Below are 288,358 nucleotides of genomic sequence, written 5' to 3' on the forward strand. Positions count from 1 at the left end.
TAGAATGAGAAGTCTGTAAGAGAATTAGTAGTCTTTAGGTTATTTTCTATAGAAAAAAACAATTCTTCATTCTTTGATTAATCAAGCTTTATGGCATTGTGAACAAAATCTGTTTGCTAGAAGGTAATGCTGTGAATATTAAGTGACTTCTATACTAAAATATGTAGATTTATCCTAGCTGTTGGGTATAAAGATGGCCCCTGCTGCACTGAGGTAAAGACAAGTTTTATACCAGGTGATGAGGTTAATCAGACATGAATAGACAAACAATAAGGAATAAAAAAATACCATTTTTGATGGTGTAGAAATTAAAGATAAAAAAAGTCACACTAACACACATACAAGCACACACTTGAGAAAAGAGAATAGGAAAAGAATTATTATGTTTACTATATTACACAGGGCAATTGGCATCTTATATAATCAATAAAATGATGGGCTAACAAGAGCTTTCATCTCAATCAACATTATGAGACTAAAAATGTTTTTGCTCATTTGGTTAATCAACTAATCAAATTAGTTTGTTCTAACTATGTTGGGTTATTAATTATTAACTATATCTGGTTCCTGTTTGGGGAAACAAGGAAATACTAAAAAACAGTTCTTTCCCTCAAGTTTCTCATAATCTCTTTCATTGAACACTTATTAAATGCATACCCTGTGTCAGGCACTGTTCCCATATCTCTGTCCCACTATCCCACTAGAACAAGAAATCCTTGAGCATAGGAACAGACAGTCATGTAAGAAAACCATTATGATGCAGCATGATCAACACTGATTGGAAGGATATAGTGCTTGAGAAGCTTCCCAGAAGAGTTATTATTGAAATTATCTTGATTAAAACACTATGTAGCCTGACCAGGTGGTGGCGCAGTGGATAGAGCGTTGGACCGGGACATGGAGGACCCAGGTTCGAGACCCCGAGGTCGCCAGCTTAATCTCAGGCTCATCTGGTTTGAAAAAAGCTCACCAACTTGAGCCAAGATTGCTGGCTTGAGCAAGGGGTCACTCAGTCTACTGTACCCCCCCCCACCCCATCAAGGCACATCTGAGAAAACAATCAATGAAAAACTAAGATGCTGCAACAAAGAATTGATGCTTCTCATCTCTCTATGTTCCTGTTTGTCTGTCCCTATCTGTCCCTCTCTCTGACTCTCTCTGTCTCTGTCATAAAAAATAAATAAAAAAACAAAAACAAAAACCACTATGTATATGAGGCAACATAGGCATGAAACTGGAAAGCCACATTTAGAAAACAGTAAGAGAATCCACATGGCCCTGGCCAGGTAGCTCAGTTGGTTAGATAGAGCATGTTCCTGATACACCAAGATTGCAGGTTTGATCCCCGTTCAGGCAACCAATGAATGCATAAATAAGTGGAACAACAAATCAATGTTTTCTCAAATAAATTTAAAAAAAAAATTTTGTTTTGTTTTTTTTTTGTTGTTTTTTTTTGTATTTTTTTTTTTGTATTTTTCTGAAGCTGGAAATGGGGAGAGACAGTCAGACAGACTCCCGCATGCGCCCGACCAGGATCCGCCTGACCGGGATCCACCCAGCACGCCCACCAGGGGCGATGCTCTGCCCACCAGGGGGCGATGCTCTGCCCCTCCGGGGCGTCGCTCTGCCGTGACCAGAGCCACTCTAGCGCCTGGGGCAGAGGCCAAGGAGCCATCCCCAGCACCCAGGCCATCTTTGCTCCAATGGAGCCTCGCTGCGGGAGGGGTAGAGAGAGACAGAGAGGAAGGATGGGGGGTGGAGAAGCAAATGGGCGCTTCTCCTATGTGCCCTGGCCGGGAATCGAACCCGGGTCCCCCGCACGCCAGGCCGACGCTCTACCACTGAGCCAACCGGCCAGGGCCAAAAAATTATTTTTATTTATTTATTTTTAGAGAGGAGAGAGAGAGGGAGAGAAAGAAACAGAGAGGGAGAGAGAGGAGAGAGAGACAGAGAGAGAGATGGGGGGAGGAGCTGGTAGCATCAACTCCCATATGTGCCTTGACCAGGCAAGCCCAGGGTTTCGAACCAGCGACCTCAGCATTTCCAGGTCGACGCTTTATCCACTGCACCACCACAGGTCAGAAAAAAAAAAATTTTTTTTTAAGAAGAGAGAATCCACATGGTAGAACATCAATGTCTTTAAGAAAATGGAAGGTCAGGTAGCTGGAAAAGTGAGCAAGGGCTGTGCATAAAGGGTCACCATGTTGTGATCTGGATCAGTGATAGAGAAATAAATACTAAGGAACAAAACGTAGGCAGAGAAAAAAAATATAACCAAAGCATAAGGGAGTAAATATGAAGAACTAAAAGATTAAGAGCTAAAAGTTCAGAGGATATGTCCTGAAAGCTGAATAAACAGAAATGAGATCACTTGTGGCAGACACAACCATTCCTAACTTTCCTTTCTCCTGCTTATTTTCAGTATAATGTCAAAAATCAGGATGTTGGCTTTCTAGCCTCCTTCAGAGCTCCGGTGGATCATGTGACCAGTAACAATGTGATCCTGATCAGTTCAATGAGCTTAAGGGAATGTCTGCTGGGGCTTCTCACATATGCAAACACAAAAGAATTGTCTAGCTACCTAACAAAGATTTTCTTTTTTAGTACTGTATAAGCACAGGCTCACCAAGCAAGCTTCCTCTCACTTCCCTACTACTCCCCATTTTCTGCCTTTGAAAAGGCCTTGTGAATTTTGACACTGCAATGGCCAATTTAATATCATGACAGAAGGCTTGGGCACTGTTTCCTAAACTGAGACCAAGTAAATCATTCTTGTTTGACCATCCTTAACCATCCAATTACTACAATTTATTTTCTAATGTACGTAAACAAAACTCCATTTTGCTGCATCATCAGATTCAACAGCATAAGAAAAACAAAAAGCTAAAAGACAGATACATGGGGACTAGAGTGAAGTCCTGTGGTAGTGGTTTTCAACCTTTTAACATTTGGGACCAGTGAAAATAGGAGAAATATTTAGAAGACCACTGAGGCAGAAATCACCCTGAGCATAAGCAATTTTGACTAAGATCATTGGGTTATAATCTTCGTATCAAATCAGGGTAGTTAACTCTTTTGCAGACCAACACAGAATTTCTGGTGTCCTGGTCCACGGATGAGCAGTTGAAAAACACTGTCTTATGGGGTTATGTTCTGATGATGACACAATGTAATTTAATGAAATGGTCACTGTACAGAAAGCCAGACTCTGGAACTTGCTTTGTCTTTACAATTGGATGAACAGATTAGATTAACTACAAAACAAGAATGCCAACTAGAAGTTGGGAGCTTGCACCAAATTTATTCCCTGGAGTTGAAGACATGTTGGGCACAAAGATGCCCATGAATAAGGGCCCAGGGGACATCCAGGAAATGTACTGTGTTTTTCTCCTGCTATATTGTATACCTCTCTATCTGTATGTTGATATTTTGCTTTTAGGTTCGAGATCCTAAGACCCATCTCTTTACTGGTTTAGGAATAATAGGGATATTAGCAAGGTGAGAATTGGGCACCAGGAGCCAACCAGAAATTCATAACTGGGTTTCAGGTCAGAGTACTAATAGCAAGGGTAACTTTTAACTTTGTTATATCTAAAATAATGAAACCCTGACTTGTTAAAGTCAGGGCTGGATCTGAACACAGGGCAGCTGTTTTCCTCCTGCCAGGGGACAGTTGGTGAAGCTGTGGGGAAGGGATGACTGCTCTTCAGAAGATAGGACGGGATCTGATAGGCCTTTTTCCATTTGGTAAAATAACAACCTTGAATTTCTAAGTTTATTCACTCCTGACTGTTTTTTCTGCTATTTAAAACCAGCATAGGGATTTGACAAAAAGTAAGCAGGAGTTTTTCTGTATTTAAATTTTCATAAGGGACCCTTACAAATAGCCTTAACAACCCCCCCCCCCCAATTCCAATGTGTGTCAGACTCCTAGGGATACTGAGTAAGACAGAGATTAATTAAAAACAAAAAACTGCCAACCAGTGGTGACATGTGGATAGAGTGTTGATCTGGGATGCTGTGGACCCAGGTTTGAAACCCAGAGCTCACCAGCTTGAGCTCGAGCTCACCTTGAGCGCAGGGGTCACTGGCTTGAGTGTGGGATCATGGACATGAACCCATGGTCAATGGCTTGAGCCCAAAGGTCACTGGCTTTAAGCTCAAGGTTGCTAACTTGAGAGAGGGGTCACTGACTTGGCTGGAACAGCCAGTCAAGGCACATATGAGAAGCAATCAATGAACAACTAAAGTGATGCAACTATGAATTGATGCTTCTCATCCCTCTCCCTTCCTGTCTGTCTGTCTGTCTCTCTCTCTCTTTCAAAAAAACCCCACAACTATTATCTAATTAACTCTAGACCAGTTCAATTTATTTATACACTATCTAAAAAGATCTGTAAGCATTATGTTAATCATAGTGAGTAACAAAGTCATACCAAACTAATACCATACTGAATTTGTAAATCTATTTTGTAATACCCTCCTTGTATTGTTACATGCTTTGTTGTTTACTTTTGTATGATTGCTAATTGTTACATAGTTCTCTGGTGGGAGTTTGAATCCCTTAATACAACTCTTAGAGATTCTTAGTCTCACAGCTTCTGAAATAACAAAAGAACTAAAACAGAAGGAAATACAGTATCAAACCCCTGCTGGTGTGACTCTATAACTTACTCAGAATGGAAACGTTGTGTTTATTCATTTGCATATCAACTCCAACCTGTGAAGGAATATCAGTTGATTTCCATAGCTGCTTTCCTCTTTTTTTTTTTCTTCTGAAAGTAAGAATGCCAATGGTGCATGCTGATGAGCTAGTATCTTCTCTCCACACACACTGAAGAATTGTACTAATCATTGAACTTCAATCTGTCTGGGAAACAAGCACTTTTGATTAGGAGATTTGAGAGCAGGTGTTAAGTTTTCTATTAATAAATGACAAATCAATACGAGATTTTATTTAGTACTAATGTATTTTTAATAACTTTATTTTGACAAGTATATAGTTATGCTTTCATCACAGATTCTGATTACATTGATCACCAAATGAGATGCTGGAATGTGGAATGCATTATTAGTCCACCATCCTCTTTCAAGGGCTTGGATTCTGATAATCAGAATATAATAATTTAAGTGCCTTGTAATTGTCAGTGTCTGATCCTGATATAACAATCCTGATATAACCTGTACCTAAAAAAAAAACATTCTAAACTAATTTACAGGACAAAATCTCAATGAACCTGTAGTATCTATCTGCTGGAAAAGAATCCAACAAAAGAAGCACTAAAATATATAATTTTCAAAATTTTATGAGAATGTACTACTGTCATAATATTGGCTGTACATACACAGAAAGGAATGCAGATCACACTCATGGATGCCTTCCCAGGGAATGACCTGCTAGCAAATTTGTCATGATAGGGGATTTTTTCCACTCCACTATGTCTACCTGGTTAGTTCATGTTTTTCTTACTATTAGAAAACTTTTCAAAAATGTTCCTTCACCTTGGAAGTAATGGTCTGACCTCAAAATAGCTCAGATTCCACAGAATGCCAGTCATTCGAGCAAAATAACAATTGCTGAGAATGCTACCTGGGCAGGTAATTCAACAACTTAATGTCAGCAATGCTCAAGAATGGAACCTTCTTTGTCATAAATGGCTTTTTTAAATACTACATTCAGTTTGACCCAAAGATAGTTCTCTCTGACAAGCTTATTAGTGTATTTTTAATATGAGTCAAAGGTACAAAACCAGAGAAGTCATTTTCTTGAAAGTAATTGCTGAACAACACATTATCTGTTATTAAAGCACAAGAAATATGTCAAAAAACTTAACAAAGAAAGCTGATGCTGTGGGAAATTTTAAGTACATTTCATATTAACAACCCCAAATACAAGAAAAAATACCTGGTGCCCATTTTGGAGAATGTTCATGTGAGATAACAGACTTTGAATATAAACAAGTACCTAGAAAACATTTTGAATTACTTAACAGAATATCTGTTATTTTAAAAATGTATGAATTTGGGAAGAAACTACCAGCAAATACCTGAAGAGAAATGGTTATTGAACAGGGCTATGAATCGATATCGATACATTCCTCTAAAGGCAATTTACTTTTATTGACAAAAACACAAAATGGGAAAAGTGAAAAGAATTTTGCAATGAATAACATACTGTATGAAATCTAACTCAATCAAAGAACACTATATAATCAGGGGTCCCCAAACTTTTTACACAGGGGGCCAGTTCACTGTCCCTCAGACCGTTGGAGGGCCACCACATACAGTGTTCCTCTCACTGACCACCAACGAAAGAGATGCCCCTTCTGGAAGTGCGGCGGGGGCTGGATAAATAGCCTTAAGGGGCCGCATGCGGCCCGCAGGCCTTAGTTTGGAGACGCCTGCTATACATTATATAACATATATTTTAGTGCTTCTTTTGTTGAAATTTTTTCTAGCAGATAGAACCTTCAGTAAAGAGATAATAATATTATTTAGTATTTGGTGAATTCTTGGTATATACCAGTGCTTATTCTAAGGATTAATGTTTTGTATTAATTCATAAAATACACTTGGAGATAATATTTTTTATCTAGTTTTATCAAAAATTATTAAATTGTATAATTGGCTCCTCTCGACCACCTCCCCTTAAATCTATATCAAAAATATTTAAGTGACAATGTGGACACTTTTTTCATATGCCTTTTATAGAGCAAATTAACTCCTGAAGTCATCATTAATGCCAGGGGATATGCTCTTATTAAATATTCCTTGGTACTATTCAAACCCTCCTTGTTATTTTTTCTAATTTGTCATTGCTCTATATTATTTAGAACATTTTGTAAAATTATTTCTTTTTTTTATTATTGAGTGCTTTTTTTTTTTTTTTTTTTGGAAAGACAAAGAGAGGAAGGGAGAAAGAAGGGAAGCATTCACTTGTTTTACTTTGTTGTGCATTCATTAATTGCTTCCCGTATGTGCCCTGACTGGGGATCGAACCCTCAACCTTGGTGTTTTGGAACAACACTCTAACTAACTGAGCAAACTGGCCAAGGCCTTGTCAAGTTATTTATAATACTCTATTATTTGCATTATTTATTCTATCTGTTTCTTGTCACATATCAGGGTCTGTCTAAAATATGTTTATCTGCTTCATTTGAATGTAATGTTTTCTCCAAAGCTAAAAGCTCCTGGAAGATAGGGCCAGCTTTAATTTATTTTTATTTTCCAAGAAGAGAGCTAGGCATGCTGTAAGTGTTTTAGTTGTTTTGAGCTGAAGTCCATTAAGCACTAATGCTTAAAAAGAATTTTCCTCACCTTAGGATGCAGTCTAATAACCTCAGGAGAGTCTCAGGTGTGAGGTAACATTAAAGTACAAGGCTGCCTAATCAGGTAGTTAATAAAAGGAAGCAGAACTCAGCTCCTTCCCTGAGAAGGTTCAGTAGTGGCATCTTTAACAGGGCAACACCAGTTCCCAAGTACAGTGTTAAATGATCTTCCTTCTTGCCCTGGCAACAAATAAATGGAGTTAAGAAGTGTTGAATGTGCACAATTCTAGGTGGCAGGCTCAGGCTCTGCTCTGGCTCCTTGCTAAGTAGGTAACTTCAGACACCTCCATTTACCTGGCCTAGCCCATTCTATGGTTTTGAAATGACCCCAGAAGTTTTAATGAAGCGATATAAACAAAGCATTTCCTCCCTATGTAAGCATTCAATCAGCAACAGCTATCACTACCTCTCTGTAGCCTGTTGATAGAGCAAAAGGGAGTGGAGGATTCCTTTACCAGCAGACTGTTTAGCTGATGGCTTGGAAACAGAGGGACTCTCAAACTGAGAAATGACTGAACCAAAGGCAATGAAGGCTGGATTACTTTCACCTGGTGAATCTGTAGGGCACAGCTACCAACTACTTAGCATTGTTTGCAAAACAGCTCTTCTTGCCCAACAGGAAGAGAGTCACTTTTTCTGAGCTGGTGAGCATCCTGCAGCCTCATTTTCTTGCAACTCCAGGCCGATGTGAGCCCTGCAGGTTCCAACACAGGTTCTGTGACCTTGAGCCTCCTCCCAAAAGTTTGCCAGTTGTAAGATAGGGGGTTTTCCGCCATTCTCCTGATGAAGCCATAAGTAGCTCAGAAGTTGAAGTTAGAGGTGGAAATTCCGGGAGGGGAAACTGTGTAAAGGTGAGGAGGTCAAGGTCACAGCATGTAAGGAATTGGATGGATGAGGCCCAAGGCCCCTGGCTTCCATGACTGAACTGTGGTATCGTTCACTGCTCTAAGCTTCGGTTTCCTCATCTAAGCATATTCACCATCATAACACTTGCCTACTTCAAAATGTTATTTGATAATCAAATAAATGAAGGGACGCCCCCCCAAAATATTTTGGAAATATAAGGGCTCGTTATTTCCTCAAAATACCACTTGAGCAATATTCAAGAGCTGTGTCTCTCAGCCTCCATGGGGATCCCAGACAAGTTATTAGACTCAGTTAGCTTGTTGGGAAATGGGCATAACTCCATCTTGCTGGATTAGTGTGAGATATTAAACTACAAATATTCTCAGCCTTCTGAAAATTCCAAGGCCAGCAAACAATGTACACTAATTATTTAAATGTTTCTGCTAAGAAAATATCCCAGGTTTATGTCTGAGACACATGGGAAGAGCCAGAGATCTTTCTAGTGCAAGGTCCAGGCTGCTGCATCTCTCCCTGACCCTTCTTGGCCTCTTCTTTGGTTCCTTCTCTCCTCCGGTACATTATCCCTTTCGTTAGAGCAGTGATCTTCAACCAGCTTGCTGCAAGGGGCACACCGATGTGCCACAAGAATTTTTAAAACATACTCTACCTGCCTATTTAGTCATGGGCACTGGCCTCTTTTCCCTTAGATTATTAAATTTAAGAAATGACAACAGCCAGCACAACAATAGCTGTCTGCGGTGAATGAATCAAAATTATACCTGTTTTTTATTCTTTTGCCAAATCGGCAAAAAAATATATTTTTTGATGTGCTGCAGAATTTTAATAACTAATTTGTGCCATGAGGTAAAAACGGTTGAAAATCACTAAGAGTGTTGAACTCCAAGTTTTGCCATTTCTTGCTCCCTCTTTTTTCTTTAGGCTGTTCTTTTCCTAACGGATTCTCCAAACCCCATACTTTAGAATGAGAGAGATGAACAGTCCTCCAGGGGACCGAGCTCTGTGCCCAGCTTGCCTGATCGGGCACACTCACAGTCTGCTCTGGCTGTGTTTGCTCAGCAGTGTCTGAGGCATCATTAAGTTCCTGGTTCCCTTGGAGATTGGGTTGCAAGGTTTGCATGAGTGTATTTATTCAGTTCACACATTCTTCCAATCTCTGTAAAAATTAAAATGCAGCAGGTATTGTTTCTATAAATCTCTATGCAAATACTTTCTGCCCGTGCTGACCAAGGAAATCAAGTCCATTAGAGCTGCTAGTGCTCATCCTGCCATCCAAGAAGAGAAGGCTCATAAATATTAGTCTACTGGAACAGCAAGCAAATGTTTTTAAATGCATTCTCTTTGGCTTTCAAGTCTCTGGCTTTTGAATATTAGCGAATTAATATGGTCCTTGACATATACATCAAAAGAGTAAAAACAAGTCACTAGGAAAGGAATAGAGATGAAGGTTTGAATAAAACCAAATATTCCAAACCTTATCTGAAAATGTTGGTTCATCCTACTATATTCCTTACAACATCCCCAAAACCATACACCTAATTATACCAAAATGAGAAAAGGTCATTTGCTTAGACCTAGGGCACAAACATTAAAACACTATATCTAATTAAATCCTTAGTGCCTTATGGGAAGGCAGCATGACATTGCAGTTAAGACCTTAATCTGGTAGACCTGGTTATGAATCCTAACTCTGATCTGTGTTACCTAGTGACTTTGGTTAAAATATTTTAGTAGTTTTGAGGTAATGGTATTTGATTAAGGTTATTCAATGTCAAAAGTCTGAGTAATTCTTTTGCTATATAATCCACTCCATCCTTAAGATCCTTTCTCTAGAACAGAAACTGGAGCCTGTTCCAGTGTACTAGAGTCACTTCCAGTAGCAAAATCTGAATTTTGATCAGAAAAACAGAACCAGTAGGAGAGAGATGACAGATAGATAAATAGATAGTTGGATGGCAGCTATCTAGGTAGCTAAATAATTTGTTACAAAAACTTGGCTTACAGTTGTGGAAGTGACCAAACACTTCCAACATCTGTAGGCCAGGCAGTCAGGAAGGGTCGTGAGCTGAATGAAACTCCATGGACATGGGCCAACCTGTCATCCACAGACAGAATTCCTCCTTCCTGGGAAAGGAACTTCAGCCTGATGTTGAGGTCTTCCAACTCATTCAGTCAGGCCCACCCACATTGTCCAGAACAATTTTCTTTACTAAAAGTTAAATGATTAGAGTGACTAATTATATATGCAAAACACCTTCACAGCAAGACCTATATTATTGTTTGACTGAAGTACTAGTCTAGTGTAGGAGGGATTATATAGTTAAGACATGAAAATATCATCTTGAATATTTTTAAAATCCAATGCTAGTTATAAACCTAAAAAAAAAAATTGAATGACGTCTGTGTTGAAAACTACAAAATTATAAGGACATGCTGAACAAAACAAATGAAGGATTATACCATGTTCGTAAATTAAAAGGCTGAATATGGTGAAGCTAACAATGCTCCCAAGGTTTAACAATAAAGGAACACAATCCTCATTAGACCCCTAGCAGATTTTGTACATATATTGAAATTGACAAACAAATCCATATTTATCAGGACATGCAAAAGGCTAAAAATCTCCTAAGCAATCCTGAACAAGAAGAAAGCTGAAGAGCTTATACTCCAGACATCGAGACTCATTATAAATCTATATTCATTATAAACATAGATTGCCATAAAAATAAAGTAATAGATCAAGAGAACAGAACAGAGTCCAGAAACAAAAAACACACATATGAGGTCATTTGATTTATGACAAAGGGCTACTCATGGCAATGTGGTGAAGGAAATGATAGAATTTTCTACAAATGGTTCTGGGTCAATTTGGATAAGGCATGAATAAAAAGTAAAACTTTATTCTGACCTCACATCATACACATGTAAAAATCTGTCCCAGAGAGATTGCAGATCTAACTGTGAAAGGTAAAATAATAAAGCTTTTAGAAGAAAATATATGAGAATATCTTCATGTCCTTGGAGTAGGCAAAATTTTCATAAATAGGACCAATAAGCTCTAACTACAAAGGAATGTATATGTATTTTAATTTATATATATATTACCATCAAGACTTTATGTTCATCAAAGGGCACCATTAAGAACAGAATAGAGTGCAGAAATAGACCCATGTGTATGTAATCAAATTGATTTTGGCAAATATTCTGCATTCCTTTCAATTAGAAAAGGAAAATGTTTTCAATAAATGGTACTAAAAATGTTAAATAATCATATGCGGGGGGGAGGGGAATGATCCTTGACTCCTACCTTACACCTTATTAAAAAATAAGTCAGAATGTATCATAGACCTAAATGTAAAAGTAAAACTAAGTGCTGATAACAAATAGTCTAGTTCTTGATCTAAATGCTGGTTACAGGGCTATAATATATGTTTTGTAAAAATTTTTATGCTGAACACTATACTTTTTTGTATGTATACTATGCTTCTACAAAAGGTACTGTCTATGTATGTGTGTGGATAGATAGATAGATTCTTTTTTTTTTCTTTTTTACTTCAAGCCCTAACCTATGTGCCATTTTTATGAACTATCTCTAATCCATACCCTAATTCCATAAGGCTGGAAGTAATCTTCCCTACCTTGAACTTTAGTAGTATATATTTGGGTTGTAGTCTGTTCAGGCTTCTTTCAACAAATATCCGCAGACTGGGTATCTTATAGACAACAGAAATTTATATCTCACAGTTCTGCAAGCTACAAGTCCAAGGCCAGGGTGGCAGCATGGTCAGGTTCTAGTGAAGGCCCTCTTCTGAGTTTGAGGTTCCTGACTTCTCCGTGTGTTCTCTCATGGCAGAAGGGTCAAGGAAACTCTCTGGGAATTCTTTTATAAGGTCACTAATCCCATTCATTAGGTCCCCACCCTCATGACCTAATCACTTCCAGAAGGCCTCACTCTTTATCCTATCACTCTGGACATTAGATTTTCAACATATGCATTTTAGGTGAAAACAAACATTTGATCTATGCAGTATTTCCCAACCTTTTTTGTGCCATGCCCCACCTTAACCTTTCTAAAATTTTTATGTCCTCCCTTATGTAACATACATAATTTTTAACATTAAAAAATTGATTTGTTCACTTAATAAACATAAATGATAGGTTCTAGGAAGAAATCACTATGAAATTGTTAACAAAACACAGTAAGTAAAATTTCAAAACATATAATGAAAAACAGAAATTTAAATTCCAAATAATTTTAATACAGATTTTTCTATATTAATTTATTATTTTAATTTAGTGTGATCCTTGCGCTTGATGCTTGCTGCACAGAGATTTTATATTAGGTTCCAATTTGGTTAGCTTTAGTCTCAAGTCTCCACGTTGTGTTATATCCAGCCGATTTCTTTTTTTTTACCAGTAAATCATTTACAGCACTAAATCCACATTCAGCTAAAAATAAAGATGGAAACGGTAGCAATAGTTTTCTTGCATATTTGGTTGAATTTGGGTATTTGATTTCTGTTTCCTCACAAAGCCATGCCATCGCTCTTTGATATTAAATAAAGCTTTAACTGACTCATCATTTTGCAATTCTGCGAGTTCTTCTTGATACTGCATATTTGATATATCAGACAAATCCACTAACATTGGCTGCATCATCCATGTCGGGAAATCAATTTGTTTTAAATCAGAAAATCTTTCTTTTAAATCAGCTGATAGAATATTCAAATGATTGACAATAACAAGTAAAGCAGTATCAGTTACTTTACATTTTTGGAGCCAATGAAACTGTTTAAAGTTTTTGTTGTTAATATGTTTCTGACATAACTCAATATTGGTAATGAAACCAAATATCTTTGCTTTTGCATCGACAAGAGTTTTATTTGTTCCTTGAAGTTGCTTATTTAATATATTTAGTTTTTCAAAGATATCGGCTAAATAACTCACAAGTGCTTTACCATCTATTGTTAACAGATACTTCATTTCAGGTTTGTCGCTTAAAAAATCACTAAGAGTATCAAACAGTTCCATAAATCTTTTCAAACAGTTTCCTTTAGATAGCCATTTTACTTCAGTATGAAGTAAAAGTCTCACATGGTCTTCGTTTTGTTCTTCACAAAATAGCTTGAAAAGATGCTCACATTTGGCACTAGCTTTAATAGCATTAACACACTTTATTACTGTATGTAATACTTCATTCAGAACAGGCGAGATGTTTTTAGCTACCAAGTTTTCCCTATGAATAACACAATGCACAAGAATCATTTCTGGATTTGCATCTTTCATCAATTTTAAGCAGCCAATTTTCTTGCCCATCATATTGGGAGCACCATCTGCAGCACAAGATGTTATATTTTTCATTGGTATATCATTGACATGTAAGTAGTTTTTTAGCTTATTATATATATCTTTGGAGGTAGTGGTGCTTTCTAATCTTTTACAGAACAACATTTCTTCAGCAAAATGTCCTTTATCAATATATCTTACATAAGTTATCAATACTGCCTCACTGTCTCTCAAAGTTGATTCATCCATTTGCAAGGAGAATTTTCTTGTTTTCAGCTTTTCAATAAGTTGTTTTTCAATATCCTCACTCATTTCATCTATTCTTCTGCTAACAGTATTGTCACTGAGTGGCATAGCTTTTACATGTTTGTCATCTTTTTCAAGAACCGTTTTAAGAAATGCTGATATTGACGGTTTTATTAAATTCTCTCCTATAGTGTGATTTTCTCCAGTTTTAGGGATGAATAAAGAAATTTGATAACTAGCCTCAAGAACACGATTATTAGTTGAAGTATGAGCAGGAAATAGAGACTTTAATGTTGTTCTTTTTTCAAAATTTTTCTTTAAAGTTTTAAAGTAACTCAAATCTGAATTAGTATGAGCACTATGTTTCGCCTTCAAATGCGCCTCAAGACGACCTCGTTTCATTGATTCGTTGGTCAAGCATTGCTGGCATAAAAGACAAAAAGGAATCCGCTCATCGTGAACAGCGGGTATGAACCCAAATTTTAAATATTCCTCCGAATATTGACGAGTTTTTTTCTTGCTTGCACCACTCAGTTTACTATGGGCTATAAGAAATAAAAATAAGATCAATTAAAAACTAATATTAAAATATGTGTTAAAATATATTCAATGTGACATAGAGTAAACGTATACTAAAAATTATATTTATTTAAATGTATATAACACATTTACTACACTATCACCGCAAATCAAAAGGTATCTATATTTTTTCCACTTGACAAAATTTTCTGGAAAGTTATGCTTCTAAAATTAAAATTGTCATGCATGCACTATTATAGCCCCAATAATATTTATAAAATATTATTGCTTTCTAGCCCCGATGCAAGAAGTACTTAATAAAGAGTTTAATATTGATAAAAATAAAATCAAATACTTACCAATTATATCTATACAATATATATATGTATATTTATTAAATCAACAAGCTTTTACAACAGTTTTGACTGACACTTATTTCAAATTAACACCAACTGAATGATGTGAAACACTACAGAAGTTGCAATGGGCCAATTAGATGAGAATAACTGCGTTGTTTAGCAAGTTTTTAAAACGTCCGGGGTTCCCCGCGGCAGACGGCATGCTCTGCGGTGAACCTAGGACGAAGTTTACTTGAGGACGCCAATCACCCAGTTGATATTTTGGTCTCGTCAAATGAAATTATACTTAATAATTATTTGCCGCAATTATTTAAGAATTGCATCTTTTGTTAAATTTGGCACCGATATCTAGCATTGCATTTAAATGGCCCGGGGTGAAAGAGTTAAAATCGTGTCAAGTCCATTTTCAAATTGCTCCCCTTAACTATCGAATTGCCCCCCTGTGGGGCGTGGGCCCCACGTTGGGAAACACCGATCTATAGTAATTTGTAACTCTTTGGGGGTACATCTTACTTGTTCCAGAACAAGAGTGACATCTCTTTTGTGAGAACTTCTATCTTTGGATTCGTCTATGTCCTGGTAAGCATCCATGGTCATCCAGAGTTAATAGACCCTGGATAGGTGTCACACCCTTCATTAATCTTGTCTTTTTTTAAAAAAATCATAAATCACCCTAAATATTTCAGTATTACAATGCAATTTCTTAAAATGCAATTTCAATTCATTTATATTAACTGGATAGCTTAGGTCCTGTATTGACAACTATTCTGGAGTTACCTTCATTCTCAGCAGGACAGACTAACCAGTTAGTAAGGGAGGATAGGCAGGGTATGCATACTATATACAGGGTGGGGCAAAAAGAGGTCTATAGTTGTTCATATGAAAAATAATACAATCAATAGTAAATGATAATACAAGAATAAACTCTGTGTTTTACGTGCTCACAACTGTAAACCTCCTTTGCCCCACCCATATTTGCCATTCCTTTTCCATGGCCTTTAATGATTTAATGCTAATGTGAAAATCGAAATAATCATTCGTTTACTCATTAGTTCTTCCATTTAATTCAAGACATATTTGTTGAGCTCACTAAGCCTCCTAATAGCCAATGTGATTAGAAAACTAGCTGAGTCCTCTAGAGCAGCTATTTTCAACCTTTTTCATCTCATGGCACACATAAACTAATCACTAAAATTCCAGTATGACAAAAAAATAGGTATAATTTTGATTCATTCACACTGATGGCTACTGTTGTGCTGGCTGTTGTTATTTTTTTACTTGACACTGTAAGGGAAAGAGATCAGTGCCCCTGACTAAACAGTCCAGTACTGCATGCTTTAAAAATTCTTGCAACACACCAGTTGAAAATTGCTGCTGCTGCTCTAGACCAACCTTTACTCATAAGGCCTTTTGAACAAGATATTCTTTTTATAATTTGTACAATCATTTTAACAATCTTGATTAGTGATATTTCATAGTGCATGTCTTTGTTAAAATACTATTCTTTTAAACATTACAATATTTTATTCATCTTATACAACATTTCTATTCTTACAAAAGGACAGATGTTCCTATCCCCATTTTACAAATAAGCAAAACTGAGTCACAATAGAGCATAATATAAAAAACAGAGATCCTGAATCTGGGTTTCTCCAACCATAGAACATTAGATAAGAAAAATGTCCTGGTGATCATTTTCATTGTTTCTTACAATAATTTCCTATTTTCACATCTTCCCAAGAGAATCTCTAGCTTATTCACTGTATGCTTAGACTTTGCTAAATAGGGAAAGGCCAGCATTTAAATGTTGATAGTGAGTAAACTCAAATGACATTGAGAAGCTGGCATTGGTATTGTAATTGTCTTCTAGAAATACAGAGTTTAAGTAGTTGTATTTTCTCTTTTTTTCCCTTCAAGTTGTTTGCTTTTTGATACAGGCATTTATATAATATGTTTATAGTATACACCAATAACCTTTGCTGCTGATCACCCGACATATATCCTAAGTTGGAGATAAAAAGAATTTGTGCGTATGTGAGAGAATGAGAGAGAGACGCCAGTACGAAAGGAAGAAGAAAACATATACAAATCCCACAGAACGTAGCATGGTGGTTGTGATCTTTCTTCTTTACCTGACAGCCACAGGGAGCTGGGAATGGCTGGAGAGTCAAGTTTTTGATTTCCTGCAGACCTCTGTCAGCAGGCATACCATGTAGATGGAGCATACCCTAAGACCTGGGTAATTGATTTAGAAACCTAGTACATTTTGGCAGCTAAAGTTCGATTACTGCTCTCTGAAACCATATTTATTTTCATTTTCTAATTATGTTTTCCATACAACTTCCCATAAAAAGAAACAAGAAATACTGTTTCCTGGTGTCGTGTCAGACTCTCTGAAGTAAATGTTTGGCTAGGTAAGGCTAGTCCCACATCCCTAGACATCAAATAATATCACTGCCCTGATCTAAATTTTTCCAATTTTGACTTATGAATTTCATGTTTCTGAATGTGTTTTTAGGTTCTGTTTTCAAATTTACTCCTTCCAATTAAATTTTCCTCCAAGTTGAGATTTTAAAAATATTGCTCAATTATTTCCTAATACAACATTATCCCTAAGTGTTTCTTAAAGAATTGATTAACTCTTAAAATTATTGCTCTATAAAGCATTTGTGGATGTAATTAATACATTTTCTTGATTTCATAGGTGTGATAGCACACGTACGAATTATAATATACAGACCTGCTTTGTGACAGGGAGCACCACGTGTTCAGCAGAGCAATCTATTACACTGAACACACATTATGCATTAACACATTAGTTGGTCCGAAGGTGGTGGGTTATTGTTAAGCTGATTAACATTATGCATTAACACTAATGGACATCATGTGCATAAAGCCCCCTCATTAATTGGAAAATTAAACCATCTTGAGTATAAATAAATCACACCCCCAGCTATATAGAGGCATTTATTTTTACCTTCAAATTTGTATTTTAGTATTTGTCTAATAAATGCAATTAGACTACTCTATAATATCTTTAAATACAGCAAAGATTTGGCCATTCTAGGAACTAATTCCATGTCCTAAAGTCTACTTCAAGCCCCACAGAGTAGTTTCAGAACTATTATTATCCTTCACTCAGTCACTAACATTTCATGCCAAAAGATACACGGTAAAAGTGGATAAATATTTTGCAGGCTGATAGTAATGACTGTACATCCTATTAATAGGGAAAAAATTGGACTTGAGTTTTGGGCAAAAAGTTCTCTTCAACTCAAAACACCAATTTTACCTGTTTCTTTTTTTTTGAAATACTGAGTAAGTGATTATCAGTCTCTGTGTCCTGATTGTCATGGCTGGAAAATGGAATAATCATAAGACCTATCTCAGCAGGCTGATCGGAAGATTAAAACAAATACAGATATGGCGTGCTTGCCACAAGATCTGCCACAGCGGGACAGAAGCTAGAAATGATTCACTAATTAATTGAAGCCACTTAAATCATGATGAAGTCCTATTTATATGTCAGTCATTCTAAGGGATGCTTTTCTTTTCCCATCCCAAGCAATTCTCACAGTAAACATTACTGCCATTGTGCACATAAACAATGTTACAATTTATAGGCATCTGACTCAGAGAGGTTAAGCAGCTTTCTCCAGGCCACACAGATTTTGCCACAAGGATTCTCCATGATCAAGCTCTATGCTCGTTCTCTGATCAAGAAAAGCTGAGGAACAAATGCAGAAGGAGAACTATTGGTCCTAGAAATATATCCACAGCCCCGTAAACTGCCATGATGTCTTTTTTGTAGATAATAATTTTATAAAACTGGAAATATTTTAATAATATCATCAAGTATTATTAGATTCAATGATAGAAACGAGAATAGTAAGCATCCTCAGTGTAAAATTAATGTCAGAGTAACTTTGGAACTTTGCAAAAATTATCTCAGTTCAACCTTGCCCTGCTTCACACATGGGGAGAAAAGATACCCAGTCAGATTCTTCTATTTGTTGGGTAAAACTCCCTGGTAAACCTGGCAGGATGTGTAACCTAGTTTTAAAAGAAAGAAAAGGATTGGTTTGGAATACAAACTGCTAAAGAAAAAGGATGCTTTTATTTGCATTTATCTGGATATTTTTTAACTGTTTACTTGTAATATGATCAGTGTTTGAGAAGATTTATCTAAGTATAAAAATAGTTTCAAAGTTGTAAAAAAATGTTTAAATAAGTAAGAGGCTCTGAGAACCATCCAGCATTTACAACATTGTTAAGTACAGATTGAAGTGTCATTTTAGTGATAATTGTAAAATTTCCTGCATAAACTCATGCCCTTAGATGTCTACATAAACACTTTCTCCATTGCAAACAGTTTGTATTCTTGACTCTTAACAAAGATGAATACCTCAAGCAAGGGATTAGTTCAGCATTAATTCAACAAATGGTAAAAATGCACTATGACCTTTAATAGATTCTTACATAATCAACTCTACTGCTGTACCCAACAAAACAGTGTAAGAATTTCCATGGGCGGGTGACGGGAATGGCACGTTATTGTAAATCAGAGAGATTTCTTCATGTACCCATGGCCACCTTTCCCATATGTATAAATTAATAGAAAACAGTTTTTAAACTTAATAGTTTAAATATGTTATATAACTACATACAAACAATAAAGGACATTAATAGTATTTTATGTTTTTCTCAAACTCAAAGCAGCCATATTCTTAGATTTGTATGTTTTGGTATTTGCAGCCCCGCAGAACACCTAAGACTGGAAAACCCCAGCATTCTGAAACATAACCATTAGGATAGTTATTACATATTTAATTTCATGCTCCAGTCAGCATAAAGCAGTTGTTGGACTACAGACCAAAACAAATTAAGTAGCTTCTTAGATAATTTCCTGCTTAATTGAAAGCAGGTAGCTTTTTAAAAGTAATACTTGGCTTTGTTTCAAATGATTGTGAGGTTATTTCTTTTTTTAAATGCATGGCGATAGGATAACTTTCTATTTAGTCCAAGCCCAGTGGGTTGGGAGTCTCGCACTGAGTCCAAGGAATGTGAATGCACAGTAGTGCTGGTAGCAAATGAATGAGAGTGTGTCATGGTGTGTGGGTGTAGGAATATGAGGCAAAGTGGAAAATATACAGGTATTTTATTCATATATATATTTGTGTAAATGTTATGTGTATATATACATACACACATACATATATGTATAGCTACATATATATTTATTTATCATTAACATGGACAATAAAGCCCTGGCCGGTTGGCTCAGCGGTAGAGCGTCGGCCTAGCGTGCGGAGGACCCGGGTTCGATTCCCGGCCAGGGCACACAGGAGAAGCGCCCATTTGCTTCTCCACCCCTCCGCCGCACTTTCCTCTCTGTCTCTCTCTTCCCCTCCCGCAGCCAAGGCTCCATTGGAGCAAAGATGGCCCGGGCACTGGGGATGGCTCTGTGGCCTCTGCCTCAGGCGCTAGAGTGGCTCTGGTCGCAACATGGCGACGCCCAGGATGGGCAGAGCATCGCCCCCTGGTGGGCAGAGCGTCGCCCCTGGTGGGCGTGCCGGGTGGATCCCGGTCGGGCGCATGCGGGAGTCTGTCTGACTGTCTCTCCCTGTTTCCAAGCTTCAGAAAAATGAAAAAATAAAAAATAAAAATAAAAATAAAACATGGACAATAGACCCCATTTCCTATCATTCTGCTTTACTCTTAGCATTGGTCTAATGTTACAAAGTGTTCTATTACGTGATGAGCAGCCCCATTTCACATCGGGCTGGTTTTCCTCATCATAGTGTGAAACTGACCATCGGCTGTGACGCGCTCTCTCACTTCTGGAGACACAGTCCTAAGAGCAAATGTGAACATACTAAGAAGGACGCATGAAAGGAATTGGGTTTGGCATAAACGCCTATAAAATGGGTGGGCTATGTGGACTTCTGCTTTTTCAGGAGGCAACATTCAGATTTTTTTTTCAAGTAAATTAAACCTGCTAAAAAGCTTTTAGTAACAGAAAGAAAAGAGAATCCTTCTTTGTTGCCTAGATTTAATAGAAGAAAAACAGACAGACAATGAGAGACAGAATAAGACAGAGAGAAAGGGCAAACAGTATTTTTTTCAAAACCAAAAAATTTTAAACACGACAGGGGAAAAATATATTTTGAATTTTTACATTCATCAACTGCCGTGGTGATTCATGTAACTGATAAAAGTGAGTTTCAGCACCCTAGAGCTATGAGATAAATGCTAAGAGATACATTTTGGTATTCACTAAAATTCTAACTTTCCTGCAGTCTTTTTAGGCCCCTGATTCTATTGTCTATTCTATCTCATATCACTGCTATCTATCAGACAACACTTAAAACCACTAGTTCTGCAGTTACAATGCAAAGATTAGCAAATCATTTTTTTTCCCCATACTTGTAATCATTCTGTAGTACTGAATGCTTATTTTCCCATTTTTGTGGCATTCCCAAGAGTGTTGTTCCAGTCATTTTTAAAAAGCTCAAGGGGACCCTGGCTGGTTGGATCAGTGGTAGAGTGTCAGCCTGGCATGCAGGAGTCCCGGGTTCAATTCCCAGCCAGGCCACACAGGAGAAGCGCCCATCTGCTTCTCCACCCCTCCCCCTCTCCTTCCTCTCTCTCTCTTCCCCTCCCGCAGCCAAGGCTCCATTGGAGCAAAGTTGGCCCAGGCGCTGAGGATGGCTCTGTGGCCTCTGCCTCAGGCTCTAGAATGGCTCTGATTGCGGCAGAGCAATGCCCCAAGATGGGCAGAGCATCACCCCCTGGTGGGCATGCTGGGTGGATCCAGGCCGGGCGCATGCGGGTGTCTGACTGAATCCCCGTTTCCAACTTCAGAAAAAAACAAAACAAAATAAAAAGCTCAAGGGGAGTGAGGAAGGAAGGAAAGAAGGGAGAGAGGGAGCAAAGGAGGAAGAGAGGGAGGGAGGGAGGGAGGAAGAGAGGGAGGGAGGGAGGGAAGGAGGGAGGGAGGGAGGGAGGGAGAGAGTAGAAGAGTCTTGAATGAGTATGTAATCATTAGAGGTGTTCACCAGCAATTCAAGTTTTCTACCTTCATGTCATAAGGTAGAACTGTACTTCCTGATCTACTTGAAGTTAGGCATGGTAATGTGACAAGCTTTGATCACTGGAAGATGAGTTCAATTGATGTATCTCGTTGCCAAGCAGAAGCTTTTTAGAGCCAATCTAGGATATATACCTTGCTTCCTGCCTTCCTTTTGCTATAGCAACAGACAACTGTCTAGAAGGTACAGGCTCCATCAGCTTTACTCAAACCCAAAAGGAGAACACATGGGCAGCATCTTTAGTCAACATGTGATGGGCATGTAGCCGAAGTAGGAAATAAACTTGTTTCTTTAAGCAACGAAGATATCACTTCAGCATAAACTAACACATACTAACTAACATAGTAAGTGAATGGAGAGAAAGAAGAACTCATCTTGAAGCAGTAATTACTATAAAGTTGAAAGAAAGAAACAAAACAAAGAAGAATAGAGATTGTGTAAGAGAATATGAAGTTCTAAAAAGAATAGAATCAAAAATTCAAACACTGGCAATGAGTGATCTAGATACTAAGGATGATACTAGCAGAATTCCATCAGAATTCCATCAAGTTCCCCATAAGGTACAAAGATAGTCCTGGAAGATATTAGCTTTGAAACCGGGAAGGATATTTACCTTCACTCTGACATAGTTTGGCGTGCTTCCAATATGACTTAACCTTAGTGTGCACTATTATTTTTTAGGGATTCCTGAAGGAAAAATCAATAGGAGATAGTTGTTGCTTGAATGTGTAATAGAAAATAAATGATTAAAAGATGATGCCAGAATTTCTGGATTGAGCATCTGAGTTATTGGTGGTGCCGTTTAATGAAATGGAGAACACAGATGAGAGGGAAATTTTGACATGTTGAGACTGAAAAGCCAGTGAGAAATCCAAATGGAGGCACCGAGTGATAATTAGAGAAGCAGTACATTAGTCTGGAGCTTAAGGGATAAACAGGAGCTGAAGACATAGATTTTGAATCTTTTTACTTTTTTTGTACTACTTTTAATGGAATAAGATCATACCAGGGCAGTACATATGGAAAGAAGAGGCCAGAACCTCAGGTTACACCAACATTTAAGAAACAGGTAAAGGAACTCTCTAAAGAGAATGAGAAAGTAGAGAAAGTAGGAAAAATTTTACTTAAATGAAATTTCTAGGTCTTTAATTTTTTTTTTATTTTCTAAGTGTTTTTATTTTTAATTATAAATAGTTATTAAACTTTATCAGTGCCTTTATCTGTCTCTAGTGTAATAATAATATAGTTTTTCTCATTTAATCTATTTATGTGGTTAATTTCATTTTCTGATGTTGAATCATCCTTGCTTTTTTTAGAGATAAAACTTTCTTTTTTTATTAATTTTAATTTATTGTGCTTACATAGATTCAAGTGTCTCACCAAATATATCTACCTCCCCACCCCCATGTTCCCCTTGATACCCCTTTTGACCTCTCCCCCCAATGCAACCCCCCCTTTACTTCAGTATTTGCTATCCTATCTATAACACTGTGTTATGTATATATATTTTCACTAATCTCTTCCCCTTCTCTGATCCCATCCTCTCCTCCCCTTTCCCTCTGACCACTTTCCCTCTGGTCTCTTTGATCCCATCTCTGTCTCTATTCCATTGCTCAGTTCACATTGTTCATTAAATTCCTCATATGAGTGAGGTCATATGATATTTTTCTTTCTCTGCCTGGCTTATTTCACTTAGCATAATGGTCTCCAGGTCCATCCATGCTGTCACAAAAGGTAAGATTTTCTTCTTTTTCTCAGCCACATAGTATTCCATTGTGTATATGTACCATTGCTTTTTAATCCACTTGTCCACTGATGGACACTTGGGCTATTTCCAGATCTTGGCTATTGTAATCAATGCTGCAATAAACATGGGGGTGCATTTCTTCTTTTGAATCAGTGATTTGGTATTTTTAGGATATATTTCTAAAAGTGAAATAGCTGGGTCAAAAGGCAGTTCAATTTTTAATTTTTGAGGAATCTCCATACTGTTTTCCACAGTGGTTGCACAAGTCTGCATTCTCACCAGCAGTGCAAGAGGGTTCCCTTTTCTCCACATCCTCGCCAGCACTTACTGTGTGTTGATTTGTTAATGAGTGCCATTCTGACAGGTGTGAGGTGGTATCTCATTGTGGTTTTAATTTGCATTTCTCTAATGATTAGTGATGTTAAACACTTTTTTTATATGCCTATTGACCATCTGTATGTCCTCTTTGGAGAAGTGTCTAGTCAGTTCTTTTGCCCATTTTTTGATTGGGTTGTTTACTTTCCTGGTGTTGAATTTTACAAGTTTTTTTTATAAATTTTGGTTAGTAACCCCTTATCAGACGTATTGTCAAATATGTTCTCCCATTGTGTGGTTTGTCTTTTTATTCTGTTCATATTATCTTTAGCTGTGCAAAAGCTTTTTAGTTTGATATAGTCCCATTTGTTCATCCTGTCCTTTATTTTACTTGGCCGTGTCAGCAAATATATTGCTGTGAGGGATGTCAGATAATTTACTGCCTATGTTTTCTTCCAAGGTGATTATAGTTGCACAACTTACATTTAAATCTTTTATCCATTTTGATTTTATTTTTGTGTATGGTATAAATTGGTGGTCTAGTTTCATTTTCTTGCAAGTACCTGTCCAATTTTCCCAACACTATTTGTTAAAGAGACTATCTTTATTCCATTTTATGCTTTTACCTCCTTTGTCAAATATCAATTGTCCATATAGGTGTGGTTTTATTTCTGGGTTCTCTGTTCTGTTCCATTGATCTGTATGCCTGTTCTTATGCCAATACCAAGCTGTTTTTAGTGCAATGGCCTTGTAGTATAACTTGATATCAGGAAGTGTGATGCCACTCCTTTATTCTTTTTTTTTTAAGTAAAAAATCCACATTTCTATTTTTACAATTATATCTTCCCTAGAACTATTTTTCTGGCTATTATTGACCCTAAGATTAAGAGACTTTCATATTATGCCTTTTGTTGTAAACACCCACTCCAAGTACTTACTTCCATAATCACTATATAAGTGCTATACTAAGCATGACTATGAGAAGAAAGAAAAAATACTTGAACATATATTATATGTTAGTCTTGTTCTATAGTGCATTTTTTACATATAGCATATTTACTCTTGGAAACACCATGAGTTAATTTTTATTGACCTGTGAAAAGCTAGAACTTCACCCAAGATCTCATTATAATACAGATATTCTGCTTCCAAAAGTTTTGTCATCCAGGCCACCAGGCTCAGCTGCCTTCCAAAGAATAAGGAGGTGTCATTCCCCTTCTTTTCACTGTTGGGCAAGATAAATCTACTTATGATAACAATCATTGGAAGAGTGGTTTAAAATCTAACAGAAACAGAAACCAGGACCCTTGTAGCTCTGCAGTGTTACATAGGTAGGCACAGCTAAGTGGTTCTCAACTCTGCCTGTACGTTTTTAGATTCACCTAGGATGCTTTCAGAAAACATTTGGTCTTTTATTTCCAGAAAGATGGATTAGAAGTACTTTTCCTTATTCTACTGCGTAAGTACAAAATAAAAACAAAAAACAAAAAATCAACTCTAGACATTATGTGAAAAATAAATATAAAAAGACTGAAAATAGGGTGAAGAAAAGTAGGCAAACCAAGTAGCAAACTTGACACCTGAAACATAGCAGTGAGTTGTCTGTATTTTCTTTTTGCCTCAAATATTCCAGATGAGGTGCTGGAGAAGTTGATAATCAAGAAATGTTAGCAAACAAAGACAAAAAATATGCCTCAACAACAGCCTGCTTTCTCTAGACAGAGGACAAAAAAAGGGGCAGCCTAGCCAGACAAAAAATGTTTAAACAGCACAAAGAAAAATGTGGCTCCATCTCCATCCCCACCAACAAAGTACCAGTGGGAGCCTAGGCTTCCACGGTTGCTAGGTACTCCAACACTCCTGAGTGGTGTCAGAAAAGAAAAGTAGGGAGCTGGGACTTTCATTCCCACAAGGCGATAAGGAGCTCCTCACTCTGGTGTCCACAGAGACGGTATGAGGAGTCTAGACTTCCGCTCCACTCAGAATTAATAAAATACATCTTCCTTCCCAACTAGCATGCTGTCAGAGAAGGCTCAGTGGAGAGTCAGGACTTTCTTTACCACTCAGAAGTAAAGAGGTCATCCCCAACTCCACAATGTCAGGAAAGCGGTAATAAAGCACTCATACTTCTTCCAGCCAGGGAGGTAACAGCAGAGGCCTAGTGGGGAACCAATACTCCCACCTCTCCCCAGAAGTTAAGGGAAAACCCTTCCTTCCACGTGTCAACAGAAGCATGGATTTCTATATCCAGCAGGAAGCAACAAGGCAGCACCTTATTCCCACTCCCTCAACCCTATGTCCCCACAGAGGAGCTAAGTAAGATCCAGAGTCTCAACATAATTCTCAAAAGGTCTGTTTCAACTGTAAATCAGTCTTCATTGCAAGAATCAGAAAAATCTCAACCTGAATGAGAAAAATAATCAAGAGACACCAACACTGATATAACAAAGCTGTTATAATTATGTCACTAATTTTAAAGCAGCCATCATAAAAATGTTTTAATGAGAAATTATAAACATATTTGAAACAAATTAAAAATGGTAAGTTTTGCTGAAAACAATAGAAAAAAGAACCAAAAAAATTTGTAGAACAATTACCAAAATAAAAATACTTAATGGAGAACCTCAACAGTAGAATGAATTAGACAAGAAGAATCAATAAACTTGAAGATAATAATAGAAATTACCCAATCTGGAAGATAGAAATAGATTTTTTTTTTAATTAGCTGAACCTCAGGGATCAGTAGAATGATAACAAAATATCTAACATTTGTGTCCTTGTAGAAGAGGAAGAAGAAGAGAAAGAGGGTAGGGCTGAAAAAGCATTTTTTTAAAATAATTAAAAATTTCTCAAATCTGTCAAAAAGTCATCAATAGATTCACAAAGCTAAGTGAAAAACAAGTGGGATAAGCCAAAAATAAAACAATAAAAATCCATACTAATGCACATTAGAGATGCTCCCCAACTTATGATGAAGATACATCCTGGGAAACTGATTGCTAGGTGAAAATATCATAAGTATCAAAAGTCAAAACTGCATTTAAACAACTAGTCTACCAAAACATCATAGCTTACATAGTCTAGCCTACCTTAAACATGCACAAAAAACACATTAGACTACAGGTGGATAATTGTCTTCAATTTCATCTAAAGAGTCATTGCTTTCCTCTTCTCACCAGAAGAAGGACACATAAATTGGCATTTTACAGACATGAGGGAATGTGAAAACAATGTCCAAAAAGTGCTGACAACACAATACATTGTAGCGTATCAGTTGTTCACCTTCATGATGATGTGCCTGACTGGGTGTTGTGGCTCACTACCACTGCCCAGAATCATGAGCAAGTATTATATCACCTATCACTATTCTAGGAAAATATCAAATTTCAAAATTCAAAGTACAGGTTCCATTGAATGCATATTGTTTTCACACCATCATGAAGTTGAAAATTTTTAAGGTAGAATACTATAAGTTGGGGACTATCTGGATAAAACATCTGATGGCTAAAGAAAGAAAAAAAATCTTCAAAATGGCAAGAAAAAAAGCAACAACTTATTGATAGGGGGAAGAAAAATAACTAAAATGACAGATTTCTCATCAGAAACCATGGAAGCAAAATAAGTGGCAATTTTCAAGTCATGAAAGAAAAGAACTGTCAACATAGACTTCTACATCCAGCAAAAATATCCTTCAGAAATAAAGGAGAAATCAAGGCATTCAAAAGATGAAGGAAAACTAAGTTAACTTATCACTAGCAGACCTACTCTTTAAAAAAGGGGCTAAAGAGTTCTTTAAACAAAAAAGAAAATGATAAAAGAAGAAATCTTAAATCAGGAAGGAAGAAGAACAACAAAAATAATAAAAAATATGGGTATGTACATTTGGTTTTCTTTCTCCACTTGAATTTTCTAAGTAATATTTGACTATTAAGGCAAAAATTATAACACTATCTGATAAGTTTCTAAATATATATACAGGAAATACTTAAGAAATTATATTTTGAGTGGAGGAAAGTAAAGGGATATTAGGAGAGGGATAAGTTCAATATTTTAACTAGTAAACTGTTAATAACAGTAGATTGTGATATGTTATTTACATATAATATAATATATACTTAGAGCAACCATTAAAAATGCTATACAAAATGATGTACACGATAGCTAAATCAAAATGAAATTTAAAAAAATGTTCAAATAGCTCACAGGAAAACAAGGAAAAGAAAATAGAGAAGTAAAAAGCATAGAGAATAAACATAAAATAAAAATAAAATGGCAAACTTAATCCATAATATATCAACAATTACATTTAATGTCAATGGTTTAAATATAACAATTAAGAAACCAAGGTTAACAGAATAAATAAAAATAAAAAGAGATGACCCAATCATATGCTTCCTACATGAAGCTCCTTCAAATATAATGATACAGGTAGGTAGAGAGTAAAAGGATGGAAAAGATACACCATGCAAGCATTAATCAAAGGAGAGTAGACGCAGTTATGTGAACATTAGAAAAACTAAATTTCAAAGCAAAGAAAGTTACTAGGGACAGAGAGGGATATTACATAATAATAAAAGTGTTAATTTGCCAAGAAGACATAGCAATTTTAAATGAGTATTAACCAAAAAACAGAGCTGCAAAGTATGTGAAACAAAAACTTAAAACTGAGAGGAAAAACAGACAAATCCACAATTATAAGGGGGACTTCAGCCTCTTCTCTCAACAGTTAATTGAATAAGAAGACAGAAAATCAGCAAAGATATAAAAGAAGTCAACAGCACCATCACACAACAGAAGCTAGTTCACACTTATGGAACACTCCACACAACAACAGCAGCATTTTCAAAGCAATTGCAGAACATACACCAGGATAGATCATATCCTAGACCATAAAACAAACCTCAAAGAATTTTTAAAAATTGTATTGGACAAACTATATTCTCCTACCACAATTAAAATAACCAGAAGTCCTGGGCAGAAAGATAACAGGAAAATAAACATTTAGAAACTAAACACACTTCAAAATAATCCATGGGTCAGAGAGGAAATCGCATTGAAAATTAAGAATACATTGAACTGAATGAAAGTACAACATATCAAAGTTTTAGAATGCAGTGAAAACAGAACTGAAAGAAATTTATAGCACAAAAGTTTACATTAGAAACAGGAAAATGTTAAACAGAAATCTATGATCTTATCTCAAGAATCTGAAAAAGAAAGGGTCAAATAAACCCAAAAACAGCAAACGGAGGAAACAGTAAAAAGTAGAAATCAATGAAATTGAAAACAAAAAAAGAAGATTCATAAAACATAAAGATGGTTCTTTATGATACATCAGGATGACGTCAGAGTAATGGCGGGGTAGGAAGTGATACCGATAAATCTCCCCCAAAACTCAACAAGATCTTCAACCAGAAACAGAAAAACCTATCTTTGGAGCCTCCAGATGTTTCGCAGTACACCCAAAGGTATGATCGAGCAAAAAATTGGATAAATATATAGCCAAACCCCGAAGGAAATAGGGAGTAAGAAATGCTCCGCCTTCCTCACTAACCTAAACAGGGCGGCTTTCACTGGAAACTGAGAATATAGAAACTAAGGCGGGCAAAGGGGGTGAATAGATCCATGCCGCGGCACAAACGGCCGAACCAGGCTGTGGCACGGAGATCCAAGCCGAGGAAAAACTGCTCCTGTGACAACCCGGGCAATACAGCTAACACTCGCGCCAAACCCAGACAAAGAAAGACAAGTGGGGCAGCCATTTTACCCGATCTCCTGGTCGGCGCGCGCAGATAGTGGGCAAGAGACTCCTTCCAAAGCCCCGGGAGTGTGCACCCGTGTTGTCCCACAGAGAGGCAGAGTCAGAGGCCTTTATATGGGCCGAAAGTGGAATCTCCAGGCTGCCCCAGCGCCCTGGGGGAGCTGCGTAAGGGGAGGGAGTGAGAACTAATTCCAACGCTGGAACTTTTCCCTGCGGGAGGGGGTTTCACTCAGAGGGTGAGGCCGCTGGTCTGATATCCTGGTTTGTGCGTGCGGATAGTGAGCGAGAGATTCCTCCGAGTGCCTCGGCAGTGCCTGCCCGTGTTATCCCACAAAGGGGCAGAGTCAGGGGTCTTTGTGTGGGCCGAAAGCGGAATCTCAGGCCGCCCCAGCGCCTTGAAAAAGCTGCACACAGGGATGGAACAAGAGCCAATTTCAACGCTGGAACTTTTCAGTGCGGGCAGGGGGTTTCACTCAGAGGGCGAGACTTCCGGCCTGACATCCTGGTCGGCACGCGCAGATAGTGAGCAAGAGTTTCCTCCAAGTGCCCCGGAAGTGGGTGCCCGCCCGTGTTACCGGAAAGAGTGGCAGAGCCAGAGATCTTTGAGTGGGTGGAAGCCCCGCCTGATTATGCTAGCAGCTCTGACTGACTGAGCCTTACCCAGAGCCCTGTGCTGAGTGGGAATAGAGTGAGGAGTGGCCAGTTCTTTGAGCCTCTTACTATCCAGGCAGAGGCAGCAGCAACCCCATCGCTGGATTATCAGGCTACTAATTGAGGAAGGAAAGACTAGGAGAGAGGTTCCAAGAACACGGACTCTCTCACTGGTGGAGCCTATAAATGCTAATGAGCCTCGACTGCCAACGTGACTAAAGCAGAATACATGACATCGCCATAGAGACTTATCAACTGCAAACCTCTACCTGAGCATGCCAAAGGGGCAGAACCCGGGGTACAGAGTCACCGACCAGGAAGAGGGAGAGAAAAGAAAAAGCAAGAAGATAACCTCTCAAAATCAAGAATAATCCGCAGACTTTATAACCTATCCCATTTTATTATATTTGTTCATTTGTTTCTCTTATCTTCATCCTTGATTTTTTTTTTTTCCTCCTCCAATTTGGTCATTTAACTCTCTACCGGTCTTACTCTCTCCTCTCCTTGAACTACACTACCCATAAGTGTTACATGTCCCATTATCTTTTCTTTCATCTTCCTTTCTCTCTATGAGGGTTGCACTCCAAAACCCTTAACTCTCTCTCTCTCTCTCTCTCTCTCTTCTTTTTCTTTTTTCTTCTTTTAGTGGTTCCCTCTTTTTTTCTCTCTCTCTCTTTCTTTTCTCCCTCTATATTAGTTTCTTCCTTTCTCCTTTATGTCTCCTCTCATTCAAACCTCAATAACAAACAAATTATCTTATCTGGGACTCAAACTTATGTCTGTGGCATTTTGGGGGGTTTTTACTTCACCTTTTTAACTCACTAGCAGTGCTCCCATCCCTGGCTCTCCATTTTATCAAGCTCTTGTTCCACCAAATACAATAGTAATTTTTAAATTTGTCCCCCCATTTCCCTGTTTCCCTCTTATTCCTCTCATCATAACTCTTAGTCAATCAACACCTAAACGGAAAACATTTTATTCTTGATCCAAATTTTTTCATTATTTGCTTTTTGTGGGTCCATACCCCTCTATTTTTTTATTTTTGTTAATTTTTTTTTTTTTTGCCCCTTTATTACTTTTCCCCAATTCAGGCCCTCCATTACAGGTATTGTTTGTTCTATTAAATACAATATAATTCACAGTTCACCACAAGATTTTCTCAAGAAAGAGGGGAGAGGAGAGGAGAGGAAAAAAGGAGGGGGGGAATAATTTCCTTTTTTTAAATTTTTATTTTATTTTATTTTTCTTTATTTTATTATTAATTTTAAAAAAACACTTTTTTAGATTTTTTATTTTTTTAACTTTTTATTCTTTATTAAATCTCATTAATACTATCAACAAAACCACCCTCAGATGCCATTAAGGAAGAGAAAATTGAATATCATGGATACAAAAGAAAGAGAGGTAACAAAGATAGATGAGGAAAAATCTATGAAGAAAAAATTTAATATATTGGAAACCTTGGAGCTAAATGACAGAGAATTCAAGATAGAAATCCTAAAAATACTCAAAGATATACAAGAAAACACAGAAAGGCAATTTAGGGAGCTCAGAAAACAACTCAATGAACACAAAGAATATATGTCCAAGGAAATTGAAACTATAAAAACAAATCAAACAGAGATGAAAAACTCAATTCACGAGCTGAAAAACGAGGTAACAAGCTTAGCTAATAGAACAGGCCAGATAGAAGAGAGGATTAGTGAAATATAAGACAAGCAACTTGAGGCACAACAGAGAGAAGAAGAAAGAGACTCAAAAATTAAAAAAAAAAAATGAGATAGCCCTACAAGAATTATCTGACGCCATCAGAAAGAATAACATAAGAATAATAGGTATATCAGAGGGAGAAGAGAGAGAAAATGGAATGGAGAACATACTCAAACAAATAATAGATGAGAACTTCCCAAGCCTGTGGAAAGAACTAAAGCCTCAAATTCATGAAGCAAACAGAACTCTGAGTTTTCTTAACCCTAACAAACCTACTCCAAGGCACATCATAATGAAATTGGCACAAACCAATGGCAAAGAAAAAATTCTCAAGGCACCTAGGGAAAAGAAGAATACAACATATAAAGGAAGGCCCATTAGATTATCATCAGATTTCTCAGCAGAAACTCTACAAGCTAGAAGAGAGTGGACCCCAATATTTAAAGTCCTGAAAGAGAGGAACTTTCAGCCATGAATACTATACCCATCAAAGCTATCCTTCAAATATGAAGGAGAAATAAAAACATTCACAGATACAGAAAAGATGAGGGAATTTATCATCAGAAAACCCCCACTCCAGGAATTACTAAAGGGAGTTTTCCAATCAGATACTAAGAACAAAAAAAACAAAGCCACAAGTAAAAGCTCCAAGAAGACCACAATAAAACCAAATTTAAACTGTGACAACAACAAAAAAAAGGGGGGGAGAGGATGGAGATTAACAGTAGCAAAGGACGATGGAGTGCAAAAGTACTCACAAAATAGTTCGCTACAATGAACAGGGTAGGAACCCTTTTCATTACTTAAAGGTAACCAACATTGAAAAAACCACCACAGAAGCACATGAGATAAAAGAGATAGCAACAGAGGAAAGATGTATGGAATACAACCAAATAAAAAACAAAAGATAGAAAAACAAAAGAGAAGGATCAAACAAGACACAAAACTAACAGAAAGCAATCTATAAAATGGCAATAAAGAACTTACAAGTGTCAATAATTACACTAAATGTAAACAGATTAAACTCACCAATAAAAAGACAAAGAGTAGCAGAATGGATTAAAAAAGAAAATCCAACTGTATGCTGCCTATAGGAAACTCATCTAAGTAACAAGGATAAAATCAAATTCAAAGTGAAAGGCTGGAAAACAATACTCCAAGCAAATAACATCCAAAAAAAAGCAGGCGTAGCAATACTCATATCTGATAATGCTGACTACAAGACAACAAAAGTACTCAGAGACAAAAATGGCCATTTCATAATGGCTAAGGGGACACTGAATCAAGAAGACATAACAATTCTTAATATATATGCACCAAACCAAGGAGCACCAAAATATATAAGACAGCTACTTATTGACCTTAAAACAAAAACTGACAAAAATAAAATCAAACTTGGAGACCTCAATACACCGCTGACGGCTCTAGATCGGTCATCCAAAGAGAGAACCAACAAAGATATAGTGGCCTTAAACAAAACACTAGAGCACCTGGATATGATAGACATCTACAGGACATTTCATCCCAAAGTGACTGAGTATACATTTTTCTCCAGTGTACATGGATCATTCTCAAGAATTGACCATATGTTGGGCCACAAAAACAACATCAGCAAATTCAGAAAAATCGAAGTTGTACCAAGCATATTTTCTGATCATAAAGCCTTGAAACTAGAATTCAACTGTAAAAAAGAGGAAAAAAATCCCACAAAAATGTGGAAACTAAACAACATACTTTTAAAAAATGAATGGGTCAAAGAAGAAATAAGCACAGAGATCAAAAGATATATACAGACAAATAAAAATGACAATACGACATATCAGAATCTATGGGATGCAGCAAAAGCAGTGAAAAGAGGGAAGTTCATATCACTTCAGGCATATATGAACAAACAAGAGAGAGCCCAAGTGAACCACTTAACTTCACATCTTAAGGAACTAGAAAAAGAAGAACAAAGACAACCCAAAACCAGCCGAAGAAAGGAGATAATAAAAATCAGAGCAGAAATAAATGAAATAGAGAATAGTAAACCTATAGAAAAAATTAATAGAACAAGGAGCTGGTTCTTTGAAAAGATCAACAAAATTGACAAACCCTTGGCAAGACTTACCAGGGAAAAAAGAGAAAGAACTCATATAAACAAAATCCAAAATGAAAGAGAAGAAATCACCACGGACACCGTAGATATACAAAGAATTATTGTAGAATACTATGAAAAACTTTATGCCACTAAATTCAACAATCTAGAAGAAATGGATAAATTCCTAGAACAATACAACCTTCCTAGACTGAGTCAAGAAGAAGCAGAAAGCCTAAACAGACCTATTAGTAGAGAAGAAATAGAAAAAACCATTAAAAACCTCCCCAAAAATAAAAGTCCAGGCCCTGACGGCTATACCAGCGAATTTTATCAAACATTCAAAGAAGACTTGGTTCCTATTCTACTCAAAGTCTTTTAAAAAATTGAAGAAGAAGCAATACTTCCAAACACATTTTATGAGGCCAACATTACCCTCATACCAAAACCAGGCAAGGATGGCACAAAAAAAGAAAACTACAGACCAATATCTCTAATAAATACAGATGCTAAAATACTAAACAAAATACTAGCAAATCGAATACAACAACATATTAAAAAATAATACATCATGATCAAGTGGGATTCATCCCAGAATCTCAAGGATGGTTCAACATACGTAAAACGGTTAACGTAATTCACCATATCAACAAAACAAAGAGCAAAAACCACATGATCTTATCAATAGACGCAGAAAAGGCTTTCGATAAAATACAACACAATTTTATGTTTAAGACTCTCAACAAAATGGGTATAGAAGGAAAATATCTCAACATGATAAAGGCCATATATGATAAACCATCAGCTAACATCATATTAAATTGCACTAAACTGAAGGCTTTCCCCCTTAAATCAGAAACAAGACAGGGTTGTCCACTCTCTCCACTCTTATTTAATGTGGTACTAGAGGTTCTAGCCAGAGAAATCAGACAAGACAAAGAAATAAAAGGCACCCATATCGGAAAAGAAGTAGTAAACGTATCACTTTTTGCAGATGATATGATCCTATACATTGAAAACCCCAAAGAATCCACAAAAAGACTACTAGAAACAATAAGCCAATAGAGTAAGGTCGCAGGATACAAAATTAACATACAGAAGTCAATAGCCCTTCTATATGCCAACAATGAAACAACTGAGAACGAACTCAAAAGAATAATCCCCTTCACAATTGCAACAAAAAAAAATAAAATACTTAGGAATAAACATAACAAAGAATGTAAAGGACTTATATAATGAAAACTATAAACCATTGTTAAGAGAAATCGAAAAAGATATAATGAGATGGAAGAATATTCCTTGTTCTTGGTTAGGAAGAATAAATATAATCAAGATGGCCATATTACCCAAAGCAATATACAAATTTAACACAATTCCCATCAAAATTCCAATGACATTTTTTAAAGAAATGGAGCAAAAAATCATCAGATTTATATGGAACTATAAAAAACCCCGAATAGCCAAAGCAATCCTAAAGAAAAAGAATGAAGCTGGGGGCATTACAATACCTGACTTCAAACTATATTATAGGGCCACGACAATCAAAACAGCATGATATTGGCAGAAAAGTAGACACTCAGACCAATGGAACAGAATAGAAAGTCCAGAAATAAAACCACATATATATAGTCAAATAATTTTTGATAAAGGGGCCAACAACACACAATAGAGAAAAGAAAGCCTCTTCAATAAATAGTGCTGGGAAAACTGGAAAGCCACATGCAAAAGAATGAAACTAGACTACAGTTTGTCCCCCTGTACTAAAATTAACTCAAAATAAGACCTGAAACAATAAAGTACATAGAAAAAGACATAGGTACTAAACTCATGGACCTGGGTTTTAAAGAGCATTTTATGAATTTGACTCCAATGGCAGGAGAAGTGAAGGCAAAAATTAATGAATGGGACTACATCAGACTAAGAAGTTTTTGCTCAGCAAGAGAAACTGATAACAAAATAAACAGAAAGCCAACTAAATGGGAAATGATATTTTCAAACAACAGCTCAGATAAGGGCCTAATATCCAAAATATACAAAGAACTCATAAAACTCAACAACAAACAAACAATCCAATAAAAAAATCGGAAGAGGACATGAACAGACACTTCTCCCAGGAGGAAGTACAAATGGCCAACAGATATATGAAAAGATGCTCATCTTCTTTAGTTATTAGAGAAATGCAAATCAAAACTGCAATGAGATACCACCTCACACCTGTTAGATTAGCTATTATTAACAAGTCAGGTAATAGCAAATGTTGGAGAGGCTGTGGAGAAAAAGGAACCCTCATCCACTGTTGGTGGGAATGTAAAGTAGTACAACCATTATAAAAGAAAGTATGGTGGTTCCTCAAAAAACTGAAAATAGAACTACTTTATGACCCAGCAATCCCTCTACTGGGTATATACCCCCCAAAACTCAGAAACATTGATACGTAAAGACACATGCAGCCCCATGTTCATTGCAGCATTGTTCACAGTGGCCAGGACATGGAAACAACCAAAAAGCCCGTCAACAGATGACTGGATAAAGAAGATGTGGCACATATACACTATGGAATACTACTCAGCCATAAGAAATGATGGCATCGGATCATTTATAGCAAAATGGTGGGATCTTGATAACATTATACGAAGTGAAATAAGTAAATCAGAAAAAGCCAGGAACTGCATTATTCCATATGTAGGTGGGACATAAAAGTGAAACTAAGAGACATTGATAAGAGTGTGGTGGTTACGGGGGGAGGGTGGAAAGGGAGAGGGAAAGGGGGAGGGGAGGGGCACAAAGAAAACTAGATAGAAGATGACAGAGGATAATCTGACTTTGGGTGATGGATATGCAACATGATTGAAAGACAAGATAATCTGGACTTGTTATCTTTGAATATATGTATCCTGATTTATTGATGTCGCCCCATTAAAAAAATAAAATTATTATAAAAAAGAAAGAAAGATACATCAATCAAATTGACCAATCTCTAGCATGAAAAAAGAGAAGACACAAATTAATAATATTAGGAATGAAACTCTAATGTCTGATATCACTATAGATCCCGCAGACATCAAAAGAAAAATAATAAAATACTAAGTTCATAAATTTGAAAAGTTAGTAAAAATGAACCAATTTCTGAAAAAGTACCAAGTACCCACACTCAAGTAATTTGAATAGCCCTGTAACTATTAAGAAAATTAGATGTCTACATTTAAAATTCCATTTAAAAAAATCTCCAAGCTTAGATCGTCTCACTGTAGAGTTCTACCAAACATTAAAAGAAAAATTAACACCAAAAATCAACACATTCTCTTTTCTAAAATAGAAGAGGCAGGAATACTTTCTAATTAATGTAAGAAAGCCAATATTATCTTGATATCAAAACCAAATAAAGATAGTACAAAAGAAGGGGGAAAAAACCTAGTTTAATTTATTATGAATATAAATCGATAATCCTTAACAAAATATTAACAAATAGTTTTAAACACTATGTCAGCACAAAATAATATACCATGATTTACTGGTGATTCTTCCTAGATATAAGGCTAGTTCAACATTTGAAAATCAATCAATGTAATTTACTATATTAATAGGCTAAGGAAGAAAATACACACTATTTTATCAACTGATGCAGAAAACTCACTTGACAAAATTCAATATCTATTCATGATAAAAACTCTCAGAAAAATAGAAATTAGGGGAATTTTCTTAAATGGATAAAGAAAGACTAACCTGTAAGTAACATCACACTTAATGAAAGACTGAATGCTTTCCCTTTAATATAATGAACAAAGCAAGAATGTCCCATTTCATCATTGCTAATCAACATAGTACAGGAAGTTTTAGCCTGCACTATGACACAAGAAAAGGAAATAAAAGGAAAAAGAAAAACTCCCAATTTGTAGATGACATGATTCCCTTTAAGATATCCCAAGAAGTCTTAAAGCAAACAAGCAAACAAAACTCCTAGAACAAATAAGTGAGTACAGCAAGGTCAAAATATAAACTCAACATATAAAAATCAACTTAATTTCTATATACTAGCAGAGAGCACATGTAAACAGAAATTAAAAATACATACCATACACAACTATTCAGCAAAGTGAAACACTTAGATTAGATGACTAAACATGCTCAGGATTTATATGCTAAAGCTACAAATGCTAATGAAAGAAATCAAATAAGGTCTAAATAAGTGGAGAGATATACTATGTTCATACATTGGGAAACTCTACATAATAAAGATGTCAATCTTACCAAACTGATATTCAGTTTTAAAACAATTCCTATTAAAATTCTAGCAAGATTTATTGTGAATATATAAAAGATTCCAAAGTCCATATGGAATGGAATGAGAATAGCTTTAAAGTGTACAAAGTAAAAATATTGGAAGAATGAGTCTACTCAATTTCAAGGCTTATTATATAACCACAATTATAAAGACAATGTGGTATTTATGGAGAGATGGATATATAGCTCAACAGAACAAAGCAGAGAAGCCAGAAATAGACCCTCACAAATACTGTACTACCAACTGATATTTGCAAAGTTACAAAAGCAATGTAATGGAGAAAAAATAGTGTTTATCAACAAGTTGGGATATTCATAAGCAAAAAAAATTGTATGATCTAAACTTCACATTTATGTAAAAATTAATTTAAAATGGATCACAGTCTTAAATATAAAACTTTCCGGGGGAAAAAACAACATAGGAGAAAATCTTCAGGACCTAGGATTTGGAAGAGTTCTTAGATATGCCACCAAAAGCATAATCCATAAAAGAAAAAACTGAACATGTGTACTTCATCAAAATTAAAAATTTTAGTCTTGAAACTTTGCTCCCTGTGAAAAGGATAAAAAGACTGGGATGAGTTACTTGCAAACTATTATACATGTCTGATAAAAGACTCATATCTAAAATGTATGCAGTGCTCTCAAAACTCAACAGTCACAAAAAAGAACAACCCAATAAGAAAATAGGCAAAAGACATGAAGAGACGTATCACTAAAGAGGATATGAAAAGTGTTCAATATCACTAGTCATTAGGAAAATGCAAATTAATAATACCATGGTAAGATGTTCCTACACACCTATCAGAATAGTTAAAATGAAAAATGTTGGCAGGGTTGGTAGAAACTGGCTCTCTCGTGCATTGTTGTTGGAAAAGTAAAATATTACAGCATTTCTGGAAAATAATTGGACAGTTTCTTTAAAAACTAAACATATGCTTACCATATGAGCTAGCAATCACACTCCTGAGTATTTGTGCCAGAGAAATAAAAACTTATATCCATACAAAAGCCTGTAAAATAATGTGCATAGTAGCTTTAATTGTAATAGCCCATAAAAAGGAAACAACTATAATAGGTGAATAATTAAACAAATTGTGATACAGTCACAGGATAAAATATATACATTCAGTAATAAAAAGGAGTAACTATTGATAGATACAACAATTTGTATCGATTTCAAGGGTATTATGGTAAGTGAAAAAAGTCAAGCTCAGTAGGTCACAAGCTTGTAAGAATCAATTTGTATAATATTCTCAAAATGACAAATAGAGACAGAGAATAGATCAGTGGTTGCCGAGGATTAGGATGGTGTGTGTGTGTGTGTGCGCGCGCGCGTGTGCGTGTGTGTGCGTGTGTGCGCGTGCGCAGGGGTGATGACTAGAAAGAGATTACATGAGGAAGATCTTTGTGGTATTGCGGTAGTTCTGTGCCTGGATTGTGGCTGTGGTTTCAAGAAATCTACAGGTGATGAGATGACAGCATTACAGGAACACTTTATACCACTGTCAATTTTCTCATTTTATTTTTCTACTATAGTTATATAGAATGTAACCAATGGTGGATATAAATTTCTGTGAATCTATAATTCCAAATAAAAAGTTTTTTTTTTAAATAGATGCTTTAGCCACACCCAAGACCAAGAAAATAAAAATCTCTAGGGAAAGAACCTAGCCAACTGCATTTTTTAAAAGTTCACAGGATAGTAATAAAATGTGGGTAGGGTTCCAAACGACTGGCAGCTAGCGCTGTTACTGAAACTAATGTGCAAGTGGCACACCTGTCAGTGTATTATTGGAAGGTAGAAAAGGAGAGGAAAACTAAACATTCAAATCAAGTCTATTTTAGGTCTCTTGAGGGTTTTCTCCCCCTTAATGTTGAAACCCAGCATTGACCTAAATCCAAACAATGTGGATGAAATAATCAGTAATAACTATGTTATAGACCATTTTATACAAAAATGCCAAACCTGATATGTTCTTTGGATTCTAAAGCATTTTGTATCAATGTTATAATTTTAAAATGCTAAGGAGCAATTATAATCACATTTAAACATGTAGCAATTTTAGAAAATGTTTCACTGAGCCATCATTTTTGATAGGTAACAAAGTGAGTTTGATGGTTTTATTTATTTTTAAGATTTTGCTTATTGATTTTACAGAGATAGGGGGTGGGAAGAGAAGTAGTTACTTCGCTCTAGCTGTTCATTGGTCGCTTGTCTGTTCCTTGACCAGGCAAGCCCCGGGTTTCAAACTGGCAACCTCAGTGTTCCAGGTCAGTGCTTTATCCACTGCACCACCACAGGCCAGGCTATTTATTTTTTAATTAACAAACTTCTGACTACTACCAGCAGTAACCCTGTGTAATGCTGGGGGCCAAGGCCAGGTATGTTGACATCGGATTTGGGCAGATGGTAAAGAAACTGTGGAGCCGGAAAGTGTCGGGCCATACTCACTTATTCAAGGCTCGCAAAGACAGGTGAGCAAAAGTGAAAGAGCTAATAAACAAAGGAAAATCTGCTAGATGCAGTAAGGGCAAGGGAGCAAGGAAAACCGCACGTAACAATGGCTAGAGAGCGATCTGGAAGAATCGCTGCCCAGAGGAAGCATCCATAGCTTATATAGGCTATACAAACGTGCCTGCTGCTAATCAAGCAAAGTGCTTGCAACTGATAAACTCGCCAGCAAGCCTAACAGACACCAGCTGCCCCACAGAGACAGTCTTTGCCTTCAAAGGGTTTTAAAGTTGTTTGAGAGGACCAAAATATATGAACAGTAAATAACAAAGCAAAAGGAAAGCAGGAGGAAGGGGAGGGGGAGGAGGGGAGGAGGGGAGGAGAGAAGGAGGGAAGGAGGGGAGGAGGGGCAGGGGGAAGAGGAGGAGGGGAGGAGGGGGGAGGGGGGAGGGGGAGAAAAAAAAAGCAGCTGCTAAAATCTGGCCTAATATAAAGTAAAAAAAGGGTCAAAGCGCTTGTTTTTATTGGAGGTATTTTGCAAGAGCTGGAAGGGAGTTTGCATCATTTGGGCTCATTGATCCTGCAGATGAACCGCTTCAATAATGCAGATTTATGCTGTCCATGGGAGGGTTTGCTTAGTTCTCAGTTGTGGACTTACATCCAAAAATGCAACTGTTTTGAAGCAAGAGATTTGGCAAAAATGTGAGATGAAGCATAAGGAGTTACTTCCCACCCAACTCTAGTCAACAGCTATGTCTTCTCCCCCACCCCCAACCCCCTTTCCTCTCAAGGCTTCAAGATTTTTAGATGGGGATGGAATGAGGGTAAGAACGGGTTGCTTGCTGAACTATTTGCCCTAATCAGAAAAAAACCCTCCAATTTGTGCCATCTCTTCCTTCCCCCTCCCCCTCATCCTTTCCCTTGTCTTCCCTTCCTTCTCCTCCCCTCCCATTCCCTCGCTTCCAGCAGTCTTTACAGGCTCACTATTCTCATTTTCAATGCAACTTCCCAGATTTTTTTCTGTTCTGGAAAGATTTCTCCATTTGGAAGCATTAATATCCTAACTGTCGTGAAAAGCAAACTAAGAAACACCGCGTTTTTAACAGGGAATGGTGCAAATTCTTTTTTAAAAAAGTTTTCTGATTGTAGGAGGTAATCAACACCTACTCAGACATTCTTCTCTAAGACAGCTGAGGTTTACCATTTTCGCTATTATAGCTAATATCCTTTGCTTTGCGCCTTTTGGCAGGAGCCTCGACTCTGCAGATGCTAGCGCTGCAAGGGCTGAACCCAACAGCCAGTAGGCCTGCCGAGCCCAGCGTGGGAGGCTGCCCAGCAAAACAGAGTCCCCGGAGCCGGCGACTACAAACGCGCTTCACAGAGACTGGGACCAGAGCCCTAGAAAAGCCCGCAGGAGCCTGGAGGAGGGGGGGAGCGCGGGAGAGGGGGAGCGCGGGAGAGGGGCAGAGGGGGAGAGGGAGGGGGGGAGAGGGGTGAGGAGGAGAGAGGAAGCGAGGAAGCGAGGAAGCGAGGAAGCGAGGAAGCGAGGAAGCGAGGAAGCGAGGAAGCGAGGAAGAGAGGAAGCCCCCACCCCACCCCACCCCACCCCAGCTTTTAAGCCCAGGACAAGCAAGCCTGTGCCCGGACAGGCCGGGCCTCTCCAGCTGGAAGTCATCTTGCAGCTTGGCGTCTGCGTTGTCTAGGAGACCGCCCGGCCGGCGCCAGCGGAAGGGGGGGGGCGGGCTGGGTGAATGGGTGACGTCACGAGGCCGGCGCCAGGCAGTCTGGGTGGCCGAGCCAATGAATCAGCTGTCGGGGGAGGGAGCGCGGTGTGCGGGAGGAGGGCGCAGGAATGCGCTTCGAGGCGCATGGCTGGGCTGCGCGTGCCTCTGCTCTGCCCCTCCCTGGGCGGTGGGCGCGTTCCTGGGGGAACCTGGCTGGGGCTCACCTCCCTCCCGCCAGGCTTTGTCCTGGCTCCGGGGTTCATGCTTTCTGCTCGAAACCCTATAAGTGTGCGCTCTGCAGGGAGGCGGGAGATCTGGGCCGGATTTAGTTAGAGAGAACTTGCTTTCCGTTTAATAGGACTATGCTATTTACTCATTAAAAAGGGGAAAACAAAACTTGTTTCTCTATATAAGGTGGACTTTTAAAGTGTCGAATTAATTTACTGCAGCCTTACTGTGTGCTCTGCACTGTGCTCCCACTTCCTGACTCCAAGAAAGAAAAATCAGAGGGCTTGAAAAACCTCAAAACTCTACGGGGAAGAAAAAAGTGTATAGAAGGATGCAGGCATTTTATTCCATTACTCCATTGTGCTGTACCAGAGCTTTTAAGGGTCTAGAACAGGTGTTGGGTAGATAAAATATATTATGATCACTTTGTTAAAGATGGCGCTGCCCACATGGAAGCCTGTCGCCCAGGTGATATTAATGTGTGTTGGGGGAGGGCTGTGGGCAGGCAGGATCCTTATAGCCTGGGGCTTGGTTTTAGGACTATGCCTTTCCCACCCTTTTTGATGTGGAGTGGTACAATCAATCCATCATGTCCCATATAAGTGACTGTGTATTAGAAACTTCCCTATTTTGTATTGTAAAGCCAGCAGCCGTGGCCAGGGCCACTGTCACAGCAGCCCGGCCCATGCAGGTTCGCATTGGATTCGGACAGTCGGTAAAGAAACCATGGAGCCAAAAACTGGTGGGCCATAGCCTTTAATCCTACCTTGCACCCGGCGGGCAAGTAAAAATACACACTGGGCTCCAAAACCCAGTCACACTCAGTGCTCACAAAGCCACTGACTTATCCGAGTTTCCTAGAATCAAAGGTTTCTAGCTCACCAGACTTATTCTCCTCAGTTCCCCATCTCCTTCCTTATCCCAGATACAAACTCTACACAAACTGGCATCTCACTCAGCACTCCGCCATCTTGGCTGCTTCTCCTGGCCTCCTCCACGTGGCCTCCTTTAGCTGCTGGCTCTACTCTCTCCACTCTCTCTTGCTAACCTCAGGAACCAAGAGCCAAACTCCCGCTCCGTTCCCATTTTATAGTGTAGAAATCCAAACCCTTAATCCAATATACATAATAGGGAAGTCTCTTAATACAAAGTCACTTCTCTGAGGCATGATAGGATTGTACCACCTTACACCAAAAAGGGTAGGAAAGGCTTAATCCCAAAACCAAGCCCCAGGCTACAATGATCCTGCCTGCCTCCAACGCACATTAATATCACCTGGGCGACGGCATCTTTAACAAAGTGAGCATAATACATTTTATCCGCCCAACATGTATATTGGATTAAAGGTTTTGATTTCTATACTATAAAATGGGGGCAGAATGGGAGCTTGCTCTCATGGTTGCTGAGATTAGCATTAGAGGGGAGAGCAGAGAAAGGCCACGTGGAGGAGACCAGGAGAAGCAGCCAAGATGGCAGAGTGTTGAGTGAGAAGCCAGTTTGTGCAGGGAGAAGGAAGGAGATGGGGAACAGAGGTGAGTAAGTCTGGTGAGCTAGAAACCATTGATTCTAGGAAACTCGGATAAGTCAGTAGCTTTGTGAGCACTGAATGTGAATGGGTTTTGGAGCCCACTGTGTGTTTTTACTTGCCTGCCGGGTGCAAGCTAGAATTAAAGACTATGGCCCACCAGTTTGTGGCTCCGTTGTTTCTTTACCGACTGTCCGAATCCAATGCGAACCTGCATGGGCGAGGCGGCTGTGATGGTAGCCCTGGCTACTGGCTTTACAACAGGCATGGCCAACATACAGCACGCGGGCCGGATCCGGCAGCATAATGAGTTTATGCGGCCCGTGATTAAATTTTTAATATTATCTGCACGACGCACTGTGGAAATGAAATAAGTGGTACTATTAAATCGTTATACATAAACTACGATATCTTCAGTAATCTTCAACTCAATTTAAATTTTTGGACAAACATTTTCTTTAATGAATCTAAATAAAAGTACAACAAGATCAAGATTGAATGATTTACATTTGGAGGCTGTGTTAAGGATAGCTACTACAAGTATAGAGCCAGATATTAAAAAATAATAGGCGATGCAAAGCTCAACACATCACATTAGTTTTTTTGTTAATTTGTTACATAAAATTTACATAAAATTTTGTTTACTTTAACAAATCGTTTTTGTATTTAACATTTTTTTTTCCTTTTGTGGCAGAGACAGAGAATCAGAGAGAGGGACAGATAGGGACAGACAGGAAGGGAGATGAGAAACATCAATTCTTTGTTGCAGTTTCTTAGTTGTTTATTGATTGATTTCTTATATATACCTTGACCACGGGGCTACAGCAGACAAAGTGACCCCTTGCTTGAGCCAGCTACCTTGGTGTTGGGCAGATAAAATGTATTATGCTCACTTTGTTGGAGATTATGCTGCCCACGGGGAGGCCTTCGCCCAGGTGATATTAATGTGTGTTGAGAATCCTTGTAGCCTGGGGCTTGGTTTTGGGATTAAGCCTTTCCCACCCTTTTTGGTGTGAGGTGGTACAATCCTATCATGCCTCAGAGAAGTGACTTTGTATTAGAGACTTCCCTGTTATGTATATTGGATTAAGGGTTTGGATTTCTACACTATATAATGGGGTCGGAGCGGGAGCTTGCGCTCTTGGTTCCTGGGATGATTAGCATGAGAGAGTAGAGCCAGCAGCAGAAGGAGGCCACGTGGAGGAGGCCAGGAGAAGCAGCTAAGATGGCGGAGTGCTGAGTGAGATGCCAGTTTGTGTAGAGTTTGTATCTGGGATAAGGAAGGAGATGGGGAACTGAGGAGAATAAGTCTGGTGAGCTAGAAACCTTTGATTCTAGGAAACTCGGATAAGTCAGTAGCTTTGTGAGCACTGAATGTGACTGGGTTTTGGAGCCCAGTGTGTGTTTTTACTTGCCCACCGGGTGCAAGCTAGAATTAAAGACTATGGCCCACCAGTTTGTGGCTCCGTTGTTTCTTTACCGACTGTCCGAATCCAATGCGAACCTGCACTGGCCAGGTGGTTGCTGTGATGGTGGCCCTGGCTGTGGCTTCTGGCTTTACATTTGGGCTCAAGCTGGTGAGCCTTACTCAAATCCAATGAGCACACGCTCAAGCTGGCTACCTTGGGGTCTCCAACCTGGGTCCTCTGCATCCCAGTGCGACGCTCTATCCACTGCGCCACCACTTGATCAGGCTGTATTTAACATTTTTGTATTTTAATATTTCTCCCGTGAAAAAAGTTTTCTTTCTAATCTGGCCCAAGGGCAAAAACTGTTGGCCACGCCTTGTCTAGAAGGTGAATAAATCTGAAGGGTTTCAATTTTTCCTTTCTTTTTAAAATATTTATTAACTTTATTGTGCTAACATGTTTTCAAGTGTCCCACTCAATATAACACCATCACCCCCCCACCCCCGGGTTCAATTTTTTCAATGTTCTATGTTTTGTACTTTTCCCCTCTGTTGGGCAGATAAGTTTGTAACTGTAAGTTTATGCTCACTTTATTAAAGATGGCTGCTGCTCACGTGATAATGCTCTCATGTGATACAGCTAATTACCTTCTTGCTTGGGAAGGGCTTGATTATGCTAATGTTGCTGGAGGAGGGGCTTTTGCACCAAAAAGTTTTAAAAGGTGGAGCTAGGAGGCTATTTTTAGGGAAGGAGGCTGCATTGTTCCAGGGGTGAGAGAGGCCACGTGGAGGAGAGAAGGCAGCCAAAATGGAGGCAAACAGAGGTGGGAGCCTTTGATTCTAGGAAAAAGCCAGAAAGAATGGGTTTTGGTGCTGATGTGTTTGTTTTTTACTTGTTGGCTGGTATGAGTCTAGAATAAAGGAAGATGGCTCACCAGTTTTGGGCTCCGCAGTTTCTTTACAATCGATCCGAATTAAATGCGAACCTACACGGGCCAGGCAGCTTTGATGGTGGCTGAGGCTACTGGTCCTACACCCTCTTTTCTGTCTTATTCTCCATTAGACCGTGACCTACAGAAAGCCAAGCACTACCTCATAGTCATTTCAGTATCCCCAGCATTTAGCGCTCACTAAGACACATGGTTAAGGACTCTAAAATATGATGGATAATATATACAGTTGTTGGGCGGATAAAATGTATTATGCTCACTTTGTTAAAGATGCCGTCGCCCAGGTGATATTAATGTGTGTTGAGAATCCTTGTAGCCTGGGGCTTGGTTTTGGGATTAAGCCTTTCCCACCCTTTTTGGTGTGAGGTGGTACAATCCTATCATGCCTCAGAGAAGTGACTTTGTATTAGAGACTTCCCTATTTTGTATATTGGATTAAGGGTTTGGATTTCTACACTACAAAATGGGGACGGAGCGGGAGCTTGCCCTCTTGGTTCCTGAGGTTATCATTAGAGGAGAGAGCAGAGCAGAGAGCAGAAGGAGGCCATGTGGAGTAGGCCAGGGGAAGCAGCCAAGATGGCGGAGTATTGAGTGAGATGCCAGTTTGTGTAGAGTTTGTATCTGGGATAAGGAAGGAGATGGGGAACTGAGGAGAATAAGTCTGGTGAGCTAGAAACCTTTGATTCTAGGAAACTCGGATAAATCAGTAGCTTTGTGAGCACTGAATGTGATTGGGTTTTGGAGCCCAGTGTGTATTTTTACTTGCCCGCCGGGTGCAAGCTAGGATTAAAGACTATGGCCCACCAGTTTGTGGCTCCGTTGTTTCTTTACCGACTGTCCGAATCCAATGCGAACCTGCATGGGCCAGGCGGCTGCTTTAATAGTGGCCCTGGCCTTGGCTGCTGGCTTTACAACAGTGCAAGAGCAAATAATCTTTGCATAAAGGCCTGAGTGAAATGAATTTCCTTGAATCCCTAAACATCTATTTTGACTGCTTATTTGCTTTTCTGTTTTTGGTTTGGGTGTTTGTTTGTTTGTGTTGTTCAAGATTGATGATGCATTGTTATAAGACTGGAAACCTGGAGAATGCGTTCTGAAGATTATAAATGTTAAATCTGCCTTCCCTGCTGCAGTCATTTTCCTCTCTGGGCCTCCCTTTTATTTGTAAAAGGAAACTTGGTGGGATATTCTCTTAAGACCCTTAAACTTCTACAAGCCCTTCATTGTATTTATCAACCTTTGAAACCAAATTTTGTGTTTACTATATCTATAATTGTATCTGGTAAACAAAATGATTATTCATTCATTCAATAGTTCAGGGTACCTGCTATGTGAATAGTAAGTACTAGAAATGTTAGTTGAATTTTTCTTTAAATTAGAAGATAGGATCCCTAATCTGAAAATGGTTAAAGATATACAAGTAAGCAATAAACTAGAAAACAAAAGAGATGCTTATCAACTGTTATAGGCCGTTGCCTCTCAAATTTTGAGGTATACCTGGTTGAAATGCAGACTCTGGTGAGGGCTGGGGTTATGGATGTATAACAGCATACAAGTGATACTGGCCCCTGGACCAGACTTTGAATGAGAAACTATAAAGCAGTAAGGAAATCTTAAAGTAAGAATATGATAGATGTAAAGTGATGTCATTTCCTGAAAGCCTCTGGAGGAGATCCACTTAGCCAGGTGACTGAAGATGCACTAGGCTATGGGGAAAGAAAACACTTTCAGGAGTGGAAACGTCATAAATAATAGCACTGGAGAGAAAAAAGAGGAAGAAGTAGGTAAGGCAGTGGAGAGGATTTTGTATGACTTTAGGAAATATTTGGGGGAACTACAAAAGACAAGATTGGATCTTTACTGGTGAGGTGGGTAGAATGACAATAAACCAGAAAACTTAAAATTTTAGAGTTGCAGAATACCTTAGAAGTTATCAGTCTCAACTAATTTGATGTATAAACCAAACAGCAAAATTATTTCATTAAGTCATGACAGAGCTCAGAGTGGAAGCTATGCTGAGAAATTTAGATTGCATATGTTCTATAGATAGCAGAGTTGTTGATATAAGGAAAAACATTTGTTAATATTGCACAAGGTGAAAATATGAAATAAGAATGAAAGCAAGAGAGACAGACCTATAGGAAATTATTTAAAAGTCTAAGCATGGAGTTTTGGGATAAGGTTTGTATTAGGGAGATTAGAAAATAAATGGAAGGGTTTAACCTAAATTTTTTTGTTTCTGAATACATTATAATGGGCTGGAACCAGCTGATTGAGTCATCTTTTCTTGTGAAATAATTCCCTCCATCCTTCTCATATTCTAATACAATGTTTTTCAACCCTGGCTTCACATCAGCATCACCTCAGGAGTTTAAAAAAAAGAAAGAAAGAAAAAGAGTGCCTGGGCCTCTCATGAATTTAATCAGACTCTCTGGGAGTGCAACCCTGGCATTGGTATTTTTAAAAGCTCCCCAGATGATTATAATGCACAGCCAGTGTTGAGAATCACTAATCTAATATATAGTTGACAGTTCATTCCATAGACTGTACTTCTGCCCCTGATCATTCCCCTAGTGTTAACTATTACACCAGCAGTAGATCATTTTTAATACTCAGTGTGCTTTGTGGTGGATTTTGATGGTTTATAGCACATATTCAAAGCTCATTGTCTTCTATCCCTCATTAACTGTCATGACTGAGTTGTGAACATATCCTGATACCACGCATTGGCAAGAAAAGGAAAAAAGATCTGACTCATTATTGGATGGAAGTGATAAACCTGGTTTATGAACCTATGTGGTACTGTAGAAAAGGTGTGTTGCCTTGCAGTTATTTCACTTGACTTTATCTGAGTTTTAATAATCTATATGAATAGCCTCTTTAGGATTAGAGTTTATGAAAGTTTTAAGTATTTAAAATACCTACTTGGACCCATGGAACTTGTATTTTCAGTCTTCTCTCAAAAATAATTTTACTTTTACATGAAAAAATAAATCCTAAGAGTAAGAATTCCTTGTGGGGTTTTTTTTGTGTTTTTTTGTTTTGTTTTGTTTTTTGGTGACTAACTTGACTTTTAAACTTTCATTGATTCACTCATTTCTCTAAAATTAAATAAGTGCCTGTTATTTTTCAAGTATTTGGCATCGGCATAGGAGGCTGCCAAGAGGAGAAAAGTGTTTTTCTGTCCTTAAAGTGGAAATATGGGCACAGTTAATTTCAGGTGTTGTATTTGTTCAGTTTGAATATTCAGAAAGTACTTGGGGTACTGTTGCTTGGATGTGGCCCAGCTGTTGGTCACAGAATAAAGGATGGATCAGAAAAAAATAAATAAAATAAGATTACCAAGGAGAGGGGGATGGGGAAGGAGAAGGAAGGTATAAGAGGGATAAATGGTGATGGATGAAGACTTGACTTGCTATAGTGAACACAAGACAGTGTACAGAGATGTGTTGTAGAATTATGCACCTGAAACCTGTATAATTTTGTTAACCAGTGTCACCCCAATGAAGTCAATAAAAAGGAATTTTTAAAAATGTACTTGGCATATACACTATTTTATAGCTGCATTCTGTGAACATTTTTAAAAATTTGATTCACTCATTTAGTTTAAAAAATAATGTATTCACATGTTCAAAAACTAAATAAAAGAGAATAGTCTTCTTTTCCTGTATTTTATCTGCCTAAGTTCCCAGTCAAACCCCACGGAGCTCACTTGTTAATGTCTTGGGTACCCTTTCAGAGCATGTCTTATAAACACCAGATGAGCAAATAGAATGCATTCCTAGTTTTCTCATTTTGCATTACTCTTTTTCTTTTTAAATTTAAAAATATTAAATTTTGATATTTTTTTTTGTATAATCACATTATTTTTTACTTTGTTATTCTTCCAGAATATCCTGAGGGTGACCTAGCTTGCTTCCAATCTCTTACTACAAAGTTGAAAAATAACCCTACATTTGTGTCATTTTACAGTATGAGAGCTTATTTGTAGGACAAATTGCTACAAGTGAAATTACTGGGTCTTTAAAGAGTATATGTTAATATTCCTACCTTTTTTTTGAGAGAGAGAGACAGGAAGAAAGAGAAAGGGGGTGAGAGAGAAATGAGAAGCATTAACTCTTTAGTTGTTCATTGGTTGCTTCTCATAAGCGCCTTCTCCCAGAGGCTCAGGCTGAGCCAGTGAAACCTTGCTCAAGCCAGCAATTTTGGGATTATGTAGATCAGTGGTGCCAAACCCCTGGGCCGCAGACTGGTACCGATCTGTGGGCCATTTGGTACCGGTCCGCAGAGAAAGAATAAATAACTTATTTCCGTTTTATTTATATTTAAGTCTGAACAAGGTTTTATTTTTTAAAAATGACCAGATTCCCTCTGTTACATCTGTCTAAGACTCACTCTTGATGCTTGTCTCAGTCACATGAAACATTTATCCGTCCCACCCTAAAGGCCGGTCTGTGAAAATATTTTCTGACATTAAACCGGTCCGTGGCCCAAAAAAGGTTGGGGACCACTGATGTAGATGATTCCGTGCTCAAACTGGTGACCCCGCACTCAAACTGGCAAGCCACCGCTCCAGCTCCCAGGCTGATGCTCAGTCCACTGCACTACCACCGGTCAGCCTCCTGACTATTCATTAAGATAAATTCCTAGACATGAGATTGCTGAGTTGAAGGTATAAATATTTTTAAGGTTTTGATGTTCACTGACAATTTACCATCTATACAGACTATACTGACTTATTTTCTTACTTGCATAGCATATAAGTTCCATTTATCTGAAAACTTGCCTGCAATAGCTTATATTATTAATCCCCTACCTTGTTCCAGGCACTGTGCTAAATATTTTTAATTGGTCCCATATATTGTAAATATTTTATCAGAGTTTTGTATGAGTCTTTAATCCTTATTTAAACAGTATTTTCACTATAAACCCTATAGAAGCTTTAAAAATTATCAGATAAAATGAATTAATATTTTTGTTTGTTTGCTTTAACACATTCAAAAAGTTCATGCCACTCTGAAAGCAGGCTAGCATGTATCTTTTTTCCTAGCTCTTATAGAATGTTAAATATATACATTTTAAAACCTAAACCAATCATATATACATACATAAACCTGAGTATTTACAAATGGTTAGCTACCTACAATATGCCTTTTCTGTTTTAGGAAAACATTGGTTATCCTTTTCTTAAAAAATGAAAAATTACTTTTAAAAGTATAGATAACTAAAAAAAAGGAAGCAAGGACTAAGAGTATCCACAATCCCACCAAAACATTTAGAGCAAATCCAGATTGTTTTCCTTGCATAAATATATTTTTATATATATAAAAAGAGTGTTATACTATGTATATATTTTGTAACCGTCACCCACTCCGTGAATTAACTGGAGTGAATTTCTTTCCCTGTCAGTCATTCCATATGCTCATTATGGAATCCATTGGATGGAGAACTTTTTAATGAGACCCGTTCACTTCCCATAGAGGAAAACCTATACAGAAACATTCCAGAAAAAATCTCACCTGCCTGTTTCATGTTTACCTCCGTCAGAATTTCCTACAGCAATTTAATCCCATCGTTTCTCAGAGACCTTCAGTTTCTTTGTAAGCTTAACTTCCAGGGGGGGAAGAAGGGCTACATAGTGGTCAATCATTAACCTGCCCCAACAAGAGTGACAACTCAGAAAGAAAACAAAAATTGCTTTCTTAGCAAGGCATGCTTCAAAATATTCTTCTAGACTAGTTTTCCTTAGTTTGCTTTCTCTCTTTCCCACATCTCATTCTCTTCCCCCTACCCATTCAACTGAAAGGACTCCTTTAGGTAATTTAACATATTTCCCTTAGTTAGTTCTTAATATAATGACACAATTTGCTCTCTTGGATATCTGACCTTAAGTTTGTTCTAGCTGCAACACTAGTATATAGACTATTTCATCAATTATGAATGCATTTATGTGTGTACAGGCAATAGTAGGCCAGTGATAATGTTACCTTTTTTTGGAGACTTACTCTTATAAATAAATAATGATATGTTTCTGTAAAATGCCTTTAGCAAGGGCCGGCGAAAACATTTCTTCTCAAAAGACTGAACTTCTTAAAAATTAAAAATTGAATACCAAAGGTTCATCAATAGGATATAAACTATTTATATGGAAAAGAAAAAAGAGAAGTGAAAGAAAGAAAGAAAGAAAGAAAGAGAGAGAGAGAGAGAGAGAAAGAAAGACAAAGGAAGGAAAGGAAGGAAGGAACTGGAAACTCTACAGTTCTAATTGGGTAGCCAAAGGTCTTTAGATGGCAAGTGTAAAATCTAAATGAGCAGATCACAGAACCTAAAATAGGTTCTTGAATATGCAAGGACACTTATCTGCCTACCTCCTGATATCTTCCTATGTTGTACATTAAAAATAATTAAATAACTATACTTAAAAATCATAGATAAAGAAATAATTTATGATATAATGCTACATTTCTATCAAACATAATATTGAAAATTTGTAGTAATTTCAGTGAAAATAATAATAACCTAGTTTTATGTATGGTAGATTTTTATTGTTAAACATTACCCTTTTTTATGTTTTAACTAATTTACATTAGATTTATATATTAAACTCAACGTTCAAGTCTAGGTACTAATTCAAATAGCTTCATGAAGAACAGTGAGTGCTAACTTCCTGAGATCTATTCGGTACTATATATTCTACTGCTATTTTTAGCAAAGTAGAAAATGCTTTGTGGTTGCCACTAGAGGGCAAATAGCCTCCTGGACTTCTCTTTGACCAAAGAGCATCTCAGTCCAGGCAGCCAAAGTTTTAAGTTCTCACATAACCTAGTGTTAAATCTCGCATTACCAGCTCCTAATCAACTCACAGGCTCAGCAAGCTAAGAACATTGAAAGTCAAGGTTTAAATGTGCTCTTTACCATTTTACCAAATGTTCCATTTGGGATGATAGACATCTTCCTTGAGTGCACTAACTCCTGACCTTCTTATCCTAGACTTTCTGGTCTAGATCCTAAACACCACTGTTCTGCCAGCAAAGTGATCTAACCTCACAGCATTCAGCAGCATTCTTAGACCTTAGCATGACATAAACTGTATGTTCCAATCTGATCTATTTCTGCTTACCTTTCCAATCTCATTTCCTACCACTCCCTCATATCTCCCCTACTCTGCACCAGTTCAGAATTACTTGCAGTTCCTTAAACATTATGCTATTTTATGCCTCCGTGTCTTTGCTGAGGTCATTACTTCTATCTGACAGGTTGTCACTACTCACTACACATTACTAAAGCCTTCTAGTTGCAGCTGATCTCTCTCTTGCCCCTCTCCCTTTTCCTAAGCAATAGATTTCATTTCTCCCCCTCTACGCCCCTTCAGCATTTTGTATAAACTTCTGTTAACAATGTTAATTCAGCTGTTGTGATTATGTCTAGTAGAATATAAGCATTCAATCTATTTTGAAGTGTAAACTCAACTGTTTTGTCTTTTTTGTGTGTGTGTGTTAGAAAGCGTTAGGAGTTCTGAAAGAAGAACAGAATGCAAACAACTCCTCTCCCCTCCAGGAAGCGAGACCAGTAGCTGTGGTTCTTGAAGACTGAGTTCTCTCTATCCTTGAGAAAGAAGAGATAAGATTTCTGCTGATAAAAATTTGTACTTCTGCTTGACCAGGCAGTGGCGCAGTGGATAGAGTGTCAGACTGGGATGCCAAGGACCCAGGTTTGAGACCCCGAGGTCGCCAGCTTGAGTGTGGGCTCATCTGGTTTGAGCAAAAGCTCACCAGCTTGGACACAAGGTCGCTGGCTCGAGCAAGGGGTCACTCGGTCTGCTGGAGGCCCGCGGTCAAGGCACATATGAGAAAGCAATCAATGAACAACTAAGGTGTCGCAATGCGCAACAAAAAACTAATGATTGATGCTTCTCATATCTCCGTTCCTGTCTGTCTGTCCCTGTCTATCCCTCTCTCTGACTCTCTCTCTGTAAAAAAAACAAAAAACAAATTGGACTTCATTGCTAGTTAAAAGAAGTGATTAGGACTTTAAGAATAAGCAAATATTTGGAATCTGGAGAGTCTGAAGTAGACCAGAAAAGGGTTGGAGGAGCCAATCATCACTGCCCAGAATCAGGAAAGTGGTCAGAAATAGAGCTGCCGCCCAGAGGTGCCCCATGAGTGGGCTTAGAGAGGAGCCCCAGGCGGGGAGCTGTTGAAGTGCTCAGGAGTTCCCTGAAGAAACTGCCCAGTCCTCACCACAGGGCTATCTAGTTGGTGGAGTCGTGCCTCAACTAGGCAAATAATCACAAGGCATGATTCTCATCCTCTAATCAAGCCTTTCTGTCTTTATTTTGTAAAGCAAAACAATACTACTCAAAACTATCAAAGATCATTAAAAACAGGGTGAGTCTGAGAAACCACCATAGCCAAGAGAAATCTTAAGGAGACATGGTAACTAAATATAATGTGGTATTCTGGAACAGAAAAGTACATTAAATAAAAACTAAGGGAATCTGAATACAGTGTAGACTTTAGTTAATAACAACTTGTCAGGATTGGTTCATTAAGTATGATTATATATACCATACCAAAATAAGATATTAATAATAGGGAAAGTTGGGTATGCGGTATATAAAATCTCTCTGTACTGTTTCCAAGACTCTGTAAATATTAAACTGTTCTAAAACTGAAAGTTTATTAAAAAGGAGAGGAGGGGTAGGAGAAGGAAAGCAGAGAAAGAAAAACACAAACTAACCTACGAGAATCCCTCCTCCCTCAGGACAGTGGAAGTGCTCAGGGCGCCTGGACACACGGGCCCCTTGAGTGCAGGGACTAATCCCGCAGACTTATATTTTATAAGTGGGTAAATGTATACTTATAGAATTAAAATTTCTTGCCAATAAGGAAATAGCAAGAGATAGTAAAAGAATATATATATATAAAACAAACTATATGCTTAAGTTAACAAAAATTTCAACAGAATTTAATAGTTTACCCTGACATTTGGAAAGCATGTAGTAAGATAAACTATTATCTTAGTGAAGAAAATAATACAAACTCCATTCCTTAGGAATATTGCCATTTTTCTGATGTAAACCAGGAGGCAAACCATCTTTAACATAATATGTTAAAATTGAGGCAGGAAATACATCAGGCAAAATCATTTACAAACAAAATGTCTAAAAAATTTTAAGTAAAGAAAAAAAGGTTTAAATTCTTTTTCATATAAAAATAAGCAAACATTAAAATTCTTCAAAGTACTAATATTCAAAGTACATAGAGTAAAAATAAAAAGTGCTCATATGATGTGTTTCTGATATAAAAATTGTTCTCTAATACTGTATATATTTTTTGTTTACTGAAAGTCTCTTGGTAAATGATACTTACAAAATAACATTTCATCCAAGAGGGTATTTAAAAATAATTTGGAATATAGATACTGTATTTTTGAATCTTGCATAAATTGTGCTATTTGTCTTTCAATATGGTAAGGTATAGTACAAATTTGTACTTAAAAAATTAAGGCGTAGAAGAAAGGAAAGATGACCAAAAATAAAGGTTTCAGATAATGAATTCTGAAGCCTTTCCTCTGCCAGCATTCTATGCCTTGACTGAAGCAGCTATGGGTCTTGTTGATGACTCAGGGCTGTGCTAAGCTGTCCAGCTTATCATAAGTGTAAGGTATTTTTCCCCGCCAAGAAGGAAGGAACAGGTCTCGGAGCCATGAAGTGTGGTAAGTTCAAAAGGCTTTATTTAGTACAGAGCGTTCCCCGGAGGAGACTCACTGGCCTGGAAGATGGAGGTCAGGAAAATCGTGCGGAGAGACCCCGTGGGTATATTTAAAAAGGGGTCTCTCTAGGGAAGTCGGGCTAATATGATGTAGAGAAATCTTACTGACTGACAGTCAGTCACTTTTTTCCAAGGACTCCTAGGAAGTTTCTTTTGGCGTGCTTGGCTGTGGGCAGTCCTAGCCAAAGTTCGCGGGCCTGGGTTCCCCATGTGACCTTCCCTCTATCCACTGACCTTACATTCCAATCTTTCTGTGTTAATAAGGGGCGCCACTTATTTGTCTGGCTACTTCCTGCTGAATAGGGGCATCGTGGGGAGGGGGAGATCAGAAGGTGGTGGTTTTGAGGGGTGTCAGGAGGAACATCTGTTTGGCCATGAGTTGAGAAACTTCGCTGGTGTGGTTCTGTAAGAATTTTTTTTAAAAAGAGGCAAATATGAGTTATATGCTGATAATTAGAAGAAGATTTAGGTAGGATAGGGACAGCCCAGGTAAGAATAGGTGACTGCTATTAGGAGTTAAGCAGGTTGTAAGAGGAGAGATTTTTGCTTAATTTTTCTTGCAGACAGTTCAGATTGAAGCTTCTTTTATCAGGCCAGTCTTACTGAACAGCATTGCTCCCTGCTTCAGCTCACTCAGGTGGCAGGTTCCTGGTGGGAGGGACAGGAGCAACAGGAGGGTCTGCATGGCCCAATTTTTTGGTGAGCCACAGATGAGTAAGGCCCAGTGGTTCTGATTCCCAACAATCCTGTATGGGAGCAAGTTTGAGGCGAGAGACATGGTACCAAGGTGTTTTCCCTAGGAGCTTAGCTGCAGTAGGAGTAGTCAGTATTACCGTATGGGGTCCTGTCCATCTGGGCTATAGGGAGCCAGGCTGGAGTTCCCTTAGAAGAACGCTGTCTCCTGGTTGGAGGGGGACCACTGGCTGTGTTTCACCTGGACCCCCTATGGGAGGAAGGGTCCAGTCCACATGTTCCCTGAGAAGATGGTGAAGTAAAGACAGAAAGGGGAGGTACGTGGCAAGAGGAGGGGTGTTGACAGGTAAGCTGTGATTGATTAGGAATGGTCTACCGTAAACCAGCTCAAAGGGGCTAAGTCCAGTGGGGTTTCACAGGGTTTCCCTGATTCTGGTGAGTGCCAGGGGAAGGAGGTTTGGTCAGGAGAGCCTGGTCTCAATGGAAAGTTTAGTTAGCTGACCCTTCAGGATGCCATGGGCTCTTTCCACCTTACCCGATGATTGAGGGTGATAGGGTATGTGGAGCTTCCAGGTAATGTTGAGAGAGATGGCAACCTGCTGGACTATTTGGGCAGTGAAGGCCGGGCCGTTGTCTGACTGGATGGTAGTCGGCAGTCCAAACCACGGGATGATGTTTTCAACGAGAATGGAGGCAACGGTGTCTGCTGTTTCTTGAGATGTTGGAAAGGCTTCTATCCATCCTGAAAAGGTGTCAACAAAGGTTAAGAGATAACGGAGTTTTTTGTGAGGGGGCATATGAGTGAAGTCAATCTGCCAATCCTGGCCTGGCACGTGCCCCCTCAGCTGATGAGTAGGGAAGCGAGGGCGGAGTCCCCCTTGTGTAGAGGCTTTGGAACAGACAGCACATGCTGTGTGTACCTTTTCAATAGTCTGCTGGAGGCCTGGGAAGAAAATAGTGGTTGTAAGAACTGATAGAGAGCTTTTGGCCCTATGTGTAAGGAACAGTGGATATCATAAAGGAGAGTTTCAGCCTGTCCTTTTGGTAAGGCAATTCTATCTCCAAGAAATATCCATCCCTGGTTGCACACGTCTCCACCCTTTTTGAGTAGGGTCTGTTCTTCCTGAGGAGTGTAGGAAGGTTTCAAGGAGGTGGAGAGAAACATGAGAGGAGGGGGGGGGGGCTCCCAGGGTGAGGTTTCGAGCTGTTGCGTCGGCCCGAGCATTTCCCAAGGCCACCGGGTCCTGAGAGGTTTGATGGCCCCTACGATGTACCACAGCGGGAAGCTGTAATGCCTGCAAAAGTTTAGAAATGAGGGTAGCATTGATTATGGGGGAGTCCTTGGTAGTGAGGAAGCCCCTTTCCTTCCAGAGGGAAGAGTGGCTGTGGGTGATAAGAATAGCATATTTAGAGTCAGTATATATGGTTACGCGTGTTCCCTGGGCCAGAATGAGTGCCCGCGTGAGGGCAGTCAGCTCTGCTTTCTGGGAGGTGGTGCCCTCTGGCAGCTGTTGAGCTTCTAGGGTGAAGGAGGTGGTGACTGGGTTAGGGTGATCTGTGGTAGTGGGAGAGTCTTTAGTGAGGAGTGGTAGGAATAGGTGGGAAGATGCTGTCAGCTGGATAGTGGCTCCGAGACTGTGTAGAATGTCTCAACCCAGAAGGGGTACAGGGCACGATGGCATGACTAACAATGTGTGTGAAAAGGGGATTTCATCCAAACTGCATGTCAGAGGTGGTGTGTGAAGAGAAGAAGAAAGGGTCCCACCCACTCCCATAACCGAGACCTGTGAGGGAACTAGAAGTCCAGAGTATGAAGGTAGCCCCTGTGTCCACAAGAAATGATATGGACTTACCCGCTACCTGTAGCATCACCCTTAGCTCAGAGAGAGTAATGGGGGTCTCCTATTCTGGGCCGCATCAGTCGTCTGCGAGGCCTAGGAATTCAAATGATGGCCCCACCTGGCTGGCTTGGCCTCCCATCTGAGCAGCCTGTCCTCCATGTAGAGACGTCGAGGATGAGCCTGCTGCCAAAAGGGGACAATCGCTCCGCCAGTGACCAGGCTGCTTGCACTTAGGGCAGGGCTTAGTGGGCGGCCTCGGGCAGGGGCACTGCCAGGACCAATGACCCTCCTTGCCACACTTAAAGCAAGCTCCTGGTGGGGATTCTCTTGGCGGCCCAGACTTGGGTCAAGCACCCTCTGTGCCTTGTCCTTGTTGCTCTATCGGCCTTAGGGCTGCCACAAGAGCCTGGGTTTGGAGTGATACCTTCTGCTGCATGCGGGCCTGGTGTTCAGCCTTGGCTTGTTCCTCTCAACTGTTAAAAACCTTAAATGCCATGTTCATCAGGTCTCGGATAGGGGTCTGGGGGCCCTCTTCTGCCTTTGTAAGTTTGCTCCGAATGTCCGGGGCCAATTGAGAAATAAAGTGAGTGGCTAATACAGTGGTCCCGGCATTGGAGGTAGGGTCTAAATGAGTGTGGAGGACCATAGTGTCAGTGAGGTGATTTAAGAAAGCTGGATTTTCCTTAGGTCCTTGAGTAATTTCCCTTAATTTGTCATAGTTAACTACCTTTTGTGCTGCATCCTGCATGCCAGCTATGAGGCATTCAATCATTTTGTCTCGTCATCTCCTACCTGTTTGTTCCGACTGGTAATTCCAGTTGGGGTCCATGTCAGGGACCACCTCTGGGCCCACCGGCATTTGAAGGTGGTTTGAGGCGTGGACCTTATCTGCATGAGCTCACACCGCCATCTGGATTCAGTCCCGTTCATCAGGGGTAAGGGTAGAAGACATAATAATATAGAGATCATGCCAAGTGAGGTCATATGCCTGAGTGAGATATTGGAATTCCTTGGTATAGTTGGTAGGATTAGAAGAGTAAGACCCCAAACACTTTTCAGTTGCAGACAGATCAGAGAGGGAGAAAGGCACATGAACCCGAACAACTCCTTCTGCTCTGGCCACCTCATGGAGAGGGCATAGAAAGTTGGCTTCCTCTTGTGGCCTGGAGTGAGATCGGGTGTGAGTGCTGACTGGAGAGGAGAGAGAGAGCATCATTTGCAGGTGGGGAAGCAGGATCTAGCGAAGAGGGGGGAGGAGTCGATGGGACTGAGGGAGCTGAGGGAGTCTTGCAGGAGGGGAAGAGAGTTCCTCGGGGGAGTCAGAAAAGGAGAAGGAATCTGGAGCGGAGGGTTTAACTGAGGTCTCTCTGGCCAAGAGGATGTGCGTTGTTGAGCAACCGGCACAGAGTTTAGGATGAGAACGCAGATGCCAAAACCCCTGAATATAAGGGATTTCTGACCACTTTCCAGCCTCCTGGCAATAATTCCATAAATCAGTAAGGATGTTAAAATCGAAAGTCCCTTCCTGAAGCCACCTGGTCTGGTTATCCAGTGGGTATTTTGGCCAGGCTACGCTACAGAAGAAGATTAGTTTCTTCTTTTTCAGGGCACGATCAATGTTTGAGAGATTCCAGATTAGGCACCCCAGGGGTGTTTGAGAATCAGGTGTGGATCCCTTTGCCCCCATGGTCACCCTCAGTTCTCGGAGTGGTCAGACTTGAGTATTAGCATCCTAAAAACTCAAGGTCCTGCCACGGACGGAAAAGGTAAAGTGGAAATGCTCTGGACGTCTCCAAAAGCAAATGCACTTGGTCAGAAAAAAAGAAGTCCCTGACACAGCTGCGGTTTCGGACAGGGATTCTCGGAGGAAAGAACTGAGGGGGAGGGGGGAGGCTGGAGGTGGGGAACTTACCACACCGTGCGCTGAAGTGGGTGGAAGGTCGGAGGTCCTGGTTCTTTCTTGGAGGGAAGGAGAGAGGAGCGGTCCTTGCAGACTTCTGACTCCTCCTGGGTTTTTGGCACCAAAATGTAAGGTATTTTTCCCCACCGAGAAGGAAGGAACAGGTCTCGGAGCCACGAAATGTGGTAAGTTCAAAAGGCTTTATTCAGTACAGAGCATTCCTTGGACGAGACTCACTGGCCTGGAAGATGGAGGTCAGGAAAATCGCGCGGAGAGACCGCGTGGGTATATTTAAAAAGGGGTCCCTCTAGGGAAGTTGGGCTAATATGACGTAGAGAAATCTTACTGGCTGATAGTCAGTTGCTTTTTTTCAAGGACTCCTAGGAAGTTTCTTTTGGCGTGCTTGGCTGTGGGCGGTCCTAGCCAAAGTTTGCGGACCTAGGTTCCCCACGTGACCATCCCTCTATCCACTGACCTTACAATAAGGGAGACTATCAACCACACAAATACAAAGCTGTGACCCACTCTCCTGTTAGTTTGAACAGAAAATTCATATGGATATTTTATTCTGGACATATTGTGAAAAAAGTAAAAGTCACTTTTTGATACTTTCAGAATAAATTTAAAACAGTACTGTTTTAAAATTACTATCAGATATATATTTAAATACACTTCAGATAACATATTAAAATGTATTAATATCAGATGGTGGTAATTACATGAAATAGACTCTGTTTATCTCTCAAAATAAAGTAAGAGGAATGAATAAAGGAAGAGATTGAAGAAATGCTATGTGTGATTGGAGGTCCCGGGGTGGGAAGGGCTCTGGGTGAGTTACAGAGGAAAGAAGTCTGGGTGGAAACCCTCTCTGTGCCAACAGCTCTAAGCATGAACTCCCATGCCTACTCTGTGGGTCCACCTTGCTTGGGAATTTTATATGGAATTTTTTAATTTTAACAATTTCAACAAATCAATTATCCATATTTTAGATTTTAAAACTCTGATGTTCAGAGTCTCGTAACTGGTCACCCACAAAGTAGAAGCAGACCCAGGCATCACACCTAGATGAATTCAATTCCCCATATCTACTATATTATTATCCAGCATTTCCCTGTCAAATATTTTTAGGTATAATTTTGGATTGGAGATTTTGGTAGGTTAATTCATACTTGTAAGAGCTATTGAAGGTCCAGCTCATTGTTGAAGCTAATGGAACCTCATCCATTCTCTCAACTTTTTTTTTTATATCTATACTATTTGCTATCCTTTGTGGACCATAAAGAAAGTTTTCATTACTTTCACCAAATGCTTTGTAATACTCTATAAACCAGGGCAATCTTCAGTTTATTGTACTGGTGTCATTGTGCTACTTCTGCACTGAGAATGTTTAGAGCAGTGCTCAGAACCCAATAGCCTATATATAGTTCTTTATGGCCCAGATAGGGTTTTAATTCTGTGCATTTCTTTTGGTTCATTATTGTTGTTTCTAGCTCTTTTGATTTTTTTTAAAAATACAAATGCTGGTTGTTTTAAGGTCTAATACAACTCCATTATCTGGATCACCTGTAAGTCTGTTTCTCTTGTCTGTTTTTCTTTTGGATTTTGGTCATATCCTGTCTCCTTGTTTGCCTGATTATTATTGAACACCTGACATGATATGAAAATTTTCAAGAGACCTTGTATAATTCTGTGTTCCTCCAGAGAGCATGTAGGTAGGCTTCGATCCAGCATTTGGGTTAGGGGCACAATAATTCCAAAATACTTTAACTGAATCAGCAAGTGGAGATCATCTGAAGTTGGGTTTCAGTCCTCTGAGACTTGGTCTATTTTCAGTTCACTGTCATTGCTGAATATAGCCTTCTGGGGCCAAACTGACTGCCTGAGGTATATACCCAGTCCTTACACCTGGGCAGACATGGACCTTAAATTTCCGGTGTCCCATCTCCATGAGTCTGTCCCAGCTTCCCTCAGTTTTCATCCTCTCAGCCCTAGCTTTCAAATCAGCCATCACCATTAAGAGAAAGGTGGACCCAAATACCAGGTTTACTTCTATGGACTTTCATCCTCTCCCAGATCTTGACCTCACAGTTCTTTACAACACTGCTGACTTTCCATGATGTACATTTTTAAAACTTTTTAAGTATTTACTCCAAGTCATCTAGCCTCTCTCTCTTGGTCCAAAACAATCTAGGCTGTCATTACTGGTAGAGAATTCACCCATGCAGTATCAATTATTCTTTTTTATTGAATTTTTGGTGTGACATTGGTTCACAAAATCATGGAGGTTCCAAGTGTACAACTAAACAAAACATCACTTCATACTGCACTGTGAGCCCAGCACCCCAAGCAAAATCTCCTCCTGTCCCCACTTCCCCACCCCCTTTCCCTCTGCTCTCATCATGCTGTCTATGTGATGTGTATATATATAGAGAGAGATAGATCTTTTTTTTGCTTAATCCCTTCACCTTCTTTCATCCATATGGAAATATGCCCTAAAAAACCTGAAACACTAATCTAAAAGAATACATCATCTCCCTCTGTTCACTGCAGCATTATTTACAATAGCCAAAATCTGGAAACAGCCCAAGTGCCCATTGGTGGAAGAGTGGATAAAAAAGTTGTGGTACATTTACACAATTGGATACTACTAGGCCATTAAAAAAGAAAGAACGAAAGAAAGGGAGGGAGGAAAAGAGGGAGAGAGGGAGGGAGGGAGGGAGGGAGGGAGGGAGGGAGGGAGGGAGGGAGGGAAGGAGGGAAGGAGGGAGGAAGGAAGGAAGGGAGGAAGGGAGGAAGGAAGGAAAAAGAAAATTTTACCTTTGTTACAGCATGGATGGACCTGGAGATTATTATGGTAATGAAATAAGCCTGTCAAAGACAAATACCATATGATCTCATTTATATGTGGAATCTAATGAACAAAATAAACTAATGAACAAAATAGAAATATTAACAATTATTTTTAAATTTATCATCAATATAAAAAGAATTTCCTTAAAAAAAAGATATTTGGCTTCTCACAAAAAAAATTAGAAAGGAAAGCAAACTGACTCCCAAGTTTCTGTATGTCAGTAATCTATTGAATCTGGGTGAGGGCTGTCACTCTGACATGTGTCAGGCATGAGTCTAGTTCACAAGTCTTTCCAACATCCTAGTTTATTATACCAGCTGCCTTTGTTAAAACTTCTACTTGCCTAGCCCCTATAGTCATTTGCTTTTGTGACCTCTGGTTCAAGTGACTGTTTATACATTAGGCAACGGAAATCCAAGTAGGCTAAATAAAGTTATTTTCACAGAAAATTAGTTAACATCCAAAAGCAACAGAAAGTTTGCTTACCTACCCTGTTTGATAACCCTGAGAACTGAAGAAAATTTTGTCCACATAGTAGAGCTGAGGTAAATCACTCATCATTGTTATAATATATTCTGCAATAAATTTTCATCCATAAACATTTCTCATTTTCACTTGCTAACTCACAAATTTTGATTATCTAATCATGACCAAGCAATTCTAATCTATATCAATTGCTTTAAAATTTACAATTTCTTCTTTGAGTCTCATTTCCTTGTTTCCTCAATTGAAATAATTAAATGAGTGTGCATGGAATTTTGCAAAAATTATTTTGGGTAAAAGTGAATGTTCTGCCTGGGGGAAAAGTTTAACTTTCTGATTCATTGCATTCATGACTGGCCAGCATTCATTCTGTCTCTCACTCCTTAAATATTCAAGCAGATACCATGGGTCAGGCACTGTCTTAAATACTGAAGATTCTATGATGAATGAGACACACACACTGACCTAGAGAAGCTTACTATATTAGGGAGACAGATATGAAAAACAGCCCTTACAACATGTGGACAAGTCCTGCCGGAGGTGAGGACAATGGAGACACAAAGACCCGACTCCGGGGACCAGGTTCAGTGATGCAGATCCACTTTATCCAGGAAGTAAGCTAGCTTATATACATGGGTTCAGCCAATAGGATGTTACAGCGTGTCCTTCATAGCCAATGGCTGAAAAGATCAGGGAGCTGCATGGTTGGAGCTAAATCACTTCCTTATAGCAGGCAAGCTTCCTTCCTGGGTATGCACGGGAGGCTTCTGGGAGCTGGAGTATTCTCACAGCATTGCATCAGCCACAGCTGCTAGGAATGCGCTCTGTGCTCCACCCACAATACTCCATGATAAATAATGTTGATTGAGTTATGAACAAAGAACTATGGAAGTGACTAGGTATGTTTGAGAAGAAAAGAAAGCTTTTCAGACAAAGTAACACTTCAGCTTGCCCTTCAAAGGGTGATTTAGTTGTTGGTCAAATAAAAAAGAGGAAAGAGGTTTTATTGGGTTCTTGAGTAAACCTTAATTCCCCCAAAACTTCCTCTGGTTTCCCTGCCTCAAATTCTTTCCTCCAGCAATCCATTCTCTAAGTCTAAAGCAATCTTTCCAAGCAAAATCCGATCCCTGGTGTCCCATCATGTTCATGATGAATTTAGACCCCTAGCAGGCATCTGAGGACCTGTTTTATTCTGAGCCTCCATCCATACATCCAGTCCCAGTTTCTGTTCCTGTCATGTCTCCCAGGTAGGGCATGAACATTCAAAAGGACATGGAACTTCATGCTTCCATGTCTTTTGCAGGAGTTTCCTCTGTCCCATTCATGTCTTCTATGCTTCTTTCCCAGCACTCTAGGGATTCTCCCATTAGCACCAGGTATGGTAAAACCTGGTTATCTTGTCTGGGTTCAACCAAAAACTGTTGGATCCATGTAGTTCAAGAAGAGGGTAAAAAGGGGGCATAAATGGTGACAGAAGGCGACTTGATTTGGCAGGATGAATGTACGGTGCAGTGTACAAATGATGTATTGTACCTGAAGCCTATGTAATGTTATTAACCATTGTGACACAATGAAGTAAATTTAAAACAGTGAATAATTAAGAAAAAAAAAGGTTCTTGTGGCATATCACTGTGCCTCTTCCAGTACACCAGTTGAAATTGCTATCTTAGACTATTGAATAAAAAAGTGACAACAGTTAACACAGTATACATCTAGAGTAAATGCCCTTTCTTGAACCATAAATATATGGGTTATATAAAAGAGTTGCATGTTATTGGTCATGTCACATAATAAGGTTGCATCTGATTGGTACCAGAAATCCTTATATGCAAGTATAAGCTCCTGAATTTTTTTAAGTAAGAGGAGAACAGATAAAGAGACACACTCCCACACGTGCCCTGACTGGGAGACACCTGGCAACCCCCATCTGGGGCTGATGCTTGAATCAACTGAGCTATCCTCAGCACATGAGGCTGACACTCGAACCAATTGAGCCAGTGGCTGTGAAAAGAAAAGAGGAAAAGAAGGGGGAGAAGTGGGGAAGCAGATGGTCACTTCTCATGTGTACCCTAACTAGGGACTGAACCTGGGGCGTCCCGCATGCCAAGCTGACATGCTATCTACTGAACCTACTGGCCAAAGCCAGCACCTGATTTTTTAAAAAGTCACTTTGGAGCAAAAAGGGTAGGTAATTATTACTATTATTTTTTTGTAAATCAATCAAAATTATACCTATTTATTGTTTAGATCAGCAAAAAATATATTTTTGGTATGCTACAGAACTTCAGTAATTAGTTTATGTGTGCTATGACATAAAAAATGTTGAAAATCACTGTTATGAATTAATACTTAGTGTGATAAATAAGGAGTAAAGGAAACATTCAATATATTGTCATTATGTAACATTTAATGTGACAGTGAAACAAAATGAAATTCTAAATTATGATAAGCAGATGTTTCTAGGTAATGTCAGTAACCAGTACACAGCTTAATATAGCAGAAAGCTATGTTCTACCGGGCACGGTTTGAACCTACACAAATACAGTCTGCATAATTGAGAACCAACGTTTTAAAATATCCGTTGACTTCAAATATCAGATAAATAGGAAAATTGCATTATTTATACTGTAGAGAATCTAAAGGTTTAATAATAAAATTGCTAAGTAATTCATTTTTCTACAAGACCATAGGCCAGTAAAGGGGCTTTTCTTCCCAAAGCCACCAAGAAGAGCATTCATTCTCTCTGAGAAACTATCATGTTTACAAATGTGATTCTGAAATCCACAGGCAAAAACGATCAAATAGAGGAGGGACCAGTGGGAGTGCCTAAGTGATAAAAATTGTGTTTGACCCTACAAAGCACATGGGCACGCGAAGAGACCAGACTCATAGCCAGAATTTCTAGGTAGCTGACAGTGCTGTTTCCTACCCACAGCTGAGGAAGTAGAAAAATGCAGATGACCTCACAGAACAAAAAATAAGCTAAAAAAATCTGGGGTAGTCAGAGCTCAAAAAAGAGCTGCAAATAAGTGTTCAGAACAACAGGTATTAGTGTCAAAGTGGGTTGGCCGAAAAGAATGATCAGAGAGCTATGGGCATGCCACAAATATGTCTGCAAAACAGGGCATAGAGCAGGGGTCTCAAACTCAATTCAGCATGTGGGCCGCAGAGCAAGATCACAGCCCAGCCGTTCAACACTTTTCTCACTGCAGTTGAAAACAAAAAAAAAATCAGTACAACAAGCACAATCGTACATGCAGTTTACTCAGTGTCACAAAACGACCAGAAACTGTAGTTCGCATCACAACTGCTGTTAACTAAGCTAATATCTAGCTAGGATGCTAGAGAAATGAAAAATACAAGTAGGCCCCTAGGCTTACTTAATTTTATCCAAAATATTTTGAACTTCGTGGATTAGTCTGCGGGCCGCACAAAATTGTTCGGTGGGCTGCATGCAGCCCGCGGACCGCGAGTTTGAGACCCCTGGCATAGAGTGTGTCTCTTTAACCAATAGACACTCTATTAGAGCTCATTCTTTCACTTCTATTTACAAGAAAATCCAGGATTCAAGTGACAAATAAGAAAAAGAAAGAAAAAATTTTTTTACTTAGAGATTATTGGGGGAAAAAGTCCTACAATGAATTCCTCCAGTTGGAAAGCAGGCTCTTTGGATAACTGCCATTAGTTCACTAAAAACACACAGAAAAACAAAATTTCTTCTTGGAAGAAATTACTACATAGTGCCTTAGCAGACTGACTTTAGAAGCAATTAATATGTTTCTACCCAAATTGATATGTTCCTACCTCTATTTTGAATACATCAACTTTAAAAAGTCTTCCTTCTTTCCTATGCTTTCTGTCCCGAGGTACAAAGGATAAACTGGAAGACAAGTTAGGTAACATAGCTCCTAATTCTAATGAGCTTTTTCATTGTAGGTGCAGTTTCTCCCAGCCTATACCACATTAACAACATTTGACCTGCCAAGGGCACTCACTTCCTGCTCTTTGAAATTATTTCTTCCCCTGACTTCCCTTTTTCACTGGTCTCTCCCCTCACACTTTCCTGCTTCTTCCTCATCTCCCTACCCTCTGGACATTGAAGTGATATACAACTTGATCCTTGAACCCCTTCTCTAGCTACACTCTCTCCCTAGAAGACATTATACAGTCTTATAGTTTTACAAATCATTAATGTGGAGATAAGCACTCCCAAATTTATACCTTCAGCTCAAACATCTCTCCTGAACTCTAGATTTAGATATTCAATTACCTACTCAACATCACAATTTAAATGTTTAGTAGGCATCTCAATTTAATATGTGAAGAACTAACCTGTTCTTCCCCCAAGCCCATTCCTCACATAGATTCTTAATCAATGTCAACTCTGTCCTTCTAGCTGTTAAGATAAAAAACTACTAAATTTTTTTACTCCTCTTTTCCCTATCAACCCATATTCATTATATAGGCAAATCCCACAGGCCATAGTTTCAAAGTATAGACAGTCACTTCTTGCCACCTCTGCTGAATCTGCCTGATCAAAGCCTCCTGCCTACCTCGGTTTTGTGTACTACAGAATGTTCATGGGAGTTAACATGGGAGTCAGAGGCTCACTCCCTATGCCTGCCAATATCCCACTGACCATTGCGTGAAAACCAGTGTGAGGAAACTGATACTATTCTTGGACAAGGTAAATCATAATGGCTTGAACCCTGTTTTTTAAAACAAGACCCCAAATGAACAAATTAACTAATTCATTAGAAGCATGGGATGTTGGAGTTGAGCAGAAGCTCATGGACCAATGCATTGACAGAAGAAAGGAAAGGATTATTAGACTTATCTAGCCAGTGGTAGAGCTGAGGCTAGATTAGGTTGCAGATCTCATCACTTCTCCAGTGCTGGAATCCAAGAGTTTTACAGACTATCTTGCAGATTATAAATCACATTTTCCCCGGTCAGCTTTTTTTTTCTGTACATATTTAATGTATATAACTTGATGAGTTTGGTAGTAAGTATTCATCCTTGAAACCATCACCACAATCTATGCCATAAATATATTTGTCACCTCCAAATGTTTTCTCCTGCCTTTTTATTTATTATTAGTATTATTTTTGATAAGAATACAATGTAAAATCTACCCTCTTAGCAAATTTGTAACTATTCAATACAGTATTGTTAACTAGAGGCTCTATGCTATACTCTATCTGTAGATCTCAAGAATGTATTCATTTTGTATGACTGAGACTTGGCACCCTTTGATTTTATTCTTCAGATAACCTAAATACATAAGCTACATAGTTCAGCTTCATAAAAGGATATTTTGTGTAACTTCAGTTTTAAAATAAGGCATGAGATTTATCAATATGTTTTTCATGACATAGTTTTGTTGAACTTTGAGATCTCTTTTAGGGAGTGAGCTCAGATTGTTCTGACTCAATACTGTGAAGAGTTTTCATTGTCATAAAATGGGCTCCTCCCTCCCCTCTGCTGGCTAGGAAACACATTAATGCCAACACTGCTGTGGTGGTTACATTGTATTGGGAATTCTCCTCCTAGGTAAAACTTGGCCGTGTGAATTGTACTCCTCCTTTCATTCCCAGGAGTCTGTATTTGGGGAACCAACCAGTTTACCCGGCTCATCTTGGTTTTTCTGCACTTATTTGTTGACAATTTCTCCCCTAAACTTCCCTGGCTTGATTCAAAGCTTGAAAATATAGCATCTACATGAATGTCAGTATTTAGTGATTAGACTTCTGATAGTGAGTATACAGTATACGTATGCATACTTAGAAGCAGAGATACAATATAGTTATAGATTGTTAATCTCTTTATCTCTGATTGACTTCATTTGCTCTCTTAAAGTTCTTCATCTACATTTATTCTGTCAAGTGCAACTGTTAATTTCACTCAGTCCTTCATTTTAAGATGCTGCCTCTCAGGATTGTGAAAATTAAATAATCTATATCTAAATGTGATACCATTTCATAGTACCTAGTGCCTAGTCAAGTTCAGTAAGTGGTACCTACTATATACTGTCACATCATCATTGCCAACATCTCCACTTTGTTCTCTCCCCAGTTCATTCTCATTCTTAATGCATCAACTCCTATAATTTCTGTACAAATAATGCTCAAAAAATTCTGTCTTGAATTATCTACATCTTCCTATAGGCTTGACAAAATTCCATATGCATGGTATTTGCTTTTTAAATTTATTATTATACTGAATATTGATTAAACCAGTATTTTTCAAAATGTGGCCCTCGAATCACTGCATTCAAATCACCTGAAGCAGCCTGACCTGTGGTGGTGCAGTGGGTAAAGCATTATCTGGAATGCTGAGGTCGCCGGTTCAAAACCATGCACTTGTCTGGTCTAAGGCACATATGGGAGTTGAAGCTTCCTGCTCCTCCCCTCTTTCTCTCTCACTCTCTCTCTCCTCTCTAAAATGAATTTTAAAAAATCACCTGAAACAGAGAGTATAACTAAGGGTGGTTTCCAGGTATCTGTATTTTAAGCAAGTACATAGATTGTTTTGCACACCAACATTTGAGAACCAGTGTCAGACTATTTTCAATCCCGACCATTTCATCAATGCTATTACTTTTTTTTTTTTTTTACAGTGACAGAGGGATAGATAAGGACAGACAGACAGAAACGGAGAGAGATGAGAAGCATCAATCATTAGTTTTTCGTTGTGACACCTTAGTTGTTCATTGATTGCGTTCTCATATGTGCCTTGACCACGGACCTTCAGCCGACTGAATAACCCCTTGCCAGCGACCTTGGGCTCAAGCTGGTGAGCCTTGCTCAAACCAGATGAGCCCGCACTCAAGCTGGCGACCTCTGGGTCTTGAACCTGGGTCCTCTGCATCCCAGTCTGATGCTCTATCCACTGCACCACCGCCTGGTCAGGCAATGCCATTACTTTTGGCAGTGATTTTTAAGATGGTGAAAGAGAGTTTTATCTTACTATATCCTTAAAGTAACCCATATTTACAAAGTATACTTCTCTAGAACCTGTTGACCAGAACAGATAAATGTATATAATTACTACCATAAAGATTTAAATCTCCAGAGAAAATAGAAAGATCTAGTACAAATTGGTAGATAATGAATAAATAATGATATAATGAATTCCAGCCTCCTCCAAGTTTAAGTACCTTAGGTATTTGAAGAGATAAACAAGTGGAATCAAGGCTAGCACTTCCCTAAATTGTGAACACCAAATAACACAGTTATAAGGGAACTGGCTGTTTATTTCCCTGCTTTAATTAGAAGATTGAGTTTGACAATGCACTGTTGTATATGAGATGAGCTGTTACAAATCCTTTTTAGAATTATATAGACTCTACTTCCTAGGGGAAAAAAGGCTGTTAAAATATGGAAAATAACCAGAATTCCTCTACGCAATAAGACTATAGTATAATGAGACTGGTTTTCTCGGATGACTTATAGAAATCAAATTAATAATATACAGCTATAATTTGTATTTCAAAAACACAGCCACTATATGAATATAAATATCTTCCAAGTTGTAGATGAGACTCTTGTGCTAGATGGTAATGTACAAGGCATTCACAGAGCAAATGAGATGCTTTAAAATAAGTGCTGAATCTCTTGCAAGATAAAATAATAGTGCTATTGACATAGGTCAAGTACCTTCATCACCAAGGTACCTGTTCATCTCTTTGCTGCCTAAATACTAAAGTAGTATTAGGCATTTAGAAGTGAGGACCAGTAAATCATTTTACTAAAATATAATTGCAAAGCTAATTGAAGATTGCACATCAAGAGGGAATAGCATGCACAGTGATGTAAGAATGTCATGATATCATAGAAATTTACATTTGGAAGGGATCTAGATAATTTCCAGTCCAACTTGCTACCCAGATCATTATATTCTGCTTTCCATATGTGAAATAGAGAAAATTCTGTGTGTTTAAATATCTATATAATGTTCTAGAGTTATCATGACTAAACTGTCATTAATTAAGCTCATTGGTTCAAAGTTCCATCTCTAATATTTTCCCCTTGTACTTATATTCCTAAATGTCAGACCTGGATTCCTGCCCTCATCCATCATACTTTATTTTCTGTTATCTCTAAAAGGTTTGTTCAAAGATATTTATTTGTTCTTTTAGTGCCATGATAATTTCCTGTTTACTACCCCAAATTCTTCTGTTGGCTATAAAATAGTCTTTATTCAGTGTGTAGAATTATAAAAATTAAAGGGCCAAGAGGAGAAGTCATATCTAAGATGTGCTTTTATTCATGATAAGAACATGAGAACCAACAAGAAGACCTTCAGGCTATGGCCTTTCTCTGCCTGTTCCATCCACTAACAAGTGGAAGGACCACTGAGAAATGGTCTTGGCAGATGGCTTCTAGACATTCTCCTCCTGTCCCCTCACCCCAAATCTTTGGAACTGTTGAAAATTCAGTCACAACAACAGCAGAGGTAGAACTGTGGCCACTACTTCTTCCTATTTTTTTTGAGACATTCTAAATTTCAAAAGATAGATAACTTTTTTTAAAGTACCCAAATCAGAAGAAAGAAAGAGGCCCCCTTATATTATAACCTCTGCAATGAGGGTCTGAGAACTACCATCTTAATAAAATAATAACTACTCTTGTTCAGTTCAGCAGGAGAGATAGAAAGCTGCCACAGGAGCCCGATGGCTCAGCACACACACTACGGCGGGGTGAAGAAAGAATGCTGTGCTATGCTAGTTCATGTCCTTTCAGGAACTAAAGAATGGGTTTCTGAATGCCTGGATTATAGAACTGCTGTCTCAACAACAACAAATTAAAACATTATTCATATTCCAGTTGGGGGGGGGGTAATCATTTTTACACTAAGAACATTTTTACTGTAAGACAAATTTTTCTATAATAAATGTTATATTGGTGATATTATTATAGCAGTAATTTCTAAATTCATATTGTTAAATGAGAACTTTCCTTGTACCTACTTAATTTATATAGTGTTTGACTAGTCAACAGAATAAATGAGCATCTGAATCTCCCCAAAGAAATCTAATAAAAAAATGTCTTTTATATCTACTTATTCCTTATTTACATCAAAAAAAATTTTATTTCTTTATAGAGAGGGCAGGGGTAGCAAGTAGTACCAACTCATAGTCGCTTCAGTTCAGTTGCTCATTGCTTGCTTGTTGCTTGTTGTATGTGCCTTGACTGGGCTAGCCCAGGGATTCGAACTGGCGACCTCAGAGTTCCAGGTCAATGTTCTATTCACTGCACCACCACAAACCAGGCACTGTGTTTACATTTTTATCAATAGGACAGGAAATTTATTTCTGCCATTGGTGGCTACTATATACTTCCAAAGAAAACTGGTTTGACCTAGAAGAATAAAAAGATTTGGGTCAATGCAGTGAATATAATGATTAGTTAGTGTACAAAGGGGACGTAAAGTTCACTGTCATAATTACGTGTAATTGTATTTAAATTCTGGTTGTTGGAGCTAATTAAGAAAGAAAATTAAGAGTTGAAAAAAAGTAGGAGGTTCAGCTTAGCGGTGAACCCTGAGTCGAGTCAACAGGAGCAGCAGAAGCACTGGTACAATCCACTCATCATGTACATAGCAGTTCCCACTCTTGCTCACACAGGCCACATTCTCTGCTTTCCACCCCCATGACCTCTCCCTCCCACCACTCCCCTCACTTGAGAAAACTCCAGGAAATGCATAATATATTGTTTGAGCAGCTTTCCTAATGCTTTTTGTTAAGTAGACTAGAACCTTCTTGGGATGTCAGCTGACCCAGAAGATACCCCGCGACCTCCAACCCCGCTTCCCACCAGAACAAGCCAGTCACTCTCTGAATAGGTGCAAAATCTGCAGGTCACCTCAGGACAGCTCTCCATTAGCCTGCAATCCTAGCAGATTGTGCCAACCCACCTGAGTAGCCATTTGAGTACTTACTATATGAACAATTCTCTTACTGGTTATAAAAAGTAACAAAAAATAAGGAAGAACTGGTCTTGCCTCTAAGATGCTTTTTGCTTTGTTGAAGGTCTAAAACACATAATCCTGACATATCTTGAAAAGAATTGCTCAGTAGCATGTCAAGCAATGCAAACTGCTGTGTAAATATTGCAGTGAAATAAGAACATTGGATGTGATGAAAGTACACTTAAAAATTGGAAACAATAAAAATATATATAATTAATAGTTTTTAAAATAAGTTATGGCATATCCACATCCTAGAATACTATATAACCACAAAAATTATGACAGAGACAAGTGACTCTAGATATAGAAATATGTACATGCCATATGAAGTGAAAAACTAGATTTCCAAAAAGTATGCATTGCTCATTAAAACCTTTGTTCAAGAAATAATATCTATATACATGGGGAAATATGCACAATAAATGTTAACAGTCATTATTTCTAGGTATGTGTTTGTACATGACCTTTATTTTCATATTTATGTTTTCCCTGTATTTTCTAAAAAAAATTTGTAATATACACATACAGTTTTATTATAAAGTAGAAAACCAATAAGGTGACTTTTAAATAGAGTAAAAGAATTAATGATAGATGGCTTCCTGGATGAGAAAGCTTTGTTGCATTAAGTTTGACAACTTTTTTAAAATCTATTTTTATTACTTTTTAAACATTTTTTCCCATGAGAGAGAGAGGAGAAGGGAGAAAGAGAGAGAGAGAGAGAGAGAGAGAGAGAGAGAGGAGAAGGGAGAAAGAGAGAGAGAGAGAGAGAGAGAGAGAGAGGAGAAGGGAGAAAGAAAGATAGAGAGGAGCATTAATTCATTGTTTGACTTAGTTGTTCCATTTAGTTGTGTGCTCACTGATTATTTCTCCTAAGTGACCTGCAACCTCAGTGTTTTGGGTCGACACTTAATCCACTGAGCCACCTAGCCAGGGTAAGTTTGACAACATTTTTTTGAAAGAGTTGGTGACTGTGGATTGGAAGAAAGGAGAGTGAAAAATGGTTTAGATGGGAAGACTATCATGAGATGAGGAAGAAAAGTACTAACTGAACAAAGGAAATGAAAGTTAAAGCCAAGCGAACAAGGAAGACTGTTGAGTTGCACCACTCCAAGTTTCTGCATTTGCTATTTTCACTACAGTACTGGGAAAGCTTTCTGTTATTATAAAGTCCTCTTGGAAGATTCAGTCAAATAACTCCTCCTCTTTGAAGTTCACTTTGCTCAGGCTTTGGTTTCCGTCCCTGCTGTACCCTATTCTTGCCTGCACTGTTACAGAGAATGCACTGTATTTCATCATTTAATTTTTGGTGCACTTAAGCTGCTTTCTAAGCAGCAAGCTCCATGAAGGTAAGGAACTTATTTTTCTTGAACACAGACTTGTCATATCATAGATGTACAATACATGTTTGCATAGGTTTGACTTAAATTGAATTGAAACAGTTTTGTAGAGGAATCAGTGACCAGAGAGCCTTAAAAGTGGGGGGAAAGAATAAGGTTTGGTATTCATAAACAGAGGTTGGACATATATATCTCATTGGTATAAGAGGATGCTTTTCTCAGAAGTTGGGTAAAAAAAAAGCATTACCATTCTTTCAGCCTTGTTCACCAGAGATTAGAGTTGGCAGTTCCAAGAAGAGCATTTACTTTTTACTTTTTTATTTATTGATTTTTAAAGAGAGAGGAAGGGAGAGAGTGAGAGAGACAAGAACACTGATCAGCTCTTGTATGTGCCCTGAATGGGGATTGAATTGGCAACCTTTGCACTTCAGGACTACGCTCTAACCAACAGAGCTATATGGCCAGGGCTGGGAAGACTAGTAGAAGGTGCCAAACAAGTCCACTTAATGATCTGCCAAAGGGACACATAATTTTATGTATTACAGGTTGTAGATTTCTGATAAAAGCAGAATAATGGGTTGATGACCAATGTAAATGCATTTTCAACAAGTTGCTTTGATATCATACAACTCTTATGCTTACAAGTCTCAATAGCAATATATGTAGCTTTTTAAAAATGTTGTCACAGTGGCGGTGGCGCAGTGGATAGAGCATCAGACTGGTACGCAGAAGACCCAGGTTCGAAACCCTGAGGTCACCAGCTTGAGCTTGGGTTCATCCGGCTTGAGCACAGGCTCACTAGCTTGCGCACAGGTTGCTGGCTTGAGCGAGGGATCATAGACATGACCCCGTGGTGGCTGGCTTGAGCCCAAAGGTCACTGGCTTGAGCCCAAGGTTGCTGGCTTGAGTAAGGGGTCACTCACTCTGCTGTAGCCCCCCCCCCCATGAAGGCACATATGAGAAGGCAATCAATGAACAACTAAGGAGCTTCAATGAAGAATTGATGCTTTTTATCTCTCTCCCTTCCTGTGTGTGTGTGTGTGTGTGTCTCTCTCTCTCTCTCTCTGTCACAAAAAATAAATAAAAATGTTGTCACAGTAATGGTCTTATTTTTTCTGATAATTTGTGTTTTACTCGTTTTTAGAATATAAGGCAAACCAAGGGAATCATACATAAATGTTGACTTAATGAACAAAATGTTTTAAAAATGGCAAATATGGCCCTGGCCGGTTGGCTCAGTGGTAGAGCATCGGCCTGGCATGCAGGAGTCCCGGGTTCGATTCCCGGCGAGGGCACATAGGAGAGGCACCCATCTGCTTCACCACCCCTCCCCCCTCCTTCCTCCCTGGCTCTCTCTTCCCCTCCCACAGCCAAGGCTCCATTGAAGCAAAGTTGGCCCGGGCACTGAGGATGGCTCTGTGGCCTCTGCCTCAGGCGCTAGAATGGCTCTGGTTGCAACAGTGCAACGCCCCAGATGGGCAGAGCATCGCCCCCTGGTGGGCATGCCAGGTGGATCCCGGTCGGGCGCACGCGGGAGTCTGTCTGACTGCCTCCCTGTTTCCAACTTCACAAAAATACCAAAAAAAAAAAAAAAGGCAAATATGGTTCTATCAGACCAAGTATTATTTAATTAATGCTTTATCAGATTTTTAGATTACTTTGCCAGTTATATTTTAAGAAAAAATATTTTGTTAAGGCTTATAGTCTTTAAAGATTATAAGTATCATTTAATTCTATTCAAGGGGAAAAAAGTTCTACCTGTAATACCTCCCAAAGGATGGTTTTGTTTAACCTGTACTGTTTTCATATATAATTACCAACATTGATAAAGTTAAAAGCTAACGGAGTCATTTTCCCTTTAATTCTGCATTCTTTTAATTCCTTAAATATTTTGTTGTACATGTTTAGCTGGTAGGAACATGTACCAGTTTCCTTAGTTCACATGGAAGTGAGTTTTCATGCTGTTCGTCTGCTTTCCATAGTCACTTTCCACTGCAGGTACCCTGCGTGTGGCACTGTGAGCCATCCAACCCGTGGCCACCACCTGAGATCTACAAAAATGTCTCAAAACTTGCTCTTCAGAAGGAAAAAAAGCAACTGTTTCTTGAACATTGTATCTGTTCTTAGGAACCATGACCTAGATATCAACAAAATGAGAAAGTGTTTTCTCTTAGCGAAGGCAGATTTACTGTGATGGATTCAGAGTTTTCAGTTCCAAGATGTGGAACAATTTACTGGTTATTTAAGCATCTTTCTTCAAATTAATTAAAATACACTTAATTATACTTTTTCTATATTTGGAGGTTATTTTCTATTCACTTGAAAAGAAAGGGAAATATAACTAACACTCCTTCAGTGTAAATCTAGCAACAGTTTAGACTATGAGTAGAACAGCTCTTAGCAATGACTCTATTTGTAGTACTACCAAATCAAAGAAAGAATGCAGCAAAGAGATACATAACAATATCTACTAAAATAAAAAAAAATTAATTTATTGATTGATTTTAGAAAGAGAGAAAGGGATAGAGACAGACTTTCTGTCTGTTCCTGCATGTGCCCTGACTAGGAATGGAACCTGCAACTTTTGTGTATTGGGATGATGCCTAACCAACTGAACTATTCAGCTAGGTCAAGATAAAATTTTAAATAATAGATAAATAAATATTGATTCTTGTCTTGGATTTCTCTACTAACAGAAAATGATGAGCTAAAGCAAGAACTTGATCTTTTGGGCATCTTAATAACCATTTACCATTACAAGCCCCTTAAAAAAAAGCATAGATGCATAGACATCAGTGGACATTGAATATTCATTATACACAAGTATTCTGTCCCCCTATTGTTTACTCACATCCTTTTTCCTAAAGCTTTCAAAGCAGTTAATCTACATTTCATCCCTGTAAATACTTCCTATTGTCAGATGCAGAATCTGAGTCTACAGAGATTGAACCATAGGATTTTAAAAGCAAAAATATGGTACTTATTGGGAATCTTTACTCACTACTCTGAGTAGAAGTTATTTAATTTTGGTAGATTGTTTACTTTTTTAAGAAGGAAAGGGTGGAGAGGAAAAACTTGTATGCCATCCTGATTATAGAATGATGAAGCTTCTCCACCCAGTGTGTGTCTGGCCTAAGGCAGCTGCTAATGTGGGGCAGCTGAGGCAACAGAGGTGACAACTGGGTGAAGCACAGACAGAAGAGTCCAGAACATAGCTTTAGTTTTTGCTCAAGGGAAAATGTATTTCAGATAATCAGGTTGGGTCCTTATTGGAGCCTCAAATCCATGTCAGAGCAATATAAAAGAGTGAGGAATATATGTGGTTTTTAGTACAGTTCATTACCAGAAAGTGATTGAAATTGTAAATGGGTACCATGACAACCAAAAACAGTAAATCAGTATATGTCTTGTGCCGGCTTTGATGGCATCTCACCAGCATTCAGTTAATATTATGATGCCTGACTAAAATAATATTGTATGGAGTTTAAAAAAGAGAAAACAGCTAACATCATACTCAATGGGGAAGAGCTAAAAACATTTTCCTTAAGATCAGGAAGAAGACAGCATAGTCCACTTTCACTACTTTTATTCAACATAGTACTAGAAGTCTTAGCCACAGCAATCAGAAAAAAAAAAAAGAAATAACAGGCATCCAAATTGTAAAAGAATAAGTAAAACTGTCATTATTTGCACATGACATGATACTATATAGAGAGAATTCTAAAGAGTCCACAAAAAGGAAAAAAAAAACTAGAACTGATAAATTTAGTAAAGTAGTAGAATGAAAAATTAATATTTAGGAATTGGTTGTATTTTTATACACCAATCATAAACTATCAGAAAAAAAATTTTAAATACCATTTACAATCGCATCAAAAAATAAAATAAAATGCCTAGGAATACATTTAACCAAGGAGGTAAAAGACCTGTACTCAAAAAATCATAAAGCATTGAAAAAAAAATGAAGATAAAAATAAATGGAACCACATACCATGTTCATGGATGGGAAGAATTAACATCATTAAATGTCCATCCTACCCAAAGCAATTTATAGATTCAAGGCAATCCCTATCAAAATACCAGTGGCATTTTTTCACAGAATTAGAACAAGTAATCCAAAAATGTATATGGAACCATAAAATACCTTGAATAGCTACAACAAACTTGAGAAAAAAAGAACAAGGTTTGAGGAATCACACTACCTGATATCAAACTATACTAGAAGGCTATAGTAATCAAAACAGCACATACATCAGTGGGACAGAAAAGAGAGCCCAGAAATAAACCCACATCTATATGGTCAATTAATATATGACAAAGGAAGCAACGACATACAATGAGGTAATGACAGCCTATTCAATAAATGGTGTTGGAAAAATTGGACTGGTACATGTAAAAAGGAAGGAAGGAAGGAAGGAAGGAAGGAAGGAAGGAAGGAAGGAAGGAAGGAAGGAAGGAAAAGAAAAAGAGAAATGAAAAGAAAGAAAGAAAGAAAGAAAGAAAGAAAGAAAGAAAGAAAGAAAGAGAAAGAAAGAAAGAAAGAAAGAAAGAAAGAAAGAAAGAAAAAGAAGGAAAGAAAGAAAGAAAAAGAAAGAAAGAAAGAGAAAGAAAGAAAGAAAGAAAGAAAGAAAGAAAGAAAGAAAGAAAGAGAAAGAAAGAAAGAAAGAAAGACAAGACGGACTGGACCACCTTCTTACACCATATACAAAAGTAAACTCAAAATGGATTAAAGACTCAAATATAAGACTTGAAGTCATGAAACTCCTGGAAGAAAACATAGGCAGTAAACTCTGACATTTCCCTTAGTAATATTTTTTTCTGATATTTCTCCTTGAGCAAGGGAAACAAAAAATAAATAAACAAATAGAACTGACTACATCAAACTAAAAAGTTTTGGACAGCAAAGGAAGCCATCAACAAAATAAAGATAACCTACTGAATAGAAGAATATATTGGCCAATGAGCCATCCAATAAGCAGTTAATATCCAAAATTTATAAAAAAAAAACTTACACAATTAAAAAATGGGCAGAGGACCTGAATAGACACTTCTCTAAAGAGGACATACAGATGGCCAATAGACACATGAAAAGATGCTCAACATCACTAATCATCAGAGAAATGCAAATTAAAATCACAATGAGATATCATCTCACACTGTCAAATGGTTATTATCAAGAAATCCACAAACAAGTCTTGGTAAAGTGATGGAGAAAAGGAAACCTTGTGCATTGTTGGTGGGAAGGGAGAATGGTGCAGCCACTAGATAACAGTATGTGGAGGTTCCCTAAAAAATTAAAAATAAAAGTCGCTTATGATACAGCAATTCCACTTCTGGGTACAAATTCAAAGAAATTCAAAACACTAGTTTAAAATGATATATGCATCATTATGTTCATTGCAGCATTATTTGCAATAGCCAATATATAGAAACAATCCAAGTGCCCATCAATAGATAGTGGATACTTATATACAATGGAAAATTAGTTGGCCAATAAAAAAAAATCTTATTATTTGGGACAGCAAGATGGACCTAGAGGGTATTATGCTAAGTGAAGTAAGTAAGTCAAAGAAAGACAAATACAATATGATTTAATTTGTATGTGGAATTGGAAGAACAAAGTAAACAAACATACGAAACAGAAACAGACTCATAGATACAGAGAACAAACTGAAGGTTGCCATATGAGAGGGGGTTTAATAGGCTGAGTAAAAGAAGGTGAAGGAATTAAGAAGTACAGATTGGTAGTTACCAAATAGTCACAGGGTTGTAAAGTACTTCATAGGAATGATAGTTAATCATATTGTAAAACTATGCATGGTACTAGGTGGGTACTGGAAATATCAGAGGGTCACTTTGTTTGTTTTGGGCTTTTTTTTGTTTGTTTGTTTTTATTCATTTTAGAAAGGAGTGGGGGGGGGGGAGCAGGAAGCATCAACTCCCATATATACCTTGACCAGGCAAGCCCAGGGTTTCAAACCGGCAACCTCAGCATTTCCAGGTCGACGCTTTATCCACTGCGCCATCACAGGTCAGCAGAGGGTCACTTTGTAAGTTACATAGTTGTCTAACCACTATGCTATACACCTGAAACTAATATAAAATAATGTTAAATGTCAACTGTAATTGAAAAATTAAAAAAGAGTCTATAAAATACTTATTTATGGATGACAATAAACTCTGGTGGATTCAGGGAAGGAACTCTTTGGACATCCAATAGTTAATTTTTTTTTTTAGTTAATTTTTTTAATGCATTGTGTTCCTTAAAATTAATCCTTTAAGCAGTTTTATGGAGATAAACTTGGTATATCATAAGTCATATATTGTATATATAATATATATATTCAGTAGTGGGATTAAAATAATTTAACAACCAGTTCTCTGCCCTAATAACCACTTTAAGAATAAGAAAATGATATACCAAAAGGTAGTTTATTATTTCATGTGTTTGTTACTTAAATAAGAATAATAAAAGATGTACACAAAACTAGATTGTTATAAGAAAGGGTTTTAAAATACTAATGAAAAAGAATATTAAATAATACCTGACAAAAAACAATAAAACGGTTATTTAAGATATTTCTATATTGCTTCTTGATTGGCATCCTCACTTGCAATTTTTTCACCTATGGATGGAATGAACATTACTATAGGCATTTATACACTGTTGCACAGATGAATGTTAAAAAAGAGTAAGGAAGGTAAATTTGTGATTTCCACATTGGGTAGCTTCCCAGGCACCCACCTTGGAGAGAGCCCAGATTACAAGTGCCATTTTAACAACCAGTTCGCTGAACTCAACAAAAAAATAAGTATTGGTTCTGCTGAACCAGTGCTAACTGGCTGAATCCCATCACTGCATATATTGCACAATTTGACAAGTGTTGACATATTATATGCCAGGGAAATGATTACCATAATCAAGATAATAAACATATCCATCATTCTCATGCCTCCTCATTTCCTCATGCTCTCTTTTTGGTCCTTGGATATGTAACTTTATTTCCCTCAGATAGATGCCTAGCAGTAGAATGAAGAGGTCATATGGTATGTGCATGTTTCACCTTTTAAGAAACTGCCAAACTATTTTCCAAAGTTGTTTTCCTCAATTTACATTCCCACCAGCAATGTAGCGAGTTCCAGTTCTTCCACATCCTCACCAATATTTAGCATGGTCAGTCTTTTTAATTTTTGTAGTTCTAGCAGGTATGCAATGATGCCTCATTGTATTTTGAAGCATGTCCCAAATGACTAGTGATGTGGAGCATCTTTTCATGTGCTCATTTGTAATCTGTACACATTATTTAGTGGACTATCTGGTCAAGTCTTTTCTCCACTTTTTAATTGGGTTGTTTGTTTTCTTATTAAGTTTTGAGTATTTGTATTCTCTCGGTATAGGTTTTCAAATATTTTGGATACAAGTTCTTTTTTAATCAAATTTATTGGGGTGGCTTAGTTAATAACATTATATGAATTTCGAGTGTACAATTCTGAAATGCATCATCTGTATACTGTGTTGTATGTTGACCACCCAAAGTCTAGTCTCTTTCTGTAGCTATGTATTTGACTCCCTTTGCCTATACATTCTTTTTTGAAGAAATTTAAAAACTTATTCCAACATTCATGTCAAATGCAACATATGCAGAATAACCAAAACAGCTTTGAAAAGGAAGAACAAAACTGGAGGAAATCAACTCAACCTGATTTCAAGACTTACTATAAAGCTACAGTAACAAAGACAGTATGGTCATAGTGTCAAAACAGACAAATAGATCAACAGAATAGAATTTAGAGGCTAGCAATAGACTCATACATATACATAAACAATGTTTGACAAAGGTGCAAAGGCAGTCCAATGAAAAAAGGGTAATTTTTCCTACACAGGGTGCTAGAACAATTGACTATAGATATTCAAAAATATTAACCTCTATCCCAATGTTGAATCATAAATGAAAATAATTTCAGAATGGATCATAAACCAAAACATAAAACCTAGAACCAGCACTGGCTATTTAATTTTCAGGCCCAGTACAAAATGAAAATGTAAGCACCCTTGTTCAAAAATTACTGAGAATTTTAAAATAGTAACAGCAGAGCATTAAAACAAGCATGGGCCCTTTTAAGCATGGAACCCTGTGTGATTGTATAAGTGTATGCCCAGGAGAAACCAATCCTGCCCCCCAAATTATAGAACATCTAGATAAAAACATAGGAGAACACCTTTTTTACCTTGGGTCAATGCAGATTTTTAAAATAGATACAATATCAAAAACACAGTCTATATGAGAACAAATTGATAAATTAAACAATCAAAATTGAAAACTTCTGCTCTCAAAACACTGAGTGTAAGACAAGCCACAGACTTGAGATATTTGTCAACAAAGAAATAATAAAATTTTTTTATTTTATTTTTATTATTTATTTATTTATTTATTTATTTATTTGTATTTTTCTGAAGCTGGAAACGGGGAGAGACAGTCAGACAGACTCCCGCATGCGCCCGACCGGGATCCACCCGGCACACCCACCAGGGGTGATGCTCTGCCCACCAGGGGGCGATGCTCTGCCCCTCCGGGGGGGGGGGGGGTCGCTCTGCCGCGACCAGAGCCACTCAAGTGCCTGGGGCAGAGGCCAAGGAGCCATCCCCAGCGCCCGGGCCATCTTTGCTCCAATGGAGCCTTGGCTGCGGGAGGGGAAGAGAAGAGACAGAGAGGAAGGAGAGGGGGAGGGGTGGAGAAGCAAATGGGCGCTTCTCCTATGTGCCCTGGCCGGGAATCGAACCCTGGTCCCCCGCACGCCAGGCCGACACTCTACCGCTGAGCCAACCGGCCAGGGCCGAAATAATAAATTTTTAACATTGTTTATACACTTACTATGTGCCAGACTCTGTTCTAAAAATTTATACAAGTTCTTGTATATGTATGAGAACACCTTATAAGTTAGATACAATTTTTATATGAAAAGCACAGGAATTTAAAAATTCAGGTTAATGATAAACAAAACAAAACTAGAAACCAAACTTGGAGCCTAAGCTGTCTGACTTTTGAGCCCATGCTTTTTGCATCTCCTAAGATAAAAACAAATGACACCTTTTTCATTTTTCTGTCCTTAATCTACCTGAGGAGGGCTTTTACAAAATCTCCGATTGCTTATTTCAATAGACTACCTTTTAAAACTCCAGACATAGGCATTTTTGCTGGACAAATCTGCCCATTTATGTTCAATATATAACATTCCCTTCTTATAAGACTTTTCTAATACTGGGCTAACCAAGAGGTTATCAGTGCTTCTGGGACTGGTATCAGCAATCCAAGGGTAGCACAAGTAGGTCTCTAATGCTTCATGCCAGATAAAGCAGCCTTGAGCTTGAATTGCCACATAGCCCCATTTTGGAGCAAGGAACATTCCTGCTGCAGAGTACACAGTGGTTTCTTGTGCCCCAAAAGAATACATGTGCCTCCTTCAGTGACCACTTACAGCTAGAGAGGGGCCAAGGCATGGGAACGTTTGTGTTTGTCTGTGTGTCTGAGCCCACCCACTGCTTCACTGCCAGCCATGGAGAAAGAAGTATCAAGTCCTAGGAAGGCATTTGCACTGAATAACACAATATGCTTGGATACCCTTACTTCATGTAAACACAGGGCGATTGTGAATTCTGAGAGCCTGGGTGTTACAGTTCAGCAAGGGTCTGATTAGCCTCTAAAATGCGTCCCCAGAAAGGGCTGCAAACCTCTTTGTCTGGAGGAGGGGGAACACATGACTCCGGGCTTCCTAGCAATTTTATGAATATTTCATCCCAGCTTTCCATAGAGGAACATTCTGGTAGTCTCTAGCACTTTCATGGCAAAGGGCTTTTGGCTAGCCCAGTGTATTTTTACAAGTGCGAGAGAAGCATTTTGATGTAAAAGGAAGAGTCATGGGAAACTAAATTTCCTTGTTGGCACCATAGAAATACTGTAACTTGTAAGGTTTTTCCAAAAGCTGTTGACTGCTGAGTAAACTCTGTTTTGAACTATCAGTGCTGAGAGTCTTGTGATTTCAGCGTTGACATCATGTAAGTAACTGTGTCTAAGAATCGAAAGTGTACATTGCATAGCCCCTAACAGTCTTGTTTCGGGGACCAAAAAGCACAGGATCTTATTCTTCATTTCCACTGTATAATATATTACATAGCACTTTAATTTTTTATGTCTCCATGCCTGTCAACCTTTAAAAAGAATAATACAATAACTGGTTTTGCTTACTTCATTGGCAGGAGCTGGGGATCACATTTTTCCTGGGTTTTCTCGTTTCATGTGGCCGGGATACATTCCTTTGAACTTACCCCTCAGCAATTCAACTTTTCTGATTTTAAGCCAGTCACAGAGAGCAACTCCAGCATAACCTGAAATTGAGGCATTTGGCACTTGCCACACCCAGGGCATGGCCCTCTGAGATTTAGAAAAGTCCAAAAAAGATAAATATCATTGTCCTTTTGTGTCACATATTTAAAACTTAAATTTTAATTCTAATCAAAATTTAAATTGTTAGACTATGTAAAATCTTGAAATGTGAGTGTTCCCTGGACATATTAGTATAGCTAAATTTTTCCAAACAGAAAAATATAAGGTTTCATATTTTGGAGCAACCTTTAAACTCTAGCAAAGAGAAAAATTAATGGAATAAAATATCTGTATATATATTTATTTATTATCATTATCTGTGCTGATATGACTGGCTCCAAGATAATAGCTCACCTGCACTAGTGCTCCTTCAATGAACTTTCTGTCTACAATATTTTCTGTGTGTATTTATGCTATTATAATAACATGAAAAACTATGCTGGTATTTAGGGGGGGGGGAAAAGCCTTCCTTTTGGGTTTTCTGAGTTGGCTTTTCTTGATGAGTGTGCTTCTATGCGTGTGTGTAAGTAAAAAAGAATGTTACTTGTTTTCAAACAACTGTGAGAGGCAGTAATGTACAAGGATTAGAGGAGAGGAGGGTTGCTGCATCTATCTGTGAAACCAAAATTAAATAATTGCCCCTCATTTCATCAGGAAAAAGGAATGTGCTCTGGGGAAACAGTAGAGCAATATTCATAAAGTACCCACGTCTCCAAACAAAACACCTGCTTACTGCAGGTGTGTCAGTTCTGGGAAAGGAGAGATGGTATGTCAGTTCTTTCCTTACAAAGGGTAGACAAGAAGAGAGGATGTTCACATCCCATTCAATTATATATAAAAATGAAGGTGCCAACCTATATCATGAACATGAATGAAGATAACTCGAGTTAATTCTCTCTTAGCTTGTCTAAAGATAGGTTTAGGTTTAGGGAGAAGGCACAGAAAATTCATATCCCCGTTGACTACGAGTTTTTATGCTTATTTTTTTTCTGAAGAGATCAATTTTTTTTCTTCCAGAGTTCACACAAGGCCCGATCAAAGTTCATTATGCAATTTTGTTTTGAACTCTTAAAGGACAGCTTTTCCATTAGATGTCCAACAGGACTATTCTTAATTAGCAGACTTCTCTTCAGGGTGGGGCCTAAGCAGGACTCCAGAGACTAGAAGTGTGAATTTTAATGCTTTGGTGCAAAAAGGAGGAAACTCTAGATATTCTCAGCACCTTATTTAAAGTGGGATCCACTGACAGACATGAAGCGGTGCATAAATGGCCTACATTAAGTTACAGGTATGAATTTTACATAAAACGGATTAATATTATATGTCATGGTGGAATTTTAAATACTCTGTGCCCATGCACTTTTAATACTCACATGCTCTAATTTAATACTCAAGACAATTACATTTCTTGAGCCCACTTTTGCATTTAGATGGGCAAAAGAAAAGTCCTACGACGTTTTTGTTTTATTTCTATTTCCTTTCATCAAAAATCTGCATTTAGCACTTTCCCCCTTTCCTAACCCCCCAACCCCCAAGCTTTAAACCTTTTCTAAAAAGAAAGCGGAAAGGATACACATTCCATTCCATCATTATGGTTTCGGCAATTGTGAAAAGACAAATAATGAAATGGAGAGGGGAGAATACAGAACAGAAGGAACGTGCTTTCTTGAACTGCGTCCTTCTTAAGGCACTGGAATTCCAGGTATGGAGTGGTGATGGGTGGCGGGCGGAGGGTCCCAAAGCGCTGCACTACTCGGGATGACAGAATATCCTCGAGCAGGGCTCAGCGCTCCAGCAGCAGCATAAGCCGAGGGAGAATGAATTCCAGCCGCACATTCCGGCAGTTCTTCGCTAGAACTTCTCCCTCTCTTTCCCCTCCCTAGGGCACACACCAGATTGGCTCGGCTCCCACCCAGCTCTTTTCTCAGAGCCCCGACTTACGGCGTTGACGGAATGGAGTGCCCTTCCCATTGGCCCGAGCTTCATTCTCTGAGGTGGCACCGTCCCCCTGATTGGCTGGTCACTCCCGACCCCCGCCCACCCCTCCGCTCCGGTTGCCTGGCTCCCCGCCCGCCAGCACGGCCTGATCCTCCGCCCTCACCCGCTCCCTCGGAGCTCCCATCCCTATTCCTATCGGCTTGCTCAGGGACCCTCGCTGCTCGCTGGCCCCGCCCACAGAAACGCGGCGTATAAATACAGCTGCGCGACCAGCCAGAGGAGAGCACGGAGGAGGTGCGGTTGTGAGTCAGTGCTGGGAGTGGGGAGACCTAGGGCGTGGGGGGGCGCGGCGGCGGCAGCAGCTGGGCTGTAGTCGGAGCTCCGAAGGGAGTGACTAGGGACCCCAGTGGGCTGCTTTTCTTACGGTGCTTTTGATTTTTCTTGCCCTTTTGTCCCGGCGGAGTGTCGCCCACTGAGCAGAGATCCCCTCGCAAAACCCGGAGTGATCCTCCAGTCAATTGTTGGGCGCGGAACCGTTGGGAGCTTCGCGGTGTCTGGAGCGTGGACCGAGCGCGCCGGTCGCGAAGGCAAGGGGAGCGGAGCCGGCCGCGGGCGGGGACCCGGCGCTTGCCAGCCTCCCTCGCTCGCGCTAGCAGGTCCGCTCGCGCAGGGCGCAGGGCGCAGGGCGCGCGCGATGAAGGCGGTGAGCCCCGTGCGCCCCTCGGGCCGCAAGGCGCCGTCGGGCTGCGGCGGCGGGGAGCTGGCGCTGCGCTGCCTGGCCGAGCACGGCCACAGCCTGGGCGGCTCGGCGGCCGCGGCGGCTGCGGCGGCGGCTGCCCGCTGCAAGGCAGCCGAGGCGGCGGCCGAAGAGCCAGCGCTGTGCCTGCAGTGCGATATGAACGACTGCTACAGCCGCCTGCGAAGGCTGGTGCCCACCATCCCGCCCAACAAGAAAGTCAGCAAAGTGGAGATCCTGCAGCACGTTATCGACTACATCCTGGACCTCCAGCTGGCGCTGGAGACGCACCCAGCTCTTCTGAGGCAGCCGCCCCCGCCGGCGCCACCGCACCACCCGGCCGGGACCTGTCCGACCGCGCCTCTGCGGACTCCGCTCACGGCGCTCAACACCGACCCGGTGAGAGGCTCGGCAAGCCCGGGACGACGCAGGGACCCAGGAGGGCGGTGACTGGGTGGCCAGCTGCGGGAGCTCTTCTTCCTCGGGGTGGGACGGCCGAGAATGACAGCACCCCCACCCCCTTCTCCGGGCGTCCGGGGCTCCCAGCGGCTGGCTGGGCGCACCGAGCGTGGGTCTGGGTAAATGCGCGGAGCGGGACGGGTTGGGCGCATCCTGGGCTGTGAAGTCTAGCCTGGGGGGGAAGGGGGACGTGGAGGGGTCCTAGGGCTACAGGCTGGGGTGAGGGCTTCCGTGCGCCAGCCAGGTTTCCCAGAAGACTCCAGGACAGTGATGAGTGCGGCATGTGTGCTTGCTAACCTTTCCCTTGGTGTTCCGTTGCTGTTCCAGGCCGGCGCGGTGAACAAGCAGGGCGACAGCATTCTTTGCCGCTGAGCCGCGCTGTCCAGGTGAGCGCGCCTTTTCCTTCTCAGTGGCGGATCACCAGAGACGCCCGTCTTCCGGGGCTTCCGGTGCCAGGCACCGCAGTGTTTTTTGCCCCCAGCGTTTCTGAAAGCAAAATCCCAAGGCGGCAGACAACTAACTCCCTTTCTCCCTCTCTCTCTCCGCCAGCCAGTTAGCAAGTGAACCCGTACTTCTCTTTAGTAACTGGGGCTTCACACTAAATGGGGATAGATCAGCTTCTGCCCCCGCCATTAACCCCCCTCCCCCGTGACCCGCGGGGCTCTAACTGAGAGAGATACCAGGATCCTCCCCGCCGAGGGCATGGAAACTGCCCGATGTCCCCCTTTGCGTTCAGATACCCACAAAGGGAGATGCGGGTTGGGCCAGTGAGTGGGTCCACTCTCTGGGCTTACTCGGCGCCTGGCCGGCCGCGGGCCTGCGGGTGTTGTCTGACCTGGTGGTTTGTTTTGGGTTGTTGATCAAGCATGTCTTAAGTTTGGTCGGTGGCGCCAGTTAGTCTGCAGCGGGAAGGTGCCCACACCCCCTCTATTCATTCCTCTTCCACAGGTGTGCTGCCGCCTGAGCCCGAGCCAGGAGACTAGAGAGGGAGGGGGAAGAACAGAAGTTAGAGAAAAAGGCACCGGAGGAAAGGAGAAAACATCAGTAAATCCTAGAAACGTTTTCAGCTATCATCCCAAGAGAGAGGGAAAGGAAAGGAAAATAACAACTTTTATCTTTTTTTTGCACGTTCATAAACATTCTACATCCGTATTCTCTTTTGTCTCTTCATTTATAACCGTTGTGAATTGTACATTTCTGTGTTTGTTGAGGTGCAGTTAAACTTCTAAGCTTAAGTGTAACAAGACTAATAAATAGAAGATCAAGAGTAAATACGACTTTAGAAGCCTACTTGTGACCAAGGAGCTCAATTTTTGTTTTGAAGCTTTACTAATATACCAGAGCATTGTAGATATTTTTTTTTTACATCTATTGTTTAAAATAGATGATTAAAAAGGGGCAGGGAACTTTCTTTTCCCTGCAAGAATGTTAAATATTGTATAGGTAACCGAGTGACATTTCATACCATGTATATATAGAGATGTTCTATAAGTGTGAGAAAGTATATGCTTTAATAGACTACTGTAATTATAAGATATTTTTAATTAAATATTTTTTGTAAATATTATATGTGTCTTTTTTAAATCTGTGGGAATATTTCTTTTGGAAAATTATTTTTCAGCTCAGTTGCAGAGCTCTTGATATCTTGAATGTCTTTTCTGTTTGGATTGGCTTTTAATTTGTTTTTGTTTTGTGAAGTACGTTTAGAATCGGAAGTAACAGTTATAGCTAGTGGTCTTGCATGACTGCATGAAATGTTTAATCACAAAATAAACTTGTCCTGAGTCCATTCAAATGTCTTTTCTTCAACCTGGACTGAAATCTTTGTATTTGAAGCATACATGTTGGGAATATACTCTATCGGTTTTTAAGTGCAGGGTTTGATAGTGTAATATATAAAAAAGTCAGTGTGTGTTTGTTGTTGATTGAGGTCAACATGGATTCTGAATGATTTTGCATATGGGATGATGCTTGGGGTCCTTTAGGATTTTATGAAATATGTTTTATCAAAGTGAAAAAATGTTTATCATTCTTCATTTTACACTAAAGCTTACTGTCACTAAAGTTTCATGTTTGTACAGATTATTTAAATCATAGCAATGAAAAATGTTCTCTGCTTGCTACCAAAGGACAACCTCTTAGAAATGAACACTTTCTGTTTTCCTTCCTCCAAAGAATATTAATAAGCAACAATGAGAGAGAAAAATAAAAAGGCATAATGGCAAATCCTTCAAGCAGGGATAAAAGTCGATCTTCAAACATTAACTTATATAGACCAAAAATTCTGATGACCACATCTAGATTATTTTTTTATAAAAATGGTTTTTCACTATAGCTATGTTAGTTACCAGTAAACTACTGTCCGATCTCTTGTGATGTGTAACTTTTACATGTGAATATTAAAGTAGATTTATCTGTCTTGTACTGTGATTTCTGGTCTCATTTATTCAAAACCTTACACTTATCTTTTAAGACTTTCTTTTCTAAGGAAGGTAATATTTTCTAGGTTAGATAAGACTGTCATGGCTTGTGAAAATTGTGCATTTAATGTGATCAGCACTGTACACACCAGTTAGATGGAATTTTTAGAGTGAAAGAGAATTAAGTAGGATTTAATTGGGTGCTTTGTAAATAGTAAACTGTGTGTATAACGTGGTCTGTTTGATTTTTAAAAGGAAAGGATTTGTTTCAGATTATACAAGAATAAAAGTATTATAGACCCAAAGGACTTTTTATGAGGTCAAAGTCAGATATGGATAGGAATATGAAGCATCATGGTCCCTAATAGTCGGTGGAAGTGGTAATGTCGCAGCAGAAATTAACAAAGTTAATGCGAGTAAGTTCAAATAAATCAAAAGGTTTTAAAAAAATCTGTCCCAGCCCCAGCATGTTATCCCCTCAGCTTTGACATTTCACTGGTCTTAGGTATTTTTAGAATTTGATGTTGAGCCTTATAAAGTCAAAGGACTGCTTGTTTAGATGAGGTTTATTTTTATTTTTAGTATTATTCATTCTTGTCACACTTCAAGAGGAAAACACAAGAACACTGCTGGAATTCCAAATCTGAAGAATTCCAAGGATTGCATTCTTTGTTATTAAAAAGGGGACAATTTCTCCTTTTTATTAGGCAGTTTAATTTCAGTAGGAAGCAAGTCACATGTGTGCTATTAGTTGGAGTTAGGCATCTGTCAGCCTGACTGCTGAACCTGCCTAAGCCTTTAGGCTCATTTTAAACTTATGCTGGGAAGATTATGAACCTCAAAATAAATGAATAAATATTTTTGGTTTTTGAAGATTGATGTTGCGCTTTTGTTAATTTTCTATGTAAGGCATGAAAACTGTTCTAAAAGGGAAGAAAAATGTAGGTACATTTTAGAAAGTTGGCATTTTCCCCTTGGGCTTTTACCGCAGCATTGGGTGTCTCTAACAAAACAGTCATGTTTATTTTTTTAAAATGATATGCAGTTGTATAAGTTATCACATTCTATTAAAATGTTGGCTGTGTCCTAACCAAGCAACCAGATCACAAAAACAGTTTGAGTCATTTATCTAGCAAGTTCTAATTATTCAGATACAGTATTTGGTGGAATAGAGGAAAATATCCTGACTTTTCTTATTTCATTTGTCTGCTTTTCATTGTATAGACACAACCAAAGAGTAAGACTCATTTAAAACCTTCAAAGGAAAAAATAACAAGTGTCCCATAGTGGAATGTTGTTCAAATGCAGTTATAGAATCCTGAACATCTCAGACATCTCATGTTAAAGAAAGAAAAGAAATTAACCCTCTTCAAAAACTACTACACTTTGATATTGTTTAAGTATTATTACTCAAGATTATTGTCAAGTTTTAACTGAATTTTTAGAAGGTTAAAAAAATTTGACCCCCCTCCCCCAAATCTATTGTATTTAAATGCCTTCTGTAATAATAAATCTTCACTGAGCAAAGGGTTCTGAAGTTTGTGGTTTTTAATTGACTTCCACTGAGTTATGCAATTTTTCATTATCAAGAATGGGGCTCTTGATGGATCACTTCAATTATTTACAGTGTGTCTTACCATGTGATGAAAAATGTGGCTTAAAAATGATGATATGAACAGAAAGAAAATCTAGTTGGAATACTAGGAAAAGCTTGCCTACTCTGGTGTCTCCTTGGTTAGGAAGCAATAATCCTAAAGAAGGTAGCATGTTGATGTGAAGGAAAACAACCTCCTCCCCCCCAGCGCACGCGCGCGTGCACACACACACACACACACACACACACACCACAGTAAATACTATTTCACATTACTACAGAACCAAGTAAAACTGGCTCTGCCTTTCTAGCTGGCATACTTTAATTTTGTATATGTTAATCAGCCCAGATAGTCCTTGGATCTCAATAGGGCCAAACATCAAGGAAGAAAAACCTTTTTGCTGCTTTGCAAGCCCAGAAAGTGAATTTACCTTCCTCAGAATTATTCTTAATAGGGCTACCCTCAGTAGGTATTCTTCAGACCCGGAATCCTTTTTGTTACAACCCATGATATTTTCCTAAAATATTAATATATTAATTAGAATGTCCCCAAAACTTTAGGATTGTAATTTTACTTATAGAGTTCTACCCTGAGCATTAATAAAATCAATACTTTAAAAAAGAAAACATTTAAAAAATGGAAAAGAACTGCCATCATATACCCTTAAATGAAAATGCTTTCAAATTTTCATTGAATTTTTAAAAAGTGTTTTTTGCATTCAAATGCCTCCTTCATATTGATTCATATATCCTGGCTTGTTCTAAAAAGTTTTCCCTAAGTGCTGAAACTCAGGTCTGAACCACATTGCCAAAGGTGTTCGATACTTACCCAAGCAAAGCAACCCGGTAAGAAGTCTGCTGAAGTTAGTTCCATCATCCTTAAGTCTACACAGTAAATTCACTCACAGGATATGAAAAGAGAGCCATAAAAATTGAAGTTAATTTGAAAAGTTCCTCCGAGTCTATAAAAGAATAAATAAGCACGTCAGTTTCTGCAGAAAGAACAAAACGTGTTAACCTGCGTTACACTGGCTAAAATGCGACTAAAGAGGAATTGAACTCAAAAATATTTAAATTAAATAAAAAGACTCAAGAGAAATTATCTCTGAATCTATCCAAATTATTTCCAACAAGAAATCTCATACTTTAGAAAAGAATCTTCTAAGAGATTACATTAAATGTTTGCAAAATATGCAAATTCCTGGTGAAATGAGACACCATTATTTGCTCTAAATTACTGTTCCTCAATTCTTTATGCTAGAAAGTGCAATTTCAGCACTTTAGCGTGTACATTTAATTCAAAATATAAAATTTTATTTTTTATTCCGGTTTAATTTCCAAAGGCAAGTACTACACAGTCCTACAGTTAGTTCTTTATGCATATTCATATATTTTAGAATGTTTCTTAAATATTTACTAAAATATTTTAAATATTTTCTAAAATATTTTGAGCAATTAAAAATATATTTACTACACCCTTCATTAGCTTAAGCTTTAGTAGTCAACTGAGAGACTAGCTATGTGTGTATGTGTGTGCTTATGTTTACCTAAAAATAGTTAACCAACATACAGGAAAATGTCTTTCAAAAAGGAGTTTCACTCTAAAAAATAAGTCAACTATATTAACCTTCCTCCATTCTCTCTCCCTTTAAATTCTTAGATTGGAGATTTTCATCAAGATGCACTCTCCATTTGGGGGCTCTGCTATAAGTTAATCATGTTATATTTAAACATTTATGCAGGATAGAAAATAAAGAACAAATAAATCATATGTATCAGATCCTAGAATTTGGTTTAATCTTATAAGTAAAATGAAGAAAAAAACAGAAGAAAAGAGGGATGTACTTATGTCAAACCTCAGAGAAAGCCAGGGAAACAGACTAAACTCATAGACATAAATTTTACACTTTATTTCAATAATAATTCTTGAAAACACTTTTATGCATATTGAACTGACTCCATGGCCATAAAAAAACAACAAAGTGGACTCCTTAAGGTAGAGGGCTATGCATGATTCTACCTTGCTTGTGCTATATATAGTGCCTAACCAGAGACTGGTGAAATACTGGTTAAACTGAATCAGGATTGTCTCCTTAATAGAGTATCTTCGCACTGCTCTCAGTAACTCTTTGGCCCCTTCATGGACACTGAGTCACAAATGAGCTTCAGACCAATACATCTAACTGCCTTCCTTTTTATTTATTTATTTATTTATTTATTTTCATTTTTCTGAAGCTGGAAACAGGGAGAGACAGTCAGACAGACTCCCGCATGCGCCCGACCGGGATCCACCCGGCACGCCCACCAGGGGCGATGCTCTGCCCACCAGGGGGCGATGCTCTGCCCATCCTGGGCGTCGCCATGTTGCGACCAGAGCCACTCTAGCGCCTGAGGCAGAGGCCACAGAGCCATCCCCAGCGCCCGGGCCATCTTTGCTCCAATGGAGCCTTGGCTGCGGGAGGGGAAGAGAGAGACAGAGAGGAAAGCGCCGCGGAGGGGTGGAGAAGCAAATGGGCGCTTCTCCTGTGTGCCCTGGCCGGGAATCGAACCCGGGTCCTCCGCACGCTAGGCCGACGCTCTACCGCTGAGCCAACTGGCCAGGGCCTAACTGCCTTCCGATCCTCTCTCCTCTGAAATGCAGATTTGAATCAGGATTTTTATGGTCTCCTGCAAACTTGCCCCTCTTTCTGGCTTTCTTACTGTTGTTGTTAGTTTGGGCTGCTATAACAAAGTACCATGGACTGGGTGGTTTAAATGACACACATTTATTTCTCATATTTCTGGAGCCTGGAAGTCCAAGGTCAGAGTGCCAGTTGATTTGGTTCCTAGAGGTCACTGCCATTGCTAGATGAGCATAGCAATTCACATGTGTCCTTCAGATCCCTACAGCCGCACCTGGCACTCGGCCTCCTCCTGAGAAAGCATTACCACGAGATGCAACAAGCACCCAGGGCCTGGGCATAAGGACCCTTCCATTATCACTTCCCACTGGTTTTTTGTCCCCTCCATTCATGCTGCCTTCAAGCACACTTCCTGTGCTTCAGCTGTCCCTAAGGTCTTATCCTGCATGTGCTCATGGCAAAGCTTGCTTCTCTTTCTAATCTTGACAACATGATTGATTTCCTGAGAGTTACGAAGAGAGCCAGCTCAGAAGGATACCCATGATGCAGGGAGGGGGCACCTGCTCAGCCAGCCAAACCAACTAAGCCAGCTTGCCCATCTGTGGGTAAAGGTTGACCTATACAACATCCAAAAGGTTCTGCTCTTCCATGCTTCCGTTTCTTTGCACATGGTGTTATTCTTGCTAGATCCAATGCCAGTCTAAGCTGTTCCTGAACTTCTTAGTATCCTTCAAGACTCAACTGTCACCTCTTCCGGAAGAATTATATGATGGTTTTCCTCCTCACTCCCAAAATAGCCACCCCCACCCATGGTATAGTATCATTATTTTCACATGACTTGTTTCCTGTAGATGCCTGGCCCTCCAGGGAATCCAGACCACAAAGTACTAGATGAACATTCCTGTAACTCCCTGTGCCAGCAAATCTTGCAAATTCTTTGCAACTCAGAATTGCAGTGCAGAGATTGTTATTATCTTTAAAAGCTTTTGGCTGCCTTAAACATGGAAAATAGATAAGCTATGTGTTCCTGAGAATGAGGGAGCATAGTCAGCCTTGGGCAGAGAAAGTTGGAAGAAGAGACTGAGAAGGAGAGAAGAGAGGCAGAAGAGAGGTTCTGTATCCCAAAGGAAGCAAGAAGCACTCCTGACCCAAGTTGGGAGAAGTCAACAAAGATACCTCAGTGCCAGAGATGAAAATGTGGGGGCATGGACATTATGGTCAGGGTGGAAGCAGCAAGCAGGGTTATCCAGGCAGATGGTATGATTAGATGTCTACATGCATGTCTTGGGGCCTCTGTTCTCATGGATTGGTGAAGTGACGTGGGATAGATCAGCCACAATAAGTGCAGCAGATCTTCATGAGTCACTTCCTAAAAAACAATCATGGTGCACAAGTGAGAAAACCTTTTACAAATAGAAATTTCATTACCATTACTATGAGCTAGCAGTAGAGTCTTATGATTAGCGACCTGAAATGTGCCTTGTAACATTCCTCTCATTTTTCAGTGAAAGAGACAGAAGTCCAAAAGACAAAGCGATTGGAGTCAGGCCTAGGACCTGGTTGCTCTAATCCAGGCACAGCCAACAGTTTCTGCCCCGGGGCCAGATTAGAAAGAAAACTTTTTTCACGGGCCAGACAAAATATTAAAATTAAAAAATGTTAAATACAAAAATGATTTTTGTTTAAGTATTTTTTAAAATTTAACAAAATTTTATTATGTAATTTGTTTATGAATAAATGTGAATGAAAAAAATTAATATACAATATTATTTTAATAAAAATATATTTTAATAAAAATATAATTACATACCATATAAATATCCAAACTGTATCACAATCAATCAAAACAATATTTAATTACTAGAATGAGCTTGAAGGGGTTATATCGCAAATAAAATAATTATTTCATTATACAAACAGCCTGGACATGTTTTCAGTTATCAACTGCAGCTATTGTCTATGCTACAATGCCACTTGATTCAGCATACCTGACCACAAATATAACGAATTGTTTGACCTTGGGTGCCCACTGGCAAACTCTGCCTAAGAGAATGTGGGTCACATCACCGCTAAACATCAAACAGTTCATATCGAGTACAGACAAGTACAAAAGTTGTAAATCTTTATAATGGAATTTTTTTAAAAAATAAAGAAGTATCGTGAATCCACTTGACCAATTATTGGAAGTTAACCCTAAATTAGTCACACGCGGAATTCTTTTCCGCATATCACTATCTTCTTAAATATCTCGATTTCCAATAATTAAAGATGCTTCTGCTTATGAGTAGCTGAAATTTTAAAGTAGCGGAGAATATTAAAAATTTCATCGCGGGCCGCATAAACTCATTATGCGGGCTGGATTCAGCCTGCTGGCCATATGTTGGCCATACCTGCTCTAATCTCTAATCCTGGGCCACAACACTCAGTGTGGATGGATTCTATGCCAGTTTGCTCTGAAGAGGTTTTTATCTCAGTCCATATTCTAATCTACAAATTGCCTCAAGTTCTTTTCTAAGAAAGTAGGGTTCAAATCCTAAGCAAATAATTATTATATGCAGGACTGATTTGGCTGCTTTTTGAAAAAGAGAACAGAGATAAAGTACTTCTACAACAAGGTTCAAGTATTCCAAAGCTCTCTGACAAAGGAGCAAAAGCAATACCACCACAGAGGAATGGAATGATGATAGTCTTTCAACAAATGATACTAGATAAATTAGATGTCCATATGCAAAAAAAAAAGGGAGGAATTTAGACACAGACCTACTCAGATACAGACCTTACACATTTCACCAAGATTAACTCATGAGCAATCAGAAACCTAAATACAAAGTACAGTACAAAACTATAAAACATAGGAGGAAATTTATGTGACTGGGTTTGGTGATAAATTTTTAGAAGCAACACCAAAAGCATGAAAGAATTCCAACCCTATGTTATCCTTTACAGTTATATCCACCACAACTGTGTGCAGACCTCCCCCAGTCAATGGAGGCTGAGTGGTGTAGGGACACAGACCATCAGGCCAACCAAAAGACTGGGGTGCTACTCAGAGCTCTGCAACTCCTTAGTTGTGTCCCTGCACACAGGTAACTTTTCCGAGTTTCAATTGTCACATCTGTAAAATGGGTATGTAATAATTACCTAGCATAGAGGGTTCTGGAAAGATACAAACAAAGTAACATATGAAAATATTTTAAAAGACAATGGTTATAATTTTATGTATATACATATATATAAACCATCCATAGAGATTTCTAAATTTTAGATTCCTGAGTTCCACCTATCTCCCCCTCTTACCACAGAGATTTGACTCATCAGATGTAAGACAGGAAATAGGAATCTGAATTTTAGCTTTTCCCTAGTGAATTTGGGGCAAATCTCCAAGGAACCCCATTTTAAGAAATGTATTATAACCATAAAATGTTATATAGGTTTAGAGTATTATTGTTATGCCACACTTAGTATATTTCTCCTTTTTGACAGCATTTTCCAAATTTGCAGGAGCTTTAATCAAGTAAAGAGAAGAGGTTAATACAATATCAACAGAAGCCCATGGCAATAACATCGAGTGTGAGGAGGGAAGTAGTCCTAGTAGAAAATACCTAGGAGGGAGTTGCCTCAAAAGTGAGACTGTGAGAGGTGGGAGGACAGTGTGTCCCCAGCACAAGTCTGTGGTTAAGATGCCAAATCCTCCACACCCTTATTTCTTATTCCAATCTTTCTATGAATCCAAACATTCATAATGACCTACTTTGCTTTACCCATTCTATTAAACCTTAAATTTCCTAAAGAAAGACATTAAAGAAAGAGGACATGTTCTACCCTCTATATGCCATTACCTCTTATATTACAGTATCTCATTACATCTATACAATGACCTAAAAACTGTTTGGAGAACAATTGCATAGGCAGCAATGAGAGGTGTTACTTTAACAGCAAAGAGATTCTTTTAGATAAACAAATTTGGAAAAATACTTTATTTCCCCTAGTATATTACATCATCCTAAGAGATTGCCTTTAATATGATGTAGAAAATAGGCTAACTGATTTTTCCTCAACTGTTGTATTTGCCTTAGAACTGTCCTAATTCATGGCTATCAAAGGTTAAAATAAATGTGTACGTGTATAATTGGGGTATAGTACAATTAATTGTGACTTAATTTGATTTCTTCTTGGTTGTTTATAGATTTTTATAAATTTCAAAGAAGTAGGTAGAATAGCTTTAATTCATCCAAAACTGAATAAGAACTTAATAAAAGGAAACATCAGTAAGTTCATGGAATTAGGTCCTGGGTTCTGCCTCTTACTCTGTGGCCTCAAGCAAAGGACTTAAATTCTCTGTGCCTTAATTAAACTTTCTTTTATGATGGTATCACAATTCTTAGCAATAAGAGTCTTTATGAGGATTAAGTGTGCAACGCCCATAACACAGTACCAGGCACATGGACTAGTTAGTCTACCTTACTTCCTTTCCTCCAATCATTCTTGACTCTTTTCATTTCTATGATCAAAAAAAAAAAAAAAAAATCCTTGCCTTCTTCCAGTCTGAAAATGGGGTTAACAGGAATGGAGGAAGAAGGAATATGTGTGGGTAATTGGGCCCTCAATATAGAGGACACGTTTTTCAAAAATTCACACACATTTTAGGGAGATCAAGATTTTAAACCTTCCAAGTGTAGACACTGTTTTTTTTTGTTTTTGTTTTTTTTTGTTTGTTTGTTTGTTTTGTTTTGTTTTTTACAGAGACAGAGAGAGAGAGTCAGAGAGAGGGATAGACAGGGACAGACAGACAGGAGACAGGGACAGACAGACAAGAACGGAGAGATGAGAAGCATCAATCATTAGTTTTTTGTTGCGCATTGCGACACATTAGTTGTTCATTGATTGCTTTCTCATATGTGCCTTGACTGCAGGCCTTCAGCAGACCAAGTAACCCCTTGCTTGAGCCAGCGACCTTGGGTCCAAGCTGGTGAGCTTTGCTCAAACCAGATGAGCCTGCGCTCAAGCTGGTGACCTCGGGGTCTCGAACCTGGGTCGTCCCCATCCCAGTCCAACGCTCTATCCACTGCACCACCGCCTGGTCAGGCCAGACACTGCTTTCTATGATTACTTTCTCTCCAGAATAACCCAGAGGTAATCTGTACACAAAGACAAACATGACATCAGTGTTAATGGAAGAAGAAGGATTTAAGGAATGACAGGAGTCTAAAGAGCAGGAAAGAACTGCCATGGTGAGAGGGCAGAAGGAAATAGATGGCAGTTGACAGGAAATTAAAATGGTGGCCTTAATATCTGGTGGTTTGCTGTTAGCATGGTCAGGCAGCACGCTTGTTTGCTTTCTGATCTATTTTCTGATAGATTGCTAAGTGCAACAGGACTGAGACAGATGCTGAAGACGGAGGTAGAGGGGGGAACTCTACACAAAGATGCCTTGATTCTGGGTTAAATAATCCAGCACCTTCATCATTTCCCTAGTAGAGGAATAATTTTGAAACCTTACACGAGTGGTACACAATATACCAAACTAGTATTTAAGGAAAAGACTCAAGTGGAAAACAATATAAAATGTGTGTATTTCTTCATGTCTTAGAAAAGTACACGTTTTCTAGTATATGTTTAATGTATTGATCATTTCTGGTAATGATGCTTTGCTACACACTAAAGCTGATACTAGTTCAGCAAAGTACAGAGACCAATGTGGGAGCTTGCTGTGTCAACTGCAGGACTTCAGCGAATCTGAAAATAAGATTTTTGAAACAAAATCAAATTCTCTCACTTTATTGCTAAGGAAACTGAGATCCTGAAATGTAAAAATGTGCCTTTTGGAAAATGACTGAAGGTAGGGACAGAGGTGCCAGAAAAGCTCAGGCCTTCCAACTCCCTGTCAAGGAGGCACAGCCAAGTGCAATAGAAGGTCACATACGACAGTGGGTTCCTATTCGTTCTGATGCACATACTCGCTTTTTTTCCTCTGCGAAACATTCTGTAACATGGCCATTTTTCCTTTTTTTTAAAAAAGATTTCTATGTATTCATTTTTTAGAGAGGTGGAGGGGGAGAGAAAGAGAGAGAGAGAGAGAGAGAGAGAGAGAGAGAGAGACGGGGGGAGGAGCAGGAAGCATCAACTCCCAAATGTACTTTGACCAGGTAAGCCCCAGATTTCAAACCAGTGACCTCAGTGTTCCAGGTGGACTCTTTTATCCACTGCGCCACCACAGGTCAAGCACCGTCATTCTTCTTTCTTTTTTTTTGCATTTGTAATTTGAGGACTGATTGGGGTCATCCCTAAGTAGTCTGAGTTCTTTAGAGAACAAACTTTTTTTTAACTGTAGAGCTGACTGCTCTGGAAAAGAGAAGTGCATCATTCCATTTATAGTCATTCTGAGGTGAAAGATCTCGTGATCACTCTGGATTATATTATCCTACGAATAGAATTTAAGAAGACCTCCCTACAAATGCCTCATACGTCCCTAATGACCATTCAGGGCACTAGAGACCCTTTCAATTTGTTTATCAATCTGCAGCTCTAATTTCATAACATGTGAAACACCAGTAAAAAAATAAGCCCTGTCTCAATATTTTAGAGAATACAAAGAAATACACAATCGCTATAGTCTGGTTAGCTCTTGCCAAGTCTGGTTTTTATTATTATACATATGAAGAGACTCCTCTGTTTTCCAGCATCTATAAAGGGGCTGATTTCCTCAGCTCTGCAGTAATTGTTTAATGTTACATCAGTCCAAAATTTTAGGGTATGTTTCTCAGAAACTCTTTGTCTAGCATCAGATAAGTATCTAGACAGTATAGCAGCTGTTATTTTTTAGATTACCAAAAAAAAAGAGGATAATATGTATGTTTAAATACTCTGACTTGTCAGTCTCATAAATATTCTGACTTGTTGACAAAATTTTAAAAAACCTTTAATTTTTCCTTGAAATCAGAAATATGCTGAAAATAAACAGCAGGTTCACTTTTAAAAGGCAACATCTTCTAGATTCCTTATGTAGTTTCACGTTCTCTTGGTAGATTGAAATGATTTTATAATGCTTTTAATAAAAATCAAGAGTAAAAATAATTACTTAAAACCAATTCAAATAAAAAAGACAGTGATAAGATTTCATAAGATTTGCAATAGGATTTCAGGATTAACTTTAAAAATAAGATTCCCTTTTTATTCACTGTTCCTCCCACCAAGAAACAGAGAACTTTTCTGTGGAGCTATGTTGGGGGTCAACATGTGGTTACCACTCCTTTTAGCAAACAGGATCATAAAGAGATCGTCCTAGGGATGAAATCCTAACATCCTAACCCTTCAGGATTGAGATGAGAACCACGGTTTCAACCCAAGCACTTCAGGCCTCTTCCCCTTCAGCAAATTTTCTCTCTTCAGTGCCCCCTTCCACCCAGCCTTCTGAAAACTCAACCTCCAGGGAGCTGGGGCCTGTCCTTCAGATAGCAAAACTTCCTTCTGGAGGCACTGGAAAACCTTGGAGAGAGGTTTTCTCTCCATCCTGGGTCTCACTTGCTGTGGGAATTCACCAGTTAGGAAGGAACCAATCCTGCTCATTTCAGAGAAGCAGCAGAAGCCCTTGCAAGACAGTGGAAGCATTCCGCCGGCCGTCAGTCTCTCCACTCACAGCACGTGACCGCTTCTCCTGTACTCCTACCGTGACTTTGCCGATATTGCCATCCCAAGTTTTGTTTGTTTGTTTGTTTTTAAGTCACTTAATAACGTGGCATGAGACTGCCACAGTGGGCAATAGGCCTACACTTGCCCTCAACATCACCGAAGCTCATTAGATCCCATTCATCAAATGTTTGCGCTTACATTAAACACACAGTTCTAGTAACACAAATTTCTGGCACAGTTAATCCTCGTTTGACATGAGTTTTGATAAACTCGCAAATTTTCCTGCTGACATTCCTCAGGTTACATGCTTCCCCGGTCCTACAGTCAGTGTCAGCTATCTGCTGCCCTCTTTTGAATTTTAGGGTATACTGCACTCATAAACGGGGTGACTGCCTGAAGCAGCCTCTTCTCCCTGTCTGGGGGCAGCTTCAACCTTCTGGCTGAGTTTTCTGATGACCAGCAAAGGCTAGTTCAGTGCTCCAAGAATAGAAGCGCTTCAATTCCCCTTCACATGCCACTTTCTCTGCTGGTGTTCCTCTGCGTCAAAAGCAAAACCCATTTTCTACAACACCAAAGCAGCAAATGAATCATAAGACATGCTATTGGTTTATTACTTATTTATTTATTTATTTAATCAAAACAAATTTATCACCCAGATCACTGCCTTCTCTGGCCTGATCTATCCATTCTCCTACAGTGCATGCATACATTTCTAGTGATAAAGATACTGAAAGAAAGATGCCTGTCTAGCTGAACACATCTGTCCTTTTAAGAAAAGAGCCAGGTTGAGGTGCACAGAGTGGTGACAGGGCCACAGAGGAATCAGTAGGCTTTGCAGGAAGTTAGACCTGCTGGGCTGGGTAGAGCTCATTCACACCCCTTTCTTCCTGTCCTCCTGCCTACCTCCACCTGCTGACCCCTGCTGTGATGACATCATTCCCCAACTCCTCCTTCATAGCAATCTCGCCACTCTACCCGCATGTCCTCTGGTCATCTCTCCTGCTTCATTGTATGAAACAAAGGAATAGGTGAGAATATGCTCATTTAAAATAAAACAGCAGATACAACAACAGAAATGATTGTGCCCTTCCCCTCAAAATCATAAGAGTTCTCCTGAAGAACAGGAACGTGGCAACAGTGTGGTGCTTAGAAAAATCACGGGACTATATCTGAGAATATAGGAAAATTGATTTCCATCTATTCTGCGGTAATCTCTGTCTGCCTCTCTCATGTGTCTTTGAGCTCCACCCTGCAAACATAACTTTTTCATTCTTGATTATAAAAGATCATTTTCCTTCAGCTTCTGTCTTTGCCATAGCATTCTCATATTGAGAATGGCTGCTCTCTGGCCATGGATATGGGAGAAGCAATCCCACTGTAGCTCTTAGGGAAAAAGGAATGATAGCACTGTCTTCCTCTGGGCAGAGGAAGTGCTAAAATTGTCCAATGGCTCAATCAGGCTACTAGAAGATTAATGTACACTGAAAATACAGAAACCCTCATGAACCACTGGGCACATAAGCCTCTGCACCAGGCAGGCTTTCTGAGTGTGCAACCCTGAGTTGTTCAGGGCCATCTACCAAGAAGGGCCAGCCTGCCTTGGTGTAATGTGCTGCTGTCACTGTCTTGAAATTCTTCAGATGTTTTGAACAAGGAGCTGTGCTTTTTTTTTTTTTTTTTTTTTTTTTTTTGCATCAGGCCCCCAAATTACATACCTGGTCCTGAACAGCATTCAGGGACAGCCCAGTTCTAAGGCATCCTATTTCTTCCTGAAACGGTGGGTTTATAAATGTTTATTTATTTGAGGGGTGGAATAACGTGTAGTATACCTCGTACCTGTTTTGGCTCTCTGAGTTAGAATGCCTGCTTGTAAGGGTAATGCCGTGAGGCTGACTGGCAGCTTGGTCAGTATGGAAGGAGAAAGTTTCCGTGGAGAACTGTGCAACGTGCCTAGAAGAAATCATCATGGCAGGTAGAAAGAAGCTGAGAAATTCTGCATGGGGATAGTTCAGAAAAAAAGAGAGGCTCACAAGCAGCTCCCAGGGGTAATCCTGTTGTGTCTAGAAGGAAGAGACCAAAATAAAATGTTTCTTCCAGATTCTTCCTTTTCAACTGAAGCCACAGAGCCCCTGGCGCATACTCAGTGATATGTTTTATATCTCCCACTGTTACTTCCAATCCTTCCTGAGCTGTTGCAGAGAAGCACTACATCAACACAATTTATTTCATTATGATGCCATGTCATGTCGTATATCTCCTGTTCCCATTAGGGTGACATGGCGCTGCATTTGTGTGTGAGCCTATATGGGTGCACATTATCCCAGTAACTGTAGAACAGCATGTATTGAATATACACTACTGTATTAGGCACTAGCAACAGAATTGTGAGGGCTCATGTAATGATTTAATAATGGGGAAAAAAGAATACTCTTTCTATTTAATTTGACCTTTTGCAGAAAAACAAAACAAAACAAACAAAAAAAACCTTATTTGATATTTCCTCTCCATGCCTGCTGCATGGTGGCAAGAAAGGCCTAAAGCACATAAAGCTCTTATCTTTGTTCATTCCCCAAAGAATAATAGATCAGTCAGAGCTCTGATGCTGTTTTAATAATGTACAATTTACAATTCATTGGTTACCAAGCACGCACAGTGTAATTAATTTTACATACCTGTTCAGAAAATCCACATGGTTTTGTAAAATATGGGGGGAGGGGCTGTGGTACTGGGAGGACGGGCGGAAGAAGGGGGAAAGCCATCTTCTGTCCTCTATCATGTCAAAGCTGCACCAGCTGGGCAGATTGACAGGTGACTCTTATGGCTGTAGGAGAAGCTGAATTTGGCGCACAAATGTCTCCCCACTGAAAAGTTTTGGACCAGCAAAATCTGCAAACCTATGGGTGCCTTCGCCAGTCTCCTGGGGAGATCTTCCTAAGGAAGTTTGATGACTGCATTGCAGAGCTACATCGAGCATCAATTCTTTTAGACAGGAAGCTATCTTCCTCACCCTTCTTAACTGTGCTTTTCCACAAATAAAATGTAAGCTCATGTGACCACTCTCTCCCTCCCAAGAGTATGTAAAAAGTATGCGAAAGCAGGACCACCAACTGTGGTGACAGGGGGAAGACAGATAAATTTTCCTGCCTGTTTCACCACCCTCCTGAGTGCCATCAATGACTTCAAGGGGGGGAGGGTCCTGAAAATTCAGAGAATTCTCCAAACCAGGTAAAATTCACATGAAAAGTATCTAGGTATAATTTTGATCAATATACTTCGTTTCAAAATCCCTGTTCTGAACCCTTTGGATATCCTAAATTTATATGTAATGCTTTAGCCTAGACTCAGTTTTCTGAAAAGGAGATTCTTCTTGATTGTTTATTGCTCCTTTTTTAAAAAAATTTTATTTATTGTTTTTAATGAGAGAGGAAAAGAGAGAGAAAGAGATAGGAATATCAATCTGTCCTGTATATGCCTTGGCTGGGGATCGAACCCACAACCTCTGCACTTCAAGACAAAGCTCTAATCAGCAAGCTATCTGGCCAGGGCTGCTCAATTATTTATTGCTGTCCTTAAAAACAGAACATGAAAAAGAGGGTGCAAACGGGCTCAACATATTTCTGTTTGTTCCTAAAGTCTGTTTTTCCCTTTTGTGGTCTCTAAGATCCAGAAAGGGACTGTCTATGTATAGGCAGGCTTCTACACAACCATCAAGTTGCAACCACTGAGTTATCATGCCCCATACAGTATGGAGGCTAAGAGCTGGAGCTCCATAGACAGACAAACTTGGGTTCCAGTCTTGGCTTTGTCATTTGCTAGCTGTTTAGCTTGGAAAAGTCACAAACTTCTTGAGACCTTAGTTTCCTCATCAGTAAAAATAAAATAGAAAGCCTGCACCTCACAGACTTGTTGAAAGAGGAATGGAGATAATTTGTATAAAGTGGTCAGCACAATGGTTTGTTTTTGTTGGATGTACATAGTAAATGGTCATACTTATTTTGTTGATGTTATGCAATCACGATCAGTCATTTTGTAATGTTTAATTTAGTTCTTGCCCTTTTTAGCAGCCCAGAGAATAACCAGGGGATACATTGATCAATACTACTTCCCTTCTGAGATAGGGTTGTCAGTACAATGGCCATGCTTTCATTAGGTTAAGTGGGGGAGGTAAAGGTCCATGCTCATGTTGAGGTAGAATTGCCCAGAATAATCCATCTCTAAGTAGTGTGAACTTCCCTTCATTGGAATTCCAAATGGGTTTGTCAACAAAGGTGGAATATTGTTTTCAGAAAGTCAAAGATAAAATGGACTTCTCTCCATTAGCACATTAAGTGTCTTCCAGACATGAAATGTAATACAAGGCAAGTTTAGCAATGGAAGGAGGAAGCAGTCAGCATAATGAGGTATTAGGTCAAAGACATCAGGCCAACCACAAAGGTACACTTTCACCTTTAATTGGGCATCCAAGTTAGGGAGGGATATGAGAAAATGTATGAAAAGAATGCAAGTCCTATGAGTCAAGTGGGACATGGAACACAATTGCTTACATATATTAAAGATTTAATAAACCCTGATACTCTTCTCAATGCTTTGTCTATGTTAAGTCATTTAATTTCTCATTAGTATGGTTATGGTTCTTATTTTACAGATAAGGAATACAAAGCACAGAGAAGGTAAGTTCAAGATGACATGAACTAACTACTTCCTTTCCCCATAAACTCAGAAGTTAGGTCTGCAGCTACTGGAGTCATGGCCCAAGACCATTTGGATAGGTGTTCTACTTGGAACTGGGGCTGAAATTAACAATGTCTTAAAATGTTATTGTGAAGCCCTGGCCTGTTGGCTCAGTGGTAGAGCGTCGGCCTGGTATGCAGGAGTCCCGGGTTTGATTCCCGGCCAGGGCACACAGGAGAAGCACCATCTGCTTCTCTACCCCTCCCTCTCTCCTTCCTCTCTGTCTCTCTCTTCCCCTCCCTCAGCCAAGGCTCCATTGGAGCAAAGTTGGCCCGAGCACTGAGGATGGCTCTGTGGCCTTTGCCTCAGGTGCTAGAATGGCTCTGGTTGCAATGGAGCGATGCCTCAGATGGGCAGAGCATCACACCCTGGTGGGCATGCCAGGTGGATCCCGGTCGGGCACATGCGGGAGTCTGTCTGACTGCCTCCCCGTTTCCAATTTCACAAAAATACAAAAAAAATGTTATTGTGAGATTATAAATTATAGTAACCAATAATTAGAAGCCTGAGGAGAACTAGCAGAACCTTCACAATCCAGGAAGATGGTAGGAGGGCACTCTAAAGCACAAGAGAATAAACAGGACTGAAGACACTCTGAGCCCCACCTTAACAGTCTGGACCTATGATTATGGGGACCCACTAAGGGTGTTGAGAAAAAGGGGGAATCTTTCTCATATGTCCATTTACTAGTAGCTCTCCCCATTGGGAACCATAAACTGCACCCTTCTGTTTTAGTTGGATGCTTGTGGTTAAGGCAACAGAGAATGTTGCTGTAAAGGCTACATACTCCAGACTGGAACTGGACCACAAACTGCAGACTGCTTTAGAAATCAATACAGCTCCAGGGATTCCCTACTCTTTCTTTCCACATTCCCTCACTTCTCAGCATTCTCTGCCATTTCCATCTCTATCATTAGCTGCCTTTGCTTCGTCAAGGTTTCCATTCCCCCAAGATTTCCAGTCCCCCACAAGGCCTCGCCTGCCCAACCCTACTCCAAAGAGTTCCCCTGCCTACCATTTGAACATGTTTGCTACGATGTCTTATTTCACATTTACAAGAGTGAAAAATCTGATTGGCTTGGTTTATATTTTTCTGAACATAATGTAGGTGCTGTCCAGCCTGAGGGCTTTCTGCCCTTTGGTGGGATACCCACTCCTATCTCAGTCAGCGGTGAGACAGGAATGTGGGGTCATGTGGCCCAGACATTGGCTGGGAGCTGCTCCTTCTGTAGTGGCTTCAAGTGAGGCAGCCTCCATCCAAAGAGACTCCGTCCAAGGCAGGCACTGCACACTGGACAGGTGCACATCCAGATCCAAGTCTGGATCTGGCAGTGGAGTCATGCTCTTGAGGTGAGTCACAGGGGCTAGGAAGGAGGCTTTGATTTAGCAGTAACTTTCTTTAGAATATTTCAGTCTATTTTCAAGTTTTTCCTGTTTTACCTACTTTCAACTCCTGCTGATCCTCCCTGGGATAATCCTACACACACACACACACACACACACACACACACACACACACACACACACACACGCATGCACGCACGCACGCACCCGTGTTCATACGTAGGGTTTAGCATCTCCCACTGCTAATCAGTCCCTCACCTCAGCCCAGCTCCCAGTCTGCATACTCTTCTTCCCTTGGGGCTTTGGTGCCTGCTCTACGTACTTCCTCACATCTGACCTTGGCCAACTCTGTTTTTAGCTTAGTTACTCTCTTGTCAGGACTTGTACTTTGAAGGAATCCCCATTCTCTGAACTGCACAATCTGTGACAGGTGGACAAATACGTTCTTCCGTCAGGGCACATTGGGTCACAAATGATATGGAGCTGATGTCTATCAACTGTCCAGTGTCAGTTTATTCAACAGCATTTGTCAGGATGATTTTAGTCAACTTTGCTCAGAGTTACTAGTAGATCCTAGTTGCTGTCTGTCACTTATACACATCAAATACTTACAGATTGTTTCCATTTGGGTAAACAATCAATCAATCAATACAAAAAATATCTTCTACCAAGCTAAGCTTAATTTGAATTCATTGGATCCTTCTTAATTTTTTCATAACCATCTCACACTTTTCTCATGGATTTTTTTTTCTTTGACCATTTCTCTCACGTCCAACCTCTTTTTCTCTTTGGTCTTCTAGATGTCCTGATAATCATTTGTTCCATGGTACCTCCTTTATTTACCCATCTGGCTCAGCAGAATACACTTATTCTTTTAAAAAGTTGCCTTCAACTCTATGCAATTACATCTGATTATTCTGCCCCCCTCAAGGCAACTGTCAAGGGCATTCTAAGTGTCTGAAATGTAAGACCCTGGTTTACATTGGGCAACTAATAAATTCAATCCCATGGGGGAAGATGGGATCTTTTGTCACAGAAACCAAGCATCACAGATAGCTTTCTATGTGGGCACATTAGGACACTGGTGTGATTTATAGCAAGCTGGAATGACCCATTGCTCCTCAAAGGATTTTTTTTTCTTTGCAGTATTCTGCAATTCAGCAATTCTCAGTCATCCAGGGGAGTTTAAAAATTATGAATGCCAAAACCCTACCAAGACCAGTGGGGTTGGAGTCCAGACATGAGTATATTTTTTCAATTCTCTTGATGGCTCTAATATGCAGCCATGGTTGGGAACCCTTCCTTTCTTCAGTGGTTTATAAACTTGGCTACAAATTAGACTCACTAGGGAACTTTAAGCAATACTGATGCATGGGTTCACCCTTGGAGGTTTTGATTTAATTAGTCTGGGTTTGGGCTTGGCCATTGCCATGTTAAAAGCTCCCCAGATGATTTTAATATGCAGCCAACATTGAGAACCAGTACATTAATGATGCCTGAAATTCCAGTGTTAGGCTATCCACTAAGTTTCTGATTGACACAGAAACACACATATCCTTGGGAGAAAGATGGTACTTTTCTCATACTTATACTTTAGTGTGAATGTATCCCAGAAGTAGGGTTGCCAGATTGAATATAGGACACCCAGTTAAATTTGAATTTCAGAGAAACAATAAATAATTAGTATGAGTACACACCCAATAATATTTGGGCCATATTTATACTACAAAATTATTGTCTTTTTTCTGAAATGTGAATTTAACTGGGCAGCCTATATTTTTATTTGGTCAATTCTATGTAGAAGGCTTTCTGAAAGCAGGTTGTGGCAGTGCAGCATGCGAAGAACACAGGGACAGACATAGACGCCCTGAGGGGAGGACAGAAGAGCACTGTAGAAAGAGCAGAAAAGGAAGGAGGCCTATGCCAAACACCAAATTGTTTGACTCATCAAACTCATCCAAGTACCATTCTGCCACAGCCTTGTAAAAATCAACAGAATCTCCCTTCCCATCCCAGCTGAGATGGCAGAAGCACCTGGGCGTACATTATCCCTTAAGACGTGACCACACTGTCCACAGCAGCAGACATCTTCAGTCTGGAATCCCATTCCAGCTTGGGGAAGATCAAGTCGGCAGTGTCATCCATGGCTAACTTACTAACTAATGTTCTAAATGTTTAAATTTGGAATTCATTATATTTATAATTACAAATTTATGCAGATTCTAAATATAGAATTTAATTAAATCTCAATATAGAATGTAATTATATGCAAAGGTTTCTAAATGTCTGGCTTTGACTTATTGATAACTATAATCTGCTTCCAGAAAGTTAAGCAGAAAAAAAAGAAAAAAAACGCTTCCAAAATTAAGGGAAAAGGTAGATATGTAAGTAAATATCATAAAGGCTTCCTAAATTCCCAGTAAACCTATTATGAGGTCTTATAGTCTTGTGTACTCTAATCCCATTCTCCACATAAATACACCTGTCATTTTTTCAAGGACATTTTTCATTTTGCTTTCCTTTTGAACTCTCTTATATCTGCAGATACACGGGGGATTTTCCTCCAACTGGCTTCCAAGTTATCTAAACAGAATACATCTGGTGTCGTGAAATGTTGGTGCACCTAGGAGAATTAAATCTACATCCAGAAATCCCTCATTAGATTCCTGCAATCCAGCATGTTTCAACCTATTGGGTTACCAAGGTCTATAAAAGCAAGTTCAAGTATTTATGAACATCTTTCATTTTTCAGTTAAGATGACATTTAGATTGTTAAGTCTGGCTGAGCATGAAGTCAATACCCCAGAAGAAAATAGGAGATGTTCCTTTGACCCAAAGAAGTTTCATTGAATATCTGGGTACATAGTAAGTTGTTCTTAGTTCTTTCTTTCACTACCCCCACTTCTTCCCCCCCCCCCCATCACTCATTTCTCTTATCATCACCTCATTGTTTTATCCCATAGCTCCATGGAACACCACTTCATGGGTGTCATTGAGGTCATTCAACCCTGGTTCTGACTACTGCTTGAGACACACAGGGCCCTGTGGCCCCTCCTTAGCACTTCTCTTAAAACGGAAATGGTATTGCCTGTCCAAAGATCGTCCAAACAAGAGTATCAGGAAAATGCTCTTTGCTTTCCAGAAAAACTAAAGAAAGTGCTATTCTGTTCTGTGGCAGTGCAACACAAACTGTTTAAAATAAGAGCCATTCTTCTTTCCTTCCAATCCTTCCACTAACATTGTCCCATCCCAAGGTGATGTCTAAATAGACAGAAGCCATCAGTTTGCAATGAGAGCACCGTGTAACATTACTGTTCAGTTTGTTGATACTTCCCAAATCAGCTTGCGGGATCTCTTCTCATCTCTCTCTCTTCATAAAATTTAAACCACTGGAACGCAGTTGCTGAGCTAACCACCAGGAAGGGCGTATTTGGTCAAGTTAAGGAGCTGCCAATCATTTTAAGTCCTATTGGGCTAGTTTATCAGGTTCCTGATTCCTCCAGTATGAAATGCCTGGCAGTTTCAATGATCGAGATAAGCCCAGCTGTAATCTACCATGATCCAGAGCTTATTCACAGATCACAGCTGTGTAATTTCAGGTAACATGCTTTCCTTGTTTGGATTTGTTTAACATTGTTAAATATATAGTCAGACCATCTGCACAGTATTTTTTTAAATTGGAAATTACAACCATAACTTCCTTTTTATATATCAATAAACTAAACAGCAAAATTTCAAAGGGATCCTTCTGCACCAAGCGCTGAAGCAGAATGCCTGTCCCATACCACACCACTGCCTAATTGCACACTAATTGGACAAACGTGATTAAATATTTCAAGATCTTTACTAATTGCCTCTATTTTAGCTTTAAAATTTGCTTGCCACCAACAAATTTAATGACACTGGTGTCTAGTCATCAGCAAAAAGCCCAAGAGTTGCTCTTTAAAATGTACCTAGTCAGAGTATTTACTGATTGTGCATTGTTTCCAATGTAGCTTAATTAGAAATCCAATCAGTTCACTAAGTCTAATTATACTTGATTTGTAGATTCAGACTATGATACATAATGAAGCCAGGCAGCGAACAGTAAACGTGCCTAAAATATAACAATAAGAGAAATTTTTTTAAATGTACATCTTGTCACTTTAGAAAATCAAGTAATACACACAATCTTTCATAGTAGAGCTTTTCAAAGTTTCTGTAAGCTGGGTTCCAATTCTACTGGTAAGCTTACTTTGAAAAGTGATGGTCAGAAAATATTTCTACCTCTACATATTAGAAAGAAAAGAGAAACAATTGCTTCCTTCACATTGATTGTGAGAAATTTTTGTGGCATTATTTCACAGAAGTTGCTTGATGAAACTGATATGGTTACAAGGAGCACATTCATGTAATTCTTATTTTTAAAAATTTGCCTTCCCAGAAATTTGATTTACCACCTCAGAAAATGCTTTATGCAATACCTAAAAACCACAGGGTTTATATAAGCATATATTAGAATATGTAAGAGCATAATATTGTACATACACAAAATTTTACTAGAGGGAAATATTTCTAAATATATTGTTGCATGTCTGTAATAATTTGCAACCAATTATTAGTCTATGTAAACAGACTTGGAGAAATAAAGAAAGGAAAAGAAAAAGCTTTTTAAGAAGTTAATGCAGAGTAAGATGACAATTACCACTGCCTCCATCATCGGAACAATTTGAGACAGGGGGATTCAAAAGAGACTCCATACACCACTGGACATCCCAGGAATCAAGCTTTTACATGTAGGTGTGCATGATACAGAAATGCGAGCATGTCACAATCACACAATGGGCCTCATGCTGAGAACCCATTATATATTTAACATTTCGAAGGGATCCCTCTCAAAGGTGTCCATCTCACCTTGTAATTGTTATCTACCAAAAAATGACAGTGTTTGGGAACTGTAAGGATGCTAGTGATAATGCTGGTTCAGAACAAACCTCAAGAGTGACGGTCACTTCACTTTCATTTTGAACACAGTGGGAGAGATCAGTAGGTGAATCAGAGAAGAGGGGAATGGGAAGAGGAGAAATGTAATTTTTAAGCTTTTCGGATAGTACTATAAATATAATGGAAGATGATTCAAAATATCTGAAACTCTAAATTAATTACTGTTGACTATTATTTTAGCATAGTTATCTTTCCTTTAATATAAAGCATATCTTTTTATACCAATATAGCATAAATCAGCCCACATTGAAATATTCTAGGCTGAAAGACTGCAGAAGTGCAAAGTGTGAGCAGTTTTCATTTTTGCCCTAAAAACTTATTTACATTTATTCTGATGTTGCTTTTTTAAAACTTTGCAATACAATCACTCCCTTAAGAGTGTGTAGACATATGTGTGTGTGTGTGTGTGTGTGTGTGAATGTATTTTAAAGACTCCATGACAAAAACCTCATTTTTTTTCTTTCTCCTGTTTTCAATGGCCTCTCATAACATGTACTGAGCCTGGAGGGTTCTCTTTTCAGTTCTTTGCCTTCCGTCACAGTTCCCAATCTACGAGGTCTCTAGCCCAGACCTTTGTTTGTACTTATCCATGGGTTCCTCTATTCTCCCTTTACTCTGTTGTCACTCTTTAATCATATTTTAAATTCTAAGAAAAATGCTAACGATGGAGTTATTTTCCTCCAATCAGGGTCCATCACATTGACCTCTGGGTTTGCAGAGAAAGCCCTCACTATCCTCATTTGGATGTAACACTGTGGAAAGCTTCTTCCTTCCCTTCTTTTCCAAAGAAGGGTTGTTTTTTGAATATTGCCATGCAGACTGTCGAGCATGGTGAGGTGGGGACATTGGAAAGAGACAGATCCTTTCATTTCTGTTGGTTGCAGCAGGTTATTCCCACCTTTGTTGGCTGATTTCTGTGGGAGAAGAGAAGATGTATAGTAAGTCCTCACTTAACGTCACTGATAAGTTCTTAGAAACTTTAAGTGAATCGAGATAAGGAAAGCTTAGGCTAATGGATAGAAACAAGAGTTAAGTTTTTAGGACATGTTCCTGGTCAGAAAAACATCACCAAACTTAGAAATAAAGACCCAAATGCTTCTAATATTAAACATTGAAATTAATGTGAAATAAACATACATTGATGAAAGATTAATAAAAACAAGTAAGATCAGTATTTCTCACCTTGCTTATTCAGTTCTGGGTTGCAGGGCTGGAGCCTCTTCAGGCAGTTCAGGGCACAGGCTGGACCCACGTTGGACAGGACGCCCTTCCATTGCAGGCACATCATACCCACACTTTCTCAGATTGGGACAATGAAGACACGCCATTCACCTAACTTGCACAGCTCCAGGATGTGGGAAGAAGCTGGAATCCCCAGAGATATAAGCAGAATGTGCAAACCACACCAATGGTGGCCCCGGCCTGGAATCAGTTGGGTTTTTTTTTCTCATCAATGTTATAACAAAACAATGTTGAATGAAATGAAAATATTTGAACACCTGCTAAAAATGTAACCATATTACTATCACCCATTTAAAATAACATGATTTCCGTATTTGACATTATTTGAAATGATTTTTTTCTTTTAATATTGCAAAAAAGAAAAGGTATGTATCTTCAGAAATGTCTAGGAAACTAGGAAATCAGGAAGGAAAAGAATTACCCCATGCAGTTTTCCCACTTTTAAAATGCTGGTGAATTTTTGAAAGAGTGTTTTGTTTCTTCTTTTCCTTAAAGCTTAGTTTGATCTTTTCTTCTTATTATTAATAAGGCCTGGCCCCTCATTAACATGCAGCCAGAGCCTAATGAGCCTTGCAGACTCCTGTAATTTCTTCACTGTTGAAAATGCCTGACACTAATCTATGCCATTTATACTAATAAGAGGTGGATCAGCTGATATTTGGTGCAATGAAAATATGCTAAATATACTTTATTGAATTGCATGTAGTTAGTTCTCCCCAGTTCACTGTATTACAGCAACAGATGCACAATCATTACCTCTGTGCTCTGTGTGGAGCAAAACCTTTGGTTTGAATAAATGAGAGAAGAAGGAGTCAGATGCTGGACATTTTAGCTCCCTTTTTAAAATACTAACAAATAGTATTCACTTCCAAATAGCCATTTTTGCATGGTTTTTATAGCACAAACATGGGGTTTTCCATTTTAATGTCAATGAAATAAAGATCTGACCTATATAATACAACATTCTATATTAAGAGGACTTTAATGAATGTAAATTCGGGTGGATTCTGCATAAAGCTTATTAATTACATCCATAAGAAAACCCAAAGAGCTCTTTGTGATTAGCAATTTTCTAAAGAAATTTTTTACTAATTCTAATACATGTTAAATACTGTGTTATTAATATATTAAGTAAAAGCTTTTTTTTCATTTTTGCATTACCAGTCTAATTTTTTTGATGACTGTTGTGTTCATGCTTTTTTTTCTTACACATGATGGAAAAGACTCACTCTAGCTATTAGTAAATGTTTCCAACACTGTGTCAATACCTGTTTTTTGGCTCAGACTTCACAAGCCAGAGGGTGCTTTTAAAAATCTTATTTAAAATCTATATATTTATTCAAAACAGTCAGCTATCACTGCATTCTCTGAGATGTGCTGTAACTAAGATGGAAACTGGAAGGTCCTGAATTAAATGCTGATACCCATGGACCCCAATGCATGATTGCCTAAGGTCCTCCAGTAAGTAAGTCCAGCAGGGGAACATCAGTTGATTATATCATTGAAATTTCTCATTAGCTTTGTTCAATTTGACCAAGGATTTAAGGAGACAATAGCAAAGTGATCTGGAAGGCAGAGATGAGATAAAAATGTCAAATGTCAAAAGCCTCAGTTTCCCCATCCCATCTACTTGTTTTTCTCGTAGTGGGGCTCACACTAGACGATATGCCTAAGCCACCCAGTGATGAGGAGAAAAAGAGTTTAAATGCAGTGCTGCTCAAACATATTTCATGTGCATTTGACTATCTCATCTGCTAGCAAGTACTCTTGACTGTCTCCTGACCAACATTTCCCTGGAACATGTTTTGTGTTTCTTTTGGCGGTATATCTTGCACTTATCTACAAACATATTTTTTAGATTTCAAAATGTCCTTTGATTTATCCCATAAGAGAATTACAGGTCCCTTCTATCTCTACTCCTTCCCCTGGACAATTGCCGTATCTGTGCCTTCCTGAATCTCTCGCCTCTTAACCTTTGCCAGCACAGGTGCCATAACTCCCCAAAGATTAACAGTCTGGTTGTAGGTGTGATTGAAATTAGCTTGGCTTGCCTTCAGAATCCATGCCTTGGCCTACTAAATCACCTCCTATAATCTTGTGCATTTAGGCAAAGCAAACAAAATAATCTGCCAGGAAATACTAATGGGGCAGTGTCAACACAGACATGGTTTGTATTAACAGTCCCATTATTATTACCCTGCTCCTTAAATCTAATCAAACCTCACTTCCCACTCAGCAAGGTTGGCTATTAATTGGAAAGGAGGTGCATTCGTATGTACCTGTGTGTATACACACATGCCCCTTCACACACACACCCATGTACCCCTCCTGCATGCATATCTGTGCCCATTCAGACACAGGGCCCCATGACTGATTCACTTAACTCAAGGTGCTACCCTATGTTTCCAGTTTGTTGTTCCAACTCATGAAAGCATACATTCTGCGTGCATCTTGACATTTTCCAACAGATGTTAGCTAGTGTGGTTGTAGAAGGTTCACAGTGGATGCTGCGAGCCCAATAAATCTTCCTCTTAAATGCAGATACTCCACCATCCCAGCATCTTATGCCTATAATACATTTTAATTACTTGGCTATTGAAATTATGCCAAATTAGATTTACACAAAACAGTACCATGGATTTGCCAATTTACATTTAATCTAACACACACACATACACAAACATAAAATCAGCAAGTGCACTTTTATTAGAACTTGCAGGATCCACTGAAGTCTGATACCTTGAAAATTATTAAGTGACAAAGATTACTAGCACTGAGGTTCTACTTTGCTTCCCCATTAGCCATTTAGGTGACAGCTGCTGTAATACACATAAAGATGAACCATTCCTTGAGGGATGATAGTGGCTCTGCTGTGACACTGCTGGCATAAAGCATTATCAGACCACGGCTGTGCTCAGAGCCATCACAGTCTCCTAGGCACCTATCAGTACTCTCATTATCTGCATCACAGAGTGCCGAGAACGAACACTGCCAGGCCTCACAGCTTCGCAGCTCATTTGAGAAGCGGAAATTAAATGTCCCAGGAGAGAAAACAGGCACACTGTAACAGCGCTGACGCTATAGACCAATAACATGTCGACCACTGTAGCACTGACTTCGATCTCATTAATTTAATAGGCTCCTGGAATGAGGATGGGAAGGTGGAGAGGCAGCCTTGACAAGGAGATTACTGAGTCGTGCTGGCATTGTGTGACTCACGAGCTCATCACAGAACGAGGACCTACTGTAGGTATCGCAGCTCTTCAGATATTTGCTGGGGCTTTTAGAAGAGCAAAAAGAAAGGAAGGGCAGGAGGGAGAGATAAAGAGAGAGGGAGATCACTGAACAGGGGTGAAATTAGCCGATCATAAACATGATCTACGTTTATATGATGTAGCATTCCTACGTGAGGCGAAGGAGCTTTAGAAGGCTATCGATAAAATAAAGGCGCTCTCTGTACACAGCAAAAGAACTGTGTGTGTGTGTGTGTGTGTGTGTGTGTGTGTGTGTGCGCGCGCGCGCGCGCATGCTCCACAGAAGCCCTTGCCCTGCTGAAAATTTTCTATAACACTATTTCCATAACATTCGTAACTGGTTTTACTACAAAAATATCAGCTCCTTTATGATCAGGGTGACACCAAGCAAAACAAAGCTGAGAACGAGGCAATTATCCAGATAAGTGAGACCAAGGAAACCTTCTCTTAAGAAAAACAAAAATGCCTGAAGTCTCCAGGTAATAGAAGCAAGAGTGGGGTTTGTTTTCGCCTTGAATAATCTGATTAGTGGCCTCGATCTCAGCTTGTAGACCTGCCCATGTGGGTCCCTGCAAGCCCAAAGGGAAGCAAGACAGTCAAACTCCAAGATTATTGACATAGATTTTTTTTGTACACTGGATTTTTACTTTTAATAACTGTTCTCCATCACTGTCACTTCTTTAAAGGCCTCAGGAGAAACAGAGACAGAGAAATCCAGTCTCCTGCACTTCTTGACATCCCTGACAATGGCTCTTCTCTCCTTTGCTTTTGTATTAATGAAAAGCAGCTACGTGGTAAAATGTAGGGACTCTGGTTATGACGGGTTAGCAGGGATATATAAAAGACCTGGGCACGTCTCTGATGGCTGTGATCTTTGCCTACATGCTCCAGTCTGGCAGGATTAGGGGGTGGTGGACAGATAGCTAGCTGTTTCCAGCATCAGAAGAAATGGTTTTGTGTCTCAAAACAGTGTTTACTTATGGCGTGGCTTTGGACAAATCACTTTACCACTCTGACCCTCAGTTTCTTTGTCAATAAAAAGAGGAGCAACACCTAGCTCTTTGTGAGGATTAAGATCACATGGTGAAGATCCCTGGTATAGATGTGGTGCCCCAAGTCATGGAAATTGAATCTACCCCTTTATTATTGATGTGTAGTCCTCCAAATTCTAAAATGTGTTAGCGAGAACATACATACCAAATGGTTGCAAATGGGAGAGGGGAGCTTATAAAAAAGGGAAGAAAATGGAGAAAAGAAGGGGTGACAGAAATAGAGGGGTCATCCTCTGTCACACAGCAGGATCCCAGGATGCAGTTCCTCTCCACATAGCTGCTCTCAGGCTCCAAGTGTCACAGACTGCACTGGGGTCCGAAAAACAGTCCCTAGTGCCTACAGTTTCAGAGAGTCACAGACTTCTGGAAGCCTAGCCACAGACCTCAGGTAGAACACTTGTTACAGGGGATGGATGTATTTGTTAGACTTTATGTGGCACCAGAAAAGAAATCACGTCCGTCCCTCCTTCACACAAACACACACTCACACACACACTATCACTTATGATAGGACACAGGTGAGCTAGAAAACAGTTCTGAGAATCATAAGCCATCAGCATTCCCTTTCTTTTTTCCTATTTTGTTGAATGCCACTTCCCTCTTCTACCATCAGGACAAGGATATACTTGGATGCTGGATTCCTAAAGGCTTGCAGCCAGTTCTGCTCCCAGACCACAGAAATGTCGGGAGCAGAGACAAGGTGCTCAGTTAGTTCAGTGTCAATCAGCCTTAACTTGTGGCTAGTGAGCAGTAGCAAAAACAGAAGGGACTTTTACCTCTGATCAGAGTGTTTCTGCTCTCCTCAAACAACTATAGGCTCAGCCTGCTGGGGCTGACCCCATCCAGTCCTGGTGACTGGGCTCTGGTTTCTTCTTCTGTCTCTATGGATAAACAGCCAAGATAAGTCCTTTTAGGGGATGTCCCTGTCAGATCATTTCCCAAGAAGATGCTAAATTCTTGACCCCAATTCAGGCTGGAGAACTAAGGTTGAGACTTCTGCCCACAATCAGTTTCCAGCCCCTCTGCACATGTCACCTGCCTCTCCGAAACTCCTCCCTCTCCTGCTGCTGCCACCTGCCCAGGTGACCTGTCCCTGGTGGTCTGAGGGCAGCAAGGAGTCTCTAGGTACTTGTTGTTCTTGGTCTGACAGGCTCTGTACATAACAGACACTCAAGAACTACCTCTTGACAAAACCAGAAGCTCTTCAGGAAGAGAGATCAAAGCAAATGTGAAATCTACTGAGAGAGGGCAAATAAAAGCAACTAAACATCTTTCTGAAGCTGAGATACTCCTTTTCAGTAAGCTCTAGCCAGGACTTCAATTCTTATACTGAGTCCGTTGCCAGAGGAAAATCTATAGACCTCTCCTTTTCACTTAATTTCCTATTAGTTACTCTAAACCTATCCAAAATACTGACCCACATCCTATGAAACCTTTTAGCAGAAGCAACAGAAAGATTATTTATCTTTTCAGAATAATTATGTACAGTCTGCATTAAGCTCAGTTTATCCAAAAGACAGTTCACAGCTTAAATTCACATAAACCCCTTAGAAGAAAGCTATTTATGGGTTTAACTGCATGCATATGTGCATATGTGCACATGCGGGAGGGAGGGGCAGTGAAAAGGGAGAGAGGAAGGAGAACACTAAAAAATACTTATTTCTAACGCTGAGGTTGCCACTTTGAAACCCTGAGCTTGCCCAGTCAAGGCACATATGAGAAGCAACTTCTATCAGTTGATGCTTCCTGCCCCTCCCTTCTCTCTCTCTTTCCTCTCTCTCTCCTCTCTCTAAAATCAATAAATAAAATCTTTTTTTTTTTTAAGTGAGAGGAAGGGAGATAGAGAGACAGACTCACACATGTGCCCTGACTGGAATCTACCTGGCAACACTGTCTTGGGCCATTGCTTGAATCAACAGAGCTATTTTTAGCACCTAAGGCTGACGCTCAGACCACCAAACTATCCTCAGTGCCTGGTGCCAATGCTCTAACCCAGTGGTTCTCAAAGTGTGCGCCAGGGTGCACTGGTGTGCCCTAGAAGATTTCCAGGTGCACCCTATGGTATTCCAGAGAAATATGTGCCTGTTGGGGACCAAAAAACCAACAGGGTGTTTGGAGTTTAGATTTTGGGGGGACAGAGGTGTGGGGAATTGGCTGTAAGCTGACAGTCTGCCCAATGCCCCACCTCACTTGCCTGACTAGGTTGCAAAAGGCTGTTAAGCTGTGGTGCTGGATTGTTTACACTATCCCCCATGTTCCCTAGAAAGACTGGAGTCAAGTTTCTTCTATCCTTTGTTTGGCGTAAAGTTAAGATGATATGTATGGTAGGAATTTTGGATTGATGATTAAACATAAGGAATTGTCTCTTGAAAAAAAAAAAGAACTACCTCTTGAATAAATAATGTGACAATATATAAAGAAAAGGGGCAGGGAACAGGAAGAAGAAAGCAATAAAAGTTGGACAGAGGTCAATTGGAAATGCAGGGGTGGGTGTACCTATAGCTATTTTCTGCTGAGAATTAGAATAAGTTAAAAATTCTTCCTCAAATTTCAAAATGTCATGTTACTTTTTCATACTGCAGTTCAAAGACAGGTCTGGATACTGACTAATGGGAGTGAAAGAAGACAAGAAATGGTGCCTTGCAGGAAACCCACAGAGGGACACTGTGGCCATGCCTCTGCTTTTAACATCCCATCCTGTCCCCCACGCTGGAGAGAGTCTTGTCATTTGTGAGGGCGATATGATCACACTACTAAAGGATAAATATTTTCCTACACTGTATCAGTCACACAATCCAAATCTGTTCATTAATTGAAAATATGGATATTATCCTCCTGGACTTAAAAGATCATATTTTGTGCCTTTGAGGTCCTGCTTAAAAACATAGAGAATGCTTTTCAGGAAACTCTCCACACCATAAATAAAATCTGCTTTGCTGGGACTCATCTCCAGTCCTTTTCACACAGAGTTCTTGTTACTACATTCCCGAAGTTCCCAGAAGTTGTCCCTTCTGATGAAAAAAATAAGAGAGGTGCCTTGTGACTACTTTTCATTAGTATGGAAAAGTTACCAACTCGAGATGAAAGACCTCAGTGCTCTCTATCCACCAATTCTACCTGGGAAAACTTGAGCGTGATCAATCAACTAAGAGTATATGATTAAAACTATCAGGGCAAGAGACACACCTGCCTCAGCAGGCTACTCCGTCAGAAACCAACGCCATGTTATTCACACACAAATACACAAACACCTGCAGTGACAACAGCCTGACCCTATAACCCAGTAATTCTCAACCAAGGGTAGTTTTGCCTCCAGGGGACATTTGACAATATCTGGAGACATTGCTGGTTGTTACAAGTAGAAGGGTGCTACTGGTGTCTAGTAGGTAGAGGCCAGGGATACTGGTAAATGTCTTACAATGTAAAAGACAGCCCCTGCCACAAAGAATTATCCAGCCCAAATTGTCAATGGTGCTGAAGTTGACACAGCCTCTTCTAGATGAACTATAATCCACTAACTTTTAATGCTTCCAATAACTTTCTACACCTCCTCTGTTCGCTCTCTGCCTTCTTCTGTCATTAACTATATTGTATTTTATTCTCTGACCCAGGCTTCAGCCAAGCTACAGACATACAAATTTGGTCCCTTCCCCAAACTATTATTATTATTATTATTATTATTATTATTATTATTATTATTATTATTTGGCTATACCATAGTCACTAAAATATTTACTCAATCACTCTTTGAAGTAAAGAAACTTAAAAATAAGCGTTCTTTGGGAAAGAAAGCATAGTAACTCACTCTCAGGCATCTACAATGAAGTTTAGCTACTAAAATATAGAAAAGTCATTGAAACAGAAACACCTGGCTGATCATTTGTGGTAAATGGCCAGAGATCTGGGAAGGATATATGAGTGTGGAGTGGCTTTTGAGAGCATGCCTAGATAACATCCCACAGGGCATAGTCTTCAGCTGCTGGGAGGTGGCATGAGGCATCTTCAAGCTAAGGGAAAAGAGAAAGTCCAAACTGGGAAAGATTAAGAAAAGCCCTTTTAAAAGGAGAGAAGAAAACTGAGGCTACACTGAACTTTCTGCAGTTTGCCCATGAATTCTTGGCCCAACCACCTAAGCTCTCTTGCTTTAGAGCAGGAATAGTCAACCTTTTTATACCTACCGCCCACTTTTGTATCTCTGTTAGTAGTAAAATTTCCTAACCACCCACTGGTTCCACAGTAATGGTGATTTATAAAGTAGGGAAGTAACTTTACTTTATAAAATTTATAAAGCAGAGTTACAGCAAGTTAAAGCATATAATAATAATTACTTACCAAGTACTTCATGTCGGATTTTCGCTAAGTTTGGCAGAATAAATCTTTATAAATCTCTATCTTTTTATTTATACTTTGGTTGCTCTGCTACCACCCATCATGAAAGCTGGAATGCCCACTAGTGGGCGGTAGGGACCAGGTTGACTACCACTGCTTTAGAAGGAACTTGCTATTCTTCAACATAATCTTACCCCAAACCTTTACCAACATATCCCTCTTTTCTCTGTCCCAAACTCACCACCTCCAGGAAGTCTTCTTTGACTTATTTTGCTTTCACTGCATGTACTTGACAATCATTCAGTTGGTTTCTCTCCAGTTTCACTTATTTTTTAAGTAAAATGTTTGTGTATATTCAGTCTGTCTTATTAAAAATTTCTTCAAGGACTAAAGCTCTGTGTGCTGATTTCTCTCATTGTTAGAATATTCTTCTGTAAAAATTATTATTTGGGATTAGGTTAGTTTCATGATATAAATAAATTAATACCCTGTCTTTAGAGTGATAGTTTAAGATAGGTATTACTTTTTTTTTTTTAAAAAGAAAGTATTGTTTTTTAAGTGCCCACTGTGTGCCAAGCACTGTATTAAGCATTTTATATACATTTTCTCATTTGATTCACTTAATAATCCTGTAAATACAAAGTGGTATTTCAGCTTTTAAAGATATAAAATTTGAGGTCAGAGAAAGAGCATAAATTGTACAAGACTATGTACAGTCATCCCTCGCCATAGCATGGTTCACTTTTTGCAATCTCACTGTATCACGGATTTTTAAATTGTATATATCTAATTTTGTATCACAAATTTTTTGCTGTATTGCAGGATTTTGTGGTATATAGGTATTTTTATATATTTATTATTCTAATTATTTTTGTGGTAAAATAAGCATTTTCCAGCCTAAAAAACTAAAAACATTATTATTATTATTATTATTATTTGTCTATACAATAGTCACCAAAATTTCTACTCAATCACTCTTTGAAGTAAAGGAACTTAAAAATAAATGTTCTCTGGGAAAGAAAGCATAGTAACTCACTCTCTCATTAATATAAAAATATTAATTAAAACATATTAAAAGAATATTAAATCAAAATTAAATATGTAGCATACAGCAGATGAGTAGACAAAGACTTGCACATATGGAAAATATGTAATAGATTCATCTCATCATCACCTTCATCATCAGTACTGCATAGCTAATTCATCATCATAATCATTCAAATTGTAGTATATTCACTGGTGAGTACCCATATAGAATTTTATATGTTGTTAAAATTACATAGATTTAAGAGTGTAGAAAGTGTTTAAGAGCATAGAAAGTATTTATAAGAGCATGGGAAAGGTTAATAACAGTGTGGGAAAGGTTTATAAGAGTGTGGGGAGGGTTTATAAAGCCTTAAAATATATATAAATAAAACAAATATAAAGTTGCTACTTTGTCAATTTTCACCTATCGTGGGGGGGTTCTGGAACCTAACCCCTGTGATAGATGAGGAACCATTGTAGTTGGTAAGTAATGAATTGCATTGATTTTAATCCTTGACAACTATGCCAATGATAAAAATTATGCATCAAATATTTCTGTCTTCCTATAATGTCACATCACAGGTCTACCACTATTAAATACTTCTAGAATATATTTATATATTTTTTTTGTTTGTTTTTGTTATTTTTGTATTTTTCTGAAGCTGGAAACGGGGATAGACAGTCAGACAGACTCCCGCATGCGCCCGACCGGGATCCACCTAGCACGCCCACCAGGGGGCGATGCTCTGCCCCTCCAGGGCATCGCTCTGTCGCAACCAGAGCCACTCTAGCACCTGGGGCAGCGGCCAAGGAGCCATCCCCAGCGCCCGGGGCCATCTTTGCTCCAATGGAGCCTCGCTGCGGGAGGGGAAGAGAGAGACAGAGAGTAAGGAGAGGGGGAGGGGTGGAGAAGCGGATGGGTGCTTCTCCTGTGTGCCCTGGCCGGGAATCGAACCCGGGACTTCTGCACGCCAGGCCGACACTCTACCACTGAATATATTTATATATTTTAAATACACTTTTTATTCTTGAATTATTTTATTTTATTAATTTTATTTATTTAGTTTTTAGTGTGAGAGATACAGACAGACAAACTGATAAGGAAAAACAGAGAGGAAGGGAGAAAGATGAGAAGCATCAGTTCTTTGTTGCGGCATCTTAGTTGTTCATTGATTGCTTTCCCATATGTGTCTTGACCAGGGGGCTACAGCAGAGTGAGTGACCCTTTGCTCAAGCCAGCAACCTTGGGCTCAGGCCAGCAAACACGGGGTCATCTCTATGGTCCCACACTCAAGGCAGCAACTCTACATGCAAGCTGGTGAGCCCATACTCAAGCCAGATAAACCCACACTCAAGCCAGTGACCTTGGAGTTTTGAAACTGGTTCCTCGGGGTCTCAAGACAATGCTCTATCCATGGTGCCACTGCCTTGTCAGGCTATTTTTGAATAATATTAGATTTACAGGACAGTTGTAAAGATAGTAAAAAATGTTCCTATACAACCATCACTCAGTTTCCCTTAATTTTATCATCTTATATAACTGAAGTACATTGTCAAAATTAAGAAATTAACAATTATCTAAGAAACTATTATCTAAACTCTAAACTTTATTTGGATTTTTCCAGTTTTTCTACTAATGCCCTTTTCCTGATCCAGGATACTATTTGAGATACTTCATTGCATTTATTTGTCATGTCACATTAGTCTCCTCTGGCCTGCAAGTTTCTCATACTTGTCTTGTTTTTCCATGACTTTGACAGTTTTGAAGAGTACTGGTCAGATATATTTTTTTAATAACCCTCAATTTGGGTTTATTTGATGTTTTTCTCATGGCTATACTAGGATGATATGTTTTTGAAAAGTATACCAAAGAGTAAGTTACATCATAGGGGTACATGATGTCATCATGGCTGATCACTGGTGATGCTGACCTTGATCACAGAATTAAGGTTGTGTCTGCCAGGTTTCTCCACTGTAGAACTTCTATTTTTATTTCCTATTTTCTATTTTTTAGAGACAAGTCATTAAATGCATGCCACATTTTAGAGGGAAGGAATTAAGCTCCACTTTCTAGAGGAGAAAGTTCAACATACAGTATTTGGAATTCTTCGATAAAAATTTGTCTCCTCTTCTGCATTATTTATCTAGTTTATTATTTATTGTTGTCACTGTAGACTCATGGATATTCATTTTATTTTTTGTGCTATACTCCAATACTATAATTATTTATTTTGTGCAATTTATGTTTTTCAGCCTTCCCAATTATTTTAGAAAATTAAGATCTAGGAATTTTCTGTCAGCTATGTTAGATAGAAATTATTTCATTTATCTTAAATTTATATTTTCCCAGCTTCAGTGGTTTCCCCATTATTCTAGGATTCTGAGGACTGTTGTACAAAGGTATGCCATTTCCAGAGTCACCACACTACAGAGCCCCAAGAGTACTGATCACAACGCAAATGATGTATGATGCTGGAGTTGTACAACGTGGACAGACAGGCTGACTCTGTTTCTCATGATTTTTATAAAATGTAACCAAACCCCCTTAAACCTTTATTTTAAACACTTCAGATTAAGAATAGTTGGAATTTTGTTTTACTATATCACAACATCACAAAGCATAAGGTAGGCATACATGCTCAAACCTGAAAATTCAGATTTTTCCTCTATTTACCACATAGATCAACATTAGTCTTGCCACTAAGACCATGGACCAAGAATGTCTTCTTCAAGAATGTTGCATAAGCCCTGGCTGGTTGGCTCAGAGGTAGAGCATTGGCCTGGCATGCAGGAGTCCCAGGTTCGATTCCCGGCCAGGGCACACAGGAGAAGTGCCCCTCTGCTTCTCCACCCCTCCCCCTCTCCTTCCTCTTTGTCTCTCTCTTCCCCTCCCGTAGCCAAGGCTCCATTGGAGCAAAGTTGGCCCGGGCACTGAGGATGGCTCCATGGCCTCTGCCTCAGGTGCTAGAATGGCTCTGATTGCAACAGAGTGATGCCCCAGATGGGCAGAGCATCGCTCCCTGGTGGGCATGCCAGGTGGATCCCGGTCAGGCACATGCGGGAGTCTGTCTGACTGCCTCCCGGTTTCCATCTTCAGAAAAATACAAAAAAAAAAAAAAAAAAAAAGAATGTTGCATAAACAAAGTTTTGGCTATCCAATCTTATTCATCAGTAACTGAAGTAGCAATAGCAGCAGCAATTGGCAATTGGGGTGAGGAATGGAAGAAACCGGTGAGAGGGTCAACTATCAACAGAGGTAGTCCATGAAACTGACTCATACACTGAAATATGCCATGTCCCCAAATGGAAGTTTATCTCTTTTATTATTTTAATTACTCGTCTCTGAAACCTCTATGACTTGCTGGTATCTTTGTTTAACTGACTAGAATTGCATGCAGGGCAAACAGGAGTGCTTGCTGACTTTGAGGACTTTTCTGCTTTCTGATCAACTGTGAGCATACGAAGTCACCAAAGCCTCTGTCCTGGTGTTTTGAGAAAACTTTGTACAGTTACTCCCAGATTCTTCTCTTTTGACAAAGCCCATGTCAGATGCTACCACCCGAAAAGGCCTCTCAAGACCTCTGTTTCAGCTGAGTTCAGAGCCCCCATGAACTCTCACGACACCCCATCCTGTCATACTCTCTTGGTATTATTAGTCTGCTCATCAACCTCCCCCAAAGACAGTGAGTTTCAGGGGGCAGAATCCCAGTGCTTTGTACAATATTTGGCACATACATTGTATTTTTACATATTTAATGAATGAAAAAAGGATTAATGGTTTATACTTTACTTCTGATATTTCACTATTCATAAGATCTCAGTACCTTGTACATAGCTGGTGAATTTTCTATCCACTTTCTCTTCAAGGTAATTAAAACCATGTTAAATAATTACAAAACAAGCAAAAGTTGGGGATTCTGTAACCGATAATTCATCCAAAGGTGTGTTAACTTATCCCAATCTTTTGCTTGTTGCTCTGGATAATAAATGTTAGTAAATAATTCAACAGCAAAATAATTCTTAATTTAAAAAATGTTGGCCTGGGATGCTGAGGACTCAGGTTCAAAACTTCGAGGTCGCTGGCTTGATCATGAGCTCACTAGCTTGAACATGGGGTTGCAGGCTTGAGCATGGGATTGTAGACATGACTCCATGGTCACTGGCTTGAGCCCAAAAGTTGCTGGCTTGAAGTCCAAGGATGCTGGCTTGAGTTCAGGTTTGCTGGCTTGAGCAAGGTCACTAACTCTGCTGGAGCCCCCCAGTCAAGGCATATATGAGAAAGCAATCAATGCACAACTAAGATGCCACAACGAAGAACTGATTCTTCTCATCTCTCTCCTTTCCTGTCTGTCTATCCCTGTCTGTCTTTCTCTCACTTGCTAAACATAAAATAAAATAAAATATAAAATAAAATAAAAATGTCTATTCATTGCTAGTAGGTCAGTCCTCCAAAAATAAGAAGGATTGGCTATGGGAGCCCCTCGTTTTCTGCTTCTCCCCATCAGCCTTCACATAACCTTGCAGAGCATGGCCTTGTTGACTAGAATATGGGGAGTAGGCAATTCTATTAAAAATAAGAAAAGAAGGCTCTTGTTTAAAAATAAGTTTGTGTATATGTGTGTGCTTTGTTAAAATAAATTTTATAATTGGAATAGTTTTAGGTTCACAGCAAACTTGATCAGAAAGTACAGATTTCCCATATACTTGTTCCCACACACCTTCCCCATAATCAGTATCTCTCACCAAAGTGGTACTTATGTTATGATATAGAAACCTACATTAACAGATCATTATCACCCAAAGTCCATAGTTTACATTATGTTTCACATTTGATGATGTACATTGTACAGATTTATTCTTAATTTTTATTAACTTTTAATTTGTTGTGTTTACATGGATTCAAGTGTCCCACTGAATATAACTCCCTTACCCCCCACCCCTGTGTCCCTTTTTATACCCCCTTTGCCCCCCTGCCCCTACTCCCTCCCCCCTTCCCTCTGGGATTTGCTGTCCTGTTATCTGTATGTATGTGTTATGTATATATAGTTTCACTAATCCCTTCACCTTCTCTGATCCCATCCCCTCATCCTCCTTCCCTCTGACAGCTGTCCCTCTGCTCCCTGTGATCCTGCCTCTGCCTCTATTCCACTCCTCATTTTACTTTGTCCATTAGATTCCACATATATATGAGATTTTGATGAATATGCATAATGACATGTATTCACCATTGTAGTATCATATAGAATAGTTCACTGCCTTAAAAAACCTCTATGCTCCACCTAGTCACCTTCCTGCCCTCTAACTTCTGGCAACAACTCATCTTTTTATGACCACCACACTTTTTTTCTTCCTTTTCCCGAATGTTATATAGTTAGATTCATTATGTAGACTTTTCAGATTGGTTTCTTTCACTTTAGAAATATGCACTTAAGTCTCTTCCATGTCTTTTCTTGGCTTGATAGCTTCCTTCTTTTTAGCTCTGAATGATTTTCCACTGTCTGGATATAACATGAAAGTAAACTTTTGCTTATTTATTTATTTATTTTTGAGAAAGAGACAGGAACATCAAGCTGCTCCTGTATGTGCCCTAAATAGGGAATCGAACTGGCAACCTCTGTGCTTTAGGACGATGCTCCAACCCACTAAGCTATCTGGCCAGAGCTTAATGCTTTTTTCTTTTAGAGAGACAGAGAGAGAAAGGGAGAGAGATGGGGCAGGGAACAGAAGTATTCATTTGTTGTTCCACCCAGTCATGCACTCTTTGGTTGCTTCCCATCTGTGCCCTGACTGGAGATTGAACCCGCAACCTTGTCATTTTGGGACAATGCTCTTAACCAACTGAGCTAACCAGCCAGGGCCAAAAGTAAACTTTTTAATAAAGCATTACATAGTTGCAGTGAAACACAAATAATTACTACACAGCTTGATCAATATTTATAAAATGAACATTCCTGTGTAACCAGCATCCACATCCAGAAACAAGTCATTTTAACACAGAAGACCCCTGGAGTCCCATTCCAGTCAATGCCCCCAAAAAAGTAGCCTGATCCAGCCTGACCGCTAACACTATGTATTCGTTTTGCCTGTTTAAGCCAGTTTGGATGTAGACTTTGAAAACATTTCTGTCAATCAAAAACCTAGAAAACAACTAGCTAGCATTCTCCTAGAATCTGGCATAAGTCTGGATTTAAAAGAAGACCTGGAAGATAGTGAGTAGAATAGTATTTCTTCCTTGTTTTCAGACAGGGCACCCACTAGTGCCCTTCTAGAAGGGAAAAATGGATTCTAAGTGCTTATCTCCTTTCGAGATTATGCAGCTGAGCTTGTATAATACCAAAATGAACTGTTGGCAAGGGGTAGGTTCAAGCATATAATTTATTTGACATTGTTTAGGCCAGAGAGCAGTTGTTTCTTTGAACCGAACATTTTCAAGTAGTACACATTCAGATGGAGTGTGGGTTGGATAGCTAACTGTAAATGAGTTTGCTCCCAGGGTTTAAGTCGTGTTTAACATGTGTAAGAGCTGGCCGGAGCAGACCTACCTGAGGACACTGCAGATCTCTTGGGCCCTTGGACCCCTTCCACTTAAAGCTGCAATATTAGGCAATGTTCTTACAGCAAAAACATGGAACGAACTATAAAATGTTGAAATACACACATACACATACACACACATGCTCACTCTTATAAACACATAGAACACACATATAGACAAAAATAACCTGGAAACTTTCCAGATATGATGGGGGAAAAGCAACAGACACTTGTTTTCATTTATAGCCATATTGAGTTACCGTTCTATAACAGAGAAAAAAAACACAGAGCTTCAACATCATAAACATTAGAACTACAGAAGCTCAAAATGATCATCTAGAAAATTCCTGCCCATCACTAGTCCTTGAGCAACTACTGCTATGGAAGAATCAACTGTATTTTTAAGAATGGCCCCACAAAATTTTGAAGGCTGTAAAGTAGCTCATTGTGAAAAAGCAGCTGACATTTTCTGCATAAAATTGAGTTTTGGTATTAGACTTACTGTAAAGGTCAACACTTATCTCCTGGCTGCTCTCAGAAGAGAAAAGGCAGAGGACATCTGAGAGTAGACCAGGAAGCCCAGAGCCCCTACTTCATCTGCCAGAGGAAGTGAGCGCCACCCTTCAGCTAAGGGCAGGAACCTGGAAGACCAAACTCTTAATACACTGTTATAAAACACAGATCCCCTAAAATGAAAAAACAAACCAACAAAAAACCCTTAACCTTAATAATAACAGCTATGACAGTCAGTTTTTATTGATTATTTACTATGTGTCAGATATTTTACTAAGCACTTACAAACATTCACTAATTTAATCCCAACAACAATCCTATGTGTTAAAAATCAACATCTTTTCTATAAGTAGGGTATCTGGGCATTTAAAAGGGGAAGAAACTTGCTCAGGGTCACACACCTTGCAAATTGCAGAGCCTGCTTTGTCTGTTCTCTTAGTTACTACTATATAATGTGGTCTCTCAAGTCACAGGCCAACAAATACATTATGTTACTATAACCCTGGGAATGTGAGATGCTCAAAGAAGAGACTCAGTAAAGCTAAAATAAGGATAGTTTGCGCTTTACTATTAAAGTAATTCTTTGTCTTAATCAGCTGATCCTAATGAATCCTAATAAATTATCTTAATGAATTATTCTAGCTAATAATTTAATACAGAATCAAAAACAAAATCTTAATTCATTTCCATGGACAAGCCTAGAATTGCCTGCAAATATTCACAACGCAGTAATGAGGGCTAGCCCTAGCTAATAAATATTGATAAAATATGCATGAAGGCTGCAGGTGGCAACCTCACTCTCCCCATGGAGACTATCTTTACTCTATGAACCTTAGTTACTCCACTTCCCCTTCCCCGGAGGCCCAGGGTTCTCATACTCTTCCCCTCTCCTCCCATTAACCTCTGGTCTCTAGGAAATAAAACAATTCATTACAGAAAACATAAGTAGTGATTCTTTCCCATGTACAACCAAGAGGGTGCTATTCAATGCAAACTGGTGATTTCAAAATTATTTTGAATTTGGCTAATCTTTTGGGGTTTGTGTGATAACTTTAAAAATCTAAGAAAATATTTTATTCTGTATAATTTTTTTTCGTGTATTTTATATAAAAACATACTGATACACCCAGAACCCATATTTTGGTTTCTAAATACCAGTTACTAATAAAAAAAAACAGGACTCCTTGGTGAAATAACTGAGTCTAGAGCTGAGACATATAACATACAAGATGAGCTTGGAGCATAGTCTAGTGTCAAAAAGGAGGGACGTTAAATGCCCCAAAAAACAAAATGGTGGAAATATGTCAAAGGGAAAAAGGAGCCAACCTGAATGAGCTTTCAATGGCCAAAGGTAGAACAATTTGAGCAACAAAATAAGTATGGCATTTTATTGGGTTATAATCCAAAGTATAAAATAAATATACATGACTTCATATGAATAAATAGATGATGAAAGAAAGAAAGAAACAAACAAAGAAAGAAAGAAACAAAGAAAGAAAGAGAAAGAAAAACAGACAAATCTTTTCTACAATAATTTCCAAAAAGCCCTGGCTGGATGGATAGCTTGTTGGGTAGAGCATAGTCCCACAGCACAGAGGTTGCCAGTTTGATCCCTGGTCATGGCACATACAGGAATAGATCGATGGTCCTTTCTGTCTGTCTCTCCCTTCCTTTCTTGCTAAAATAAATCAATAAAAACATTTTTAAAAAGAAATTGCCAAGTAATATATGTATATACATCCCTTCTAAAAAGCAGTAAGCTGCACTTAGTACTTACTTCCAAAGAATAGAGTTTAGAAAGGGGAAAATAGTAACTTTATAAAGGAGAAAACTGACAGACATTATCTTACCTAATTGACTAATTTTGGTCTCATCTGTGATGAGTTATATTGATATCCTATACTTCCTGATATAATATGATAAGAGGGGCACCTCACCCATAGTATTCTTTCTAAAACTCCCAATTCTAGTCTAATCATGAGAAAAATATCAAGCAAATCCAAATTGATGCACATTCTACAAAACAATCAAGATCATGAAAACAAGGGTAGACTAAGAAATTGTCACAGATCAGAGGAGACATAATGTGTAAAGACATTCCAGCTGAGATCATGGAACAGAAAAAGGGATTTAGCAGAAAAACTCGTGAAATTCATATAAAGCTGGCATTTAGGTATAGCAATGTAACAATTTTGTTTTGACAAATATATTATGGTTATAACAACATTATGAGAAATTAATATGGATGACAACATTAGGAGAAATTAAAACTGGATGATATTGATAATAGTGAAAAATCGTGATAAAATAACAAATAGAAAAAAAATAATGTAGATGAGAAACATGACTTATGTTAGTTCAAAATAAGGACTTGTTCTAGGTATTAAAGATGTTTATCAAAAGCAAAATCTGTTCTCCTTTGACTGCACAGGGAAGCCCTGTCACCTGAGACATGAATGAAGATTTAAAAGAAACATTTAATAAATTTTGTAAAATTGTTAAACAGTCAAGGGTAATTTACTGACCTCTTAAATTGTTTCTCAGCTAGGTGAAGAGATAAGCAGGCTCTGTAAAAAGCATATTGTTGCATAGTGATGCTCATTGGCAAAAGAAATTACTCATTTACCTTACTGAATCATGGTGTAAACTTTAAATGTTTCTGGGTGAAACCTTCCATCTGGGAGTTGTATGCATGACTGAAAATGGCTTTACAATTAGTATCTTTTGCCTATTCTTACAAAGCAAGCTCATTTTGGTCTTCTAGGTGTAAGTCAAAGTAAACACAGTAATTCTAACCTGGAGCTACAAGATATACACCTTAGAGAGGTAAGTTGGACACTTTTCATGGTCTGAATGACCTGGTTATATACTCATTTGTCATATTTGTTGAACATGTGTTCAACCTTGTTAAAAAAAAAAAAAAAGCCTTGAAAGATCTGATGATAGATCTTCATAAGTATTTTTCCTTCCAATGGCAGTGAAGATTAGATAAGCAACACTTTTCCCACCACTTCATAGACATTACCAAATCATTTGATACCTTCTATAGAAGAATAGATGCTGGAGATCACTTTGAATAGCTTCTTGCAACAAAAGCCACCCGGACGAATTTGATTAGTGGTGTAAACATTCATCATCTTTGGCTGCCAACATTTCTGAGCACCCTTTCATATTTTGTTAATTTTCTACATAAGTGGAAGCTTTGTAGAATTCTTACTTCCAGAATGCCTTGTAGTTAAGATGTAAATGATTAACCAAGCTCTAGCCAACTAGAACACCAATGAGAGACTTGGATCAGAAGTAACCATCATGAAGAAGTGACTGGGCAAGGCTATTGACTGGGTCAAGCAATGTTGTTTCTTACAATAGTGAGTGCCCACTGTTAAGAATCATGTTTGCTCAGCAGCAGTAGAAGGGTTTCATAAGAGATACCACCATGTAATTGGGCATTATTCATGGCTGTGTAGCCTCAAAATCTGGCTTTCTGGCCCAAATAAACCATCTGTGAGTAACTCAAAACCATTTAATGACTTGCCTGCTTTAAGTAGCCACAGTGAATTGTGTTGTTTGCAACTAAGAACCACCACTTGTACAATTCATAGTAATTAAATATTTTTCTCCTTTCTAGTTATAAATGCATGGGAGTTGGGATGAGCTTAACATATGAAGTCAAATATTCTCTACAGCCAACTAATAGAAACAAGTTTACTCTTCTTAATGATTATTTTTAGCACATTTTAAAAGATAATTTCTATTACAACTTATAGTTCATTTTTATTTATTCTAATAATTAACTAATAATTTTATTCTGTTTTCAAGGGATTTGTTTCAATTAAAAGTGAATCATCTTAGGAAAGATAATAGGTATAATACGATATATGGTATATGACATAGAAAAACTCACAAAGGTGATACACAAAGAACTAAGTAGAGAAAAGAGTTCCTATCTCCCTGAAGAGTCAGAAAGAGGATCACAAAGACCATGAGGCAACCACTGAAGCAGGAACTTTCAGGATCAGCACAGAAGTCTGAGGGAACTCCAGGCAAAGCACCAGCAAGTGAAAGAGCAAGAGGGCTGAAATAGTATGGCACATTCAAGAGCATTTCTGTAGTACAAAATGACTGAACAGTGAGGTATTAGACAAATGGGAAACTTGGTTAATAAAGATACAGATTCCGTCGTGGGCCCTGATCACAAAGAGCTTCACATGCCTTGCATAAGAATTTGGGTTTTATGGAGGACAGGGAGCAGCTAAAGAATTATAATGCTAGAACATACAATCAGGTTTACTTTTTGGAAATTTAATGTTTAAAGAGATATCTTTTTCATGGACATTTGAATTTTAATGGAGACCAAAGCTTTATAAAAAGGAGATAGTGTTCTAATGGTAGAACCTCAGGCATCATTAAAAAATTAGAAGACTATTCCCAGACAAAACATTATACCTGTATTCTGCTTATCTGTAAGACAGGCCCAGTTGGAAATGAAAATTAAATATTAGTTTAAAGTGATCTGAAAGTGACTTGCAACAATGGATATCATCTCCTGAAAATTAGTCTGAAGATGCTCAACATCACTAATTATCAGAGAAATGCAAATCAAAATCATAATGGGATATTAGTTTTCACCTGTTAGAATGGCTATTCTAAAAAAGACAAGAAATAATACATGTTGGGAACAATGTGGACAAAGGAAACCTTAGTTCACAGTCAGTGTGATTGTAAATTGGTATAATCACTATGGAAAACAGTATAATATTCCATAAAAATTCAAAATAGAACTACCATATAATCCAGCAATTCTAGTTCTGAGTATTTATCCAAAGAAAACAAAAACACTAACAAAAAGATATATGCACCCCCACTTTATTACAATATTATTTACAATATCCAATATATGGAAACAACCTGTCTCCATTGATCAATGAATGAATTAAAAAAATGTGAGATATATATAAATATATATCTCACTTTTTTATGGCTGAATAATATTCATATTATTTATTTTACACATATATATATATACACATACACCCATACACAATAAAAAGAAGAAAATCTTACCATTTGTGACAATATGGATGAACCCTGAAGGCATTATGCTAAGTGAAATAAGTCAGACAGAAAAATACAAATAATGAATGAGCTCACATATATGTGGAATCTAAAAACAAAACCAAGCTCATAAAGACACAGAATAGACTGGTGGTTACCTGAAGTGGGGGTAAGAAATAGGTGAAATGGATGAAGGAAGTCAAATGGTATAAACTTCCAACTATAAAATAAATAAGTCACTGGGGATGTAATGTACAGCATGCTGATCATAGTTAATAACACTGTATGGCACATTAAAAAATTGCTTAAAAGAATAGATTTTAAAAGTTCTCATCACAAGAAAAATAAATTCTGCTGTTATGTGTTATGATGGATGTTAACTAGATATTGTGGTTATCATTTTGCAATTATACAAATATTAAATCATTATGTTGTACACCTGAAACTAATATGTTTGTATATCAATAATACCTCAATAAAAAAATTAGGCCTGACCAGGCAGTGGCACAGTGGATAGAGCGCTGACCTAGGATGCAGAGGACCCCGGTCTGAAACCCCGAGGTTGCCAGCTTGTACCTAGCTTATCCAACTTGAGTACGGGGTCACTGACTTGAGCATGGGATCATAGATATAACCCCATGGTCATTGACTTGAGCCCGAAGTCTCTGGCTTAAGCAAGGGGTCACTGGCTCAGCTGGAACCTGCCCCCCATCAAAGCACATATGAGAAAGCAATCAATGAACAACTCAAGTACGGCAACCAAGAACTGATGCTTCTCATCTCTATCCCTTCTTGTCTGTCTGTCCCTCTGTCCTTCTCTCTGTCTCTATCTCTCTCGCTAAAAAAATAAAAAATAAAAATTATATCAGGAGAACACTGGCTAAGTTGCCAGTTATAAAAATTTCTATTTACCTACTAAAATGAGTGATAACTTAATAGTACAAGGAATGACTTAGTCTTCACTCATTGCCTGCATCCGTTTCCTTCTCAGATACCTGGTGTGATCTGAGGACAATCCATCTCTTACAAAGGGAATTTTCAAAATATGAAGCAAAGCCCACTTTTATTCTATAAAATCTTAGACTAAGAGAGAGAGAGAAACATCAACTCATTGTTTCACCTATTTGTATTTGGTCCATTTAGTTGTGCACTCATTGATTGCTTCTCTCTGTGCCCTGATCAGGGGTTGAACCCACAACCTTGGTGTGCCAGAATGATGCTTTATCCACTGAGCCACTTGGCCAAGGCCTCTAATGTTCACTTTTAAATTTGATTGTTTGTTTTCTTATTACTAAGTTTATTTTGGATATCAGTCATTTATCAGATGTACACTGTACTTTGCAAATATTTTTCCCACTCCGTGGAATACCTTTTTATTTTCTTACCAGTTTCTTTCAAAGACCAGAAAGTTATTAAATACCATCTTCAGCTGAAGATGAAGAAGATGTTATAAATGGGAGGAGTCAGTCATGGGAAGTTACCAGGAAAAGCACAAGAAAACAAAAGTAAGGTTGTTATGCAGATTTAAGTCCTAATTTATACTTGCATCATATACAGAAATTAATTCAAAATGGATTAAAGACCTAAATCTAAATATAAAACCATATACATGTTATTAAAGTTTGTTTTTCTCCTGCTAACCTGTTTTTTATTATAGGGATGTCTCAGCCAAAGAACCAAGAAGGATCAAGGAAAAATCAGTGCTACAGAGCACTGGCTATATTATATAGCCTAGGTAAGAAATACAGTACAGCAGTAAGTGTAAGTGCATTATATGGTGTTCACACGATGACAAAATACCTGCTAACAAAGTATTTCTCAAAATGTATCCCCTTTATTAAACAGCACATGACTATATTTATACCTAAAAAGTTTATCTACTATATTTTTCTAGTCATCATCTATCTATCACTTAGTCTAGTTTGGTTCCATTGATCTGTGTGTATTATGCCAGTATCACAAAATCTTGATTACTACTGCTTTGTAATAATCTTGTAATCAAGTAGTGTTACTCTTCTAAACTTGTTCCTCTTGTCTTAAAGTAGTTTTGGCTATTTTTGGTCCTTTATATTACTCACAAATTTTAGTTGATTGCCAATTTCTACTAAAAGTTCTGCTAGGATTTTTGTTGGATTTGCAGTGGATGTATAGATCAACTTAAGCATAATTGACATGTTAACAGTATTGAGTCCTCAAGGGGTCCCCAAACTTTTTACACAGGGGGCCAGTTCACTGTCCCTCAGACCTTTGGAGGGATGCCACATACAGTGCTCCTCTCGCTGACCACCAATGAAAGAGGTGCCCCTTCTGGACGTGCAGCCGGGGCCGGATAAATGGCCTCAGGGGGCCGCATGCGGCCCGCAGGACATAGTTTGGGGACATCTGCTTAATTATGTCTTCCTTAATTTCTCTAACCACTGTTTTGTAGTTTTGGGGGTACAGATATTTTCCATCTTTTGTCAGATTTATTCCTAAGTACTTGGTATTTTTTAATGCTATTTTTAATAGGATTTTTTAAAATCTGAGTTTCTGATTGTTCTAGTATATAGATACATGGTTGAATTTTGTATGTCAACCTTGTTTCCTACAACCTTATTAAACTTACTTATTTATTAGTTCTAGTAACATTTTTGCAGAGTCTATCATATTTTCTATTTAGACAATCATGTCATCTATTATTTGATTTAAATAATTTTACTTTTTCTTTCCCAATGTAGGTGATTTTATTTCCTTTCTTGCCTATTGCCTTGGATAAAATAGAAAATACTTTATTCTATTCTACAGTGTTGAATAGAGGTAGCAAAGCAGGCATTTTTGCCCTGGTTTTAATTTTACAGAGAAAGCATTCATTCTATCACCATTAAGTATACTTAGGGCTATAAATTTCCCCTGAAATGCTGATTTAGTGTCATCTCACAAATTTTGTTTAATTCAGTTCAAAATACTTTCTACTTTCCCTTTTTATTTCTCCTTTGTCACATTAAGTTATTTAGAGGTATGTTACTTAATTTCTAAATACATAAGGATTGTCTACAGATCATTATGCTAATAATTTCAATTTAATATTGTTGCAATTATAAAATACACTTGCATTACTTGAAATCTTTTAAATTTATTAAGATGATGACCTGTTGCTTTTACGGCAACATAAATGGACCTTGAGAACATTATACTGAGTGAAATGAATAAATCAGAAAAAGCTAAGAACTATATGATTCCATACATAGGTGGGATATAAAACTGAGACTCATGGACACAGATAAAAGTGAAGCGGTTACCAGAGAGAGGGGAACGTGGGAGAGGGGCTACAGGAAAAGGAGTAAAGAGGGACAAATATATGGTGACGGAAAATGATTTGACTTTGGGTGATGGGTATACAACATAATCAGCTGTTGAAATATTATAGAAACATTTACCTGAAACCTATGTACTCTTATTGATCAATGTCACCCTGTTAAATTTAGTTTTCTAAATAAATTTTTTTTGATTTTTTTATAAATAAATTTTTATTTTAATGGGGTGACATCAATAAATCAGTGTACATATAGTCAAAGAAAACATGTCCAGGTTATTTTGTCATTCAATTCTGTTGCATACCCATCACCCAAAGTCAGATTGTCCTCCGTCACCTTCTATCTAGTTTTCTTTGTGCCCCTCCCCCTCCCCCTCTCCCTCTTTCCCTCTTCCCATGCCCCGTAACCTCCACACTCTTGTCCACATCTCTTAGTCTCATTTTTATGTCCCACCAATGTATGGAATCCTGCAGTTTTTGTTTTTTTTCTGATTTACTTATTTCACTCCTTATAATGTTATCAAGATCCCACCATTTTGTTGTAAGTGATCCGATGTCATCATTTTTTATGGCTGAATAGTATACCATGGTGTATATGTGCCACATCTTCTTTATCTAGTCTTCTATTCTTTTTTTTTTTTTTACAGTGATTAAAGCCTTTAAGCAAACTCTTGGCCAATACAGTAAGAATCCATAAAAGAGTAGTGTCCTTAACATGTTCACCAAGTCCAAGTTGGCTCCAACACCATGCCAAATCCCTGAAAAATGCAACCCGACCCCAGTTCAGTCTGTTAGGAGCTGTCCCACGGAGCAGGAGTCCAGGAAAAGTCCACATCCAGGAAAAGTCCGCATAGCACTGGAATTGTTGTCACAATTCTATATTTTGCAGCTCATCTCTAAAATTAAAAAAAAAAATTTCTTATGGCCCAGAATATGGTCTATTTTAATAAATGTTCCAATGTGCACTTGAGAAAAATAAGTATTCTGCTGTTGTTGAGGGGTGTTTTCTATAAATTTCAATTAGATCAAATTGATTAATAGTGCTACTTAAATCTTCATCTTTACTGATTTTCTAATTATGTTATCAATTCTTAAGAGATGGGTATTAATAATCTCTAACTACTTTGAAATAAATCTATCCAAAGATACATATGCAAATTGAGTGACAAACTAAAGAAGAGGATTACATAAATATATTTTTAAAGAAAGAATTTGGGGTATGGAGCATCAGCAAACACAATGAAATGAATTACTAGGTATAGAATTGAAGGCATGAAAGGACACCATTGTGGAATCCTGAAGCACACTCAGTTAGGTAACCAACACTTCTACATAAAGATAGCAATGTATTACCAGTGCCAATATGAATTTTTTAATAAAACAAGTCAAGAATACACATGAGACTAACCCACTTTAAAAAAAGAATTTTCCCAGTAGTGAGAATCTTTAGGAACACCTTTAGCTGCAATCACAAGCAGCAATACATAATGTCATTAACCTTATTCCTCTCACTCTACAAAAGGTCACTTTATTTGTGAATTGTGCATCTGCACACTCACACAGATAAGAGGCCATTAACAAAAGCATGAGTGTTGGCGGCCCCACCAACTCTATCCAACCCAGTTAGCACATTTTCTAGCATTCTGTCATGAAGTCATTGGCAGTGACAGTGTTTGAAAACTGCATGGCTCAGATGTTTCTAAACCCTTTTAATCCATGACAAAGTCCTCCTTTTATTGTTGTTTTGTTTTCCTTTGCTGCCCTACAGCATGGCAGCCAGTGTGCGCTCCTGATAAGCAGTGAGCCATGCAGATCCTGTTCAGTTTTCTTGTGCACACCACTATGCAACCCGCCAAGGCCAAGTGTGGGGTGCAGCATGGTTCCCCCTCCCACGCAGAGCCAACACCAATGGCACCCTGCACAATGGTTAGCAGGCCAGATATCTTCAGAAGAACACAACATTAATTATGGCACAAAAGACATTTACCATTGCCTAATCTGAGAGATGCAATAGAGCTAATGTAAATCATGTTATTTTAATAATTTTTTATTCTCATTCAAGTGAGACAGTATTAAGTTTCCAACTTAGAGTAAAATGAGAAAGAAACTGCTCCTATCATAATGGATATATTTCTCTGAGAGTTAATTTTCTCTTTCTTTTCCTGGCTTTGCGCTGCAAAGATGAAGAGAGGACTCTCTGATCCAGGACACAATGCCGATATTTGTTATTGTTGAAAAAAGAGGCCCTGTGTGTCCAGGAGTGTGACAAAGGAAATAAATGGTGGCAGCCTGAATAAACTGGGTTGGGAAATAAAAGTGTGAAGGAATTGACAGTCAATTGACTATGTGACCTGAGTGCCTGTCTCCACTGCCAGTTCAGATGAAGAGCCAGATCAGAGTACACATGGAAGAAAGTCTAAGGTAGAGCCCTGAACTACTAGTAGCTGAATGAAGTGCCAGGGTAGAGTCATATTCAAGATAAGCTAAAAAATGTTGGAATAGAGGAGTCAATGTGGAGGGCAATTCAGAATTCAATGGAGAACACTAGTTGCCAGGAGAGTATTGAGAATCAAGGATTAAGTGAAGAAGTCCTAGCCAGGTAGCTCAGTGGATAAAGCTTCATCTGACATGCCAGGGTTGCAAATTCAATCCCGTCAGGTCGCATACAAGAAGCTATCAACGAGCACACAACTAAATGGAACCACGAAGTGGAATGACGAGCTGATGCTTATCTCTGTCCCTTACCCCCACCCTCTCAAATAAATGGAATTTTTTTAAAAAAGAAGAAATATGGAAGCCTATTTTTGAGTAAGAGATTAATAGCTAACTCTGAATTAGAAGATGAGAACCAGTAGGACTCATAAGATATTGGAGTTTCAGACCACTTGTTTAAAACTCATCCACCTATGCATGCAACTTTTAACTGCAATGGCAAGTTCCTACCACTATCCCTAGTTCCTAAAGGAGCCAACAAGATTTTGAAAGCTACTTCTAGTTCTGTGGACACTGCAGATCAATGTCTTTGAACAGTTGGTGACAAGTGCTGTACTTCTAACCTTTCAAGAGCTTTCCCATTTTCCTCCTCAAATGATCAAAAAACATTGTCCTTCTTTCTCTAGAAACATATAGCAAATGCCAGGAAGTTGGAATGAGCAGAATAATTATGTCATAAAATTTTCTTTTCTGGGCCGATAAGAACATGGGGGTGGGGGAATATATTCAGTGGGACACTTGAATCTGTGTAAACACAATAAATTAAAATCAATAAATAAAAAATTTCTTTTCCTGAGAATGTTCTTTTAGCAAAAATATAGTCCAAATTTCTAGTTCTCAAGCTTCCTACAACTTTGTACCTTTCTGCTCCATTCATGCCATACTTTCTCTGGCACTTTCTACCCCCAAAGAGCAAGGGCAAAATCACTGTCTCATCATTTTAACAACATGGAAGCAGTCTCTTCTAAGCCTAAGAGCCGAGAGCCTCGTTTCTACTAAATCTGTGGATGGTTTCAACTGTTTCTGTCCATGTCAATGAGCTTGCAAAATGGTGTTGGCAAATGATTGAGATTCAGCACCACCCACAGTACCCCTTCTTCAGTTTTTCTCCCAATTGCTTCTTTATCCATCCCCCTCCTCATCTCAACCTGACCCCTACAATTTTACCCAAGCCCTGAGTTTATTCTCCAAAGCACCTCTAACTTGCCACTTTCCCAAGACCCGCTGCCCGTAACATCTCTTCTGAACTATATAGTATCATCCAGTGAGTACTCACTCATACTCTCTCCAGTATACTGGTTGTTCAGAAGTTCTGACTAGAAAACCTGCTTCTACTCCTCCTACCAGTCATGAGCCACACTCCTGCCATCTTTTAAGATCTAACTCAAGTCATATCTCTTATCTCTTAGCTTTCCCTGGTTGTGCAAGTGAGCATCTAATATCTATGTTCAGCTCTTGGCTTCTCCCTCTCTCCTTCCCTTTCTCCCTCCCTCCCTCCCTTTCTCCTTTTCTCTCCCCTTCCCTTCCTTCTTTTTTTCTTTCCTTTTTCCTTCCTCCCTCCTTCTCTCCCTCCCTTCCTTTCTTCCTTTCTTCCTTCCAGCAAATATTTAATATGCTCTGTATTCTATACTGGTACTGTATAACAGGCACTTATTGTTTAAGAAATTGGGTTTCAGGAGTAAACAAGATACACATGGTCTTTGTTCTTGTGGAGTTTACATTCTAGAAGGTGGAGACATACAATAAAATATTTAAAAAATAAACAAGAAAATTATCAGATTTGTGACGGTGGATATGTGGACAGTGAATGTGATAAGGAGTGCTCCCTAGGTATTCTAAGTGAGTGGTCCTCAAGGCCCCTTTGAGGAGATAACATTTAATCTATAACCTGAATGACACAGAGAGAAATCCACGCTCCATGATTCCATGGAGAGAAGAGCATTCCAGTGAGAAGAAATTACCAATGCAAAGGCCCTAAAATAAAGACAGAGTGGGAAAATGTATTCTTTTCCCTTACTGCATGTATGCCACAACTATATGTGTTATATGTAGGGAAATATATAGGGAAGATATAATAAACTTTATGTAATCTGATGAAGATTCTCTACCTTGATTACATGTTTGTAAAATTTTCCCCCCAGTGGATTCTCCCCAAGGCACCTAGTAAACTGTCACCCAACCTAGTAAATCCTCAGTCTATATTTGAGCATATGAACTAAGAAGCAGATTCCAGTCTGTCACAGTTAGGAAGAAAGTGGTAAAAATGTGGGTAGTAGTAAATGAATTTCTTCTACAGCTGCTCTTTGTACTGAATGATGCTTAAATCTAAGAGAGAAGTTAATGTGCAGGTCATCAAGAGTTACACTTAAGCACATGCCTAACTCTTGACTTTTGCTCATTAACTTTTACAGTGTGAACTTCTTTCAGCTGCCCCTTCTCACGGAGTGACCTGATGCTCCACATCCTCCATTAACCAGCTTCCCCTTGATTCAACCAAACACGTTGCAAAATTATTGTTAGTATGAGTGAGAATCCCACTATCACATTTTATGACTTGTACAATAAAGAAACAAGAAAACTATGTGATTTATAAAATAATAATATCAGTAATGTGGAGCTTTTAAGTTAATGGGACATACAGGAAATGGCATCACTAACAAAGAAAAAAAAAGAAGAGGAGGAGGAAGAAGAAAGAAGAAAGAAAGGCATTATCATGCACTTAGTGCTGCTGGTTGTATTTGGGTCCACAACACAAAGAACGAATCAAGACCTGAGGAAACAGGGAATGTGCACATGTCACTTTGCTCCTCGGAACCTGGATAGTTTCCAAGAGTTTCTAGATTAAAAATAAGTTTAACAGTACAGCTTCCGTCAGTGAACAGAGGTATGTGAACCTGCTGGATTTCCAGAGACATGCAACAGAAGACCTGGATCAGTAAGGCCAGCCCTCACAGCAGCCACGTGGGCCGGACCACCTGCAGCAGGCCCAGCTGCGAACAGGTGCGAGCTGTAAAGAGGGCAGCAGAGCGCAGAGCAGCTGTTCCGCCGCTTGGCCCGGGTTTCACACGCAAGCAGGAAAGTGATGATACATTTGCAAACATATGGGCACAAAAGGTTCTCGTCACAGCTGGTGCAGCTTGTTCCACTCTTCACAAAGTCAAGGGAATGTTGGTTGTTCAAAAGCCTTGAGATTTTCACCTTCTGAGATTATATAGAGTAACCAAAATAGCGGAAATTAATGATAACATATGGATTTCTTAACAATTTTTTAGTATAAGCATGGAAGTACTGATTACATGGAAGATAACAGTTCTGTGATAAAAACAAACAAACAAACAAAAAACCCCACAGGTTTGGGAGCCAGACTGCCTGAGTTCTGATCCTGCCTCTGTCATTGTACCAGGTAACTTCGGTGAAGTTATTTAAAGTGCTGCTTTTCAGTTTCCTCATCTGTGAAAGGGGAATATTAGTAGTATATGCCATGAACAGTGTTGTGAGGATAACTGAGGTGATTAATTACAGAGCTTAGAATCATGCACAACTCATAGAAGTACTCAATAACTCTTCACTGGAATCCTCAATGGAAACTCTTCCTGCATAAAACACGGAGACCCTGAAAGAACTCTCATCCCTCTGAGCCAGTTCATTCTTAGTAAGAAAATCACACGCTCGCAGACACACTCACATACACATGCACACAAGCAGTGGTGATATCGGCTCCTGAGAATTGGTTTTGTTAAGCCTAACTCAGAGGGACCCGAAACATTGAAGACAGGAACAAGATCCGTCGGTTACACATCAAAGCTTTATTGTCTAGCTTGGTCAAGCGGCGGCAAACTCCGACAGCTGTCTGAGGGAGAGCGCCCTGGCCCTTTGTTCTACCTAGTTTTTATAGTTTTGTAAGTGGGAAGTACAGAAGCAAAAATTGTAATTAGGAGCCCTTTACCACTATTGGTTATAGTTATATGTCCTTTAACATGATAGGACCGTGTTCAATTTGCAAGCCACACATCCTTTTGGAGAAAACAAAATTTACAAATCAACACAATGGTAGAAAGATGTCTCTTTACATATTAAAAGGCATTCCTATATTTTCTAGTGTTCATCCGCCATCTCTCTGTCCAGAGTCAGACGTATTAACCACATGCATTTACATAAGAGAGGTAGTTTCCGTGGGGACAAATGCCCGCAAATGGCTCATAGTTATAAGAAAAGGTTTATTTTGGCTTTTCCCTTCCTGCACCTGGCTAGCCATTCACTCCTTTCCCCACAGGCATGGTGGAATGTCAGTGAATCCATGTTTTCCTTCCCTTTGCATTTACAATACAATGGCAAGAACCATCCTGGTTATGCCAATCACACAGTACAGAGACTACTCTCACAATTTCTCTGCACACCTTAACCCAAATTAATAAAAATGTTCTCCAAGCCTCTTAAAATATTAATATTAATTCTGTAGTGTTTGGTACTTTACAACACCTGTGGGTGAAGTGGCTCAGTGGCTCCTCAGTTTTAGAATCAGAATGTGATTTAGTTATGGCATGAGAGATGCTTCAGGAAAAGCCACAGTGCTCATGAATCTTCAACATATTAAAGTGGATCAGAAAACCCTGTGCAGCATGTGCAGCACCTTGGGATTTCATCTCTTGTCAAAGAAAGCAACTCTTCTGTTTTCTAGTAATGTTAACGTCCCAAATGGCAAGTCCTACAGTGGCTGCTCAACCCCTTCTTCATGTGGCCTCTATAACAACCTTACAGACAGGTCACACAGAGGCCTGCTAATCACTTGTGGAGGGTTCCAGATAAGAAGTAAGCACTTTCATCACAGACCTGCATGTAGCGGTGCCCACACAGCAGCATCACTTGGGTGCTTGGCATACCCCCAGCCAGAGTCCCATGCAGGTGACAGTTAGACTCTCTGTAGGTGGAGTCCAGGCACTGGTGTGTTATAAGAACTGCACAGGGGATTCTGATGCACAGTGATGGCTGACAACCATTTACTGGATAATGCTCTCATTTTACAAATAGGACATCCAGGCCAATCAAGTGATGTGCTCAAGGCCACAAGGCCTCATGAGTGGCAGAGCCAGGATTCATCCAAGGCAATCTTAATCCAAAGTGCCAGTGGTTCTCCAACTCAGAAGAGATTGCAAGAGAAAAGGGCATATCAGAATCACATGCCCTCATCAGCAGCACCACCTGTGCCCTGTTTCACATCCCATCCCTTGTACTGACATGACTCTGACTCATCCCTGCTGCTTAGCAAAAGTTCCAAACGTCCAGACCATTTGAGGTATGCAAACCTTACCCCATTCTGAAGCTGCAGCCCAAATCTTTGGGAAGCTCCTTGGCAAAGTCTGACATGATTCTGGGTTTGAGAAATTACTCCTTGGACACCCAGATCGTAAGTGAGCTGTTAAAGTAGCAGGAAGTCAGCCATGATTAATAAAACTTGGGTTATAATAGGCAATGATGAGGGAATCTTGAAAGTAGAGACTGAAATGGGGGTGATACAAAAGCCCAGGGTGTGAAGGTCTGTCCCAGTCCTCTCAGATCTGCCTCCTAGGCATGGCCAGAATCTGGGATGACCTCCTGATATTCCTTTTTGTCCCAGAGAATTTAATTGGAGTTAAGATTTCCTAGTTTCCCTTTCCTTACTCTCCCTGTCTTGGTGCTTATCATTGATGTATAGACACTGGACATGGGGAGTGGACATGGATAGCTTTGAGCTGAGCCCCTAGGGCCAAAACTTTGGAAGAACCCTAACACACAAGAGTTTTCATGGAGCACACTGGCTAATATTGTATTTCATCGCATATCAGAGCTAATAAGAGGAAGAATAAACACTGGTGGAGGCCCTGAAAGGCAATGTCACTGACATGCCCTCCTTTCATTTCTTAATAATAATCAGTTGTGCTTGTTAGGGGGCACTGATTGTTTGGGAGGTGGTATATTTTGCTGAGGGTTCTACTCATTGAGGGGCAGTGTGAGTGACTCTGTAACTTGGAAGGGGTTCAGCATTTATAAGTTTGTGAATCAGTTTAAAGTCTTTTGAATGCCTACTCCCACAATTCAGGTGGACTCCTGTTCAATGTTTCCCAGGACTCTTCTAGCCAGACTATTGCAAGATTCATCTTCTCAGCAGTCCAGTTAATATAGCAACATCAATTTCAGTGATGGTGGCATCTATCTAGACCAGCTGATGGGCTGGTGCGGCCACAGTCGCTGCCCTCCACAGTGACCTTCTGTTTGTTGCTGGGATCTGTGGGAGACAGTCTGGAAGGGGCTTCTCCCCGGGAGTCGCGAACTCCTACTTCTCAGGGCAGCAGCCTTACATTCCAAGTGTGCTACAATATAAACAAGTCAGGCTTTTGCTGAAAGCCTTCCTTTGTTTGCTTTCTAGCCTAGTTTGCCATCCAAAAGATGCCACACAGTTGATGTTTCCGTTCCTTTAATTCAGTGTTTCCCCAGCTGTCTCCCCAGCAAAGGGCTGTGTGTAAATGTTGCCCAGTGTTCTCGGCCTCTTTTCTTTCTTTGGGTTGGAAGCAAGGCTGTCATGCTGTATGTTGTTATTTAAAGGATATGCTGAGATGTTTCCTCTCTGTGGTGGAAAAGATCTTTTCAAGGGAGCCTCTTTATTCCTCTGACATTTCCACTCTTGAAAAGCTGACCTAGTTCCCGCAGAATAACAAAAGGAGCGCACCGAGAAAACAGATTCCCCTGGGGGCTGATAAACCCAGGTGAACTCCAGCCAACCCAGTTTCCCATAGAGAACTGGGCAAACTTCCAGAAAGCTAAGGAAGATCGTTTCATCTAAAGATATATGTACAAATTAGGATCTGCTCAGTTTCAAACTGTCTTACAAATTGGCCTTTGATAGAAGTCGACATGAAGGCCCAGCCAATTCCACACCCAATCTGTGTCTGCTAATGTCTGGGCGTCTGGCCCATCAGTTGTCTCCCCTTAGCCTAGAGAGGCCTGCTGGAGGCCTGAGGAAATCTCCCTTGAGCCTGGGTTACTGTGTCAGCATGAAAGAACTGAAGTAGCTTCTAAGACTCCCAGTGCTCGGCTCAGCTCATATTCACCGCAGGTACTAGACTCTCCAAAACAGCTACTTCGAGTGGTGGAACCTGGAAAGGGGGAAGGAATCCATGGACACAACACCAGGCCCTGTACCACTCACACAGCATTAAACATTGTAATTACTGATGTAGTCATTGCTCAGAAAATGGTGACTAGAAGTTTATTTAACTCTATATGCTACTCTTTTCAGATATGCTCTACTTATTGATAGCCTAGCTTTTCCTCCTCTGATAACAGCATAAGAGACTCAGACCTACTTTTCCTCTCCTTTGCTCTCCTCTCTCAGGGGGGCGTCTGAATGATAAAGCCACGGCTGCTCCTGTAACTGGCCTGCAGTTGGTTTTTGACCCTTATATGATTTGTTTGGCATTGCTATGGACAGAGCCGAGAGGAGTTGTTCTTTAGGATGCATGTTCTATCAGATCTGCGAACAAAGAACACCAACAGAGGTAGTCGCTTGACTTCTGTATTTGTTCCATATCATCTCTTAGAAAATATTCTCGATACATTTTCAATCCCTTACATTTTTAATCAAACTCATTGCTATTTTTGCAGCTGTCTCCTTTTTGTTTAGTCACTCAACAAATGGTTTCTGTAAGTATGTGTAAGTATTGCCCTAGAAAATGGGAAAGGTAAGACTCTCTTCCCTCTAGGAGGTGATGGTCCAGTGGGAGAGAACAAATAAGAGCACCACATGTCAGTAATGAACCAGTTACTAGGAGAGAGGCAGGTACAGAGTGCCTCAGGGGTATAAAAATAAGAGCCCTTTATTCTACCAGGGAAGAATTGGGAAAGCTTCACAAAGGAGACCTCATTTCTCATTCGTACTGGGTCTCTAAGAATAAATAGCAAGTAGTGGTGAGTGCAACTGCAGAAGAAAGAATAGCACATCTAAAGTCAAGATAGCATGTGGGTTTCTGTGCAAACTGCTAGTAATTGAGTGAGACATAAGACTGCAAAGGTGCCTGTGATAGGTTTGTTCTTAAAAGGTTATTCCAATGACACTGTGGAAAATGGCTAGTCTCTGGCTCCGACCCTCACATTCCTTACTCAAATATGGACGGGGGGCTGCTCTGTGCTGGACTCTGTTCTAGGTGACAGGGATATAGAACTGGGCAGAACAGTGGGTTCACTTGCCCCATATATTCATTCATGGTCCCTAGGTGAAGGTATAAGTGAAATCAGAATTTTCCAGTTTGAACTTGAATTAAATTTTCAAAATTATGCAGAATTAATGTCTAGCGGAAGGTAATAATGAGTTAAGTGGCATCAAAGCTATCAAATGTCCCCAATGAGAAAATCTTAGAGATGATGACGAAAAAATGTGTTTCATACACAAGCATTATTTATACATACATAGCCCTCTACCCTCACAGCACATTTGTGAAGGGGAGAAGCAAGTGTGGAGCGATGGCTATATAGTCATGGCGCCTCACCAAATCACGGCTAAGCAGGCTGTAGACCCTTTGACTTAACTGTGCTGCCCCAACCCTAAGTGTCGGGAAAAGCCATTTCTAGGACCTGGCCAGCTCCACAGAGACCAAGGATAGTCATGCCACCTCTGGCTCTATCTCCGTGCAGCATATGTAGCATTCAGTTTTCTGAGTGCCTAAGTCATGTTTAGCTCTAAAGAGGAAAAGAAATTATTTAATGCCTTCAATGTGCCAGGATCATGCTTCTGGCTTTCATTTTTGTCATCTCATTTAAGCCTCATAATAATCTTGATACGTATTGACATTACTACAATGCTTTTTAGTAAACTGAGGCTTGAAGAGATTAAATTGCCTGGTCAACATCATGCATCTTGTCAGTAACCATCCTTTTCCATAAAAGACATATGGGTCAAGGGTCAAAGCACATGTGTTAGATTTCATCTTTAGAGCTGTATCCTAGATCTGGGGTAGCAATATAACTCTGGGTCACCTTGGAAAGTTCCTTACTCTTTCTTAGTCTCAGTTTCTTTATTTGTAAAATAAGGATAATATAAATTATAATTTCAGAGGTTCATTAGGATTAAGTGAAATAGTGGTTATAATGGGATTAACTCTTCCTGGCACATAGCAAGCACTCAATACATAATAGCTACGCTAAAAAATGGTTAAGTTGGGAGTCTAGGGTTCTCTCTACTTCCATAGGAAACCTTAGCGAGTTTCCTTTTTCATTTGTCACCTCCACTCTTAATACCAAAGAGATGTCACTGGGTCAAGGCCAAGTCTAATGGACCATGAAAGAACAGCTTTTAGGTACGAGCCACCAGCTGTGATGCTCGTTATCCGTAGTCATATCCTCTCTCCTTTCTGAAGCTTAGTCCCCAGTGACCCTTCTAGCCACCCCTCCTCTCTGGCACTGCCTTTACCTCAGAGAGGAAAAAAATAATTCCAAAAGCTCCTGAAGCTTCGCAGCTTTGCACAGAGGAATTTACAATCTGGGGTACAAGTGTCACACCCTAGCTTCCTGGCCAAATGAATGGCACTTGATTGGTACTGAAGACAGGGGTGAATCCCACTATAAGCTTCAAAGGCGTCCTATGGTTGAGCTCCACACATATCACAGAATGAATATTCCCTCCAAATTTCCTTGGCCATCTGTCTTGATCGATTTGTATAATTTCCTCCCACTTAAGTATTTAAGCAAAGTTTAATGTAAAATAAATGCTGTTGTTAATTTTTCACAAAGTTTCAAAATATGGTCATTGGTGGTATTAAGAAATGTCCTCTGTTCATTCCAGTGGAGAATCAGAGGTGAAGATTGGCTGACAAAGAACAGAGGGGAATGCAGTGCCAGGACCTGCCAATGTCTCCACAAACCCAAGTGCGGCTTAGCTGGCTGTGGGGATGATGAAAGGAAGAAGGTGCATTCCCAGACAACAGGACAAATACAGGTGTTACAATGGGGCTTAAAAAAACTTGCATCAAAATTATTTATATTTTCAAACATTTCTACTTATAAGCCTTTTGTCCTATCTAAAGAAGTTTAGTTGTATCAGTGTGTACATGTTTCTTCTGAAGATTGTAAAGCACCAAGGTGCTTGATAACCCAATGCGTTAAGGCCCTAGGGTAGTAGTTGGGTCCCCATGTTTTAGTATGTGCAAGTGCACTGACTGTTTTGCAGATAGTTTTTTATGCCAGTCCTATGCTGAGCTTTGCGCTGGGCACTGCAGGGCTACGGAAGACAAGATGCATTTTCTGAGTAGCATATGTGTAAAGGATGACAGAGATCTCACCTACAATTGAAAAAACTTTGAGCAAGTATATAAATCAAATAATGAAAAAGAATCACACTTGGAACTGGCATGGGGTAAATGCTGCATATAAATCTTTGCATTACTGCAAACCTCAAAGGTGCTGCAACTACCCTCAGGTGCTTTGGAATCATTCCAAGATGCATAGTTTAGTTAAATACGCTTATCCAGATGTCGAGATAAAATTAAGGCATTTCTTGGACTCTGTACAGGAGAACGTCATAGATATCTCTACAGGACTAAGTCACTTTCTAAAGTACTTAGTGTAGTACAAAAGGCCTAAGAGAGAATATCAGAGAAGCTGGAAATGGCTAAAAAGTTAAAAAAAAAAAAAAAAAGACTCACAAAGAAAAATAACTAGAGAAGACCATTCTACTTAAGGAAGAGAGCCAAGTGAGAAATGAAAGCCCATCTTGGGGGGAGGATTTGAACTAAAATGTTTGCAGGCCCCCAGAAGCCAGGGGAAGCAAAACAGACCCCAGGTGCAGGGCATAAGGACCTGAAGTAAGCTAGTGAGAAGGACCAGAGCATGAATCTAATCTTGTACTTAATCTCCTAATAAATTAGAATGGATCCTTATATCCCTAGAATGTTTCTTTAGAAATTTGGGGAACTTGGCCAATATTTGCTTCATGTTGCCACCACACAATGCCAGGAGGGAGATAATATATTGGGTATCTCCCAGCATACTAGTTAAAGTTCTCTGGGATGAAAGTAACAGAAACTGACTTTAAGAGACAGGGGTAGTACACTGAATGAAAAAAAAAAAAAGGCTGAAACACATAAAACAAGTTCCAGGAAAGGGGAAAGCCGTAAACCTCTCTCAGGCCCTGCCATTGAGGTGACTCATGTTGGGTCTATGAACAAGCCCGCATTGATTGTGAGGCCCAGAACAGGACTAGACACACTAGAGCATGGCAGCTGGGTATCGATCCAGGGTTTGGAACAGCTGCCAGAGAAGAGGCCATCCTTCTGAACTAGCCCCACAGATCTCTACTGCTCTAAAGGTGAGCTCTTTGTCACAGCCAATGGTGAGGAGTTGTTTCTAAACTCCACAGAGAAAGGGGGAGGTTTTTAAAAAGTACACATTAGTGGAAGAAGCATTTTAGGCTAACTCTAAGGAAGAAAATTGTGAAATATGGAATGTTTTGCCAAAAAAAGAACCCTCTGAAATTAAGAACTGGTCATGCTTGAATAAAAGGAGAATATATACAGTAATACCTCAGTTTTTGTTGACTTTGGTTATCATCGATTTCGATTTTCATTGATTTTTCCACGAAAAATTTGTCTCGGTTTTCATTAATTGCCTCAGATTTTGTCACCGTGCCCACGTGATCTTGCTGCTAATTTTGCAAAAACAAAGGGCGACCCATGCGTTCTCCTGCTCAGTGTGGCGTTGTTTCTCCTTGTGTGAGCATCACCCCGTGCATCTAGCCAAACAATTCCATTTCTTTCCAGTGTTTTTGTACTTTTTATTATTGATTGCCAGTGCTAATACTACAATTACATGTAAGCGACTACTGTGTATACAGTATTCAGTGTAATGTGTTTATTTTGCATTTTTTGGTTTCAAAATGTACATAATGCATGTAAGATAAAATCACATGTGCTCAAATCTCATTGTCCTTGTTAAGTGTTTTCCTTGCTAATAAGTTAACCCTTTCCTTTTAGCTCCATCATGGAGCCAAAGAAAGTTTTCAGAGCCAGCTGCCCTTCGAAGAAGGCCAGGAACACCATCAAGTTGAAGAAGGAAATCACTGAAAAATATGAGAGTGGCTTCAAGATTGCTGAAATCAGTCACATATATGGAAAGTCACCATCCCCGATAAGTTCCATTGTGGTGAAAAATGAAGCAAAAGTGGAGGCTAATGTAGCAAAAGGTGTGAATGTGTTAATGAAGCAGAGATTGCAAACAATTGAAGATGTCAAACAGTTATTATTAATTTGATCAATCAAAACCAGTTAGATGGTGATTCTGTTTCAGAGGCCATCATATGTGAAAAGGCCAGACTGTTGTATGCCGATCTCATTAAGAAAATGCCTGGGACGAGTGCTAGTGTACTTAGTGATTTTAAGGCCAGCAGAGGCTGGTTTGAAAAATTCAAGAGGTGTACTGGCATACATAGCGTTACTATGCACGGTGAAGGTGTGAGTTCAGACAAATCTGGGGCTGAAAAATTTCTGTCCAAATTCAAAGATTACGTAGAGGGTGAAAGATTTATCTCCCAACAAGTCTTCAACTGTGATGAAACTGGCCTCTTTTGGAAGAAAATGCCAAAGAGAATGTTCATTACACAGGAGGAAAAGGCACTGCCAGGACATATGCCTGTGGATGATAAGCTAACTCTTTTGTTGTGTGGTAATGCTAGTGGTGTTTGTAAAGTGAAACACTTACTGGTGTACCATTCAGAAACTCCCAGAGTGTTTAGCAGAAACAAGGTGATTAAAAGTACAGTAACTTGTGTGTGATGTGGAGGGCAAACAAGAAAGCATGGGTCACAAGGCCAATTTTCATTGAGTGGATGAATGAAGTGTTTGGTCCAAGTGTGAAAAAATACCTCTAGAATAATCAGTTGCCCCTTAAGTGCCTCCTGGTAATGGACAATGCTCCTGCACATCCTCCAGGTGTGGAAGGCACATTGTTGGAGGCATTCAGTTTTTTCACAGTGAAGTTCTTGCCCCCTAATACCACACCACTCCTCCAGTCCATGGACCAGAATGTCATTTCAAATTTCAAGAAACTGTATGCAAAAGCAATGTTGCAAAGGTGCTTTGAGGTGACATCAGATACAGAATTATCCTTAAGAGAGTTCTGGAAAAAACATTTCGACATTCTCAACTGCATTAGCCTCATAGATAAGGCGTGGCAGGGAGTGACATCCAGGATGATGAACTCTGCCTGGAAGAAATATGGCCAGGATGTGTGCATGAGAGAGATTTTGAAGGGTTTGAGCCTTCCCCTGATGACCCTATACACGTGGTGCAGTCAGTTGTTGATTTGGGGAAGTCCATGGGTTTGGAGGTGAGGGGTGAGGATGTGGAAGAGTTGGGGATGACCACAGTGAAGAACTCACTGCTGAAGAGCTGCAAGACCTGCACCTAGAAGTGCAGCAGACGGCAGATGAACAAGTTGCTTCAGATGAGGAGGAAGAGATGGGAGAATGTGCCTTCCTCAGATATTCAGGAAATCCTCTCCATGTGGAGTAAGGTACAGGGGTTTGTGGAGAAAAACCACCCAGACAAAGCTGTTGCAGGACATGTCTGCAACTTGTTTAATGATAATGTCTTCTCCCATTTTAGGCAAATCTTAAAGAGGCGGCAGAAACAGACCTCTTTGGACAGCTTTCTTGTGCAACATGGGCCCACTGACTCTGAAGCTGGTCCTAGTGCCGAAAGACCAAGAAGGGAAGTGACCCCAGATAGTGCCTTGATACCTAAGGTCCTTATGGAGGGGGATTCCAATTCCAAACAATAATATCTGCACCTCTCCTCCCCTCCTCGCTGCCTTCCGTATGCCAGGAAGAGTCTTCAGGAAGGAAAATGCCATGTTAAATGTTCACTTATTCTTTAAATTAGTCTTTTATATTCATTTTATATTAATTTCTTATTGTTTTTAGTATTAAACACTACATTTATTCTCTATAAGATGTGTTTTTGGTATGTATTTTGGAGCGTCTAGAACAAATTAACTGGATTTACATTGATTCATATGGAAATAATTGCCTCAGTTTTTGACGGTTTCAGATTTCACCAATTGTTTTTAGAGGAATTATTCACGAAAACCAAGGTATCACTGTATTCATATTCTTCTCTGTCGAAATGGCTAAGTGTGTTTCTGACCAAAAGATAAGATAATCTCTTAAGATCCTTCTAGAATTAAGATTTTGTGATTCTGTTGTAAAATGTCCACCCTATTATAGATCAGCATTTCTCAAATTGTGTCCATTAGATGTTAATTGATGTTCTATGAATAACGAGTTCCATTTTCAAACAAGTTTGAGAACTGTAAGTTAGTGTTTTTTCCTTGTTGTTTGCTTGTTTGTTTTGGGGTGGTTTTTTTTTTTTGCTGTAGGATTTTTCAGTTTTAATAATTAATAAGTTCCACAGCTCTCCAAAAGGAGAATGGGAATAGAATTATAAATGCAAGGTTTCAAATTCAATTGGTACAGAATCATTCTGTGAGGAGCAATTTGGAACCCTTTCTTTGAGCAGAACCTAGTGACAGAAGATGCTTCTGTTCCACAGAGTACACTTGAGGAAAATTTACTTTGGACAGTATCTTAATATATCTCAGTTGTAGTCTAGTTCACACTATGCTCCACAAAGAATGATCAACACATAAAGCTGCCTGCTTTCTTGGTAACATCTAATTTGATTCTAGACTTATTTTACACAGCTTTTTTGGGTTAATTTATATAAAATCAAATTCATTCTTAGTGGTGTACAGATTTTAGTAGGTGTATAATTTCATATTCACTATGACAGTCATGATATAAAACCATTCTATCGCCCCCAAAATTCTATCATGCTGCCCTTATATAGTCATTCCCTTCCCTAATCCTAGTCTCTGACAACCCATTGGTCTGTTTTCCATTCCTGTAGTTTTGCCTTTCTACAATGCCATGGAATCATGCATTATGTAGCCCTTGGATCTGGCTTCCTTCACTTAGCAAAATGTATTTGACATTCATCCGTATGGTATGAATCAACGGTCTTTCTTTTTCATTGTTGAGTTGTATTCCACTGAATGGATGAAACATAGTTTGATTATTTATTCTCCCAATGAAGGAAACGGTACACAGCTTTCTTTATTTTTCAAAAATAATAAATCAAAAAGAACATTTGTTGCTAGTTAACAAATAAAGCATACTCTTGGATGCTATAATATTTAATGAAATCATATCTCAGCAAAAGAAAACATCTGACAAACTGGAATGTGATTATACTTTTTTTTTTTTGCTTGAGAGTTTAAAAGCCATGAGAAGAGACTGGACTTGCCCATATTATTATTAATTATAAAAATACCCAAAATTAATTCCCATGCAATCAACAGGCTTCCCACAGAAGTAATCCCTGACAGATAGGAAAACTGCAGTCAATAGGGTGCAGTATTAGAGGGTTATTGGTTATTTGGCCATGAACCATGACCTCATTTTCAAGGCAGATGAAATAGCTTTTTAGAAGAGGTGACAGGCAAAAATGAAGGTCTTTTCATCATAAAAAAATAAGATTAACAGAATATTAAGAAGATCAGAATAAAAAATTACATTCTTGCTAGCTCAATGCATTCTGAATATCATCTAGGCTCTGCTGACCCTTGTCGAAATCCATTAGGATTGAATTTACAGACCAGGTGTGTCTCATGTGGCAAGGTAAGACAGGCCTCCCTTGGATGACTCAATTCAAGGTAACTTGTCAATTTAAACTTCCCATTCTGCTTCTGCTGCCTATAATCCCACTATGGTCAAGGGAGTTTGGCACTACTGCTACTGAGAATTGTGCCTTTCCCCAGGGTTTAAAAAAACATCTCTGCCCTTGATGCAGCTTCTCTAAAGAAAAACTGTTTTGGGTCTCAAAGCATCCCTGAAGACACAGAACTACATAGATACCTCTTGTTTCTGTCATTGTTTTGTATTGTTTGATTCACTTCATGGAAGTTAGGTTTATTTTATGAACACCTGTGACAGTTTCTCTTGACTTTTCCAGGACTCCAAAAAAGTATTTGCATATAGAAGGTATTAAACTCTCAGATATCCTATTTAAAGATAAACATGACCTATTTTACTGGCTTGATATCCAGTCTGAACAATTTCCATTTTTCATTCAATAAATACTGAAATAGTTTTTAGAACAGAGAAGACAAAGCAATGAACTGGGTAGACAAATGGCTCTGCCTTCATATATATATACCTTAAAGATACAGGAGAATTGGCATTTTAAAAGGCAATTAAATGGGGCGAAAAGCTGTTTAAAAACTGACTTCAGCCCTGGCCGGTTGGCTCAGTGATAGAGCATCAGCCTGGTGTGCAGAAGTCCCAGGTTCAATTCCCAGCCAGGGCACACAGGAGAAACGCCCATCTGCTTCTCCACCCCTCCCCTTCTCCTTCCTCTCTGTCTCTCTCTTCCCCTCCCGCAGCCAAAGCTCCATTGGCCCGGGCACTGAGGATGGTTCCATGGCCTCTGCCTCAGGTGCTAGAATGGCTCTGGTTGCAACAGAGCTACACCCCAGATGGGCAGAGCATCACCCCCTGGTGGGCATGCCAGGTGGATCCCGGTCGGGTGCATGCAGGAGTCTGTCTGACTGCCTCTCTGTTTCCAACTTCAGAAAAATACAAAAAAAAAAAAAAAAAAGTAAAAGAACAAATTTTTAGAAAATGTAAATAATGGATTAAAGGCCATTTGTTTTAAATGTTCCAAATTTCATTCATTAAAAGGGGACAATAAAAACTCTAATAAATACAGGAAGCTTTGAATGCGGCCCAAGGCTCTGCTAGGTTTCCGGGTGGATATTAACTGCCTTCCTTGCAGCCTAGAGAAGAGACCTATTTCTGCTTTATTGCATGGCAAAGATGCCAACTTCAGCCACACTCCCAATAGGGAAGTGGTTAGTCAAAAGGACCTGGGAAGATGTGATGAAGTCCCAGAATCTGATAATCTCAGAGATACCACTACCCTATACCTGCCACAGACCATGGTCTGCAGCAAACCTCAAGAAATACAATCATGTCTTAGGTGCCTTGCTTGGAATTATAATTCTCATTCAATGTGAGCATCACCCCTAAGAGGTTGAACTGCTGGATGTGGGAGTCAGTTCATGGTTATTCTTCAGCTGCAACTCTCTATATAAGTTGATTCAACTAACTTTTAGAATAGATGACTTTTCTCTGAAAAGAGTCTATACCATAAATAATATCATAAGATCTATGAGGAAGAGTAGAAAGACCAAGAGAATCAAACTCTGTAGAACTGGTTCTCTCTCATGATTAAGATCCTCTGATGGTTTTCCTGTGACCTTAGGAAGCAGTCCAAGCTATTTAATTTGTTCCCAAAGATTTTTATGACCCCTGTTTCCTTCCCTCAAAACACTCTGGCTCTGCTAGCCTTCTCTCAGTAACTCTAATGCTGAAATGCTCTATCTTGCACTGGAACTTTCCAACAGGCTGTCCTCAGCACATGGGATGTTTTCTCTCCAGACCTACCCTCACCTAGCTGTCCCAAACTCCTCCACATCTTTCCAATGTCAGCTGAACTCAAGTCTTAGGAAAACCAACCCTCACCCACAGACTAAGTTAAGATCTTGAGGCAATATAGTAGATTGATTGCCGAACACTCATCTCAAAGCCCACCTAGAGGTATTTTCCATATACAAATGTTAGAAAACTAAACAAACAAACAAAAACACATTTCTTGAACTCTCTTGCAATGAGGTCTAAATATGCCTGTTTTCTGCCAGGTCAATGTATGGGCAATAGACTTGGCTGAGGAAGCGGGCCATGTAAAGCAGTGCTGGGTGCAGGCGGGGAGAAAGACAGGTGAAGGGGGATGGGTTTGTTAGCTCTTCTTGCAAGCATGATTTCTATGACATTTGTTCCTTTTGTGTCCAATGCTCTAATCAAGCTTCCAGGATCTCTAATATCACAGGGACCTCCTGATGAATAACAAGAAGGGGCAACAGTAAGATTTTCTGGGAGCCATCTGGTAGAAGACTGGATGTCTCTTCTGTCTACTGTAGCTCCTCAAGATTTATTCCTAGCTTGGTTACTTGCCCTTCCTGAAGTTGCTGTAAGCCACTAATTACCTTTAACAAATCTCTTTCTTTGTAAGCTGGCTAGAGCAGATTCAGTTTCTTACAATTAACTAATTAATACAGACCTCTAATTCTACACCCTTACTGTTCACTATACTTTTTCTTCATAGTACATATCACAACTGCAATTAAAGAATTGTCTAGTTCTTAGTGTATGTCAGTCATTCTCAATAGATGATAAATGCCTTGAAGACAGGGTTTGGGTTGTATTTTCAGCACCTAACATCAGGCTTTGCACATAGAAGGTGTTCAATAAGCATTGGTGAATAAATGAGGGAATGAATGAATAAATGATTGGTACTTTGTCCCAACTTCAACCCTTATTATCCATTTTACCTTGGTTCACTCAATTCATCTACCTGAGCCTCAGTGTTCTGAGGAGATACTACCCAAATTCACATGACATTGTGTACATCAAGTTGGAGAACATAATTGGAAATATTTTATTAACATTTGATTCAGATGTTAGAGGTTATTATTCTGGGTTATCCAGAAATAAAAAGTAAAAAAGATAAACTTAGTCGAATAATTTTTCTGAGTTCAATGATAACAGATCTTTTATTTTCTTAATATTGCAAGTTTATACAAGTCCACATATAAGGGACTAATTTTAAAATTCCAGAGTCATCCTAGGAGCTCCCATATGTCCAGAACTCATAATATAAACATTAGAGTGATATTAAATTATAGTCATGACATGGCACTGCTCTCTATAGCAACCCAAGGTCAAACAAACAGCTATTGGCGTACATGGAATTTTTCTCTAGGATGATTCCAAAAAGGGTTTGGGACATAAATGTTTATACAAAATGTAATAAGGACTCCAAATTTATAAGTAAAATTATACCACTGCTTTGGAATCCAGTCTGCATAATTAAAATGACTTAATCTTAAAGTACATGCAACAAAAACCCTCCCATTCCTTTGGTTTGCTTATAGTGTGCACCAAGTTGAATTCTGTTGAGCAAAGAGCAAGTAGGCACCAACCTGTGTTCCCAGGGTATGGAGCTGGACTTATTTATCTTTCACATTTTTTCTACTGAAATAATTTTGGGGTCTGCTTTGGCCCAAATTCTCTGATGACCTGCTTTGAGGGCTAGGTGAGAGATCTGAAGCCTGAGCGCTAATGAAGGCAACACATTTTCATCTGTACGAAGGAGAGAAAAAAAATAATGGCAAAGGAAATTTGAACAGGCTTGTCAGGTATTTAGCAATTTTCAAATAAGGCCATGGACAAAGGAAACATGTAGGATATGTATTAGAAGTCAAGCGAATGGCTGAGAAAATACAGCTGTAGAATCACATAGATTTTGACCGTCCAAACCAAATTCAATTATCGTGTCTGTGCTGCTTTTCTGTTTCCACCACTGAAAGGCTATTATTAGGTGCTCTCTCTCTTTTGTACATCTCCAAGTAATGCCTTCGTGAAACATTCCAAAAAGTAAACATTAGCTTTAGGCCATTTGATTACTGGTTTCCCAGAACGCTATGTTCTTGTACTATTTCTCTCCATATTCCTTTAATATTAAAAATAGGCAATGACTGAAGGCTGTTGAATGACTCTGCCTTGGAGGCAGTTCTCCCAGCCAGCCCTGCAAGCATTGTTAGGCCCTCATCCCTCTAAAACCCATTTCATTCTTTTTTTTTTAAGTATTTTTTTAAGTCTTTATTTTTTATTTATTTATTTATTACAGAGACAGAGAGTGAGTCAGAGTGAGGGATAGACAGGGACAGACAGACAGGAACGGAGAGAGATGAGAAGCATCAATCATTAGTTTTTCATTGCATGTTGCAATACCTTAGTTGTTCATTGATTGCTTTCTCATATGTGCCTTGACCGCGGGCCTTCAGCAGACTGAGTAAACCCTTGTTGGACCCAGCGACCTTGGGTTCAAGCTGGTAGGCTTCTGCTCAAACCAGATGAGCCCACGCTCAAGCTGGCGACCTCAGGGTCTCGAACCTGGGTCCTCTGCATCCCAGTCCGACGCTCTATCCACTGCACCACCGCCTGGTCAGGCCCATTTCATTATTATTGCATAGACAGCCCTATGCCAAGCAGGGATGGGGGAGGGGGGAACAAACAAACAGAAACCAAACATTTCTTTCCTCTCTACCAATTACTAATTTTTTCAAAGTGCCTTACTTTGTTTAACAATTCTCCTTAGCAGTGGCTCATTTTACTTTCCGTGCTAGATTAGCATCTGTACTGGGAGGAGAAATGGCTATGAAAGTGTCTTTGAACAGCTGAGGTAAACAGAACCTGGGATAAGCAGAAAGCAGCACACAGCCCTTGGCAGGCGGCACCCAGGAAGTGGCCTGGGAGGTGTCAGTTATGTTTACCGCAGATGGCACTTCATTCATTTGCTACTTCCTTCAAGCTATGAGCTGATCCAGGGGAAACAAGGTGTACCCTGCTCTACAGTAGGACCCATTCCTGGGCATCTCAAGGGGAAGAGGCTCAGCTAAGGAGCCAGACCCAGGCATTTCTTTGGTGGAGGACATGGATATAAGAAAGCGTTGGCCATTGCAGTTAAGCCAAGAAAGAATTCAGTCCTGCAGCCAAGTTCATTTTAACATAAACTTAAATAACATTTCAGAAACCTTAATTCAGACATCACATTTTATTCTGTGCTTCAGTGACATTCAGAAATGCACTTGCATACAGTTATAATTGTTGGACACAAACACAATTTTGTCTTTTTCTTCTGAAATTTAACATTATTTCATGTATTTCCCAGCATCGCTTTCTGTGTGTCACCATTACCCTTGAACTTGTTATTTGTAATATTGATAAGAAACCCATTCTTTCATTTGCTTCATCATTCAACAAATATCTACAAGTGCTTCTACAGACTAGAGCGCTAAGGAGCATCACAAAGAGGGTCCTGAATGATAATACACTAGGAGTGCTTTTCAACCATCTTCAAGCCAACGTCTTTATGTTTTATTTATTTTGCAAAGTCAGACTTCTCCTTTACTAAATTAAGAGACATTTTTCCTATAGCATAAGTGAGCTCAAAGTATAGGATCTCATTTCGCTTCTCTGGGCCTTCATTTCCTCTGTGTAAAATGAGGGAGAAACGTGTATCTCAGCTCCCTTCCTTCCCTAGAATTCTATGGTCTAGATTCAAGGAAACAGTAGCAACAATAACATGTTGTTTCATCAAACATCTTACAATTGCCTCCTGATCCATTATGCTTTTTCTAATTCACCAGCAATAAGCAATTAAGCAAGAACACAAAAATTTATGTCTTAGCATCCCATTTGTTGTTTAGTTTCAGAGTGTGAAACCTCAGAAATGGAGACTAGAAATTGGGGAACTGGGAACAGAACAACAGCTATAAGTGGTACCGTTCACTTTTACATTTCTTCACGATGCTAAGGGAAGACAAAGGAGGGCTTGTAGAAAACTGGAAAAATACCACAATATGATTCCAAGAGAAAAGTGAAATGTGTTCCTTCTTTTATAAATATGAGTTTACTTTCACTCCAGCCAATGATGAATCCAACATTTAAAAAATGTTCTTGGCACTGCTGATTCCCGTCTGAGCCATCACTATTCTGATCTCCCGTTGAGATCTACGAGTGATCAAGAGATCAATAATTCCAAATGGTGTTTTCACAGGAGTACTTCCTTCCACCACACGAAATGCTCTTCCGGGAAGACAGATGGACAGTCTGCAGGACTCAAGAGAAACCGTTTGAAAACTTTTGACGACCAGCCGGGTAGCATGTCTGTTTCTACTTAAATGAGCTCATTATAGTTAATATTTTTGTGACTTCCAACCAGTTGTTCAATCACTTCTCAAATGTGATACATTTTAATCACAAATGAAACACTTTATAGCCCAAATATTGCTAAAACCCTATGTTAGCTATATCTTTTTGGAGCAAATTTTCTCAAGCAAGGCACTTTTGTAAAGAAAAGGGGGGGCATAGTGCTTACACTGTTTCTTTGTTTACTGAAATAGATACAAATGGAATAATAAACAGGCCATGGTTAACTTAAGAATAACATGTTGCTCCTTTTCTATTCTCATAGTTCTGTTTCCTTCTTAAGGCATTTTCTGGTCTGGCTTAGAGGATTTTATTTTACTGAATAGTTTAAAAGAAGATATAGTAAATCTTGTCTTTCTGACACTTTATTGAAACAAATTATCCTGCAAATGGCACTTCTGAGTTTACCAGCAAAATGATAGTTGATACTTACAATGATGGTAGAGGACCAAAGGGCTACAACCACAAAGTCAGGTGGCAATCAAAATGGCCACCAAGTCAAGAAATGTCAGAAAGTAACACTCCTTGAAGAGAAGAAAACTCTTCTCATTGTAGGACTTTAGAGTGTAATTCATGCCAGAGTTAGATGTTATTAAAGGTGAAAATTTAGTCAGTGAACACTTGAAATGGTAACGTACTGGGGAGAACAGCCCTGTGAGTGAGATGTGATGGGGTACTGCCATGGCAAATGGCCTCGAGAGGCATGGACCTAAATGGAATGTAGAAAAGAGAAAGTTGGAGAATAAGAAATTCTTGTTGCTTTTTCCAGAGCAAAGGTAAAGCTCACAGGACAGCTGAAAGTTTTGTGGTGTGTGCCAAGTATGTACATATAATTACGTCACCACACTCCATGGAAATGGCCCTCAAAGCACTCAACTCTCTATGTTAACGCTAACTAGCTATAGAATCTTAATTTGATTTTCTGATAAAAGAAGGAATTAAATTGACTGAGCCAAGCAAATATGTCACTTAATTTGGTGGTAAATAACGATTCCTTATACATTTATTAGTAAATTGATGTTCTGGTACAGAATCACCTTGTGCAAGTTGGATGGCCACTGGGTACGGTGGGGACGTATAGTCCTATTGCCACTATGCAGTGAAGTCCAGCTTAAATTGGTGTCAACCCCCTAATTAACAGAATTAAGTGGTGGCACCAAAGTATTGTAAGCCTATGCACTCATTATCGATAAAAGATTGTATCATGTTAAGTAAAAATTGTGTCATGATTAGTTCCTTAAAATGCATGATTAAAATACTACTACTACCTAATAATTATTAAGTAAGGGTACTTATTATTATAGTTATTGCTAGGTGCTATGCACTCTTTTGTGTGTGTGTGTGTGTGTGTGTGTGTATTTAAATCTTCACCACATTCCTAAGAGTATTTCTATTTTACAGATGAGACAATGGAAGCACAGAGAAGTTCAATAAATTGCCCAAGATCACATAGCTAATAAAAGGCATAGAAAAAATTTGAACCCTGGCAATTTAGTTCTTCAGTCCATCTTCTTAATAACTAGGCAAAAACTCTCTATTAAATAAATGCTTTACTGAACAGCCTGTGCCATTCTTCAACCAAGCCAGACAAAATTTTACAAAATTAAACAAGACATCCCCATTCATAATAGCATTCTCTAGCATTTTGTTGCCTTATTTTGACTTTGGTATTTTCAGTAATATATCTTATATCTTTTTCATGACTCCAGTGTGTTTGAGGTCAGAATTTTCACAAGTGGTCCAAACACTCTTTCCCAGATCAACCCCTTGACTTCCAACCGCAAGTTTACTATGAGTAATTAAATACCCCGCAATGCAAAGATCATGGTTAGGCCACAGAAAGCAGGGGAAGGGTGGAATCCGGCTACAATTCTTGTTTTTCAGCGTGGATACTGAGACTACATGGCTGGCAACTTTCACCTCTTATATCCTTTTTCTTCTTTGCCAATTATTGACCCTGGGAGTGTTAAACAAAAACTTTTCTTCCTTGCTATTCTTGAAGCAAACACACAATTAAAGCACAGGTGTGTTTGTTTCACTGGAATCTTTGCCATGGAAAGTCTAAGATATTACCCAGGGAAAATAATGTAACCTCACTGTGTCACTAAACAAGAGAGATGGGGAGAGACACTAATCTCAGAATGTGCCCTTAACAATGCACTCAGCATAGCTTACAAAGGGTGCCTGCACAGCAGAAGGTGTAAAACAGGTGCTTTGACCACGGACGTTATCTAAGGGGATGGATGTGTCTGATGGGGAGGACCGAAGTAGCCGGAACAAGCCAAAACAGTGGGGACCCGCATTTGTTTCTAACTGTCATCACTCAAGGATCTAGACAGTAGTCACCTCAGGTTAGTGAGGCAGGGGCAGGACGAGGAGACCAGCGTGACTCAAGGAACTGGACATCTTTCACAGTGCAGTCTTGACTCAATCACTTATTCATTCAAATAAACATATTTTTATTGAAGGACAACTATGTTCCAAGCACCAAACAAGACAGGAGCAATTCTCTGCTCTCAGTGATGCTGTAGCCTAGCTCAGACATCTAGGTCAGCAGAAATTAAATTATATACAGAAGGCCCACCAAGGAGTAGGAAGACAGTGACAGTGATATAGGTGAAGTGAACGGTGTGGGGTGGAATGAGATCAGAACATGTCCAGTCCAGGATCTGTGCTTACAGAAATGTCCACAAAGACAAGGAGACCACTGGCAAGGCTCATAGTCTGCAAGGTAAAAAAGAGTCAGTTAAATTTAGGACAGCTAGTGTGTCACCTAACAGCAGAGGCTATCAGCCTGAACTCAACTTCTTGCTGCAGGGCAGTGAAGGCCCCACAGACCTGAGTCTAGATTTAAGATGGTCCCACACTTGGGGGTAAGCTGCCATATGGATGCAGGGGGAGAGAGATGGGGTAGGTAGGTGGTGCCGATGGCACATTTGAAATCCATAGGATAAGTGTTCCTGGCATCAGATTAACTTTTCTTTAAAAGTTCATCACCTGCTGATATGAAGATAAGCTTGCATTCTCTGATGGCACAAGTCATAGCAGAGAAAATGTGGTCCAGACAAATGCTGCTTGATGAGAAATGCACAAATTAACACCCTTAACATTCAGTTAATAATCAATTAATAGAAAAGTAAAGGTCAGTCGTGCAAGCACAGATGCATTTTCATGTAATACAGATATACACCTATATATGTATATGACATATAGAGAAGGATATAGACAAAGCTAAGGCTATATAATCTCCAAATAGATTTGGCTTCTACTTTGAGCTTGCTGATTCTTCCTGACATGTGACCAACCATGGAAAGTTACTTAACCCCTCAACAAACTAAACTTTTGCCAATTTTACAGTTAAAGCAATTAAAAAAAAAAAACAATGTTAACTTCTATCACCACTTATTCCCCTATTCCTTCCTCCACACTCCCACCCCACCCCTAACTATCACCACACTATTGTTTGTGTCCATTTTTTTCTTTATTTTTTTTCATTTTTGCTCCATCCCTCCATAGTGTACAGAGATGTATTGTAAAACCTGAAATCTGCATAATTTTGTTAACCAGTGTCACCCCAAGGAACTCAATAAAAATGAGTAAATAAATAATTTTAACTTTCCCATCAAAGGTTTACTGTGAAGACTAGATAGACACCATGTGTTAAGCAAGTAGCATGATGCTGGCACATATTAAGTGCTTAGTGACTGCGAGGCATTTTCCTAATTACTCAGTCTTCTCAGCCAGTAACAATGAACTTGGTGAGTGTTAGCCACCGGGGATCTGATCTCAAACCTTGCTGTTAATTAGCAAATGCGAAATCTACTCCAGAAGCAGATAGAGGACTTTTTGCATCTTATGGTCCGGCTCTCAGGAGGAGGCCAAGTGCCAGGTGTGACTTGGGGATGTGAAAGAAGCATGTGGAATACTAAGCGCCCCTGGCGATGGCAGTGACTTCCAGGACTGACAGTCCACACCTAGGCAAATGGTATTAAACTGAGCACTTAAATTATCCTGACACAAGAGACTGGGTGCAGGCGTGTCTCGTATGCCATCGCAGGCGCTGCTTGGATTTCTAGCCTCACCTTAGCTGAACTGTGCAGAAAGCCACCTGATACCTCTGAGGTGAGCAGCCGGTCGCAGAGCACGGAGGTTGCAAGTAAGAATCTCAGCCCTGGTGTCGAGCAGGGATCTGTACAAAATGTATGTACAGACCCAGGGTTCAGGTTGTTTCAAGTCAGCCTGATTTTTCCGCGAGGTTTGCTGCCATGCCCCTTTTCACCTGGCTTCATTTCCCCGGTGAAGTAACATGGACTGGCTCTCTCACCGCTGTTCCTCCGGTTGGCACATCAACCCTCGCCGGGTGGACTGTGGCGCACGCTCCTGGTCTTCCTTGAGAAGTGCCCCACGCTGCCCTCCGCAGCCGGCTCTTCGCTTCCTCCATTTCCCCCACCAGCAACGCTTAGCTGCTTTCCTGCTCAGACAATGAGTTAATAAATTGCAAGTGCCTGTTAACAAAGATCTGGAGGTTTTGACAAGTGATTTCGTTGATCACAAATGCAAGGCTGTGTCGGGCAGAACCCGTGTTCTGAGGATGGAGAAGGTGGATCAGCCCTGAATGTGAAAAATAAACAGGCAGGTTTGATGAGCTGAAATTCATGGCAGAGCTTAATGTTTCCTGAGGTTCTCACCAAAGGCGCATCTTAACTGGTCCCAGAGGGAAAGAGAAAAAGGCGCTGACATTGAGACCCGCTCTACCTGCCTCATCCCGACTTTTTTTTTTCCACTCCTTCCTGGTGTCTGTTTCTAAAAATACCTCAGCAGGTAAAAATTAGTAGTAGGCTGTTACTTGGTTTAAAAAAAAAACAAAAACCACTGCATAATGTACCATACCTTTAAATTTTTTAACATCTATTAAATTAAAATCAAGGAAATTGACATAGATAGGATGAAAGAAGACACGGGCACCTCTAGCTTATGCCAACTAAAAATAAGAATTATTAATGAAGCTCAGCTTTCTTCCGCTGTGCACATTAATTATTTATGATGATAATACTCTGCACGGCCATATTAAAGAATTTTCTTCACCGGCTTCCCAGAAAACTCTATCTTCTTTGGTGGTGGTGGGGGGGGGGGGGGGCGCAGAACTTCAACATGTGAAGCCCTCAAAAGAATAGACTCCTCTCGGTATATTTATGATACTGGAAGATGAATATAGTCTTGGGGTATTAAACTGGGATGAAAACACATCTTATTAGAACTAACATGGTGATTTTTATTCTCACTAGTTTCATATAAACTTAATGATGCAGACTGCATTTTTATGCTCATCTATTTTAAAATGGTGCCTGGAGCAAAAAAAAAAAAAAAAGAAAGAAAGAAAAGAAAAGAAAAGAAAAGAAAAGGAAAGAAAAGAAAAGAAAGCCTCCATTAATGCCAGTTTGGTATTTCAAATACAATTTGATGTAATTTACTTCAAATATATGTGAACAGAGAAGGATAATGTCGAGTGCATTTTCTAGATTCAAATATGGGTTAGCTCATGGCAATGATTTGCTAAATCTAAGTTTTTTGCAGAAGAAAAAGGAAGAAAATTTCTTTTAGCTATAAAATATTTTTTAAAAAGCCTCTGTTAGTTTTGAGGGGAGAAAGAAAAATGATGGGTTTTATGATAAAAGATGAGCATTAACTTTATTCTGTGTTTTAATATTTATCACTTACACATGAATAACAGTGTGTACCCTCCAGTGATGTGCTGCTATAAACCCAGTGTCTTCTTGTTTTCTAAATCATGGCATTATATTCAAGGACATGTCAAGCCATGCAGTTTAGACAGATCTGGTATGTTTTAAGCTTGGCACATAAATATTAAATAATGTTAAAAATTTTAAATCTTTACATTTTCCCTCAATGATTTTTAGAAGAACTACATTTTTAAAACACTTTTAAAAACGTTTAAACATGATTGCCCTAACAGTTACTCTCAGAAGTGTCAAGCTGATTTTGTTGTGTGAATCTCAAAAGGGGAGATTGTATCATCTTCTCCTTTTTTCTTGTGATGGATGTGTTTGTATGTCTGTTCACTGCTCAACACTGACGCTGGGTCAGTCCCCACCTGAGACAGGGCAGTGGGTCTCTTGGAAATACCCACAAAGGCACCTTGAAGCTTTGGAGTTGTCCAGGGCTTCTTCCCCTCAGTAACCCTCTCTAATGGGATTTCAGAGCCTTTGATAATTTGAAGGATCGAATCTTTTGCTGTGGTTTCCAAAAACAAATAGTGGGCCTTACTGTTCCATCATTACTCTGCTTCTTGTTTAAAATTGTTTTTTAAAGAGCCAATCAATCATTATTCTGAGCTACCAAATGTCCCTCTTATGGGAAGGAGTGTGTCCCAGTATCAGCCCAGTGGCATGTCCCTGTGACATATAGAGATTGAGTATTTCTTCATTGGGGTTGCATGTGCCCTTTCTCACTGCATGGGGAGGGCGGGGCACTGTGAAGACTGGAGAAGACCTGCCAGGCCTGGCATGGACAGGAGGTGTAGACAGCAGCCTTCACCTTTCCCTTTCTGATTTCTGCAGGGAAGCAGCCTTGCTGTGATGAGGCTGAGCTTGCTAGAGGCAGAAGACAAATATCTCTGCTTCTTCCCAGGGCACTGGGTGAATTCTATGAGGAGAAGAACCTGCTAGAAGTGAAGGAACCCAGGAAATTCTATGCTAGTTGCTCCTGGTTGCTTTGCAGGCATGCAACTTAAAGAATAAGATCCATCATTGTCAATGGCTAGGCTTTCTGCCAGATGTGTAGTCTGCTCAGGGATAAGAGTCCAGGAAGGAGAAAGGTACCAATTTGGGAACCCTGTATGTCACTTCCTCAATTAATCCAATAAGCAACATGGACTCTAGCATCAGTCTTTCTGTTTCTAGGCTGCATTTGGAGCAAAAGGGAAGCTCTGGTGGAGAGAAGGAGATAGGACAAATGTTGGCTTTTACATTTCATAGGCCTGTCAGCACCCAATAAATATTCCTCCTTTACTGCCACTAATATAAGCAGTTCTTAAGAAAAATAAACAAGCCTATGTTTTTGGGAAGATTTGTACATTTCCAGGAGTCTTTTATGCATCTCCACCAATGCCCACCCTCCTCAGATACACATGGGCTCTACTTTCCCCTTTGTCCTTGCACAAAGAAAAATGATATTTTTTAAGTTCTACAAAAACCTTAAAAATTATTTACTTTTTGTAAAAATTTAATTTAGACAATTTAGTTTAACAGGGTGACATTGGTCAACTAGAGTATGTAGATTTAGAGAAAACATCTCTAGATCATTTTGACATTCAATTATGTTGTATACCCATCACTTGAAGTCAAATCATCCTCATCACCTTTTATTTGGTTTTCTTTATGCCCCTCCCCTCCCCCCTCCTCTCTCCTTCTCCTCCTTTCCCCTCCCTCTGGCAACCACTGCACTCCTATCTATGTCCATGAGTCTCAATTTTGTGTCCCACCTATATATGGAATCAAACAGTTCTTAGTTTTTACTGATTTACTTATTTCACTCAGTATAATGTTATCAAGGTCCATCCATGTTGTCATAAATGATACTATGTCATCATTTCTTATGGCTGAGTAGTATTCCATAGTGTACATGTACCACATCATGTTTATTCAATCCTCTATTGAAGGGCTTTTTGGTTGTTTCCACATCTCGGCCACATGAACAATGCTGCAATGAACATGGGGCTGCTTGTGTCTTTATGTACCAATGTTTTTGAGTTTTGGGGGTATAGACCCAGTACAGGGATTTCTGGGTCATATGGTGTAGTTCTATTCTTAATTTTTTGTGGAACCACCATACTTTCTTCCATAATGGTTGTACTACTGTACATTCCTACCATCAGAAAATTATTTTTTCAAAGCTACATTGTTTATACCTTCAAACTAGAAACTAGGAATACTAGCAACATACTATGTCAAAAATCTGGGTCTTAGTCTGATCACAGTAAGAAAGTCCCTGGAAAGTGAGATGGCAAAAATGTTTCCCCCCTTCTGTCCACCTTCCTTTCTCCTCATGAGCTAGAAGGTAAAGGAATTGAGGCTCGTTGAGGTCAGAAAAGAATCTTTAAAAGCAAAAGAAGCACTCTTTATATTACAATCCAAGACACATTCACAGAAACTCACAACTGAATCGTATCACAAAACAATACATAGCTTTTCTAATGACAAGAATATGCTCATATTTTCTATTTTATTTTAGTACAATTTAAAAAACTAAAATGATGAACTAAATTGATTACACAATCCACTTCTGGTTTATAATGCTTGGCTTAAAAACTGTGGAGTCACGAGGACCATTCCCAAGTCCTAATATGCTTTATTTAGGCTTTAAGATTTTTCAGAGTCTCACTCTTGTCTTCTATTTCCTTGTAATTGAGGTTGGAAGTGTTATTGACTGACTGGCAAAGATAATTTTGAGAAAAGAAACTGTCTTTTTTATTTTTATTTATTAATTTTGGAGATAGAAAGGGGAAAAGAGAGAGAGAGATCGGTTTTTGTTCCGCTTATTTATACACTCATTGGTTGATTCTTGTATGTGCCCTGACCAGAATCGAACCTGCAAACTTGGCATATGGGAACAGTGCTTCAATCAATTGTGCTAACCAACCATGTCAGGAAACTATCTCTCCTTATCCACTTCATATAGGGAAGGAAAAAGCTTAGCATGTAAGGAGACAAAAATAAGAAGCCAGTAACTGTTTTGGATGAAGGGTGGTCAGGAATTTGGAGATGGGGAAAACAAGAAAAGGGCCTTATAACATGGCAGGAGACTGAAGCCTGAGGAAGAAGGTGTCTAAAGCACCTTCAGGAACAAGAGTGTTCTGTGTACATTTTACATGATTGCTTTACTCCAGTGTATCTCCTTCTAGACATCTGAACTGTAGTATAGTCTGATGCATTCAAATAGTGCTTGTGGTGGGTGAAAAATGAAGAAGCTCAGCCATTACACAGAATGCAAACTCTCCCAGTCCACCATCTGCTGACCCTGGGTGTGCAGAAAGCAGAACTTATTGAGGGGTCAAGGTCCATACCTTCTGGAAGTGACCGCTGGCAACTCAGAAGCTAGCTGTGTTCTGGGAAGCAGAGAAGAGGGAGAGTGACACTTTGATTTTGATGTGACCTCAGCAAGCACATTGATCTTTCTTAATGGGGACTCTGGCATGTAGTTATTTAAATAATTATGAGTTTATGTGTTTTATTTCTTCTTTTCAAGGTTACCATATAGCATAAATCAAAAGCTCCTTCTTTAACCAGGTTAAAACATTATTTCAACAAATATATATATATATTCATATATTTTATATACATATTTATAAATATAAATATATATAAACTTATATTAAATATATATACATATATATTGCATTTTGGTATCAAACAAGACATTTTTATCTTATTCTTTCCCACCTTTACTAAGACACTAGTGACATATAACATTGTGTAAGTTTAAGGTATACAATGCAATGATCTGATACATGCATCTTGTGAAATGACTACCACAATAAAGATTGGTTAACATATCCATCATCTCATATAGTTAATTTTTGTGTATATGGTGAGATCTTTTAAGATCTACTTTCTTAGCAACTTTCAAGTATGCAATACAGACAGCATTGTTAACTATAGTCTTCTAGTCTTCATGCTGTACATTAGATTGACAGAACTTACTCACCTTATAACTGGAAGTTTGTACCTTTTGACACCTTCACCTATTTCTACCTTGCCCCCACTCCTGGCAACCACCAATCTATTCTATTTCTGTAAGTTCAGTTATTGAAGATTCCATAGATAAGTGAAATTAGTATTTGTCTTTCTCTCTGACTTATTTCACTTCACATAATGCCCTCAAGCTTTATCTATGTTGTTGCAGTGAAAGAATAACCTTCTTTTAATGGCTGAATTATATTCCACTATATATATCACATTTTCTTTATTCTTTCATCATTGATGGACACCTAAGTCACTTCCTTGTCTTGGCTCTTATGAATAATGTTGTGATGAACATGAGAGTGCCAGTGTTCAAGAGAGTGATTTCATTTCCCTTGGCTATATACTCAGATGTTGGATTTCTAGATTATATGAATTAAAGCTATATTTTGCAGGTAACATCATGAGAAATTATAAATATCTAGACGAGAGGAACAAGTAAAAGAAAGAAGTCTTCAATATTGAGCTTGGATGACTGTTCAAAAGAGAATGTCCATAAGAGAAGTTGGTTTGATAGTTAAATATGTGGACTATGGTTGTGTATATTCATAGCAATAAAGAATGGCAAGCTCCCTCAGGACTGTGTTTCCCTATATGTATCCCCCTTCCTCTATTCCTTCTGATTAGCTCTCAGTGTGAAAAATAATTGTGAACAGTTCCCAGGAGAAAGTGATAGGTTTACACTAATATATCCAAATCTTAGACTCAATAATTCAAAGTAACTAGAGTTAGGAGTATAGTCTGAGCCCATCAGCAAGTAAAGGTAATTGGCCCATGTAGAGAAAGAATTCTAAATTATAATTTCTTTATCCCTGAATAAATAAGCACAATCTAGTGTCAAAATTCCAAAACAAATGAAAGGAAAAAAATTATTGAAACTTACTGAATTAGATCCAAGTTAACAGGCTATTTTACCTAGTTCGATAGTTAGTTTTCTTGCCTCCCAAATCTGATTTCTCATCAAAATTATCTAGAGATATTTTCAGAACTGAAGCTTTCCTGGCACCATTCTCGGGAATTCTGCTTCCGAAAACCCACAGTGGAGCCCAGGAGACTGACAGAAGAGCCACAGTTTCTTCAACAGCCCTCCATTCAACATAGTAATAATGTGTTAACTTTGTATACCTGACTCTGCAGTAGTTCTTTATCAAACATTCTTTTATTTTACCCATTTCCTTTCTATACAGCATCTAAATATGATCCAAGAGGATTATGGTAAAATTGGGCATTTTAAGAGAACTTGTTTAAACAACTGAATTTTGTAAATATAATCATAGGTGATGTTAATTACCCTGTGGGCCCAATGCAACTACTGAAAACTTAAATCAAGCTTCCATTTCTGCTTTTGCTAAAGACTTTCTCATCTAGGACTTGTAAAATTAGTTATTTTTGTTGTTATTTTTAATTCAAATAACAAATTGTACATTTACTCCAGCTAAATAGTATTTTGTTACATTTTCTTCATGGTGTTAGTAGCAGGCCCCAAACTACGGCCCTCGGGCCTCATGCGGCCCCCTGAGGCCATTCATCCGCCCCCCCATGCCGCACTTCCAGAAGGGGCACCTCTTTCATTGGTGGTCAGTGAGAGGAGCACTGTATGTGGTGGCCCTCCAGTGGTCTGAGGGACAGGGAACTGGGCCCCTGAGTAAAAAGTTTGGGGACCCCTGTTAGAGGTTTGGTTGATTCCTTTTGTCATCCATTGACTATGTGAGCTCTCTAGGCTGTTTGTCAACTACGGACTTACTAAAAATACTTTTTTTGTCCTCCAGCAAGTTTTTAATTAAAAATGTGGAGAAGAACACAATGGAAAACAGCATCCAATGGGCATGTCACTAGAAACATTCATCTATAGCCATATCAAATCATTAGCCAGCACCCTTCAGAGCCTGACATTTTACTAGATCATACCCCTTGGAGCTGAAGGTAGCTTGCCTTAGGAGAACCCTTGCTCCTTCCTGATTGTATAATTATGTTTGCCAATAATTGTTTTAATATTAAAGTCTAGAATCAGATCTGAAATTTCAGTCACAACAGGCATGCTCTTTCCAGAATGGATGCTAGTTGTCCTTGGTTCAACCATACTTTCACTGACAGTCCGTATAGTTTTTTTGAGAGCTAACCTGAATAAAGATACAGATGTGGCCTTGTAATAATGTTTTCCTTTGTCTGAGACCATCACACCTATCCAGAGATCAGACCCCAGACGTTGGCATGGTCAGTGCTATGCTTGCTTCACTGAACTATAATTCATCCATTAAACAAAAGACCTGAGTCTTGCTCCACAGCCAATGTGGGTCGGTTAAAAGACACTAATACAGTATTCCAGTTGTATTCATTTGCCTCTTATCACAACGAAGTCTAGACATTCTATCCATTTTTGTTGGTTATTACTAGACATTTCTATCATACAATATTTGCAAAATTTTTATTATCCGCAGTAAAACAATAATTTATAAAAGAAAATTAAGGTATACTTAGGCTACTTATTTGTTCAATGACAGAGAAAGATTTTTTTAAAAGCCTGTGATTTAGACCAGGCATTGGCAAATTAGCTTGCTGGCCCAAAAGTCTGTTTTTTTAAGGCCCACGTGTTAAGAATTGTTGTCAAATAATTGTTATATAAAGACATACTCAAAACTGATTTTCCTACCCTTACTGTTTGGTCTTTTACACAAAAAGTTTGCTCTCCTTGATTTAGATTAGCCAAACTAATCATGCAACTATTGCAAATCATTGAGTTTTTTGATAATTTACTTTTTTTTCAATCTATAAAAACAAGTACTGAGTTGGTACTTCTCACTTCTTTGCATCAGAGCAGTATATTGAAAGTGACCCAATATATTCAGGGCTTGTTTAGCGAGTAGAAAGAGATAAACTAAACTGTAAAGCACCAGGATTCTGAGGTCTCTGCCTCCTGGTTCTGTTAACAGCCCTGTTAGACATTCATTTAATGTAAATCAGTCAACAAAACAAAGGAGAGAGCCCACGATAAAACAGATAAAACAGCACTCTTTCTCCACGGATACTGAAAGTCCCCAAAGAGGCGAATCAGCTATATTAGAACAAAGATGACACAAATCATTGATGTAAATAAGCAAAATTTAAAGACCAAAATAAAAACCTTTCCCTTTGCCCATAATTTAAACTATCTTGTCAAGCTTCTTAACTCTAAAAAAAAAAAAAAAGTGTAAAGTGAGGAAAATCACAGGAGCTATAAAATAAGAGGTTATATAAATAAAATCAGATACCATTCTCTTAATCTCATATTTCCTACAAATATTTGCTACCATTCATTGATGTTGAAGCACAAGTTGCTGTCAAAACCTTAGCTTAAGAACAGGGTAGAAAACATCCATGTCACCTTCCATGTTACTGTTGCTGAGTTAAGACTAGTTGCTCTCAGAGCCACTGATTTGAGACTCATCTTTCTCAGAAGTATGTATGCTGATGAAAAGCTGCTTTCATTGCAGAGAGACTGCTAATTGTTTGATTATACAGGTCTTCACATTAATGAAGCACTATTCCATGGGTTTGGAACATGGCGTGCAACCAAATTACCACCCCAGCACTCACACTGTGAAATCTGATTATTCATTAGCCAGTCAGTGAGTGGTACCAACATCTTTTCTTTTTTCAAGCCATCAAATGAGAATGACTGCTGTTCTACATCCCCCACTACCTCCACATGCACAGACTATTGGAGTATGAAGATTGGAATTTGTTGCATTTCAGGGAAGAGGAGCTGCAGAGAGAGAAAGGGCTTACATACGCGTTGTTTCACACGTTTAATGCAATGTATGTTTTGACAAATGGAGCCATATGGATGGCATTTCCTGCAAAAATGAATTTCTGCTCACATTGTGCAGCTTCCCAGGCACTAGGCCCTGGACCTCTCCGAAACAAGCCCTCCACCACCAAATGTGGTTGCTGGAATGATCTGGACTTCTACCATCTCAGGACTGCCTGGTGAGAATCAATATAAGGAAAGTGTTTAAAGTTTAAAAAGAGAAAAAGAGTTCTTGTCTGTGTATTATGTTTGTTTGCTCTTTTGTATGTTTATTGTAAGTACTCTTATCCTTACCAAAAAAAAAAAAAAAGGAATAATCAGAGGACATAATTACCAGACTAATTTCTTAAAGTTGTCTTAGATTTTTTTAAAGCTTTTTTTTTTAAAGATTTTATTTATTCATTATAGAGAGGAGAGAGAGAGAGAGAGAGAGAGAGAGAGAGAGAGAGAGAGAGAAGGGAGGGGGGAGGAGCAGGAAGCATCAACTCCCATATGTGCCTTGACCAGGCAAGCCCAGGGTTTTTTTTGAACCGGCAACCTCAGCGTTTCCAGGTTGACGCTTTATCCACTGCACCACCACAGGTCAGACATTAGATTTTTTGAAAATGAAAAAAAAAAATGGTTGCTTCATTTAAAGTGAGAAAAAAAAAAGTTTAAAATCATGACCTGACTAAAGCTAAGCTTGATAGGGATTTAGTGTGACAGTTTTAAAGAATCCACTTCATATAGTTCAATGCCAACATCAAAAGTCAGAGGAAAGTCTCTATCCCTTATTCTTTCTCTTCTTCTTCAGGAACCCCTATGATAACCAGATAGAAGGTGATGGAAGACAATTTGACTTTGGGTGAGGGGTATGCAACATAATCAAATGTCAAAATAATCTGGAGATGTTTTCTCGGAACATATGTACCCTGATTTATCAATGTCACTGCATTAAAATTAATAAAAATAAGATTAAAAAAAAGTCAGAGGAAAAATTCAGCTATGACTGCTCTATTTATAACTCAAGCTGGATTGGTTTTCCAAAACAAATGATAGGAATGCCTTCCTCTGCACCAAGGAAAGATACTGACACTTTGGCAAATGGGATTATCTCTAATGAGATTACATACAAAGCAATTAAGATGTGAATTGACACTCCCTGGGAGAGACAAAGCGGTTCCCAAAGAACTAGAAACAGAGGAGGGTGAAGCAGAAGGACTGCCTTTTCCAAGACAAGGTTCCTTCCAAGACCCACAAATAGGGACTAGGGACCAACATTGTGTTCTGCAACCCGTCCACCAGAAAATCAGCGCTTGCCATCATCATGAAGAGGGTCTCTGCAGTGAATGAAAACTGACTCAAAACCTATTCCAGACCATTTTTAATAACCAAATAGTTAGAATCTGTTGACCAGTTGGTGAAGCATTCCTCCAGTAACTTTTTGCCTAATTATGTGTCTAGCATGAACACTGCCTTGAAGAAATCATTTCAAAGAAATTCCCCACAGTGAAACGTGTTATTGAAAGTTAAAGGAAATGTAGAGAAGCTGAAGCCAGTGTGCTCATTCATAGATGAAGAAACTGAGATTCAGGAGGCTTGGGGACTTGCCTGAGTCACAGTTATTTAGTAGCATTGACAGATGGGACTAGAACACAAGTGTGATGTAAGACTAGAGAGGTAGGAAAGAGAACAAGGTCAAAATAATAAAATTTATGTGAAACCCATAAAAAGAAAGCCAAAAATGGAAAAAGAATGGTAAAAAGAATATTATCTGTTTTGAAAAGTTCTTTTTAACATAAAAACAAAACAATAGGTTCATTATTTAGGTCCAGAAACTCCCCATAGGCCACTTTGAAATACATACTGAATTTCTCCATGACATCTTGAATATTCCATCAGCCTCAGATTCTACGGGCCATGAATCAATTCTAAAAGAGAGGGATGCATATTCCTATAGGCACTAGTAGATGAGCTGAAATTGGGGGTGCAAAATTTCCAAGTATTATTTTACTCTCTATTTTTATCTTGTTACAAGACCTTTAGAAACTCTTTTATCTAAAGGTATAAAATGGGTATAATAATACTTACCTTTTTTTATGAGGGTGCTGTGAAATGTCACTAATTAATGTTTTTAAAGCACATGGAAACTTCAAATGAAAAGTTCCATATATAATAATTATGAGTAGTAGCATTATTATTAACATAGTAATGTTAGTTACCAGCTTCATTATCATTCATGCTCAAGACATTTTGCTCAGAAAGACACTCCTATTTCTTATGTTTCCTCTCTCCTCCTCCTCCTCCTCCTCCTCCTCCTCCTCCTCCTCCTCCTCCTCCTCCTAGAAGGTCTTCAAAAGCAGGAGTTTTAGGGAGAGACAAGATGGCGCTGGAGTAGGCGGATGTACCAGCATCTACCTCCCAGAACCAAAGTGGATTACAAACTAATTTTATGAACTATCAGCTGGAAAAACCAACTCTGGACTAAACTAAAAGGACTCTTCAACCAAGGAACGCTGAACAAGCCACACAGAGACTGGTAGGAAAAGCGGAAACGCGGAGAGGGTTGCCCAGCTCCTCGGAGCGAACGGCAGCAGGGAGAGACTCGCGTGGTGGGAAGTGAGTTTAGCAGAGGGGAAAGGGTCCAGAGCCCCAGGAACAAAGCCCCAGCCTGCAGCCCCAGACCCCAGAAGAGGCGTAAGGACAGTATTTAGCAAGAAACAACTCAGGATACTGTTTGTGAGGGAGTCTGATTTCTCAGACCCAGGATCCTTCTTAAAGGGACCACGCAGAACATCTCTCTCACAAACACTCACCCGGGGCTCCTGGAGACGGAGGGAGAGGGGAGAGAACCACAGTAACAGGAAGAGAGTATAATCTAGGAGGCACAGGAAGAAACATTTTGGGAGATAGCCACCCTAACCCCTGGGACGAGTCACTCCCCAAAGCTGAAGTGAATATTTCCCCCGGAAATAGCAATACCAGCAAAGGGAAGCAGGAGAGCAGCCAAACAAGCTCCCCTGCAGCATTCAGAGCAGAGTCGCATAGAAGGAGGGAGCTTTAGGGTCTACAGTAGTGAGTCTTAGGGTCCGAGCTGCAAAGCCCCCACCCACGCGGCTGAGGGTGAGCCGGAGGGCTGGCGGCAGTGGGAGACAAAAGCGCGGTTCTGCTGGCAGGGTTGGAAGCCGGCTGGCCACCACTGGGCTCAGGTGTGAGCTCAATCTTGCCCGGCTAGGGAGAAGGGGGCGTGCAAAAGCGGCCAAGCTCAGCTGCCGGCAGCCTGTAATCCAGCCTCGGGAGAAGGGCGGGAAACCCGGAAAGGGTAGAAACCAGCCCCGGAGCAAGGGCAGAAGAGCACATCCCTGCCCCGCCCGTGCAACCCAGGCTTGCGGTCTGACTTGGTAGCCGGCTCCTCCCGCGGGGGTGGAGCCAAAAGCCCAGAAGAGGTGGAGTTCCGCTACGGAGCTGAGCTTGGGCACGCAGCCCTGCCTGGTGGTAGAGCCAAGGCTAGCAGCTGTTCCTTGAGTGGGATCATCCGGCAAAGGCAGGGTGAAAGCTCGGAAACAGGCGGAGACCCGCAGCTGAGCAAAGGTGCTCGCCAGTGCCCTCAGGACCGAGCATAACGTCACACACGGGGGCGGGGCAAAGGCCAAGGCCACCAACCCTTGTGCACCCGAGCACGTGATCACAGCCACTCCCGTGAAGAGAAAATGCAGAGACAGAGAAATACAACACAAATAAACCAAGAGAAATCCCCAGAAAAGGACCTAAGTGAATCAGATATAACCAAATTACCAGATGCAGAGTTTAAAATAATGATTGTTAGGATGCTCAAAGATATTAGAACCACCATAGATGGCCATTACAAAAACCTAAATAAAGAGATAACAAATATAAAAAAGGACATTGAAATAATAAAAAAGAATCAGACAGAAATGACAAATACAATATCTGAAATAAAGAATACAATGGAAGGAATTAAAAGCAGGATGGATGAAGCAGAGAATCGAATCAGTGAGTTAGAGGACACAATAAATAAAGGCACGGAAGCAGAGCAGAAAAAAGAAAAGAGACTCAAAAAGTCTGAGGAAACTTTAAGAGAGCTCTTTGACAACATGAAGAGAAATAACATCCGCATCATAGGGGTTCCTGAAGAAGAAGAGAAAGAACAAGGGATAGAGACTTTGTTCAAACAAATTATAGCGGAAAACTTCCCCCAATTAAGGCAGGAAAATGTCTCACATGTTCAGGAAGCACAGAGAACTCCATTAAGGAGAAACCCAAAGAAACCAACACCAAGACACATCATAATTAAATTACCAAAGCTAAATGATAAAGAGAAAATATTAAAAGCTGCGAGAGAAAAAAAGACTATCACCTACAAAGGAGCCCCCATAAGGATGACTTCTGACTTCTCAACAGAAACACTTGAGGCCAGAAGGGAATGGCAAGAAATATTCAAAGTAATGCAGAACAAGAACCTACAACCAAGACTACTTTATCCAGCAAGGCTATCATTTAAAATTGAAGGAGAAATAAAAAGCTTTACAGACAAAAAAAACCTCAAGGATTTCACTGCAACCAAACCAAGGCTGCAAGAAATGCTAAGGGACCTGTTGTAAACAGGTCAAAGGAAAAAAAGAATATAGCAAAAGAGAAAAACAGTTTTAAAGAAAAAAAATGGCAATAAACAATTACATATCAGTAATAACCTTAAATGTTAATGGATTAAATGATCCGATCAAGAGACATAGGGTAGCTGCGTGGATAAGAAAACAGGACCCATACATATGCTGTCTACAAGAGACACACTTTAAATCAAAAGATGCACACAGACTGAAGATAAAAGGATGGAAAAAAATATTTCACGCAAATGGAAATGAAAAAAAGCTGGGGTAGCAATACTTATATCAGACAAAATGGACTTTAGAACAAAGACCATAGTTAGAGATAAAGAAAGTCACTACATAATGATAAAGGGAGCAATCCAAAAGGAAGATATAACCATTATAAATATCTACGCACCTAATATAGGAGCACCTAACTATATAAAGCAGACTTTGATAGACTTAAAGGGCGAGATCAAAAGCAATACTATAATAGTAGGAGATTTCAATACCCCATTAACATCATTAGATAGATCCTCAAGAAAGAAAATTAACAAAGAAACAGCAGACTTAAAGGACATATTACATCAACTCGATCTAATAGATATCTTCAGAACCTTTCATCCTAAAGCAGCAGAATATACATTCTTTTCAAGCGCTCATGGTACATTCTCTAGAATAGACCACATGTTAGGGCACAAAAGCGGGCTCAACAAATTTAAGAAGATTGAAATCATATCGAGCACTTTCTCTGATCACAATGGCATTAAACTAGAAATCAACCACAATAGAAAAATTGAAAAACATTCAAACACTTGGAAACTAAATAGCACAATATTAAACAATGAATGGGTTAACATTGAGATCAAAGAAGAAATTAAAAAATTCCTAGAAACAAACGATAATGAGCATACATACATCAACTCAAAATTTATGGGACACAGCAAAAGCAGTCCTGAGAGGGAAGTTCATAGCATGACAGGCATACCTCAAGAAGCTAGAAAAAGCTCAAATAAACAACTTAACCCTGCATCTAAAAGAACTAGAAAAAGAACAGCAAGTAAAGCCCAGAGCTAGTAGAAGGAAGGAAATAATAAAGATCAGAGCAGAAATAAATGACATAGAGGCTAAAGAAACAATACAGAGGATCAATGAAACCAGGAGCTGGTTCTTTGAAAAGGTAAACAAGATCGATGAACCTTTAACAAGACTCACCAAGAAAAAAAGAGAGAGGACTCAAATAAATAAAATTAGAAATGAGAGTGGAGAAATAACAACTGACACAACAGAAATACAAAATATTGTAAGAAAATACTATGAAGAACTGTACGCCAAAAAACTAGACAACCTAGATGAAATGGACAAATTCCTTGAAACATATAATCTTCCAAAAATCAATCTGGAAGAATCAGAAAACCTAAACAGACCAATTACAACAAATGAGATTGAAACAGCTATCAAAAAACTCCCAAAAAAGAAAAGTCCTGGGCCTGATGGCTTCACAAGTGAATTCTACCAAATATTCAAATAAGAACTAACTCCTATCCTTCTCAAGCTATTTCAAAAAATTCAAGAGGAAGGAAGACTCCCAAACTCCTTTTATGAGGCGAGCATAATTCTGATTCCAAAACCAGGCAAAGACAACACAAAAAAAGAAAATTATAGGCCAATATCCCTGATGAACTTAGATGCAAAAATCCTCAACAAAATATTAGCAAACCGGATCCAGCAATATATGGAAAAAATCATACACAATGATCAAGTAGGATTTATTCTTGGGAGGCAAGGCTGGTACAATATTCGCAAATCAATCAATGTGATTCATCACATAAACAAAAGAAAGGAGAAAAACCACATGATAATTTCAATAGATGCAGAAAAGGCATTTGATAAAGTCCAGCACCCATTCATGATCAAAACTCTCAGCAAAGTGGGAATACAGGGAACATACCTCAACATGATAAAGGCCATCTATGACAAACCCACAGCCAACATCATACTCAATGGGCAAAAATTAAAAACAATCCCCTTAAGATCAGGAACAAGGCAGGGGTGCCCCCTTTCACCACTCTTATTCAACATAGTTCTGGAAGTCCTCGCCACAGCAATCAGACAAGAAAAAGAAATAAAAGGCATCCGAATTGGAAAAGAAGAAGTAAAACTATCATTATTTGCAGATGACATGATATTGTATATAGAAAACACTAAAGTCTCAGTCAAAAAACTACTAGACCTGATCAAAGAATTTGGCAAGGTGGCAGGATATAAAATCAACACTCAGAAATCAGAGGCATTTTTATACACTAATAATGAACTGTCGGAAAGAGAAATCAGGGAATCAATCCCCTTTACCATTGCAACCAAGAAAATAAAGTACCTAGGAATAAATCTAACTAAGGAGATTAAAGACTTGTACTCGGAAAATTATAAAACATTGATAAAAGAAATCAGGGAAGATACGAATAAGTGGAGGCATATACCGTGCTCATGGTTAGGAAGAATAAACATCATTAAAATGTCTATATTACCCAAAGCAATTTATAAATTCAATGCAATACCAATGAAAATACAAATGACTTACTTCAAAGACATTGAACACATATTCCAAAAATTTATATGGAACCAAAAAAGAACATGAATAGCCTCAGCAATCCTGAAAAGGAAGAAAAAAGTGGGAGGTATCACACTTCCAGATATCATGTTATATTATAAGGCCATTGTACTCAAAACAGCATGGTACTGGCATAAGAACAGGCACATAGATCAATGGAACAGAACAGAGAACTCAGAAATAAACCCACAGCTCTATGGACAACTGATATTTGACAAAGGAGGTAAGACAATACAATGGAGTAAAGACAGCCTCTTCAACAAATGGTGTTGGGAAAACTGGACAGCTACCTGCAAAAAAATGAAACTAGACCACCAACTTACACCACTCACAAAAATAAACTCAAAATGGATAAAAGACTTGAATGTAAGCCGTGAAACCATAAGCATCTTAGAAGAAAACATAGGCAGTAAGCTCTCTGACATCTCTCACAGCAATATATTTGCTGATTTGTCTCCACAGGCAAGTGAAATAAAAGACAGGATAAACAAATGGGACTTTATCAAACTAAAAAGCTTCTGCACAGCTAAAGACAATAAGAACAGAATAAAAAGACAAACTACACAATGGGAGAACATATTTGACATAGCGTTGGACAAGGGGTTAATAACCAAAATTTATAAAAAACTTGTAAAACTTAATACCAGGAAGACAAACAATCCAATCCAAAAATGGGCAAAAGAAATGAATAGACACTTCTTCAAAGAGGACACACAGATGGCCAATAGGCATATGAAAAAATGTTCAACATCACTAATGATTAGAGAAATGCAAATTAAAACCACAATGAGATATCACCTCACACCAGTCAGAATGGCGCTCATCAATAAAACAACACAGAATAAGTGCTGGCGAGGATGTGGAGAAAAGGGAACCCTCCTGCACTGCTGGTGGGAATGCAGACTGGTGCAGCCACTATGGAAAACAGTATGGAGATTCCTCAAGAAATTAAAAATCGAACTGCCTCTTGACCCAGCTATACCACTGTTAGGAATATACCCCAAGAACACCATAGCACTGTTTGAAAAGAAGAAATGCACCCCCATGTTTATGGCAGCATTGTTCACAATAGCAAAGATTTGGAAACAGCCCAAGTGTCCATCAGAGGACGAGTGGATTAAAAAGCTTTGGTATATATATACTATGGAATACTACTCAGCCATAAGAAATGATGACATAGGATCTTTTACAACAACATGGATGGGCCTTGATAACATTATACTGAGTGAAAGAAGTAAATCAGAAAAAACTAAGAACTATATGTTTTCATACATAGGTGGGACATAAAGATGAGACTCAGAGACATGAACAACAGTGTTGGGGTTACAGGGTGGGGGGAGGAGAAGGAGGGGGTTGGGGAGGGGAGGGTCACAAAGATCATGACTTTTCAGCATTTGCCATATTCCCCCCTTAATCTATAGACAGACAGCAAATATTTACGTATGGTGTTCCCACTACAAAAACTGCTGTCTTAGGGACAAATGCTGATAAACTACTTCAGCAGTTCCTCCTTCTTCAAAGACTTATATGTAAACATAGGGCTCCATGTTTCATAGGACATACTCAAGCTCACTCCATGCTCCCTGGAGCTTTAGCACAAGGGAATGCCCCCTCCCCCTTTTTTTTTTTTTAGTATTTTTTCTTTTATTTATTTATTTTTTGTATATTTCTGAGGATGGGGATGGGGAGGCAGTTGGACAGGCTCCTGCATGCGCCTGACTGGGATCCATCTGGCATGCCTACCGGGGGAATGCTCTGCCCATCTGGGATGTTGCTCTGTTACAACCCGAGCCATTCTAGCAACTGGGGCGGAGGCCGTGGGGCCATCCTTAGTGCCCAGGGTGGATTTGCTCCGGTGGAGCCTTGGCTGCGGGCGGGAGGAGAGAAATGAAGAGGAAGGAGAGAGGGAGGAGTGGAGAGGTAGATGGGCACTTCTCCTGTGTGCTCTGGCCAGGAATCGAACCCGGGAATCGTGCACACCAGGCCAATGACTCCGACGGGTCTACTATATCATGCTTTTTACTTAAAAAAAAAAAAAAAATTTACATTTCTTTTGAATGCTGATGAACAGGAGACACCAAATCTTTTTTGCCTACAAACTACTACCTTCTTTATTAGATCTAGCTAATAACACTGTTCTGTCTTTTTTCCAAACAGCTCCAGATATATGGAAAAGATTTATATAGGCGGATGGGGATCCTCAAACCCCTCAGCGAGATCTTCTGAGAATGGCTTTTAAGATACCTAGAGGCAGAAAAAGCCCAATAGAGATCAGGGGAACTACCAGCTTTTAGGATACACCCTTAAAGGCTCCAACGCCCCAAAGGGGTCTCATAGGATGCCATCTGGGTCCTGCTTCAGTAGTGGAAAGGAAGGTCATTGAGCTAAAGCCTGCCAGGCTTACACGCCTCTGCGGCGAGGAAACAGGGACACTGGAAGGTGGGCTTCCCCCTCGCTCCTCTAAGGGAGGGTTCAGTCTCTTCCAGTCCTGCTCCAGCCACCTATGACCTAACCTTGCCCAGAAAGCTGGGGTTTGCCACTGAAGGCTGAAGGTGCCCAGAGCCATCGGCCCCATCTACAACACTGTGGACGAGCCTAGGGTATTTCTTCCAAGAAGCAGGTAAACTGATCTCATTCGCACAAGGGCCACTTAACTATGTTTTGCCTGAATAGTCAGGTTTTTTATTCTTCCCTCAAAGATCTCTGTTGTGGGTGTTGATAGTCCTATTTTCTGCTGCTTTGCTTAATATATAGTGTTTCCTTTATCCCTCCTACCTCAATGCCCCACTCATATTTCAGGCTGGGACCTACTCCTAATTTAGAGCTCTCTTTCCTCCTTTAGCCAACTTGTATTATGAATTTACCTTTGCCACCCAGCTTAGTGTATCCCAAGGTTCTCTTTACCAGGCCACAGTCACAGAGCTCCAGGAAAAAGCTACCTGGTCTCAACTCTCCAGGCAGAGGAGAACAGAGGCTTCATATCCACGCATGCTGCAAATGGCTTTTTCCAGTCTACCTGAATCATTACCAGCTAGAAGCAGCGGTCACTGGGACTTGGACATGAACTGCAAACTATAGAATGGTGACAACAATTCCAGTGCCATGCGGACTTTTCCTGTGGGGAACTTTCCTGGACTCCTGCTCCCTGTGACAGCTCCTAACAGACTGAACTGTGGTTGGGTTGCATTTTTCAGGGATTTGGCATGGTGATGGGGCCAACTTGGACTTGGTGAACATGTTAAGGACACTACTCTTTTATGGATTCTTGCTGTATTGGCCAAGAGTTTGCTTAAAGGCTTTTAATCACTGTAAAAAAAAATAGAGGACTGGATGAAGAAGATGGGGCACATATACACCATGGTATATTATTCAGCTAGGAGAAATGGTGACATTGGATCACTTATAGAGGAATGGTGGAGTCTTGGTAGCATTGTGCGGGGTGAAATAAGCGAATCAGAAAAAAAACAGGAACTTCAGGATTCCATACATTGGTGGGACATAAAAGCGAGACTAAGAGGCATGGACAGGAGTGTGGTGGCTATGGGGAGGTGGGGGAAGGGAAGGAGGGAGAGGGGGAGGGGGAGGGGTACAGAGAGAACTGGATGGAGGGTGGCGGAGGATGATCTCGCTTCGGGTGATGGGTATGCAACAGAACTAAATGACAAGATAACCTGGAAATGTTTTCTTTGAATGTATGTACCCTGATTTATTGATGTCACCCCATTCAAATAAAAATTTATTTAAAAAAAAAAAAAAAGCAGGAGTTTTAGGTATGCCAATATATGAGTCAAAAAGCCATCTAATAAGACACATTACAATTCCACACGGATTTTTCTAATTAAATGATTTCCAAAAAAATCCCCAGATCAACTATATTATGAGTAAACAAAACCATGGTTTTAGAACTGGTTTTGGTCACAGTTCCCTTTTGATTGTTTAATAAAAGCTATGATACTGCTTTCTAGAAAGTTGCATACATACATTATGCAATCAATTTCAAGGTGGTTTATGTACCTCTGAATGTAGGAAATACTGCTGTATCTCGTGTTTGGCCAGACACTGTTTTAGGCAATTAGGAAACATCAGTGAATAAAATAGACAAAGATTACTACCCTGCTTGGCCTTACATGGGCGATAGGAAGTATATAATAACAAATGAATGCAATAAACAATTAAAGGTTATCATGTTAATTATGGATAAGTTTTATCAAATAAAGGAAAGGAAAGGGAGGGGAATAAAAACACCTGGCAGGTGGCATGAAATAAAGTAGTCCAGATAGACATTATTGAGAAGGTGACTCTTAAACAATGATTTGAAGGAAATGAGCAAATTAGCCAAGTGTATAACTGGTGGGAAAATATTACAGGAAGATGAAAGAACCAGTGTAAAAGCCCTAAGTTGGGCCAGTGTACAAGGGAAGGGGCAGCAGGAGACAATTCATTGCAATAATGATGGTCTTAACTAGGAGAGTGCGATGGAGACAAAGTGGTCAAATAGTCAGATTCTGAATAGTTTAGATAAAAGAATCAAATGAATTGCCTGGCAGTTTGGAGATAAAACATGAAAGGGTGATGGGGAGACCAAAGCTCATTCTGAAGAGTTTTGGTCTGAGCAACTAGTAAATGGAGTGTTTTTGTGGTGGTAATAGAAATATTTTATTTCCTCAAATAGTTTTGGATTTCACATGTACATATTAAATTCATTCACCTCCAAAGCTGATTAGTTAGGTAAGATTTTCATTTCTTTAGGAGAGTGTGTGAAATCTTTATGCTAATTCCCACCCACAAGACTCAAAATGTCCGTGAGTTTGGGATTGACAAAAAGAATCAAGCGTAGAAACTAATATTAACTAATGTAGTTCCCTCATTGAAAAATGAGCAAGCTGAGATCCAGGGAGATAAATATATTTATGTAGAACTTGCTTGAGCCACACAGTCAGGCAAAAGCACAGCAGGATAACATGTTTCCAGGCAAGAATCCAGGTGAGGCAGTTCCCACCATATATGTGGGCTTAAGCCCATTTTACTGACAAGCCCACATTTGTCTAAACAGGCACAATGAGAAGCTCCCCTATTTTTTTGCTTTCTGGTTGAGCCATACCGATGGTAACACTGACTTCAAAGGTTAGGCAGTGAGGTGAGTATCTGCTAAAGAAAAGTGCTTTCTCCTTTTGCTGTTTGTATAAATGCTAAAGCAATGGGGCCATCAATTTGGTTCTGCTATTGGCTGGCTGTGTAATCCTAGACAAGTCAGTAAATTCTGAGCCTCAATTTACTCTTCTATAAAAGAAAAACATTGTAGTCCACTCACTCTAAGGCAGCCTTGCAGGTTTTTTGAAACTTTGAGTAAACAAATAATCTCACTCTGATATTGTGCTGTCTTTGCTTATTTGAAGACTTATAGCAATTTAGCACCTTTATGGATGAGTAAATTTTAATACAGGAATATAATAAAATAGACAATTTCAAATGGTTTGCAAAGAGTTTGCAATAATGCAGGAAATACTTTTGTTATGCTGTTAACTGAAGAAATCAGAACAAGATTGTATATAGAATTTTATCCCAATTATATGTGTTTTCTAACTTGTATAACAGCAAAGCAGTGGTTGACTCTGAGAATTGGGATCGTGACTTTTTTATTGTTTTTTATTTTCTTCTTTGAATTTTTCTCTATTTTCCATGAAAAAAAAAATCCACCTTATTTTCAAGGAAAGTAAATAAGCTTTGTTTTTTAAAAATATTTAAGGCCCTAGCATTTTGCAAGTACCTGAAAATTTATGCACTTAGCAGACATAGGCTACTAGACCCTGCTCAGAATGTAAACGAGGTGTGATAGGCTAGACTGTATTTCATGTTTCTTCCAAATTCCAGTTATTACTTAACAAGTATTTTTGCCCTTGAATCTGGTGCTAGTAAAATCTAATCACAAGATTATGAGGTTGGAGCTAAGAAGGGACGTCTTTTATAAGAACCATGAACCATATCATTCTCAGCAACCAATTGTAATCCCAACACAGTGTAAGACACGTGGCAGACAATAAATAAACCAGGTTAATTAACTGACTTATGGCCAAAAAACATCTGGCTTCAGCTTTTCCCTTACACCATTTGTCAGGACTGTAGCTCTGGGACTTTGTCCAGGCCAAAAGGTACTTACTGGCCTATGGGATCCTAACTGAGGATGTAGGTTGAAAAACAAGAATTGGGCCCTGGCCAGCTGGCTCAGTGGATAGAGCATCTGCCTAGCATATGGACATCCAAGGTTTGATTCTTGGTCAAGGCACACAAGAAAAGCAACCATCTGCTTCCATTCCCTTCCCTTTCCCCCTCTGCTTCCTCTTCCCTTCCCTTTCCCCTTCTGCTTCCTCTTTTCCTCCTTCAGCCAATGGCTAGATGAGTTCAAGTGTGCACCTGGGTGCTGAGGACAGCATAGTTGGTCAAGCACATCAGCCTCAGGTGCTAAAAATAGCTTGGTTGATTCAAGTATCAGCTCTAGACAGAGATTGCCTGGTGGTCCCGGTCATGTGGGAATCTGTCTCACTATTTCTCCTATTCTCACTTAAAAAAGAAAGAAAGAAAGAAAGAGAAAAAAAGAAAGAAAAACAAGAATTGGGATACCTAGACCATAGATGGCAAATATACAGTTCACAAGCTACCTACTACTGCTTCCATTTCTCTAGCAAATATTACTGGTAGATAAAGGCTCAGATCTTTTCATCTCTGGAAACAATGTCAGAGGCTTGAAAACAATGGTCACAACTTAACAAGTGAGAGCTAACTTGTGAGAAGAATCTAACTCACCATCTCTTTCTTGGGGAAATCTTATGGTAATTATGTAACAATGTCTTTTGGGGAACAAATGAAAGGTATTTGATGAACAAATGGATGAATAGATGTGAATGTTTTAGTAAAAAAGTTTTGACAACTCTAAAGTGCAGACTTCAAAATCTAAACTGAGGGTAGATCTGTATCAGGTGGCTTACTTGCATGCTTGGCAAGTTAGTGCAGGTTGTTGGTAAGGGGCCTCCATTCCTGCAAATATGGACCTCTTTTCAGGGTTGCTTATGTGTTCTTATTACATGGCAGCTGGCTTCCCCGGAGCCTGTGATTAGAGAGAGCAAAAGGCAAAAGCCACAATGATTTCCACAGCCTATTCTCAGAAGTCATGTTCTGTCCTTTCCTCAAGATCCTATTGGTTATACAGGTCAGGCCTATTCAACATGAGAGAGTATTACACAAGAGCATGAGAACAGGAGGTAGGGAACATTGGGAACCATCTTGGAGGCTGGTTACAAATAAGTTGCTGTAGGAGATTTAAAGAAGTATGAGAACCAATCCTTGCTCCCAAGGAGCTAATAATGTAGTTGAAGGGACCCCATATATGTGAAGACAAACAATCTACAGTGTGTCTGTAAAGTCATGGTGTACTTTTGACCAGTCACAGGAAAGCAACAAAAGATGATAGAAATGTGAAATCTGCACCAAATAAAAGGAAAACTCTCTCAGTTTCATACCTATTCAATGCAGTTTGATGTGGGCTTATGCACAGATTTTTTAGGGCTCCTTAGGTAGCTATCCCGTATAGCCTCTAAAGACTCATCACTGACTGATGGCCTACCAGAATGGGGTTTCTCCACCAAACTGCCAGTTTCCTTCAACTGCTTATCCCACTGAGTAATGTTATCCCTATGGGGTGGCGCTTTGTTATAAATGCACCGATATTCACATTGCACTTTGGTCACGAATTCGAATTTAGCAAGCCACAGAACACACTGAATTTTCCTCTGTACTGTCCACATCTCGACTGGCATGGCCGTGGGCTGCTCCGCTGTATACACAGTGTTACATCATCATCTGCGTGTGCGCACATGCTGCCACATCATTCTACAGAAACTGGGAGGGTTTTCCTTTTATTAGGTGCAGATTTCACATTTCTATCATCTTTTGTTGCTTTCCTGTGACCGGTCAAAAGTGCACCATGACTTTATGGACACACTGTATTTAAGGAAAACAAAACAAAACAAAAACAACTATGACAGACTGCTAGGTCTCACCAATATATATGTTCTCTGATTCTTGCTGGATATGCCACTGCACTTTATTCCTTTCCTTTAGTATGGCTGTAAACATTGTTTTGGCAATAGAAAGTAAAAGGAGATGATATGTGTCACTTGGGGCTGAGGTGGTAAAGAGAGGCTTTGTCATCTCCATGTTCTTTCTCTTTCCTTTGGTGATTCTGGAACATAGAGGAGTGGTATAAGATAGGGGTCCAGTTTCTTTATTTACATGTGAATATCTAATTTTCCCAATATCATTTCTTGAAAAGAGTATCTGTTCCCCATTGAGAATTCTTGGCTCACTCCTCAAATATTAGTTGATGATTTATGTGAAGTTTATTTCTGAGCTCTCTCTTCTGCTCCATTTATCTGTGTGGCTGTTTTTATGCTAGTATCCTACTGTTTTGATTACTCTAGTTTGGTAATATAGTTTGAAATTAGAAAGTGTAATGCCCTCCACTTTGTTTTTCTTTTTCAAGGTTGTTTTTGCTATTCAGGGTTTGTTGTAGTTCCACATGAATTGTAAAATTGCTTTTGCTATCTCTCTGTAAGTAATGCCTTTGGAATTATGATAGGGATTAAGTTGAATCTATAGATGGCTTTGGTAGTACATACTTTGGGTAGTACAATTTTAATTTTTTCAATGCATGAATATGGGATATTATTTTATTTGTCTTCAATTTCTTTCATCAAAGTCTTACAGGTTTTTGTGTACAGATATATTTTACTTCCTTGATTAAATGTATCTCTAAGTATTTTATTATTTTAGATGCTATTGTGAATGGAATTGTTGTTGTAATCTCACTTTCTGACAGTTTTTTATTACTGTATAAAAATACTCTAATTTTTTGCATGTTGATTTTATCTTGCAACTTTATTGAATTTGTTTATTGGGTCTAAAAGTTTTTTTATGAGGTTTTTAGTGTTTTTTTATAAATATAAAATTGTGTCATCTGCAGAGATCATTTTTCTTCCTTTTTTACTTAAATGCCTTTTGTTTCATTTTCTTACCTCATTGCTCTGAATAGGGCTTCTGGGACTATAGAAGTCTCGAGAATGGCTACTTTTACCTTATTACATGTCTGACAGGGAAAAAATTTCTCCTTTTCACTGTTGAGTATGATGTTAGCTATGGATTTATAATATATGCCTTTTATGAAGTTGCTCCTATGCCCAATTTTTTGACAGTTTTTATCATGATAGGATGTTGAATTTTTTCAAGTGGTTTTTCTAGATCTGTTGAGATAATCATATGGTTTTTATCTTTCTATTAATGTAAGGTATCACATTTATTGATTTGCATCTATTGAACCATACTTGCATAACAGGCATGAATCCCACTTGATCATAGTGTATGATTTTTTTAAATGTAATGTTGAATTTGGTTTTCTAGTATTTTTTCCAGAAATTTTATTCTGTAGTTTCATTTTACTGTACTGTCCTTATTTGGCTTTAGTATCAGGATAATGTTGCCCACATTTGGGAGTTTGTGAGTGTTTCCTCCTCTTCAAATTTTTGGAATAATTTGAAAAGGATCAGGATCTAAGCTTTTCTTTGTGTTTGATTACTTATTTAATCTTCTTACTATTGATCTGCTTGATTTTCTATTTCTTCATGCCTTGATCTTGGTAGGTTGTATGTTTCTAGGAATGAATCTATTACTTCCAGGTGGTCTAGTTTGTTGGCATATAATGTTGCCATGATTGCCTTTTATGATCCTTTGTATTTCTGTGGTTATCAGTGTAATGTCTCCCCTTTCATTTGCAATTTTTTGAGTAGTCTCTTTTTTTTTTCTTGGCTTGTCTAACTAAATTCTTGTCAACTATGTTTATCTTTTCAAAAAACAAACTATTTATCTTTACTATGATTATTTTATTCTCTATAGGTATTTTATTTATTTTTGCTCTAAGCTTTATTATTTCCTTCTTTCCATTAACTTGGGTTTAGTTTGTTCTTTTTCTAGTTCTTTGAGGTATAATGTTAGGTTGTACATTTGAGTTTTTCTTGATGTATGTGTTTATAAGAATAAACTTTCCTCTTAGAGCTGTTTTAGCTGTATCACATAAGTTTTGGTATGTTCTGTTTCTATTATTATTTGCCCCAAGATATTTTGTTGTTGTTGTTTCTCTTGATTCCATCTTTAATCTGTTGCTTGTTCAGGAGTATGTTGTTTAATTTACATGTATTTGTTAATTTTACAGCTTTCTTCCTGTTTTTGCTCTCAAGTTTCATACTATTATGGTCAAAAAGATATTTGGTATGATCTCAACCTTCTTGAAATGTTGAGACTTGTTTTTGGCTTAACATATGATCTTTCCTAGAAAATGTCCCATGTGTGCTTGAAAAGAACATGTATTTTGCTGCTGTTGGAGTCTTGGTCTAGTCCAGTGATCAGCAAACTCATTAGTCAACAGAGCCAAATATCAACAGTACAATGATTAAAATTTCTTTTGAGAGCCAAGTTTTTTAAACTTAAACTATATAGGTAGGTACATTGTTATTAACTTAATTAGGGTACTCCTAAACTGGTCAAAGAGCTGAAACTCAAAAGGCCAAAGAGCCGCATGTGGCTCACGAGCCGTGGTTTGCTGACCACTGGTCTAGTCTGCTGTTGAAATTCTGTATTGAATTCTTCAGTTCAGTTATTTATTCTTCAGCTTTAAGATTTCTATTTGATTTTTTTACAGTTTCTATATTTCTGCTGAACTTCTTTTTATTTTGTACATGTATTATTTTTCTAATTTTATTTAGTTGTTTCTATGTGTTCTTACAGTTTCTTTAAGATAATTATTCTGAATTATTTGTCAAACAGTTAATAGATCTGTTTCTTTTAGGGTCAGTTATAGAAGTTTTTTTGGTTTCCTTTGGTGATGTCATGTTACCTGATTCATCATGATCCTCATGTTGGTATCTGCTAAGTTGAGTATATGACCTCCTTTTCCAGACTTTATAGGTTCATTTTATCAGGGAATGTCCTTCATTATTCAGCTTAGCTTGTAATACTGAACAGGTCAGCTGGTTGCTGCATAGGCAAGAAGGGCTAGGCCACACTGCCCATACTCTGAGATGAAGGTGGTGGGGTTCCACTGGCTGGGCTCTGTGGCTGAGTGGGCCAGCTGTCTGTGCTCTGCAGTGAGGTGGAGACACTAGCTAGGCCATGCCATCATCTCTGGTTAAATGGGGCTTCAGGTTGTGCTTCCCCACAAGATGGTGTCACTGGCTGGAGTCTATGTTCAGGTGGGCTGTAGCAGAGGCGAATTTAATGGTGGGTGCACCCGGCACACGCCCTGGGCCCCAGTTTCTGAAAGGCTCTGCAAAACCCCACCTTTACACTTTTTTCTAATGTAAGGGGCCCAATATTTTCTTCTGCACCCAGGGCCTCAACCAACTTTAATCCACCTCTGGGCTATAGGCATGATTTTTGGATAGGGCCTCAAGCAGGGCTTCATGATTGGGTAAGCTGTTGACTGTGCTTTGCTATTATTTGGTGAGGTCACTGGAAAGACTCTATTGTTTGGCAGGGCCTCCAAATATACCCTGTGGTTGAGTGTGGCTGGAGACTATGCTCTGTGAATGAGATGGTCACTGTCTAGTCTCCCTTGTCAGGTGGGACTACAGGCTATGCTCTGAGATTGGGTGAGGTCACTGGCTGGAATACATGGCAAGGCAAAGTTCTAGGCCAGGTTTCACAGCTAGGCAGTCCCATTGGCCGGGCTCTGAGGCTAGCCAGGCCTACTGTTCATTCTCTCTGGTCATATAGGGCTAGACGTTGTGATCATTAGTTGGTCCCCTACCCAGGTAGGGCTATAGAATGAAATCATGGCAAATTTAAATTAAAAAAAAAATAAAAAAAAAAGAATGAAATCATGACTAGTATGGTTGTTGAATGGGGACATAAATTAGATAGAACTGTCACCTGAGCTCCTATGGGCCACAGATTGGGCTCTGCAGATAGGTAAAGCCACCAGTATCTTTGCTCATGCACCACTGCAAGCAAAAACTTGGTCTGCCAAGATCTCAATGGTGGTTGCTGTAAGCCCCAACCCCTTCTCCACCTCTAATTCCCAGTGGTCAAGCCCCACAGATTTCTCCAGTGATCTTCATGAGGTGAAGCATCCTGCAACACTAAGGAAGCTGGATGTTCACCTTAAACTCTTGTTTCCCACTGGAGAAACTGTGGTGGGGATTGGGAGTAGAGCTAGGTGTGGCATCTGTGTCAGCCTAGGGCACAGATGTCAAAATGAAACTGCTCCTCTTACCTTCCTAATGTGGTCCTTTTTGTCTCTGTGGTCCAGGGGGTGCTTCAGCCTCAACCCTGGTTTCTGGGACTTTCACAGTGGTGTCTTGTCCATAGACCATTGCTTGTGGGTCTCCTTGTGAGGGGAACTAAAGTCTGGAATTGCCTATGTTGCCACATTAATGATTGAGACCTCATTGCTTTTTATAACCTTGAAAGTTTTGAAGAGTAGTGGCTAGAAATTTTGTAGAATGTCTCTCAGTTTGGGTTTTCTGGTATTTTCTCATGATTTGACTATGATGGTGAGTTTGGCAAATGGATACCACAGCAGTGAAATGCCCTTCTTATCACATCATGATGTCAGCATAACTCTGGTGTTGCTAATCTTATGGGTAAGGTGATGTGTGTCAGGTTTCTTCACTATGAGGTTTCTCTTTATCCCTTTCCATTCTTTATTCTTTGGAAGCAAGTCACTAAGTTCAGACCACACTCAAAAGGAGAGGAATTGAAGCTTCCCTTCTGGAGATGGGAGTATCTACATATATTATTTGGAATTCTTCTGTATGAAGACTTGTCCATTCTCTCACATTTCTTTGTTTGCTCACTTATTTATTCAGTCATTTATTAATGTCAGTGTGGACACATATATATTTATTTTACTCTGAGTTGTATGATGTAATGACAGTTTTTACATGAAGTTCATGGACACCTGCTTGGATTATATACTAAACCAAAGGCAGTCTTAGCCTTGACTGTGAACTTTTCCAAGGAGAGGGAATACCTGCTCTATTCATCATCTGTATTAGATCAAATATCACCTTCCATATGCCTTCATCGACTATTCCCTCTGAATGAGCTCTCCCCTCACTGCTACCAGTCACTTTCATATTATGCTATTAAATTTTCCTTAAAATATTTGCTGTTACTACTATTTTTCCCAACTTACTCATTTATTATGTGTCTTTTCCCACTGGAGGAGCAGCTCCCTGAGATCAGGAGTCCCTTATTTATTGCTCAGCTCTGTAGGCCAGTGTCTCAGACCATATCTGGTATATATAGCTGGTACTCAGTAAATGTTTATTGGACAAATCAATAAATCTTCATATTTCTCACTATGCCTAACAACTGGCCTTAGAGGGATCAATAACTATTTACTAAATGAATGGAACTTATAACTCTGCCAGTACTTACTAAATATGGCTAAGATACACTTTTACACTGCTCACAAAAATTAGGGATCAGGGAGTGTGCAGATACTCCAGTACATTCAGCCTTTTGTATAGTGCATTTCCACCAATAAAATACAAGTTGGTTTTCCATCCAAGTACTAACCAGGCCCGACCCTGCTTAGCTTCCAAGATTGGACGAGATTGGGCACGTTCAGGGTGGTATGGCCGTAGACAAAAGAGGGGGTGGGGGGGAGGGGAAGAGCACAAAGAAAACCAGATAGAAGGTGACGGAAGACAATTTGACTTTGAGTGAGGGGTATGCAACATAATCAAATGTCAAAATAATCTGGAGATATTTTCTCTGAACATATGTACTCTGATTTATTAATGTCACCACATTAAAATTAATAAAAAAAGTAATAAAAAAATTAAATTAAAAAAAGAAAAAGAAATACAAGTTGGTTTTGCATCTCATTTGCATGATTAAACAACTTTCTTTGACTTTTTGTTTGCTTTTCTGATGTTCTTGTTTAAGATAAAAAAATCAAATGCCTCTTTTTTTTTATCACTTTATATTCATTATCAAAGAGCCCTTAATTTTTGTGAGGAGTATATTTATAAAATTATGGTTTGTAAAAGTAATTTTTCAGGACAACATTGATATTACAAATCCAAATAACAAACATGGAGTAAGTCCTTCCTGTCAGGTGGCAGACTTAATTCCTAATTGTGTTTTCCTCCCAGTAATACTGGAAGAGTACAGGGTTCTCTGAGCTCACACCAGCTGGTTGAGGAGAAAAGGAATGGGAACCGAGGGAAATGTCTCAGGTGCTGAGGGGCTCTGGCACATGCTTAATCAACAAAGCAGGCCACTGAGATGAGCCTGGGTGGTCCGATAATGAAAATACTGGTACAGAGCGAGTCAAGAAAAGAAAAGAGAGACTGGGTCCAGACAGCCAACTGTCTAAATTTTAGTTCAGTATGGGTGAGCCATTTTAAGCCTCACGGAGCATTTACCCAGTACAGGAAGCAAGCAATGGAAATCGGACAAGCAGCAGCCCCTTTTCTGGAGAGGTGGCTGAAGCCTGATAGAAATTTGGATGTTTTTCCCCAGGTTGTTTGGTAAAAATGACCAACGGCTGACATTTAAGAGAAATGAAATCTGATGAGGCAGAGTAAATGCAGTGTGAATGATTTGTTTTTCCCCCATAACTGAGTGGGTAAACATGATTATTTACCTAACAAAGAATTCTTTGATGTTCCCAAAACAATCCTATTAGTTTAATAAATGGTTATAAAATTATGATTTATACGAGCTTGGTTAATAAATATACTGAGCAGTCTCTATCCATTTATCATTGATTTCCATATGTTTGTAGAGACAGCTGAGTTCTTTCTTTTCCTCTGAATGCTGCAGTTGCAGAAAAATCAGGATTGAATTTAAAACATGAAATAACCATTATAAACCTCCTAGGTTCCTATAGCTGCATCTCTTTTCTCTGAATGAACTGAGTGGCTCATCGCTAACAAATAGAACATGGCAGAAATGATAGCATGTGACTTGTGAAAGGATTTGTCTTCCTTTCTGCTCTCTCTCGCTTGGATTAGTCGGACTGGAGGAAACCAGCTGTCTTGTTAAAAGGATACTCAAGCAGCCAAGGAAGAGGACCACAAAGTGAAGAGCTGAGGCTTCCTGCCAAGAACCCTGTGAGTACGGCATCTTGGAAGTGGAACCTCTAGTCCAGGGGTCTCAAACTCGCGGCCCGCCGAACAATTTTGTGCGGCCCGCAGACTAATCCACGAAGTTCAAAATATTTTGGATAAAATTAAGTAAGCCTAGGGGCCTACTTGTATTTTTCATTTCTCTAGCATCCTAGCTAGATATTAGCTTAGTTAACAGCAGTTGTGATGCGAACTACAGTTTCTGGTCATTTTGTGACACTGAGTAAATTGCATGTACGATTGTGCTTGTTGTACTGATTTTTTTTTGTTTTCAACTGCAGTGAGAAAAGTGTTGCATAACAGTTGCCTTTTGTAGACCTAGTGTGGCCTGCTGAACAGCTGTGATCTTGCTCTGCGGCCCACATGCTGAGTCAAACCTTCAGATACTTTCAGCCTATGACGGCATCCTAACTGCTCCCTCTTGAGCCGGAACCACCCAGCTAAGCTGCTTCCAAATTCCTGACCCCCTAAAAATAAATGTTTATTGTTTTGAGCCACTAAGCTTTGAGGGTGATTTGTTCCATGATAGATAACTAAAATAGTGAGACCTGAGCTAAAATACAGAGAATGAGCAATAAGGTCAAGGGCCTGAAAGACAAGGACAGGATCATATGGCTCATATTTTTAAACAAAATTTAGGATCACTAGGTGTGGTATTTTGTGAAGGATGTTTTTTACTGAACTTCAGATAAATAATTTATTATCACAATTTTTGACATATACTTATTTTTTCATCCACCCCTAGTACTTTTTTATTTTATATATGTTTCAGTAATATAATGTATACTCACGAATCCAATTTCCAACTCAAGAATTAACTATCACTATCATTTACATTTATCTACACATAATTATGTGTACACAAGTGACAAGTTTTCACTTAAAAGCAAATCCTGTTGTTTCATCTCATTAAATACATTTCTATATAATTTCTTTAGTGTCCATCATGGATATGTCAGAATTTATTTAACCAGTTCTTCCTTATTGTTGGATATTTAAAACATTTGTAGACTTGGTTACTAAAACTAAGATGGTGGTGGGCCCTAGTCAGTGGGCTCAGTGGTAGAGTGTGGATGTCCTGGGTTCGATTCCTGGTCAGGGAACACAGGAGAAGTGCCCACCTGCTTCACCCCTCCCTCCTTGCTTCTCTCTCTCTCTCTCCCCCCCTCCCCCTCCTGCAGCCATGGTTCAATTGGAGCAAGTTGGCCCCAGGCGCTGAGGATGGCTCCATGGTCTCCACCTCAGGTGCTAAGAAGTGCTTGGTTGATGAGCAATGGAGTAACACCCCAGATGGGAAGAGCATTGCCCCCTAGTGGGACTTCCAGGTGATCCTGCTCAAGGTGCTTGTGGGACTCTGTCTCTGCCTCCCCTCCTCTCACTAAATTAAAAAAAAAAGTGAGATGGTGGTGAATAGCCCCATGCATACATCTGTGTATGAAATTGATTAATTCCTTAGGATAAATATTCAACATTACAAGTCTCTGTGGGAAGCCAAAATTCAGCTCCACTGTTGCCATAGGGGCAGGTGTGAATGACCAATCAGAAATTCCCCCATCTTTTCCACAGGAAGCCTCTGGACCACAAGTCAGGGTCCAAGAAACCCAACCCACTTTTCTCCAAAAACCTATCAGAACTAAATTCAAAATGTTCCACGTCCCTTCTTATCTGAGTCACCACGGAGCAAACCTCTCCAATCTTTATCTTCTAATCATTCAGCCTCAAACTGCTGTAAATCTCTGAATCTGTTTCACCCTCCTTCCTCAAAAAAATAAAATAAAATAAAAAACAGAAGACAACCCTTCCACTGGAAAGTCTTTTCTGTGAAGTCTCATAAATTTTAACCTTCTCTCTAAACTACTAGCCCTGCCCACCTTCTTTCCTTAACAGAAACTTGACTCTCCCTTGGGAATACTGCTCTCATAGCCTTGTCAGGTGGAAGCTGTTTTCTCAACTTACTCCTTTGAGACCACTAATTCTCCTCCATCTTGAATAACAATCATTATGCTATGTATGGCAATTTCCTCTCTCCTCACAGGAATTAGCTAGGAATTTCTTGGTCATTCCTCTCCCTCAATAAAATATAGGCATGTGTCCTCTTCATCCCAGCTCCTGACATCTGACATTACGTCAACCTCCACATGAATAACCTGTCCCATAGCCTGACTTCTCATATTCTTGCTCTTCTCAACTGCAATGTCTTTTTCTTCTATGCCATACTTGGACTCATCCCTGACTTCATTATCACCAAAACCACACCACATGCAAGATTGTGACTTTGAATAATAGGAACCCAAAATTAAAGCTACTGTGCTTTGTTTGTGCTGACCCACATAATGGGCACAGCTGAAAAACTAGATGGAGCAGAGCAAGATTTGATTGACTTATGCTATCAAGGACCCACAGCTCTTCCTACACAACGCAGGAGATATGGAAGATAAAGATAAAAGGGAGAGAAATGCACTTCAATTGCAGGCTGTAGTTCTAGAAGATGGGGCTGCAGCAGAGGTGAGAAGAGAGATGCTGGGGAATGTGATAAGCAAAGGGAATTTATGTTTCACCGTGATAAGAAATAGAATTATTCTTGTCCCCCTTTCAAAGTATTTCAGTAAAAAATTTTAAATGTTTTTGATGGTTTCTTGTATGTTGGACTACTATTTGTTTTGAATGCAATGTTATCCTGAGACTGGCAACAAGGCAGTCCACTGTCATCTGAGGTTCACACACAGTCCCTCTCTGGGCTACCTTCCTGCTCACTTTCCTTAGATCTCAACCTCCTCCTATGTTCCCTGTATTTATCAGCACCCTTCCTATTTTCTTTTGATTTCTTCTCAACATCAGTTTCAGTGGTCCAGCAATATAATCACCCTCAACTTTTATGACCTTGGATAGTTGTCCACTGAAGGCCTTCTCTGTGCTAGTATGATATAACTGAATGATACTGAAGAAAATTTTGTCATTGTAAATGTATGACCACTACCTTCAAATGGGCATTCAGTACTGCTGGTAATTACATTGATTTGCTGAGTTGGACTTCACTCTCTGGGAAAGAACCATTTTAGACCTTCTCCACACCAGCTTGTATCTGGACCCTATCTCTACTTCATTGAGGAACTGTAGTCATCACTTTTGAACTCATTCATTTTCCCATCTCCAAATCTATGTGACTGCTTTCATCAATCTGCATCACTTTCTCCCCAATTAGTTCAACTCATCCCTCAGAGTACACTCTGTCTACAATCCCTTTCTTTCTGTTATCAGGGCTTCTGCATTCTCAGGCATGCCTCAGCATCCAAACATGCTGTAGGTTATGAGAACGGCACCCTCTGGAATTGGGCATTATTTGTGACAGAGGAACTAGTATCTTCTCATTATTAACTCACAACAAAAGAAATAACTACAACAATAAATCTTTGCTGAATCCACAACTACCATCAAGTTCTATCATCTTGTTATTCTTCTTCATAGTCAAACATTTCAAAAATTTTCTGCTCAATTCCACTCACCCTTCATTTTTATTTTAATATCTTAGATATACAAAGCATATAGAGAACAATATAGTAAATACCCATGTACCCAGAGCCCAATTTAAGAAATAAAATATTATAATATATTTTAAATCTACTTCACATCCCTCATAAATATAAACTTTTTCTTCTTCTAGGAAATACTAACCACTATTCTAAAAATGGTGTTTATCACTTATGTATTTCCTTATTCTTTTAATCTTGCATGTTGTCATTAAATGTGTACATAAAACTTTATTTTAATTGGTGTTATATTAGTTGTATTTTTTACCTTGTTTTCTTCACTGAACATGTTTGTGAAACTCACCTGTGTTTTTAAAGATAAACTAGTTTATTAATTATGACTGTTGTACTGCTATCCATTTCCCTAATCATGGACATCAGGCCAATTATTTGCTGCTAGAAGCAATGTCATATGAACATTCTTGTAAATGATTCCATGAGCACATGTATAAGTTTTCTGAGAATGGCTAGGTAGAGGGGAAACTACTAGGTGGTAAAGTATGTGCATCTTAAACTTTACCTCATAGTACTAGCTTCCTTTTCCACCCTCAGAGAATGTGTTACCAAAGATCTACATTCACAAAATAATGAAGTCAAAATTAAAACTCTTATTCTGATAGGTGTGAAATGGTTTGCATCACGGTTAATTTTAAACTGAATTTTCTTCAATATTGAAAAGACTGCATATCTTCTTATATCTTCATTGACAACTTGACCAATTAACTGCCTATTCATGTCTTTTGCCCATTTTTTAACTGAGTTGTTTGTATTTTAATTATTGACTTTTAAGTATTTCTTTTATATTCTAATGTTTATCCTGGAACTGTTATATATGTTACCTATATATGTTAAATATGTTACTTTCAAATCTACTATATTTTTAACTGTTTATGGTAACTTTTGATGCACAGAAGTATTAATTGTAATATAATTGTTATCTGTTCTTTTCTTTATTGTTCATCCTGATTGGATTGTTTAATAAACTCTTCCTTATCTTGAGGTCATAAATAGCTATTTTTCCACTTTGCTTTCTAATAACATAATTAGGTAATAGCCTGAGGTAGTAGATATCTTTCACATTTAAATCCTTCATGCAAATGAAAGGCTCTCACTTTTTAAATAATTTTTTCATGTTTATTATTGATAATGTGGATTTTTATTACTTTTGATGGGTAACAAATTGTTCCAGAACCACTTATGGACACCCATTCTTTCTTCATGGAAGTAATATTAATCCTGCCCAGTATCATGTCTCCATATTCATGGTGTGTACTTCTAGTTTTATTTCCCATTTATTTTGTTTATTATTTTGCCTATACTAAACAGTCTTAATTACTTTATGTTTGATTCCACAACATTGTCAATATCCTACTGATTATGACTGATAGAAAAGAAACAGAAATTTTATATGATTAAGACTAATAATAAGTCTTAATATTAAGTTATTAAGCTTATGTGCTTACCTTGTTCTTTTACAAAATTGTTTTTGTTAATCTTGGCCCTTTACTTTCAATATAAATTTTATAATTCATTTGTCAAATTTCTTAAAAAGAAAACTAAAACCTGTTAAAATTTTTATTTGCATTGCTTGAATTTATAAATTGATTTTGGCATTAATGTCTTATAAAATTGAATTTTACTTTTCATGAACATACATCTTTTAAAACTTTATTAGGGTCATTTAAAATATATTTTTAAAACATTTTTATTAATTTCTTTATAAATTCTGGAACATATTTGTTCAGATTTATTATTCAGAAAAATAGCTAGAGAGCCCTCTATAACTGTTTATTTGAATATGTCATTATTTATTGCATAGTCATATTTTTGGATAACATGATTATTTCTAAATAAACATTAAAGTCTCTGTAGACAATAAAATACATCTTAAAATTCCAACTATTGGTATTTTCAAAGGGATTAAGCACTTATAGCAGCCTTAGCACCTACTAATCACTACATAACTATTACATAGTAAGATTATTTCCTATTGTTACTTTGGCATCTATACTCTCTTAGACACAGCCACTATACCTACTTGGGGTAAAGTATTCTAAATTCAATATTTGACACAAATATTGGTATAGATAACCTCTCTCCCCCCAATAAATGAGATAATCTCAGCTACTGCTAAATTGCTTGCTAGATACTTTGAAAACTTATAAAGAATGCAAAGAAGCAAAGAGAGTAACTAGTAAGTCACTAACTTTTTCATTTCTCCTAATGAAAATTATTAGATAATGAAGTCGTTTAACAATAATTAGGTAACAGCCTGGGGTAGTGGACACCTTGGTAGATTTATAATGAGAGAGAGCAATGCAGTCATAACTAATGAGAATTTTCTAAGTTTAACTGGCCTTCCATGACACTTACTGAGATAGTCCTAATTATTTCATTCAGGGAGGTTTCTGGAGGTACACTGACACTTAAAGGTAGCTAAGACCTTTTGCTGCCAGTTTCTACGGTGGAATCGGCTACAGCGAAATAGCAAAGGACTATTAGTTGGCTCTGCTTGAGTGCCAGTAGGCAATCCCTGGGGAATGCCACTCTGGGTTCATAAACTTCATTACTGGCATAGATTGAGATGTCTATGGGATTCTCCCTGAGCCTTCAGATAGTCTAGAATAAACAAATTATAAGAACTTCCAGATGGACTAGTCTTCACAATAATCCCTCTAGGTAAACCTGGTGGTGGGAGGCAGGTCAGTTTTATGCTCTGTACCTCCTAAGGTATCTAGGCTACACCAGCTGTGAGGACTCACTTCCAGGGTACAGGTCTTCCACACAACATTGCTATGAAGAAATATGAAGAGAATGTTCCATTAGTAGAGGGAACCTGGAACCATCACAAAGCCCTAAAAGAACATGCTGGTGTCAAGATGTGCTTAAAGGAGAGGAGATACCTAAGTTTTCAGGGGGGAAAATGTTGTAAATATAAGCTCCTGGAATACCAGGTGGTTAACATAAAGCAATAAGGAGAGGTTAGGTCAGTAGGAAATTAGAAAGAATTGTCCTATCACAAGGGATTGAAACTTATAACGCAAAGTTTGTACCTTTAACAACCTTCACCTGTTTCCCCCGCCCCCAACCCTTGCAACGGGAACTTTCAATTGTTCTCTATATCTATGAGTTCAGTTTTTTAGATTCCACATAAAAGTGAGATCTTACAGTATGTGTCTTTCTCTATCTTGATTATTTTTTAATATTTAAAAAGCCTTTCAAATGCATTTTGTGAAGTAAAGATTTCTTAGGTGTTGTTATCTTTTAAAATAGAAAATTCAATAAGGCAGCAAGAGTTAAACATTTTCTCAGGCACTAGAGTTTAGCAGAATGACTCATTGCTTTCTTTAGTCACTTGGCAAAAACTTGGAATTTAGAAGATTTAACTGAAGTGGATAGTGTATAAAAATGATGTTTTACTAAAGATTTGGAGGCCCCCTTCCCAAAAAATCTGTCAGCTGCTCCCAATGAATCTACAGAGTTGGTTAGGAGGTAAGTCATTTCTTCCTTGTTCCCTTCTTGAGACTTCTAAGTTTGTAACTGTTGTAATATATTTATAATGTGTTTTGCTAAATCTAAAAAGGATAATTCTGCACCGCTTTAATTAATAAATCAATAACTACACCCCAAAGATCATCTACCTTTTCCTTCTTGTGATAAGAAAGAAACACTTGAAACACTAATGTGACCACAAACATAATGACCTTGGTAATTATGCCAGAAGTGCGAATTGTGCAAGAAAAGTGATTCTGTTGTGAGAACCACCTACTTTATTCTCAACCAGACAAAGCACAGATGTGTGGCTATTAAAACAGAGAGATGTGACTCCTTCTGTCTTTAATTGAACATGACATTAGAGAGAATTAAAATAATTTTTTTAAACATTCAAAGCAAACAAACAACAAGCAGGAAGCACAGCCAATTTCAAAAGGCATGAATATAACCACCAGTAAAAACAAAAACTTCCACCACTTCAATTTATTACATTAAATGGTCTAAGGTTTGCTCTAGTGAATTTGGCTTTCCAACCGTCTGACGCTAGATTGTGGATGGTTTTATGTTATCAAAAGGGACAGTGTACTAAGGCCTTTCACAGGAAATTCCCTGTTGAGGATATTAAGTTATATGTACTCTTTCCTTTACACCTTGCTTCCTACTGGGTGAATCCAGGAGCTTCTACATAAAATACCTATGGTGAAGTCTTCAGATCCATTTAATGAGGCATCATGATTCAACTTGGCAAGGCCTTTTTCCCCTTGCTTCTTTTCCACCACAAACTGTTTTGATTCATTTGTGAGAAATTTACTTTTGCCAATTGAAAAACCCTTTTGTGGCTGCCAGTCACTAATCTCCCCACTGACACATTCATTCAACCAGACTAAATCTAATATTGACATTTGTATTTAGGGAAAGGAGGTTGAGTACTGGGTGGAAAAGCAACTCCTGCACCCTGCCAAATACTGGGCAGTGTCTAAATGAGCTACGATGGGTTCAATTCATGGGGGAACCCTGGAGAACTCAGGGGGGCTTTGATCACATCCAGCAGCTGTCATCCCTTACCTAGGCAGCCAAATGGAAGTTGTTTGATGCTATCTATAGGTACCAGTAGCAATCTAATTCAAATTCTCCCTAGCTTTCAGAAATCATTTTCTAGCACCATCATCTCAAGGGAGTCTCTTGAATACTTTTACTGGACTTTGCTTTCTCTGGCAGAAAAAATCTACCGCTGTAGTCCCTTGAACATTCTGCCCACTTCTAGAACTAACATTTCCTTTCTTGACTCTAGTCTTAAGGTAACAGAGAGGCAATAAGGGGCTTTTCCTACTAAAGTTATGCAAGATAATTCATTTAGTTAGGACCCTCTCACTCCTCCTCTCCCCTGCTCAAGGTAGACGACTATGTCTTTAGTGTGCAGTGATACAGTGACAGCTGCTTACCTAATACAGACATTGCTAGAAAACAAACATTTCTCTTTTAGTAAGAAATAAAAAATATAAATCGGATTGCAATGTAAGAAAATTAATACTTGCAAAGTAATCAAATGTAAAAGTGTGATTTAAAATAACTGAAGGAATTGAATGAAAATGGAGGTGGGAAAAAGTAAAAGTCCAATTTGCAAGCAAGGGATATGACCCAGTATATATTCACCTTTTGAAATGTCTTCTTTCATCATCTACTCCTTTTCATTATTGAGGCATTACTCTCTTCTCTTTGATTCTTACCAAATTAAACAAAAAGAAAAATATTGTAGAGAGGGTGCAGTTATTAAAGCCTTCTAGTGTTTACTGAGCCTCGGTATTGTTTCTTCTTAACTTGGAGTAATCGTTAGTAAATAGTGTTAGACTGCAGTAACATGGAACCATTTAGCCCCTACATCTTCCTAATATGTACAGCCATAGTCTGTTGTTTTAGGTTTACTGTTAACTTAGTGTTAACTTTGAGGTCCACAGATTTCTAACACAATATCTTTTTATGTCTTTCCATAGTATTCACATATTCTTATTATTGTAAGAATACCACACTTAAAACTGTGGGAACATAAAACACAGTTACACATTTTTGAAAATGTATTTATATAACAATTTAAATTTCATTTCCAACTCCCTTTAAAAGAAAAATCATCAGTAATGACTTCCCCTCTGTTTTGAAACCAGGGTACTTAACTTTTTCCCCAAAAATTTATGATTTCAGCCTGTTTTGAGGCTTTCATATAGCATGCTAGTTTTACAACCTATTAATAGCTATGTCAATTTCCCTTTGCTCTTCCATTCAAGCCAAACATGCCAACTCCCTACTTCCCTGTCCCCAGGTTCCTCTTTCCTACTCACCTTTGAGTTGCACTGATTGTCAAGCCCCATTAAGTAAATTATTATTATGTAAATGTTATAGCATGCAGCATTAGCTATTCATCACTATTGCTACCAACTCCATAGATCCGAAAGATGATGACATATAAAAAAGTTAATAGTGTTTGAGTCAGATAAAAAACATAAACAAAAACAAAACACAAAGCTTCAATATTTAGACCAAAAATTTAGTCTCCGTTCAGTTTCCCTGAGAGTGTAACATTGGTTTTGGATTAAAGACTAGAGGTAAAGATCATTGAAGACTCTTAGAGTTAGGAGGGATATTGAATATCTACTAAGCCAATACAGTTTCCTATTGAGCCACTTGATAAGTTTATCAAACAAATTAATTGTAAAAAAGTTAAAACTAGAACTCTTAAATGAATATTGTGTCAGTCTGTGTTAAAAATGTATTCAGGTGAGCCTGACCAGTGCTGGCACAGTAGATAAAGCATTGACCTGGGACACTGAGGTCCCAAGCTCTAGGACCCAAGATCGCCAGCTAGGGCAGGCTCATTGAGCTTGAGCTTGGGCTCACCAGCTTGAGCTCGGGGTCTCTGGTTTGAGCATGACATCATTGATATGATCTCATGGTTGCTGGCTTGAGCAAGGGATCACTGGCTTAGCTGGAGCCCCCAGTCAAGGCACATATGAGAAGCAATCAATGAACAACTAAGGTGCCACAACTATGAGTTGATCCTTCTTATCTCTCTCCCTTCTTGTCTCTCTCTCTCTCTCTCTCTCTCTCTCTCATTCTCTCATTTAAAAAATGTATCCAATTAAGAGAAAAAAATATTAATTTGTTGTTCCACTCATTGGTTGATTCTTGTATGTGCCTGCAGCCTTGGCGTACAGTGATGACATTCTAACCAACTGAGTTACCCAGCCAGAAGCACCCCCAGAAGTCTCTTAACTGCAGATCTGATCAGCAAAGTTTGGGAATGAGTGGTCTGCACTTGCCCTCCCTTGCCCTCTGTAGAACCCTTCAGAGTATTCCCATTGCAAACTGCTCACACCAAGTGGGCAATATATGGCATGAACTGGGCCCTTCTGGTACTCCAGCTCTCTTACACTTCCTGGTCCTGCACTCTGGACTAGCTCCTACTGTAGCTCTTCATCAGGGGGACTCAGCATGATGCTATCCACAGCCCAGGAAACAACTACTCATTCTTCAGATCCAGGCTTGGATATGGCCTTCTTTGGAACGCCTTCCCTGCACTCCTGAGGCTGAGTTAGAGACCCTGCAGCTACTTCCAAAAGTACCTCCTTCCTCCCCATTATAGCTTATATTTGCTATTGACTGTATAGTCGTTGGAAGTGGAAGTGGGGGAATGCCTACCAGTTTTGTCTTTAGTTGGGTCGAAAAATTAACTTCAGCATCTGTACTACTGATGGTTTGCTCTTCAGGACTGGTTCCTGGACAACACTTTGAGCAGCACTGGAAGGTAAAGTCACAGTGACTCTGATCCACTCTCTATCCCAGCCCATTTTTCCCACTCCCCACCACAAATCCATCTGGATTGCCTGAGAGCTCTGGAAAGAGAGGATTATGAAATAAATTCTCTTAAGGCATAAGAACATGGGGGCCACATGTTAAAAAAAGAGATCCTCAAGTGTCTCTCTTAGAAAGCTTGCTTTGGAAATTATAAGTGGGAATGGGGGGGGGTCTATATTTTTCATGGGTGACTCAAATTATTTGTTTGATCTGTCAAGCATAAGCAATATCAGCACACAGTAAAAACTGTGCACTAAAAGCACAGCAGCTCTGTGTGGAAAACCACGTTGAAAGTATAGGCCACAAGAAGCAAGAAATCCACTTTGATGACCAGAGAGAGAGTGAAGGAGATTTTGGTCTGGCATGGGTCAGATGAGGGCAGAATGGTGGGTGGCTCTTGAGAGTTCAGCAGTAGCATTGGGAATAAGGCAGAGAGGTGGACACTAGGGAAGATGGATTCCAGAGGGGTAGGGGGCTCCTGTTATAAGACGAGACCTGTTATAAGACATGCCCCCAGTATCTTAGAGGGACAGGAGCACTGAGGTCTGGACTCTTCCCTGGGTGTGGCACATTGGTATTCCTGGGCTGGGAATGAAGCCTGCACCTTGCTAATGAGTGCACTGACTCATGACATTTGTCACATCCCATAAAAGGTCTTAGTTTACACCATGCAGCCTACATTCTTAAGTCAAGAAAGCAGCACTAATCTAGCTTTTGCATGAGGGGGAACCCTGATTGGATCAGGTTGAGCCTGTCTCCCCAAGGGGCACACTCATGGGCTAGCTATTGATCTATATGTGAGATTTTGAAATAAAAGTCTGTTTGATTGGGTGAAGCTGATCTTTGAGCCTATCACTTTTGTTCTCTCCAGAGGATACAGAACAGAGTAGCCAGTGAACAAAAATAAATAGGGGAAGGGAGCATGTAGAGAAAGGCAGGATGCCACAGAGATTTCAGGTCCATGAGAGAGTGAAAAGGAAAGCAGTTGTCCCTCTAAGGGCATCAGATAGCTTCCCAGGATAAGTGCTAGACCTGGTGGCATTTTAATAATAATGCCCCTGCTCCTTAGGTAGCCAGAGGAAAGCCAGAGCCCCAGAGAAAGAGCATAAAGCACCCCAAAAAGAAACATAAGAAATAGGTGTGTGTAGAATCATGTGTAAAGGTGTTTATAAGAGAATTTAAGGTCCAGATATGGGACCTTAAACAGTTACCTTTAACTGAGCAATTACTATATTCCAGGCACTGAACTAAGCACTTTACAAATATTTTAAAATTAATTAAATTCCCACACAACTCTATAAGATAGCCATTATTGTTACCTCAATTTTATAAATGAGGAAACTGAGGCACAAGGAGTTTAGGCATCATGCCTACAGTCACATTAGGAGTAGAACAGATATTGGAAGCCAGATGGGGTAGCTCAAGAGACTATGCCACATTCCTTAAATAAGGTAAAGAATAACAGTGATGTTTGTTACTGTGGATGTGGCCAAGTTTCTGACTCCAGACCACCACATTCTAACAAAATACAGATTGTATGTGTCATATTCAAACTACAGTATAATTATTTGTGTACCTGTCTATCTCCTAAGCATAGAAAACACCCTTTATACATTTGTATCCATAGTTCCTAGAACAATGGCTGGTTATCTCTGTTTTAAGAGCTCAATAAAAATGTGTGTTTTTCCAAGAAAAAATTATATTTGAAAGACATGAGATTACACAAGATCTTAATAGTCAGGCAAGGAGTTAGGTTGTATTCTCTAGGCAGTGGAGTGCACTGGTTATTTTGGGGGCATGAGTGTGACAGTGTGCGTGAGAAGAATGGCAAGGCTGAAGACAGGGGGAGTGGGAAGACAAGGTTTGCCAGGCGAGAATCTGAACAGGGAAAGCTACAGAAATGGAAGAATGGCCCAGATGTACATGAGAACACAAGAGACTTATTATGTACAGGAAACAATATTAGGTTGTTAAAGGGTCCTAATGGCTGACTCTCAAAGTTAAATCTTGAAAGTATTACTGGAGCAAATATATATATACATATATATATATATCAATTCCTTTAAGAAATGCTGCATCATCATATTCATAATGGCACAGAGAATGAAACTAAGGAGAAACCAAAACCACAAAATGAAAAGATAAAATTTTGAATAGAAAAGCTATCTAGATCCATCCATGTTGTCGTAAATGATCCTATGTCAGCATTTCTTATGGCTTGATAACGTTATACTGAGTGAAATAAGTAAATCAGAAAAAACTAAGAACTGTATGATTCCATACACAGCTGAAACACAAAATTGAGACTCATGGACATGGACAAGAGTGTGGTGGTTACCAGGGAGAGGAGAAGGAAGGAGAGAGAGGCAGTAGGGGAGGTGAGGGGAATAAAGAGAAACAAGTAAAAGGTGACAGAGGACGATTTGACTTTGGGTGATGGGTATACAACGTAACTGAATGTCAAAATGATCTGGAGATGTTTTCTCTGAATCTATGTACTCTAGTTGATCAATGTCACCCCGTTAAAATTAATTGTCTAAATAAAATAAATTTATAAAAGCAAAAATGTGTGTATATATGTGTATATATATACTAGAAAGCCTGGTGGTCATACGAAATGACCGCTGTTCTAGATATTATAAATTGTAATTAAAATGATTTGTGCAAAGCTGTCTGCTAATTCAAACTGAATTACCCAGGGCAGACTGTGAGGACGCCCCTTTGCTTACTGTCCCATGGGGTTTCCCCCTTCTACTTGCTTAATTGCTTAAAGTAGAGTGCAATGAAGGAAACCACTGGCGGTACATTTCTTAAGAGCCACCACTAGCTCAATAAATAAAGGTGATTTAAATAATAAAATGTTAATTCACATGTCAAAGATCTCTTTGTACACAACATTTCTTGTGTAGATCTTTCCATCATTTTTAAGCTCGCCTTGCAGAGGACCATCAATTATTTTTAATTTTACGTCCGTTCTTTCATGAACTCTTGAACAGGCAACATAAAGTTGACTATGTCCAAATGCAGGCTCAGGTAAAAAAAATGCCAACACGCTTAAGCGTTTGGCCCTGAGACTTATTGATGGTCATAGCAAAGGCAAGTTTTACAGGAAATTGTCTACGTCTCAATTGAAACGGCAACCCTGTTTGAGATGGAGCCAAATCAATTCTTGGAATGACATGTATTTCACGTTTAGAGGAGCCAGTCAAAGACTTAGCTATTATGACATTATTTTTCAATTGGAGAACCTCTAGTCTTGTACCATTGCAAAGACCCCTTCTGGTGTTAAGATTTCTTAACAGCATAATAATTGCTCCAATCTTTAACCTCAATTTGTGAGGTGGCATGCCAGAAGGCGGGACTATTTGAATGCCGTGGCAACTTCACCCCATTGGCTAGTACAGTTATGCAAGCAACCAATAAGCTATCAGCAACAAACAGACACTTAAGCCGCATATAATAAAGATATATATGTATATATGCACACACACACACTGCTGACACTCAAAAAAAGAGAAAGAAAAGCTATCTAGAAGAGTTGGGTTTGGTACTATCAGACAATTGTCAGGAATCAGAAGTCACCATCAGTGAGTCAAATAAAAAGACTTTGATGAAAGGGCCATTTATTAAAATGTGGTCCCACCAAGAAGTCATTAAATACCCCTAAGACTGAAGAAATAAGAGGAGGAAATCTTAGTAGGAACTGAGAACTAGAGAAACTATAGTCTCAGAAAGTCACAGTTACTACCAGACTCATTGAGCCACAGCTGAGAAGAAGTCCCAACCTCCCTTTCCTCAGGCCCTCCAGGCTTCAGATGATGCCTTTCATTGACTCAACCAACCAGCATCTATTTGGCATATAGTCAGAGAGAGAAGGGCAGACAAGCAAACCTAGAGGGGTAAGTAGAGAATATGAAAATGTTTTAGAATATTTGACAGATTTATTTCACTGATATTTTTCTTTGCAAGCATATATGCACAAAAGCAATAAATGACAAACACAAACATCAAAATATGTATAAAAGTGCTTTTGCAGTAAGTATAAAATGAAAATTCTAAGTAACAAAAACATCGTGTCAGTTTAATTGGCATTGTTTTCTTTGTTCATAGTTTGTAAAATACTGGTTAATCATATTAATAGCAGCTAGTTACTTTTTTTAGGAGTACCTCGTAAGCTAGGGTGCATTCCATTGCAAGTAACCAAAAATTCAATGCAAAGTGGTAAAAAAATAAAGTATTAATTTCTTCCCATTGCTATGAAATTTATATCCAGGTAGACTCCAGGGTTAAATAAACTTGGTGTTCCAACGATGTCATCGGGCACATGGTTTCTGTCTGGCCCTCTGCTGTTTTTCTGTTTTGGTGTGTGTGTGTGTGTGTGTGTGTGTGTGTGTGTGTGTGTGTGTGTGAGTGTGTGTGTGTGTGTGTGTGTGTGTGTGTGTGTGTGTGTGTTTCCCTCCCCTTAGTTTCATTTATATCACAATCATTCTGTAACTGGCTCCCTACTTGTGACTGAAATAAGGCAGCAAACAATCCTTTAATTTTCTCTCTCTCAATATGCATGGAGAAAGAATTGTTTCTGAAAGCTCTCCTAGGAGATCTTTCCTTGAAGCATCTGGAATACTCCTCTTATATTTCACTGGAGCAGATATTTGCTCCATAACTAGGGCCAACAATAGAATTACATTGATTAGCATAGGTTTGAGGCATATGACCTATCCCTCGAGTCAGTGTAGAGCTAATTTGCCCACAACTAAATGACTACACTAAAAAACTGTGGATAACAACATCTTCCCTCCACCAAAAAAAGTCAGTGTAATTACCAAAAGGAAGGGCAAATAAATGCTTGGGAGGTAAGTGCTGCCTCCACAACACTATTAAACTAAAAGAGTTCTTATTACTTTCTTTTTTATATATTTTATTTATTCATTTTTAGAGAGGAGAGAGACAGAGAGGGAGGGAGAGACAGAGAGAGAGAAGGGGGGAGGAGCTGGAAGCATCAACTCCCATATGTGCCTTGACCAGGCAAGCCCAGGGTTTCAAACCGGCTACTTCAGCATTTCCAGGTCGACGCTTTATCGACTGCGCCACCACAGGTCAGGCTTCTTATTACTTTTAATTGCATTAGAAAACACATAACATACATGGCTAAGATTCTTAATAGCAAACAACAGAATCCACTCTGACTCATGGAAAAAAGAGTGTTTTATGAAAAGGTATCAGATACCTCCAAGAACATTCAGAAGGGTCATAGATCTAGACAATAGAGCTGTGCAACTACACCAAGTGGTTTGCTATTGAAACACCCTGTAAATACCATTTGGCAATATGGAACTGAGAACTGGACGCAAGAAGTTCTGCCAGCACCAACACCATTAAACAGAACCAAACACCAAACACCTTTGCTACCATGTTCACCAACAGACTGGTCTCAAATAATGTTTCCTTGGCATCCATACGTCACATGTGAAAGTCCAATTGACATAACCCAGGTCATGTGCTGGCACCCTTGCTTCAGAGAGAGTGGTGATGAGGGAGGGGGCTGGCACCTACTTGAGACAGCAAGATTCGGCATAAGAAGTATTAAAGATAACAGCATTCAGAAGATTGCAAGAAGCCCCAAACTGATCCTGCAACACACAATACCATGCCCTGCTTGTCAAGGTCCAGGAAAGTATACTCCAGAGCAAATAAATCAAAGCCCAGAGAAAGAAGGGTTTCTTCATCAAATGACCCACAAAATGCCTCGCCATACAATGAAGAAGGTAGCGCTGTGAACAGGGTGTCCTGGGAGCAAAGCTTGCCTATCTGTTTTAATCTATACCTGTACCTCTATCAATACTCAAACTCACTTCAGTATAGAACCAACATTGATCCTTGCCATGACATACTTCCTCTCTTATTTTACCAACTGTCTTGTGTATTATCTCTGAATCATTTAGTTTCTTAGCTTCTTCTGACAAAATGTCTTTCATAATATGCAGCACATATAAAAATATAAAAACCTACTAAGAACAGCAAGATACACTTAGGGTTCATTTATCTATTCTGGTGTGGCACATTCACAATTAGGGTTCTAGAAAGTAGACTACATAGGTAGGCTAACTATCATTGTCTTTACTGGCATTTTTATAGAATGGTTAATCACTTTTTAAAAATACAATAATGTGCCTTACCAGGCAGTGGCACAGTGGACAGAGTATCGGATTGGGATGTGAATAACCCAGGTTCTAAACCCCGAGGTCGCCAGCTTGAGCACAGGCTCATCCTGCTTGAGTGCAGGTCACTAGCTTGAGCGTGGGATTATAGACATGACCTCATGGTTGCTGGCTTGAGCCCAAAGGTCACTGGCTTGAAGCCCAAGGTCATTGGATTGAGCTCAGGGTCACTGGCTTGAGCAAGGAAGAGGTCACTTTCTCTGCTGTAACCCCCCATCTCGTCAAGGCACATATGAGAAAGCAATCAATGAACAACTAAGGTGCCATAACAAAGAATTGATGCTTCTCACTCTCTCCCTTCCTGTCTCTCTGTTCCTATCTGTCCCTCTCTCTATCTCTCTGTCTTTGTCCAAAAAAAAAAAATAAATACAATAATGTTATCATATATTTGGTACCAACTGTGTGTACCTGTATATCTGTATGAGGTGTTCTGTGAAAAACATCTCATTTAATCCTCTCAAGAAAAAGGTAGGTTTTTATCCCCATTTTACCAAAGAGGAAGCTGAGGTTCAGAGACATTATTCTGCCCTCTGTTACATAATCTGCCTCCTAGAATTACCCACTCTCAAAATCTTGTCACATAGAAACATAGAGATGGCCTGCTCTAGGGACAAGGGCAGGATTCTTGTATTTCCCAGAGCTTTTCTGACGTGCACCTCCAATAATTGTTTTCTCCTGTACTGAGATACCATGTCTGGTTTTAGTGTGCATCTCAGATGACAGTTTCACCAACCCATCTGGCCTTGGTTTTTTCTAGCCTTCATTAACTCCAATTTCATTATCACCTGTTCTGTTGTGACCCTGAGTTCCCTGCATACTCCTCTCCTTCCTCTTGGGAAATGAATTTCTGTCTCTACATCAGCTCTCTATCCGACTGTGTGAGCCCTGAGGCAAAGCTCTCATTTGTATGTGAGTACTGTCCATCTCTCTTGTCTTCGGCCAGCCACCTCCTAAGGCGCTGACCCTTCGGTCATCTCTGGCTGCAGATGAGACCGAAGAGAATTTCTCAACCAGCATGTCCGTGTGTGTGTGTGTGCGTGCGCGTGCACATGCATGTGTGCATGTGCCTGTATATCACACAGAGAATTTTTATTTCATTTGCAGCTTGGATTTCTACATTTTATTTGTCTCCTCTTTCTCTTTTAATTTAATTTTATGAATTCTCACATCGTTTTCTAATATAGTGCATGTACCTGTAGGAGAAATAATTTTCTAGTTTGGTAACAAATTAGGTGTTGCCAGGCAGCATTATTTGATTTGCTCAGAAAGGCCAGATTTCTCAAAACAGTACATAAATGGAAAGCTGTTTTGGCAATACCAATGGAATATACATCAGGAAGCTCGGTAGTCATACCAAATGGGTGAAAGATACAAAAGACAAGAAAGGAAAAAGAAAACCTGCTTCTCCTTTCTCCTCCTTCCCCACCTGACCCCCCCCCCCCACCATGCCTGCCAGCCCTCTGCAGCAGGAACGTCCTCTGATTGGAGGCCAGATAAAATAGCAGGGCTCTAATGTTTTATTTCTGTTCTACTGTCAATAAGCTTGTGCTAAATCTCCCTATTTCCAATCTTCTCTCTTCACATAAACATATCTCAAACAAAAAAAGGGAGGAGGAGGGGGACAGTGAGATGCAAGATACACATACTATTTCTGTAATTTTCAGTCTTTTACAAATGCACTTTTTGTGATCTAATAGTATTTTTTTTTATAAATAAATTTTTATTTTAATGGGATGACATCAATAAATCAGGGTACATACATTCAAAGAACACATTTCCAGGTTATCTTGTCATTTAGTTCTGTTGCATACCCATCACCCAAAGAGAGATCGTCCTCCACCACCCTCCATCCAGTTCGCTCTGTACCCCTCCCCCTCCCCCTCTCCCTTCTTCCCTCCCCCCACCCCCCGTAACCACCACACTCCTGTCCATGCCTCTTAGTCTCACTTTTCTGTCCCACCAATGTATGGAATCCTGAAGTTCCTGTTTTTTCTGATTCGCTTATTTCACCCCGCACAATGCTACCAAGACTCCACCATTCCACTGCAAGTGATCCGATGTCATCATTTCTCCTAGCTGAATAGTATACCATGGTGTATATGTGCCCCATCTTCTTCATCCAGTCCTCTATTTTTTTTTTTACAGTGATTAGAAGCCTTTAAGCAAACTCTTGGCCAATACAGCAAGAATCCATAAAAGAGTAGTGTCCTTAACATGTTCACCAAGTCCAAGTTGGCCCCATCACCATGCCAAATCCCTGAAAAATGCAACCCAACCACAGTTCAGTCTGTTAGGAGCTGTCACAGGGAGCAGGAGTCCAGGAAAGTTCCCCACAGGAAAAGTCCGCATGGCACTGGAATTGTTGTCACCATTCTAGCTCATGTCCAAGTCCCAATGACCGCTGCTTCTAGCTGGTAATGATTCAGGTAGACTGGAAAAAGCCATTTGCAGCATGCATGGATATGGAGCTTCTGTTCTCCTCTGCCTGGAGAGTTGAGACCAGGTTGCTTTTCCCTGGAGCTCTATGACTGTGACATGGTAAAGAGAACCTTGGGATACACTAAGCTGGGTGGCAAAGGTAAATTCATAATACAAGTTGGCAAAAGGAGGAAAGAGAGCTCTAAATTAGGAGTAGGTCCCAGCCTGAAATATGAGTGGGGCATTGAGGTAGGAGGGATAAAGGAAACACTATATATTAAGCAAAGCATAGGACTATCAACACCCACAACAGAGATCTTTGAGGGAAGAATAAAAAACCTGACTATTCAGGCAAAACATAGTTAAGTGGCCCTTGTGCGAATGAGATCAGTTTACCTGCTTCTTGGAAGAAATACCCTAGGCTCGTCCACAGTGTCGTAGATGGGGACGACGGCCCTGGGCACCTTCAGCCTTCAGTGGCAAACCCCAGCTTTCTGGGCAAGGTTAGGTCATAGGTGGCTGGAGCAGGGCTGGAAGAGACTGAACCCTCCCTTAGAGGAGCAAGGGGGAAACCCACCTTCCAGTGTCCCTGTTTCCTCACAGCAGAGGCGTGTAAGCCTGGCAGGCTTTAGCTCAATGACCTTCCTTTCCACTATTGAAGCAGGACCCAGATGGCATCCTATGAGACCCCTTTGGGGCATTGGAGCCTTTAAGGGTGTATCCTAAAAGCTGGTAGTTCCCCTGATCTCTATTGGGCTTTTTCTGCCTCTAGACTAGGTATCTTAAAAGCCATTCTCAGAAGATCTCGCTGAGGGGTTTGAGGATCCCCATCCGCCTATATAAATCTTTTCCATATATCTGGAGCTATTTGGAAAAAGACAAAACAGTGTTATTAGCTAGATCTAATAAAGAAGGTAGTAGTTTGCAGGCAAAAAAGATTTGGTGTCTCCTGTTCATCAGCATTCAAAAGAAATGTAAAAATTTTTATTTTAAGTAAAAAGCATGATATGGTAGACCCGTCGGAGTCATTGGCCTGGTGTGCAGGATTTCCGGGTTCAATTCCTAGTGATCTAATAGTATTTTAATGAATTTGTATTTCTAACTACTATTAAACTTAACCCTAGGTGATATATTAGCTTATGTTACATGGAGTCTTAATTACTCATTACTTTTTGATTTTTGTATTTTATTTTTCCCAGGAAATAAATGTTATTATTCTGACCATGGACTCTTTCTCTTTAGTTTTAGTGGGCAGAGGGGGTATTATTAAGGAAAACAAAGAAATAAAGAAAGAATAAGAAGCATTGATTTCAAAAAATAAACAAATAAGCAGACTGTGCTATACAGAGGCAAAAGCGAGTTCCACGTATCAAGAGTGATGCTGTAGCAATTCGGCAAAGGAAGTGGCTAAAAAAGTTGAATTTCTCCAAGAAAAGTGATGTCTGATAATTTTTTTTTCCTCTGACTCATCCTAAGACATTATTTCCCCCCAAGGCCTGGAATGAACTTTTTAAGGACATGTGTCTGTTATTGATATTGAATCAAACCTGAATACACTATTTTTAAAACCGTCAAAGTTGTAGCTGTATGCCAGTATGTGTACAGCCTTCAGATGAGCACTTGATACATACTCTCCGGGTAGGGGTGTGCATACTAAACATACAGTATTTAAAAATATATGTGTATACATATAAACACACAAACCCTGCAAGTTGAGGCTCTCTATACAGAAATGGACTGGCAGCTGCTTGAAATTTCCCCTCTACTCTCCCTAAGGTCTCAGGTGTAGGATTCATGAGCCAATGTCTCAGCTAGAACAGGTGTCTATCGCTGGGTAAATAGCAATTAGGCCCAAATTTCAGACTTTTTTTTTTCAAATCCCTTTTGGAGGAAAAGCCCAGGAATAAATAGTTGCTGTAACGGCCAGGGGTATTGTGTAGCATTATAGCCTCCAGCTGGTCTATTACATACTATAGACAGGCAAAGAATACGAGCACCTGACAGATGTGTTCTGCTAGCTTCATTAGGAAAGAAACAAAGAAACTCCTCAATTAATAGCAGCAGAGCCAAATGGGGGTGGGAGAGAAGCTTGAGGGGAGAGGAATCATAGCCTGTTATTTAAACAGAGTCAGGGAGCCTTTCACTAGTGGCTTAATATGATTCATTAATAAAAACAGCTTTTTGAATGCCCAGTTTAAGTCAAAGGAAATCACCAGCATTTTTTTTTCTCCAGCAAAGGAAGGGCAAAATGACAAATTGCTGCTGTTAAATTCATTTCATGTGGGGATGGCCTTTCTCAAAGATCTCTTAAACTGCAAGGCTGGATGTTTGTCACATTAAGTGGCAGAGCAGTTCTCAAAAATCGACTGTGGCACATCAGGGTCTCAGATGAATGTTCAGCAGTGGCCATCCAATAATTTTATATGTCCAGAACAGGAAGCATTTAGTGTTGTTTAAATGAATGAGGATTTTTAAAGTAATGAAATGCAGTTCTACTCTGATGAAAAAAAAATCTGTCCACAAAGTCACTTTTAATTTTTTTTTCTTCTCAAAATGGTTTGAAATAGTGAGGAAGCTCTGGAACTGTGGGTTTCATTTCTCACAAGCAGAAGTCTGGCGATTTCTTTTTTTATATTTCCTTCATTGAAGGTATACAGTAAACCTACATACAGGATAATATACAACTGTGAAAAGGTGAGCTATATATTGTGTGAGCAGTATATGAGCTCTGAATGAAAATTATTCTTTTTTCCACACATCAGACGCTGCAGTAATAACTTAGCTGTTATAATAATTCTCCAGTTATGACTTGGTTGTAACATTTTAAAGAACACTGTTTGTTACCAGGAGGATCAGGTAGACAGTCTGACCCAATTACTGGTATTGAGGGGAGAGCAATAAATTTTCAATTCCTTTTCATGCATGCTCATCACTACAACTCAATTTACAGAGAATGGGGTAAAAAGGACTTAGAGGCAAGAATCTAGAAAATTTGGGGAAAATTCTGGCCAAATTTCCAGGTAATTCCGGCATAATCAAAGCTAAATTATTGTGAGTGTATTAACCTAGATAGTTGTGTTTTTTTAATATGCTAAGACTATGTGGAGAATAGGATTATAACTGTTGAGGCACAGTTGATTGGGAAGTAGCCATTGGAACCCTGTAGTAACCTAGGCCAGCAAGAACGTACTCCAAAATCAGAATCGAATGCTCATCTGTCTAATTGGGGAGTTATCTCGCCAAAGAAACAGAAATCAAAACATAAATGGTCATGGCCAAATATGATGGGCCAGAGTCTTTGTGATGGAAATGTAATTGTAAATCTTTATGGCCAGCTCAAACTGTGATGTCTTGATGCTCTTCAATTTTTAAAATACACTCTTGGCTTCTATTTGTATTTTCCCCTCAAATAATAGCTGTAGTACAAGAAGGGCTAATATCTGTTCCCAAAATGAACAGGGAATGAAAAGGAAAAACAGCAAGCTTTCCTGGAAGCAAAGGCATTTTTTACCCTTAAGTCTCTTCTTACACTGCTAATATTTCACATTTGACATCAAAGAATTGAAAACATGAAGAAAAGTGTCAGAATGTGAAATTATTATGTTCAGACTTCAAGTCATTATGGGTCATAATCTTTAGAAACTAGTGGTAGTTCCAGTAGTAAGTTACCATTCATTATACTATACTCTTTCTTCTCAAAAACTAATGAAGGAAATCTTTGGTATCTTGGTTGTGATCTTCCTAGAACACAGTCTTTTCAATTTAAATCGGTTTACATGAGGGTACAGGAAATGTACAAAGCCCCCACCCAAAGATGAGGTCAGAATCACGAAAGCAATCACTTGGTACCAAATGACAAATTATAGTCTCAGCCTGAGTGTTTGATTCATATACTACAGTGTATGTCCGCTCATTTAGAAAAACACACTTTGGATTTTTATTTATGTTTCTTTCTCCCTTCAGTGTCAAGTATCATTTTCCTATTTTGGTGTTTGAAAACTCAGAAGCACTAATGCGTATTTGGTTTCAGGGTGCCTGGACACCATAAACATCATCCTTGATTCCTTTTTCTACCTCTCTCCTGTATTCACCACATTTTGATATCTCTGCCTCCTAAATGAAATCCATTCTCTGCCCTCCATCTACCCCCTCAATATCCAGCCCCACATCACTTCTCTCTGGAACTATTGGAAAATTCTTTTAGTTGGTCTCTTTGCTCCCTGAATTAAACACTTCAAATTAGTTTGCACTCACCTGCCGGGAGGAGCTTTCTCAATGAGAACTACAACAATTACTCCTCGCTCCCAAAATGTTCCATGGCTCCTGTCGGTTGAAAATGAATTCCAGAGTCTTTAGCATGATAGAAGATGACCAACTGACCTTTTCCTGCCACCCTCAGGATTCTTGTTCTGGTAGGTTTTCTGAAACATTGTAGCCTGTGCTAGACGGGACTGTAACTCTGATGGGAGCTGTACGTTACTTGCAGCTGCCTTTTATAAGACTGAGGAGATTAGCTTCTACTGCACCTTACTAGGAGACAGTTTTTGTCATGAATGGGTGCATCACAGAAGGGACCCAAAGGACTTCATGTTAATCACAAATGACCCACATTGCACTTACTTTTTATATATAATAGGTGAATAAATGTACATCTCTTTTGATGTATGCATCATGTCTGATATTCTTGGTCTGTTCCTATATTGATTTAATAGTTTTATCTTACTGTCTTTATTTCCCTTACATGGGACACCTGACACAGTCTTTCGCATTGTGAGGTCCTCACAGCCAGGTGGGGTGTCTATGTAGTTCTCTTTGCTCGCTACATTTATATGCAGAGTCCACGACCTCATTTATTTTATTATAAGCAGAGAATTTAAAACTATAGGGTTGCTGGTTTGAGTTCTCCTTCTCCAGAATTAATGTTTGAAAAGAAAATTTCAAAACAGAGAATGTTCTCAGGCAAAAAGAAAAAGTCTTGCTTATTGAAATTTGTACATGTGGCCAGTTATGTTCATTATTTTGAATTTGCTACAAAGGATATTGAACTAGCCTAACTGGGACCATAAGCTGAAAAAGACTTTTCATACTGTTTTTCTATTAATGTGGAAGAAGAATCATATTCTTGTAGGTTTCCTTCCATTTGGAAATTATTCATCTCTCTTTGGCTATTCACAGATTCCTGGGGCCAGATTCAGTTAGATCTGCAACAGACAGGCTCAGACCAACGCAAGTAGAGGAAGTGTTTTAGAGTGGCGAAGCTGGTGCATTCTGTCACTTACTGTACTTTCTCCTGTGATCTCGAAGCAATCCTCATAGAATTGTTTCTCCCATCTGTCAAGAAGACTGCTGCTCTTAATGTTCTACTTCCATGTCCACAACTCTTCTGTTCCCTCTAAACCTTGAAACCACACAATGAAAATTTATTGGAATTTGGATATTTTAAGAAAAAGCAAACTTACATTCATTTTTATCATATTTGAGTTTTGTAGTTATTATCTTTTCTTCCATTCTACCCCTTAGTCCCCCTAACTAGTCTCAAAATGAAGGAAATAATGGACTTTTTTTGATGCAGCATAGAAATCTTTCAGTTGGCAAAATTTTCAAAAGAAAAACAAATGATACCAGGTCATCTCCTAAGGGATAACCATATGAGAAAAGAAACAGCCCTGGGAAAAGGGACAAATACAACTTTACAAATTTAAAGCAAATTCCATTGGTATACGAAAGGTAAAAGATAGGGTAAAGAAATATTTATAAGCATGACCAAGTGTTTACCTTTTCTATAAACAAAAGACATTTAAGTGGATTAGAAATGATGAGGGTCTGAATAGTCAAAATGGGCACAGGGTATGAACAAACAATTCACAAAAGAAGAAACATTCAGCCAGAGTAATAAAGAAATGAAAAGTAATACAGGAAAATACCATTTTTGCAAAACTTTTTGATAAAACTACTCAGTGTTAATGAGGTTGAGGTGAAATGGAGAACTGAGGCTCCCACATGACTGGTGATAGAGAAATTGACCCAATTCTATGGGAAAGCAGTTGTCCTAAAAATGTTTATACTCATTTGTTCTGAAATTATTGAATGAAAAATACTTGAAAATTAAATAAACTTTTGAAAATATGTGAATATATTTCTCTCAATGTGAATTTCAGTAGCAAAGCATTGAAAAGATCCTAGGTGTTTACTGACACACACACATATAAATAAAATATAGGCCCTGGCTGGTTGGCTCAGCAGTAGAGCATCAGCCTGGCATGTGGAAGTCCTGAGTTTGATTCCTATCCAGGGCACACAGGAAAAGTACTCATCTGCTTCTCCACCCTTCCCCCTCTCCTCTCTCTCTTCCGCTCCCACAGCCAAGGCTCCATTGGAGCAAAGTTGGCCCAGGAGCTGAGGATGGCTCCATGGCCTCTGGCTCTGGTGCTAGAATGGCTCTGGCTGCAGCAGAGCAACGCCCCAGACTGGCAGAGCACCGCCCCCTGGTGGGCATGCTGGGTGGATCCCGATTGGGCGCATGTGGGAGTCTGTCTCTCTGCCTCCCTGCTTCTCACTTCAGAAAAATACAAAAAATAAATAAAATAAAAATAATAATAAATGAAATATATAACCAATAAAAACTTTATATGCCAAAAGTTTTTAATTATACAAGGAAACACTAAGGGCATTATATTCAGAGAAAGAAAAATAGAATAGAGTATTGTAATTACTTTGCTCTTATTGGAAAGCTGGATGATTTTAGCAAAGACTTTCCTGCTTTAATTACTCATATAATTAATATCTAATGCAGTAAAATGTGAATAGACAAATATTAAGAGTAATGAGATTATGGATAATAATCTTTTTCTTTCAATAGTTTGCATTTTAATTTTTATAAAAATGTTACTTATACAATTGGGAAAAATAAGTTTAAAAACTTGAAAAGCTGAAACTTTCTACTTTTTTTTAGGTTTTCTGTGATCAATAAAATCTATCTAAATATTAAGCCTTAGAAGGAAACTTATTTGTGATCAATATGTGTCAAGCATTACGCTAAGTGACTAGGCATATCTCATTTAATCCTAAATATAACCCTGAAAAATAGATATTCATCCCATTGTTTTACGTATGAAGAATCTGAGACTCAAAAGGCATGCTGCCCAAGGTCATATGACTAAAAGTACTGGAGCTGGTCTTTGAACATCGTATTATTTCCATATTGTTACCACTGCTAGACACACCTCAAATGGCCTGCCTCCAGGCTAAATCATTGACTAAGAAAATAAATTATAAACTTAATAATTAAGGAATGAGTTTTAAATGAACTTTTGAGATTTTTGCATTGCCTTTGTCTGTTTGTTTTAGAAATTTAAAGAGCAGGAAACGACTTTAAGAAATGTCTTTTCTAAAATCAATCAGCATTATTTTAACTCTCAAATAAGTGAGAAACACTCACTTAGTCTGAGGGAACAGTTATTAAGTTTCAACCATATTTTCTTTCTATATGCCCGTCTGCTATACCACTCAAGATGCATAATATAATATTTTCTTCACTGATACAGTAAAGGCCCTTAGAATATTTCTTACAGACCTCTGCTGCAGTATTTTGTGATTGATCAAAGAACTGTCTTCATGTCTGTGTTAAATGTCTCGGCATTTCTTTCTTACACTCATTCATTGAAAACAACTCATGAGCACAGGGCCACCTGAGAAGTCTGAGGTCACGTTGTTCTTGTATTCATGCTATTGTTTTGCTTCCTTCGTTACTTCTTTTATGCCTAACTGACTAGAAGCCTTTTTAAGCAGTTTCCTCACTTTTAACCTCATGTGTGAATAAACAGTTATCAGCCTCTCATAGTATGTTTAGGTTTATTATTTCAAGATATGCCACAAGCTTGAGCCAGAAGCTGGAATTTCATTAATGCCCAAAAGAAGCCCTATACCTTCTCTTCTCTTCTACCTGCTTTCTTAGAAATTAGAGGGACACAGCTCCTTACTTCCTGCTCACATATCTTCCCTTGACACAGAGCATGAAAGATTACAGGTGAACTTCTGTACCCTTATTATGCTTATGGGTAAGTTCTGGAAATAAAGGAGTTAATGCAACTGAAAAGGTTGGTTTTAATCTCTGTGCGTATATTTTATTTAAAAAAATATTTTTCTCTTTCATCTTTGCTTTACACACTACCACAAATTATGCTGGTCCTATTCCTCTAGTGCATTAAGCTAGCGTATTGTTCTGTCTCAACTCTGTGTGGGTTCCCACATCAAAGCCTTGGGCCAATTTTATTTCATTTGTATTTACTGTCAGAACAATGTCTTTATTCTAAAATGCCCTTCTCAAATCACCTCTCAGGTGGTTTGATAGAGGCAGCATGCAGTAGAAAAATAATATCTTTTTAAAAATCCGTGTTATTTCTTTTATGTTTTACCCTGTGAATACTAAATGCATAGCACACTGAGTTAAACAGCATCCCAAGTCCCATTCTTAACATAAAACGTAGCTTTCATTTTAAATCTCTGAGATAACTGATCAGCTTTCCCTCTAACTAAGGGTTTCTTGTTTTCTTTCTTTCTTTCTTTCTTTCTTTCTTTCTTTCTTTCTTTCTTTCTTTCTTTTTTTTTTTTTTTTTTTTTTTTTTTTTAAGGGATGTATTCAAATTACTGCTCAGCAATAGCCATTTTTACACATCATCTGGCCTAACCACACTGTGTAATTGTGAAGCATTTGCAGGAAAACGCCTTTCCTTTAGCGCTTTAGCGCGCACATTGTGGGAAGCGAAAGGGAGGCAGGTGAAGCGGTTTTAGGGAGAAATTGCTGCAAGCTGGCAGGTAGTGGGCAAGGATCAATCCAGTTTTCACATTAAGGACTGTAGGGAATCCATTTCAGAATGGCACTGATGATTCGGGGTATTAAGTTCGGTTCAGAATAAGGCAAACAGTGGTAAGCCCAGAGGTGGACCGGGAATTGAAACCCAGAGAATGCTGGGAGAAAAGGTGGCGAGACCCAGCTTGGTAGCCCATTCTGAAAGGATCTGTTTGTGAAGGAGTTAAAGCTCTCCTTTCCCCCTCGCCATTTCTTTATGGCCGTGATGTCAGCCATCCTCAATTACATTTAACCTGTCAGTGGCTGGTCTTTTGCAGATGTCAGTCAACTGGAGGAGAGTGAACTATTGTATAGCTTGTGTCTGTGCTGGTCTGAGGGGAGGAAGACTTCCATAGGCCCACAGGTTCTTGTGCCATTCCTAAAAAAGTCACTGGTGGGAGCCCAGCTGATGCAAACCACCTTGCACCTGCCATTATACCCAGCTTCTTCAGAAAAAACCACTTGTTTATTCCAATCAGCTCTACAGAGGGTATAACCTCAGACCAGTACTGCTTCCTTTGACTCTCTCTAGCTACTTTTTAACTCTTAGGTGCTTTGCTTTTCATTGCATTTATCCTCATTAGCAGCTCTCTATATATTTGTGTGTCATTTGTTTAGTGTCTGGCTTTTTCCCTAGGGAGTAAGCCCCCCATGAAAACATGTCTTACTCCCCACTATGTCCCCTACCACTAAGCACAGAGCATGGCACATAATGGGCCCTCAGTAACTCAAAAAGCATCGAATGAATTAATGGTTGGATGAATAAGTGCATGAATTAACAAAATATGTTTCTAGGAGGTAGAATATAGAGTTTTATCTTATAGATCTGGTCAGGTCATATAATGAAGGTATTTTGTCACATTGCTTAGATCCTGAGATTTAACATCTCTTAAATGGGATGAATCTTTATGGACTCTTTGAATTATAATCAGCAGAGTTGGATTATTTTTTTTTCTTAATAGTACATAATACATATAATGGTGCATTTTATAATCATTGTTATCTTAGGAGAATTATATAGGCATACCTCATTTTATTGTGCTTTGCTTTATTGTACTTCACAGGTGTTACATTTTCTACAAACTGAAGGCAAGACCCTCCACCAGCAAGAACATTACAACTTGTTTTGTGACAATACTCATTGTATTTTGGTAGTCAGGAACAAAACCTGCAATGTCTTCAAAGTATGCCTGTAATCAGGAACCATAGCCAATAGACAGGCAAATAAGTACATGAATATGGGTACCGTCACTCACAAGCTTCCCAGGTTTCCTTCAGACCGGGCCTTACCAAACTGGACACCAGAATCAACCTGTTAAAAATATGTATTTCTGGGATCAACCCCAGAGATTCTGATTCATTAGATCTGAAACATAGCCCAGAAGTACTCATTTTTAAAGATTTCCAGTGTTTAAGATGCAGGTAATCCTCTGCCCCCACTTTGATTAAAAGTCTTCAAATGCTTCTCAATCCCTAGCAAGGTAACTGGAAGGCTTTTAATAATTCTTTCCAAATTATTGAAGGCATAGTCTTGAAAATAGAACTAACCAGTGAGACTTCGGTCCCCATGCGCGAGGTCATTCATTGCTGTTTTGATAGAAAGACATATTTAGTAATTGCCGGGCACATCAACTGACTAAGGCTATAACTAAAAAATGCAACTGTATTCAAAATTGTCCTATGGCCAAATTTACATTAGAAAGTATAATGCTTAACCACAGTAACATATCCAAGAGGTGATATTTGGGTGGACTTGAAAACATTATTTGGCAATTCTCAAGTTAATAAAAGCTGAGAAGGGAGGTATTCTAAACAGGAGGAAAAAGGGGGGTAGATGTGGCCGTCACCTCAAATCTCTTATTGAAGCAGATAATCAATTAATAACCATAAATAAAATTATTAATACCACCATATTTTGTAAAAGCTGGTAACATCTAATAGCTGATGCTTTCCTTGTAACTACCCATAAAAATGAGAATAACACTTGTGGTAGGAGCCCCTAAATAATTCCCAACGACTTTCATCACCTGGTATTCATGCTCTTGTGTAATCAGTGTCATTTGAGTGTGGGGTGCACCTAGTTGCTTCCTTCTAATGAACAGACAAAAGTAAAAATGATGGAATATTACTTCCAAGATCAGGATACGAAAGGACTTACTCTTATCTTGCTCACATTCTCTAACTTTCTTACTCACTGGCTCTGAGGAAGCCAGCTCCTATATTGTGAGCAGTTCTATCAGGGATGTCCACATGCAAGGAATTGAGAGAAGCCTCCAGACCACAGTCTGCAAGAAACTGAATTCTGCCAATAATCATGGGACTGAGTTTGGAAAAGGACCTTGCCCCATATTACCCAAATCAAGCTTTCAAAACTCTGGTTAATAGATTGACTACAAGCTTATTAGAGATTTTGAGCCGGAGGCATCCAACTGAATTGGGCCCAGATTCCTGACCCATAGAATCTATAAGATAATTAATAAATGTTTGTTCTTTAAGCTGCTAAATTTTGGATGATTTTTTACATGGCAGTAAAAAAATATAGCATGCTGTTTTATTTTTTTGGTACTTTACATGCTATTAACTCGCTAAAACCTTTAATATCCTTGAAAGGTAAATCAGGTAGGTATTATTATCCTCACTATACAGATGAGGAAACTGAACTCATAAACTTTGTTACCTGAAAAGGACCTTTGGCTTAGATATGATACTATTGAGACTCAAACATAGACACCAGTCTCATTCCTTTCAGCCACATTTGCAAGAGCATTAAAAACCTGACAACTGAGTACTGACCCAAGTCTACCAATGTGATCTGTGTCACTGAGTAGCTCAATTAACTCATGTAATTATTAGATTCTTCATGGACACATTGAGATGGTTGAGTTGTCAGGCAATTAAGTCCCTTTTAGCTCAAAATTTCTCCATTTTGTCAGAGGAAGACAAAACTATATAACTAAAGTTACTTTGATGGTTAAAGGCATAATCAAGAAAACTGCTGGCAGGGCCTGGCAGCTCAGTGGATAAAGTGTCAACCTGGTGTGCCAAAGATCACAGGTTTGACCCCTGGTCAGGGCACATACAAGAAGCAATCAATGAGTACACAACTAAATGAAACAACTAAGTGAAACAATGAGTTGATGTTACTCTCTCTCTCTAACCCCTTCCTTTTCCTCTCTCAAAACAATGAAAAAAAATTTTAAACAAGAAAAGGAAAACTCTCAGCATCAGACTCTGTCCACTACTCTTGTGCTAATCACAGTGTGCTCCCACCACCGAGTGCAGGAGGAATGTGAGCCTTCATTAGCCTGCCTTACAGCTTCCTCTTAAGGACTGGCCTTCTGCCATGACCTTCATAGATCCAGTGATGCCTGCTCTGGGAGCCATAAATGCCAGGCGATATTTAGAAGACCAATGTTTAGTAGCAGTTTCTATTCACTAAAGTATTGTGTTACTCCTGCTCAGAAACCACAGTGTCATTTTTGTAACCTACTTAAGGCAAAAAAAAAAAAAAATGCCAGAGGCATTACCAAGAGAAAATCAATATAAAATATACTGCTTGAGTGTTCACTAAAAGAACTTCCCGTTACATCATGAGTTAACAGTAAGTTACTGGAAATGTGACTACCTTTATTGTAAATGATTTCTTTTATCTACACATAAGAGAAGTGGAGGAGTAAATGTGCTGTGCCATTATGAACCTGTCAGTCAGACAGGTATGAGACATCAGCTCCATCTAGAACAAAATTTCCTGCCACTCAGAAATCATGTTTAACATTAATCTGTTATTCTGATCTGTACTCACTAGATTTTTGATGGACAGATGAACTTATAAAATTTTTAATATAGTCATTTTTTAAAAAGCTAAAAGTTGAAGCTAAATTTACTCTTTGGTAAGAATTAACCATCATCATCCAATGTCCATTTCCATTGTTCATCATATTCTTACCATGATTAAATACCTAATGAGACACTGCATAGATACTCAGAGTATAGACAATCTTCTCAGGACTGTGGCCAAATAATTGCTGGTGGCATAATTGGGAGTAAGGAAGTACAATATGATACCATTTCAAATAAGTTCTAAATGTATCTACTCACAGATGTAGTCAACAAGGCATTTTAACTACTTTTTCCCTCAGCCAGGATAAAAATGGACAAATAAATGAAAATCAGCAATGTTGTGTCCTGAGCACAAAATAAAAAGTCAATATTTCATGGGATGACATCCTAAATTAAATATGCAGTGAAAATTTAGAACACAAATGGGAGACCAAACCGAGCTAATGAGTAAAAAGAGAAGTAAAAGAAGTTTGAAACAAAATCACAGGCAATATAATTGACCTGAACTAGAAATAGTGTCATCACTTTAAATGATAATAACCATGGAAGTGTACCCACCCAAGTGGGAACTTTCTTTTGTTCAACCCTCTCTTTCACCCTTGAACTATAAGCACCAGTACAACCTGATACTTTCACATATTGAAGCTGTCTTCAATACTCAGAAGTTTAAAATAACCTCCTTGATGAGGATTATATGCTATTGGTTCTCACAAATCACTAAGGATCACCCACAAGTCAAGAACACCTATTTAAACAATAAAATTACTTCATATTGCATAGCACTTGCATACTTCAGGATATTTTAGTAACCAACTCAGTATGGAACATAATTAATAACTAAAAAGTCTTTTTTGTTTATATAAAACTCAAATTTAACTGAACATCCTCTTTTTATCTTCTAATTATACCAACCCTACCCCTAAGTCCTGAGAGGCAGCAAGGAGTTTAGTCAGCTAGTAGCTGGTGCACAACTGACATCAGGACACAGAACTCAAGACAGCCCCAAGCACTTTCTAGAGAGATGTAAACCCAGGAGGAAAGTCACAGCTAAGCTAATCTGAGGATCAAATTATTAAGCACAAAATTAAATGGGTCAGGAGGAGCAAAAAAGGGAATACATCTTCCCCAACTGGCCAGGGAAAATTTTTTTTTAATAATTTGAAAATTAATTTAAAACAATTGTCTTTCTTAATTTCTGGAAGTGTCTCTCCAAAAGTCAGTTTTCCAAACCCACATTAGATTCTCTTCACCAAAACCTTGACCCTCATCTAGCTCTGAATTCCTGGTGGAGGTCAGTAGAAGTCACCAGAATTCGAAGTAAAGGTATATCAATATGTGGTAACATACTAAGAGTTTCAGCACCGTGGACAGAGGTTACTATTGGGCAGAGTGCCCACCCACATCCTCTTGTTCTCAGTATTCCTAAGGACAGTGGCTTTGGAAATTTGCTTCTCTGTGCAACCAGTTGCATGTCCTCTCAAGTTTCCAATCAGTTAATGGCTTAGCTCACCAGAGTAACAGATACGGTTCTCAAACAGATGTTGATAACGACATCCGAGGCACCTGTTATCACAACTATAGGCCCATCATTTGATTTTTCTTTTTCTAGGTAGACCCTTTTCTCCTTTCTCAAATTCTTTCACTTAATTTTTTTTTATTTAAAAAATTATTGACTTCATAGGTTTCATGTACCTTGTATACCTTGTGTAGGCCGAATAAGGACCTTCATAACTAAAATAATATTATGCTTCAATAATCAAGATATCATAGAAGAAAAGGCAAATACATAGGAGCAGTTCGTGGCTTTCAGAGCCTGGGATGAAAGGTAAGGTTGGCTACAAAGGGACCTAATGGAAGTAAAGGAATTGTTCTATATTGTTTTAAAATTTTTTGTTTGTTTTCAGACTTTATTTATTCATTTTAGAGAGAGGAGAGGGGGGCATAGGAGCAGGAAACATCAACTGCCATATGTGCCTTGACCAGGCAAGCCTGGGGTTTCAAACCAGCGACATCAGCATTCCAGGTCGACGTTTTATCCACTGCACCACCACAGGTCAGGCTTGTTCTATATCTTTATAGTTGTATTGGTTGAAATATTGTTTGCACTCTTCAAAACTCATAAGACTGTATAATATAAGGCATGAATTATACTCTATATAAGTTATACCTCAATAGACCTGACTGAAAAAGAAAAAGATGTCATGGAATAGTGTTTAACAACTAGTTCTTTGATATGGATTATGGTCAATCCTGCCTACATGCTGCAATTAATTATGCAATTAATTAAGACAGCAGAAGAATTAGTTATGTTTTCTCTGGAAACTCCACTTAAAGAGAGACATTTACAACTCAAAATAATTCAGATGTTGGTAACTAGGACTAAAAGGTTAGACCTTTTAGTGTAGCTCTAGAAGGCAGAAATTATGCCAATGAGTGGAGTAAAAGAAGGTGAAATTGAATTATCCAAAAATAGAATGGGTTGCCTTTTTATCCCTGAGGGAAGATATTCAAATATTACCTAGATAGCATACCATCAGCGACTATACCAAAGACCTTTGGGGTTAGATGAGAGGTTAGACTAGATGTCAACTAACATCTTTACAACTCTAAAATTTTATGAAATTTACCTGAAGTAACACTTCTTTGTCATGCTTTATTCTTAATATAATACATTGTTTTTCAAAAAGCAACTCTCTCTCGTAAGAAATCATGACTGCTTTCTCCTTGGAAAACAAAATCATATTTATTACTCCAAATCAATTCCTCATTACACCAATAATTATTACTTTTATATAAGAAGTACAATATTTGCATTAACATTTTTCTTTAAAAATGCAGAACAATTTTTCTGTGCAAAATGGTGATCTATTAACGACTTGTTTGTTTGTTACACAGTTTCTACAGAAACACTGTTCAGCTAATATTTTAGATAATTCCAAAAGTAGCCATTCTCGCCTGATCAGGTGGTGGCACAGTGGATAGAGCGTCGGACTGGGATGCAGAAGGACCCAGATTCAAGACCCTGAGGTCGCCAGCTTGAGCACGGGCTCATCTGGTTTGAGCTAAAGCTCACCAGCTTGGAACCAAGGTCGCTGGCTCCAGCAAGGGATTACTCTGTCTGCTGAAGGCCTGCGGTCAAGGCACATACGAGACAGCAATCAATGAACAACTAAGGTGTTGCAACGAAAAACTGATGATTGATGCTTCTCATCTCTGTTTCTGTCTGTCCCTGTCTATCCCTCTCTCTGACTCTCTCTCTCTGTCCCTATAAAAAAAAGTAGCCATTCTCTAGTCAAACCAAGAAAATTTCATTACACATGGAAATTAGTATGATTTGAAATCTTTAAAGTGACATTTCTACAACTACTAAATTTTTCTTTTCAATTTTTTCTTTTGTGAAAAATGGAGTCATTAAAGATGTCCTATCCTTTAGAGCCCAAAGGTAAAAAATTTTGAATGTTTATAATGTCCCAATGGGTTTGAGGTCTTTTGATGAAGCTTTAAATGGTATAAAATTGTCAGTGGTAGAGATGTTAAATTGCTACTCTTCTGAGATAATTATGATATAAAAAGTAGAATAAACATTTCCTTAAGTTAGCCACTCATTTATGTAAGTAAATGCTAATTGCTTTAATATTATAAGTACTTAAATGACAGTATTTTGTACTTAAGTACAAAAATATGTACAAGTTTTATGACAATCATGAGTTTAGATTTTCACATTATTATATTCTAGAAAAATCAATACAAGAATTTTCAAAGGCTTCTCTGAAGAAATGGAGCTTGCCTGACCAGGCGGTGGTGCAGTGGATAGAGCATTGGACTGGGATACAGAGGACCCAGGTTCAAGACCCTGAGGTTGCCAGCTTGAGCACGGGCTCATCTTGTTTGAGCAAGGCTTCCCAGCTTGAGCCCAAGGATGCTGGCTCGAGCAAGGGGTCACTCAGTCTGCTGTAGCCCCCCGGTCAAGGCACATATGAGAAAGCAATCAATGAACAACTAAGGTCCTGCAATGAAGAATTGTTGCTTCTTATCTCTCTCCATATCTGCCCCTCTCTCTGACTCTGTCACTGTCACACAAAAAAAGAAAAAAAAAAGAAATGGGTCTTAAAGAAATTATCTTTCTCTGAAGAAATTAGATATATCATTTAACTTTTGTTTTTATGTTCATGTGAACTAACTATGTGAATATTGGCTAAATAACTTGATATTTTTACCAATATATATGTTATTATTGTGTAAAAAGCAAAGTCTGGATTTCTTTCCTAATTATTAAGTATTCTGTATATCATATTCACAATGAAATCTGGTCCAAATTTTAATAAGACATTTTGCTTTGTCTTTAACTGTTTCAAAGTCCTGTTAAGGTTTCCAACCAAAATAGAGTTGCTCTGGCAGTAGGTGGGAAAGATGCAATTTTTGTTAAAAATTGCAATCACGGTACAGGGAAATTCCAATTATTTTTAAGTAAAAATAAAAAAATAAATGTAAAACCAAGTAAAATACAAAAGCAGTTAAGATTCTCAAAATTATAAGATGCATGGCTCCAAATTTCAGGTTTGTTTGTTCTCTTTGCTTAAAGTGGGATTTCATGTACAGAATAGAAACAGAAATCATTGAATACTGATGGGAAGAAGTAGACTCACCCTTGTTATATATAAACACATAACAGAAAACCTATTAAGCAACAAGATGAACAATATAAGAAACAAAAATACAAGTACAGTGTTTATCCCAAAACTGTGGTTCTCAAACATGACCTTGCCTCAGGGTTACCTGGAAGGCTTGTCAAAGCAGATTGTTGACTCCACCCCCAGAGGTTCTGACTCAGCAAGGTGGGTAAGACTCAGGAATCTGAATTTCTAACAAGTTTCCAGGTGATATTGATGCTGTCAGTTGGGGACCACATTTAAAAAACCACTGTCATAGAGAGAAGATAATAGTTACCCTGGTAGCAGGAAGAGCACTTGTGTGAGAATCAGGACCTTCAATGCCAATGACAGGTTAGGGAACGCAGCCATGGAGAAAGACACCTGGGTTTGAATCCCAGCTTCTAAGCATTAGTTTTATTCATCTATAAAATGGATGTAAGCCTGACCTGTGGTGGTGCAGTGGATAAAGCGTCGACCTGGAAATGCTGAGGTCGCTGGTTCGAAACCCTGGGCTTGCCTGGTCAACTCACATATGGGAGTTGATGCTTCCTGCTCCTCCCCCCTTCTCTCTCTCTCTGTCTCTCTCTCTTCTCTCTCTCTCTCCTTTCTAAAATGAATAAATAAATAAAAAATTTTTAAATAAATAAAATGGATGTAATAATTCCAAAGTTGTTAAATTATATCATTCATTTAAATTACTTGGCATAGTGCCAGGATATTCTCATTAGCTAATATAATTATTAGCTGTAAGTTTAAGGAAGATCCATAACATATATGTTACAGTTTTCATAGGAAGAGAAGTTTGTATTAAATGATGTTTAAGAATTTATTGATCTAAAATACTATGACTCAAAATATATTTTCCATTCTCCTTATTTAAGACAATTTAATATCTGTTACACTCTGCTAAGTCATTAGAAGTATAAAAGAAGGGTGATATAAGTTTCATGCTCTTGCCTGTGAGAGGCTCCCAAGCTGGTTAGAGGGAAAGACCATATACAAATAAAATAGATAATGATAGTAGTATTTGGTAACATGCCATACTTAATGGTTCAGACAGTTCAGAAAAAAAGGCAGCAGGCTCTCCCAACTTCCAAGAGGACATGGGTCTTAAGCTTCATATAAACAAGTATGTAGAATAATTAATTAATTTTTAAAATCTGTAAAGCTCCCGGGCAATTTATACATTATCTCAGATATCCCATTTTATAAAGTAGGTAAAAGAAGGCTTAGATATGTTAAGTCATTTGATAAAAAGTCAGACAGCTGATGTGCTGGAAACCAAGACTTATGCTCAGCTCTTCAGGTGCCACATGCTCTTTCCATTATACTGTGGGGTAGAGGGCATTTTAACCAAGTACATAGATAAAGAAAATACTAAGTGTATGATATTCAAAAAATGGTTACTATATATTGGTCAAGAGATTTAATTTTGTAATCATTAGCCCACCAGATTAGTTAGAAGTAGAACTGGGTAGGGCAGCTGGTGATTATGGGAATACTTGAAATCCATTTTGAGGGTTTACTTTTTTATCTTGAGGTCAGTAGGTTGTTTCTGAAAATTCACTATTTATTTAGGTGCAAGCTAGAGTTTAGAAGAAGCAAGTTGATCACCTTCATTCATGTATTTCTGTATTCAACAATAATTTATGGGGCACTAAATAGATGCTACATTTTGTGCCAAGTCCTGGGATCACAAAGGTGAAAAAGGCATGGCCCTGTCTTCAAGGACATCTTTGTCTAGCTGGTGAAAGAAAAATGTACATCAAAAATTGTAAGTCCACGTGACAAATGTAACAGCACAAAGTAGAAATCAGGTTAGTGCTAACCTACCTTTGACTGACAAAAGATTTATTTGTTGTTTTTTCTCTATTTAAGTAGACTTAGCATTAGGTCAGTGACCAATAAGTATCTCTAATTCACATGAGAGAACTCCACAGCACACTTTGATATGAGTCCTAGGACCAGCAGATACAATTTCTACTTGAAGAGGAATGAAATTTTTCCAGCAGAGTAAGGGAAGGAATAGGAAGGACTGTTTATAATGGGGATTAGTCTGGATATCTATGCTGGATTTTAAAAACTGAGTAGAAATACATCCAGCAGACTAAGGGGAGATGCATCCCAGGCATTGCAAAGGCCAAGGGTCCAAAAATAGCCCATCCTTTTAAGACATTTGCATGAAAGTTGGTTTTGCTAGAGCTTCAAAGACAAGATTGTTAATAGCTGAGGGTCTGGACTATAAGTGACTGTAGTGAAAATAGGTAATAAATTATAAATGTGCAGTTTTAGAGAATTTCAATGAAACTACACCAAATGTCTAAAATCCTCTGTGGCACATCCAATACCTTTAATATATGTTAGTTCCTTTCCCCATCTTTGTTTCATAGATACTTCTTTTTTAAAGCTACACATAGATTTGCGGGGGGGGGGGGGGGGGGCTTGTTATTTGCCAATATCATGACTCAGAATTGGCAGATGTGATTATAACCAGATATTACAGCAGCCTTTTAAAAATTTCTACTGCTGTCTAAACCTTAGAATTCTCTCCCCTCATGGTGCACCTTAAGAAGCCCTGAAATTTACTGTTCCAAATCACAGATTCCTAGACCATCCCCACAGATTCAGAATTTCTGGTGGTCAGACCCAGTCATCTAGCTGAATGCAGTCTGCACAGATAATTCAAGTGTGCAGTCAGCTTTAAGAATCACAGTTGCAGAACCAGAAAATTATAGAAGATCCCCAGTTGTATAACATTGTAACTGCATTGGACACTGTTTTTCAAATGTTTGTTTACAATCCTTTCTTATTTTGAGATAAAATTTATATTCCGTGAAATGCAAAATCCAAAGTCTTAAGTTCAACAAGTTAGATGAATTTTGACAAGTATAAATTCCATGTCACTCACATACCGTCAAAATATGGACCAGTTCCATCACCCAAGAAAAGTCCCTCATGCTACTTCTTAATGGATCCCTGCTCTCTAGTCCCCATAACCAACCACTCTTCTGGCTTTTATCACTAATGATTAGTTTTGCCTGTTTTATAACTTTGCAAAAATGGAATCACACAATGTGTATGATTTTATGTTTGGCTTCTTTCACACAATATAATTTCTGGAAGAATTATTCATGTTACTGAATGTATCTACAGTTCATTCTTTTTTATTTTTGAGTAGCTACATTCCACTATACAAATATACCATAACTTATTTATACATTCTCCTGTTGATGAACATTCATTTTTGTTTAACTGCAGTAAATACTTTTGAGTGGATTTAGTGAATCCTGGTAGGCATAGGCTTAACTTCATAAGAAACTGACAAACTTTTCACTATTGACTTTTGACTTGTTCTGTGAACCTAACAACTTTCCTTCTGGCCAAAGACTGCTTTCCTATTGCTTCTTCCCAGGAATGAAGCTAAGCTAAAACCTGGGACCTGCCCCATTAGTAACTATGCAGTTTGCTGTTCATGACATTTACACACAAAATGTTTCTAGCCCCTTCCCCACAACTGCAGCACCATGTGGTTCGTGAGTGAAATTTACTTAGTCACAAGAAGAAAACAGCAGAAAATTCTAAAACCTTGATGTGCTAAAATTGACCTTTACACTCTCAATGAACAAAACCACTTCCTATAACAGAGGATAGTGTCCTTGCGAAGTGAAACTTTTGGAGCTCAAAGAACTGAATAGGAACACGTGGTATGTAGCTGACTGAGAAAGTAGCTTTTAAAAAAAGATAACAAAAGGTCTGGACCTAATTTCATATTTCATCAGCTCAACTTTTTATCCCCTGATCATAGTTTTTTTTTCCATTTTGTGCCAGAAATAGACTTTATTACATGATATATGTTAGAGTGGGAGACAGAGGAGCGAGGAGAAAAGAACAGCTGTGGTAATGACAATTACTTCCCTCTAAAGCATGCTCAGTAACAGTGACAAAGCTCTAGCACTTCATCATGATTCTGCCTTTCCAGAGAGTGGACATATTACCTGAGTTTTAATTCCCCAAAGTGCACTCCTCAGCACTTCAATATTGTTCTGGAAGCACACTTATTTTATCCTACAGCATACACAAATGGACCAAAAAAGAAAAAGAAAAATAATCTACCCATTTGCCAGATGTGGACTGCAAGGGGGCATATGGGAAGAATGTGTGCCCACACGTGAAAGGGAAATTCAAGGGAGAGAGTTCTGGAAATGTTCAAAGGTCATATATGCATAGGCATTGCTAATGGGAGCATGTGAAGCAACACTCACACCCTCCATGATCCAGGGGTGGGGTGCAGGGCATTATTTGAGATAGGATAGACAAGAAATATGCATTTAAAGAAACTGTGTGGTAGCCCCATAGACTTTAATGGCCTCACTTTATAGGTCATTGTTTATACAGGGTGGGCAAAATAGGTCCCTGTGAGTACAGAAAACAGTTTATTCTTGTATTTTTATGAATTAATATTGTATGTTATTGTATTATTTTCCATATGAACAACTGTCAACCTACCTTTGCTCCACCCTGTATATAAATACTTGTGATCATACTGTGAAATAACTGTATAAAACATTACATAAAAGTATGTATTAGAATGATATAAAGATATTTTTGCTTTAAGGAAATATAATTTTAATGACTTCTTAGTAGTGTATCATATGATAGAATATTTTATAATGTATTCAAAACATCCCCAACCTCGGATATTTGGCCATTTTCTTGCCTAAGCTATTATAAATACCATCTAGATAAACAAATAAATAAACTAGGTTATTATTTCTTTAAAATGGTCACTGAGAAATAGAACATGAACCAGAAGGTGTAAATGTTTTTTAAATCTTTTGGTATACCCTCTGCACAAAAATTAGGGGATCAGGGAACGTGCAGATACTCCAGTATTTTCAGCCTTCTGTATAGTGCATTTTCACCAATGAAATACAAGTTGGAGAGTGACGTCAGAGAAATGGCGCCGTAAGGAGTGATACCAATAAATCTCCCCAAAAATTCAACAAGATCTTCAACCAGAGACAGAAAAATCTATCCTTGGAGCCTCCAGAAGTTCCACACTAAATGTGAAGGTATGATCAAGCGAAAAATTGACTACATATATAATCAACCCTGAAGGAAATAAGATGGAGGAAGAAACACTCCACCTTCCTCACTAACCTAAATAAGGGCTGCTTTCATTGGGAACTGAGAGTATAGGAATGGAGGTGGGCATAGGGTGTGAATAGAACCAGACTGCAGCACAAACGTCTGAACCAGGCTGCGGCATGGACATCCAAGTCGAGAAAAAACTGTGCTTGTGGCAACCCAGTCAACACAAGCTAATGCTCGTGCCAAATCCAGACAAAGAAAGACAAGTGAGGCAGCCATCAGCCCGATCTCCTGGTTGGCATGCACAGATAGTGGGCGAGAGATTCCTCCTAGAGCCCCGGGCGTGGGCGCCCGTGTTCCCGGACAGAGGGGCAGAGTCAGAGGTCTTTGTGTGGGCCAAAACCGGAGTCTCGGTGTCATTTCTGCCCCTGAAAAGCGGCACGGTGAGTGAGCAGGAGCGAAATTCCCTACGCTCAAACTTCTCCTGGCAGGGAGGGCGCCTCACCCAGGGCAAGAGGCAGCCAGCACGATATCCTGGTCAGCAAGCGCGGAGAGGGGGCAAGAGATTCCACTAGGAGAGGGCGCCCATGTTACCAAACAGAGGGGCAGAGTCAGAGGTCTTGGTGTGGGCTGAAACCAGAGTCTCAGAGTCGCCCCTGTGCCCTGAAGAGTGGCACGCGAAAGCGAGATTCCATATGCCTAAATTTCTCTGGGCGGGCGGGGCACCTCACCCTGCCATACAAACTAACAGACCCATGAAGAATTAGCTTAACCCACAGTCTGCTTGCCTCCCAACTGACATATGCGACCCTAACTGATAAGATCTCTCTCAGATCAGCAATCTAAAACAAGAGGGGAGATATTTTTTGGTACCACGTGTTATGCTATGCACATAGGGGTGGGGGCAACCTCTGATTGGCAGAGCTTGCGTATTCAAGGCTATATGTTAAAAAGAGGGATTTGGCAGCTTGTAAGTCCTCCTGCTTTGCAAACAGCAACTAGGGCGTCTTCTACCAAGCCAAAACAAGTTACAAAGTGCCAAAAGCCTGGGGAAAGTGGTCCCACAGAGTACTGAGGCATTCAGGACATGCCTAGAGGCGCATAGAAAGGCACCTTGAAAACAATTGGCTCCCAGCCCTGCCTGATTATGCTAGCGACTCTGACTGATTGAGCCTTACCCAGAGCCCTGTGCTGAGTGGGAATAGAGTGGGGATTTGCCAGCTCTTTGAGCCTCTTACTCTCCAGGCAGAGGCAGCAGCAACCCCATAGCTGGATCATCAGGCTACTAATTCAGGAAGGAAAGACTAGGAGAGAGGCTCCGGGAAAACGGACTCTCTCATTGTCAGAACCTGCGAATGCTAATGAGCCTCGACTGTCAATGAGACTGAAGCCCAATATATGACATCACCATAGAGACTTATCAACTGCAAACCTCTACCTAAGCGTGCTACAGGGGCAGAACCCGAGGTACAGAGTCATCGACCAGGAAGAGGGAGAGAAAAGAAAAAGCAAGAAGATAACTTCTCAAAATCAAGAATAATCCACAGACTTTATAACCTATCCCATTTTATTATATTTGTTCATTTGTTTCTCTTATCTTCTTGCCTTGATTATTTTTTTCCTCTTCCAATTTGGTCGTTTAATTCTCTGCCAGTCTTACTTTCTCCTCTCCTTGAACTACACTACTTATAACTGTTACATCTCCCATTATCTTTCCTTTCTTCTTCCTCTCTCTCTATGAGGGTTGCACTCCAAAACCCTTAACACTCTCTCTCTTTCTCTCTCTCCTTTTGTTCTTTTTTCTTTTTTATTCTTTTTGTGTTTTCCTCTTTCTTTTTTTCTTCCTCTATATTAGTTTCTTCTTTTCTCCTTTACTTTTTCTCTCATTCAATCCTCAATCACGAACAAATTATTTTATCTTGGACTCAAATTTTTCTTTGTGGTGCTTTGGGGGTTTTTTACTTTGCTTTTTAAACTCACTAGCAGTGCTCCCAACCCTGGCTCTCCATTTTATCTAGTTCTTGCTCCACTAAATACAATAGTAATTTTTAAATTTTTCTCCCTTTTCCTGTTTCCCTCTTATTCTTCTTATCATATCTCTTAGTCAACCATCACCTAAAAGCAAATCATTTTATTCTTGACCCAAATTTTTTCCTTTTTTGCAATTTGTGGGTCCATACCCCCTTTTTTTTACCCCTTTATCACTTCTCCCCAACTCAGGTCCTCCATTATAGGTAGTTTTTGTTCTATTTAGCACAATATAATTCACAATTCACTACAAGATGTTCTCAAGAAGGAGGGAAGAGGAGAGGAGAAGAGAGGGGGAAAAGGGGGGGAAATAAATTTTTTTATTTTTTTTATTTTTTTTATTTTTTAATTTTTCATTCTTTATTAATTCTCATTAGTACTATCAACAAAACCACCCTCAGATGCCATTAAGGAAAAGGAAATCAAATATCATGAATATGAAAGACAGAGAAGTAGCACAGATGGATGAGGAAAAATCTATGGAGAAAAAATTTAATATATTAGAAACCTTGGAGCTAAATAACAGAGCATTTAAAATAGAAATCCTAAAAATACTCAGAGATATACAAGAAAACACAGAAAGGCAATTTAGGGAGCTCAGAAAACAACTCAATGAACACAAAGAATATATTACCAAAGAAATTGAAACTATAAAAACAAATCAAACAGAGATGAAAAACTCAACTCACTAGCTAAAAAACAAGATAACAAGCTTAGCTAATAGAAAAGGCCAGATAGAAGGTAGGGTTAGTAAAATAGAAGACAAGCAACTTGAGGCACAACAGAGAGAAGAAGAAAGAAACTCAAAAATTTAAAAAAATGAGAAAGCCCTACAGGAATTGTCTATTCCATCAAAAAGAATATAAGAATAATAGGTATATCAGAGGAAGAAGAGAGAGAAAATGAAATGGAGAATATATTCAAACAAATAATAGATGAGAACTTGCCAAGCCTGTGGAAAGAACTAAAGCCTCAAATTCAAGAAGCAAACAGAACTCTGAGTTTTTTAACCCCAACAAACCTACTCCAAGGCACATCATAATGAAATTGGCACAAACCAACGACAAAATAAGAATTCTCAGGGCAGCCAGGGAAAAGAAGAATACAACATATAAAGGAAGGCCCATTAGATTATTATCAGATTTCTCAACAGAAACTCTACAAGCTAGAAGAGAGTGGACCCCAATATTTAAAGTCCTGAAAGAGAGGAACTTTCAGCCAAGAATACTATACTCATTAAAGCTATCCTTAAAATATGAAGGAGAAATAAAAATATTCACAGATACAGAAGAGATGAGGGAATTTATCATCAGAAAACCCCCACTCCAGGAATTACTAAAGGGGGTTTTCCAACCAGATACAAAGAACAAAACAAAACAAAACCACAAGTAAAATCTTCACCAAGAACACAATAAAATTAAATTTAAACTGTAACAAGAACAAAAAAAAAAAAAGGGAGAGGACAGAGATTAAGAGTAGCAAAGGACAATGGAGTGCAAAAGTACTCACAAGATAGTACACTACAATGAACAGGGTGGGAACCCTTTTCATTACTTAATAGTAACCACCCTTGAAAAATACCACCAAAGAAACACATGATTTAAAAAAGATAGCAACAGAAGAAAGATGAATGGACTACAACCAAACAAAAACAAAGGATAGAAAAAAAAAAGAGAAAAATCAAACAAAACACAAAACTAACAGAAAGCAATGTATAAAATGGCAATAGGGAACCCACAAGTGTCAATAATTACACTAAAGGTAAATGGATTAAACTCACCAATAAAAAGACACAGAGTAGCAGAATGGATTAAAAAAGAAAATCCAACTGTATGCCACCTATAAGAAACTCATCTAAGCAACAAGGATAAAAACAAATTCAAAGTGAAAGGCTGGAAAACAATACTCCAAGCAAATAACATCCAAAAAAAAGCAGGCGTAGCAATACTCATATCTGATAATGCTGACTACAAGACAGAAAAAGTACTCAGAGACAAAATGGTCATTTCATAATGTTTAAAGGGACACTGAATCAAGAAGACATAACAATTCTTAATATATATGCACCAAACCAAGGAGCACCAAAATATATAAGACAGCTACTTATTGACCTTAAAACAAAAACTGACAAAAATACAATCATACTTGGAGACCTCAATACACCGCTGACGGCTCTAGATTGGTCATCCAAACAGAGAATCAATAAAGATATATTGGCCTTAAACAAAACACTAGAGCACCTGGATATGATAGAAATCTACAGGACATTTCATCCCAAAGTGACTGAGTATACATTTTTCTCCAGTGTACATGTATCATTCTCAAGAATTGACCATATGTTGGGCCACAAAAATAACATCAGCAAATTCAGAAAAATCAAAGTTGTACCAAGCATATTTTCTGATCATAAAGCTTTTAAACTAGAATTCAACTGCAAAAAAGAGGAAAGAAACCCACAAAAATGTGGAAACTAAACAACATACTTTTAAAAAATGAATGGGTCAAAGAAGAAATAAGTGCAGAGATCAAAAGATATATACAGACAAATGAAAATGACAATACGACATATCAGAATCTATGGGATGCAGCAAAAGCAGTGATAAGAGGGAAGTTCATATCACTTCAGGCCTATATGAACAAATAAGAGAGAGCCCAAGTGAACTATTTAACTTCACACCTTAAAGAACTAGAAAAAGAAGAACAAAGACAACCCAAAACCAGCCGAAGAAAGGAGATAATAAAAATCAGAGCAGAAATAAATGAAATAGAGAACAGAAAAACTATAGAAAAAATTAATAGAACAAGAAGCTGGTTCTTTAAAAAGATCAACAAAATTGACAAACCCTTGGCAAGACTTACCAAGGAGAAAAGAGAAAGGAATCATATAAACAAAATCCAAAATGAAAGAGGAGAAATCACCACAGATATCATAGATATACAAAGAATTATTGTAGAATACTATAAAAAACTTTATGCCACTAAATTCAACAATCTAGAAGAAATGGATAAATTCCTAGAACAATACAACCTTCCTAGACTGAGTCCAGAAGAAGCAGAAAGCCTAAACAGACCAATTAGTAGGGAAGAAATAGAAAAAACTATTAAAAAGCTCCCCAAAAATAAAAGTCCAGGCCCAGATGGTTATACTAGTGAATTCTATCAAACATTCAAAGAGGACTTCGTTCCTATTCTACTCAAAGTCTCCCAAATAATTGAAGAAGAAGCAATACTTCCAAACACATTTTATGAGGCCAATATAACCCTCATACCGAAACCAGGCAAGGACAGCACAAAAAAAAGAAAACTACAGACCAATATCTCTAATGAATACAGATGCTAAAATACTAAACAAAATACTAGCAAATTGAATATAACAACATATTAAAAAAATAATACATCATGATCAAGTGGGATTCATCCCAGAATCTCAAGGATAGTTCAACATACGTAAAACAGTTAATATAATAAACCATATCAACAAAACAAAAAGCAAAAACTACATGATCTTATCAATAGATGGAGAAAAAGCATTCTATAAAATACAACGAAATTTTATGTTTAAGACTCTCAACAAAATGGGTATAGAACAGCGGTTCTCAACCTGTGGGTCGCGACCCCGGCGGGGGTCAAACGACCAAAACACAGGGGTCACCTAGCCATCGGAAAATACATATTTTATTTAAAAATGTATTGTATAATAAATATGTATTTTCCGATGGCTTTAGGCGACCCCTGTGTTTTGGTCGTTCGACCCCCGCTGTGGTCACGACCCACAGGTTGAGAACCGCTGGTATAGAAGGAAAATATCTCAACATGATAAAGGCCATATATGATAAACCATCAGCTAACATCATATTAAAAGACACAAAACTGAAGGCTTTCCCCCTTAAATCAGGAACAAGACAGGGTTGTCCACTCTCTCCACTCTTATTTAATGTGGTGCTAGATGTTCTAGCCAGAGCAGTCAGACAAGACAAAGAAATAAAAAACATCCATATGAGAAAAGAAGAAGTAAAGGTATCATTTTTTGCAGATGATATGATCTTATACATCAAAAACCCCAAAGAATCTACAAAAAGATTACTAGAAACAATAAGTCAATACAGTAAGGTCACAGGATACAAAATTAATATACAAAAATCCATAACCTTTCTATATGCCAACAATGAAACATTAGAAACCGAACTCCAAAAAATAATCTCCTTCATGATTGCAACAAAAAAAGTAAAATACCTAGGAATAAACATAACAAAGAATGTAAAGGATTTATATAATGAAAACTACAAAGCACTGTTAAGGGAAATTGAAAAAGATAAAATGAGATGGAAGAATATTTCTTGTTCTTCGATAGGAAGAATAAATATAATCAAGATGGCCATATTACCCAAAGCAATATACAAATTTAATGCAATTCCCATCAAAATTCCAATGATATTTTTTAAAGAAATGGAACAAAAAATCATCAGGTTTATATGGAACTATAAAAAACCCCAAATCGCCAAAGCAATCCTAAAGAAAAAGAATGAAGCTGGGGGCATTATAATACCTGACTTCAAACTATATTATAGGGCCACACAATCAAAACAGCATGGTAATGGCAGAAAAATAGACACTCAGACCAATGGAACAGAATAGAAAGTCCAGAAATAAAACCATATATATATAGTCAAATAATTTTGGATAAAGAGGCCAACAACACACAATGGAGAAAAGAAAGCCTCTTCAACAAATGGTGCTGGGAAAACTGGAAAGCCACATGCAAAAGAATGAAACTTGACTACAGTTTGTCCCCTTGTACTAAAATTAATTCAAAATGGATCAAAGACCTAAATATAAGACCTGAAACAATAAAGTAGATAGAAGAAGACATACGTTCTAAACTCATGGACCTTGATTTTAAAGAGCATTTTATGAATTTGACTCCAAAGGCAAGGAAAGTGAAGGCAAAAATAAATGAATGGGACTGCATCAGACTAAGAATATTTTGCTCAGCAAGAGAAACTGACAACAAAATAAACAGACAACCAACTAAATGGGAAATGATATTTTCAAACAACAGCTCAGATAAGTGCCAAAATATACAAAGAACTCATAAAACTCAACAACAAACAAACAAACAATCCAATACAAAAATGGGAAGAGGACATGAACAGACACTTCTCCCAGGAAGAAATACAAATGGCCAACAGATATATGAAAAGATGCTCATCTTCGTTAGTTATTATAGAAATGCAAATCAAAACTGCAATGAGATACCACCTCACACCTGTTAGATTAGCTATTATTAACAAGACAGGTAATAGCAAATGTTGGAGAGGCTGTGGAGAAAAAGGAACCCTCATTCACTGTTGGTAGAAAGTAAAGTAGTACAGCCAATATGGAAGAAAGTATGGTGATTCCTCAAAAAACTGAAAATAGAACTACCTTATGACCAGCAATCCCTCTATTGGGTATATACCCCCAAAACTCATAAACATTGATACGTAAAGACACATGCAGCCCCATGTTCATTGCAGCATTGTTCACAGTGGCCAAAGACATGGCAACAACCAAAAAGCCCTTCAATAGAAGACTGGATAAAGAAGATGTGGCACATATACACTATGATTCCACTACTCAGCCATAAGAAATGATGACATCAGATCATTTACAACAAAATGTTGGGATCTTGATAACATTATATGAAGTGAAATAAGTAAATCAGAAAAAACTAAGAACTGCATTATTGCATACATAGGTGGGACATAAAAACAAGACTAAGAGACATTGACAAGAGTGTGGTGGTTATTGGGGGGAAGGGAGAGGGAAAGGGGAGGGGGAGGGGCACAAAGAAAACCAGATAGAAGGTGACAGAGGACAATCTGACTTTGGGTGATGGGTATGCAACATAATTGATTGACAAGATAACCTGGACATGTTTTCTTTGAACATATGTACCCTGATATATTGATGTCACCCTAGTAAAATTAATAAAAATAAAAATAAAAATAAGTAAATACAAGTAAGAATGTAAAAAAAAAGAAATACAAGTTGGTTTTTGGATCTCATTTGCATAACCAAACAACTTTCTTTGACTTGTCATTTGTTTTTATGATGTTCTTATTTAATTAAAAAAATAAAATGCTTCTTGTTTTTATTGCTTCATACTCATTCTGAAATATCCCCTAATTTCTGTGAGCAGTATATATCAACAAATTCCTTTGCAGAAAAAAGTTATGCCAATTAAGGCACACATCATCAATATATGAATATTGTCATTTTTAAAAAAATGCGATTGCTGAAAAACTCACTGCTTAAGTTTTAGTGTGCTAACTACTAGTGTGGCTAAACATTTTCACAGGTTTTTTTTGTTTTGTTTTGTTTTGTTTTAATAATTTTATTTTTTTAATGGGGTGACATCAATAAATCAGAATACATATATTCAAAGATAACAAGTCCAGATTATCTTATTGTTCAATTATGTTGCATACCCACCACCCAAAGTCAGATTGTCCTCTGTCACCTTCTATCTTGTTTTCTTTGTGCCCCTCCCCACCCCCTTTCCCTCTCCCATTCCCCCCTCCCCTCCGTAACCACCACACTCTTATCAATGTCTCTTAGTTTCACTATTATGTCCCACCTACGTATGGAATAATACAGTTCCTGGTTTTTTCTGATTTACTTATTTCGCTTCGTATCATGTTATCAAGATCCCACCATTTTGCTGTAAATGTTCCGATGTCATCATTTCTTATGGCTGAGTAGTATTCCATAGTGTATATGTGCCACATCTTCTTTATCCAGTCATCTATTGATGGGCTTTTTGGTTGTTTCCATGTCCTGGCCACTGTGAACAATGCTGCAATAAAAATGGGGCTGCATGTGTCTTTACGTATCAATGTTTCTGAATTTTTGGGATATATACCCAGTAGAGGGATTGCTGGGTCATAAGGTAGTTCTATTTTCAGTTTTTTGAGGAACCACCATACTTTCTTCCATAATGGTTGTACTACTTTACATTCCCACCAACAGTGGATGAGGGTTCCTTTTTCTCCACAGCCTCTCCAACATTTGCTATTACCTGTCTTGCTAATAACAGCTAATCGAACAGGTGTGAGGTGGTATCTCATTGCCATTTTGATTTGCATTTCTCTAATAGCTAAAGAAGATGAGCATCTTTTCATATATCTGTTGGCCATTTGTATTTCCTCCTGGGAGAAGTGTCTATTCATATCCTCTTCCCATTTTTTTATTGGATTGTTTGTTTGTTTGTTGTTGAGTTTTATGAGTTCTTTGTATATCCATTTTCACAGGTTTTTTAACCCATTCTGTATGCAAATTTTCTATCCACTGCCTCAGCCTCTGATGCTGTTGATTCTCAGTGTCTTCTTTGGCCATATACACTTGTTATGTACTTAGAATATTCACTTTTGTCTATCATATTGTGGAATTTTCTTTCCACATTTGGCCTACTTTTCTCAGTCTTAATCCACTTATTTGTTGGTCCAAAAGGAATAACCAGTTTCCATCAACTTAAATTTGCTCCTGACTTAAAATCTTTTGTTTCCTGATCATTTTCCTCTCAAACAACATAGGAGCCTTGCTCTGCTCTGAGCTACTCCTTTCTTAAATCAGTGTTTCAGTTTAACATCTCCTGAATAGTGAGAGGTACCCATGTGCTTGTATTTCCCAGCACCTCCCCTTGCTGTTCTTGATAACAGACTGCAGTTATTCCTTCTGCCAAACACCAGAGACACACTGTCTCCTTGGGAGGGTCATCTCTAGGTCATCCTGATGAAAAGAGGAGGTTAAGTTGAAGTGAATGTGACAGCCTGGGAGCTGATCTCAAAATGAGATGTGAGTCCCTGGGGTCAACTCAACAGGGTGCCTGCAAGTGTTTAGAGAAGCAAAAAGTCTCTTCAAGGACAGAGGTGGGGTCAGCAGCCAGGGTCTTTCACAATGAGTGCCCCCCACTCTGCAGCCTGTGAACTCCACCTCTCCAGAGAAAATGTCTGAAAGGGTCATAACCCATTCTTTCAGCACAAAAGACGCAGACTTTCCAGTTCCCAGAAGAATGTGGGGCCAGGGTATGAGTCTCCTTCAAGTTCATTGCTCTGTCTTCTCTCTTTCCGGCCCTTCACAACTTGTGGGGGGGGGGGTTGTGGGGGATGTTCTAACAGATTTGAGTCTTGTAACCTGGAAATGCTAATGAGAAAGAGAAGGGCCCCAGGAAGCATCAAAATGCTGACATAATCAGGGATGTGTTTGAACCCATGCAGAACAATGTGGCATATTTATCAGGTAATTTTCCACTCATGCTGGGTCTCCTTGAAGAAGCGACAAGCACATGGGCTCCTGGATATCACTAGTCTTGTGTTTAATGGCATGATTGTTTTAAGTTTAACTTTCTTTTGCTCTACCATTTACTATACAGGTTATCCAAATAGGTACAAATTTGCTTTTTCTTTGAAGGTTGTTTCTATATAAAGGTGGTAACAGATCAAGAAACTCAATACTTGAGTTTCCTTTCTTTTAGCTTCTCTTTGCTTTACATACTTTTCCCATTCTCTGGCTCTATTCCCTCCTGCCACACACCTTTTCCCACTATCGTAGTCATAGATTCATAGAGTTGAGAATTGAGAGGACCTTGGAAACCACAGGATCCAACTGCCTCATTTTACAGTTCAGGAAACTGAAGTCCAGATAGGTGAAATGAGCTGCCTGAGATCTCAGCTCTAGAGAGTGGCTGATGCCCCCAGCAGAGTGCCCTAGCCTCCAGGTAGCCCATAGACCATCACAACTCCCAGAGCCTCTGCTTTGCTGTCTTTTCCCTCTGTACTTAAAGTCTGTGTGGTCCAGATGTCCCTACCACACACATGATGTGATGGAGTCCTTCTCTGTGTCTTAGTCCCCAGGTATCCTTCTAACCTTTACCCTCAGGTTTCTTGCTGCATTTCACCCCCAAGAATTATAAGTGATCCTCGAGTTTCTGTACAGAGGTCTTATCTATCCCGTTAGACTATAAGAAATTGAAAGACAAGCAGGACCCAGACATTTCATATTTTTGGCATAGAACCCAATCACAAGTAATGCATATTTCTTAAAAGATCTAGAGTATTTTCTCCTCTTAATCCTCCAAGCAAACAGAATATGCATGTGCATGTATTTTTATATAATGATGGCAGAATAGAATGGCTAAAATCTTGGAGCTCTGTGGAAAGAAAGGCCAGAGTACAAATTCTAGTTCTGGCCCTTACTGACTGGGTGACCTTAGATAAGTTACTTTGCCTATCATGTCTTTGTTAACTCATTTACAATGAGATTATGATAGCAGTACCTACTCCTTTAAGGTGTCATGAAAATTTATGAGAACTTATATGTGTATAATATGTGATATCTGTATACACATCTGCATGCATGCTCACACACATGCATACATATATGCAGTATATAAAATACTAAGTATAGTGTCTGAAGTCATTGCCCAGCAAAGGTTAATCATTACTATATATGCAAAAAGTATTTTAAACTTAACTTAGATGGCTAATTGGCTCAATGAATGGACTAAAAGCCATGGAAACAAAGAGGACATGGATTTCTTTTCTTTCCTAACCACCGCCTTCAAACACACTCCTCCAAATACCACCTCTCTCCCCTTGACAGCTCACACTTCCGGCAGGCAACCCAACCCTAGGAAGGTGTCTACTGGGAGCCATACCCGCTAGACCTCAGAACTCCCACAAGTCTCAACACCTTATTTTTCCTGATTCTCTTCTTTAGTAAGTTCTAGAACTTTGCTTAAATAGGTGACACGTGAGGGGTGAGAGTTAAAGGATGTGCATGGACCCTCTTAGCCCCTGGAAGAGGACCCTTAGAACCCCTTGTTGCTGTCCTGTAATGTAGGGGCACCCAGAGCATATTGTCCTCAACTTTGAGGTGATGGGCAAAAATCTAAGACAGCAAGAAACTTCACATTTCATATCCTTTCACTTGTGTTTCTTCTAGGGCCAGCTTTGCTCTAAAGGTTAATGCAACACCTTCTTGGTACCACTTTGGAAACAGAAACCACAAGCATTTGATTTCCTGTGAAAGATGGCAAGGGGTAATGGGAAAGTGTTTATGAGTTTTCCCTTTAATACAGTCCCATTACTGTCTTCCTGTGTTGCCTGAGAAGTTTCTTGCAACCTAATTCTAACCCATTACATAGGCAGAAGACTCCGACCATCTTGCTGATTTGTTACTGTAGCCTTGCTTGTTTATGTAATAAGAAATGGTTTCACAACTTAAGGATCTAGGCCTCTGACACAGTTCACTTATGCATGCAGTACCGGCACCATCCTGGGTACCATCTGAGCATCTCCCAAACTAACAGCATCATTCATTCAGCACGTACTTATTGTTTACTGTATGCTAGACTTGGGGGCTAGAACAGTGATTAAGATGGACAAAGTTTACATTAGGGCTCACAGAACTCCTAGTCTAGAGTCAAACAATAAACTAATAAATAAATCATTGTAACTAGTGTCAAAGAAATAATCAAGAAGTTGTTACTAGGAAGGACCTACTTTGCATGTGCTTACAGGGGGCAATGTTTAAGCTGAGAGATAAAGAAGAAACAGAGGCAGCCCAGCGAAGAGCAGAGTGAGGAGATTCTAAGGCAGAGGTTAGAGTGTTGGCAAAATCCTGAAAACGAAACGCACTTAATCGACTTGGGAAATTAAAGGAGGACCTATGTAGCTGATGTGTAGTGAACAACAGAAAAATCTGTGTAGAAGGCCAAGCTGGGCATGTTGTTATAAACCATAGTGAGAAATGTGTAATTCTGAGTGCAACGATAAGCCAGGGCTGGGTTTGGACCAGGAGAGTGCCCTATCCTGCCATCGGATATTGTAACAGACATCATGGTGCCCTTGAGAATGTATTTCTATGTCCTAACCTCCAGAGCCTGTGGATATGATCTTACTGGGGGAAAGGGTCTTTGCAGATATAATCAAGTTCAAGATCTCAAGATCGGGTCATCCTGAATTAACCAGTGGGGCCCTAAATCCAATGACAAATCTTATAAGACAGAAGAGCTCACACAAACAAAGAGAAAGCAGACAGAGGCTGGAGTTATGAAGGCACAAGCTAAGGGATGCCAGAAACTTAAAAAAGCAAAGATTCTCCCTTGCATCTCTCAGAGGAAGCATGGCCCAGCCAGCACCAGTGGCTGCTGCAGAGCCCCCTCTGAAGGCTGACAGCTCAGAGAGTTGAGGGAACGATTCAACCACAAATGGTTAGAACTGAGTATTTTACAAAGATCTTCCCAAAGGTTAACTGTATGTCTAGCAAAGTTATCCAAACAAAGTTAGGAACTTTTAAGCCATCATCTGCCTTATGCCCTACTACTAGATAATTGTGAAATAAGAATCCATTTTCTTTTAGAACACAGACAATAATCAATAATATGTGTGTGTGATGTATATCCATATGGGTGTGAGCATGTATATGTGTACATGTATGGGGATGTGTACCTCTGTGTTGCATGTATCTGTGATCTGTTAGAATTTGAAGGGGCTAGACCAGCCTTTTCATTCACTTTGCTCATTTAAGTGGGTTCTTTAACAGGGACATGCATTCAGTAGGTGGTAGAAGGTAAATGGATCAGGATGAAGGAGAAAGGATGTATGATTGAACCATATACATCAAGTTAAGGGATTCACTGATCATTAGTCCCTTCATCATTACAACTCTTTAAATAAATTACCATATCTACCATGTCATGCTCTCCCTACAGTTTTTTTTTCTCTTTTTGAAATAACATTCTTCTTTCCTTCCCCTTTGATCAGTATTCCGTTGATGGCTGGACTGAAATCTGCAATGAAAAGCATCCAAGCAGAAGAGCTCAGACCACTACACAGAGGCTGGGGGATGAGCTGAGGCGAGTGTGACACCACAGATAGAGGTTTTGGCTTCAACCTTGTTGCCATAGGCAGGGAATCCCCACACAGTTCTGCTGTCTTCACAAAGATGATTTTCGCTTCGTCCAATAGTCACGTGTGTCAGCCCTCTATCTCCAGCCCGGGGCTGAATCATACAGTGCACTAAGAAGCATGCCAATACTCGAGAATTCCCCATCCTGGAAACAAGTCCAAAGCTCTTGTATCCTGTGGAAAAAGCACAGACTAAAAATGTGCTGCCTGGTCACCCCCTCTTATTCTGGTCAGGCCACTGGACACAGTGTGTGCCAGCTCCAAACTCACTTTTTGTCCAAAGACTCAATACACCCATTGAGAAGGTGTTCAGGAATGACCCTTCTCCGCCTCTTTCTGGTGTGGCCGGGCAGAAAGCCCAGCGTGCTGTTTTGTGAGCTGAGCCCCAAGCAGGCGAGGATGGGGCCCCACCCTGATCCCCTCTCCTCTGCATGTAGCTTTCTTATTTTGTGTGCTTGTCATATGCCATGACAGGGTCCTGGTCACTGAGATCCACCTGTGCATGACACTGTGCTCTAAACTGAGAGAAACGAGGTAAAGAGGGACAGGAATTTCAGGTCACAGTGGGCTCCAAATAGAAATGGCCAGAAATCTTGTGTAGATGAAAGATTCCAGCCACTAGGTACCACCAGCAGACACCTTTCACAAGGAGTTCTACCAGTAACCTGCTGGTAAATTGTTCCTGCCATGCAGAGCTCCAGAATGCATAGTTGAGGATTACCTAAGCATCTACTTGTTATTTATTTACTTGTTTGTATTTTGGGTGAATTTCCCTTTTCATTACTGTAGATCTCCTCTAACCACCTCTCGTATCTTTAGCATCACTCTTTCCCAATTTTCAGTGTTAAATACATATTTTTATCTATAGGTATATGAACATATGGAAATATTTATATGAATAAGTAGGAATTTTCCTTTTTTTACTTTTTTTTATAATAATGGGTTCATACCACATACATTTCCTTGATATTTGTTTTCTCACTTAACAATGCATCGTGAACATTCCTTCTGTAAATAGAAATAGTGCTAGTTCATTCTTTTGCATAGATACATTATATTTCATGGTCATATGAGCCTCGACTTATTTAATTACTTCTCTACTAATGGTCACTGACCTTGCTTCCACTACAAATGTTTGCCACCATGAACAGTGCTATTGAAAAGTCCTTGTTCATATGTCCTTAAATATTGAGGAGAGCTTCCCAAAAGTAGCATTTCTAAGCCAGTTACATGTATTTATATTGAAATAGATGTCACTAGATTGCTTTTCAGAAAGACCACACTGTTTCCCATTTCCACCAACAATAACTGAAAATTTACTTTTCTCCTACTTTCTAGCCAGCACTGGGTTTTATCGTTCTTTCTTAACTCTTGGCAAATGGTGCGGTGAAAAAAATATTGTTTACACTGGAACATCAATTTGCATTCCCCAGATTACTAGGAAAATGGCTTAATTTGTCACAGATATATTGGCCATTTAGATTTTTTTTTCTTCTGCAAATTGCCTGTACATGCCCTTTGTCCATTTTTCTATTGAGAAGTTAAATTTATTTTACAAGTGAATATGAGCTCTTACATATTATGGATGTTAACCCTCTGTCGTGATTTTCCAGCATGCAATTATCTTTTGCCTTCTTTTGTCTTGTAAGTAAATGTAATCTTAACATGTTTATGTTTTCTTTCATACCTTTCTTTTACATCTTTTGTGACTTAGAAAGATTTCTTCCCTACCTGAAGATATCTATTATTTTATATTTTCTTCTAAACATTTCATTTTATCCTTAAGTATGTACTCTACCTTTTTAATGGGGCTTTTTTTCTTTTGTATTTATTTATTTTGTGAGAGAGGGAGAGATAGAGACAGACAGATGGGAACGAAGAGAGACAAGAAGCATCAATTCTTTGTTGTGTCACCTTAGCAGTTCATTGATTGCTTTCTCATATGTACCTTGACCAGGAAGCTACTTCTGAGCCAGTGTCCCCTTGCTCAAGCCAGCAACCTTGGGCTTCCAGCCAGTGACCTTTGGGCTCAAGCCGGCTACCATGGTGTCATGTCTATGATTCTATGCTCAAGCCAGTGACCCCACGCTCAAGCTAGTGAACCTACACTCAAGCCAGATGAGGCTGTGCTCAAGCTGGCAACCTCAGAATTTCAAACCTGAGCCCTCTGCATCCCAGGCCAATGCTCTATCCACTGCACCACCTTCTGGTCAGGCTAATGTGGGTTTTATTTTTCTATCTGATATGAAGGAGGAGTTCAACTTCCTTTCCTTCTTGATGGATAACAATTTTATCAGCACTACTCTTTAGTTGTTAAATTGAAATACCACTGTCACATACTAATTAGCCTTTGTCCTTATTCTGTTCCACTGATCTATTTGTCTTTTCTTATGCCAGTATCACCATATTTTGATAACTGTGAGTGATTTGAATTTTTTTAATATACACTGAGTATATTAATTACACTGAGTATATTTTTTAATATTCTCCTCACCCTCTTCACCATAATTTTCTTGGATATACAAATATGTAACTGGTACTCTTAACTGGCACTTCTCATTCCCTTCTGCTTCTGTCAAGCTGACTAAGCAGCATCTGCATATCAGTACCTTACTTTCTAGCTGGAAAGACAGTCATGTTTATAAAGTAGGGTATAAAATCTAGGGTCCCAGAAATGGAGATCATCATAAAATTTTCTGTGCTTAAAGTAACCCACTTTGCAAAATTTTTCATTTTAGGCCCAAATATATGTTTAGTCTTTACACTTATTGGAAAAATTAGAGAACACGCAAATGCATGGGGACATAGTCCAGACCACACAGCCAGCAAAGTGCTGTGGGGACTTTGACACATGCAGGAGGCAGAGCAGGGGTGGGAGTCCGCCAGCTCCCTGGTGGTGGTATTGAATTTGGGGAATCTTGCCAGGTGATGACTGATGAGGAAGTCATTGTGCTTTGGGTTCCACCAGAAAACACCTTGGATAAACCACTTAATCTGGGCTCTGTTTCTTCACCTGCAAAAAAAACAAACAAACAAAAAACAACAACAACAAAAAAAAAACCCAGGTGGTGACACCTGGTTGTTTTCAAATGGATGTGTAATAGAGCATTGTGAATAAAAGCGGAGATTCCCGAAATCACCCAGAATGGCTGCCGATCCAAGCCCGGCCATTCCTTGAATGACTTTGGAATTTTAATTTACTCTTTCTCAGTTTCATCATATATAGATATATTTAAGATGAAAAGAATATCTCACAAGGATTTGGGAGTTCGTTAAACCAACCTAATTTGCAGAGTACCTGGGGAGTAGGAAGCACACTGTTACTATTAAATGTTAGCTGTTACTATTGCTACTATTATGTATCTGGAGCTACCACCCTCCACACACTCCCCTTCTGTTTGGCATGGAGGAGAATGTTGAGCAGGTGGGCATCCTGGGCCCACCTCTACTTTTCTTAGGTAAATCTTAGAATGGTTATTTATCTGTCTAATTAGGATTCTTTGAGTCAATGCCACAAAAGAGCCTGAACGTCAGTAAACAATGTTCATAAACATCACTTCCTGTTCTAATGTGTCAATTATCTGTCTCCACCATACATTTGTCCACCCATTATGATGCCTAAAATTTTGACCTGAGCTGTCTTTTAGAGTCACCATATTATCACCATAATTCACTCAATGACAGCAACACTGAGTAGTCCTGGGGTGTTTAATTCACCTCCACCAAATAGATTTATGCTCTGTAACCTTATGAGAGGTAGAAATGTCACATACTCCAAACAAAATAATAAAACAATAACAACTAACACTTATATAGCACTTACTGCCTGACAGTGCTCTAAATACACAAAAATCCAGGAGACTGGTACCTTTAGTTTCCACAACTCAGTGAAATAAGGAGATGGCAGGACAGAGAGGGGAGTGACATCTCCGCCACACATCTGTTCAGTAATAGTGAACAGTGAACAGTGCTGTGCATTCAGGCAATAGGGCTCCAGAATCTGGACTTCTCTGTCACTCTGACTCTCCAGAGCTTTTACTTGGAATCCAACTTTATTTCTATCTGACCCAGAAGCTCCAATCTGGACCCTAGCACTTTCACTGTCCCCATTGGCTGCAGCCAGCATTATTGATCATAATTTTTTTCTGTATGTATTTTACTTATGCCATTAATTAATTTTACTATTTACTGAGGACCTACCATGTGCCTTGGGTCGGGCGCTGTTTAAATGACTTACATGTTTTTTCTCAGTCATTCTCACAACATCCCTATGACATAAGCACTAGTAGCATCTTTATCTTTCATCCAAGAAACACAAAGCACAAATCATGTGTCCAAAGACACATGGTTAATAAGTGACAGAGAAGAATTCAGACCTAGGTCAGCCTGATTCCAAAGACTCTGCTCTTAGCCACTACTCCCCCAGCATACAAACCTACAGAATATTCTGATTACCATCTAAAGTACACTTGGCACAGACAGGGATGAACATCTTTTCTCAACCCCCCCCCTCCCATCTGCCTCCCAAGCAAGAAACCTTGAATTACTCCAGCACTGTTCACAGACTCACTGTATCCAAGTCACATAACTAATACGCCATGAAATCCTACAGCTGCTTCTTCCTTTCTCTCCTCCCATAGACCTAAAGCTTTAGTCCCAGACCTAGATATGTCTACCCTATATGGTCAAAAGCTCCTGCTCCATATTGTCACCTGAGAAATATTTTTTGATAACTGTGCTATATAACTAAGCAACATTTATGTATTTCTCTGGCAGCTGCTTAGGCAAATGTGCTGTACGGTCTTTTCACAGGCATGATTTTCAGATCACATTTTATTTTTCAAGTAGCAAATCTAGAGAATAAATACTTACCTGGGTGACACATTAATCCATAATCTGGATTTCTTTAATACTTATGTAATTAAGATAAATTTTATAAAAATTACTCAACTGAGTCATTCAACAATGTTACCCTTCTCAAATAATAAGTATTGATGAATTAATTCTGGACACGTGTTCAATCATGATGCATTTGTTTTATAAAATCTCACAGCACAAACACAAACAGAATAGCCTTCACATCATTTCATCACTAAATATCCTTTTCCTTCTATTTATATATAGTTTTACTCAAAAATATGTAAACAAATATTTGAAAGCCCCAACTGAAATGTATTGAATGGTTCTACACTGAGAACTTTACCACATGAGTCTATACACAGGAAGACCCACATATTTATGTCAAAAAGTTCAACTATTTGGAACAAATTTCAATAATTAAGAGCTTTGACAGTGATAGTAGTTAAAACTGAGGCCTTGGATTTATGTGGTCTATATTTAATATGGATTTCCTTAAAAAAATTTTCCACTCCACTGCATAATGGCCCCATATTTTATATCTGCTGCTGGTGAGAAGGGACGTGCCTGGTGTGTCCATGTGCTTGGCCTTTACACTGCAAGGACAGGCTCACTGATTTCCAGGCCTTCGCTATACAATTGGCAGAGACATCCCTTTTTCCTTTCTGATCTATTATTTTGTAATATGTATTAAGGCTAAAGATAGGTGCTACTGAGTCTGGGCTTGAATTCTTCTAGTGACAAAGAACTTACTACTTCATTATTTTCTTTTTATTGAATTTATTGTGTTGATATAGGTTAATAAAATTATATTGTTTCAGGTATACAGTTCTATAATATATCATATATATATTGCATTGTGAGTTCACCACCCCAAGTCGAGTCTCCCTCCATCACCACTGATGCTCCCTGTACTCTCTCCTACCTCCCCTCAGCCCCCCGCCCTCTGGTGATCACTACACTGTTGTCTGTGTCTAGGAGGGCTTTTCTTTGTTGTTGTTTTTTTGTCTGTTTTTTGCTTAATCCCTTTGCTTTTTTTATCCAGTCCCCATCTCCCCTCCTCTCTGACAGCTGTCAGTCTGTCCTCTGTATCTATGAATCTGTCTCTATTTTGTTGTTAGTATATTTTATTAGATTCTACATGTCAGTAAAGTCATATGATAATTGTCTTTCTCTGATGGGTTTATTTCGCTTAGCATAATGCTCTCCAGTTCCACTGAAGCTGTCACAAAGGGTAAGATGTCCTTCTTTATTATGGTTGAGTAGTATTCCATTGTGTAAATGTACCACAGCTGTTTTATCTAGTCATCTACTTGGGCTGCTTCCAATATTGGCTATTGTAAATATGCTGAATGAACATAGGAATACATATATCCTTTTGAGTTAGTGTTTCGGGTTTCTTCAGTATATTCCTGGATGTGGAATCACTGGGACATATGGCAGTTTCCATTTTAGTTTTTTGAGATAATTCCATACTGCTTTCCACAGTGACTGCACCAATCTGCATCTCTACCGATAGTGCACGCGGGTTCTTTTTACCTCCACATCCTCACCAACACTTGTTGGTTTTTTTGTTTTTTAAAACTTCTTTTATTGATTGATTGTTTTGAGAGAGAGAGTTTTGTTGGTCCACTTAGTTGTGCACTCATTTGTTGCTTCTTGTATGTGCCCTAATCAAGGATCAAACCTGCAACCTTGGCACTTCAGGTCAATTGTCCAACCAACTGAGTTATTGCCAGGGCTTGTTGATTTATTGATGATAGCCATTCTAACAGGTGTGAAGTCATATCTCATTGTGGTTTCAATCTGCATTTTTCTGATAATTAGTGACAGTCAACATTTTTTCATACATTTAGTGGCCATCTATATGTCCTCTTTGGAGAAGTGTCTATACTACCACATTATTTTCCATGGTTTAATGAACTAGTATTTACCTTTTTGTAGCCTTACCTGGGTTAAAAAAATATGCATAATCTTACCACATAACACAGTGGTCCCCAACCTTTTTTGGGCCACAGACTGGTTTAATGTCAGAAAATATTTTCACAGACCAGCCTTTAGGGTGGGATGGATAAATGTATCACATGACTGAGACAAGCATCAAGAGTGAGTCTTAGACGAATGTAACAGAGGGAATCTGGTCATTTTAAAAAAATAAAACATCATTTAGACTTAAATATAAATAAAATGGAAATAATGTAAGTTATTTATTCTTTCTCTGTGGACCGGTACCAAATGGCCCACGGACCAGTACTGGTCCACGGCCCGGGGGTTGGGGACCACTGACATAACATCCTGCATGAGTGCTATCAAAAAACGATAGCAGCATTTTATACCTAGTGTTAAAATAAAATTAGACAGGCCTGCTTAAAGCTATCTGGGAAGACCAGAATATGAAGTTGTTAATGCACAGTGATCACCAAAAGTCCACAAAGATCCGTGAAAGTCCACAGAGATCCACTGAAGCTGTATCTGTCTCACAGTGTGGCTTCTCTGGTTCATTTTGCTCTCTGTTGGATATGGATGTGGCTACTATCTTCTCTGTGTCTGTGGCTTTCTATTTCATGTCTGTTTCTTGAGTCATCATCTTTCTCCAATGTATTATCTTCTGCTTTCTTCCTACCCTCATTCTTGACCATTGTAGGCAATTGAATTTTTTAAAGCATTAATTTCCTTTTAGTTCTCCTTTAAATTTAGTATACCCTATTGATTTTTTAATTTTAATTTATTGTGTTTACATAGATTCTAGTGTCCCCCCAAATGCATCCCCCTTCCTCCGTGTTCTCCACAACATCCTTTTTAACTTTAATTTTAATTTATTGTACTTTATGAGTAAAGTTTACATAGTCTAATTTTAATGTATAGGTTAAAATATTTTAATTAAAAAATCAAATTTTTAAAGGGTAATAAATAAAAAGATAGGTTTGTACTTGCATTTGCTTATAATTACATAAAGGAACTGTGGAAATATACCTAAACAATAATTTGTAAGCCTAAGTAGAGAGGAAGGGTATGAGAATTTCCACTGAATTCTTTATAATAATTTACTGCCACACTAGTAAATGTATTATGTGTTCAAAAATTGAATAAAAATTTCAAATTAAGCTGTCACTTTACTATATAACCTTACTGAATTTTTCTTCTCTGGGTATGAAACACCCAAAATAAAATAATGTCTTACTCCTAGCATAAGTTCTGATTTTATCAAACATGTAATTTTTAAAACTAGAGTTGAAACAGAAAAGAAATCTATTATTTCTCTGATATCAAAATTTGTCACTCTTATGTCTTGCTACTAGAATATTTATCTAGGTAAAATATTTTATAGATAGACAAATATTTCTTTAATTGAACTAATTTTTAATAGTTGCCTAAAAAGTAATCAGTCATTGGCTATTAACCTATAGTTAAATCATGTATAATAATTAATTTTATAAATCAATTTGACTGGGCCACAGTATCCAGATAGCCAGACAAATATTATTCTGGATGTTTCTGTGAGGGCACTTTGGATGAAATTTACATTTAAATCCGTGGACTTTGAGTAAAGCAGTTTGCTCTCCATAATGAGGGTGGGCTTCATTTAATCAGTTGAAGGCTTGAATAGAACAAAAAAGAATTCTGCCAGCAGACTGCCTTCAGACTTCAACTACAACTTCAGCACTTTCTGCACTTTCTGGTTCATCAGCCAACTGATTGCCCTTGGATAGAAACAACAACCATCTCCTGGGTTTCCAACCTGTCTCTGTTATCAGATTTTGGATTTGCCATGCCTCTGCATTCACATGAGCCAATTCCTTAAAATAGCTCTCTCTCTCTCTCTCTCTCTCTCTCTCTCTATCTCTCTCTGGTTCTTTCTTCTTCTCTCCCTGCCTCTCTTTTTCCACCCTGTTGGTTCTGTTTCTCTGGAGAACCCTAACACATCCTGCAAGTGAATGCATTAATTCACAAACTATAATTAAGTACCAGTCACGTGCTAGTGCTGGTGACAGAAAGTCGACTGCAACTGAGCTCCTGCCATCAGGGAGCTCATGAGTCAATTGAGGAAAGCAAAACTGTTGGTTGAGTGAAGTGTTGCAGGTGCTGCCCTAGTAGTAATAGGGACCCAGGCAGTGGCCAATTGGTGAGGGCAGAGGAGGAGTTGCCTAGAAAAAAGAGCAGCTAAACTGATATTCTTTTGCTCTTTCATGGTGGAAGGAGTGGGCAGCAGTGGTCTGCAGTGACCAGTCTTGGATCCCCCTGGCCTGCTTTGTGCCCATGGCCTAACAGTTGCACAAGAGCGCTGTGCAAAAATATGGGGGATGCATCGACTGGGCTTAGAGTTGATCAGACATGAACACTACTATAAAGACCCAAATAAAAGTAAAATGAGAAAATCACACTCTTTTCTGTTCTCTGGTCCTATTTCAAAGTTAGCTAAAAAAAATTTTGATAACTGCCATGTCCTTACATTTATGAAAATCTAGTTCATAATATCTTGATACAATATTTATAAAGTTTATTTATCATAGGCTCTGGCCAGTTAGCTCAGCTGGTTAAGAGCATTGTCCAGAAACAACATGGTTGCAGGTTCAACTACCAGTCAGGGCACACACGGGAAGCAACCAATGAATACATGACTGAGTGGAACAACAAATGACTGCTTCCTTTTCCCTCCCTTTTCTCTCCCATACTCTCTCTGTCACTTTAAAAATCAATCAATAAATTTTAAAAAATTAAGCCCTGGCCAGATAGCTTTGTTGGTTGGAGCATTGTCCCGGAATACAAAGGTTGCTGGTTCCATCCCCGGTCAGAGCACACACAGAAAAAGCTCGATGTTCGATGTTCCTGTCTATCTCTCCCTGCCTCTCTCTCTCTCTCTCTCTCTCTCTCTCTCTCTCTTTCTCTCCCTGGGAGGGGGGGGTTATTTATCATAAAAATTGTTACTAAAACAATTCATTAATCTTTGAGCAGAGATTAGGTATACTTATTCATTATTCATTTATTTACTTTATTAAAACTTTCAAATTAAAAGAAAAACTACAATTTTTCCTTTGTCATAATGCTTTCACAAATCTACATGCCATGCAGGACATAAAATATACACACGGTATATACTTTCATAGATTATTGGTTGAGACATCTTATATTTTTATAAGAAATGCATAAAACATACATACATCTCAACAACTTGTGGAAAAAAAAAACCACTTTTTCTAAAATTCTGTCTTTGGTATTCAAAAGTAACATTTTCTCCAAACCAAGATCAGATTTATTAAGATATAGCTGGGATTTAGAGCAGAGCAAGAAAATAAAAATATCTAAAACAAATAAGGGTAATATTTCAGACAACAAAAATAAGAACTGAAAAACAGAAAGCATGAGCTGTTTGACAGCAAGCTTTGATGCTGATCTTACAGAATGCAAACTCTGCCCAGCACATAACGTAAATGAGAATAAAACATTCTCTGAGCCACCTCTGAGAGTCACAGGTGGGAGAAAGCATAGCAGCCCCAACCAGCAAGTGGAAAGCCTCCCAGGAAGTAGAAAGTAAATCACAGATGAAATAAAATATCTGTTTTACAGCTGTCTAGTTCCTAACTCCAACAAGAGAGACAACTCTATATACTCCAAAAGGCCCAGCCGGCAGCAGACCTCCTAGTACCCAGGCTCTTGCAAGCCCCGAGCATCCATTCTTAGGCCTGGTGCTTTCCATCCCATTAGAACATGAACTGCATCAGACATTTGTTTTGCTGATATATACAATTCATTTGAGAAGGTCAAACTCGGGACCAGAAGCAGGTCAGTGCTAAGTAAGTTTTCACTCCCTGCAGGTAGGCACATCTTGTCATGTTATTTTTACTTTTTCTGTTAGTAAGAAGTATGCAGAGTGTGTGTGTGTGTGTGTGTGTGTGTGTGTGTGTGTGTGTGTGTGTGTGTTTTTAATGATTTAACTTTACTAAAACTAAGTATTTTCTACAAGTCTGCAGAATGAACTCATACTTATTAAAATACTTGAAAACAAGAGATAAGAATATTCTATAACCTTTATTTCAGTTAGCCCGAAAAGGATAACAACACTGAATGTGCATACTATACTCAGATTTTCAACTTTTTGACAGTGTCGTTACTTTGGGAATCCTAATTCATTTTCATTTTGCAGAATTTATTATTGGTTTAACTTTGAAATAGTAACACCTATTTTTAGAAGCACTTGTGAAACATCTCCCTCAGACCAGGTACTTGTTAGATGTTATTCTTTCTAAACTGACTGCTCCATGAAGCCAGGGGCTAGACTAAATTTACAAACCCAACTTCCTGCCAAGTGCTGAGAGACATAATCACTCCAATAGGAGGTCAATAATTTTGTCCTCTCATCTGATACTTCTGAGTCCTTGAGGTAGAGATTTTGATCTCCATTTTATAGATGAATAAGCCAGTTCAAAGCAGTTAAATACAGTTATGCACATAATCAGTCATTAGTGACATGTGACAACCTTTATTCAAAAAGTCAAACCCTAAGTGAGATCATAACCCTACATCACCAGTCCTTACTGGAACGTAATATTTGCCTTGATGGGAGTTAATACCAGAGGCAGATCTTCACCTCAGGCACAGACTGCAGTTGCATGTTCTGTGAATACACTCAGAAGGAGACACTGATGGGCCCACCAGCATTCTTACTGCCTCCAAAACCAGCGTACTTCCAGGGTATTTATTTACCTTCCTGGCCCTCTGGGGCCTTGTCAGTATCACATTCAAGCCCAGGAATGAGCAAGATCCCTACTGGGGTTTTTCCTGACCTCTTTCAAACTTCTAAGACCATTTGAGAGGAAATTGAGGAGGCAGGAAGGAAAACGGCCAAGAAGAAAGGCAGTAAGAAGCTCAAACCTGGCCACTGAATATCTAAACACTGTCGTCTGCCGGAAGGCTTACCTGAATCAGCAGGCTTTCCTGGCGCTGATTAGAGTGGTAAAAACTGGACGTTGGAGGAAAGATTAAGTGGATTATTGTATTCCCGGGAAGAAAAGACAGAGAAGTGGCATAATAATAATTTTCATGTACCCAAGGAGATAAGTCTCCATCTGCACAGACTGCAAAAAAGAAAAAGAGAAACAGAAAGAAAGAAAAGAAAAGAAAATGAGAAATAAATTTATCCTGAAGCAGAAGGCATAAACATTGCCAATAAGAAAACCTAATTTCATCAGTACCCTGGTGATGCCCAAAGTGTCTGGGCTTGCCCTTCCTTGTTTTTGTTTGCTTTTATGACAGAGTGTTGAAAATCACCCAAGGGGAAAAACCGACTGGGTGACAAATGTACACACACGTTAAAATTAATGGGAATTAAAATTAATTTTGTTGCTAATGACCAAGCCAGAGCTTTCAGGCTGTGCTTTGGCCGACGGGGCTGGTGGGTTTGGCAAGGAGGGACATTTGAGAACAGGATATCCCAATGCTCTTTCACCTAAGCTGACATATTCACACAGGCCTTTAGAAAGAGTTTTCACCTCACAGGCCCAGTGCCTGCCCTCCTAGCAGGGTAGCCCTAGGGGAGGGTGATCTCCAGTGGAAACAGACTTTCCACAGCTTGGGTATGACTGGGAGGTGGCAGGTGTTCCGGAAGCAGCCCAGACCAGGCAGACCTGGTTTCAGATCCCTACACTCCCTTCTGGTTATATCATCTTGGGCAACTTATGTAGCACTCTAAGCCCCAGTCTCCTCAACTGTAAAATAGGAAGGTAATACAGTACATTAGGCCCCCTTACCCACAGGGAATGCATTCCAAGACCCCCCAGTGAATACCTAAACTGTGGATAGTACCAAACTCTGTGTTTTCCTATACATATATAACTACAAATTTATAAAGTTTAATTTCTAAATAATGCACAGTAAGAGATTGACAACAATAGCTAATAATAAAATAGAATAATTATAACAATAGACTGTAATAAAGGTTATGTGAATGTGGTCTTTCTCTCTCAAAATATCTTGTATTGTACACACCCTTTCACTTAAAGGGAATACTTTGCAGCTCCTCTCTGTCATATTCAAATTGTCAGCATCACCACCCTTTTGCTTTGAGGCCATTGTGAAGTAAAATAATGATCACTTGAACACAAACACTGCAATACCAGGACAGTCAATCTGATAACCAAGACAGCTCCTAAGCGATTAATGGGAGGAGGAGCGTGCAGACACTGGGCAGAGGGATGATTCACATCATGAGTGGGACAGAGCAGGATAATGCGAGATTTTATCACAGCTATTCCAATGTTGCACTATAATTGTTTATTTCTTGAATATTTCTTTTAATATTTTCAGACAGTTTGACTGCAGGTAACTTAAAGTGCAGAAAGTAAAACCTCAGATAAATGGGGACTACTGTCCCACTGCTGTTGAAATGCAAAAATTACATGAGACCCAAAAAGGAAAAAGTCAGGCACGTTGAGGACACTAAAATGTTAGCTACCTTGGCCCTGGCCAGTTGGCTCAGTGGCTGGCACATTGGCCCAGCATGCAGAACTCCCGAATTTGATCACTATTCAGTGCACACGTGAGAAGTGACCACCCGCTTCTCTCTCTCTCTCTCTCTCTCTCTCTCTCTCTCTCTCTCTCTTCACTCTCTTTTCCCCTCTTGCAGCCCTGGGCACTGTGGGTGGCTGAGGTGGTCCAAGCTTTGGCTTCAGGCCCTGAGGATAGTACAGTTCATTCAAACATCCGCCCCAGACAGTGGTTGCTGGGTGGATCCCAGTTGGGGCGGTAGTCTGTTTTACTACCTCCCCAACTCTCACTTAAAAAAAATGTTAAGTACCTCCCCTCATGCCTCCCCCCACCTCTATTAAGTTACCCTTGTGGGTACTATGGTATATAGATCCTAGTGACCCTGGGAACTTCACTTGCTTCTTGAAAATGGGAATAAAATACCAGGGTTCTTCTTTGCCAAGGAAAGAGGGTAAAAAAATTAAGTTTTTCTTACAAAAAGCAATGGTTTATGCAAAATATATGTGACTAGAGAGCTGTAAATTAAAAACTCAAACCTTTCTGGTTTGAGTTTAGGAACCAATGACGTCACAAGCTACCCATCCACTTTTCCCCCAGGAGTAAGACAGCACAGATTCTAAGCTGCCCATCTGGCATATTGGAGGTGTTTGGCAGAAAATAAGCTAGAAGCTGATTTCAACCTACCTCTGGAAGCACTTGTCAGGTTGTCCAATTTCAGCCTCACCGCTAACACTGCACACACATGCATGTGCTTTGGCACACAGAGGCAGAGTACTTAGTCATGGAGATAGGTACCTCTGTTACATGGCTTTCATAAATAGATCTTAACAATGATTGAGGTGCTTAAGCATTTCCCTTACCAGATTTCTATAAATGGTTCTTGTATTTACCACTGCCTACCATGACTGCACCCTCATACCAGCATCCTGGAGCTTTTGTGGGGATGATATAACTTATGCAGATGCTCACTACACATTTGTCAAAGCTCAATATGCCAACTTCTTAATCAGGCTAGGGCTTCATCTACTTTCTGAGTACAAGGCCTCCTTCTAAATGTCGGCAACTTGCAAAGACCACCTCCAACAGAATAGCTATACTTCTACCCTCTGTTGGTTAACATTAAACAGACAAAAATATATAACAGACTTACATGATCATGAAAGCATCTATGTCCGGCTTATACCTTATCTGCATTCAGTCTGTGCAAGACCCATGGTGTGCATGTGGCACCTTAGGCCCCTTGCACCACTTGCAAAATCTTCATGGGGGTCTGACACCCACAGGCCAAGAGCTGTTAATATAGACACCTATAGCTCTGGGAGTGCTGATGGATCTGAGCATCTAAAACAAAAACACAACGTGAAATCAGTTGAAAATAACTGCCCTAAAATTATGTGAGTGGAACCATCCTGGTCCACCTTCAAGAGACCAAGCCTTTCATGGCAGTACACTGGGTCTACTGGAGAGGTAGATGCTGGCAAGCCTCGGTGATTAATGGAGGCGGCAATCTTCTTCAAAATAAATCAAATGTGAACAAATTATCAGTGGGTTACAGAGATGTTAGTCTGATGTGAACTCAGCATCTCCACTTGGTTTCAGTTTGGCTCCTGTTATCAGCATTTCTAGACAGCCTCGTTTGGTTTAGATGTTTATTTTCAACTTGGTTCTGTAGAACACTGTGGGATGAACATATTTCCCAAAAGGAAACAAATAATGTTAATTCCAAGGGACTTCACAGCAGCACAGCATTCTCTAGAACATGAAATGATAAAGGAAGCTGAAATTCTGTGTTCCTTTTCCCTCACCACTCTGCAAAAACTCGTTGTAACATATGCTTCAGGCTCTTTTCCAGATGCACAAAGCCCTGAATGGTCTGTGATCTTTCCCTTGCATTTCCCAGCGTGACCTGCCTTCCTCTCCGCACTGTAGCCACACTGTCTTTCTTTCCTCCCCTCGTGTATTCAGTGTTCCCTCTTACCTCAAGGCCTTTGCATATGCTCACTTTATCAGGAACATCATTCTCCTTTCACCCCATTAACTCCCACTCAACCTTGAAAACTTACTCAAAAGCATTTGTTCTCTAGGAAGCTCTCTCTTGTGAAAGAAAGGGTGTGTGTGCATGTATGTATGCATGGGTGTACATATGTGTGCAGGGCTTCAGTAGTGTCTCCTAGCACCTATATCTCTCACCTTCTTTGCACTTTTGACAGTTATATTTTATATTTGTTTTACAATTGTTCTGTTAATATGTTTCTCCCCACTAACCTCTAAGTTCCACAAGGATAGAAACTATGCCTATAGTCTTCGTTTTTGTTTCTCTATACCCAGGACACTGCCCAGAACAGAGGAGAGAGGCTTAGTAAAATGAAGTGCCCCATTCATTGAATGAATGGATAAGTGAAACATGTATTATTTTCTGCATTTTATTTTATTTATTTTTTGACAGAGACAGAGAAAGTCAGAGAGAGCAACAGATAGGGACAGACAGACAGGAGGGGAGAGAGATGAGAAGCATCAATTCTTCATTACAGCTCCTTAGTTGTTCAGTAATTTCTTTCTCATATGTGCCTTAACTGCGGGAGGCTATAGCAGAGCAAGTCACCCCTTGCTCAAGCCATTGACCTTGGGCTCAAGCCAGCAGCAACCTTGGGCTTTAAGCCAGTGATCTTTGGGCTCAAGCCAGTGACCATGGGGTCATGTTTATAATCCCACTCTCAAGCCAGCGACCCCTCGCTCAAGCTGGTGAGTCGGTACTCAAGCTGGATGAGCCCACACTCAAGTGGGTGACCTCAGGGTTTCGAACCTGGGTCCTCTATATCCCAGTCTGACACCCTATCGACTGCGCTACTACCTGGTCAGGCTATTTTCTGCATTTTAAAAATTATAACTGGTAGGCCCTGGCCAGTTGGCTCAATGGTAGAGCATCAGCCCAATGTGTGGAAGTCCCAGGTTCAATTCCTGGTCAAGGTACACAGGAGAAGTGACCATCTGCTTCTCCTTCCCTCCCCCTTCACCTTCTCTCACTCTCTCTCTTCCCCACCTGCAGCCATGGCTAAATTGATTTGAGCCTATTAGCCACAGGCACTAAGACTGGCTCAGTAAAGCCTTTGACTCAGGCACTAAAAATAGCTCAGTTGTGGGCATGGCCCGAGATGGGCAGAGCATCAGCCCAAGATGGAGGTTGCCAGGTAGATCCCAGTCAGGGCACATATGAGAGTCTGTCTATCTCCCCTGCTCTCACTTAAATAAAAATAAATAAATACATTATAATTGATAGAGGGAAATGGAAAAAGTGATGCCAAGAATCTCTGGTATAGTAGAGGCATATGAATTTAAAACAGCAAAACAACTTGGGTATTTTCCAGCTCTGTGATCTTGAGCAAATTATTTAACCTCTCTGAGGCTTTGTTCCCTTGTCCTCAAATTGTATTAATAATAGTTGTGTCATTCACAAAATATTGTTGTGAAGATTAAATAAGATACATATAAAGTAAAACTTGATTAGCATCCATTCCTTTTACTATCTTCTAATATTTTGCTTTGCAAAGGCAAAATGTGAAATTCAGCAGTACAATATAGCAAAGGGGACAAGTCTAGCCAGATAGTCACTGTTTAGAGATCCCCAAACATGTGCTACTTCCCTTTACAACTAATGGGAAGATTTTTTTATTTTTATTTTTTATTGATTTCAGTGAAAGAGGAAAGGGGAAAGAGAGAGAGAGAGACAGGAACATCAAGCTGTTTCTGTCTGTGTCCCGAACCAGCAACTCTGCACCTCAGGACCATGCTCTAAACAACTGAACTATCAAGCCAGGGCACAGATTTTCAAGAGTAGGACACAGAATGAGATTTCTAAAGGCAAAACATGCTTTGGGAGTTAGAGATCACATGATGGACTACTCCCTTAACTTAAAGATACTCTGGAATCAGGACCCCTTTGTAGAGATGAACTATTGTGGATTTCAACAGCATGTCTTTATTTACCCACTGGTCTCCCACTTTCCAAGTTAGTGTGTCATTTGGAAAAAGCTTCAAAATAGCTTTGGAAACAACTCTAAAATAGCATCCAGCGATTCCATTTATTTTAAGTACACAAACAGGCAAAATTAATTTAGGCTGTCGAAAGCGCAGGCAGGGTGACTCTTGGGGAAGGGGCTGTGACTGGGAAGGGGCACGCAGGGGGCGGGGAAGGTTCTGTCTATTGATCTGAGTACTCATCATCCAGGTGTGCTCACCTTGTGAAAACGTATTAGACTGCACATCTCAGATGTGAGCACTTTTCTGTATATTCTATGTTGCACTCAGACTCTGTGTTGAGATTTGAAATTTCCCTGTTCCTTTTCCATGATGGCTGTAATCTAAATACCCAGATCTGGAAGTCAGATCGTGCTTTTTGCTCTTCCTCCTTCCTGCCTTTCCCCTCCCTGTCTGTCCCACACCCCTGCAGAAACACGAGTACACCACACACACATACACACAACACAACAGGTCTCTCAGCCACTCACTGTAATTACCTATTTGCTACCTGTGTTCATAACTCACCCCCCACACACACACTCCATCTACACACAGCAGCCGAATAGATAGTTGCAAATGCCAAGTCATCCTTATTGTATATTGATCATTTCTGTCCCATCCAAATTCATATATTGAAGCCCTATCCCTGATGTGATAGTATTTGGAGGTGGGGCTCTTAGGAGGAGGTTGGATGTAAATGAGGTCATAAGGGTAGAGTTTCCATGATGGGCTGATGTCCTTAAAAGACAAGGAAAAGAGACCAGAGCTCTCTCCCTGGTGTGAGGGTACAGGCAACAGTAGGTATCTACAGGCCAGGAAGAGGGTCCTCTCCAGAACCCAAACCAGGCTGATACCATGATCTCAAACTTCAAGCCCTCAGAATTGTGAAAAATAAATTTCTATCTCTCTAAAACAATTCTCTATACCAAAACAAAAGACGCTCTTCTTCCTAAACTTTTCAATGGCTTTCCATTTTTCCAAGAATAAAATTCAAATGTCTTGTCATATCCTACAGGCTCTACAAGGTCTGGCTCTTCTTGCCTCCTTCTTCAGCTTCACCTGAAGCCCCACCACCACGCTGGTCCCCCTGCCTCACTTGTCTCCCTTCTATTTCTCACCTTAGTCCTCGTTGTTTTCTCTGCCTGGACCTCAGAGCTTCATATGGATGGCCACGCCCCACTCTCCCAGCTGCAACACAGATGGTGGCTCTCCAGCAAGGCCGCCCTCCACCACCCCTGATGGTCTGGCATATCATCTATTGTTTAATCCTTAACAGCACTCACCACTGTCTGTTTTTCTTGTCTTTTGTTCAGCTTTTTGGGTGTATAAATGAAAAATAGATATTGTATATATTTTAGATATACAATTTTATCTTTTGATATATCTGATCATTTCTTAGTTATTGCTTTATTCACTTGTCTGTTCTAAGTCTCCTATTGCCAGAATGTGGGTGTTCATGAACCCAGGGATCTTGCCTGTCTTATCACTTCACCCCATCACCTCCTCTCTGGTCTAGCCATGTGCCTGGAATATAATAGGTACACAGCTGTTGTTTATTGAATGAGAGAATGACTGAATAAACATCAAACCCTGTTTTCTTCTTTTTTCTCTGTAATCCTGTCCCCGTCCTGTCCCCAGTTTATCTGACACCTTCATGTCTAGGTCTCTGGCCTAAATGTTTACCCCATGCCCTCTTCTCTCAGACTGGGCCTTGCCTTACTCCTGCCGGGCCCCACCCAGGTGGCCCTCCCATCTGTCGCCAGTCCCCCAGGGAGCTAACTCCTGCCTACATTGACACATGTGGCCAGCCCCTTGCTTCCTGTGCTGCACCACACACACCCAGCCCTGCCCCTTCCCGATGCCCACCACCTGCCTGTGCTTCCACATACCACCTGCCTACACAATGAGCCCCACCCCCCAGCCTGCACACTGCCCACAGCCTAGCACTGGCAGGTTTGACCTACTGAGTCCTGATCCAGCAATTTAAAGGTACAGAGATGACATAAGACATGACCCCTCACCAATTTGGGCTTCAGAGGCTAATGAAGGTAGTAAAGATGTGCTAAAAAGCTGGCTTGCAAGTGAAACATGGTGAGTGCCACAGGAAAGTAAGTGACACCTGCAAACGTGATAAAACAGCAGTGAGAAAACCAAAGGCCAGAAAGGGGGCTCGGGAACAAGAGAGGATGGATATTAGCCTGTGCTTTGGCATGGCAGGACCCGAGCTTCCTACTGCTCCTCAGGGAAGTCTGAGACACAGCAGACGTCCTGGCCCAGCGTAGATGCTCAGTTATTGCACATGGAATGAATGAATAGATCTGATACAATCTCTCTTACTTACATAAAGTAAGAGGGAACAGTTACAGGGGGTCCTTAGGTTAGAAAACAGTTCCATTCCTATTACAGTGACGTAACCCAGATTTTGGTGTAAATCGAAACACCCATGGAACACTTGAGCTTTTAACAGTCCAAAATGGCATAGATAAGCATACTGGGGGACACCAACTCCCTCACTCTTATGCCACTGTGCGAAACCAAATTACTACAGTTCACTCACATAGTTGGCAGGATGCTAATGGCATAAGCCAAAACACTCCTATCTCAATTTTTTTAAAGTTTTTATGGGAGTGAGAGCTGTACACTCGAAATGCCATATGTAGAGACTGTCATAGCCCCAAAGACCCCCTGTATATAAGAGAAATCTGAGGCCCCCCCTAGTTAAATGACTTGCTAAAGAGCCATGAAACTGCTCCATGTATGACCAGATCCAGCTCTGCCCTCCCCAGCTCTTTCATCCACACCACCCCACTGACATCAGCCTCCCCTTCTCTCAGTGAGTGAGGCTCATTTATTTTATCCTTCCTCTTGGTGTCATTTTCATATCCCTTTAAAGATCTTCTGTAATAGAAAATCAGGCTAGGCCACTTTTGGCATTAAAAATAAACTTTCTCATATTCAAAGAATGTATTGCAAAAACACAGGGCATTATGGCTTCACTGAGCATGGTGCATTTGCATTGATTATTAAATATAAAATAAATCCAGCCATATATGGTGCCACCTAGCTGGAAAGAATCCACACACTTTAATGTTCTCCCCTGGACTTTTTGCCTTTGGGCAGGGTGTCATGAATTAAAACATGGCATTCTTCCAGTATAGTGCCACTGTATATTTTCAGTTTTCAAAGCACACACATAAACAAGCCTGTGTGTTGTTTATTTTTATTGTGGTAAATTATCATTTTAACCATTTTAAGTGTACAGTTTAAATATCTTATATTTGTGAAAGCATACAATATTTTTCCTGGATTATTTCACTGAGTGTAATGCCCTCAAGTTTCATCCATGTTGTAGTAAGTGGCAGAATATCCTTTTTAAAGCTGAATAATATTCAATCGTATGTTTATCCAGTTATCTGTCAGTGGACGTTCAGGCTATTTCCACATTCGGGCTGTTGTGAACTCAGCAGCTGTGAACAGTGGAGTACATACACATATCTGAGTGAGTCCTTCCTCTCAATTCCTTTGGCTGTATACGCAGAAGAGGAATCGCTGAATCATATGATAACTCTGTTTTAGTCTTATGAGGAACCACCATACAGCTTTCCACAGCTGCCACCCATTTTACTTCCCGCCAGCAGGGCACAAGGGCTCTACTTTCTTCCCAGCCTCACCAACACTGGTCATTTTCTATTGGGGGGGAGGGGTGGCATTTAAAAAAAATAATTTGCACCTGGCCTGTGGTGGCGCAGTGAATAAAGCATTGACCTGGAAATGCTGAGGTCGCCAGTTCAAAACCCTGGGCTTGCCTGGTCAAGGCACATATGGGAGTTGATGCTTCCAGCTCCTCCCCCCTTCTCTCTCTCTGTCTCTCTCTCTTCTCTCTAAAAAAAAAAAAAAAAAAAAAAAAGGGGCAAACTTAAAAAAATAATAATAATAATTTGCTTCCTAATGTGTGGCAAGTGGTGTCTTACTACAATTTTGATTGCCTGAGTTTGTGTGTGTATATACATACATATATATACACAGCTAAACGTAGAGAGTGGCCAGCTCTCTTGGGGCTGGGAAAGACCTCTGTATTAGATCCTAGGCCATTCTCTCCATAAGGCCAGGACACCAGTCCCCAGGGACAAACAGAGCTCTTGATCTTGACCTTGAGGCCATAAGCAAGTTAACAAGAGTTTACAGAAGCACATTACGCTGAGAAGCTGGCATTTTTCCCTGCCTTTTCAAACTCACTTCCTAAAGATTCTTTAGAACCCTGGAGGAAGAGGGGAAGGCAGTCAGGGAAGAGGAGACAGAGGGCAAGGGTGCACTTCTTCAGAGTCCAGGATAGCCGAGCAGAGGGACACACAGGTCCACAGGCGTCTTTGTTAGGGGAAGGGATCAGGCTCCCATCACTGAGTAGCCAAAGCTAATTATGTGAGAGTCAGGGTCCAGTTCAGACTCAAAGATAGTCTCAAATACTAGCAGGGGAGAAATTCAGTATCCAGGCAAGGTTACTGGGGAGGTCAGAGCCTCAGAGATTAAGAATCTAGAGTGAAGTAGAGGCAAAATAACAGGAAGCAAGGTCAAAAACCAGAAGGCCCAATTTGGGCTTCTAAATTAAGATCAGTTACACAGGAAATCTGAGGCAGAAAAAAAATATTGAGAAGGCAGTAGGGTTCAAGATCACTGACTAAGACCTGTTAAGTGCAGAGAAGCAGATTGCCGGCATGGAGTCAGGGTCCCCAACATCCCTAGCTGTGCCCAGTAGAGTGTCTTCCTCCACCCCTTCCTCCAGGTGTACCTCTCTCCTGCTGGAGGATAATGCTCTCAAGCTCTTTCCAAGTAACTGTTAGGCAAATCGCATTTAATTCCCATTGTTTCAGTGGAGCAAGCAGAGTAAACAGAAAAGTTAAGGGTTCTATCCCCACCCCAAATGGATCTGCCCCACTGCCAAACCACAAGGAGAAAACTTTAAGACTGGTCATAGGGGCAACAGACCCTAGAAAAGATCATAGAGAACTTGGAGATATTTGCAGCAGGTGGGATTCTAGGATGTCCTCCAAGATGCCCACCTCCTGATAAGCATGTCTGTATAATCCCCTCCCCTCGCATACGGGTGGGCTCTGGAAAACTGATGGCTACCATCCCTGTGCAAAAGGGGGACTATTGTGGCACACCTACCCTAATCAGAGGAGCCATTAAATAAAAGAAGCATCAGAAAGACATTCTCCTACTAGCCAGGCTGTGAACTGCCTGTGGTGGTGACATGATGAAGAACTGCAGGCAGCCGCTGGAAGCTGAGAGCATCTCCCTGCTCAAGAGCCAGTAAGAAACCCAAAACCTCGGTCTTAAATCATAGGGAAGTGAATTCTGCCAACAACCTCTGAGTTTGGAAGAGGACTTGAGCCCCAGACAAGAGTGCAGTCCCAACTTGGCACCTTGATTTCATCCTGTGAGACCCTGTGCAGAGGACCCAGGTAGCCCTTTGCTGGGCTTCTGCCCCATAGGAACTGTGGCTAACTTCATCTGTTATGCAGCAATAAAAAACAATACATTTAATGTCGCCTGCAGGATGGAGGACATAAGCAGTAGGCATAACATGAACCTTGAGCATCTTTGATTTGTCCAGGGTGATATAGAACAATAGAGCAATATTCACTTTATAGACTCCCAGATACACACAAGACCTTAGAGAGCATCTTGTCCAACCCTCAGAGAAGTTTAAGGGACTTCCTCTAGGCCACATGCTGCTAATTAGCAGCAAATTCAGTGGTCCAACTTAAGCATGCCCTATCTGGAAGTAGTTCTGCTATAAAATGGGTCGAGGATCCAGAGTAATAGAAACAGCAGGAGTCAGACTCATCACCTTTTTGAAGCGCTTCCATTTCAGACCAGAAGAACCTGAGGTACAAAGAGATTAGGGAATGCACAGTGTTCTTTCCAATTAACATAGCCATATCAAAGCACCAGATGCAGCCATGTAACAAATAACTACATGCATACAACTACCCTTCAAAACAGAAATCAGTGTTTGCCAGAAACTGCTGCCTTCCCATTGATCCCCAAATGAATAAGCAGCAAGTAAGATGCATGAGAGATATACAGGCTACCCTGACAGACAACCACGTTGTTCTCAGCTCACACAGGGCATCATTAGGTGGCCACTGAAATGTCCAGGGCGTTATCCTTTATAGGAAGTCTTGGTTGCACTGAAGGAGGAGGTGGGGTCAGCCTGGCGGGGGAAGGAGGAGCAGGCTTGTTATGCCTTTTTTCTTCCTTTCTTTCTCCTTTCTTTCATTCCTTCTTTCCTTCCTTCACTTCTTTCTTTTTCTTTCTTTCTTCTTTCCTTCTCTTACCTTCTTTTTTTCAGAAGCTTAGAAACAAAAAATCTTGCAGGTTTGCGGAAGTTGATGGGCATCAGTAAGATTTGGGGTATGCATGAGTGTGTGTGTGTGTGTGTGTGTGTGTGTGTGTGTGTGTGTGTGTGTGTGTGTGACCGAATAGCCTGTCAGAGCCTCATTTTCCACGATGCAAGTCTCCCCTAACCGATAACACTCTAAATAACAGGTGAGTGGCTCCTGGCAGGAAGGAGGAAGGAGATTGTCTGACCTCATTGTTTGCCTTCCCCCCCCCCCCTTTGTTCTTCACAAATAAAGGTTTTTTTAATAAACTGAAAGGTTCTCTGCTCTCGCCTGATGATAAAATGAAAGGAACCAGTGAGGTATGGTACAACGTGGCAGCAGAAAAGGAGAAGCTCATCAGAAAATAACAAAGGTGCAAGTGAAAGATAAGGCAGCTGTCAGAGATTAATCCTGTGCGCCTGATTGTTTTCTTTAATACCAAAGCCTGCACTAGCAAGCGATAAGTTTGCTGAGTAATTTGGTTTTGGGTGAGGAAATAAAATTTAGGTAGGCCCCATAATTGATTTCCCTTTCTTTAGTTTTCTAAACATTAAACAACAACAACAACAGAAAGCTCAGCTTTGGCTATACTCTCCCTCTTGCAGCGCCACCTCTGAAGCTGTCCCCTTGACCCCACCCATTTTCTTTATTCCAATGGGAGAGTAGGAGTGAGCTAGAGAAGGGCCCCTCTCCCAGCAACATCAGGAGCAATTGACATGAAACCCGTAAATGCATGTCTGTTGTGGACTGAAATGTGCCTTTGCTCCCCTTAAAAAAAAAAAAAAAAAAAAAAAAAAAAAAAGATACATCGAAGTCACCACCCCTAGTATCTCAGAATGTGACTTATTTGGAAATAGGGTCTTTGCAAAGAAAATCGAGTTGTAATGAGGTTGTTAGGGTGGGGCCTAATCTAATCTGCCTGTCCTTATGGAAAGGGGGATTTAAACACAGGCACAGAGGAAGAACGCCCTAGGAAGATGAAGGCGGAGGTCCGCGTGCTGCATCCATGTGTCTGGAAGTACCACCAGAAGCTAGGAGAGGCATGGCACACATCAGCCACTCCGTTGGTGGTCCTTTGTTATGATGGCCCCAGCAAATTAATACAGCAATCTCTAATACATGCGTGCAGCAAGGAGCCCTCACCTCTAACTCCAAAATCACGTTAAGCCAACTTCCTCTCATGGTCTTCACATCGTCCCACCCACACCCCCATCAGTTTCTGACAGCATTAGGTACACCACCAAAGAAGGCAGTCAAGGGAAAGGAAAACCTGAAGCCACATCCCTTTCTTTCTTCCTGTGTGTGAGGACCAGAGCCCTTTCTCTCCTAAGTGGCCAGGGCATTGTTAACAGCGCCCTCAACACATCCGCACCCTCAGCCCGCTCCTCGCCATCATCCTTGGTTGGGGAGAGCCCAGAGCAATAACCGCGTGTGACTCCTAGAGAAAGCCCTGGGGGTGGGGGGCTGCTGCGCTGGAAGCCCTGACTGTCAGGCGAAGTGTCTGGGACCTCTTCTCCTGGATTTTGGAAATTCATCTTAGCTCTTTTAGACCAGTGCTCTTCAAACCTAAATGCACACAGGGATGAATCGCTGGGGAAATTTTGTTAAAATGCTAACTCTGAGTCAGTAGGTCGGGTGGGGCCACAGAGGCTGCATTTCTAACAAGCACCCAGGTGGTGTGGATGCTACTGGTGCACGGACCACGGCGAGGTGCAAGGTTTAGATCATAGTGGAGAGGGGGATTTGGAAGAGGGGTCCCTATGGCTGCCCAGAAGTAAAGCTTTAGGTGGCCCCAACACTCCACAGATGCGATGCCACTGGGCTGGGGAAACCTTCAGCCGGGACAGAGGGGGAAATACAAAAGGGAACCTCAGCTGGGGGTGTGCTGCTGGGGGCTCTTGAAGGGAAAGCACACGTGTGCACGTGCGCCCGGGCCAGGCGTGGAGGCAGCGCTAGCAGCCGCAGCGGAGCCTTATTCATTGTGACAACGTGAACAGCCCCCAGGTTGCTCATCCAGCAGCTAATTTCTCATCTTATCTATTATGTGAATGAGATGGGAAAACAGTTTCCTGTTTCTCACAGATATCACTGACATGAAAGACACTGAACGAACTCCCTGGAATGCCACGCGGTAGCATCCACCCAGCTCCCTGGTTTCAAAGGGAGGACTCATGCAGTCGGGGCGGCGCCCAGGCGGAGGAAAGAAACATCTTGGCAGAAGCACAGGTGCTACTACCACTTTGGAAAACGGCTGAGGGGCTGACAGGCATGGGGGTTGGGGGATAATATTACATGGTGGATATTGCTGAGGCCCAAGCAAGTGGCCAGGAACTGGGTTTGAGGCTGAAATATACATGGTCCATGTCCAAGCTGGATGCGCGGTGGGGGTGAAGGAGCCCCAGCAGGAAGGCACGCCAGCAGCCACCACCTCCTCCTCCAACCCACTCTGCAGGCCCCACCCACCCCACACACCTGCTTCCCAAAAGACCCAGCGATTACAAAACCTTCCCCTAGAGACGTCTTAACTCTGTTCTGGAATAACTGTCCTGAGCAGTCACAGATCTTCAGAAGAACTTAACTCTTAACGGTAATGAAGAAGAAACAGGCCCAGAGTGGGAGACAGATTTGCCCAGCATCATCTGGCAGGTAAATAGCTGAGCCTTTCAGGTATATGCATTGAACAAGGTCTGGCAGAAGGCCAAGTCTTGGATAAGGAGCAGTGTCGGGCCTGGGGGTGGGTCAGAATCTAAAAAAGACAGGATATCCAGGAAAATCTCCTGACTCAGGTCCAGGTTTTGACTTGAAAACACAGCACACCTGAGAATAAGTTCTGGTGTGAAGAGAAAGCAGTAAGCCCCACACAGAAACTCACAACATAAGCTGCCTAATAGAATCATTTAAAAAATGCTAAGTGCTAATGACTAGGCCACACCCCAGACAAACTGAACCTGAATCTCTCAGGCCTCACAGCCCCTGCCAGCTTGAAAATGCAGACTCTCAGGCCCCACCCAGTCCTGCTGCCTCAGAGTCCCAATGATTCCTCGTGCATGCTAAGCTTTAAGAAGTGTGGCCCAGGCTATACATCAGAACCACCGATGTCCAGGCCCAAGAAATCAGAATCTGTAAAGGGCAAGGCCCGCCGTAGATGGTTTACAAAGAGGCAAGGGCCCCAGAGAGGAGATCAGGGTACGAGATGTAAGCTTGAGGACCTCAAAGACAAACTGACCTGTATTCCAATTTTGCAAAGGCCCAGGCATCTTCAGCAAAAGGAAGTGTGGGTGAAGAGGTGGAGGCCAGGAAGGCTTGGTTCATCTCAGCTCCATTTCATGGCCTGGAGCAAATCACTGGTGACTCCAAGAATCTAGATCTACAGTCTGCTATTCTGTGTGCATTTGAAGCAGGGCAAGAGCATTGAAATGACTTGGAAGTCCCAGTGTACTCTACTGGATGAGGAGGGAAAGAATAAGGTGCAGTATACAGTGTGTCCATAAAGTCATGCTGCACTTTTAACCGGTCACAGGAAAGCAACAATAGACGATAGAACTGTGAAATCTGCACCAAATAAAAGGAAAATCCTCCCAGTTTCTGTAGGATGATGTGGCAGCATGTGCACATGCGCAGATGATGATGTAACACCATGTATACAGCGGAGCAGCCCACGGCCATGCCAGTCGAGATGTGGACAGTACAGAGGAAAGTTCAGTGTGTTTTGTGGCTTGCTAAATTTGAATCCGTGACCAAAGTGCAACATGAATGTTGGCGCATTTATAACGAAGCGCCACCACATAGGAATAACATTACTCGGTGGGATAAGCAGTTGAAGGAAACCAGCAGTTTGGTGGAGAAACCCCGTTCTGGTAGGCCATCAGTCAGTGACGAGTCTGTAGAGGCTATACAGGATAGCTACCTAAGGAGCCCTAAAAAATCTATGCATGAGCCCACATGGAACTGCACTGAATAGGTATGAAACTGAGAGAGTTTTCCTTTTATTTGGTGCAGATTTCACATTTCTGTAGTCTTTTGTTGCTTTCCTGTGACTGGTCAACAGTGCACCATGACTTTACAGACACACTGTATATAGTAGCCACTAAAATTAAAGGTAGCTTCTAATAGTTCTACCACAGTTGTTTGACTTTGGACAAATTACTCAACCTTTAAAGTGGAGAAGTGAAAAAGATAACAAATTGCTGCTTCATGGAGTCAATGTCACCTGTCAGGAACTAAATGTATAAAGTGTTTGACAGAGTTTCTGGTTTATATGCACAAAAACAGTAGCTATAATTTGTAATGACTCCATAATCATTCTGAAGAAGATTTGAAGTTAGTAGAAGACAGATGAGACGTGAACAATAACCTTTCCTTTGCAGAGTAATATACTAATGTCACGGTTTATAAATAACTCTCTGGACTATGGAATACTGTTATATCTGCCCCCTCTAGGCAAGCCTAGTTTAATTCACCACAGTGGTTTTCTACAAATGTAAAAAGAACAATGACCAAGAAAACATGCGAAAGCATGAAAGTCGAAAAGGCTGATGGGGAAAAGAGAACAAGGAACTAGGTTAAAGTTACGCAGAAGACCCTCGAGAGAAATAGCAGAGTGAAAAGACAGCTAATTGAAGAATGAGAGAATTTTCTTAACCAGTGCTAGCTGAGTAAAAATATAATTATCTTTGATTCATGAAGATTGCTACAATATGACTCATTTACCAAAACAGTTACCAGCAAAAATACATTTGTTACTGTGAGGAGACCAGGTGGGAGCTAGGGCTGTAGTAAATACCAACTATGTTTCCACTTTCCCTGTGGCACCTTGAAGAGGAGTTTTGTTTCCTCATCAGCAGTCTTATGTGAATCTGCTGCTCTCAGCAGGGCCTTTGGTGATTAAGGGGAACACAGAGACCTTCCAGAGAGATGGGAAATACTGATGTCACTGCTGCCAACCAGGTCCTGAGAGGGTCTCAACTTTCCTGGCCTGGGTAACAGCACCGTCTGGGTCTCAAACTTCTTCCTCCTCATCAGCTGTGCCTTGGCCTCTGTGCATATCAAGTTGCTGTCTTACCGCTTGGAGATTACACACAAACCTAGAAATTGGAAGACATTCCTTTTTGTTTATTAGTTGTCTGATTGCTCTAAGAAGGGAGAACCAGCATTTTTCCATTCGGACGTTCTCTCTTTAACTCAACTGTGGTAAGCTGGGAGTCCCCTGCCCCACGCATAGCACAGAGCCATTTAAAGAGTCAACCCTGCAACAATGTGTGTGTACAGTTAGGGGAAGATGATTGCAAGGTCAGTGCACTAAATCAGGTCGGGGGACACACGGCAGAGGGAATCTTGAGGGTAAAAGGGACCTTCAGGGGTTCTAATCCAGACTTTTTAAGATTTGGCATGGGGGTACATGCATGGACAACAGCTGTATGTTTCATAAAAGTAGAATGAATGGCACAGGAAGAAGTAAGAAGACGTATTTCTCTCACAGTAAAAAAGCACTGCAGGGAGAAATGTCCAGAAAAAGGCAACAGCAAATATTTCTGCAAGAATAAAAGTAATGAAAATAAATACAGCTTACCAGTCTAATGGAGAACATTTCAGAGCATGTTGAGACTCTAACTGATACAAATGAGGATCATTATCTTCCCTGGGCTCTCCTGTTCAGTGTAGGACAAGAGCCATGCAAATAGAAGGAGATGACCAGGCCATCATGCTAGAATTATAACCACACACCAGACCTGAGCCTCTTAACAAGACAAGCCATTTTATTTTCATCTCCAGTCCCAGAGCCACTGGGTGGTCAGGAGACCATCAATACAAATGATCCTTAGCTGTCCTCATTCTGGAGTAATTAATGTTTTAAGAGCCACCTATATCTCTTTCCTCCCAAGATGAGTGAGTATTTCCTTAAGACCTAGGAACTACAGATAATTGTGGAGATGAGTCTCTGTCAGGCTGAGACCAACCGCCCTATTATGTATTAGGTGCCTACCATGTGCTGGGCACTGCAGTAAGTATCTGACCTGCATTATCTCATTTAACCCCATCCATAGGCCTAGGGAGTAAGTATTACCAGTACCTCCATTTTAAAGAAAAGGATAGCTGAGGCTCGGGGAGGTTAAGTAACTTGCCAAATGCCAATTAGTAAGTGGAGATTAAAACAGAAAAGCACATATGTTTTTAGGGTCAGCTCTGTGAGGAGAGGACAAAGATGAAAATAAACAGTGTGTCAGAGCAGACAGAAAGGGAGCAATCATTCTACACAGAGAAGGAGCTGTACCAGGGCCCAGAGGCAGAAAAGAACTTGGAAGGTTTGAGGACCTTCCACGTGTCTATTGCTGAATGACAACCCACCCCAAAATTGTAGCTTAAGAGAACAACACTCATGCATTTGCTCATGGTTTTGCAACTTGGACAGGGCTCATAAGGACAACTCATTACTGCTCCATGTGCAAGACTCTACTTATACAGTGGCTTACTCGTGTGGCAGAAAAGTTGGTGCTGGCTACCAAGTGGGAGCTTAGCTGGGTCTGTCAGCCAGGGGCCTTGCTTCCCCTTCACACATGGCTCCTTTGGCTTCCTCCAGCATGGCAGCTGAGGTCCCAAAGGAAGGAGGTAGAAGACTCCGGTCCTGTCATGGTCAAGGTTCAAAACTGGCACAGTGTTACTTCCACCATATTCAATTGGTCAATGCATTCACAAGCCCAACCTCAATTTAGTGGAAAGAATGACAAACAATAGAAAAATCCAGTGAGGTGGGAGTTGACCAGTGGTGGAGAGGAAAGAAAGGAAATTGTCCTGGACAAAGGTTTCGCAAGCCTTTATTGGCCATGTGAAGGAGTTTGGATTTCACTCGAAGTATAAGAAGAAAACCTTGTTTCTCTTTGGACCTTTGCTCTTATCTCAACTATAGTAGAAGACTAAAAGTCTATTACTTAAAGAATTTCAGTTTGGGCCCATGGAGCAGATATGAATGCACATAAGATGCATTGAATAAACATAAGGCATTAATATACTGTCATCCTCAGCTATAACTCCCCCAAATTTCATCTGTTGCTGAGTGACCCTTGTAATACACCAGATTTCCAAGATGCAGAAACAATGCCAATATCCCCCACCAGGTACCATTCCAGGTATGCCACACCACCTTCACAGTGAGAAATGACTGCTGCTTGTTTTCTGGTCTATCCATCACCTTTAAATATGTTAAACTCCTTAAAAACCAGAATTCAACAGCGTGGTTTGTCAATCACCAGTCTGTCTGTGTATAAACATCTTTTTGAGGTCAGGGTTTGGCTCGGCCTGGGCAACTGAACCACCAGCTCCAACATGACTCCCCAGTGTTTTGATGTTTTTATGGTTGGAGAACTGGGTACTTCTGTGCCAATTAGAGTCAATAGATTAGGAAGAATAAGGGAGGGGTAGCTTTCCTTTGCTGATAGAAACCTGATCTTCTCTGAACACAAATGAGTTTAAATGTTTTGACACTGTGAAGTTTGGAACAGTGCTATTAAGGGCATATCAAATACCTTCTGAGCTGAGGTGCTGAGATACAAAGATAAATTAGACACAGGCTAAGTTGTTGTGAACAATTACCCATAAGTAGATCTTCTCAATACAATGTAGTGAGTATAGTGATAGAAGCATTCAAAAAATATAATGAGATCACAGAAGTATAAAATCGAGATGAGCTTTCACTGGTGGTGAGGCTGGAGGAACTTCCTGAAGGAGGTGATTTAGAGCCTGAATTTAGAAGGAGAAATAGGAGTTAGCAGATGAATTTTAAGCAGAGAGGACATCGGGAAAGAGACTCGGTTGTGTGAGGCATGTGTGTGTAGAGGCAGGGTGTGCATGACAAGGCAACATTATTGGA

At 39.3% G+C, this 288,358-nt stretch overlaps 1 protein-coding gene across 1 annotated transcript; it reads left to right on the plus strand.

The window, feature by feature from the left end:
• Positions 1-87,878: 87,878 nt before the first annotated feature.
• Positions 87,879-89,975, plus strand: ID4 (inhibitor of DNA binding 4). The gene is made up of 3 exons (XM_066377138.1): positions 87,879-88,830; positions 89,218-89,276; positions 89,839-89,975. The coding sequence occupies exons 1-2, from the start codon at positions 88,390-88,392 to the stop codon at positions 89,260-89,262; spliced, it is 486 nt and encodes a 161-aa protein (XP_066233235.1). The 5' UTR covers positions 87,879-88,389; the 3' UTR covers positions 89,263-89,276; positions 89,839-89,975.
• The last annotated feature ends 198,383 nt before the right edge of the window (positions 89,976-288,358 follow it).

This window comes from Saccopteryx leptura, chromosome 3 (assembly GCF_036850995.1).
Source record: "Saccopteryx leptura isolate mSacLep1 chromosome 3, mSacLep1_pri_phased_curated, whole genome shotgun sequence".
Taxonomy (NCBI): Eukaryota; Metazoa; Chordata; class Mammalia; order Chiroptera; family Emballonuridae; genus Saccopteryx; species Saccopteryx leptura.

Coding starts and splice junctions, on each gene's coding strand:
- ID4 (XM_066377138.1), top strand. CDS start 88,390: ATGAAGGCGGTGAGCCCCGTGCGCCCCTCGGGCCGCAAGGCGCCGTCG. Junction 88,831..89,217: donor CGGCGCTCAACACCGACCCG/GTGAGAGGCTCG, acceptor TTGCTGTTCCAG/GCCGGCGCGGTGAACAAGCA.